General features: G+C 39.5%; 4 protein-coding genes and 2 long non-coding RNA genes across 7 annotated transcripts in view; 4 read left to right on the top strand and 2 right to left on the bottom strand.

Annotated features, from left to right (window-relative positions):
- The window catches only part of HOMER1 (homer scaffold protein 1), a 132,930-nt gene extending 89,266 nt beyond the window's left edge, over positions 1 to 43,664 (top strand). The window contains exons 6-9 of the mRNA XM_059418129.1: positions 18,821 to 18,977; positions 25,499 to 25,609; positions 26,237 to 26,317; positions 40,738 to 43,664. Of these exons, the coding sequence (XP_059274112.1) occupies positions 18,821 to 18,977; positions 25,499 to 25,609; positions 26,237 to 26,317; positions 40,738 to 40,926 (538 nt within the window). The 3' untranslated portion in view covers positions 40,927 to 43,664. The remainder of the gene's footprint in view (positions 1 to 18,820; positions 18,978 to 25,498; positions 25,610 to 26,236; positions 26,318 to 40,737) is intronic.
- Positions 43,665 to 64,297: 20,633 nt separating this feature from the next.
- Positions 64,298 to 78,485, top strand: LOC132028762 (uncharacterized). Its single transcript, XR_009407537.1, has 3 exons — positions 64,298 to 64,437; positions 70,552 to 70,691; positions 78,400 to 78,485. It is a non-coding gene; the product is annotated as an uncharacterized LOC132028762 (long non-coding RNA).
- On the bottom strand, positions 73,397 to 183,796 carry JMY (junction mediating and regulatory protein, p53 cofactor). The gene is made up of 11 exons (XM_059418128.1): positions 182,667 to 183,796; positions 145,640 to 145,813; positions 124,118 to 124,268; positions 114,167 to 114,336; positions 100,010 to 100,175; positions 99,191 to 99,378; positions 96,938 to 97,024; positions 87,933 to 88,028; positions 85,627 to 86,224; positions 83,897 to 84,207; positions 73,397 to 78,874 (listed from the first exon to the last, which is right to left on the bottom strand). The coding sequence occupies exons 1-10, from the start codon at positions 183,705 to 183,707 to the stop codon at positions 83,900 to 83,902; spliced, it is 2,979 nt and encodes a 992-aa protein (XP_059274111.1). The 5' UTR covers positions 183,708 to 183,796; the 3' UTR covers positions 73,397 to 78,874; positions 83,897 to 83,899.
- Positions 132,514 to 133,059, top strand: LOC132027962 (small ubiquitin-related modifier 2-like). Its single transcript, XM_059416654.1, has one exon. The coding sequence runs from the start codon at positions 132,515 to 132,517 to the stop codon at positions 132,800 to 132,802; it is 288 nt and encodes a 95-aa protein (XP_059272637.1). The 5' UTR covers position 132,514; the 3' UTR covers positions 132,803 to 133,059.
- Positions 183,797 to 184,401: 605 nt separating the features above from the next.
- Positions 184,402 to 245,505, top strand: LOC132027961 (uncharacterized). 2 transcript variants are annotated; one of them, XR_009407280.1, is made up of 4 exons: positions 184,402 to 184,488; positions 235,267 to 235,374; positions 242,757 to 242,811; positions 245,325 to 245,505. It is a non-coding gene; the product is annotated as an uncharacterized LOC132027961 (long non-coding RNA). The 2 variants fall into 2 exon arrangements; XR_009407279.1 differs by lacking the exon at positions 184,402 to 184,488 and adding an exon at positions 228,471 to 228,545.
- Positions 245,506 to 261,872: 16,367 nt separating this feature from the next.
- BHMT (betaine--homocysteine S-methyltransferase) lies at positions 261,873 to 277,989 on the bottom strand. Its single transcript, XM_059418127.1, has 8 exons — positions 277,870 to 277,989; positions 276,071 to 276,203; positions 271,015 to 271,133; positions 269,342 to 269,533; positions 268,831 to 268,978; positions 265,489 to 265,671; positions 263,845 to 264,073; positions 261,873 to 262,539 (listed from the first exon to the last, which is right to left on the bottom strand). The coding sequence occupies exons 1-8, from the start codon at positions 277,900 to 277,902 to the stop codon at positions 262,353 to 262,355; spliced, it is 1,224 nt and encodes a 407-aa protein (XP_059274110.1). The 5' UTR covers positions 277,903 to 277,989; the 3' UTR covers positions 261,873 to 262,352.
- Positions 277,990 to 288,358: the final 10,369 nt, after the last annotated feature.

Raw genomic sequence — 288,358 nt, 5'->3', positions numbered from 1 at the left:
CTAGCATTACATGACTAAATAAATTAGAAATGCAAGTCTTACTGTGTTGATAGAAAATAGATTAATACTTCTTTTATTATTTTATCTTTCTTCTCCAAATAATACACAAGAGGCAAAATATATTAATTTTATAAACTTTGTTTTATGGTTCTCAGTCGCCAAACATTTTAAAGAAGTGCTTGTGACTGTGTTGTAAATCCAGAATATCATTTAGCACTGTTAAGATCAAATATAAGTATAGTGCTAAATGGTTTTATTAGTATATAGAATCTAAAGTTTTTCTTCCTTCTTAAATTTATTTGATCACTTTTCCAAAAATGCACCTGAAAGAGTTAATGATACTCTCAGAAGATCACCATTTTTAGGTTGCTTGTATAGTTCCCACAAGTCTTGTCACTGTAATAGAATTTTTGAAAAAACTCCACATAGAAACTAACTTTCCAGATCAGTAATCACAGAGTATCTCCAGAGTACTTTTTTTTCTGGTTTTGAGACATAATTTAGTACAACATTGTATAAGTTTAAGGTATGCAGTGTGTTGACTTGCTACACATATATTACAGCGTGATCACCATGATAGCATTAGCTAACTTAACCTGTGTCATGTCCCATTATTACCATTTCTTTTTCATGGTGAGAATATTTAAGATGTACTCTCTTAAGCAACTTCCAAGTGTAGAATACAGTATTATTAACTATAATTACTATGTTAAACACGAGATCCACAGAACTTATCTAATTGACTGGAAGTTTATACTCATTGACCAACATCTCAATCCCTTTCTCCCAGCCTCTGATAACCACAGTTCTAGTCTGTTCCTATGCTTTTTTTAAGATTTTACTTACAAATGGTATCATAGATTATTTGTCTTTCTCTGTCTGACTTAATTCACTTCTCAAAACACGTTCCGTATTCATACGTGTTATTGCAGGCAGAATTTCCTTCTTTCCCATGGCTGAATAATATTTGTATATATACTATGTCTTTGTCCATTCATCCACTGATAGACACTTAGGTTGTGAGAAAAAAATCACCAGTCATTACAAGCTCATAAATTGAGGTGGTTACATAAGGGGTTCACAAATATGGCAACATAATGTATATGATAAAAACTTCTCTCAAGCTTGGCATATGTGGTTGTTCGAGGTAGTTTTCTGAAAGCTGTTAATCAACCCAGTAAACCTTGGAAGCGTATTTTAGTACTAAGAGCCTAGTTTTAGTAGAATGTGCGTTCATTTGTAGACAACAGCTTAGGTATTAAGAGAAGGGTGTAATATCCACAGATATTCACATTTATATATGTAATAAAATTACTTACTTTTCATGGAAATATAAGCAAAACATGATATCTTCCACCTCCATAATATAAAGTCTTTTATTTTGAGTATTTTCTGACACGGATATCTATTATAATCATACCCTCAAAAAGAAATATAGAGATGCTGCTTTATTCCATCCTTATTTATAACTATTCTTTATTTCAAAATATGTTTTGCACACTGTGCTATGATGTTGAAGGTCTTTGCAGCAACAACTGAAATCTTTTTATTTTTTAATTAACATATAATGCATTATTTGTTTCTGGGGTACAGGTCTTTGAATCATCAGGCTCACACATTTCACAGTGCTCACCATAATACATACCCTCCCCGATGTCCATAACCCAACCACCCTATCCCTCCCACCCCAGAAGCCCTCAGTTTGTTTCCTGAGATTGAGTTCCTTATGGTTTATCTCCCTCCCCTGTACCATCTTGTTTCATTTTTTTCCCTCCATACCCCGCCACAACCCCCCCGGCCCTGCCCCTCGAATTCCTCATATAAGAGAGGTCATATGATAATTATATTTCTCTGATTAACTTATGAAATGTGTTTAATTCCATACTTTACCAGACTATTCAAGGATATGAAAACAACTTTGACATTCTCTTTTCTGATTAGTATAATCTGATTATCACTGATTTTTATTAATTCATATTCTAAGCTGTTGAAAATTAGTCACTTAGTTTTTGTGATCTCTGCATAGCATTCTCAACACCTTTATATATGACCATATATAGGCAATTACAGATTATTTATAAGGTAATACAGCAGAGGAAGGCGCATGTGAAAAAAGACTGTATAGTTCAGTTGGAAAATCTTAAGACAGAATCTTAATTCAAGTCCTAGCTCTATTGCTGTTACATGGAAAACAGAAAGTCCCCATGTGTTAGAGCATTTGGATTTAATGGTCTGGGTTATTTAATTCAGTTGCTTAAGCTTGGCATAAATGAAAACCAAGTCAGTGATCTTGAATCATATGTGATGGCTTCACACAGAGAAAACTTTCAAAGTCACAGATTATGAAAGAGGATATTAGATCAAGGGGAACTGAGTTTACAGAATGGATATGCTCAAGTCCGTGACTGTTACTAGAAAAACAGCACAAAGCAAATATCCTGCTGACAGAGATTTCAGTTGTATCATCTTCTTATAGCTCAAGTGGTGACTCTTGCTGACATAATCTGGAGCTGAAGTACAGCCAATCTTTATCACCGTGGCCAGTAACATGAGTCCTCAGAGTTATAATACATTTTCGCTTCCATGCAAACTAATCAAGCAGGCTTCAGTGGGAAAACCATTGAGAACAGCCAGTCAGTAGTGGATTAGCTCTTCTTAATTCTGAGCTATGTTCTTACATACTCACATACCTATCACTGTCTAACTCTCCTTAAAGTTCATTTGCATAATGAACTTTATGATTCATTTTGATCAGGCCCTTTTACAAATTATTTACATAGCTCATGTATGCATTAACTAGATAAAGTTGGGGAATGATGACTGGCCTCATCTAACACAATAATGGTTGCAAGTAAAATTTTACTCATGCTATTACTCAGACATTTAGGTAATTTGTAGTTATTTCTTCTGATGCTGGCCTTCTCTTTTAAAAACAATCAAACTGAAATCCAAAAGGTCTCTGATTTTGAGTATCCGATATTGAGTGGTCAATTAAATTGTTGATCACATCTGGTTTTTTAAAGAATGAAATATTTTTATGACAGGGAATTGGAAAAGAGAGATTTCCTTGTAAAATTATTTACATATTTCTACCCAGTTTTATCTTTGGCAGGATCTCTGTGAATAACATCTTATTCATTCTGTCAATACTGGAAGTTATTTCTATTATTTTATTTATAATATTTTCCCCAGCAATACTAAATATTATGCTAAACAGTTTTTTGGATGGATTTTCCACAAATGACCCACTTTGCGAGGAAACAGACATCTTAGAAATCAAATTATGGATGGACAGATAAAAATATTCTTTTCTGTCTTGAATAAAGTATAATGATTATAATGCTATTACCTTGTAAATAAAAGGACAGGCTTAAAAATCATTGATTGTACCCTTTGCAAAAGGTAGATATATATGCATAAGAGATGAGAGAATCGTAATTCTTTACTTAGTATGTAAGGCTGTTTCCCTGAAGACATCTCCCCAGGAGGATAATCTAACACCGTGCTCTGAATAAATTTCCAAAGAAAGTTTTTAGTGACTGATAGTTTTTATAAAAGGTAAACCAATGCAAATATTAACTTATATCAAAGTTGTACGTGCAAAATTCAGTGTCACCTTGAGTCATTTCTTTTCTCACGTGAAAACTAGCAGTAGGCCCACTACATAGTTCTTTCTCTCTTATATCCAGCACCCAATCCTCAATTCACACATGCAAAGAAAGAATTATTTACATTAAAATATTTAAAATGCCTGTAAAGTACTTCAAGCCTTTTACAAATCTCTTTGAGGAAGGAGTTGGTGTCCACATCTCCTGCCTTAAAGAGAATGGGCAGCTTTAAATCTTTAAAGGGAATCCCTTCAGAGGTTTTAGAATATTGTGGGTAGGAACTTGCAGCAAGAGTGAAAAGCGACCATAATATTGGGACCACTTGTGGCCCCTCACCTTGTGTCTTCACCCCTTGGTCACAGCTCCCTTAAGGCACATGGCAGGAACCGCAGGTGGGCAACAAAGATGTCACGGTGTTTCTGGCGTTTCTGACGAGTGTAACTGTAGCGTGTGGATATGCCGCTGTTTTGCTGGGGGTACAGTTATGGGAACCAGGGGATTTCTAAGGGTCTCATTTTAGTGGGTTTATAAATGCCACCATTTTAGTGAATAAAAAATGGGATAGGGCTAGACTTCGTGTGCGCTCTAAAATCAAATGGGAAATTTGTGCTGACGTACAGATTGTTTTATGAGGTAAAGCTAATGTAGTTCAGATTCAGATTTCATCTTCCCTTCTCTCCTCACATAATCAGAAATCAACCTTACCACTTCATGAGAATCATTTCTGTGTGTTTTCTCCCTCCTCCATTAACTCGATAAATTTATTCTGAGCTCTACATCAAAGGTTTAAACTTATTATAAATAATACATCTGTAGTACCTAAGGATGATGACAAAAGTCATTGAGTATGTGCCTGATGTGGTTTTGATTTAAATTACATCTGTTTATTTACATCACTAGTCAAAAACATCTTCCTTAAAATATTTAACATTAAATCTTGTAGCTTTTTTATAGCTCACTGAAGAATCTTTCAGGATTCCTTATTGCCTGTACGTATACAGAAATACTTGAGTGATTGTTACATGCTTTCTTTAAGGGTACTTTTTTTTTCTTAAGATTTTATTTATGATAGAGATAACGAGAGAGGAAACACAAGCAGGGGGAGCAGCAGAGGGAGAAGCCGGCTCCCCACTGAGCAGCGAGCCGAATGTAGGGCTCGATCCTGGGACCCTGGGATCATGACCTGACCCAAAAGCAGACACTTAATGACTGAGCTACCCAGATGCTTTTATACAGGCTGTGTATTCCTCAGAATCACCTGATGAGGAGAGTTAGTATTAAACATAATTTTAAAGATGAGGAAACTGAGGCCAAAAGAGTTTGGATAATGTATGTAAGGTCCTAACAAGTGGTTGGAGCCACCATTTCAACCAAGTCAACAAACTACCTAGCTTGTGCTTTTTTGTTTTTAATTGAGATAGAATTGATGTGTCACATTCTATTAGTTGTAGATGTACCTGAGCCTATATTTTAACCTCTCTTTCACAGTTGGTTTTTGTTTAATATATGCATTTAATGAAATTCTTTATTTCTATTCAAAGCAATTTCTATTTAAAGACTGATAAAGGCATGGTTATACATTTTAAAGTAATTTTAAAGATTAATTTAATAACTTCCTCAGAAAAGTCACTGGTTTTTTGTTTTTTTTTTTTTACCAGAGCTAAGTAAAATTTTATCTGATTTCAGATGCCTTTGATGATAAGACATACCATTATTTTACATACTACCAGCAAAAAACATTGTAGGGGCGCCTGGGTGGCTCAGTGGGTTAAAGCCTCTGCCTTCGGCTCAGGTCATGATCTCAGGGTCCTGGGATCGAGCCCCGCATCAGGCTCTCTTCTTAGTGGGGAGCCTGCTTCCTCCTCTCTCTCTGCCTGCCTCTCTGCCTACTTGTGATCTGTCTGTCAAATAAATAAATAAAATCTTAAAAAAAAATTGTAAATTAAACTGACTATAACAGCTCTTTCAGACTTATTTAAGCACAGCTATCAATATATCTATAACACTTTTATAGTTAGTATATCTAGAATAAGTGTCTTAGGGTATTCCTATGCTTTCATCACATTCAGAGTCCAACTCTTCTGATTCACTTTTTGACTACATGTCCACATTTTTCAACCCAGTGTTCTCCTTTGGGGCTATTATAACATTGGAGATAAAGTGTTTCTTTAAAAACTCTGTCACTCTTGTGTCTGAAATTTTTTTCTAAGCCAGTGTTTATTAGAAGCTTTAATATATAGGCTCCTTTTCAGTTCTAAATACCATGCTTTCCAGAGTAAGATTTCCAGTTCTTTACAGGGACTGTTTTTAAAACTTAATCAGCAAACATCTTCGTCTCTTCATCCGTAGCCATCGGTTTCTGTATTGCGTGTTAACCTGGCATGCCAGGTTATGTGCGAAGACGATGGATTGTAAGTCAGGAAGGAATCTGAGCTGGAAAGTAAAATTTGGGGGTTATCAAGGCATACATTGACAGCAAGGGTCAGAAAAGGTGCATTTTGAAGCAAGTGCTGATAGAACTATAAGATCAGAACAGTGGGAACATCCAATAAGAGGACCCCAAGGATAAGGAAACTAGTGAGTTGTCAAAAATCACAGTAAGTTTTGAGGGAAACCTTGTTAATCGCTTAGGCACGTTGAGGTTTTTGGCTATATCTCATGGAATAATCCTTTGGTATTTTTATATATATATATAATTATTATTACATTATATATAATTATTAGTTTATTTGCCTGGCAGAATGTTGAAGTCTTTTTCACAGCAAATAATGTTTATAAACAATGCAGAGTTACCCCATTTTCTTTTAAGGGATGTTTCCTTCCTTTAATGGGGTAACTTACATTATATTAAGAAATGCAAATTTAGACCCTGAATTGTTGAAGAAAGCATTAGTTTCTTGTCTTTCTTTCTTTCTTTTTTTTTGAAAGCATTAGTTTCTAAGTGGAATTAGCTTGGGGCCAATAGGCTGACAAAGGAGCATCTAATTCAGAAAGTGGCGCAAGTGTAAGTTGAAGTCCCTGTTGATGGTTTCTGCGCTCACAGGTGTCCAGGAAGAGTAAGGAGACAAACCATCAGGCTGTCCTTAGACAGGGTGATGTTGGGAGTGCTTGAGTCCCTCTCTTACTTAAATAGTGAGGGACTGACCTCACAACCAATACTAAAAATCATGTCCAGAAGTAAACCTGTTGCAGCCTATTTTTAAATCCCCTTTTAAAAGCTTATCAGGATATATATTTTTTACAGTTCTACATAACTTGCATGCATGGGGCTGCCATTCTAGAGACTGATGGTGGATCTGGGCCCCGGAGGTATGGCGGGGAGACAGCTTTTTAAATTCTGTAACTGACCATTTACATAGACGATTCACTTCATAAGTTAAACAATTTAACTTAAAGTTTAAGTTAAATAAGTTAAATAAACATGAGCAATCCATGTATTAGACTCTAATTTTTTAGATTGTCTATCGTTAGTACTTTTACTTCTAGACTGTATATAACTAATTTAATGAAGTTTACTACTTTTTTGTAGGACTTTGATATTAGTTAAAGGAAACCTGTAAAATTCCAGTTAAAAGAACCTTGACATGATGTCTTGGGAGCGTTTGGAACTCCCTCATCTGACTTGGAGGTCTGAAGCCAACAGGAAACCGGCTGGTCCTTTCTGAAGGGAAACTTGACCAGTCACAAGAATAAAGAATTATTTTCCTCTTATTCCAGCAAACAGACATGAGATCATAGTGGTATTTCAATATCTCTTCTGACTCACTCGTGTTTCTAGCTAAACAAAATAGTGGTTTCTTTGTGAACAATTTACGTAATATGAAACTACCAAAACTGTACCTGTAAAAAAGGACCAAATTAGCAGCCAAAGTTAGAACCCTAACATTTTTTTAAACAAGTATTCCTAAACTATAAGATGCTAAATTAAAGCATTGGTATCAGCATTAATCCCATGGTATTCATTATTGCTAAAGATCAGTCTAATGGGGAAGGAATGGACTATCTTCAAATTGTAAGAAGAGAACACTGTTTTTTCAAAATTGCAAAAGTATGCAAAGTATGTAAAATTATATATGAGGGCTGACCATATCTGAGATAACCAAGATAGCTCGCAAGTAAAACTCCCTTCAGGATACCTTTGGAATTCATTGTAAGCTGAAATTGTGTAGGGTATTCTAATATACTAGATGGTGAGGGGAATATACCAAAAAAGCTATAAAGAGAAAACAGGGCAGATTGACAAAAATCAAACACATTTTATTTCCTAACTTGTATTTCATACTATGTTCTAGGTTATTAAAGGAGAAGTTCATAAAGTAGCAGAAGCAAGAATGTTCTAAAAGATTCAGATTTACCAACAAAGTTAAAATTTTGGTTGATACTGTTATACAGCCTTAAAACCGTATTTATTTACTTTGGAATAAAGTTTAAGAAAATACAGGAACACAAAAACAGCATCGAACTGTTCTCTCCTGTAATACCTACTTCAAGATTGGATTATTGAGCCTCAAATTGTTATGGTTTATTGTCCTTTTGTGCAGTATGCAGAAATGTATTTGGCATGACCATTTTCTTCAGCATTTACCTTTTTGTTTAAATGCAGTCAGTAGGACTTTGGGGCTATGTAGAGTAAAGAAGAAAAAGGTTAATGGGAGTCCTTTCGACAGCTTCTCTGTGGCTAGATCTCATTACTGACGTACTAGAAACTCAAGACATGTTTAGGGAAATGAAGTAGACAAGTTTATAGTATACTGAGACATGATACCTTCACCTTTTTCTATCCTGTTGCAGAGGCATCGTTTCAATGTCTTCCTGCACAAAATCAATTCTTTTAAAAGATTTTTTAAAATCTATTTGACAGAGATCACAAGTAGGCAGAGAGAGAGAGAGGGAAGCAGGCTCCCTGCTGAGCAGAAAGCCCGATGCGGGACTTGATCCCAGGACCCTGAATCATGACCTGAGCCGAAGGCAGAGGCCTAACCAACTGAGCCACCCAGACGCCCACAAAACCAATTTTTTAAAAAGGTTTTTATTTATTTATTTGACAGAGCAAGGGAACCCAAGCAGGGGGAGAAGCAGGCTTCCAACTGAGCTGGGAGCCTGATGCGGATCTTGATCCCAGGACCTTGAGATCATGACCTGAGCCGAAGGCTCCTGAGCCACCCAGGAGCCCCCAAAACAAATTTTTAATTACGCCTTGTCTATGGCCCATTCCTTTCCTATGTGAATCCCTGCCTCTACAATCCTGCTTCTCCTGTCTACTTCTTATCACCGTCTACCAATGCCCACTAACCTCCTTCCTTTTTAATTTTGACTCTCTTATTATGTGTTTCCTGCCCACCCAGTCTCTTCCCATGCCAACAAATACAGGCATGAATGGAGCAACTTAAAGACTACTCTACCAGTTTAAGAAGACCTTTCCAGCTCTTGAAGTTTATAATCCTACAGTCACAGAAAGTGTATACAAGAGTGTTTAGAAAGCCGTTTTTTTTCCTTTTGGTAATGTGGTAATTTTTTAAATTGAAGTATGATTTATAAATATGGTAGAATTCACTTTTCTTTTTTACTAACATATATTATTTATTTCAGGGGTACATGTCTGTAACTCATCATTCTTACATGAGTCACAGCACTCAGAGCTCATTCCTTCCACAATGTCCATCACCTGGCCACCCTATCCCTCTCACCCCTCTCCCATCCAGCAACCCTCACTTTGTTTCCTGAGATTAAGAGTCTCTTCTAGTTTGTCTCTCTGGTTTCATCTTATTTCATTTTTTTCATTTTTTTCCCCTCTCTTCCCCTATGATCCTCTGTTTTGTTTCTCAACTTCCTCGTTTCGGTAAGATAATAGGATAATTGTCTTTCTCTGATTGACTTATTTCACTTAGCATAATACCCTCTAGTTCCTTCCATGTCATTGCAGATGGTTTGATTTCATTTTTTGATGGCTGCATAATATTCCATTGTGTATATATACTACCTCTTCTTTATCCATTCATCTGCTGGTGGACATGTGGGCTTTTGCCATCATTTGGCTATTGTGGACATTGCTGCTCTAAACATTGGGGTGCCTGTGCCCCTTTGGATCACTACATTTGAATTTTGGAGATAAACACCCAGTAGTGCAATTGCTGGGTCATAGGGTAGCTCTGTTTTCAACTTTTTGAGCAACCTCCATACTGTTTTCCAGAGCGACTGCACCAGCTTGCATTCCCACCAGCAGTGTAGGAGGGTTCCCCTTTCTACACATTCTCACCAACATCTGTTGTTTCCTGACTTGTTAAAACCTCTCATTGAGGTTTTGATTTATATTTCCCTGATGCCAAGTAACATTGAACACTTTTTCATTTGCCTGTTGGCCATCTGGATGTCTTCTTTGCAGAAATCTCTGTTCATGTCTTCTGCCCATTTCTTGATTGGATTCCTTGTTCTTTGGGTGTTGAGTTTGGTAAGTTCTTTATAGATTTGGAATCCTAGCCCTTTATCTGATAGGTCGTTTGCAAATATCTTCTCCAATGTCAGTTGTCTTTTGGTTTTGTCAACTGTTTTCTTTGCTGTGCAAAAGCTTTTTATCTTGATGAAGTCCCACTAGTTCATTTTTGCCCTTGCTTCCCTTGCGATTGGTGATGTGTCTAGGTCGAAGAGGTTGCTATTTGTATTCTCCTCTAGGATTTGGATGGATTCCTGTCTCACATTGAGGTCTTTCACCCATTTTCAGTCTATTTTTGTGTATGGTATAAGGAAATGGTCCAGTTTCATTTTTCTGCATGTGACTGTCCAGTCCTCCCTACATCATTTGTTGAAGAGACTATCTTTTTTCCATTGAACCTATTTCCTCCTTTGTTGAAGATTAGTTGACCATAGAGTTGAGGGTCCATTTCTGGTTTTTCTGTTCTGTTCCATTGATCTATATGTCTGTTTTTATGACAGTACCATTCTATCTTGATGATAGCTACTTTGTAATAGAGCTTTAAGTCCAGAATTGTGATGCTACCAGTTTTGGTTTTCTTTTTCAACACTCCTCTGGCTATTTGGGGTCTTTTCTGGTTCCATACAAATTTTAGGAGTATTTGTTCCATTTTTTTAAAAACAGTTGATGGTATTTTGATAGAGATGGTATTGAATGTGTGGATTGCTCTAGGTAGCATGGACACTTTAACATTTGTTCTTCCAATCTATGAGCATGGAACGTTCCCATTTCTTTGTGTCTTCCTCAGTTTCTTTCACTGAGTGATCTATATAGTTTTCGGAGTACAGATTCTTTGCCTCTTTGGTTAGGTTTATCCCTAGGTATCTTATGGTTTGGGGTACAATTGTAAATGAGATCAACGCTTTAGTTTCTCTTTCTTTTATCTCATTGTTTGTGTATAGAAATGTAACTGATTTCTGTGCATTGATTTTATATCCTTCCACTTTGCTCAATTCCTGTTTGATTTCTAGCAATTTTGGAGTGGAGTCTAATGGTTTTTCCACATAGAATTTCATGTCATCTGTAGAGAGAGTTTGACTTCTTTGCCTATTCAGATGCCTATGTGTGTTTTTTGTGTCCTGCAACTTTGGGCAACTCATTTGGTAGTTCTAATAGCCTTTTTGTGAAATCTTTAGGGTACTCAACATATAAATCATGTCACCTACAAACAGATATTTTTACTTCTTCCTTTTTAATTTAGACATCTTCTATTCATTTTTATGCCTACTGGTGCTGGCTAGGACTTTTAGTACCAATTTGAATTTGGAGTGGTGACAGTGAGCATCCTTGTCTTGTTTCTGATCTTCGAGGAAAAGATTTCAGTCTTTGATATTTGAGTCTGACATTAGCTGTGTACTTTTCATATATGGCCTTTATTACATTGAGGTAGTTTCCTTCTATTCCTCATTTATTGAGTGTTTTTTTTTTTAAATAAAAAGTGTATTGAGTTTTGTCAAATGTGTTTCCTACATCATTTGAGATGATCGTGCGTTTTTTTCTTTTCTGTTAATGTGGTGCATTTCACTGATTTATTTTTAAATACTTATTTATTTGACAGACAGACAGCAAGAGAGAGAACACAGGCAGGGAGAGTAGAGAGGAAGAAGCAGCTTCCTGCTGAATAGGGAGCCTGATCCAGGGCTCAATCCCAAGATCCTGTGATCATGACCTGAGCCGAAGGCAGACACTTAATGACTGAGCCACCCAGACACCCCTATTACACTGATTTTTTAAAAGATTTGTATTTATTTATATATTTCAGAGAGAGAAAGAGTGAGTGCAAGCATGAGCAAGGAGAGGGGCAGAGGGAAAAGCAGACAAGTTGCTGAGCAGGGACACCCCCATCCCCTGCCCCATATAGAACTCAATCCCAGGACCCTGGGATCATGACCTGAGCTGAAGGCAGGCACTTAATCAGCTGACCCATGTAGGTGCCCCTACATTGATTTTTATATGTTGAACCTTCCTTGCATTCTAAAATCTCTTCATTGTTTTTTTAATGGTGTCTTTCAAAGAGAAGTTTCTAATTGTTATGAAATCCTTTTATTTTTTCATGGATCCTGCTTTTGGTGTTTTGTCTAAGAAACCTTTCCCTAAACCATGGTGAAAAGATTGTCTCCTGTGGTTTCTTCTAGGAGTTTTATATTTTATAACAGTTTTAAGTTTTCAGCTAAATTTTATATGGGATTATGAGACATAACTCAAGATTCTGTGTGTGTGTGTTTATCTAGTTCATTTAGCATCATTTGTTTAAAAGGCTATTCTTTTTCCTTTGAATTGCCTTTAGATTTTTTTAATCTTCAATTCAGTCATTTCCAGATATTTTCATTTCTTTGTGAAGATCCCACTTTCTGTCTGACATAATACAAGAACTTCCTTTCATATATTTCCTGTAATATCTAATGGTAATGAATTCCCCAGCTTCTCTTTGTCTGAAAAACTCATTATTTCGCCTTCATTTAGAAACGTCTTATCACTGTGTGTAAAATTCTGGGTTGAGAATTATTTTCTTTTGGCACTATCACATTGTTGCCTTCTGGACTGCATAGTTTGATGAGAAACTACTGTAACTGTCATTTTGTTCCTTTATATGTAATATGTTTTGGGGCCTTTTGGATTTGTCATTAAATGACCTTTATTTATTTATTTTTTAATTCTCATGCATTGCACCTTCAATTATTTCTTCTGTTATCTTTTTTTTCTTTTCTCTTTCTAGGATGCCAATTAGACATTTGTGAGACAGTTTGGTATCCACTCTCCTCCCCTACCCCCCCTGCCCCCCCACATGTCTTAGATACTGTGTTTCTTTTTTCTTTTTTTTCTCTTTGTGTTCCAGTTCGGCTAACTTTAAGATTTATTTATTAGAGAGTGCTGGAGTGGGGGGCAGAGGGAGAGGGAGAAACAGACTCCCCACTGAGCAGGATGCCTCACTTGGGGTTCAGCCCTAGCATCCCAGGAACATGACCTAAGCCAAAGGCGGGTGCTTAACTGACTAAGCCACCCCGGTGTCCCCAGTTTGGCTAATTTCAATTGGCCAAATGAACTGATTTCTAAATTACACCAAAACAAGACATTCTGTTTAGGAATACTAACCTTTTCCTGAACAGGTCCTTTGTGGATTCTCCAAGTTCCAGGTCTGTGTTTTATATATGAAATCTCTTGTTATTTTGTATGCTTGATAGATTGATTTAGAATGGAAACCTAAAGAGTAGAATCCATAGACTGTACTAATCAAGGCCAGTGGAAATCCTGTCCCAAATGTAAGATTCAAAATACTTACATTTAAACTTATATTAAAAACTTAATTAAAATTTAATAGTTAAAACATTTACTATTCATTATGTTAATTAATTTAACCTTAGGTTGGTTTTGTAATTACTTCATAAAGAATGCATTTTACTTTAATGAATACCTTCCCCCCTCCCCCCCCATTTAGGTTGTCATGTGTTAGCTAAACCTGCATAGATTGGCAAACACTGAGCTGTGCTCAAAGTGGAAGGATAGGTGGTATAGCTAGAAAATACTTGTTGGAGAAGACCTGAATCTGTGAAAGAGAAGAATGTATTCTTGAAGTTTGATGCTGAATATAGAAAATTTAGAGCATAAATTCATAGTGAAAGTCTGATTGGGAGGAAGAAACCCTCTCAGGCAAGCCAGCTTGACTAGAACAGGAGATGTAACCCATGTGTCTCAATCCAAGAAGATTAGGCAGATTGATACCACCAAACAATTAAAACAGTTCTCCATGGATGTTGTTTGGTGTCCCCAAAACTTAACTCAATTCTTCAACTACCTGGAGGTAGTGTTAGACTTCACAAGGTAAGGGCACAGACCCACAATACTGCTTCCTCTTCAGACGTCAATCTCAAGTCCAGGTTTCTGATATATTGGCTATAAATTAGAGGTTCCCACAAGTTGTTGGATTAAGTTGCTAGAGTGGCTCACAGAACTGAGGAAACTGGTTTTACTTACTAGATGATCAGTTTATTGTAAAGGATATGAATGAAGAGCCAGGTGAAATGATGCATAAGACAAGATCATGAAAGCAGGAGCTTTTTCTGTGGAGTTTGGGGTCTATCTAGCACATGGATGTTTTTGGGTCACCAACATCCTTAAAAGTTCTCAGAAACCCATTCTTTTGGGGTTTTATGGAGGCTTCATTGCTCAGATATGATTGATAAACTCAATGGCCCTTGGTGACTGACTTCTAGCCCCTCTCCCCTCCCTGGAGACCAGGATGTGGGACTGAAAGTTTCAACTCATTAGTCAAAGTTGGTTTTCCTGGAAAGCAGCCCCCACATCTTTAGAAGGGTCCTAAAAATGACCTCATTAACATAAACTCAGTTGTAGTTGAAAGGAGCTTCTTTTGAATAGCGAGATCTCCATTTCCCCTTTATGACTCTAGAGGGATTTCTGAAACTGAGGACAAAAGATCAAATGTAACAAAAGATGCCCCCAGGAGTTTGATATTTGCATATATCAAGTGTTTAAATTAGTTCAATAAGATTTTAGCTGTCAGATTGAAGGGTCTCCTTAAATAAAACTCCTCTATAGGGAAAAAAAAAGTGGTAGGTGGTTTTAAAAAATATGTAAATAAGTCAGAACAGGTGCATGCTTTGCTCAGAAAAACCGAATTTGGAAAATTATTCCACAGAAGACAGAATAGAAAGGAATTTTCTTTTCAAGGATAGAAGTGGGTTATAAATTAATGGCTTAGCTTATTGTTTGATTTTTGTCCTTTCATGTTTAGATGAAATTTTCTCACTTAGTAAACTTTAGAAAAAATTTAAAACTTTTTATTTGTAACTAATTTTAGACTTATAGAAGAGTTAAAAAACTATGTAAAGAAACCCTCACCCAGCTTCCTTTAGTGTTAGCATTTCTTAAAGCCATAATAATTATCAAATTAATATCAATACAGTAGTACTAACTCCGGTTTCAAGACTTGTTTTTATCATTGCCCTTTTCCTATTAGGAATCTATCCACTTCCTATTAGGAATCTATCCACTTGCATTTAATTATGTCTTCTTATTCTCCACCATTCTGTTTCTCACTCTTGTCTTCTCTTGACACTGGAAGAGTACCAACCAGTTTTTTGTTTTGTTTTGTTTAAGATTTTATTTATTTATTTGACAGACAGAGATTAGAAGTAGGCAGAGAGGCAGGCAGAGAGAGAGTGCAGGCTCTCTGCTGAGCAGAGAGCCTGATTCAGGGAGTGATCCCAGGACCCTGCCATCATGACCTGAGCCAAAGGCAGAGGCTTTAACCCACTGTGCTAGCCAGGCACCCCGCAAATAGTTATTTTGTAGAATATCCTCAGTTTGGGTTTATAATGTTATCTCATGATTAGAATGAGGTTATGCCTTTTTGGCAAGAATACCACAGAAATTATCTTGTGTCTTTCTCTATGCATTATATCAGAGGGTTCAAGTTGCTGATACATCTTCTTATTAGTGATGAGATTTAGAGATCTTACTGATAAGAACATGCTTTCTTTTATATACTACATAATTAAATTGCTTTAAAAAATATCAGTCCAGGGTGACTGGGCGGCTCATTCAGTTAAGCATCCAACTCTTGATTTCTACTCAGGTCATGGAGCTCAGGCTTATGAAATCAATTCCCATGCCGGACATGGAGCCTGCTTAAGATTCTCTCTCTCCCTTTATCCCTCCCCACTCCCATCTCTCCCTCTCTTTCCCCCTCCCTCTTTTCCTAGCTCCCTCTCTTAAAAAAAAAGAAAAAGAAAAAGAAAAATCAGTCCATCAAAGATTTACTCTGTGATACAAATAACCTACCAAAAACCAAAAATGCAGATTACAGAAAGCTATCATCATCACTAGTTAGTTAACGGGATGAGGTTTATAGAATTTCACTAGAAGAAGGAAACTGTTAAATAATAAGAAAGAAGAGGGGTGTCTGGGTGGCTCAGTAGTTAGGCATCTTACTCTTGTTTTTGGTTCAGGTCATGATCTCAAAGTCCTGCAGTCTTGAGCCCCATTCCGGGCTCCGTGTTCAATCGGGAGTCTGATTGAGATTCTCTCTCTCCTGTCTCCTGCCCACCCCCTGAGTGTGTGTTCTCTCTCTCTCTTTTTGTCTCTCTCTCTCAAATAAATACATCTTTTTCTTTCAGATGAGGCAATTCTTTCTTTGGGGGACAGTTAACAAAGGAATTATCAAGAGAGGAATCTTTCCAGTTAATAGGATTATCTTTGTAATAGAAAAATTGTCCTGGTTCAGGCAATTAACTTTGGATAACTTATTAAGTAGAACAGTAAATGAGGAAATAGTTTTTTGCTTTTAGGGGTTTTTTAAAATTTTTTTATAAACATATAATATATTTTTATCCCCAGGGGTACAGGTCTGTAAATCACCAGGTTTACACACTTCACAGCATTCACCATAGCACATACCCTCCCCAGTGTCCATAACCCCACCCCCCTTTCCCAAACCCCCTCCCTGCAGCAACCCTCAGTTTGTTTTGTGAGATTAAGAGTCACTTATGGTTTGTCTCCCTCCCAATCCCATCTTGTTTCATTTTTTCATTTTTTCTCCTACCCACTTAAGGCCCCATGTTGCATCACCACTTCCTCATATCAGAGAGATCATATGATAGTTGTCTTTCTCCGCTTGACTTATTTCACTAAGCATGATACCCTCTAGCTCCATCCACGTTGTCGCAAATGGCAAGATTTCATTTCTTTTGATGGCTGCATAGTATTCCATTGTGTATATATACCACATCTTCTTGATCCATTCATCTGTTGATGGACATCTAGGTTCTTTCCATAGTTTGGCTATTGTGGACATTGCTGCTATAAACATTCGGGTGCACGTGCCCCTTCGGATCACTACATTTGTATCTTTAGGGTAAATACCCAGTAGTGTAATTGCTGGGTCATAGGGTAGTTCTATTTTCAACATTTTGAGGAACCTCCATGCTGTTTTCCAGAGTGGCTGCACCAGCTTGCATTCCCACCAACAGTGTAGGAGGGTTCCCCTTTCTCCGCATCCTCGCCAGCATCTGTCATTTCCTGACTGGTTAATTTTAGTCATTCTGACTTGTGTGAGGTGATATTTCATTGTGGTTTTGATTTGTATTTCCCTGATGCCGAGTGATATGGAGCACTTTTTCATGTGTCTGTTGGCCATCTGGATGTCTTCTTTGCAGAAATGTCTGTTCATGTCCTCTGCCCATTTCTTGATTGGATTATTTGTTCTTTGGGTGTTGAGTTTGCTAAGTTCTTTATAGATTTTGGACACTAGCCCTTTTTCTGATATGTTGCTTGCAAATATCTTCTCCCATTCTGTCAGTTGTCTTTTGGTTTTGTTAACTGTTTCCTTTGCTGTGCAAAAGTTTTTGATCTTGATTAAATCCCAATAGTTCATTTTTGCCCTTGCTTCCCTTGCCTTTGGCGTTGTTCCTAGGAAGATGTTGCTGCGGCTGAGGTCGAAAAGGTTGTTGCCTGTGTTCTCCTCAAGGATTTTGATGGATTCCTTTCTCACATTGAGGTCCTTCATCCATTTTTGAGTTAGGGTTTTTTGTTTGTTTTATATGTGACATGGAATTCTATCAGAAATTAAGTCATTAGGACCAATTTCTAGGTGTAGCCTATCATAACACCTGAAATAAATGTATTGTGACAAGTTTTTCGTGTATTGGGCATTTAAAAATTATGAGTAATGTGAAATAAATCAGTAACAGTTACAGAAGAAATACTACATTACATGTCTCAAACCTTATTGACTTTGCAGCATCCTTACGTGTTTCACAAAGGAATGAAATTGTACTTCAGGGTTTCCTGCATTTGGTGCAGCCAAAAACAGTTTAAAGGTTTCTCAGAAATTAAAAATAGAAATATTATACGATCCATTAATTTCACTTCTGGGTATTTATCCAAAGAAAATGAAAATACTTTCTAAAAGATACATGCACCCTTAGGTGTATTGCAGCATTATTTACAATAGCCAAGATAGGGAAGCAGCCCAAGGTCCATCAATAGATGAATGGATAAAGAAGATATGGTATGGGGACACCTGGGTGGCTCAGTTGTTAAGCATCTGCTTTCGGCTCAGGTCATGATCACAAGGTTCCAGGGATTGAGCCCCGAATTGGGCTCCCTGCTCAGCCAGGAGCCTGCTTCCCCCTCTCTGTCTCTGCCTGCCTGTGGTCTTTCTGTCAAATAAATAAATAAAATATTAAACACACACATACACACACACAAACAAAAATCAGAATATAATCAGACGGGTGGATCCAGAGCAATACACTGGATCCTGTGTGTGTTTTGGTCTGTTAGAAAACTAGATCCCAAAATTGTAAATTGTATATTATTATCACTGTTATACTCTAGAAATATCATATTATATGTCAGCCATATTTTTATTAAAAATAAAAAATTTAATACCTGCCTTTAAAAAATAACACAGTACATTGTTAGGTTTGCCTGTAGATATTTTTCAGGATATAATGTTTATTCCTCAAAAGAGAATGGGTAGAAACTGTTCTGTAGATATAGTATCTGTCCTAATGAAGGTGGGAACTAGTCTGCATTAAGCCTATTACTGTGATACTTTTCTGTTTCCTCACTTGCAGGATTTCAATGAAATATTTGTTTTTATTCTTTTCAGATTATCTTTGAGACATTCATAGGCTGTAAAACGATAAAACTAATAGAATGGAGTCCTGCTGCACCTCCAAAGTGACAATATTCAGTGTAATAGAATTTTCTTCTCTTTTAGTTCAGCAATCAGCAAACACTGGGAGGCTGAACTGGCTACCCTCAAAGGAAATAATGCCAAACTCACTGCGGCCCTGTTGGAGTCCACTGCCAATGTGAAACAATGGAAACAGCAGCTTGCTGCCTATCAGGAGGAAGCAGAACGTCTGCACAAGCGGGTAAGCTCAGAGCTGCAGCTGGCCCTGGGGACTGATGGCTAACAGGTCTTCCTGACCAGCAGAGACATACATGTAGGTTCCTTGCAAGGACATCTGGAGATAGTCATTTCTTGTCAGAACATACATATAGATGGTAGCAAATGTAGATTTATTTAGTTAAGAAAAATACTTTTCTGGGGTGCCAGTGTGGCTCAGTGGGTTAAGCATCTGCCTTCAGCTCAGGTCATGATCTCAGGGTCCTGGGATCGAGTCCCACGTTGGGCTCTCTGCTCAGCAGGGAGCCTGCTTCTCCCTCTCTATCTGCTTGCCTCTCTGCCTACTTGTGATCTCTCTCTCTCTCTCTCTGTCAAATAAATAAAATATTTTAAAAAGAAAAATACTTTTCTATTCTGCCACTTACTAGCTCTCTGACCTTTGGTAAGTTACCCCTTTCTGCTCAATAATCTATGTATAAAATAGGAATAATAATATATAGTCTCTAGAATTCCTGTGAAAATGAATAGAGAAAATGAATTGATGTGCAGTTGCACCGAGTTAATGATAGATACTTTTATTATTTAATTTTATTGTTTTTTTGAGGAAGGAGCAACTTAAAAAATACAGGTAAGAAGTTCTTTATAAAGGTTGGTTACACAAAGTTTCCCGCACTATCCGAAAGCAAAGCAATCCTGTGAAACCTTTCTTTTTTTTTTTTTTTAATTTATTTTTTATTTTCAGCATAACAGTATTCATCATTTTGGTACCAAACCCAGTGCTCCATGCAATCTGTGCCCTCTATAATACGCACCACCTGGTACCCCGACCTCTCACCCCCCGCCCCTTCAAAACCCTCAGAGTCCACAGTCTCTCGTGGTTCACCTCCCCTTCCAATTTCCCCCAACTCTCTTCTCCTCTCTATCTCCCCATGTCCTCCATGTTATTTGTTATGCTCCACAAATAAATGAAACCACATGATAATTGACTCTCTCTGCTTGACTTATTTCACTCAGCATAATCTCTTCCAGTCCCGTCCATGTTGCAACAAAAGTTGGGTATTCGTCCTTTCTGATGGAGGCATAATACTCCATAGTGTATATGGACCACATCTTCCTTATCCATTTGTCCGTTGAAGGGCATCTTGGTTTTTTCCATAGTTTGGTGACCATGGCCATTGCTGCTATAAACATTGGGGTACAGATGGCCCTTCTTGTCATGACATCTGTATCATTGGGGTAAATACCCAGGAGTGCAATTGCAGGGTCATAGGGAAGCTCTATTTTTAATTTCTTGAGGAATCTCCACACTGTTCTCCAAAGAGGCTGCACCAACTTGCATTCCCACCAACAGTGTAAGAGGGTTCCCCTTTCTCCACATCCTCTCCAACACATGTTGTTTCCTGTTTTGTTAATTTTGGCCATTCTAACTGGTGTAAGGTGATATCTCAATGTGGTTTTAATTTGAATCTCCCTGAGAGCTAATGATGATGAACATTTTTTCATGTGTCTGATAGCCATTTGTATGTCTTGATTGGAGAAGTGTCTGTTCATATCTTCTGCCCATTTTTTGATATGTTTGCCTGTTTCGTGTGTGTTGAGTTTGAGGAGTTCATTATAGATCCTGGATATCAACCTTTTGTCTGTACTGTCATTTGCAAATATCTTCTCCCATTCCGTGGGTTGCCTCTTTGTTTTTTTGATTGTTTCCTTTGCTGTGCAGAAGCTTTTGATTTTGATGAAGTCCCAAAAGTTTATTTTCGCTTTTGTTTCCTTTGCCTTTGGAGACATAGCTTGAAAGAAGTTGTTGTGGCTGATATTGAAGAGATTACTGCCTATGTACTCCTCTAGGATTCTGATGGATTCCTGTCTCACGTTGAAGTCTTTTATCCATTTTCAGTTTATCTTTGTGTACGGTGTAAGAGAATGGTCGAGTTTCATTCTTCTACATATAGCTGTCCAGTTTTCCTAGTACCATTTATTGAAGAGACTGTCTTTTTTCCACTGTATATTTTTTCCTGTTTTGTCGAAGATTAATTGACCATAGAGTTGAGGGTCCATATCTGGGCTCTCTACTCTGTTCCACTGGTCTATGTGTCTGTTTTTATGCCAATACCATGCTGTCTTGGTGATCACAGCTTTGTAATAAAGCTTGAAATCAGGTAACATGATGCCCCCAGCTTTATTTTTGTTTTTCAACATTTTCTTAGCGATTCGGGGTCTCTTCTGATTCCATACAAATTTTAAGATTATTTGCTCCAGCTCTTTGAAGAATACCGGTGGAATTTTTATCGGAATAACATTAAAAGTATAGATTGCTCTAGGCAGTATAGTCATTTTAACAATGTTTATTCTTCCGATCCAAGAGCATGGAATGGTCTTCCATCTTTTTGTGTCTTCTTCAGTTTCTTTCATGAGTGTTCTGTAATTCCTCAGGTACAGATCCTTTACCTCTTTGGTTGGGTTTATTCCCAGGTATCTTATGGTTCTTGGTGCTATAGTAAATGGAATTGATTCTCTAATTTCCCTTTCTGTATTTTCATTATTAGTGTATAAGAAAGCCACTGATTTCTGTACATTGACTTTGTATCCTGCCACGTTGCTGAATTGTTGTATGAGTTCTAGTAGTTTGGGGGTGGAGTCTTTTGGGTTTTCCATATAAAGAATCATGTCATCTGTGAAACCTTTCTTAAGCCAAAGTAGTATGAAGTGAAGAGTATCTCCTGCTTTCCAGAAGTTCACTTTGTCTTTATGAAAGACCTATGTTAGTATCTGTTTTTGCTAACCAACAAATCTGAGGACCATTTTTAGTTTTGCCCATAAAAGCTGTTACCATACTAATACAGGTCTTTTATGAATGTGAAGTGGCCTAATGCAAACTCTCAGGAAGTGGGGGACACTTGTATTTGTAATTTCAAACAGGAAAAGAAGATCAGAAATCCCAGTATAAATAACATTAGAAGCCCAAACAGTTACTTGAGAAGAATTTTTTTGTATTCAGAGCATTTGCATTTACCCAGCAGGACTTAGATGCCACTAGTTTCTTTTTTTAGGAAGCATACCAAAGAAGTGAATTTCATAGACCATAGGAAATGGGTTTACTACCAGAGTACAATTTGAGGACTGGAGTAGGATCAGGGTGACAGGGAAAGTAATATGAAATAGAGACAGGGAGGGAGAGTAAGAAATCTGAGTAAATGTCATCCTATTGTATGTATAAAGGTTAACTTACGAGGAAGAAGAAGGAAGTTGTTGTTTAATATGTATAGAATTTCCATTTTGCAAGATGATAAATTTCTGGAGATCTTTTTCATAACAGTGTGAATATACTTAACACTACTGAATTGTGCATTTAAAAATGGCTAAGATGATAAATTTTATTCTGTGGTTTTTGCCACAATAAAATAAATTAATCCATGACAGTTAACTCATGAGCCAATAAATAGTCACTAAAGAACTGTCATATCCCCTTACTGTATAATCTCTGTCCTTAAGGAAATTTTGGGTTAAATTGTGAATTGGATTTTAAAGATCTAAGAAATGAAATCTTTCTGTTTATTCATATTTATAATTTTCAGTGCTCTTCTTTCCCTCTTGTAGATTAGAATTTCCATCAGGTGTCATTTCCTTGGAGCCTAAATTCCTTTGCAGTTTCAGCCAGAGTGGTGTAAGGGGCAGCTTTCTGTATTTAGCATAGGTTGTGTTTTCCTAGTTCTTCACATGTCTAGTCATTTTAGTTGTATGTTAGACATTTGAAATTAGATGACATACAGTAAGATTCTTTTATCTTACTCTGAATGTTGTTGATTTTTGTTTGAGCCAAGCAGTTAAACTTACTTACAGATTTCCCTGAAATTGTGGAGGTATGGACTTAGACTTCATTAGAGTCCATTTATTTTAATTTTGCCCTTTAACCCTATGGTAAATTTCCTAGTCCTGGGAAATCTTTATTTCTAAGGCATAACCCTTCTGGTGTTTCACTGGAAAGCTTGAGCTAATAATCCATGTCTTCTAATTTGATAGGACTGAAACGTCAAACTCTTCTCTCTGTGGTGAACCCTACCACAACTCAGCTCCTGCAGCCTTCCAGCTCCTTCCAACAGTCCCATGCTGGACTCCTTGGATCTTACCTGTGTGTATGTAGTTCAAGGGTTAGCCAAAGACTTGAAGGGAGTCTGTATGTTTATTTGGGGGCTTTCTTCATACAGTTCCTCCAATTTCTAGCTGTTTCAGCTGTGCTAAGGAATCCCCAGACCCTCAGGCTCCTCAGGGAAATAAGACCGCAGGTTTCTACTTAAGTTCTAGTCAAGTAGTTCAGCTAGACTGCAGAGGTCCTTCAAGCAAAAGGATGTGTAAATGTGTATTTTTTTAATTAAATTTAAGTTTTTTTTAGTGTTCCAAGATTCATTGTTTATGCACCACACCCAGTGCTCCATGTAATACATACCCTCCTTAATACTCACCACCAGGCTCACCCAACCCCCCACCACCCTCCCCTCCAAAACCCTCAGTTTGTTTCTCAGAGTCCACAATCTCTCATGGTTCATCTCCACCTCCAATTTCCCCCAACTCACTTCTCCTCTCCATCTGCCTATGTCTTCCTTGTTATTCCTCATGCTCCACAAGTAAGTGAACCATATGATAATTGACTCTCTCGGCTTGACTTATTTCACTCAGCATAATCTCTTCCAGTCCTGTCCATGTTGATATAAAAGTTGGGTATTCATCCTTTCTGATGAAGGCATAATACTCCATTGTATATATGGACCATATCTTCTTTATCCATTCATCTGTTGAAGGTCATCTTGGCTCTTTCCACAGTTTGGTGGCCGTGGTCATTGCTGCTTTGACTGTTGGGGTACAGATGGCCCATCTTTCCACTACATCTGTATCTTTGGGGTACCCAATGTGATTGCTTTCTTTCTGTCTCTTGCTCTACTTTGTCACTTAACAGGGCATTCAAACAGTTGAATTTTATGTTTTGGTCATGATTTGCAATTGTTAACTGTGGGAAAATTTTTCCAGTAAAAAGTACTCCATCATAATCAGAACTGGAAGCTCCCCATAATGAATTCATTATCTATCTAATTGGACAAAAAAACAAAAAACAAAAAAATTTAAAAACTGCTATATATTGAACAATAAAGAAATAATTTCCAAGATTTAGAATACATTTCATGTTCTCAACATACATTAATGGTCCTGTCCTGGACCACAGGACAGGAGAGCCTAGAGGAATTAAGTAAATAGGAATGACTTTCTGGTGAAAGTACATGCTGAGCTGAGAGCTGAAGGTTTGCTAATGTCTGAACAGCTTCAGTGGTAAGAGTGGATATTCTAGTTAAGTCAGCAAGATGGGTGTGAGAGTGGTTTATTCTTAGGATGAGGAGACTTGCCTATTTTTAGTTGGAAAAACCACATATGTGGTGTCTTGGGTGATGAGGATGGTTAAGTAGTTAAGGACTGATGCATGCAAGACCTGAGGGTTTAGATTTGATATTGTAAAAAATGAGACTTTAAAAGACTTTGAATGGAGGAGTTACACAATGATAATGAATGTTAGTTTATAGGAGGTAAAAATAGACAAAGATAATAATTATGTCCTCTTGTGACCATTGCTGTGGTCTATGCCTGGATGATCAGGGTCTGCACAAGGCTATTAGTACATGAATAGAAAGGAAGAAAGTGTTTAGAAATGTAGAGTATATTTATGGAGGATAAGTAGATAATGGAAAATGTGAAGAAGAAGGATTTGTGTTTCGTTAATAGTCTAGAATTTACTGCATTCTTCTAGTCAGCCAAAATGTATGAGATGCTGATGTGTGTAAAGAGCTGTGATGGAGTGTGCATGCATGTTTTTATGTTGACTTCTGTCTATTTTGATTATTGGATCCAACAATTTTGTTGGATGGTTTAACTCTGAGGGACACTGCCCTTCTCTCTTCTCCCAGAAAATACCAAGTGCTCATTAAAAGTTATGTAGCTCTTTGGGCCCTTAGTACATTCTTACTGACTAAAGAATGTTATCTTTTGCTACAGAGACACTATTGATATGAAGTCATTCTAGTATCGACTGATTTAAGTTGTATTTTAAGTGTATCTTTTCTTCCAGATTCTCTTACATTTTGGAAATGTATTTGAAAAATTTCTCACTTCGACAAGGCCAGTTTTCAGAAGCCATGTTTAATTTGAAAGCTGCAGATGGAAGGCAGATGGCTCTATCTGATTTGGAATATGTTGTCATAAGAAATTCTTAAAGAAGCCTTTCATTATAGGGGTTCTCAACTGTCATTAATCAATTAAGCTTTCCTAACTTTTTCCATGACCAAGCCATGTAAATAATTATTCCCCAGTCTTTTTTTCATTGTCCTAAATTCATATCCTTAAAGAATCTATTCATTCTACCTTAAGTATCTTAGTATTTCTCAAAATTGATTTTCATATGTTGTTTAAAAGTTATGATTTACCTGTCCGGGGCTTATTATATTTTCTGCAAGAAATCTCTTGAGATAGTCCTACAGCTTAACCTGTGTTTTCATTTCATCTTAGGTGACCGAGCTTGAATGTGTTAGTAGCCAAGCCAATGCAGTGCACACCCACAAGACAGAATTAAACCAGACAATACAGGAACTAGAAGAGACGCTGAAAGTGAAGGAAGAGGTATTTGTTCCTTCTCATTCATCTGTAACCCAGCTACCATAGGTGCACAAACTCCTGGAGACTCTGTCAGATTTACAAGTGCTTTATGGAATAAAGTAAGGTTGTGGGGTGTTTTGGGGGAGGAGATGAAATTTTTTTCTATTGACAACGAAGCTTGTTCCTATTTTCTCCATCCTTGTTTCTGCTGTGAGGAACTACGGTGAGGCAGTCAGACTGAGATACTTGCCTTCTGTGAGAGAGTTGCATTGGTAACATCAACAGAAAACTGTGAGAGGTTAAATGAATTTTACAAGCTGTTGCTTTCTCTGGTTTCCAGTCATAGGATTTAATAGCACAGGAAAGAATTATACCCACAAGGCTTGAAGCAGCTTTAAAATGTTCTGATGGTTGTTTCTAAGCAGTGCTGTACTGAAGCCACCAAGCAGACTTGTTGCTTCAGATTATCACGTATTAGACAACATACCCATAAAGATGAATTCACTCTTCTAAAAATCAGCATAAAGGAATGTTTTTTAAATTATTCTCTTCTAAGGACTAAGACAATAATTTCAGGAGGGAAATAAGACTTTCTCTGTGCTTGATTTAGTTTAAATATTGTTGCTAAAAACATTGCTCTACTTTTTCTAGGAAATAGAAAGACTAAAACAAGAAATTGATAATGCCAGAGAACTACAAGAACAGAGGGACTCTTTGACTCAGAAACTACAGGTGAGCAATAATAATATTTTGATTAATCTCTACATAGAGAGAATCTTCAGTCATTCTTTGACATAGTATTGACTTTTTTCCTGAAACTTCATTTTGGAGGTTGTCAGTCATTTTTCCAGGACTATCTGATTCATGGCTGATCTTTGATTCTCCAAAAATTGTGATAACCTCACCTAGGTAGCATAAGATCATCAGAGATGGTCATTTATTAATTGCCTTTAGTACATTGTCCTAGGAATTTCCACTTTTTAACATAAAAAACACTCTGAATTTAAAGAGAATTTCTCATGTGGATTTCATTCAATCAAAGAGTTCTACTTATTTTTTTTTTACACTGCACTAATGAGTATGAATTGCAATAGTAGTTGTGCCCTAATGGAAATTAAGCTAGCGACATCTTTCTTTCTTTATGCTTCTGAATTTTACTCACCTTTTTTGCATAAATAATGTTTCCTGACTCTAATTTACATACATATATCCTGTATCAGTGATTAGGGAAGATTTTTAGAATTCATTATCAAAGTCTCTGGCACCTCTGGCCCCCCCCTTTTTTTTTACACCCCAGGGGTCAGCTGCCTCTATAAAAGAAGATTAGGACCACTTTAGAGTTTGGAGTAGAAATAAATGTATGTACAGAGTGAGGAATTTTGGATCAGGGTGGTAAGTGGGACCTGAAAGCCCAGGATTAGGAGAGTACCTCAATTGTAATGAGAGAGTCTTGCATTCATTGAGGGCTTCCTATTTGCCAGACACTCTGCTAAGCACTTTACTTCTGTTGTGCATTTTCTTCTTGTAACAGTCACCGGAGGAAACTGAGGCTTATATAGGTTCACTTGTCCAATCTCCATTTATATAGGTAGTCAGAATTCTGGGACAGTGGAGAAAAGCTGTAAGTTTTTCATATGGCCTGAAACTTTTCCCTCTCCCTCTCCCATCACTGACTTGCAGCCATCTGATTTGTTTTGGCTAGCCCTATTAATTGTTGTTCCCACATTTTAATGATCTGTGTAAATTACTGGTTCTCGAGTGGGGCAGTTTTGTGCCAGGCGACATGTAGCAATGTGCCGAGACAATTTTGATTTTCACAACTCGGGCAGTACTATTGACCTGTAGTCGGTTGAAGTCAAGAATGCTGCTAAACATCCAATTATCGGGACCAAACTGTCAATAGTGCCAAGGTTGAAAAAGCCCACTGTTGAGATAAAGATAAAGCATGTACTCAGGGCTTGAAGAAGAGGGGGGAATTCAGTGGAGCTTTGTCTTTCGTTCCTTTGGTTCAGGCTGCCATTTTCGGAGTCTTTGCCGCGATTTAGGCGTTTGCCAAGCACTCATGTGCCTTTGCTCGTACTCTCACACTAGCAGGTGTTGTATCCCCATTTTCAAAGAGAAGGCCGCAGTTCGGGAGTGTTTGCAAGTTGACAAGGTGCTGGACTAGAAAGGAGTGAGACCGGGGCGCCTGGATGGCTCAGTGGGTTAAAGCCTCTGCCTTCGGCTCAGGTCTTGATCCCAGGGTGCTGGGATTGAGTCCCGCATCGGGCTCTCTGCTCAGCCAGAAGCTTGCTTCCTCCTGTCTCTCTGCCAGCCTCTCTGTCTGCTTGTGATCTCTGTCTGTCAAATAAATAAATAAAATCTTTAAAAAAAAAGAAAGAAAGAAAGGAGTGAGACCCACGTTGGTTTGGACTCCACAGTGTCTGTTCTTTCTGTCCAGCTGCCCCACCGCTTCAGGTGGCCACGCTGCCAACACGTTCCTGACGGTTCTGGCAAACGTTTTCCCAGTTACATACACATTGTCCCAGAGAAACTAAGATATATATATATTTAAGATTTTTAAGATTTTACTTAACATATAATTTATATTATATATAAACATATATTATATATATATATATACACATTTAAGATTTTACTTATTTATTTGACAGAGAGAGACAGCGAGAGAAGGAATATAAGCAGGGGGAGTGGGAGAGGAAGAAGCAGGTTTCCTGCTGAGCGGGGAGCCCAAGGCAGGGCTCCATCCCAGTACTCTGAGATCATGACCTGAGCCGAAGGCAGACGCTTAATGACTGAGTCACCCAGGTGCCCCAAGGCATTGTTTTATATAACCATCAAAATCAAGAAACTATATGTCTACAGACCTTATTCATATTCCCATAATTGTCTTAATAATCTCCTTTATAACAAAGTTTAAAACTTGTTTTTCTGGTCCAAGATTTATTCTAGGCTCATGTGTTGCGTTTAGTTGTCATATGTATTTATTTTGATGTTTGAGTTGTCCCAGATTTGGCCAGTGGGAACCCCTTCAGTCCAGCTTCTTTTTCCTTTTTATGTGACTCTGTCATTCTTTAAAGAATGTCTTCATGTTTTAGGACAACTACATATTCCAGGCTCATCTTATATTATTTTCAGTCCTCAGCCTTGGAATTAGCTATTTCTCCAGAGAGAAATTTCTTCTTCTTCTTTTTTTTTTTTTCTTAAAGATTTTGTGGGGGCTCCTGGGTGGCTGAGTGGGTTAAAGCCTCTCCTAGTCCCTCTGCCTGCTGCTCCCCTTGCTTGTGTGCTCTCTCTGTCAAATAAATAAATAAAGCCTAAAAAAAAAAAGAAACATACTTACGTTCATTTGTATCATATTGTATTCTATTTTCATATTTTCTTATCTGTTCTTCTACATTTTATTTATATATGCATTTCCTGAGTATATGAAACATTAGCATGGTTCCAAAAGTCAGACTATTCAGAAAGTTGTTTTTAGAGACCTCACCTCTAGTCCCTACTACCCTAGCATCTGCGCGGTCCTTCCCACCCCATTTCCACCTGCCACCTGTAGGTAACCAGTCTCATTAGTTCCTAGTTAATCCTTTCTGCATTTCTTTTCACACAAATGAACAGATAGGTCTCTTTGTTTACCTTCTCCTCCCCTTTTTTTTAGTGGTAACATGCTCTCCATTGCTCATGTGCACTTTGCTTCTTTAACTGAAAATACATTCTGGGAGTCACTGTTTCAGTCCATCTAGATCTTGTCCATGCTTGTTATAGCTGTAAAGTCCCTCACTTGTGTGTGTGGTAGTTTATTCAGCTATTCCTTTATGGGGGTATTTATGTTGTCTCCAGTGTTCTGCAACACTACTACCATAAGTAATATTGTGTACAGGTATTTTGTTATTGTTGGAGGTATATCTTCAGGATAGATTTTTTTTTAAGTTCTTTTGTTTTGTTTTGTTTAGTTATTTTTTAGTAATCTCTGCACCCACTGTGGGGCTTGAGCTCACTATACCAAGATGCAAAGTCTCATACTCTTCAGACTGAGCTAGCCAGGAAGGATAGATTCTCAGAAGGAAGATTTCTAAGTAAGGAAATAAACACATACATACGTAGTTTGGTTAAACAATGTCAAATTCCCCTCCGTAATAGATTGTGCTGGTGCCTACTTAAACCACTACTGTGAGTGCCTCTTTGCCCATTGTCTCGCCAACAAAATGTGTTGTCAATAGATAAGAAATGATAGTTTTAATCTGCATATCTCATGAGTGACATGGACATCTTTCATAAGCTTAGCGGTCATTTCAATATCTCTTTGTACATGGGTGGATGGGTGTTCATGTCTTTTGCCCTTTACCTAGAGGATTTTTGGTTCTCTTTCTGGAGTTCTTTACATATTGCAGGAGTTCTTTTTATATCTGATTACATGTTAAAAATTTCTCCCAATTTTTTTTTTTTTGGCTTTGCCTAAGATGGTGTTTTATGTAATAGTCAGATTTATTACTCTTTTCTTTTCTTGGTTCTGGCTTGCAGATCACATAGTTAGATAGCTCTTTTCCAAACTCAGATGATACAGGAATTCATGTGTATTTCCCACTAGTCCTTACAGGGTTTCATTTTTTACATGGATCTCTGAGTGTTTTGGGTTTATTCTTTTGTGTGTGGTATGAGATGTGGATGTAGCTTTCCAAATGTCTGTCCAGTTACCTCATTACCATTTATTTAAAACTTCATTAATTTTTCCAGAGATTGGAGATACTTGATTTCTATACACATTTTGATCTACTCGAGGCTTTCTATTCCAGCCCGCTAGTCACCTAGCCTCTGTACCACACTGCACCAACAGTAAAGGCTTCAGTTTCTGGTAGGACCAGGAACTCCTCCCAAAGTTCCTTTTTCTTTTTTCTTTTTTTTTTTTTTTTCAGTATTCTTACATATTTGTTTTATCATATGAAATTCAGTGTTTGGTACCAATCTTTGTGTCAACTGAAAATAAAGCTCCATAAAAAAATTTTATTGGGATTGCTTAAAATTTATAATATGACTTCAAGGAAGCAATATCTACTGAAATTTCTGTCTTATTCAAGAATAAGGGATGTCTTCCCATTTGTTCACATCCACTTTTTTGTTTCTCAGGAGTGTTTCAAGGTGTTCAACATGCTATTTTGCATGTTTCTTATTTATTAATATTATATCTTCCTTTTTTTCTATTTCAGATGGGATTTTCTCTACTATTATATCTTTTAATTGATTATTGTTTGTATATTTGAAAGCTGTTGAATTCTGTATGCTATTTTTACGTTCAGCTACCTGACTAAATTATTTTATTATTTGAGCTAGTTTTGTCATTTATTCCATTGATTCTCAAGATTTTTTAGGTATTATAACACATAACTGCCCACAGAGGTAATTTTACTTTTATTCACCCAATTATTAAGCCTCTTGATTTTTCTTGTCCAATTACACCTGTGAAAAACACCACTACAGTGTTAAATAAGAGTGGAGATGATGGGCTTATCTTGTCCCTCATCTTAGTGAAAATACCTCTAGTATTTTTCCATTAAGTAAAATGCTGGCTGTAATACTAAAATACATTTTATCATGTTAGGAGAGTGTCCTTCGTTCCTATTAGTGTGTTTTTATCAGGGATGAGTGTTGAATCTTGTTAATGGTTTTTTTGTTTTTGTTTTTTTTAAGTATCTCTGGAGTTAATCATAATTTTCTCTCTAGGTCTATTTAATATGGTTTATTTTATTCGTGGATTTTCTAATACCTAACCACCTTTGCATAACTGGAATAAATACCACTTAGCTATGGCATCTTATTTTCTTAATGTGGTATTAGATTTTTGGTCTTTAGTATTTATCATTTTTACACAATTCTCATTTGTGGTATTGGTCTGTAATTTTCTTCTTCTGGGGAGAGCTGTTTTTATAAGATTGAGGCATCAAGCTTATACTTTACACACAGTAATACTTCAGTCGTACTTGATGTGTTATCTTCATTTTCTGTGCTCTGCAATAGCGGATGGCGTATTGAAACTACCTGGGTCTTTGAACACTGACACCATCAGGGCCTGGTGCATTTTTATGGAGTAGTTCCTGGATTATTCTCTATTTCTTCTGCAGACACTGGGCTGTGCAAGCTTCCATCTAGGTTTCACAGAGTCAGCGAGCACTCTCTTATCTTATTTTATATAGTTGTCCATTGTCCTTCTTGTCTAATTAGTGCCACTGTTTTTTTCTGTCCTCTACCTTACGAATTTCTCCTTTTTTTTTTTTTAAGATTTTATTTATTTATTTGAGAGACAGAGATCACAAGTAGGCAGAGAGGCAGGCAGAGACAAAGAGGAGGAGCAGGCTCCGCACTGAGCAGAGAGCCTGATCCAGGGCTCGATCCCAGGACCCTGGGATCATGACCTGAACCGAAGGCAGAGGCTTAACCCACTGAGCCACCCAGGAGCCCCATGAATTTCTCCTTTGATTTTTATTATTCCTGCTTCATACTTTGTTTTGGTGTACTTATTCTTTCTCAAGCATTTTAAGAAGAGAATTTAATTCCTTTATTTTCATTCTTTTACTTTTATGTATATGTGTTTAAAGCTATAGATTGTCCTCTGATGATTGCTTTAGGTATGTTTCATAGATTCTGATATTTAGTATGTTTATTATCATTATTTCCTGAAATTCTGTAATTTTCATCTTATTTCCCTTATACCCATGATACGTTTAAAAGAAGGCACTTGGGGTGTCTGGGTGGTTCAGTGGGTTGAAGCCTCTGCCTTTGGCTTGGGTCATGATCTCAAGGTCCTGAGACCGAGCCCCGCTTCAGGCTCTCTGCTCAGCAGGGAGCCTGCTTTCCCCCCTCTCTCTGTCTGCTTCTCTGCCTACTTGTGATCTCTGTCTCTGTCAAATAAATAATTAAAATCTTTATAAAAAGTTAAAAAATAAATAAAAGAAGGCACTTAAGGGGTGCCCGGGTGGCTCAGGTCATGATCTCAGGGTTCTATGATGGAGCCCCACGTTGAGCTCTCTGTTCAGTGGGGAGCCTGCTTCCCCCTCACCCTCTGTCCCTCCTTTCTGCTTGTTCTCTCTGTCTCTCTCAAATAAGTAAAAAAATAATAAAAAGTAACAGAAGGTGCTTTAATTTCCTGGCAGAAGGACCTTTTTTTTTTTTTTTTTTTTTTTTTTTCTTAAGTTCTAGTTTTACTATCTTGTAACACAAGGGTTTGTATAATTTCTGCTTTACATAATTGACTGTGCTTTTTTGTGTCATCTCATGTATGGTGTTTCTTTGGTGATGTTCCTTATTGAATTTATAATTTTTGTTTTTTGTATTGTTACCCATCCTGTGTTCCACTCGCTCTCTCCTGGATTGAGAGTGGCACAGTGAGTCTTTCATTAGTGTGATTTTATCTATGCCTCTTTACAGCTCCTGTAATTCCTACTTTATAAGGAGGTTGGTACTTAAATATAATGGTTATATCTTTATTGTGCATTGCAGCTTTTAGCCTTAAAGTGCCTTCTTTTGCCACCTTTTCTACCAGTATCAAAACCTCTCATTATCTTTTGCCCATCCTGTTATTTTTGCCCTTCCTAAATGAAGTGCTCAATGGAAGGACCCTTCTATTTTATGATTTTGTTTTCAATTCCTACTCTTACTGCATTGTGATCACATATTTTTTTTAATATATATACTTAATGTAACTTAATACAACCTTTTTTTGACCTCATCTAAAATCAGTTTTTGAATGCTTCTTATGTGTCATGTAGTAATACTTAGAGACTGCTTTGTGAGCCAAACTGAAATATTTTTTATTTATCAATACAATTTTTTATGCTTTGTTTTACCTTGTCATTGTTTTATGTAATAATTCCTATGTGTTATGTTAATTTGATTTTTTTCTTTCTCTATATATGTTCTTTGTCCTTTTTTATATCTTTTGATATTTAAGGTCTTAATTTTGTTTAGTGTTTACTTTAGACTTTTTAAAAATACACCTACTGGGGAGCCTGGGTGGCTCAGTGGGTTAAAGCCTCTGCCTTCAGCTCAGGTCATGATCCCAGGTTCCTGGGATCAAGCCCCGAACTGGGCTCTCTGCTCAGCAGGGAGCCTGCTTCCACCACCACCACCACCACCCCCTGCCCCCTGCCTGCCTCTCTGCCTACTTGTGATCTCTGCCTGTCAAATAAATAAATAAATAAATAAATTCTTAAAAAAAAAAAATACTCCTACTTACCTGTATACATATTTAAACTTTCACTATCTGGTTTATTAGTTTTTATTTATTTATTTTTTAAATACTTACTTATTTTAGAGCATGAGCGGGAGGGACAGAGAGAGAGGGAGAGAAAAACCCAAGCAGACTGCAAGCCAAGCCCGGAACCCAATGTGGGGCTCGATCTCATGACCCTGAGATCAAGACCTAAGTGTAAATCAGAAGTCGGGAGCTTAACCAACTGCACCACCCTGGCACCCTTGTCTGTTAGTTTTTAATGGTAGCTGACTTTGAACTATAACCTATTAAATAATTAGAAGCTTATTCTCCTTTTCTCTTTTCCTTTTTTTTCTCCTGCTTTTTAGTTGTATTATTTCTACCTTGTCAGAATAAGTAGCGTTTGGGGTTGGGGGGAGCTCTGGTTTGGCTCTGTTAAGCATCTTACTCTTAGGTTTGGCTCACATCATGATCGCAAGGTCATGGGACCCAGCTCTGCATTGGGCTCTGCTCTCGGCCCGCGGAGTCTGCTTGAGACTCTTTCCCACTCTGCTCCTCCCTCTACTCTAGCTCTCACTCTTATTCTCTCTCTCTCTCTCATAAATAACTAAATAAATAAAATCTTTTTTAAAAAAACTAAATTTTTATATTATTTTTTAACCATTCTTCACCTTTGTTTTAGTCTTTGATATATATTACATATGGTATATCTAGTACCACCAATCCTTTCTCTGAAGTTTCTACGGTAATATGGATGAAGCTTTTCCTCTAGCAGATGGTTCCAGAAGAGCTCATGAGTTTAAGTTGCCTTTTTTTTTTTTTAAGATTTTATTTATTTATTTGTCAGAGAGAGAGAGAGGGAGAGAGAGTGAGTATAGGCAGACAGAGTGGCAGGCAGAGGCAGAGGGAGAAGGAGGCTCCCTGCCGAGCAAGGAGCCTGATGTGGGACTTGATCCCAGGACACTGGGATCATGACCTGAGCCGAAGGCAGCTGCTTAACCAACTGAGCTACCCACGCGTCCCTAAGTTGCTTTTTAGAAGACTTAGTACTGGGGCACCTGGGTGGCTCAGTCAGTTAAGCATCTGCCTTCGGCTCAGGTGGTCATCCCAGAGTCCTTGGATCAGGTCCTACATTGGTCTCCTTGTCCAGGGGGGGGGGGGGGGCTTGCTTCTCCCTCTGCATGCTGCTCCTCTTGTGTGCTCACTCTCTCTCAAATAAGCAGATGAAATTTAAAAAAAAAAAAAGTAATTTTAAAATAAATAAAAGACTTGGGTGACAAGTAGATATAAAGTACTTGGTTCACAATTTTCTTTCATTGAGTTTCTTGGAAATGCTACTACATTTCCCTTGTTTTTTGTTGCTTTTTTTTTTTTTTTTTTTTTTTTTTTAAGATTTATTTTAGAGAGCATGAGCAGGGGAAGGGGCAGAGAGAAAGGGATAGGGAGAGAAGCAGATTCTCTGCTAATCATGGAGCCCAGCACAGGGCTAGGCACCCAGGACCCCAAGATCACAACCTGAAATCATGAGTCAGACACTTAACCACTGGAGCTACCCTGAAGTCCCTTATGTTGCTTTTAAGAGATCTATTCCAGTCTACTTCTCTTGCCTTGGAAGTTTAGGGCTCCTGTGTGTGTGCTATGAGGACTTTTCCTTTATATATATATACATATAGATATATATTTATTTAGATTTATATTTATTTATTTGACAGAGAGAGAGAGGGAACATAAGCAGGGGGAGCAGCAGGCAGAGGGAAAAGCAGACTCCCCGCTGAGCAGGGAGCCCAATGAGGGACTGAATCCCAAGACCCTGGGATCATGACCTGAGCTGAATGCAGATGCTTAGCTGACTGAGCCACCCAGGTGCCACTTTTCCTTTTTTATTTTTATTTTTTTAAGAGTTTATTTATCTACTTGACAAAGATCACAAGCAGGCAGAGAGGCAGGCAGAGAGGGAGAGGGAAGCAGGCTTCCTGCCGAGCAGAGAGACCGATGCGGGGCTCCATCCCAGGACCCCAAGACCACTACCCGAGCCGCAGGCAGAGGCTTATTTAACCCACTGAGCCACCCAGGCGCCCCTTCCTTTATTTTTAATGTCTAAGAGTTCTACTAAGATATTTCTCAGAATTGATTTTTTGGGGGGTCAATGTTTTTAGGTACTTGGTGGGCCCTTTTAATGCGTAGATTTGGGTCTTCCTTTATTTCCAGGAAGTTTTCTTATGTAAAGGTTTTAAATATTAGCTTTGTCCTATTGGGGTGTGTTCTTAAGGAGCTCCAGTGATATGTAGTTAGATGGTCTTTTCTTCTCTTCTATTTCAAACACTTTCTCTTTGACCATTTCCACTACGTTATCTCACTTGCATTCCCTTGAATATTTAAAAATAATAACTGAGTAAAGCATAATGTAATTTAAATTTATTTCATTTAATTTAAATGAAATAAATTTAAATTAAACTAAGTTTTATGATTTAGTCTCTATTTCTAATATAATTTTGCCTTTTTCTTCTATTTCTCTCAGGGTTTAATCATTCCTGTTTTTTTAGTTTTTTGGCTCATTTCTGTTTTTAGTGTTTGGTATCTGAGTCAGGCTCTATTTTGAATGCCTGTTTGAAAATATTTAAAGTTCATTTACTTATTTTTTTAGTACCATGTATACTTGGGGCTTGAACTCATGACCCTGAGATCAAGAGTCATACTCTCTTCTGACTGAGCTAGCCAGGCACCCTATTTGACAGTATTTAATTCAGAATGGAGGCTTCTGTTTTCTTGCGCTTCATAGTTGGGTTTGTTTTTTTTTTTTTCGGCGGGAGAGGCAGTGCTTTTATTTTCATTCACTGAAGTGTCGAGATTTTCATTTTCTGTTTTCATCTTAGGATAATTTACGTAGATGAAGATAGCTCACACCTTTGTATTTTGTGGATTGAGTGGCAGTTTTGAGTGGCTTACAGATTCTCAGTTCAAAACCACCCTCTTTTTGGAAGATAATGGGGGAGAGGCTCTGTGTCCTTCCCTGCTTTAATTTTCTCTTGTCTTAGAAGACTTTAAGTTTCCCTGTGTTGCTTCTTCTCCTTTACTGTAGTGTGCCAGCAGTCTTCTTTCTCTTTCTTTGTGCCCATTTCTCCTCTCCAAGATTGCCTCCTGTCTCGTGTGCACAAGTCAGTCCCTTCCTTGTAGTTCCGCTCTGGTCTACCAAAACTTTGTTTATTTGATTATTCAGGATTTCAACACTTACAGGCTTTAGGGTTATTAGAGTTCAGTCTTAAGCCTTCTGTTTTCCTCTTCCCTCTGTTCTGCTTGCTCCATGACCCCGCCTTGCCCTTTGCAAAGGGTTAGAGAGAGAGCTTGGGAAATGTCTTTGCTGGAAATTGAAGTTTGATTTGTTCTGTTTCTTCAAGTTACTTTGAAGTCATGGAATCTGTGTGGTGTTATTCTTATTATTGGTTTTTATAGTTTGGGAGGATGGCTGAGAGAAGTCAGCACACAGAGTCACCGTTATCTTGGTGTCCCAGAAGCGCTTGCTTTCTTGTTGCCAGTCTCCTTGTTCTAGAATGTGTGCTGCATAAAACAAGAACTGCCTTTGTTTATTTTCTGCTCTATCTATTGCTAGTACATAGAAGATGCTTAGTAAATAATCATTGACTGTCTCTTCTTCAAAACTCATGTATGTGTCTCTTGCCCACTTTTCTCTTGAATTACTGATTCTTCTTTTGATGGTTTATATGTTGTGTTACATATGAAGGTTGATGACCTAATAGGGCAATATATCTTGCTTGTAACAGCTTAACGTGGGAATCAGCTGTCAAAGAATTTTTCTGTAACTTTTTTTTAGATTAAAAATGCAGGATTTATGGGGTGCCTGGGTGGCTCAGTGAGTTAAGTCTCTGCCTTTAGCTCAGGTCATGATCTCAGGGTCTTGGGATCGAGTCCTGCATCGGGCTCTCTGCTCAGCAGGGAGCCTGCTTCTCTCTCTCTCTCTCTCTGCCTGCCTCTCTGCCTACTTGTGATTTCTGTCTCACTGTCAAATAAATAAATAAAATCTTTAAAAAAATAAAAATGCAGGACTTAAGCTGGCGGAAAATGAGCCTGATGTGGTCCCAATGATGATGGTGATAATTGTGTAAATTTGTTCTAATCATGCTAGTGTTGAGGTGCCATATATAACAATACAGAATGTGACCTTCTACCCACTAAGATTTTATACTTGCAGTTAGTGTCTTTTAAAGCACTTGGAAGCAAGTTAGCTCTGGCCTCCATTGCTTTATCAGGACTGAACCAGGTCTCTGGATTCCCCCAGCATGTGCTTACATGTCAGTGAAGAAGCAGCAGCTAGTAGCACAGAAATGGTTGGAAGCAGAAGAATATGTTAAGAGGGAGAAAGAGAGGCTTGGAAAACAGGAACATAAGGCAGACTAGTGGGAATTTCCCACCGTCCGGGACACTGGTTGCCTGGTGTTGGCCTGTGTGCACTGACGGGGTTGGCCACTCTTGCTCTAGGATTACATTCTCTGCCTCAGAATAGACCAGCACTGTCAGCACTGTATTGGATCCCTTTTGTTATCTGACTCCTAAAATTCCTCCAATCAGAGAAATGGCTGAGAGTATGACACTCTGTCTAGATAGAACAATGCCATTTTAATAGCTGAGGAAATGTGGTGTTTTGCATGCTTCCATTGAAAATGTTTGCATGTTTCATTGATTGGCAAGGAGAACAAGGAAGCCTTTCACTGTAAGGAAGGCTTCAGAGGGCATACTGGGCGGTGCCTGGTAAAGTGGGTGTTTTCTATTGAATGACATTTGGTCTATTTTTATAGTTGGAAACATTCTACTCTTAAGCTTATTGTTGAAGCAGGCAAGAGAGCCTGCTGTGCAGTCATGAGTGGAATTTTTACATTTGATCCGGGCTCTGTTTTCTCCCTCCTAGTTTGGAGACTCCATGCATGTGGCTTCTGCATTTATAAGTATTTTATTGGTTTCAAATCCTGCTCACCGTTTACTTATCTTCCCTTTGTGGGTTATTCACAGGGAAGAGATTAGAAACATACCTGGGAAACCTCCAGCCCTCAATGCTTTCATATTAGATTGGGATTTCTTAGAATCTTCATTTATTACTCATTAGAGCTGCTGTGTTCTAGTATTTTCCCAGGTTCTGGTGGCTCCTCCTGGCATTCTAAGAGTAAGAAGCCTTACTCTTAGTTATTTCTGTCAGGGCAAGTGAACATTTATGTTCAGACTCCTAGAAGTGGGTTACTTTCTTAGATATATTCAAGCCAATTTCCCCATTATTTTCCTCAAAAGTTTAGTTTGTACAGATGTTGTAAAAAATAAATTTTGGAAAAAAGTGCCCATAACAACAGTAGCTCTTTTCTGTTTGAACAGTAATATACAGTCTTTGTCCCCATGCATTCCAGTGTTTGCCGGTTTGGTCTGTGCTGCTGAAATTCAAGGTTTTTTCTCATTCAAAAAATTTTTTTAAAAAAGTGATCCACCATCCTTTAAATTTGATAGAATTTTTATAAGGTTTACATTTAAACCATGTATTAACATTTGAAACGTAATATTTTCTGAGGGACACCTGGGTGGCTCAGTTGGTTTGGCCGCTGCCTTCGGCTCAAGTCATGATCCCGGGGTCCTGAGATCGAGTTCTGCATCGGGCTCCTTGTCCAGCAGGGAGCCTGCTTCTCTCTCTGCCTCTGGCTGCTACTCTGCCTGCTTGTGTGCTCTCTCTGACAAATAAATAAATAAAATCTTTTTAAAAAAAAATCTTTAAAAAAAAATATTTTCTGAGGCTGATTCATATTGTATTATTAACACCAGAATGTGGTCATTGTCCCATATAATTGACGTATGTGAGTGAGGTTTCCAGAAAGGATATCCTTTTCCAGAAAGGATATAACTTTCAACTAACTGCTTATCTTAATACCTTGTGTAAAGTGTCATAGTTGGTTTTCTGCTCTTTTTCTCAATTTAAAGTTTTAACCAAAATTAAATCTCTGGGTCATTATATCATTTTATTTTTTAGAATCTCCTACTATATTTGTCATGTTTAGTAACACTTCTAGAGCAATACCTTCTAAGTTTGAAGTATGCTAGACTTGATTCTGTTTTTTTAATTAATATTTTTGTCATAAACTCATACTTGCCTTTTGTCATTTTTTTCTATGATTTGCAGTATGTTGGAACTGTCAGCTTTATAATTCTCTCACATGTACGCTTATCATAGATCTTGACTATAGTTTTTAGCCATTGAGCTTCTTCCTCTGACATAAGCACTCAGTTGGATAGTGAGGCAAAACAAAGACAATTAACACATTCATAGGATCCCAATACTTCCATGTTAGAGAGTTGTTGTCTCACAAGTCTTTCTCCAGAATTCCCATTAAGGAAGAAAACGTATTCTCTTTTTCTCTACCTGCTTTCAGCTGAGAGTGCTACCAGTCTGTTATGCATTAGGGGAAAAAGAGGTGGGCACAATTGAAATTTTGAAATGGGACGTAGCTAATCCACAAAATGGTTCTCAGGGAGAAGCAGGCTCCCCTGCTTGAGCAAGGAGCTGATGCAGGATTTGATCCCAGGATCCTGGGATCATGACCCGGATTGAAGGCAGACGCTTAACCGACTGAACAACCCAGGCGTCCCTACAAAATGGATCTTTAATCCTCTTCGGTATCTGAAGTGCCCAGAGTGTTGCCTGGCACGAACTAAGCAGTTGGGAAGTATCTGTTGGGTTGGATAGATGGATTCTGGAATGAGCCTGTCAATAAAACCACGTGGATTTCTGAGGGCAGAATTCTAAAAATCTCCGTACATTGTGTTAACTTGAGATACAGAAGCTCATCTTCCCGCACGTCAAATTGCATCAGCTACCATGAAATTAGTAATAACAGAAGTTGTATTGTTTTCTAAGTTGTGAACTGACATGTGCATATGTATCACATTTTTGTTTCTAAAGGAAGTAGAGATTCGGAACAAAGACCTGGAGGGACAGCTGTCTGACTTAGAACAACGTCTGGAGAAAAGTCAAAATGAACAAGAAGCTTTTCGCAATAACCTGAAGACACTCTTAGAAATTCTTGATGGAAAAATATTTGAACTAACAGAATTGCGAGATAACTTGGCCAAACTACTAGAATGCAGCTAAGGAAAGTTACATTTCAGTGCCAATTGATTAAAAAATACACTGTCTCACTTCATAGGACTGTTTGGGCTCTGCAACAAGATCGCACATAAAATCTGAATATCACTCCTCCTCCAGGAGGATGATCTTTTGAAAATTGGAATTGTATATTTCAGTGTAAATTTTAGAATTCAGCTCGTAGCTAGTTGGGGAAAAAGAGATGAAAAACTTGAACTACAAATTACCTCCATGTATATTATTGGCCATAGTTAACTAGAAAGTTATAAATAGACACTTAATGCAATCTTTTTTTTCTGATATTAGCCAATGGGAGAATTAACAATGTCTGGGTCACATCCCCTTTTTTGTGTTCAACACAGTGAAGGCTATCTGCTTTTTAAATTAATTTATTTATGATATCTAAAGCTGTGTTTTGTGCAGAAACTTAGTGATGAAAGCCCTGTCTTCTGTTGTAATCTGAATAATTTCTCAGGATATTTTTGCACTGCTGAGAAGCAGCGCCATTACCAATTAATTCTTGCCAGGAGTGAGAGAGAGCTGCATCTTTAACTGAAACATACTCACTAGAACTGGGTGTATAGAGTTCTTCCCTTTTTTTATACTGGAAGATATTTCACTCGGTGACCACTCTGGTACACTCTGGTGTTCTTGAATCTTGTCTGCTGTATAGTTTACTTTTCCATATTGATTCCATGTATTTATGAGAAGAAACTGTCTCCCATTTTATTACACATTTTAAAGCCAACTAACGAAGGCAGCTGAGTCCCTCAGAAATTTTTCTTTTTAAATTTCTAATAAATTTGACACACAGTACTGAAATACAGCAGCCCGTCCTCGACGGTCTGGCCTAGCAATGTTAAGTATATTTACAGAATATGCAGTTACATTTATTTATATATTTTGCAAGAAATCTTTTCTGAATGATCAATGCATTTCAATTTACAACTAATAATGGTTATTGGGGAACTGTTTATTATAGATCATTTTAAGGTGTATAGCAATTTTAAAGGGGATCCATTTCCATCAAATAGCCGATCAGAGGACTATTCGGATTGGAGCCGTGTACTGTGTCCAGGTCTTCACATCAGCCACATCTCTAGTCAAACCTCACAAGGCAATATTCTGAACTGTTAACTAGGCGTTTCAAACAGGAATTCAATTCAGTAGGCTCTTCTCAATGAACAAGTTTTAATGTTGTTTTGATGTAATTTTAAAAGACTTTTAGCAAACATGCATTTCTTTCTATATTTCTTTTAAGAAGCTATTTTAAAAGCAAGCCAAGTGCTGTCTAGTCTGCTTACGGAGTTAGGGATTGCATCAGAGTCCATATATCCTCGCTGTACAATGCCTGTGATGTTGAGGGAGGGTTCTTTTTTAAAGTGTATGCTTGAGTCTTTGACTCTATGGTAGAGTCTGCAAATGCACTGACTTTGTTTGTACCCCAAAACGATGGAATTGTTAAGTACAAAATCAAGCTAATGAATCAATTTGTAACCATTTTTTCACTCACAAATAGCAACTCAACACTAGACAATTTTGTTTTATATATGTATGTGTATGTATGTAAATACATACATATTAATTTATACTAGAGTGAAAAATAAATGGTTTCTTTCTAAAGTTAGTTTCTAAAGTGAGTTTTCAGGTGTCTCTGAAAAGTTTCTATCAGGCACTTAATCATCGTGTATTCTATGTGCTATGACATCATGTAAGTTATCTCCATCTATTTTAGGATATTTTCCTCACCTATTTATTATAGGGAGGGTAAATTTAGGTACACAAGCTCAGAGCTGAGATATTTCTCTGATAAATCAGGTAATAAAATTTATTTGCGTTGATGGAATTTTGAAGTAGATGTGATTTTATCCATCAGTTTCTGAGTAACAAAGAGCACCAGATTTTAATTTAAATAGGGGATTTAACACTAGGGATCAGGGAATTTAGTTATGAGAGTTAAAAATTAAAAAAAAAAAAAAAACAGTGCAAGCTGTTGAAATGGTAAGTGAATTATTTTAATGATGTAATAAGATATTTTTAAATTTTGACATAGTCGTCATTTAATGGGAAAATAACTCACCAAAATGTCTCCCCTTGAATTGTATTGATAGGTGAGACGTGTGTAATTCATTATATACATATACCCATATGTATATACAGAAAATTATTTTTAATATTTTCCTACTGATAAGAAGTTTAAAATTGGAAATTTTGTGAGTTTTTTCCTCGTCCAATAGGGCCTAATTTTTTTCTCTTTTTAGTGATTTCACAATTTGAGGGCTGCACCTTTAAATTCCCAGAGTGTCATTAGACGTGTACAGTATATGGGATAAGGTGGACACAAGTGCACATATAAATAAAATCTTAAGACTATTTTAAATACTCATTTACAGTAGGAGAGTATCTAGAAATCATCATTACAAGTCATAATTAGGTTGTGTGTCTACTGCAGTTTTCTCCATTTCTGTATTATATAAATAAAAGTTTGCCTATTAAAATCTGATTTTCCCAGAGACAAGTATTATATAATGTATCTATATTTAGATCCAACTGTGGTAATATATTTATCAGAAAATGATGCTGGGGACTGTCACCTGAACATGTGGACTTGAAGGGACACAGACAAGGAGAGCAGAGATCGATCCCATTGTGTATCAGTTATTCTCTGATAATGATGAATTCTTGTACAAAAAAAATGACTGAAAAAAGGAAAATCAAAAATACAGTTTTTATTTTGAAATACATTTGGTGTTCTCTGGAGAATGTACTTTATCTTTTTTTCCTTCAGTCTTTTACAGATAACTTCTGAAAAAGCATTTACTACGTGATGGCGGCATTTGCTTACCTCTTACAGGTGCTACTGGATTTCGCATTAGTGTGTTATGTTGTGAAATCCTGACTTTGACATAAAAGGTTTTATAAGTATTTCCCTGCCTGGAAAATTAGTTTTTGTTTCTCCTCTCTCCTTCTCTCTGCCTTTTTTCTCTCTCCTGTCTCTCTCTTTTTCCTCCCTTTCTTTCTGCAGATTAAAAAGTGTGCATGAAGTAGCATCCTTCCTTGTCCCTCTAGAAGAAGCTTCGGCACCGTCAGAATGTAACGTTCTGCTGTCATTGAACTGCTGGAGAGCAGAAAAAAAGCTTGCAGGGGTTTTTGGGTGGGGGGGTTGTGGTTTTTTTTTTTTAAGTGGAAATAAAAGGGACGCTCAAAATTAAACCACCACCTTTGAAAACTCTTTTTTTTGCCCCGTTCAAATGGACTGTCTTCTGTCACGTGTGTCCTGTAGCCTACCATGGTTTTATTTCGCTGCACACTGTGCAGCTCAGCGGCTCTCTCCCTGTAGACCTGATCCTCTATCCGTTCTGGAACATGAGGCAGGCTGCAGGGAAGATGGGTTGGGTGGCAGTGTTCTGTTGGGATTTTAAAGAAATCCTGTTGTTAATTTGGTGTCCCGTGATTTTACCATTCCTGATAGGCTATACTTGAAGTCATGAAAGAGTCTTCATTGAATTTCTGTCTTCTGTATATTTGGCATTGTTCCTTGATCATTCATGAGGTAAATTAGTTTATATAAAATCTTAACTTTCAGGTAAGAAGTAGTTAAGAATGACACGTTGAAAACAAATTTTCTCAAGTAGGGTACAGTGCTATAATTATTGAGAAGATGATTTGCATGTGAGAGAATATTTTTTAAATTACTGGAAAAGGAGCATTGTTGGAAAGGAGACCAATGGATCGTTCACCTTAACTTTAAATTGTGAAAGTGCGTTATTTCCAATATAAAATTGGGGCGCCTGGGTGGCTCAGTGGGTTAAGCCGCTGCCTTCGGCTCAGGTCATGATCTCAGGGTCCTGGGATCGAGTCCCGCATCGGGCTCTCTGCTCAGCAGGGAGCCTGCTTCCCTCTCTCTCTCTCTGCCTGCCTCTCCATCTACTTGTGATTTCTCTCTGTCAAATAAATAAATAAAATCTTTAAAAAAAAATAAATAAATAAATAAATAAAATAAAATTGGACCTTAAAGTTTGAGGACAGTTTTTTCTTTTTTTTTTTTTTTTTAAGATTTTATTTACTTATTTGACAGACCAAGATCACAAGTAGGCAGAGAGGCAGGCAGAGAGTTGGGGGGAAGCAGGTTCCCCGCCGAGGCAAAGAGCCCAATGCGGGGCTCAATCCCAGGACCCTGGGGATCATGACCTGAGCTGAAGGCAGAGGCTTTAACCCACTGAGCCACCCAGGGGTTGCCTCAACAGTTTTGTTTTTTTTTTTTTTTTAATGGGAAAGTGATATATATTGTCACAGAAACATAAGCATCATTAATGAATTAAAGAAACCGTTTTTGGTTAATAAAATAGCTAACAATTTTAACCAAGAAAAAAAGCTCAAAAACTCAACACTACACTGCCTGGTGATTTCTGCTTAGTACACTAGGTAGAAAAGAAACCTTTATTTTTATCCAAAACAGGCGACCCAAGAAGAGAAATTGCATCTGAACTAGGATAGGGAAAAGGCAACGAGTCAATTCTCTCATCTCCATAAGGTCCCTTCTGTCCTTTGCATGAAAGGACACAAATAAATAATAAATCTTTATGGCGAGAGCAAATCTGGAGGAGGAGGAGATATTTTGTGAAAGTGGGGCCAGCAAAGAGTGGGTACACACTCACCTTCGTTTTTATCAAAGACATGTCAGGCTAGCCAGAAATACCTGCTGCTTTTCACTAGGCAAGTTGGGATTGCCTTAACAAATTTTAAAGGCTTTCAGGCAATCCTGTCATTTGTCTTGTCAGGATTTACAACCTAATATAAGACACCCGACATTCAGAACTCAAAGTTGTATGGAATTCTGACCTACTTTTGCCAGTTACGTTCACATCAGAGCTACCCAGGGATAGAAATACTACTCTGCTCTCTCCTAATAACACCAAACTAAGATGATAATGAGTGCCTAATAAATACAGAATTAAGCCCATTTCTGTGCCACAGGAAACCTCCTTTGTGGGTATTTTTTCTAGCAACATTCACGGTTTTGTCTTGTTATCTGTGTTTTATAACTGAGTTACTATGTATGCATCTCTGGAAGTCCTAGCTATATGACTCACGTGTAGGACTTGATTGTCACATCTTAGATGGAATGTCGGTATCATGAAACATGGCCAGAGAGCAGACGCACTTGGAGGAAATACTTTCTCAACAACTTCAGTACGATATGGAAGAGAAAGGAGTGTTTGTTGAATCTGTGCTATGTGACAGGCACTGTACTAACGGATGTTTCATTTTTATGTATAGGGGCCCTTGCAGGGGTGTTCCTTTGGAAGGGGGATGAGGGAGAGGAAGGGAAGAGGCTCAAATGCTCGCACCTGCCCCGTTTGCCACAGTGATCAGTCTGGTCACCCGGTTCACCAGTCCAAAGGTGGAGATCTTTGCTCATGTATCTGGTACAGTTTTTCCCCTCCAGCTTGACTGCCTTGCTTCTAGAACGATCTCTGTTAGGGTACTTCTTAACTATATATTTTAGATTTGTTCTTCCTGAACTTCTTCCTTCAGCCTCCGTTGATGTTTACAATGCTTGTTATCATTCAGTTGCAAATCGTACTTTGTTTGCAGGTCATATTTATGCAATGTATTTTAGTCCCAGTTTGGGGTTTGTTTTTTTTACTTACAAACTTCAGATAATCCAAGGACAGTGCATTTCTTATGTAAAGTTCCCAGTCCATAAAAGTTAAGTAGGAAATTCTTTTTGAAGGCCTTGGGAAGACCACTCATCTCTTAAGTTCCCTAGTGAAATGAGCTGTAAACCTATAAAATTCATCCTCCAAGACTAAACCATAGCTAAGCAGAATGTGGATTTGGCAGTCAGTGTTGAGTGACTTTGTGGTCCATTGTGGTTCCATTGAAGTAAAGGCCTCTCCACACTGATCACATTAGATCAGCTGCAGAAGTATCTCATGGTCTGATCCTTAGATAAGCGATACCCCTCATGTAGAAGGAATCATACAGTATTTGTCTTTTTGTGTCTGGCTTATTTCACTTAGCGTAATGTTTTCAAGGTGTATCTGTATTGCAGCATGTATCATTCCTTTCCAGTGCTGAGTGATAGTCCATCGTATGGATGTACCACATTTTATTTATCAGCTCCTCTGTTGACAGACTCTTGGGTCCTCCCTTTTGGCAGTTGTGAATAATTCTTCAGTGATGCTTCATATACAGGTATTTGTATGAGTCCCTGCTTTTATTTATTTGGGTATATACCCATGAGTTGGAATTGCTGGATCATATGGTAATTTCATGTTTTAACTTTTTGAGGAAGGTTTGGGTTTCAATTGGGTTAATTTTAAAGACTCACAGAGCAGAATGCCATCTTGCTAGGAATCCAGTTGTGGGTCCATTGTTTGTTAACAGACCTGTAAGTGATCCAAGATCACCAAACTTGGGCCTTTTACTCTCTTACCTAAATACTTACTGAGTGCAGGCTATGTCCCAGATGCCATTTTGGAATATAGAGCAGAGACAGAAGCTTATAATCTAGTGTAGGGTGCAGATAGTTATTTCACGGTACTTAAGTGGTGTCACAGAAGAGGGCACCAGAATGAGGGAGGCCAGAAGGAAGAGGAGTTGTGAAGTCTTTCCCAGAAGAGGGAAGAGCATGCTAGTTGAAGAGGGCTGAAATTTCAGAGAATTGCCAAGAGCGTGTCAGGTGCAAAGGTCCAGAGAGATTAACGATGAAAGATTTGAGATGTTTAGAAACCTCAAATCTCAAAGATTTGAGATGTTTAGAAAATTAGATGGGTGAGTGCGGTGAAACATGGGATGTTAGGAAAGAGTATAGCAAAGATGGCAATAGAGAAGTGGGAAAATGTTGGTCAATAAAGTCTTGGTAAATCATGTGGAAGATTCGGGTTTTATTCTGAAGGGAATGCAGAGATAGTGAAGAAGCTTTTGTACAGAAATAATAAAAGGTATGTTTTGTAAGTCTCTTTGTTAATGCAAATCATGCTTGTCTCTCTTTAAAGACTGCCTATGGCAGTGACACTGGAAATGGAGAAAATGGAGTGGATTCAGAGGCTATCTAGGAGGTAGAATCAGTAGGACTTCTTGGCTGCTGTAGATGACAAGGAAAAGAATTCAGGTTGATGCCCAGATCTCTTGAGTTGGCCAGCCAGGTGAACAATCTCCTTTACTGAGAGTGAACCCCAAGATGGGAGGTGAGGAGGCAAGACAAAGCAAGATGAAGGAAGGGAGGGGTTCATTTTGTTTTGAGTGTAAGGTGCCTCTGGACTAGCCAGATGGAGAGGTGATCGGGTAGGAGAAAAATGGGAGCTGGCGATCGATATTTGGGAATTATGCTGACAATATGTAATGGTAATGGAGGGCATGAGAATGACAACACAAGATGAAAATGGTGTTTGGGGCAGTTGCAGCACCAAAGCATGTGAAAGAGACAGACTGGATGAGGGGATAGCCAAAGAGTCGGGACTCATGGAAACCTAGAAGAGAGTTTCAAAAAGCCAGATTCCACACAACACAATCCACAAATGAACTCATGTCTTAAGACACTGATACTCAAATCGTGTTGAGACTCTTTGTTAATATTTAATTTTTTAAATAAATTTTAACTGGTAAAATTAAAAACTGCAAACTCAAATATGCCACTTACAACATTTTAAAACATTGAAATCCAGCAAACCTGAGTTCCAGGTGAAGTGTTTTTGTACAGCTGCCACAACAAGGCCATCTCTGGTAAACTGAAGAGTCTCTTGGCATTTCAAGGTGAGTTGTTAAAGAATTCCGTTTGTTAGTGTGAATTAAGACTTTCCCAGTCCTTTGTGACTGAGACGAAATACGGAAATTGGGTCTTCTACACACGCTAAGTTCTGTCTTCCATAAACCCAGTCTCAAGTGTTTGTTGTTTCTGAAAATAACTTCACTTTTTTTATTGACTTATTGATGAAATTAAATGTCACATGCCATCCTTTCTGTTAATGTGTTGGTTTTCCATGTGGCTGTCATTTCTAGAAGGTTGTAGGGCCACAGATAAAAGGAGGCTGACACTTCCCTAGCAGAACTTGGCTTATTTCTCTGTGGTTCACCTGCCTCTCCTCAAAGTCAAGGTCTAGGGGTTTAAATATATTTCCAGTATCTTTTTTAATGTACTATTTGGATACTTAACCCATTACTAGGACCAGGTGATTTTGTGTTGCCAGCACTGTGGGAAGTTTAGAGAGTTAATATTAATGTGATCTCAAATGATCTTTCTCTTTTTTTCGTATTGATTCATAAATAACTGTATACACCTTATCTCTTGTAGAAATGATCTTGAACAATGACAACAACCAAAATACTCTTTTTATTTGGTTTTAGACTGTTGCTGCATGATATTTGATTTTTATTTCTCATTTAAGTTAAAATAAGCTTGAATTCCTTGAGTAGACACAACTTGCACTAATAACTTGGGCGACACATTAGAGCATGTTAGACATGCCAGGAAGAAAAGAGCTACTGGTTTTCAGATTGGGCTCCAAATAACCCATAAAATTTGCAGATGACTTATGAATTGTCAAATAATCTCTTTTAAAAAGACACTTTTGTTAATAGTTTTCTATTTAGTGATTAAGTTTGATCTCATTTAGCGGAGCCTTTATTTTAGAGTATACTCTGTGCATTGAAATCCTGTGTTATATATAAAAATAGAAAACACAGAACTTCATGGGCTATGGCTCATGGCCACCTCAACAGTTCACAACAAATTTTTACAGCGGGGCCATGACCTAAGTGTTATTGTTATCCCCATGTTGTAGATTTTATAGAATCTGAGATTCGGCAACATTAAGTGATAGGCCGAGTCGAAGGCCTCCAAGAAGACAGGCCTTGCGCCTGCTAATCCTGTGCCCTTCCCACTCCATCGTGCTCCAACGGTGAACTGCAGACCCTGTTTAAGAAGACAGGTACAAAAGTTTATCCGTTCCCAATACTTAACAACCTACCACTTAGAAAAATCGTTCCTTTTCCATTTCACCATGGTATAACATCTTCGAATATTTATCTCCCCACCCTCCTTTTTTAGAAAAAGAAAAAACACTTTGATTATGCTACTCATTCCTAGGTGCTTTCTTTTTGCAAACATTCTTTAATAGTACAGATAGAAAAGTTCCCCTGGGTCTTTCAGTCCCGTCTTTAGAATTTACGTCCTTTTGACATGTTTATATGCATTTATATTAAGTGCTTATAGAAATATCTAATTGTTTTGGGAGGAGGGAGTAACATAAATGCTATCATCAGTGTGCCTTGTTCTATAGTGTTTATTTTTATTTTTATTTTTATTTTTTTTACGTAATTTCTTGGGAAGCTCTGTCCCAGTCTGTACGTGCAGTTTTTAACCCCTTCAGGGGGTTCCATTCTCTGGATGTATCACACTTAGTTTAAGCACTTCTGTATTGTTTCTTTCCTTTTTCATGCCACCCTCTTTCTGACCTTGGGGCTACTTCCTTAAGCACAGTATTAGAGATATTCAAGATCGATTAGTACCCAGTTACCAAATGCCCCCCACAGGGCCCTTTATGTCCCCGATGAAAATGAAGTCTGGATGAATATCCATGAAAACTAAAACTCAAAAAAATTAAAAGTTTTAACTGGTCTCGATAAAACTCTTTTTAATAACACTATAAGCAACACCTAGCAACGTGCTTTGAATGTAGCAATCACTCAATAAATGTGTGGAATGATCACCTGTGCTTCCTGTCAGAAAAGAGAGGGTGCCCAATGCAAATTGTAACCTCTGCTGACTGACTTGGGCCACCAGATGTACAGTGTCCCCATCAGCGTCTGCCTAGAGGCCCAGCAGGGGTGTACAGCACAGTTTAAAATGCCCCGTGCTGTGCTTTGTGGCCCTCCAAGTGGGCAGGAAGGGGACAGGACTTAAAAGGAAAGGACAAATAGGAAAATACTTAAACTGATATTTTAAGCCAGTGCCTCCCTCTTAGGCCAGTAGCCTTTGTCCTCTTAGTGGTGATTTGATATCTGGTAGCACCCCTGCCCGCTGACTGTTGATTCAAACATTTTGTGAGCACCTCCAGTGCCACAAGGGACTGAGCTAGGCACCGAGATGGAAAGGTGATGATACACAGTCCCTACCCTTAAGATGCTCCTAGTCTAGTGAAGGAAGCAGACACATTAGTCAGTAGGAACAGTAGACAGTGACAATGAACGGAATCACAGCTTCTGGTGAAGAGAGTTGGGAGTACGCCAGTGTCATTAAGGAGGTGGCATTTGAGCTAAGACGTGAAAGATAAATGTCCACTTAGATGAAGATTCAGATGCATGGGTGGAAAGCCTAGGGGAAAGGGCACGTCACAAAGAGCCAAACGCTCGGATTCAGTCTAACACGCTGGTGGACCCATCTGTGGCTTAGCTAGCGGTCGGGAGCAGACCAGATGGGCGGATTCCAGACTGCAACCTTGTCTCGGTCCCGGCAGTTCCGACTTTCCCTCAAGTCAGTTCTGACTTTCCCTCAAGGCGGTGGGCGCTGAAACCCTGGAGGAGGGAAGTATCATGACTCGATTTACACTTGAAAACAAGTCAATCACTCCGACCACAGTATCAAGAATAAATAAAAGACCATGTGAGACGACAGAGGTGTTAACAAGCCTCATTGTGGTTATCGGTTCACAATAAATGCATGTATCAAATCAGCACATTGCACACCTTGAACATACACCATGTTATATGTAATTGTATGTCAATTAGTCTGGGGAAATGGATGAAAGAAAGGTTCTGCAAGACCAGATTTAGAACTCAAGATGACTTTTTTTTAAATTGTAGCTATCCAGGTAGGAGACAAATAAAAACTGGAGATGCCAAAAAAGGCTGAACTGACTATGCGACGCCAGAGATATATGATGGCAAGGTATTTTGAAATTCTAGATTTCTGCTCTGTTGGACCATTTACTGCTTCCTCTCCCCTCCTCCCATCCCCAACAGAACAGCAAAAGCCGCCTGTTCCCTGACCCTCAGGTTTGGGTTGGTACTGCAGTGTAAGGAGAGTCAGTTTTCCACTTTTGAATGTCTCTACACAAATGACATTAAAAGGGAAAAGCCCCCTCTCATGTGACAAGGAAGAGGAATGGAAGGGAAACAAGATAAGGAGAGGGTGGCAAGTATCACTAAGAATGGGTCCCGAGGGCTGCTCCCTTCCTCCAACACACCGGCCTTAGTTCAGAGCTGGGGGACAACCAAGTTACCCTCTAGAGAGGATGGAGGACTGAAGACCTATGTCTCAGTTTCCAGGTTTGGCCCACAGAAGAATTCCCCTGGGCCAGGAGGATGGAGTCGCTGTTGAGAAATAGTGATGGGGTGTGTCAGCCACGAGGGTCCCCAACAATTTTTTGGGTGTCCCGCAGGGCATACATGGGGAAACACCTGAAAAGCTTCCCTGACCCACCCTCTCAGCAGGTGCAGAAGCAGCCGACAAGCCAGTGAATTGAGAGAGACTCTGTGAGATCTGGGACCGATGACCAGATGGACACCACGGGGCATGCTGGCGCAGAGAGATCTCTGAGCACGTGCCCGTGTCAGTAGAAGTGGATCAACAACCAGGACCCAGCACTCTTCCCACACCCCTCAGAACTTGGACACTATGGAACTTGCTCGTAACCTTAGGGAGGAAGTGGTAGAAGGGAAACCTTCATTGGCTGATTTTATCTGGAAATGACAAGAACAATGCTGCAGCTGCCAGGCAGAATATGTTTTAGAACAAAACTGAGAAAAACAAATTTCTTTGCCCATCCAACTTGTGGCCTGGGAATGTAGACCCACTACCAGTAGACATTGCAGGACTTGGCAACTGTTTGGAGGACTGCTAGGTTTGCAGATTTGATGTAAAGAAGGATAACTTCTGTTTTGGACATAATGAGTTTGGGGTACTTCCCCAGCACGTAGGCTGGAGAAATAAACCTGGAAGTTACCAGAAAACAGGCTATTGGTGAAGCCATAGGCAGGGGAACTCAAGTAGAGGATCAAGAGAACAGGCCCAGAGCCCTAGAAAGCCCTGACATTTAAAGGAGTGTGCAGAAAAAATGGAGTTAGGGAAGAGCCTGTGAAAAATGGTCCAAGTGACCTAGAGAAGAATTAACAGGTGACACCAGATAATCAAACTGGCAGCTGTTATTTAATTTTATACTGAATAGGATCCGGCCCTAAGATAGTTCATGGTTGTAAACTAAGTTCTTTGTGACATCTTTTCTACTTATTGACCAGGACATTATCTGCCTCATCTCCAAACTTGAGGCCATGCTCTGGTTGCATAGGGATTCTGGGATTCTGACTACCAGGGCCCAATTTGTAGTGATATACTTGAACCTTAGCTCCATAGTGTTCCTGCAAGGTAGATGGAAGTTCATGTGCACAGAGAACATGGATACATGTTCTGTCAATGTGCACTTGGGGTCTTGGGGCGGGGGGGGGTTGGTAGTGGTGGTTGGATTTGTTTGGTTTCAGTTTTGTTTTTGGCTATATAACCCACTTACTCTTTCAAGAAAAGATCTCCATCACAAATTGTTTTGAGAGATTAAGACTAAATAAATTTGTTTTTTCAGATCTATGCTGCTTATTTCTGGGCAATGACAACTACATAAATCCATCATTCTCTTATCATTCTGGCAGCTAGGAAGCTCAGGAGCAGGTTTTAGGCTTAATCGCTATCATGTTTCTCAGCTAGGAGTTCTTAGAATTCTAGATGTTTTCCTTCCTTTTGGTCCTTGTTGATTTTTTCCTCTCCTGATTTTTTTTAGAACATTTCATGTATTTATTTGAAACAGAGAGAGAGCAGGAGCAGAGGGAGAGGGAGAAACAGACTCCCTGCCAAACAGGGAGCCTGAAGTGGGGTTCAGTCCCAGGATCTGGAATCATGACGTAAGTCGAAGGCAGACACTTAAGGACTGAGCCATTCAGGTGCCCCTCCTATTCCTAATTTTTGATCAGTAGTTTGGTCTTGTACTAGTCTGATAGCACCCATACTTTTATAATATATTACCTCAGCTTTTTTGTGAGATTGGCAAGAAACAGAATAGCTAACTAAAAAAATAAAGGATATGTCATCATTTTACATTTTTTTTTTAACCTGCATCTCTAAGGCTGGCCATTGGTTGTGGAAGTAAGTGCTGTCATCATTTTAGTTACAAAGCTTACTCTGATGAATAATTCAGAGAAGCCTCCCCCACTCCACACCTCTGTAGTCAACCCATATATCAACAACAGCAGCAAAAATGAAACATTTGATGGCTTGATGATATAGGGCATTTAAGGTGACCAGGTAACCCCAGGGAAGTGACATTAGCAAGTTTCCTCTTTTTCATCTCTTAGCTCTGCTTGCCTATCATGGTCATGTTGGTTAGAAATGTGGCCAATAGGGGCGCCTGGGTGGCTCAGTGGGTTAAGCCGCTGCCTTCGGCTCAGGTCATGATCTCAGGGTCCTGGGATCGAGTCCTGCATCGGGCTCTCTGCTCAGCAGGGAGCCTGCTTCCCTCTCTTTCTCTCTGACTGCCTCTCCATCTACTTGTGATTTCTCTCTGTCAAATAAATAAATAAAATCTTTAAAAAAAAAAAAAAAAGAAATGTGGCCAATAATCTTTTAAGTCATTAGTATAAAATTAGCCTTATCCAAATCTCTTGTGACAGCTGACACCAAGCTTCTTGCTCTGACTGTTGAAGTATCATGGGAAAGAATTCAACAAAAATAAATAATGTGTTCCCCTATACTGTGCTTGGTTCATGACTTGGGACATGATTTCACTAGCCCCATGTTTGGGACTATCGCGTCTTTAGATGCCAAGACCTACTTTTACCATCACCAGCCAGAAAGACACAAGGCTTCCCTCCAAGGGAGAGTACACTACCTAATGGCGTTTTGTTCAGAACAAAAATATCCCCCAAGAGCTCTGCCAGCGATTGCCTCCTGGGCCGGATGTGGCCTCCTTCAGAGAGTGAAGCACATGCCATGTGATCTTCCTTTCCTCACCCAGCTACAGAACTAATCACAGATCCACTTTCACCAGGTTAGAAAGGAGTTACCAGTCACCATTGCTTTAATTCTCCTGATTTAGATGGCCCTGGGCCACTTGATTTGAAAGTTGGATGAAACTGTCCCTTAAACAAAGCTTTCATTGCAGGACTTCTTGTGGCCTTGGTCTTCAGCCCATGCCTGCTAAATACTAGCTTGGATTCCAGATAGATAGATAGATTGATTGATTCTGGATAGATAGATAGATAGATAGATAGATAGATAGATAGATAGACATCCAAACTCTCCACATGTCTGATGATTTGTTCATCAAACCAAAATGTCTCAAACCTATAATTCTAATTCGTTTTTGGTTTTTTTTTTTAAGATTTTATTTATTTATTTGACAAAGAGAGAACACAGCAAGAAAGGGAACACACGCAGGGGGAGTGAGAGAGGGGGAAGCAGGCTCCCCACCAAGCAGGGAGCCTGAGGCGGGCCTCGATCCCAGGACCCTGGGATCATGACCTGAGCCGAAGGCAGACACTTAATGACTGAGCCACCCAGGTGCCCCTATAATTCTAGTTTTAGTTGATTTCCCAGTTGATTTCATTCTACTTGAAAGAGCAATAGCTACAGGGGAGGATCACAGGAACTTTTATTAACCAGAGAGTATGTATGAAGCCCACTGTTGGTTCTTACAACAGCCCTAGAAAAAAATGGATAAGCTCCCAGAGACTTCAGGAAACCAGTGGTCGCCCAATGCCATGTAACTAATAAAAGATAGAATCCAGGGGCACCTGGGTGGCTCAGTGGGTTAAAGCCTCTGCTTTCGGCTCGGGTCATGGTCTCAGGGTCCTGGGATCGAGCCTCGCATCAGGCTCTCTGCTCAGCGGCGACCTACTTCCTCCTCTCTCTCTCTCTCTGCCTGCCTCTCTGCTTACTTGTGATCTCTGTCTGTCAAATAAACAAATAAGATCTTTTAAAAAAAAAAAAAGAAGAAGAAGTAAAAGAAAAAAAGAGATAGAATCCAGTTTGAAGTCCAATGAGCTTAGCTCCTGTTTTTCTCTAAGAGGCGTATTTTGGAAGGCCAACCTCAACATGAGAGACAGAAATACCATGGAAAAAATAGAGTTGACTACTCACTTAAGAGTCTGTAACAAGGTTGGAGCCACAGGGCTGTTGCTGAAGACCATGATTCATTCATTCCTTTCTGCCGCCTGGCTTATTATCCGGTCTCAAGACTGCTATAACTTTTGGGATTGGGGGAAAAAAGCTCGAGTCCATGCAATGGTCACATCTCTAGTTTCTGAGATGCCTACTTCACACATAATGGGGGAGATACGAGCAGGAGGATTGTGTGTAATCATGGACAATCCCCCACTGTGCCAAGGTGGACTCAGGAACCCCAGGGAGAGGTTTTAGAAAATCAGACTCTGAAAAACAAAACAAAACAACAACAACAACAAACAGACCCTGGGGTTCTGGAAGCTGAAAGTGCTTGGCAGGAATGAAAGTACTTGATACTTCCATTCCTGTCTCTGGAAGGAGTCCCAGGATTTGTTGGAATTGGGTCAAGTAAAGAGGGGCTCGTTAGTGATAATGACGACGACACACCTCCACTCCTCCACCTAGAGAACCTTCTTAGCCTTCCCCATACACACTCTCCTGTAAAGAACTCCCTTCCACTTCGGCTTTGCTGGGGTCCTCAGATTTCACAAATGAAGATTTCGGGTCCCTCCTGTCTCAGGACTGAGACCATTTTTTGTTGCAGGCTGGGAGCTGGCAGTATAACTTCAAGGCCAGAACGCGTGTGGCTTCCTTAAGAACGTGCCTGCCGCGTGGAGCAGGTAGGAAAACCCCAGAACTGCTTCGGAAATTCCCCTTAATCTTCAAGCTGTAAAACCAACAACAATAATGGTGGGGCTTTTGTTTTCTCTGAAGAGCCTAGGCTTCCTTTGAGAAAACTGACAAAATTATAAATGTGGTAAAGATAACATTGGCCATAATCTTTTGTTTCTTCCTCATTATTTGGTTCAAAGAATTTTGAAATTTCATTCCAATTCTTTTCACTTTGTGAAAAACAGTCACACCAAGAAACACTTGACCAATATATTCTCTCTGTACACCAAATTCTCAAGTTGTCTCTTCTGAGAGGAATAGGAATAATTTTATTTATTGATGGGTTATGGTCAAGTTCTTCCTAGTGACATTTTTCCTTTAAATATGCAATTTCTGACCTACCTGACAGCAACGCTTAAAATGTCCTGCATTTAGTAGTGTCCCACCCAGAAGAATATGAGCTGTTACTGCTAGAGATGATTTTATAAAAATAATTCTAAGAATCACACATAACAGTATTGACAATAAGAAGCAAACATGAATTGGTTTTTTTAAATTAGAATTTTGTTGAGCTTATGTTTTAGATTAAGAAAGAGATGTGGTCAATTCATGATTTTATTCTACTTTTATTGCAAAAAAGAATGAAAAAGGTCAAGTGGAGAAAGACAACTATCATATGATCTCCCTGATATGAGGAAGTGGTGATGCAACATGGGGGCTTAAGTGGGTAGGAGAAGAATCAATGAAACAAAATGGGATTGGGAGGGAGACAAACCATAAGTGACTCTTAATCTCACAAAACAAACTGAGGGTTGCTGGGGGGAGGGGAGTTGGGAGAAGGGGGGTGGGGTTATGGACATTGGGGAGGGTATGTGCTATGGTGAGTGCTGTGAAGTGTGTAAACCTGGCGATTCACAGACCTGTATCTCTGGGGATAAAAATATATGTTTATAAAAAATAAATAATTAATTATTAAAATTAATTAAGGGAAAGGAAACATGTATTTCCACACTAGATTCATGAATGAATTCAAGCAAAGTTCATTGTTAGTAGTTTTGCATTTGGCAAAGGTGGGAGATCGTGCGCACAGTGCTGCTTTCTCCAAAGAGACTGGCCCTTAGAGTGGCCAGTGTTAGTCCCAGGAGAAGTATCTGCATGTGTCTGTTAAGTCCCAGGGAATTTCGAGGTTTGTTTTGTTTTAAGATTTTATTTATCTGAGGGGTCCCTGGGTGGCTCCTTCATTAAGTGTCTGCCTTTGGCTCAGGCCATAATCCCAGGGTCCTGGGTTCGAGCCTCACATCAGGCTCCCTGCTCGGCAGGAAGGCTGCTTCTCCCTCTCCCACTCGCCCTGCTTGTGTTCCCTCTCTCGCTGGGTCTCTCTCTCTTTTTTTTTTTTTTTTAAAGATTTTATTTATCTGAGAGTGAACAAAAGAAAGAACTATTGGGGGTGCGGCAGGTTGAGGCAGAGGGAGAAGCAAACTCTCTCTCCCCTGAGCAGGGAGCCCACTGGAGGCTCAATCGCCAGACTCCAGGATCATAACCTGAGCCGAAGCCAGACACTTAACCGACCAAGCCACCCAGGCGCCCCACCTCAGGGGTTTTGTCAGAAGCTTATGCTAAACACTATTTGCCCCCCACTAGATTTTAGGTAGAGAAAATATGTCATCCAGTGTAAATGATGACTAGATCACTTCTAATTGAGTCAGTAAGTATAACTGTGTGAGCCAGCCCCGAGAGCTGTGCAGCTTTTCTTGACATTTCCTTCTGTGAAGAGCCCTGTGCACTTGTGTTTGCCATGCGCTGTTCTCGACACTCGTGACCTGCCAAAACCGATACCATGCCTCACAGCTCTGTTTCTGGCTAGACTCTTTATCTCCCCGGGGCCCAAGTTCCTCCTCTGCAAATGAGGGAAATGATCTATAACTTGCTCCACCTCTAGAATATCCAATACATTAAGAGAAAGACTGGGTTGGGGCGCGTGGATGGCTCAGTCGTTAACCATCTGCCTTCAGCTCAGGTCATGATCTCAGAGTCCTGAGATCTAGTCCTGTGTGAGGGTTTTGGCTTAGCCGGGAACCTGCTTCTCCCTCTCCCTTTGCCTCTACCCGCACTTGTGTTCAGTCTCTCTCTCAAATAAAGTCTTTAAAAAAAAAAAAAAAAAGAAGAAGAAAGACTAGGTTAAGAATCAGTGCCTCTAGCATTTGCTGGGTGTTGTATGTGATGAATCACTGAATTCCATTCCAGAAACCAACACTGCACTGTATGTTAACTAAAATTTCAATAAAATTTTTAAAAAAGAATTAATGTCTCTAAAGAAACTCTCATCTGAGGACCAAGGTGTACCTGACAATCCCAATTTTGTCTCAAGATGTTGTGAACTTTCTTTAAACATACACCTATATTATGTTCCAGCCATTCATCTAGCTATTGACCCAAGAGAAATAAAAACATACCCATACCCAGACTTACACATGAATCCTGTTTATGCTAATATTATTCACTTTTTTTTATTGAAGTACACTTAACACAGTTACCTTAGTTTCAGGTGTACAACACAGTGATTCTACAAGTTTATACATTAATGCTTTGCTCACCACAAGTTATCTACCGCCTGTCATATTCCCTGTGCTGTGCCATTTATCCCTATGACTCAGTCCGTAACTGGAAGTCTGTATCCCCCACTTCTCCTTGTCTATTTTGCCCATCCCCCAACCCCTCCTCTCTGGCAACCATGGATTTGCTTCTGCTTTTTGTTCATTTGTTGTTGTTGTTATTGTTTTTAAGATTTTATTTATTTATTTGACAGAGAGAGAGAGAGAGATCACAAGCAGGCAGGCAGAGAGTGGGGTGGGGCGGGGCGGGGCTGGGGAGGAGTCTCCCCGCCGAGCAGAGAGCCCGATGCAGGGCTCGATCCAAAAACCCTGAGATCATGACCTGAGCTGAAGGCAGAGGCTTAACTGAGTGCTCATTGCAGGTGCCCCTCATTTGTTTTTTAGAATGCACATTTAAGTGAAATCATAGGGTATTTGTCTTTCTCTGACTTATTTCACTTAGCATAATACCTTCTAGTTCCATCCACGTTGTTGTAAATGGCAAGAGCTCATCTTTTGTTATGGTTGCATAATGTTCTAGTGTGTGTGTGTGTGTGTGTGTGTGTGTGTGTACATACATGCCATATCCTCTTTATCCGTTCATCTATCAGTGGACACTTGGGTCCCTTCCATATCTTGGTCTGTAAATAATGTTGAAATAATCATAGGGTCTATATAGCTTTTCAAATTCGTGTTGTGTTCTTTGCATGAATACTTCATAATGGACTTGCTGGATCACATGGTATTTCTATTTTTAATTTCTTGAGGAGCCTCTGTACTATTTTCCATCGTGGCCACACCAACTTACATTCTCACCAGGAGCGCACAGGGGCTCTTTTCCTCCTCGTCCTTGCCACCACTTACTGTTTCTTGTTTTTTTATTTTATCCATTCTGACAAGTGTGAAGTGGTACCTTCTTGTGGTTTTCATTTGGATCTCCCTGATAATCACTGATGTTGAGTGTTTTTTTCATGTGCCTGTTAGGCATCTATAGATCTTCTCTAGAAAAATGTCTTTTCGGGTCCTTTGCCCTTTTTTAATTGAATTATTTGGGTTTTTGTTTGGCGCTGAGTTGTATAAGTTCTTGATATTTGGGGGGTTATTAATCCTTCATCAGATATGTAATTTGCAAATATCTTCTCTCATTCAGTAGGTTCCCTTTTCATGTTGTTGATAGCTTCCTTTGCTGAACTTGCACATGAATATTTACTCACAATAGCCCCAAACTGGAAATAACCTAAATGCCTATTAACAGATGAACAAATGAACCAGATATAGTATATCCGTACAGTCAATGACTACTTAGCAATAAAGAGGAACAAGCTACTGATATGTGAGACATGAATGAACCTCATTATGCTGAATGAAAGAAGCCAGACATAAGGGTAGTGGTGTATGATTTCATTTACGTAAAATTCTAGAGAATGCAAACTATTGCAGTGACAAAAAGCATTTCGGTTGTTGTCGGCGGATTGTGGAAGGGTACAGGGGCTCTTTTGGTGGTGAAGGATATGTTATGTTTTGACTGTGATATTAGTTTCATGGGTACATGCAAATGCCAACATTCATCCACTTGTACACTTTAAATGGACGGAACTTCTGTGTAAATCATTTCTCACAGGTGCTAGGGAAAATCCTTTGTAAGCTCTTGAGGCTTGAAGAAAATACATAATGGGCAACAGATACGTTTTGTGCAGCTATGATACAAAAAAAGGGCTAAAACAAATCTTAAAACATTCTGGAAAATCCTTTAATTTCTGGGCAGCAGATATGAATTTGTAGGGAAAATTTTTATCTTCTGGTTTCAGGTAAGCCCCATAAAAAGGACTGCCTTGGGGACTGAGCAGGGTCCTAGGCTGGCTGAGACTTGCTCAGCTCTGTTTCTCCAGCTTTTTGTGGATTCCTGAGAGAAGCTAGCTCAGTAGACAAAGGCAAGGGCCTGGTGGCCAGCAGTCTCCTGTACTGCTAAAAGCAGTACTTTTTAGCATGTCAGGCATCTTAAGATCAGCTTTCCCTCCCTCTGCCTAAAGTGGTGTGTGTCCATGTGGGGAGATTCCATTCTACTTTTTTTGAAACTAGAAAGCTCTAGGCCACATTCTTCCTTTATAGGCCACTGGGAGCAACCTATTTTAGTTGCTCTACTAATAGAATCACAGGATGTGAGATGCATGAAGAACCTCAGAGATTGTCCCGACTGACTTCCTGGAGGAGGAAATTTGGTCCAGAGAAGGTAAGTGACGGCTACAAGCTAACACAGCTAGAGCAGGGCTAACAGTCACTGTCTTCCAAGTTCTCTTGGCTTTGTATTATGCCGGCTCATGACTCGCTGAGAAAGTGCAGCTCGAGATCTCTGGCAGTCAAAAGCGAGGTCCTAAACCCAAGCACGTAGCTTGCTGCACTGTTTTAAAAAATGAAAGCTGTAAAATGGTTGGATTGTGGCTGAAAGAAAGGCGGCAGAATGTTGGTTCTGACCTAATGTGAGGAAATGTGAGGCTCAGACCTCCGCTTGGGAATGAATGAGAGGCATTTATGATTATTGCAGAACTTGGCAGCAATGACAAAAGCCTGTTCCATGGTGGAAATGACCGTGTTAAATTTCCATTCTTATTTGCATTTATAAAAGTAAAATAAAATTGTTACTTGGGTAGGAACATTGTCTGTGACTAGGAAATGAGTCTTGGTCATTATTGCCCTTTTACTCTTCATATATTTTCCCTTGATGGCTATTGAAATAGCCGATATTTTATACAGAGAGAACATTCATCACAACAGCAGATTTTTTTTTTTTTTGGAAGGTAATTAAATTGATTTTAATTAATTTTTAGATTCTTTTTAGTTAACATATAAAATATTATTTGTTTCAGGGGTACAGGTCTGTGATTCGTCAGCCTTATATAACACCCAGTGCTCACTACAACACATGCCCTCCCCAGTGTGCTTCGCCTAGTCACCCCATCCCCCCACACCCTCCCCTCCAGCAGCCCTCAGTTTGTTTCCTAAGATTAAGAGACTTTTAAGGCTTGTCCCTCTCTGGTTTCATCTTGTTTCACTTTTTCCTCTAAAGATCCTTGAAGTTGAATCAGATTCTTCACTGAAGCAGTCTGGGTGGGAGGGAGTCGATTAGACCTTTCTGGAAGCTCCACGAGCAGTCCGGGACGGCTCTAGTTGGATACTCCAGTTTGGCAGACCCAGGCCTGAGCATCCCCAGCCTTCTCCTCTTGCATCGTACGCGCCAGTGCCTGGACAGCAGTGGGGAATGGGTGGCTGAGAGTCCCGGTGCGATCCTGGCAGTGCCCTTGCCCTTTGGTCGCTTGCTGTGCTGGTGACATGTTTTGTTCTTCACACAGATTCCCCAGAATAGAAGTGGCAGAATGGCTAGGATAGAAACTGCAGGAAGAAGACTTCAGGTCGCTAGAGAGAATGCCCTTAAGTGGGAGCTGCTGCATCGGCATTCCCGGCCTCCCTGAGGGGCCTCCAGATGACCACACTGTACACTTCCCAGGGTTGTCGACGGCCGTGAGGCCTGCCCTGCCCAACGGTATTATTTGCCAGGCCACCCTGTCTTGCCGGGTAGTCGTGCTGTGTTGTGACTGCAGCAAAAACCTGGTGTATCTCAGATGTGGTGGGCAGCATGGATGAGCCACGCCAGGGTCCAACACCTCCCACCCCTGAGCACTGCCCCAGCAGAGACTTGATCTTCGCAAACTCACGTTGCAGACACCTGCACGTCCACACGGGCCTATCATCAGCACGAGTAAATCCTGCTAGATGACAAAATGACTTGTTGAGCAGGTGGATAATGAAAGTAACTGACCTTACCTTAAATGTGTCCTATGCACATCAATGTAAGAGTGATGCAAGAAATCACTGAAAACACTGTGGGAGAATGGAAGCATTTTCTAGAAAACTCAGTAATGACCAGAATAGATCTATTGCGTTTTTTGCATGCATTAAGTAACTGTGCAGAATTGAGGTGAGTCCTTGAAGGAATATTCTCTGCCTCACTTCCTCTAATCCTTTGATTTGAAATCATTCCCATCATTGAGGTCAAAGGTATTTGGGGCACCTGAACTGGATAATTTACTTTCTCCTCCATTTTCTCTTTACTTATTAGTTAGAAAGGTAGTCTTTTGCTTACCTAAGGGCAGGGGTAGGACTGCTTGTTCAAGTCACTTTTATTTTTTATTTACTAGTTTTTAACCTCTTTTTTTTTTTTTTTTCCTAAAGTCGTCTCCACACCCAGCATAAGGCCCAACACAGGACTTTAACTCAGGACCCTGAGATCACAACTTGAGCTGTGATCGAGAGATACTTAACCAACTGAGCCACTGGGGAGCCCTATTTATTCACTGTTTTTTAAATTAGCGTACCAGCATGCTCTAGTATATCTGTACCTTTCTCTTTTTCTTTTTTTTTATAGATTTTTATTTGTTTATTTCATAGACAGATCACAAGTAGGCAGAGAAGCAGGCAGAGAGAGAGAAAGGGGCAGGCTCCCTGCTGAGCAGAGAGCCCGACATGGAACTCGATCCCGGGACCTTGGGATCATGACCTGAGCCGAAGACAGAGGCTTTAACCCACTGAGCCACGCAGGCACGCCCCGCCTTTCTTTTTTTCTTTTACTCTCTCTTTCTGACAGGGGGAGGGGTAGAGGGAGAGAGAGAGTCTCAAGCATGCTTCACACCGGGGCTCAAACTCACAACCCTGAGATCATGACCTGAATCAAAACCAAGAGTCAGAGGCCCAACTGACTGAGCCTCCCAGGCACCCCCAGGGTCTCTTACCTTTAAAGAGGTTCACCTTTAATCCTCAGAGCTATTGATTTCTTCTTTTCCACTGAGAAACTGAAAAAATTGTGTACTCACGAATTAGCTCCACTTCCTAACTTTCCGTTTGCCCTTCAGACTTCTCCACTCCAGCTTCAGCCCCACGGGCTTCACCAGAATTGCTCTCTCTGCACTCACCAGTACCCTCCATGTCACCCATGCCAGGAGTATTTCGGAGTCCTCATCTGGGCTGACACACTCCTCAGGGGACCGTCTGAGAATCCTTCTCTTGCACATGAAAGAAAACCCAGCTCAAATTGTAGTAAACGAAGGAGTAAGTTTCTTGAATTGTTTTTTAAATAATTTGCTCCTCTCTACTTTTCTTCTCCCAGCATCAATCAGATATTAGATTAGCCGAATTAATCCTCTAATTATATTTTCTATTGCTCGTCTCCTTAGCCTTTTCTTTGACTCAAAGTGTTCCTAGCCTCTACCCTGTAAACCTTGTATTGGATTGGTAATGTCAGCTGTCATGCTTTTTGTTTCTAAGTGTCATTTGCTGCTTTCAATATTTTTATTGTGATACATTCTTGTTTTATAGATGCAGTACTTCACTTTCTTTTTTCCCATTAGAAGTAAAATTTCCTCCTAATCTCTTGTCTGTTTTCCAAGAATTATCTTCTTTAGTTTTTTTGGTTTTTTGGTCTTCATTGTGTAGAGACTTCATTGTGATTCTAAGCAGCCTGTTCACATCTTATAGTGAAACCCTGGGGGCTCTGAGGACGATGAATGGAAAGAGGCTGGCTGGCTGGTGGCTTTGGGATGCATTGATTGGGCTGGGAGGCCAGCTTTGTCATTTGGTAACTCTCCACTCTTCCCCACATGTGGTACCAACATGGCATGGTCTTTTCTCTACAGCCATTTAGTTTCTCCAGAGAGGGATCTTTCAGAGTCCTCTGAGAGGTGTAGATGCCAGCCCAGGCCCATCTCTGAATCAGGCAGGAAAAAACAGCCCGTGGTCTTGGGGCTGTGAAGACAGATTGTAACTTAACCCTACAGTGTTCACCATTCCCCTTGGCCTCCTCTTGTACCTGCTCTTAGAGTCCGTATCTTCTCTGGCTTGTTTATTCCAGAGAATGAATGTCTTGTGTCTTGGAGTGGGAAAGGGTGGGCCAGGGAGTTGGGGGATCTGTTGTTTCTGTTGGGAGACTTCTCACCCCTCTCCTTTGCACTCTTATACCTCATCCCCTCCTCGCAGGGAACACAGTGCCTCCAGAGGCCAGGCCCCTCAGCACTTGGCACACTTGTCAGTACTCGCCGCAGACTCGCGGCAGGTCAGCTCCCTCCACTGTTAAATCATTACTTCCTGTGCATCTTGCAGACACTGACATTTCTTGTCCATAACTTTCTCCTCTTTTGCTCTTTATTCCTTTACCTCCATGTTGGGGATTTAGGAGGGAGTAGCAATAAAAGCACGTTTCAATCCATCATATTTAACTTAAAGTTCTTTGTTGGATTCTTCATATTTTTGGATATTTTGACTCTTTAGGATTGCATTTCTGCAGAACGTCAGAAAATAGAAATCCTGTTTTTCACTTGTGCCCAATTCTTTCTACAAAAAAGTAAACATGAAGGTAAGGTATTTTTTCATTGTTAATATAAATGTTGCCTATTGCATCTTCATTTTGATGTGTGAATGAAATTATGTTCTAATTATTAATGAAGGAAATACATATGATCATCACTGCCTTTCAGGTTGTCCAGGAGCAATCTATTCTAATCTCTGATGTTCTTGCTTCTAAATTACTCTAATCTTTGTGGTTCTTTCTGAGAAATTTTGGCATCATCTTTCGGGAGAATAATAATAGCTCACATTTACATATGTGCCAGGCACTCTTCTATTTCATCCATGTAACAACCGTAGAAGTAGACATTGTCTCCATTTTACAGATGAACAAATTGAAGCACAGAGAAGTAATTTGTCCAAATCCACACAGCTCTATCAGATGTCTCAAGTCCTTGCTGTTAAACACTATGCCATGCTATGCTGCAACATCTTTTTATTTAATGAACATTTTAAAACTCTTCCCATCAAATTCCTCAAGAAGAAACTCACAATATTAAAACACCAAGGAGAGTTTCACACATACACAGACACAAAGACATACAGACACACAAAGCAAATTAAAAGGAGCAGAGAATGGTGTAGACCAGAAGTTTGAGATGAGTTGTTTTTTCCACTGGAGCACTAAATTTGCTCTGATTTCCTGGCAACTAATGAAAAAAAGTGAAATGTTAGATTATATGGTTCTCATTGTTTTGTAGAGCAAGCATGCAAATTATTTTGCAGAGAAAAGTTTTTGGCAACTGAATTCTAAAAGCAATTTCTAGAATTCTAATAAAAGAACTCTACATTAGCGGTTTTATTTTTTAAAGATTTTATTTATCTATTTGAGAGAGAGAAAATACAAGTGGGAGGCAGAGGCAAAGGGACTTGGAGAGGGACAAGTGGACTCCCTGCTGAACAGAGAGCCCCACGTTGGGCTTGATCCCAGGACCCTGAGATCATGACCTGAGCATAAGGCAGAGGCTTAACCCACTGAGCCACCCAGGCATCCCCTATTTTAGCATTAAAAAAAAAAAAAGCAAAAAAACTTTATTGTGAAATTTAACTCAGAAAAATACATAAATATAAGCCCCACCTAACCACACCCTTGTCAGGAAATAGAAGCTTCAGAGCCTCAGAGAACACAAACATGACCATTAACATCATTTTTATGGCAATCATCACTTGGGTTTTTTTTTTGTTTGTTTGTTTGTTTTTAGTTTTATTACCTAAATACCCTGAACACTATAGTTTAGTTTTGCCCATTTTTAAACTTAATATGACTGGAATCATGTATTATTCTTTTTGTCTTTTGTGGCTCAACTTTGTCCGTGAGATTCATGCAAACTGATTTGCATAGCTGTATTAGTTTTTCTGTTCTCCAGCACTTTCCTGTGTGCCAGTACCACATTTGAGGAATATACCACAGTCTGTCCATTCATCTATAGAGGGACATTTGGGTTATTCTGGTTGTTGGCTATGACAGAGAATGTTGCTCTAAGTATCCGTGTGTAGGTCTCCTGACTGAACAGTGCATATTCTAGCCACGTGTCACAGGGTGAGCACAGATCCAACTTTTGTAAATGATGCCTGGCAAGCTTCCAAGAGAGTTGTACAACTGGTATACTACCTCTAGTACTGTCTGGAAGTTCTTTTCTAAATTCTTGAGAACATGGGAAACGGTCAGTTTTTCAAATGGCTAACCATTCTTGAGCGTGCATTGGTATCTTACTTTGGTGTAGTGTTCTCCTTATTGCTATTGAGGTAGACCATCTTTTGTGTGCAGGATCAGCCATTTGAATCTCTTCTATGAACTAACCGCCTACTCAAGGCTCACGCCCAGTTTTCTACTGCATGCTTTTCCTTGACTTCTCCGTTCTTAAACAATGATAGCTTTTATAAATTTAATTTTTACCTGTTTGATACTAGTATAGAGAAATTCTGTTGATACTAAAATACTGGATATTATCAAGCAATTCTTACTAAAGCTCTCTTCGTTCAATAGGTATTTTTGGATTTTCTACATACATAACCATCATACCTGCCAAACAATGTCATTTTATCTTTCTTTCCATCCTTCACCTTTTCTTTCTCCTGCCTAACTGCAGTGTTAGTACCTCTGATACAGTGGTGAAAGGAAGTGGTGACAGAGGGAATCCTTGTCTTCACAGTCTCAAGAGGCGGCTCCATTGCCTTGTAGTGTATGAGACTTCTTCGTTTGCCACTAGGAGAGAGAACTATTGGAGGAATTTTTATGAACTTTTCACTGCGTCAGTCTGAAAGTGATGCTTGTTACTGCTTCTTCCATTTCATTGGTCAGAACTGGTTACGGAGCTCTTCTAACCGCAAGAGTGCTTGCAGATACAGGGGGAAGTGCTGAATTATCTGATCAGCACGACTCTGATAGAGGATAAGGTGGGAGCTACTCAAGAAAGGGGGAGAAGTCCTCATGAGGAGATAACACCCCAGTGCAAACCTGAAGGACGATGTATTCGTTTCCTAGAACTGCTGTAACAAAGTACTACTGACAAGGGGGCTTCACCAAAAGAAATTTATTGTCTCATAGTCTCTGGATGCTAGAAGTCCAAAATCAAGGCATCAGCGGGATTGGTTCCTTCTGAGGACATTGAAGCATCTGTCCAAGCCTCTCTCATCACCTTGCCGATGACCATCTTTACTGTATGTCTCTCCACATTATCTTCCCTCTATGCACATTTGTGTCTAAATTATCCCACTTATAAAGATACTAGTCATAGTGGATTAGGGCCCACTCTAATGACCTTACTTTAACTTGACTATTGCTGTAAAGACCCTATCTCCACATTCTGAGGGTTAGGACTTCAACATTAAGAACTTTGAGGACACAGATAAGTTGGTCATACTAAAAAAGAGAGGGAGAACAATTCTAGGAAGAGGACAGTTCACATAGGTCCTAAAAGATTATACATGTGGCTAGAGCTCAGTAAGCCATGGGCTGGTAGGAAGGGTCAAACCACATCCAACTTTGTAGGCAGACTGTAAGGGGACTTGAGATTTCATTCTAAGTGCAATGGAAAGCAACTGGAAGGTTCTGTACAGGAGAGGGATTTGATCTCATCACTTTGTGGGTGGGGAGTAAGTTGAAAAGAGACAAGTATGTCATGGAAGGATCAGTTAGGAGGCTAGTGCAGTAATCTAGGTGAGAGCTGAAGATTGTCTACTAAAGAGATAAGGGTAGTAAGGGACAGAGAAAGCAAAGGAAGGATCCAGATACAAAGTGGAGCTAGGCTTCATAGGACTTGTCGACGAACTCGATGTGGATGGTGAGGGGGGAGAAAGGCAGCAAGGAGAATCTGGAGGTTCCTAATTGTAGAACAGGATGATTGTGGAAGATGAGCAAATCTGGGTTTTGATGGGCTGGGTCCAGGGCACCATTTTGGACATGTTATGTTTGAGATATGCATGGGGCATCCAAATGAAGAGACCATCAGGCAGTTGAATACATACAGATCTAGAGTTCTGAAAAGAGGAACAGGCCAGAAAAAAAAACAAAAAAACAAAAAAAAAACAAAAACCCATCTGGGAATCATCGTAACACATCATTTAGAATCCATGGAAGAGTGAGACTAACCAGGAAGAGAGTTATGGAGAAAGTCCAGAAATTTTTAGAAATAGGTATTTATTTCTACATCCATGAAAGCCTAAGTATGAAGTCATCATAGCTTGTAGCTAATGTAGCGAAGGCACTGCTGGAGTTGGTGAGGTACTGTGTCTAGGTGTTGCCTTCTGATGATTCAACATAATGTCCTACCAGAGCTTAGAGAACATCACAAAAACTTATAGTTGACGTTAGAAAACTTTTCAGCAAGTGCTGGGACCCAGTAAACTTCTGGTTGTACTTTATGATGAGCCTTGGAAGTTCTAACAGAAGAGGCAATAGAGTTAACAGTTTCAAAAACTGTGCAATTGACCTGTATACTTGCCAGGTAGGCCACCCTATTTCTGAAAAGAGGTAGGTCACAAATTAGCCTACATGGAAGACCTAATAATTTTAAGCAGATCTGAACTACTAGACACTTGCAATTTTACTCCAAAATCCCACAGGTTTTGGTCTTTAAGCATGAAAAACATGATTCTGGCCTACAACATGTTTAGATGTTGTCGCCAACTGGACTACTTCCACCATGGAAACATAGTATGGCTTTTTTAAAATGTAATTTTGTATAAGATTATTTAACAATATGTCCACGTTCGCTACAGTAAGTTTCTTCTTGTCATCTTACTCTTCTCCTAAGTCACTTAATGGTGCTTATTTATTCTTCTGGCTTAAGTGTACCACATACACAAAATTTAAAAAAAATTTAGAGATAAGTTTTATTATTCTGAGTCTTTCCTAAGAAGTTTTAGGAGTAACTATATGATTGATTCCTGCCAGACTCCATCCTTTCCATTAAAAAAGGGTTACAAAAACATAAGGTTTTTTAGTTTGCTAGTCTTTCATCGTTGATTACATACACAAAATGTCTATTGATGGAAGGTATTCAAGCGCCCTTGGGGATAACGGTTTCTGGTAGTAAACTGTTCCAACAGAAATTGGCCAGTGGACTTAATTGCTGCTAAGGCTTTTCTTCAAAATCCATATTCATAGACTTGCAATGACTTGATTAAAGCATTTATTTATATATTTACTTATTTTTTGTTAAAGCATTATTTAGTATTACTCTTACATAAAGGGCCTCCAGATCAGGGGGAATTGGCCCGTTACTGGGAATGTTGTTGCTCTAGAAGCATCTAAAAAGAAGTAAGTTGTTGATGGGGTGCCTGGATGGCTCACTCAGTTGAATGTCTGTCTCTTGATTTCAGCTCACGTCATGATCTCGGGGTCCTGGGATCAAGCCCTGTGTTGAGCGCTGTGCTCAGTGGGAAGTCAGCTTGAGGATTCTTTCTCCCTCTGCTTCTCCCCCAACTTGTGCAGCTTGGAGACATCACTGGAAGTGAAACAGGTAACTGTAGGCATATTGTGTGGGTATAGATGTTCCTATGACTCCTCTTGCAAAAACTGCGTAGTAGGGAACAAATTTCCTCCATCGACACTGCCTGTGAGCCCTGTGACTAACCATAACTGCAGTCTGTAACTGACTTTATTTGAATTTACATCTTGTTGTCTTGGATACTTTGTTTTTAAACTTCTTGAAATTTTTTACTTAGTTTCTCTACCACATCTCAACACAGGAGACTAGGGTCTAGTTATAGCGTAGAACGAGCTCTTTTCAAGACAGTCTAATATTAAAGCTGAGCACTTGGACCTTACAGGGTTAAGAGTGAAGTTGAAGTTGCTGTGGGGAATGATGGAGGGGTTAAGCCAAAGCTGCAAACATAGTAGATGCCGTGGACAATTTAATACCCAAACCCTTTATTTTTTTCTGTGCCTCAAATGATTAGTAACATTTGTAGAATCGTGAAGGTTCCATCAGATTCTATAAATCCTCTTATATCGTAACTTTCTTATTCCCCTATTTGCAGTGTTCTAAGGATGTTGACACACAGGGAGGGTCGTGTTTGCCCATATGCTTTCCAAATTAACACTCAGTGGATGGAATTTAGATGGTGTTGACAGAAGAGAAGCATTTTAGGCAGATACCTGTGCAGGTGGAAAGGCATGAGATGAGCATGTAAAATGGGAGATACCAGAGCTAACGGCTTAGAATGGAGACCAAAGCCTGCTCAAAGAAAGCCTTATATATTGGTGCATGGTGTCCCTAAGCCAGTGTGGAGGCAGGAAGTCTAGCAGCATATTGACTGTATTGGAAGCCTGGCCACTGGAATTAGTGAGAGGGATGAACATGAGATCAGAAAGATGCTTAATGGCCTGGCTTTATGGAGCCATTCTCAGCAACAGCCAAGAGTGGATGGAGGGAGGCAAGGAGGGAAAGAAGTAGGAGGGAGCTGTGATTAGAGGACAGAACAGAACTCAGGGAGAACGAATGGGTCATCACCCTGTTAGACGTTAAGAAGTTGACAGACTGCCACCTTCAGAGAAATAAGAGAGCACACAACTTGTTAGCAAGAGGATCTTGTGAATGGGTATGATTATTAGTGGAGAGAGATCTGGAGAAAATGCTAACAGTAAGGAACAAAGTTTCTGATGAGCAACTAAGTTGTAGGGTCTCTAGAGAAAGGGTACAAATGTAGTAACTTGGCAGAGGGACAGTGTGTTTCGGAAAGAAGATCAAACTTCACTATCAATAGCTGTCAGAATGTGCTGGAATGTTGGTATTTAAAAAAAATTTTTTTTAATTATTTATTTATTTGACAGAGATTACAAGTAGTCAGAGAGGCAAGCAGAGAGAGAGGAGGAAGCAGGCTCCCCGCCGAGCAGAGAGCCCGATGCGGGGCTCGATCCCAGGACCCCGGGATCATGACCTGAGCCAAAGGCAGAGGCTTTAACCCACTGAGCCACTCAGGTGCCCCGGAATGTTTGTATTTCTGCATCAAAGAATTCTAAACGTCTCCCAAACAGCTCCCTGTAGCAAAGAATTCAGGTTGAATCCATCCTGGATGAGGTTTTGACCCAGTTTATGGAATTTAGCAAGGCCAGCATGAATGACAAATGGAAGGACTGAGGAATTCTATCAGGCCTAGATATCCAGAAGATATTTTTGTTTTTTACCTGACTTAGTAAAGATGGCTAATCCAACAGAGAGATTATCCAGGGAGGCTATCCTAAGCCAACCACACCCGACTTCATAAGGGATGCACCAGGTACTAGGATTCTTCTCAAGTACTGTGTTGAGAGATGTATTAATGGACATAAGTTTAATTCAGAGAAGATACTGTGCCAGTTTGGCTAGATCTCCTCTTATTAAATCCATTCTCTATATTCTCGTAGAAAAACTATTCAGTAATCAAAGCCTCTGGCTAGTTTCAGATTTATTTGCAGAAGGAATACATGGAATTAACTTCTCCCTTGGGAGAACTGTCTCACTTCTTAATACAGAATCCTGGAACTGGCAAAGAATCAAATCCCACTGTGTTCAGCCCATCATTTTATAAATTATGGCTTGGGGAAGGAAGGAGGAAGGGAGGGAAAGAAGGAAGGAAGAAATCATTTAATACCAGGCTGTGAACATTCTTACGTAAGAACTAGATAGCCCCAGTAATAAAAAATCAGAAACAAAAATTCTGTTCTCTCAGGGAGCAAAAGTGACTTGAACTGCACAAGGAGAGATGGAACTGGTGGTGCTCTTACTTGGGGACTGAGCAGCACCTGGGATCTGCCCTTAAATGTATGCCTCTTGCATGCTGGGAGCTGTATCAAGTCAGCACTGGATAAGGGTATCGCTGCGTTCCGGTTAAGCTAGTCCCATGCTTAAGTGTAGAGCCAATAATCTCAAATTTAAATAGTCACAGATGGCTTGCTAAAATGAAAGGCATTTAAAGACCTTCCAAATTTTGAAAGTCAACACTGCCAAACTATGTGGATAGCTACACAGACAACATGGATAAGGCTTTTATTAGCATAAATTCAGCAACCGTTAAACTACTTCATTATAAAGAGCAGTCAGGAAGAGGCCGAAGTACAGGGGTAGAAGAGTCTCTGAAGCCTGTTCATCATGTTAGAGCAAATTCACAACTTGCTGTGCTCCTTCTCTTTGAAATGAAGTGACAATATCTACCACGAGTGCTATTTTAAACAAACAAAATGAAGTTTAACTCAATAAATATCTTTTATTAAAGAAAAAAAGGAATATTGTTAAGCACCAAAACTGCATGTTGTTACATTGCATGTACAAGAAGAGAAGGTGATTGCAGTACTTGCGGTACAAGTACTTACTTCTGAAGTCATGAGTGTAAAAAACATGAAAATACAAAGCAATACAATAATTACAACGCAGAAAAGTTGCACTAAAGAGCAAAAGGCAACAGTCAAAACAATTATTGGAGATTTCAGAGTATTGCTATAAATTAGCCTGCTTAGTTTTTTCTTTGTACTTTTAATACTTTAGAATATTAATGGAGCATATTTAAGTATTGTAAATTTGCAAGAGTTGGCATTTACAATCCACTGTGCACACTTCCGTTTAATGTACAGTGGTAAAGCCATCTTTAAAAGCCAAGCACAATGTGCTAGTGTTTTGCTTCTACCATTATAATATTGCACAAAGCTAGTAAATGGTGAATTGGTTTGCCATTGTAGTTTTCATTTAACCAGAAAGGCTAAAAAACATGTCAGTTTCAGTAGCCCTAATGGGCTTTAATCATGCAAAATTATCTGTAGCCTTCAATTTTTCACAAACTATATATTGTGGTTTCACACTTGGCAAGACATACAGTACGAGAAACTCAATGAGACAGTGGGGATTCTGTCCAAGTCAAAGAAGTTGAAGTCACTGTCTGGGTGGTATTGTCTATCCCTCTGGGTTCATAATTGAAGAGAAAATGCCATCTTGTGATCATGAAGACTTCTTAAAACCAATATAATTAGTACTGGGAAAAGCTAGAATAACTTGTTACACTCTTGGATAGTTAACCATAGAACATGCAAGTTTAAAAAAAAAACCAAAAAACCCAAAACTTCCCTTGTTAAAATTCACCTCTATAACCAACACCCATATCTTTGTGTATACATCTAAAAATCACTTCCCACTGTCTTTCTTTCCTCTCCACCCTTAATTCCCCCAAATTGAGCCACCCTTAGTTATAAATGATTTTTTAAAAAACTAACAAAAAACTTTTCCTTAACTCTCAAAACAAATGACTGCTTTGAGTTTCAATGTGAAATAGCCTTGATGAAGTATTTATTATATGTCAACCTCCGAGGTATTTTCTGTACATGCACCTTACAGTGGCATAATAAAAGTGGGGAAGGGGAGAAACACTTATAAATTTGAATTCAATCAATTAAACCCCTCAAATACCAAGCTGTACATTTATGCTTGTGGGCAAAACAGAACATTTTAGAATGAACATATCTTCCAAATAACCCAATGGGCAAACACACCACATGTGCGCGTGCACACGCACACACAGGACCCCGATTTCTTCTCACTCTTAAAAAAAAAAACCCTCTGTTTACATACATGATAGCTTAGGCAGCAATATAAACTCATTTTGTAGGAAAAACTTTTAAATTAGACTATTTATAGAATAAAAAACACCATTGCTTCAATTTACAAAGCAATTAGGCAGAGATCCCTCTCTAGGTGCTTTAACTAAAGAGCACTTTGCAGCAAAGTTCAGAAGTAACTACTGAATTGTTCAGCAGCACTAACTAAACGCAACATGCTTCAACAGTAAGGTGCTTCCATTCTCTTACCTCTTCCATCTGGAATATATCTTGCCTGTCAGTCCTCTAACACTAAGCATAGCTTTTCTCATATGCTAAGCTAGAAATGTGAAATAAAATCTGCTTACAATGCACATTTAACTTTATATTATCATTTAAATTCAGTGCAAGAATTAGGTAAAACTTGTTAAGGTTTCTGCTCTTATTATCAAACGGCTGCAAGTTAACAATGCATCTGCCACAGTTTTTAAATGTTTTTACAGCTGTTCAAAATGCTTTCTTACAAATAGCCTGGAAATAATGTTATGCAATCTGAGCTCCCTGATAAGGCCTTTAAGGAACCTCTTACTATAGAACTTGACAGATTGGTATCTGGTATTATTATGTGCATAATAATTAAATTATAAAGGTTATTAAAAAAAAAACAACAGAAAACAAAAACACCGACCACCCCAAGACCTTATATTTAGTGGAAGAAAAAACTTTCCTTAGGCTAAGACTAAACTGACTTAGGCATTATCTTAAATTTATACACAAATTCAATGAATGCAATTAAAAAATGAAATCTTAAGGAATGTATAAAATTAACTTTTGTTAACTGTACACTGGTCCCATTCCAAACAGAGGATGCTGCCCGTTCATTTTTGTTCCACTGATAGGAGTTTTAATTCTTAGTGCCTTCTATGGCCGAAGTATGCCTCAGAATTTAACACATTTTATGGCAAAGTGGTCATGCCATATGTTACCAAAAACTGCTGTACAGTTCAGCTTTGTAGAAACAAGGATTTTTGCCCCATTTTTACAGAGTAAATCAAAGTGCTGAAAATTCCCTGTGGTTTCACACAATGAGGAAAATCCCATATTCCCACTGTGTTAACTACTACACCTGATCAACATCATTTACAATTGCATCTAAATTTGTTAAAATGAACAACTAGGACAACTAGTGAATGATTGTTCTTAGGCCGCTCATAAACTCAAAATCTATATATAGACATACATCAGGTAAGGAAGGTAACTGCTCATCTTTAAAAAATCTTCTTTAGCCAGGTGTTTCGTCAGAAAGCTACATCACAGTACCAGCCAGGTCTGAGATTAGGAATAACTTCCCTCAAAGTACCACACTGGTTATAGACACAGCACTGTGACTAAGTGGGAGAACAATTTAAAAATGGCATTCAAGTGAGCAGTAACCTTAACCTTAAAATACCCTCAAGTTACCTATTTGTTTTCCTATTTAAAATATATTAGTGTCGAGGACTAGATTGGTAAACGGACTTCTAAAGGGATTCGGCACAAGCAAGCAGCTGTTTGTGGATTCTTTTGACAGAAAGGATACATTGAGATAAAACTCTCAAATATTTTAAACCATAGAAATAGTATGTGGGCAAGTTTGGAACTTAAAACATGTGGTCATCTATAAATACTATCCTAATTAAATATATTAAAATTTAATATTAAGGGCAAAGACACTGCTTTTTTTAAGGGCGGGGTGGTGGTGGTGGTGGGAATTATGCTTACAAAACCGTTGGGTTCCAAAACTGCTTTAAAATTAACATGAGGGAAAAAAAAATTAACTTGAGGATTCAACTGGTAATCTCATCTTGGACAACTGGACTGTAGTTATCTGAAATTTAAACATTGTGAGAACTCCCAAGGTGGATGATCTGCAGTAACTTGTAATTCTGTGGAGGCAGGAATTTGAATCTTAAGGATGGAAAATAGGTGTAGTAGAGAAAGTTTATTTAGCAGAGAATAAGCAGAGCTGGTTGTTAACGAGGCTTTGCTTTAACCTACTCATCATTTTCAAGAGAGATAATCTTCATGAAGTGCCACAGTGGGATGTACACAGAGTTTCAGATGCACCCCTAAAGGATTCACAAGGGTCTGTACCCACTCCAGAGTACTGGAGACTTAGCAGAACATGGTTCTGGAAGACAAATTACAGTATCCATTTGTAATCGAGCCTGTCTTCTGATGGAATCCCAGCTGTAACTGGGGAGCAAATTCCTAACAGATAAAAGTTCTAGTGCTTTTGCTGTTAATTTAAAATGTTAAGTTCTGTATTTTTCTAAATATCAATGAATGAAAAAACTTATTCATATGCATCCAAAGGCTTAAAATTGATACATGATTTTTTTAAGGTTTGTAAATTTGCTTAAACATTTTTTTTCACCAAATTATATTAATCAAACCAATCATTCTTTTGGTTGAAAAGCACTCTTCAATGTTTTACTGAAGGAAATGAGGAAAATTCCTCATCCACCTCTCCCACTGTGGGATAAAGATTGAGTCTCTACATTAGATATATATTTTAATCTTCCAAGATATAGGAATAACATAAGAATAAAACTAATGTATTGTGAAAAAAAACTGTGCAAAAGTTCCTACTCTCGTCAATAAACAGAAATTTTTCTCCATAATTATTTTAAAGGAAATACATCTTAAAGTGACAAAGGTGTAAGCATTTTTTTCTCTCTTCTGAAAAACCAATTCATATACATTGGAGGGCTTTTACTCCGGGACTGCTTTCTGGGTCTAGGACAGAGAAATGCCTCAGAAGAAATAAAGGTTCTTTTTGGTACATCAGTCCTTACTTAACTCCCTTCATATAAAGGCCAAAATCTGTCTGATGCAGAATTACACTTTACAGAATACTGTAGACTGGGTCCAACATATCTACCTTCATTCAAGCCCACAACACTCTTGCTGAGAATTCATAATGGCTCCATTCATATAAATGCGTCCTTCAGGACTCCTTATAGCAAAATCAGCACCTAGAACTACATACATAGGTTTTAAAAGGTCTACTGACAATAACAAAGGTCCTCTCCCCAAGTTCCACTCGAAACATGTGAAGATAGTGAAATGCCAGCCAAGGAGGCTTTTCTGCCTGTCTACTTTCTGCATATCTGTAGAGTGCACTTCACTGTGGAGCATAAAAAGAAAAACTTAAATGGTGCATGTTAAACAGACGAGATCTGCATCCCTATTACTGAATCCTCATTTCTGATTCTCAGTAGGAAAGTCACGTTGAATTACACTAATCAAGCAATCGTTCAAACAAAAGGACTAAAAATAATCTGAATTATCAAGTTACAAAGTATTGCTTTTCATAAACAAAGCTGCACATGAAATTCAAACTATTATAAATTCACAATTATGAAGAGCTATTTAAAAGCATGGAAATTTTTACTTCAAAACCTTACAAAGTGAGTATGTGGTCTTTTAAAAATATGCATGTTTAATGTATCATGTTGTGGTAAACACATTAAGTGTATCTCCATGGTTATGTATCTTTTCAGATGTTGAACATCTTTATGAAAACTCCTTTGGAGATGAGTAATGTGGAAATTTTCAGTGCATTTCCATCTGATTCTTTCCAATTCCTGTCCTATAGCTATCATGATAAACTTCTTTTTCAGAGTGTCGCACTATTTATACAAGCTGATATAGAAGAAGCTCTGTGTTTTCAAGCAGAGGACTATTCAGTGCACTTAAAGATGGATTTCAAAGCAGTCCCGACACAGCTCACAGTAGATCTCTGTCAACCCAGTGTTTTTCCAACTCGGAGCGACCCCTAGCTTGACTGGCCACTACAAGGATGAACATGGGTGGACAGGAGGGGAAGGTGCTTAAAAAACCAGGCATCTCTGGAAGGCCTTTTCTTCATTGCATCGGGAGCACTGCACATCTAAAACTCATGTTACCCACCAAATACTGGACTGACTGCAAAAGTGGTAACTTGCCAATTGTGCTTCCATTTTTTTCATACCACTGAGCCAACACACTTTGCATCTTGTGGAATCCAGTTGGGGAAATCACACATTAAACTTTTGTTTTCCAAAAACAAATCTTTGATCTTTAACTGTAGGTGTTTTTTTCTTTCTGTTGAGTCACCTGTTCACAAATAAAAAAAAATAGTGTATTAAAAAATATTGACTTATTAAAGACAGTGTGGCCTTTTATTATTTTTTTTTATTTTTAAAGATTTTATTTATTTATTTGACAGAAAGAGATCATAAGCAGACAGAGAGAGGGGAAGGGAAGCAGGTTCCCTGCTGAGCAGAGAGCCCAATGCGGGGCTCGATCCCAGAGCTCTGGGATCATGACCTGAGCCGAAGGCAGAGGCTTTAACCCACTGAACCACCCAGGCACCCCCAGTGTGGTCTTTTAAAAATATGCCATGTTAAATGTAACATGTTGTTGTAAACACATATGTGTTCCTGCACAACTTTTGCCGTACCTGACACGATTTTTCTTACATTTGTAAAGGTAGTATATAAGAAACATGTTTTTTTAAAAAAATGCATTTGTAAAAGCAATAAAAATAAAAACAAAATAATTAGAATACAACTTTGAACACTTTAAAGGTTGTTAGATTCACTTTTATTCCTTTTACTCTAACACTTTGTCAGAACTATACAATAAAAAGGACCAAATACAGTCTAAAATATCAGCCTCATAAACTGCCAGTATATTTAGCATTAAATGAAACTTCAAAAATTCACTAGAAAGTGAGTTTTTGTTATAATGGCATTTGGAGGACAGGTTTAGTACCGATCTTCAAAGAGATGTTTTAGCTAAGTTTCAGCATTAGTTGTGCTTGAGATCTATGGCTTACACACAGCACAGGAGCACTTACATGAAAAAGTTCCTTGTTAGATAAAAAGGAACACGCACATAAATCAAGTCCTAGCTTATTTTATTAGAGTTCTGCATTATCTAACACTATAGCTACATGTGGCTTTGGAGCATTTGAAATGTGGTACTATGAGAAAATGAATTTTTAATTTGATTTAAATTAAAATCTGAAGCTGTATAAAATATGTCTCCATTAAATACTATTTTACTGTTCTGTAGGACATTTCAACTTTAACCACTGAATACTTAGCATCCAAATTGAGGTGTGCTACTAGTATAAAGTGTAAAATACAAACTGGATTTTGAAGACTCGTTAAAAAAAGTAAACTACAGCATTAATTTTTTATATTGATAGCATGTTGAAATATACTATTTTTGGATCCGTTGTATAAAATAAAGCATTACTGAAGTCAATTTCATGTTTCCTTTTACCTTTTCAATGTGACTATGAGAACTATTTACATTGTATCTGTGGATTGTATTGTAGTCCTATCAGACAGTGTTATAGTTACTTCTTTTTTTTTTTTTTTTTAAAGATTTATTTATTTATTTGACATGGAGAGATCACAAGTAGGCAGAGAGGCAGGCAGAGAGAGAGAGGAGGAAGCAGGCTCCCCGCTGAGCAGAGAGCCCGATGCGGGACTCGATCCCAGGACCCTGAGATCATGACCTGAGCTGAAGGCAGCGGCCTAACCCACTGAGCCACCCAGGCGCCCCGTGTTATAGTTACTTCTTAAAGGAGGAACCTGCAGAAAACTAATTAGAAACTCAATATAAAGCCTATATAATTGTATTTCCTTATATAGAAATTTCCTTCAAGGACACTATTACCTACAGCTATTGCTGAGATGAATTTTATTATTTTTTTGAAAGATTTTATTTATTTGAGAGAGGGAGAGTATGCACAAGCAGGGTAAAGGAGCAGAGGGAAAGGGAGAAGCAGGCTCCCCACAGACCCCCAACCTGAGATCATGACCTGGGCCAAAGGCAGAGGCTTCACTAACTGAGCCACCGGGGTGCCCTACTGAGAAGAGTTTTAAAGCAAGCTGTACAAGGCAGAACAGGAGATATTCACTTTTTATTTCAAGAAGTTTTGAGAAATTTTTTCCCGAAAAGCTAATTAGTGATTTAAAAACTTCAAGAAACTGATTTTTAACAGGAAATACGAATTACAGACTTTTAGCCATCTATAGATGAGCATCTAAAAGTTTAGTCTTTATAAACAATTTGCCAAGACCCCATACAAGGCAGTGAAAATAGCTCCTTTATCATTGCCTGCTCAAATTGGTGGGGATTGCAACTAGAATATGGTTTGCTTCTGGTATAGGATACACAGTTTTATCCTAAGTAATTTTGCAGATATCTGAGCTCATGTGTTTTCTGAGAGTATTTCACTGTTTCTCTCAACATTATAATATATAAACCAGCCATAAGTAATAATCAATCAGCCAAAAAAAAAATTGGGGGCAATTTTCAAAATGGTATTCATTGTGGATATATTCTTAACATTGACTCTAAGGGTAAATTAGTAGCTAAAAGCTAAAAATAACCACCCAAGCACTTGAACATATGAAATGCTGTTGCCATATCTACATGCTGGGCAGGATCTGGTGGGAAGGGTGAAAACAAATGGAGATGATGGGCTGGTATGAGCAACTGCTGATGGGCCATGTACCCCACCTGGGCTACTGTGGGCAGCAGCTGTAATCCAAAGACGAAAACACCCCCCCCCCCAAAATTTTTTTTTTTTAAATTTGACTGAGATCACAAATAGGCAGAGAGGCAGGCAGAGAGAGAGAGAGAGAGAGGGAGAGGGAGAGGGGAAGGGAAGCAGGCTCCCTGCAGAGCAGAGAACCCGATGCGGGGCTCGATCCCAGAACCTGGGATCATGACCTGAGCTGAAGGCAGAGGCTTTAACCTACTGAGCCACCCAGGCACCCCGAAAACACTCATTTTTTAAAGGCCCAACTGTGCAGTTAACTAATCAGTGCCTATAATGGTAGTTTTAGGCATAGGAGCAGCTCACTGAGAAGCTCCAAGCAAGAGACAAGGGGATAGGTAGCACTGTGAAGTGGTAGAAAATCTACAAATAATACCCAGTTAGACACCCTGAATTCCTAGACATAGTCACACAGTGAGTAGATGTGTGACTTCTACAAAGCACAGTGTAGATACTTAGGGCCTCTATAAATAGAGGATAGAGGGATACTAACAGCCCAATACCCAAGGCAGGATAGTAGTGCTACTATTGAATGCTGGCTGGAGCACACTAAAAAAGGTAATATACAACCACTTTTCGAGGGGAATGCGATTTTTCACGACCTTTTTTTGTTAAGCCTACTGATCAGTGCAGACACTGATGGGGAGAGGTAGGGATGGGAGCATAGCAGAAGAACATCTACATTTTCCTGATGGAGCCATGCCCAGAAGGTGCAGGTAAAATTGCTTTTGGTAGTATTTTATTCGACATATCCCAAATAGTATCTTTCAATATGTTAGTAATATTAAAAAACTAATGACATAATTTACCTTTTTTTTGTATTAAGTCTTCAAAATCCAGATGTATGCCTGCATGTACATCAGATCTATTCAGTATGAGTCCAAGGGAGTGAAAGCCAAGAATGTGCATTTTTAATAAGCTCCCAGGTAGTTCTTATGATCAGGCATATTTCAGAATCACTTCGATAACAAGTTAAGTTTATTATTCCTTCACCTACTTCCTTTCCAGGACTATGAATCCCCCCCCCCCCCCCGCCCCATGGTGAATGTTGTAAAGCCCACAGAAACACAGTCAGTCAAGAGAGCATAAGATACTTAAAAGAATATATGTGCATATTTGCATTACAGTTTGCAGAAGTTACATTTCAGTTAGGACTACTGTTAGATTTTATCTTTACTGACTCTATATTCAGCATAATTTGTGCCACAGAACTATATAATTAGCTTACTAAAATGTGTTCAAGTCAAAACTCTATTACTTTAAGAGAACCCCAAATGTGTTACCAGTACCACAGGGGTACTCAATAAGACACGCATACACTTATTAGGTATTTACTGTATTAACTGCAATTTTATCTGCATCATGCAGTAACTAGGATAGGTCTTAAAATGATAAATCTTCATTTTATAAGCTTAGAAAGCTAAATAATCAGACAATGCAATAATTTTTCTAAACTGATCTTAGAAAATTCCTTTGTAGGCAGCTAAGAAGACATCAAAATTCAATATACATAATTTGTACCTGAAATACTTTAGTCAGAAAAGGCCTTTTATGTATGTATGTATGTATGTATGTATTCATTCATTCATTTTAAAGACGTTTTTTATTTATTTGTCAGAGAAAGAGAGAAAGCACAGGCTGGAGAGCGGCAGGCACAGGGAGAAGCAGGCGCTCTGCTGAGCGGGGAGCCTGATGCAGGGCTCAATCGCAGGATGCTGGGATCATGACCTGAGCCGAAGGCAGATGCATAACCAACTGAGCCATCCAGGTATCCTGCCTTCTCTCTCTCTCTCTTTTTTTTTTTTTTTTTAAAGATTTTATTTATTTGTCAGAGAGAGAGAGAGAGCGCGCAAGCGAGCGAGCACAGGCAGACAGAGTGGCAGGCAGAGGCAGAGGGAGAAGCAGGCTCCCTGCTGAACAAGGAGCCTGATGTGGGACTCGATCCCAGGACGCTGGGATCATGACCTGAGCCAAAGGCAGCCGCCGAACCAACTGAGCCACCCAGGTGTCCCACCTGCCTTCTCTGTTTTTAAAACAAGAAGTAAGACTGTCACTTTACTGGAATAAGACTGTCCTCTTTATTTGGGCTATAGCTATACTGTAGAAATTTTAATTTCTTTATATTTTTAAAGATTTTATTTATTTATTTGAGAGAGTGTGTGAATGAACAAGACAGCACAAGCAGGGTAAAGAACAGAGGGAGAAGCAGGCTTCCCACTGAGCATAGGACCCTCCCACCTCATCCCCACCAAAAATGTCCTGGGATCATGAACTGGGCCAAAGGCAGCCATTTAACCGAGTAAGCCACCCAGGCACACCTACTGTAGAAATTTTTAACAAGCAGGATATAAACACAGCATTTATGTAACAGTATCTTTGAAAAGCATTTTATTTTAGGTTCCCAGAAACTACACAAAACCTGAAGTTCATAAATCTATGGTCCATGCTATAACTGAGCTGTATAATAATAAACCTCATGAATAAAATAGAACAGACTTCACCATTTAATATAAAAGCTGTATCACTGAATGCTACAAAAAGAATATAAGACCATTTACCTGTTAATTTTCCCAATCTGTGCAAGGCAAAGCTTCCTCTTCATCCTCTGACTCAGGGGACGCTTCTTTGATTCTTCTAAGAGCTTCATGGATGCTCCGTGTTAGAGGGTCTGTGTCAGGCAGAAGTGTGAAGGATTCTCTCAGCACTTCCTTCTGTACCTTCTTCAATTTTACCCCTTTCCTGATTTGTGCCAAGATATTATTACTATCATCTTCATCAGGAAAAGGAGGCAGAGTTCGCTGTTCAACCTTTTTCAGATGAAAACTACCACGCTTCAAGGAAGCTAGCACCTCATCCATGGGTGAGCTCACTTAACAAATGAAAGAGAATAATTACAGTTAGGATCATAATTACAGTGCAATTAGAAACCTCTAGACTTTAGGACTGTGCTAGCCAAGGACACTGAAAACAACACAGACCACGAAATGTCGACTGAAGGTTTCCCAGAAACAGATGGGATCTCAATTGTGCTTGTTTAAACAAACAAAGCCACAACATCCAGATTCCAATTCCAAGTTATTATCTCTATTATTTCCCATGTAAGAGAAGCAAGCAGATTGGGAGCTGGAAGGTGGTCTTTGGGAATACAATGGGTGAGACTCCCAAAGGATTTCCATAATGCAACAGCTCAATCTAAATTCAGACAACATCTGAGTTACAAATATAATTTTAAAGAACTAAGTTTTGGGCACCTGGGTGGCTCAGTGGGTTAAGCCACTGCCTTCGGCTCAGGTCATGATCTCAGGGTCCTGGGATTGAGTCCCACATCGGGCTCTCTGCTCAGCAGGGAGCCTGCTTCCTCCTCTCTCTCTCTCTCTGCCTGCCTCTCTGCCTACTTGTGATCTCTGTCTGTCAAAAAAATAAAATAAAATCTTAAAAAAAAAAAAAAGAACTAAGTTTTGATTCACTATGGTGATTTTTAAATTTTTTTCAAGAGATTTTTAAATTATTATTATTAAATAAACTCTATCCCCCATGTGGGGTTCGAACTCATGCCCCTGAGGATCAAGAGTTGCATGCTTTACTGACTGAGCCAACCAGGTGCCCGGACTACAGTGACTTCTGTTTTTTCCACTTAGCTGTTTTACATATAAAATTCTACTCCAGTTATGGTAAAAATATTTAATGTATGATCTCTCAGATTAAAATTTAATATACAAATTATTTTATATAATGTTCTCCCAATGAAAGCCATGGACCAGGATTATAACGGTTTTATTAAGGCATATATGGCATGCTGTAAATTATGTATGCTACTCCCCATCCTTCCTTGCTTTTTTATACAAAGAGTATACCAAGGCCCTCAATAAATTTGTGACCAAATGTTACATGGTCCTGCCAATGTCATCCTAGTGTGACAGTCCTGCCCAGCTAGCTTACATTTTCTGGTGTGAATACCTTGTTATTTCCTAGGTTTAAAATCAGATTTTCTTTTTAACACAGAAGGAGTCACTTACTATGTATTACCAGATAGACCAAATATCACTTCAAAATATTTTTAGAACATCCCTAAGAGCTCAAGAAGGTGCACATTTCTGTGTCTGTACACATTTGCTGATGCGGACTGGGAGAATTTGTGCCAAGCTGTGACTCTGCAAACCTCTTTACTATCGAATAATGTCCAAAAAGAAAATGTTTTAAGCTCTGTAGGGTGCTATGAAATATAATGTCCTTTGATTATGTCTTAACTTACTCAACACATGAATATAAACATGTCTGTTTAACTTACCTCTTCTCCTCTGTAAACCTTCAGCAGTCTTTTTCAGCTTCTTCCTGGCACTGACCAGCTGGCTGCTGTCAAAGAGATGTGCTGAGGGTGCACTCGCAGACTTTGGGATCCTCTTCTCATTCCCCTCTGTTATAGGCAGACCTTTCTCCAGTATCTCTAGGGAGCTGTCCTTAGCAACAGGCAAAGGGGGTGGTGGAGGGGGAGGGGGAGGCGGGGGTGGGGGAGGTGGTGTTGGGGGAAGAGGTGGGGGGAGTGGAGCTGTGGTAATAGAACCTGGTTCGAGGTCAATATTATTCAAAACTGGAAGAGATACAGTGGACGGCAGTTCAGAGGTAACACCACTGAGAGGTAATGAAGTGGCTTCAAGTTGTGCTAATGAAGTATCTTCAAGTTGTGAGAGGCTTTGGGCTTCTGTTTTCTGTGATGACCCAAGCTTCCCTCTTCCTTCCTCCACCTTTTCACTTTTCTCTTCTGGCTGGAGCGCTCCTGGCAGAGGGTCACACTGGTCTTCACAGGGCACAGGACTGGCTGTGCTTCTTCTTCTGGCATGAGCCAGTCGCAATCTGGTTGATTTAAGTATGACTTGGCCAGGGTACCTCTAAAAAATCAGAAGTTATGACTGGTCAAATTACAGTAAAACAATTTATGAACAAATGGCTATTATCTCCTGATGCAAAATGTTATTTTGGAGCTTTTGTGATTTTTCAGGGAAAGTGCTTTTAAACAGTTAAACAGAAGACTAGAATACCAAAGCATAATACCTTTCAACAATTATCACTGAGCCCTATTTGCTTGCCAACTCCTTTATCAAGGCCCTATCCCCTGTTACCCACTTAAGAAGCCAACTGTTCAGAATTATTAGAGGATTTGAAGATTTTTAATGACTGAAATTAGTAATTTAAATGGCAAAATAGCAAGATAAAAATACGAAACATAAATGATATTGGTATATAGAAAGCTATGAAACTATTAGCTTCTTACATGTATTTTCACAAGCTTACAGTTCAAAACGTTAATTTTTCATTTTTTAAAGCATTTCCTGGTATTCAAAAAACTCTCAAAACAGTATGTACATTTTTATGATGGAAGAAGAGGGAATACAATTTTAAGTACTAACATACAGAACTCTTATTCTATCTTTTACTGTAGTAAAACCTAGCATTAATGGATTTGGTGAACAACATTTACTTAACACAAGGTTTATCCTTGTCAGCACAGATAGGAAGTTAGACTCCTGAACACTTACATAACTAGAACCATTCAGCTTCAACACAGCTCCAAGGAAATGTTTGGCTGCTGTGTACTAGCATCCAGCATCCTGGATTAGCCTGGCAAGAGAACTGCCAAACCACTTCTCATGTAAGCTGATCCACTCTCTAATTCTGCCAGGGTCATTTCCATAGATTGTTACCATAGGTTACTGTATGTGCTATTAATAACAAGTTGATGCCTAAAATGGATAGTCAGTTGTGAACTAATTAATTTTATAAAACAACAACAAAAATCCAGGTTTGCCAAAGGCTGTGATGATCCTTTCATACTACTGAAATGATAGGCCAAAACCACGAAGTTGCTGTTGCTGTACACAAATGGAAGAAAGGTATGGGGTGCTTGGGTGGCACAGTCACTTACATGACCAACTCTTGGTTTCAGTTCAGGTCATAATCTCAGGGTTGTGAAATCGAGCCCTGTGTCAGGCTCCACGCTCACTGCTGAAGACTCTCTCTCCTTCTCCTTCTGCCCCTGCCCCCACTCATTCTCCCTCTCAAATGATAAATCTTTAATACCTACACTAATGAATGGGAGAAAGGTAGTCCTGTAATCACACATTAATTTTTAAAAAATATTTTATTTGTTATTGTTTATTTGAGAGAAGAGAGGGGGTGGAGAATCTGGAGTACACCCTGCCAAGCGCAGAGATGGACGTGGAGCTTGATCTTTCAATCCTGAAATCATGACCTGAGAGAAAATCAAGAGTCAGACACTTAACCAACCTACTCACCCAGGAACCCCTAAAGTAACTGTCTTTTTTTGGTTTTGTTCAAATTCAAGTTTGTTAACAAATAGTGTATTATCATTTTTAGGGTAGAACTGTGGTTCATCAGTTGCATATAATATTCAGTGCTCATAACAACAAGTGTCCTCCTTATTGTCCATCACCCCATTAACCCATCCCCCCAAAATTACATTTTCTAAATTATAAAGGAAAAATTAAGGTTTTTTTCCTCATTATCTTCCAATAGGAGTATATATATATAGCTGTTTAAAAAAAATGAAAAACAATCAATTGATCATACTTTTATTACCTGTTTAAAAGTTCGAAGTCTGTCCAGTGTTCTCTGTCTCTCCTGGCTAACCCAAGCACTTTTTCTTTCTTCTTCATCATGTAATTTTTCTCTCTTCTGATAAAAAATTAATAGTAATTTCATTATGACATGTCCTGTTCATTTTTATTATTAACGGGGGGGGGGGGATACCTCTCAATGAGTAAAAAAGTAAAATGGGTAACTCAAAGAATGATTCATTAAATAAAGTGTTTCATGGAATGAAACTACCAATTTTTAACAGAAATCATAGTTTTAAAATTCACAGTGATATGCTGACAAAACAATACCATTTCTTTTTTTGCATTTACCCACAATTAAAGATGTTTACTCTGAAAAGTAAAATCAAATCTTCTCTAGACCAAAAAATGTTCCATTTTGAGTCTCTGGCTTAGACAATTTAAATATAAAATATTTGTAGCTGCTCTATTCTGCAAAATCAAATAGTTACCTTAAAAAATAAAAATAAATAAGATCAGCAACCACCTGGCCAATAACTTAGATACCAATATAACCAGCAGTTAGGAAAAAAAGTATTTCTTGAATTATACATGAATCATTTGGTTTAATATCACACCTTGAAGCTGGGAGTTACCTGCAGAGAAATTTAGAAGTTTCCCTATGTTAATGCTAACTGGTAGTAACTGTGGAAAACAGTTTGTATGGTATATGGAGACTCCTCAAAAAATTAAAAACAGAATTACCTTATGATCCAGTAATTTCACTACTAGGTGTTTACCTAAAGATTATGGAAACACTAATTGGGAAATATATATGCACCCCCTATGTTTACTGCAGCATTATTTACCACAGCCAAATTATGGAAGCAGCCCAAGTGCCCATCCATGGAGAAATGAATAAAGAAGCTTTGGCATATATAAAACAGAATATTGCTCAGCCATAAAAATAATGAAAACTTGCCATGTGCAACAACATGGATGGACCTAGGGAGTATAATGCTAAGTTAAGTAAGCCAGAGAAAGACAAATACCATATGATTTCACTCACTTGTGGAAATTAAGAAACAGATGAGCAAAGGAAAAAAGAGAGAGAGACAAACCAAGAACAAATTCATAACTATAGAGAACAAACAGATTGTTGCCAGAGTGGATGTGGGTGGGAGGAATGGGTAAAAGAAGTGATGGGAATCAACAATAAACTTATCATGATATGTACTGAGTAATGTAAAGAATTGTTAAACGATCACACTGTACACCTCAAATAAACAGAATACTGTTGTTTACGATACTGAAATTTAAAAAAAAAAATTCCTTATGTTGCTGAATCACCTAAAGGTTATCTATTTAAATCTGATTTTCACAGAACTAGTATTAAATGAAAAGGCATTTTAAGCTTTGCAAATAGGCTATGACTTTATTTCCTGCTTTGTTTTAAAAACTTGGAGATACCTCCTATAAGATCAGTTCATTCCATGTGAAGAGGACAGTGGTCTCCAGTGTGTCACTAACTTGTCTTACTTCCATTTGTCCTTTTCAAAGTCAATCTTCAATTATTCCCTTACTCTATTACGTCTTTTCTTTCCCACCACCAGCGTTTTCCTGAACCATTTCTACTGACAGTTACTGCTTCATTTGTCTTGAATGATTACACTGAAATCCAAAGGGTGACTTCAATCTTCAGGCTGAAAGTGAAAGGGTTTCAGAAATCATCACCTACAATCATCACCTGGTAGTTACTAGACTTCCACAACCAACAAGAACTCATAATACTTATGAGTATCTGAACAGAAAAATCAAGTCTCATGGAGGATGGGTGGAAGGAAGGGAGACCTCAGGCCTCACACTGCAACATTCAAAGCTACAAGAAAGTGTAACAGTCTCTATACAATTTTAATAGAGAGAAAATATGACAGTATGACCTAGACAAATTGTCTCTTAGGAAACAAGCACCCCAAAAACATGCCAGAACACAGAATATATGGTAACCATGAAACCTTCCTGAAATGGCACCTCAACGAAACCTAACTCTAAGATGAAATAAACTCAGGAAGAGGAGTTGTGATCATCTATTTTAGTGGTTTTTCTTCATAATTTTTTTCTGTATTGCTTTAATCTTTCATAAAATCACATGTCTTTTTATAAACACAGTAAGGTTTTTAAAAATGTAAGAATGGTTGAGAAGCATCTTTGCAAGCCACTAATTTTAAAATTGCTTATAATAAGAATTTTTAAAGAAGCAGTAAAAAAAAAAAAGGAGTTTAGAATATGCTTTTTTAAAATCAAAATCGTGGGGCACCTGAATGGCTCAGTGGGTTAAGGCCTCTGCCTTCAGCTTAGGTCGTGATCCCAGGGTGCTGGGATCGAGCCTCGCATTGGGCTCTCTGCTCACCAGGGAGCCTACTCCCCCCACACCCCCCGCCTGCCTCTCTGACTACTTGTGATCTCTGTCAAATAAATGAATAAAATCTTAAAAAAAAAAATCAGAATTTATACACATATCAAGATACTCAATTATTCAGGAAGAAACTCACCTTGCTTATAGATAAGACAAAATTAGAAAATATTAAGACAAGGAAACTTTTTAAGATCAGAAAATAAAGAAGGATAGCATGTTAAAATACCATCTAAGAGAGTAATATGTTAGGGGGAAAGCAACTGAAGATAAAGAAATTCTATTCTTCCATCAGACACTTGTCAATTACCTGTCAGCCAGGCCCTATATTAAGTCCTAGAAAAGCAGCAGGGATGTGTAAGTGGTGGTGACAAAGAACAGGCATGTTAAATAGACCCAGAGGTTTAGTTGTCAAGTACCAAGGGAGAAATGGACCCTGAGGTAGAGGTGGTAAAAAAGAGGAAAACTCCCAGAAGAGAGCACAGGCAGCTCTTGGACAACAGTCTTAGTAACTTTTTTTTTAGATAGGTCTCCTCAGGCAAAGGAAACAAAAGCAAAAATCAAATACTGGGACTATACCAATATAAAAAACTTTGGCACAGTGAAGGAAACCATCAATAGAATGAAAAGGCAACCTACTGAATGGAAGATACCTGCAAATGATATGTCCGGTAAGGAGTTAAAATCCAAAACATATAAAGAACTTCTACAACTCAATACCAAAGAAAATCATCATCATCATCATCATCATCATCATGTTTATAAGTAATAATACTTACTGCTAAAAATGGGATTTTTTCCAAAGATATGCAAATGGCCAAAAGACTCATGAAAAAACACTCAATATCACTACTCATTGGGGAAATGCAAATCAAAACTACAATGACATATCACCTTACACCTGTCAGAACGGCTAGAACAAAAAAGACAAGAAATAACAATTGTTGGACGCCTGGGTGGCTCAGTTGGTTAAGGGGCTGCCTTCAGCTCAGGCCATAATCCCAGGGTCCTGGGATCAAGTCCCACATCGGGCTCCTTGCTTGGCAGGGAGCCGGCTTCTCCCTCTGCCTCTGCCTGCCTCTGTCTGCCTGTGCTCGCTCGTTCTCTCTCCCTCTGTCTCTGACAAATAAATAAATAAAATCTTTAAAAAAAAAAAAGAAATAACAAGTGTTGGTGAGGATGGTGAGGATATGGACAAAAGGAAGCCTTGTGCACTGTTGGTGGGAGGGTAAAGTAGTGCAACCACTGTAGACAACAGTATGAAGGGTCCTCAAAGAAACTAAAAATATAAATATCCTGAGGCACCTGGGTGACTCAGATGGTTAAGCATCAGCCTTCGGCTCAGGTCATGATGTCCAGGTCCTGGGATCGAGCCCCATGTTGGGCTCCCTATTCAGCAGGAAGCCTGCTTCTCCCTCTCCCCCTGCCTGCTTCTCCGCCTGCTTGTGCTCTCTCTGTCTCTCTCATATAATGAATAAAAAATTAAAATATATATATATATCTCCTATGATACAGTAATTCCACTTATGGGTATTTATTCAAAGACTATGATAACAGTAATTAAAAAAGATATATGCACCCCCATGTTTGTTACAGCATTATTCACAATAGCCAAAATATGTAAGTGACCAAAGTGTCCACTGAAAGATGAGTAGATGAAGATGGATATGTACAACTGAATATAACTCAGCCATAAAAAGAATGATTATTTTGCCATTTGCAACAACATGGATGGACCTAGGGGTTATTATGCTAAATGAAGTAAGTCAGACAAATACTGTATGACTTCACTTATATGTGGCATTTTAAAAAACCAAAATGAACGAGCAAACAAAAAAGGCAGAAACAGAGCCATCAGCAACAAAGAACAAACTTGTGGTTTCCAGAGGGGAGGGAGGTGGGCAGGTGGGAAAAGGGCGTGGAGGGCAATGGAAGGTACCGGCTTCCAGTTACAGAATGACTAACTCATGGGGCTAAAAGGTACAGCACAGGGAATATAGTCAGTGGTACTGTGACAGTGCTGTGTGGTGACGGGGGTACTATACTTGTGAAAAGGACAGCATGATATATGGAACTCTCCTATCAGTATGTTGTATACCCCAAACTAATGTAACTACACTTCAATTTTAAAATATCCTCTGTTAGAAAAAAGAAGCCTATTATGAACACCAAATTACCTAAGTGACTACACCTTAACTGTTCAACACAACAAGGGACTGTAATTATGTGATGCCACAGAGATTTCAGCAATGGCAATCATACTGCAAAAGGAATGTTATCAACTCAATATGCTACATCTTAAATTTACACAATGTTACATCTCAATTTAAAAAAAAAAAACCTGCCAGGGCGCCTGGGTGGCTCAGTGGGTTAAGCCTCTGCCTTCGGCTCAGGTCATGATCTCAGGGTCCTAGGATCGAGTCCCACGTTGCGTTCTCTACTCAGTGGGGAGCCTGCCCCCCCCCTCCGCCTGCCTCCCACCCCACCCCCCTGCCTGCCTCTCTGCTTACTTGTGATCTCTGTCAAATAAATAAATAAAATCTTTAAAAAAAAACCAAAATTGCCAAGAAATGGTTTTTTAAAAAACATTGTAACCAAAATAATCTTAAAACTTCTGATCAGTTTTCATAAACTACAGCTTAAATTATTCTGCATGTACTTTCTTGAAGTGAAACCCGTCAATTAAGAGACTGTGGTTAATAAAACAAGAATGCACTTTTTAATGGGAAAACTGACTTGTTTCCCCACCACCATTTCCTTCTCTTACTCAATCTGTCTCTCAGCTTTAAAAAAGAGTAAGTAGCTTTACACTTTCTTTATTCTGTTTCAGAGAGTTTACTATCAAATATTAAAATAAACTTCTGGGGCGCCTGGGTGGTTCAGTTGGTTAAGTGACTGCCTTCAGCTCAGGTCACGATTCCGAGTCCAGGGATGGAGTCCCTCATCAGGCTTCCAGCTCCATGGGGAGTCTGCTTCTCTGACTTTCTCCCTTCTTATGTTCTCTCTCACTCTCTCTCCCTCAAATAAATGAATAAAATAAAATAAACTTCCTTAGTCTTAAATATTTAATTTGCAAGGATTTCCAGAAGAAATTTTTGAGACACTACCGTTAACATCTAGGAATGTGCATTTTAAACCACCCAAGTGGTTTAAATAAAGGTGGCTTAAAACCAACTTTGTAAAACAATGATTTATTTTCATGTAAGCCAACTTGCCATTTACTACAGTTATGCATGTTAAAGATAAGGAGATGGCTAGTGGGCTCATTCTCCCACACTTAGCATTCCGCCCAAAGCTCATATTAGGCAGAAATTATAAGGCAGATGACATCTATTTTGAGATCCCCTCAAGTATCCGTTTTCTCATTTTTACTCTGCTTTGCCTTAAGAAACTCTTGAAGAAAGGATTTAATACTCATTCTAAAAAAATAATTAGGGGCACTTGAGTGGCTCTGTTAACAGTGTCTGCTAGGAGTACTGGGCTTCCTGCTCTATGGTGAACCTGCTTCTCCCATTTCCTCTGCCTGCTGCTTCCCTTGACTGTGCTGTCAAATAAACAAAAATCTTAAAAAAAATTAGTTACTACATCTACCAAAGTAGTGGCATTTCACCAAAGCCAAAATCTTCATAAAATAAGTAACAATGTCTAAGCAAGAATCTCAACAGCAATCTGAGAGCACAGGTGCAGATGCTGATAGAAGGAATTCTTTTTTTTTTTTTTAAACGATTTTATTCATTTATTTGACAGAGAGAGAGAGAGAGCGCGAGAGAGGGAACACAAGCAGGGGGAGTTGGAGAGGGAGAAGCAGGATCCCCGTTGAGCAGGGAGCCGGATGGAGATGCTGAAGGACTGTGCCATCCATGCACTCCTGATAAGAGGAATTTTATTTGCCTGTTCCGCTGGCCCATTATCTACCCTTTACAAGGCAGCTTCTGATTTATGAAAAGCACAATGCAAAATAAAAATGCAAGAATTAATTTTGCTATTTCTAGCTTCATGGAGAATGATGAATCTTACAGTTTAGTTTGGCTACTTTTACATGTTTAAAATCAAGAGTAAGGGGCAACTTTAACATATGCCAAAATGAGCTTAAGAGATTAATGCAGACAAATTTAAGCCATCTGGCCTTTAGGGTGACAAAAATTACATGAGCATATATAGTGACATGGTCCTGTCAGCATTTCTACTATTTAATGAAATTTAGAATCAGTGGTTGAGTAATCTAGGACACGTATGTCTGAAAAGATTGAGAGGATAATACAATGCAGACATGAGGTATAGCAATGCTGGGAGTAGATTTCTAATGCAATTTTTAAAAAGTGACCTAATGAGCTCAGTAAATAATAAAAAGTTCCTCAACTTCATAAGGAACATCTACTGAAATCCTATAGCTAAGCATGGTAGTTAATGGCTAAGAAACTAGAAGCTTTCTTGTTAAGATCAGGAAAAGACAGAATGTCCCCTCTCACCATTCCTTCTCAGTTCGCATCATACTGGAAGTTGTAACTAATGGAAAAAGAGGAATAAGTAAAATGTGTATAGATTGGGATATAAGAAAAAAAACCTGTCTTCATTTGCAGATGACAAGAGTGTTCCTGTAGAAAACCTGAAAGAACCAACAGAAAAAGAAAACTGGAACTAATGAACGGATTATAGCTTGGCTGCAAGGTTGACATATAAAAGTCAAATGTTTTCTAATGTACCAGCAATGAACATATCAAGTTTAATATTAAAAACTATTTACATTACCACCCCAGAAAAGAAAGAATTAGGAACAAATCTAATAAAATATGTATAAGCTCTATATGAGGCCAACTATAAAATTAATAGATTAAATAAAAAGGATCGAAGTAAATGGAGAGCTAATTCCCTGTTTATAGATAGGAAAACACAGTATCAAGGTGCTCCAAAGGTGCTCCATTACTCCAAAATTTAACCTATAAACATGATGTAATCCTAGTCAAAATCTCATTTGCATACTTTGTGGTTACTGACTAGCTTTGGAGAGGCAAAAGACCTAGATAAAAATAATAGAACTGATCTTTAACAAAAGAGCCAAGACAATCCAAAGGAGAAATGACAGGTTTTTTTTTTTTTTCCTTAAAGAAATGGTGTTGGAACAACTAGACATTCACATTTAAAAAGAAGTTTAGCTACAGACCCTAAACCCTTCACATACATTAACTCAACACAGATCACAAACTTAAATGTAAAATAAACTATAAAGCTCCCAAAATATAACACAGGAGAAAATATAGATGACCTTGAGTTTGAAGAGAACTTTTTAGAAACAGCACCAAAAGTACAACTCATGAAAGAAAGAAGTGGTGAGCTGGACTTCAGTAACATTGAAATTAAAAATATTCTGTTCTGCAAGAGATGCTGACAAGAGAATGAAAAGACAAGCCGCAAATTTGAAGATATTTGCAAAAACCCTATCTAATAAAGGACTGTTCTCCAGAATAAAGAATTCTTAAAACTCTATAAAAAGAAAGCAAAAAACCCAATTAAAAAACCAGCAAAAGACCTGTACATAACCTCAGCAAAGAAGGTATAAAGATGACAGGAAAGCATTATGAAAGGATGCTCATTATCATACACCACCAGGGAAATGCAAACTAAACACTCATCAGATACCACCACATTCCTAATTAGAATGGCTAAAATACCAACGCTGTTAGGAATGTGGAGCAATAGAAACTCTTATTCATTGCTTGTAGCAATGCAAAATGCTACAGCCACTCTGGTAAACAATTCACAGTATCATACAAAATTAAGTCAGTTCTTACCTTATGATCCAGCAATCGTGCGCCTTGGTATTTACCCAAGATATGAAAACTTATGTGCACACAAAAACCTGTATGAATGTTTACAGCAACTTTATTCATAAGTGCCAAAACTTGGGCGCAACCAACATGTCTCGTTAGGTAAATCAGAAAATAAACTGTGGTACATCCAGCACTTTTTAAAAAGAAATAAACTATCAAGCCATGAAAATGCATGGAGAGAAAGAAAGAAAGAAAATAAATGGAGGAATCTTAAATGCATATTACTAAGTTATGTCAATCTGAAAAGGCTACATATTGTATGAGTCCAATTAGATATTCTAGAAACGGCAAAACTGTGGAGAGAGTAAAAAGATCAATGGTTGCCAGGAATGTAAGAGAGGTGGGGATGAATACATAGAACATAGGACATTCTCAGGGTGGTGAAAATGTTCTATATGACATTACAATGGTGGATTCATGCCACTATATATTTGTCAAAACCAACAGAACACACAGTACCAAGAATGAACTTACACTATGTACTTTGGGTGATAACGATGTATCAGTGTTGATTCACTGAATGTAACAAAGGTACTACACTCTTTGGCTGGAAGGAGAAGCTCTGCATGTATGGAAATATATGGGAACTGTCTACTTCATGTACTTAATTTGTCTAAAACTGTTCTAAGTAATAATATATGTATGTATATGCATACATATTAAATTACATACATTTCTATATACAGATATATGTAATTAATGCTAACATCTAGTTACTCACATTTTCTTATTCTCTATAAATCTTATTCACTTTGAGATATGTAAATATCAAAGTTTTCTTCTAAGTCTCCACAAGTTCAAACTTACTAGTTGTACTGTGTGATGGGTTCTATATTCATCTTCATTCCGAAGGCGCTGTTGGAACTTTTCATTGTGTTTTGCAATACAAATTTCCTATAAATACATAAAATATGTTTTAATATAAGTGAAACCTGGAAGACTTGGAACACCACACCAGAGTTTATTTTATTGGGTTTAATTTTTAATCTTAACATGCACCTACATGGCAAAGCACCAAGTAGGCCATGTCTTTTCTCATCTGGAGTACTGAAGCAGCAGAAACCAAATCAGTAGGAACTGAAAAAACTACTAACTCCTCTAAAGATTCTAAGTCTTATTATACTCTTCAAACTGGTCTGAGTTTACAGACTCTTGGCTGAAAGTACATACAACTTGTGGCTGAAAGTCTGTATTCTAAACTCTTATGGGTTAAAGAACATGATTTTGCCTGGAGTGTTTAAATAGTATTATGAAGTCTGTACCTTATGGTCAGAGACTGAGTGAAAAGACCTTAAAGATAAAAAGTCAGAATGACAAAGAAAATATAGGAATGCTTATTCTAATCACATGAAAATAAAACATAAGTGTAAACTAGGAAACACATGCCTCTTTACAAAATAATGCACTACCAACTGGCAACATTTAATGATACCATGCTATGTCTTCATTTTCCCTCAGTATTCCTAGAGAAGACCTCCAGGTAAAAAGATGGCCATTGGTTTCCAACACTCTCAAAACTATACCAAAAGATCACTCTTCTAACTGATAAAGTGATACAATGAATGGCCTTTTAAGCCAGTAAACTACATTGTAAAGCAACTGTACTGTCTTTTTCACTAACACTGGGTTGACTCTACTACCTAACAAGTACAGATCCTGAAATTAAATTCTTCAGGGCAGTCTCCAGAGGAATAACAAAGGTAGTATTATGTAAGTAACATGCTACAGTGATACAACGACTCAGGTTTTGAAATCACACAGACCTAAGACAGAATCCTACCTTTGTACCATAACTAGCTGCTTTTCTCTGGGTGATTTATTTAACTACCAGGAGCCTTAGTTCCCTTGATTACAAAATGAGAATATAGGTCCCAAGTCCTTTATTTTTCAGATTTAGAAAGGTGGGATGTTGTATACACACTACCCAGTAACTCCAGCAGGATCTGAAATAGCACCTTATAAGAAATACTAACATTGCGCAGTGAAATATATGAACAGTCAAAGTAAGTGGAGATGGACAACCTCCTCTCAGCTCAGCTCCGGGTTTGTCACCAACTATGAGAATGCTTTTGATTTCTAGAGCTTTCTTGACTTAGGCAAAAGATTATTCTCATTTGACTAGGCGTATCATTAAAGAAGATAAAAAAGCATAAAGAATAATGTTGTTTCTATTCTTCTTCTTAAAAAGCACAATCACAAAGTATAGACTTCAAGTCCTCATGACCTAGCCAGACACCCAGTCTTTGTTTTTTCAAGAGGAGAGGCAGGACATGATTTACATACAGTCAGAACTACCCTTGGGTATGGAATTCTATTGAGGATATTAGATAAACCAAGCACCCTGTGACTGTGGGCATGCTGACACAGAGAAAAGGATTACAACAATGTTACATGGAGAGGTGGGTTTTTATCTTTTGTATCATACAGTTGATCTCATTATCTTTTTTTTTTTAGGATATAGTGTTTCTAGTTTCCTCTCTTTCAAGCCATCTTTTGTCATTACTTCTTCCCCCTGCAGACCTACCACTCCAGGTGACAGGCTTGGAGGAATGGGGATAAGGATGGTAGGGACAAGACCACTGAGAGCCCCTGACTCCATGTGAGGGGATGGGTTGCAGCAGAGATGAGGCTGCAGGTTCTTGGGGAGTTACCTCCCCTACCTCAGATTTAGATTAATATATATAATTCCTTCAAGACTGAGGTCAGAACCAAGATTTCACTAAAGAACAGCACTGGCCTCCTTAATAATGAGCCAGGAATTGCATTACATGGGCTCCTACAGTCATGCCATTCAGCAGAGTCATGTTCAGGGTGCCATAGGTAAACAGGACATCATCACTGGCTGTTCTAATGTGATTAACAGGGCTGCTCTCGGAAAACCAAAAATGTTAATATAATGGCCTGAGTGTTGCGAAGAGGTAACTCTCACTTAGTTTTAAAACATGCAACTATTAGTGACAAACCTGGTTAGAATTATCAGATATGGGTCAAGGATTAAGTAATGCCTAAAAGCAAGATTTACAATTAAGGCTGTCTATTCAATAAATACCTATTATATACCTTTTTATTTCTGAGGTAGGCTTTCTTGGCTGACACCCGACCACGTCTTGCTTCCAGCTGGCGTGCTTTCTGCTGAAGTTTCTGTAGCTCTTCTCTCTGTAAGTGCATAGACGCTGCCATCTCTTCCTTCTCCAGCATGGCCTCCATGCTTTCGTAAGTGTCATAGTAAACTACTTCATCTCTCTTTTCTATAACAAAACAGCAACAAGGGGTAGTGGCTAAGAGCATAGGCTATGGAGCCAGAGAGAACAATGTTCTAATGCACTTATTGGCTCTGTAACCTCAGGCAATCCTTTTTTGTTGTTGTTGTTGTTCATTAAGACTCAGTTTGATCCTAGTATATCTTTTTTTTCTTTTAGTAAACTCTATACCCAGCACAGGGCTTGAAGTCATGACCTCTTCAACTTCTTTGTAGAATAGTGATTATTGGAAAATAATACCTTCTAGGGTGTGTGTGTGTGTGTGTGTGTGTGTGTGCAGTGTGCAGGAAGTGCTTAACAGTGTCTGACATGCAGTTAGACGCTCAATAAATGTTAGGTATCATCCCCAGAACTCAAAACTTTTCTGGCTAAAACAACCTAACAAAAGTAAGCATTTTGCATAGTAATAACATAATGACATTGCTAAGTATAGTTAATGACTTGAGTTTAGAAGTTCCTCTAAAAGGTTTTATGTTAGGATTTTTTTAGTCTCAACAGTTTCAAGGACCATAGCTGACATATATACGTGTGTGTGTGTGTGTGTGTGTGTGTATATATTTTTTTTTTCCTCTATGTATTCCTTTTTTTTTGGATTTATGTGGTTGAATGCATACCATACCCGATATAAGTCTTTTGATGCTTTCTAGTTGGGCTGTCAATAATAACTCTTCACACTTCAGGATTTCAAACTGTACTTCATACAACTGAAGTTGCAGATCATAATAATCAGCTTCTAACTGATCCAATCGTGCTATGGCTTCTGTACCACCCTGCAAACTCTGCATCTGTGTGAAAATAAAATAAAAATATTTCTAGCTGGTGGGGACAAGAAAAAAAAATCAAGCTATGATTAGAAATGAATATTAGTAATATGGCATAAATCCATGAATCAACTGTTCCAAGAAAAAAACTTGAAGGCAAGAACTAAGATTTTTTAAAAGATAGAAAGATAGTTAATAAAACATAATACAGTTTTGGAAATAACTAGGCAAGTATAGTAAATTAATTCGTATTACAGCTCATGTTTAGAATCTATTATTCTAATTATTATGATATAAATATTAAAAGTGTCCTTTCCTTTCAAAAGTGGATGTGCTAGGATATTCAGTTTTCTTTTCCAAATATGAATGAGATTATGTATGAATGAAAAAGATTAAGCCACACTGGCATAGTTACAACCACAGGATAAAAGTGGAACTATGTTTTGCTCCATGGCCACAACCTGGCTAGGCTCTGGAATCTGGTGAGTGGGGAGCAAGGTAAGTGGGTGTGAGGAAAACAATATGACAGAACTGATTTTCTAGAAATCCCTGCAATCTACTAATAATGGTAACTATTAATATCTTTAAGTAAATGCACTCAGGATCCCATATCCAACTCAGATTTCTAAGCATGTCTTATGAAGTGGTGGTTGGTCTTACATGAGGTTTGCTTGGTTGGTTGATTGGGTTTTGGTCCTGAAAAGACAGGGAGGAAGAGACTTTGCCAGGCATCAGAAGGAAATTACTCTCAGCAAAGTATGCTTCAGATGCTAGTCCCTAACCCCATTATTTCCATGGATTCCTTCTTGGCTCTATGGAGAAAGGTGGCAGTAAGAAGGAGCTGACAGAATGGCTTTTTGGGATTCTGTGAAAGTACAAGCATGTGAGAGAGTAAAGCATTCCTCCCAGAACATTTCTTCTAAGAATATAGTTCTACCACTTTGGCAGTTGAAAGGTTCATGCTTAGAAACTCCAGGATACCCCTGGCACATGTACCAGTGTGCCTTGGGTGAACTAGCAGTATTGGTGAGGAGGCCCTGGCCTCAACTGGAACCCCAGTAAGTAACCACCAAAGGGGTAGAGGAGGAACAGAGAAAAATGAGAGAAATGTTTTGTGACCTCATGTGAGGGGTCATCTGTGGCTTCCAGAATACTGAGGAGATACTTGGCTGGTACTCTTAGGACAGCTGTGGCAGCAAAGATGTTTTTTTTTTTTTTTTTTAAGATTTTATTTATTTATTTGACAGAGAGCGATCACAAGTAGGCAGAGAAGCAGGCAGAGAGAGAGGAGGAAGCAGGCTCCCTGCTGAGCAGAGAGCCCAAAGCGGGACTCGATCCCAGGACCCTGAGATCATGACCTGAGCCGAAGGCGGCGGCTCAACCCACTGAGCCACCCAGGCGCCCCAGCAAAGATGTTCTTATTGCTGCAAAATATTCCTTTCAGTCTGGTGAGGTTGGTGAAACATGTTAGCACATGGAGTACATTTTAAACAAGAGTCCAGCCTTTCTTGGGGTACCTGTGTGATTCAGTTGGTTAAGCCGCTACCTTCAGTCCTGGGATCAAGCCCTGCATTGGGCTCCTTGCTTAGCAGGGAGACTGCTTTAATCCTCTCCTCCCCAGTCGTGCTCTCTCTCGCAAATAAATCAATAAAATCTTTCAAAAAAAAAAAAAAAAAAGTCCAGTCTTTCCTTTACATTCTAGATACCCAACACAGTCTTACCGAAGAACAGAGTATTTTTTTAAGCACGTAATTTAAAGTTCCTTTTAAAATGCAAAGCAACATAGGGTGCCTGGGTGGCTTGGGGTCCTAAGAGTAAGCCCCAAGTCAGGCTTTCCACTCAGCAGAGAATCTGTTTCTCTCTCTCCCCCAAAGTCGTGAGCATGCATATGTGCTTTCTCTCTCAAATAAAATCTTTTAAAAAATCCCTGCAAAGCATGGGAAGAACCTAGATGTCCATCAACAGATGAACAGATAAAGAAGATGTGGTATATATACACAATGGAATACTATGCAGCCATCAAAAGAAACGAAATCTTGCCATTTGTGACGATGTGGATGGAACTAGAGGGTATCGTGCTTAGCGAAATAAGTCAATCAGAGAAAGACAACTATCATATGATCTCCCTGATATGAAGAAGTGGAGATGCAATGGGGGGGGGGGTGGGGGGTAGGAAAAGAAAAAATGAAAGAAGGTGGGACTGGGAAGGAGACAAACCATAAAAGACTCAATCTCAAAAAACAGACTGAGGGTTGCTGGGGGAAGGGGGGACGGGAGAGGGTGGTGGGGATATGGACATTGGGGAGGGTATGTGCTATGAGGAGTGTTGTGAAATGTGTGAACCTGGCGATTCACAGACCTGTACCCCTGGGGATAAAAATACATTATATGTTTATTTAAAAAAAAAATTAATTAAAAAAAAATCCCTGCAAAGCAACAGTTGGGCTATGATCTAAATGTCCGATGGTATACATTTAAAAATAATCTGGTTAATTAAATACAATGTTATTTAATAAATGTTATAAAAATATTATAAATATTTAATGAATTTATAAGCCAGAGATCTTATTGCATTAGGAAGTATTTTATGATTGACGAACAATAAATATAGAACCACAAAAGGGTTTCATTATAGTGGCTTATAGAGAAAGCTGACAAAATGAAATCCTGCTATTTTTGTCCTAAGTCATAAAATAGGAATCTACATGTGATTTCTTTCCTCAGACTCCCAGTCTCACTTTAAATTATAAACATCCCTTTGCATAATGTCTTGGGTCTCTTACCCAGCTGTGGAGACTATAATTCCAGAATCCATAATCCTCTGTTATCAGCACCAAACTTTCTGTGAGCACAGCATACAAACAAGTGAAATATGTAATGTTAGAAGCTTTATTCCCTAGGGAACTATAATTAGTTAAGATAAAACCTCAGTATAATTAGTTAAGATAAAAACCTCCTCGTAAGATCAGTTCCAGGGACAATGTTTGGACAGAAACCTGGGCTGTTAGTACCATCTTTACTATCTTTAGCTCTCTCTAGCTGGAAAGAACCATGTATGTGCCATGTCTGTAACACTGTAATAAGGCTTCCCCTTGCACACTCTTAAGTCTGACTCTCTTGTCTACTACTTTGGGTAAGGAAAAAAGTTGGGAGCCCCCTGCTGACATACCTTTACACTGTCGGCCAATATCAAATACCAAACCAAGAAAGGACCGGTTGTTTCCTTACCAGAAGTGACCTCACCCCCAACTTTCTGGTTTACTGAGTTCTATGGATCTGCCATGGTGAGTTTCAAAAAGGACAAAACCTCATCAAAGGATCTGATGAATCCCAACCTCTGAGAAAACAAACAAAAGGGCAGCAGTGGGCATCAGGGCAAGTAAAAGGCTTGTAAGGACTTCAGGAGAGAGAACTTTTACAGGATAAGATAAAGAGAAAGGGATAAGATACAAATCAGGGAAACCTGGAAAAGCAAAACTATCCTCTGAGGTTTATTTAAACTTTAACAGTGATGCAAAATCCTCAGTGAAAGACATGCAGAGATGTGGGAAGGCTATGCTGCACCAAATCTCGTCCCTATATTATCTGTAATTTCCAGACTGATTTTTCTCCTGGTACCTACTTCAGGTGACGGCCACAGAACTAAGGGAATAGGAATCCAGAGTGAAAGGAGTACTATTTTTGGACAATGGAGCAAGTAGGTGCCACAGTTAGGGTACCTTTTTTTATACCTGAGGACACTGTTTCCCTGGCAAGAAGGAAGCCTAGAAAGTAGGTTAAGCACTCAAAGGAGACAATTGAATGCCAATGAAAACTTTGTTACCTTGAAATTTTACTTAGCTCAACGTTTACCTTCTAACAAAACAAACTTTTTTAAGAAAAAGATCTATTTATGATTTGAGAGAGTGCACCTGTGCATGCAAGAGGGCAAGAGCACATGCACCAGGGGAGGAGCTGAGGGGAAGAGAGAGAGAGAGAATCCCAGGCTGACTCCCCATTGAGTGTGAGACTGACAATCGGCTTGGTCCCAAAAACCAAAGATCACAACCCAAGCCAAAAAAAAAAGTTAGATGCTCAACTGACTCAGTTACCCAGGCGCCCCCTGAATAAACAAAACTTCTGATATCAAGATATCAAGACCCCAAAACAAACTGCCTTCCCACTGTGACCCAAGTAATACTAGCAACATTGGAGCCTGACCCAATTCCTACAAGAAAGGCCTTTCCACTAGACAAAAGTAGGGAGTAGCATTCTAATAAGTATGGAAAAGGAAAGCACAATGTTTTACAGTAAATCTGGCAAGAAAACTTAAGTACCAATGAATATCCATACATCCACATAAGTACATCATGTACAACTGAGCCCACTGATCATTCCCACCAGGCACATTAACAAAAATGGTTTTCTTGTGTACCTATTTTGACTACAGAAAATCATGAAACCAGACATAAAGCAATTTATACAAACTAATGCCCCTGTGCTGCCTTTCACCTTGCTGTGCTAGAAAAACTTTATGACATGTGAGGGGCTATGAAAATAAAGGTTTCAGCGTATCTGTGGGCAGAGTCATTCATTCAAGAAATATTCACTGGGCACCTGGTGCTGTCTGAGTTACAGAGTATGGCAGTTAGCAATAAATGAAGTGAAGGGTCAAAGAGTTGTCATGAAAACCATACATAGCACAATAGAAATAACATTAAAGACAAGTTCAGCAAGCTCTTAATCAAGCCTAGTTCTTTTATTATGTGGCAAAGACAGTTCATAAGAAATGGTATCAGATGAACCTGAGTATACAGTTTGCACCAATAACAGCTACACAAATATGGAGAATACATATAAACAGAAGGAATTATCTGGAATTCCACATTTCAGATCTTAAAAAACTGAAACTAGCCATAATTTCTTTAATGTCAAAACCTAATCTCACAATCCATTTGTAGGAAGATACGATCTGACCTGATGTGAATCCCTATTTATTCCATTTAATAGAATGTTTCATAATTGGAATATTAACACTTGTCTGAAAGTTATATATCCTAACTTAACTGTCTAAAAAATCTGAAAAAGCTAGAATTCTAAACAGATCTGGGGGCATCTGCATGGTTCTGTTGGTTAAACATCTGCCTTTGGCTCAGGTCATGTTCCCAGGGTCCTGCCAACATTCAGAAAGCCTACTTCTCCCTAACAGGTGCCCCACTCATGCTCTATCACTATGTCTCTCTCAAATATATAAAAATCTTTTAAATAGATAGATAGATAGATAGATAGATTTGGCCTCAGGGGTTTCAGACAGTGGCTTACAGGCTCGGAGTATAAAGGGTTATGCTTGAAAGTTAAATGAGGTAATACATAAAGCACTAAATATAGGCCTAAAACATTTAAAACTTTCTGTTTACTTTTTTGTAACCAATATCAAAATATATTTAGATGGCTAAAACAGAATTTGATAAGTAATATAAATTAAAACTTTTAGAGTGGATCCCAGCTTTTTGTGTAGGAGACTCTGAAATTTCTAGCATGCAGATATGGAACAGACTTTAAACATTTTATTAATATATAATTTATTATTTGTTTCAGGGATATAGGTCTGTGATTCATCAATCTTACATAGTTCACAGCACTCACCACAGCACATACCCTCCCCAATGTCCATCACCCAGTTACCCCATCCCTCCCACCCCCTCTCCCCTCCAGCAACCTTCAGTTTGTTTCATGAGATTAATAGTCTCTTATGGTTTGTCTCCCTCTCTGGTTTCATTTTCTTAAAAAAATATTTTATTTATTTATTTGACAGACAGAGATCACAAGTAGGCAGAGAGAGAAGGGGAGGCAGGCTCCCGGCTAAGCAGAGAGCCCGATGCGGGGCTCGATTCCAGGACCCTGGGACCATGACCTGAGCCCAAGGCAGAGACTTAACCCACTGAGCCACCCAGGCACCCCTCTGATTTTGTTTTGTTTCATTTTCCCCCCCTCCCCTATAATCCTCTGTCTTGTTTCTCAAATTCCTCGTATCAGTGAGATCATAGGATAATTGTCTCTGATTGACTTAATTCACTTACCATAACACCCTCTAGTAGAACCCTTTATTAATAAACTAAAAATAAAAGAGCAGCCTGTCTGCCTGGACAAGCACCCCAGCTGCCCTCTGTTCAGACCGTGTCTACCACATCAAAGCTCCTTATGTTGAAACTTTTTGGTCCATCTGAGATGCAACTGTCTTATGCATGGGAATTAAATTTTCCCATCTTTGTATTCCCTTCCTTGATACTTGCCTAATAATGTCTAGTATTTATTGCACTCTTACTCTGCACGCCAGGCATTATGCTAAATGCTTTATATACATTAGCCAGTGGAAACATAACTTTCCTAAAAGGTATACACTAATCATATTTTATAGAGAGGTTATCTAATTTACCCAAGGTTACATAAGTTAATGTTTGCAGAATCATGATCTACATTATTCGTTCTAATATAGTAGCCATAAGATGCAGATGGCTATTTTTTACAGATTAAATTAAGATTCTGTTCCTCCTGTCACATAAATCACATTAAGAGCTCAACAGATACCTGGTTAGTAGGTATACTACAAGAAAGTGCAAATATAAAACATTTCCATTGTCATAGGAACTTCTATTGAATAGCACCATCTAGAGCCTAAGCTTATGTCCCCTAGGGTATACTATAAATATTCTATATATACTTGATGACTTATGTAAAACTGACATGGGGTAATATAACCTTAATCATACTTTAACTATATGCTTTCAGGAGAAAGACAAGAAGGGACACCTAGGTGGCTCAGTCAGTTAAGTGTCTGCCTTTGGCTCAGATCATGATTCCAGGGTCCTGAGATGGAGTTCGGCATCAGACTCCTTGCTCAGTGGCAAGCCTCCTTCTCCTCTTGCCTCTGCCTGCCTCCCACACTGTTTGTGCTCTCTCTCTTTCTCAGGCAAATAAATGCAAAAATCAAAAATAAAAAAAAAAAAGAAGACAAAAGTATGGATTGTAAGGAAGTATCAAGATTGTTATATATTTAGCTCAATATTCTAGCTATTTATGTATGTTCATAAAGATGACCTCAAGGAATGAAAGTTTTTTAAAAACATGGGGAGTGCCTGGGCAAATCGACTGGTTAAATGTCTGACTCTTGATCTCAGTTCACGGGTGGTGAGTTCAAGCCCGACGTAGGGCTACACGCTAGGTATGAAGAGTATTTAAAAAAAAAAAAAAAAGATGGGTAAATTCTCTGCCAAGACAAGAAAGGACACGGATATATTTTTAGAACTTTCAAGAAGGACTGTCATCCAAAGAGTTACCTGGTTAATTCCCAGTTAACCAGAGAACATGGTTAATCAGAAGATAAGAGCAAACATTAAATGAGACGTGATTATATTTTCTAATTTGTTTCATTCTAGCATCTTAATTTGGTATCTCCTATTTCAATTAATAACCACAAACAAAATCCTCTTACTCCATTAATAATCCTTATTTTAATAACACTTCTAACATATATGCTACTCTAACCATGTGTGATTTTACATATTCTCATCTTGCTCCATGTTTTAAGATTTTTTTTTTTTTTTAATTTGACAGAGGGAGAGAGAGATCACAAGCAGGCAGAGCAGCAGGCAAAGAGAAAGAGGGGGAAGCAGGTTCCCTGCTGAGCAGAGAGCCCAATGCGGGGCTTGATCCCAGGACCCTGAGATCAAGACCGGAGCTGAAGGCAGAGGCCTTAACCCACTGAGCCACCCAAGTACCCCATCTTGTTCAATGTTTTAAAATATATAACATAATCTGTAAATAATACAGATCTGAAAGTCCAACTGTACTTGCAGAACCAGACTGTGCTATTATTTTTGAACATGGATTGGAGGGGAGGGAGTATACTATTCAAAGAATGGAGTGAAGGAGCTATAACTAGTTAAGCTTACCCTGGGTTCTTTCTAAGATATTAAGTCAAAAAGACACGGATATTTTCAGGAGTTTGATGGGAAAATTTCAACATCAGTGGCAATCTGGGATCAGTGGTTCAGGTATAAATGATGTAGGAACCTACAAAATTTGTGTGCAGAGCTATGTGTACATGCATATTTATCTTAGTACAGGGCTCCTACCTTTCAAATTCTTAATGGGGCAGGAGTCTGTGACATAAAAAGGGTAAAAGACCCAGGAACATTTAAGAAGAAAACATATTAAAAGGAATGGTACATACTCTTAAAGAAATTTAAATAATTTTTTAAAGCTTTATTTACTTGAGAAAGAGAGTGCATGTGTTCGTGTGTGTGTGTGTGTGTAGTTCGGGAGGGGCAGAAGGAAAGAGAAAGATTCTTAAGCAGGCAGACTCTGCACTGAGTATGGAGCCCCATGGAGGGCTCAATCTCACGACCCTGAAACCATGACCTGAGCTGAAACCATGACCTGAGCTGAAACCAAGAGTCAGACATTTAACTGACTGTGCTACCCAAGTGCCCCACAGAAGTTAAGAAATTTAAAGGACAAAGAGAATTTTGCTTAGGTAGGTGAAATTTGTCAGAGTTCATCTGAAAGTTGTGTTTCAAGTTCATCACTACACTCATGGCAAATATTCCTAAATATTTAAAAATTTAAAGTATTTTATATTATCACATCAGAAAGAAGTTTTCTATTTAAAAAAAAAAAAACAACACCTCAAGACATAACATACTGATATTTTTTTAAAGAACAAAGTTTTCCCATAATTTAAATCATAGAGTAGTACTGTATTATAAAACCTTCACTGGGAAATCATTTTTTGGGATGGGCTTAATAATGCATATGTGCTGTTTCTCATGAGTAATGTGGTCACCTTAAATTAATGCTAATAAAACTGGTACAGTACATCACAGATATACATAAAACACAATACGTACATTATATACACTCAAGCATTAACCTGGTAAGAATGACTGACAGGTTTACCAAACCCTTGAATTCAAACACAGTCCACAACATTAAGAAGCAGACTATTAAGGTAATGGGGTAGTCCCAGGTAAAATGACCCCACAGATTCTCATCCCATACTCTTGGGGCCCATTTTAGCCCAGCCCTTCTTCTACCACCCTAGACCAACTCCAGTAAGAACAATGTTCTTACATTAGCAAATAATCAGAATTCTTACCCTCAAGCAGTTCTTTTAGGTACCCTGTAACTCAGTGTCAGCTGGCTAGAACAACAAAGCTAGTACATGTGAGGAAGACGAAAATGCTACTCTATTCCACAGGCAATAAAATGCTAGGAATTAAAAACAAAAACCTAACAAGAATGCTAGGATTTTAAGTTCTAAAACTTCTGGAACTTGAAATTCACATACCTAGTCATATAAGGGAGAAAGCTAATCAGGAACATAAGTGGGAATACAAGTGGGACTGAAATCCTTGCCAAGAGATGCCGTATATAGTGTGAAAAAGTTCTAGGACATGACAAGTTACAATTTTACCTTTAACACTAGTAGCAAATGAAACCTAAGGGTAAAATCACAATTTAAATCATTAACAAAAGGCTTCTAAGACTAATTATAGCCATAATTGTAAGTTACCTCATACTGTTTTTTAAACAAGAGTTGATAAGCATATGCACTTTTAAAATGTCAATAAGGACTAAAAAAATCTTCACATAGTGATGAAGAGGAGGCAATTTGTTTTCCCCTACAGACTGCAGTACACTACTCTCAAATATAGCCAGTGTTCTAAAAACCAGTATGATCAATCCACAGAATGGCAGCTAATACTTTCAAAGCATGTATCCCACACAAGAGTTCTACCTAGTATTTATAAAGAACTCTTTCAACTTAGCAATAATAATAATAAAAAAAACCAACCCAATTTTAAAATGGGTATAAGATCTGAGTATACATTTCTCCAAAGAAGAGGCCAGTAAGCAAAAGGAAAGATACTTAATACCATGAAGGAAATGCAAATCAAAAACCCCAATGAGATAACCACTTCAAACTCACCAGCGTGCCATAATTTAAAAGAGACAAATTTTAAGTATTAATGATGAGATGAACGATGTGGAGAAATTTTAACTGCTGTACACGGCTTGTGGGAATGTAAATGTACAGCTGCTCAGGAAAACAGTCTGGTAGTTCCTCAAAAAGTTAAACAGCAGTTTGGCTCTTACATATATACCAAGATAAATGAAAACCCTGGGCATGAATGTTTACAGGAGCATTGTTCATTATACCTCCCAAAGTAGAAAGAGCCCAAATGTTCATCAACTGACGGAGGAGGCACAAAATGTGGTATTAATCATAGAATACAGTATCATTCTACAAAAACCTAACCTAAACACTCATGCATGCTATAGCAGGGATGAACTGTGAAAGCACTGTGCTGAGTATAAATGTTAAAAAAACAACAACAACAACATATATTTTATGATTCCGTTTATATGAAATATTTCCATTTATATGAAATATAGCAGATTTATAAAAGATTAATGGTCAGGTAAGAAAGTTTAGAGAGGAGATGGGGAATCACTGTTAATGGGGTCAGGTTTATTTCCAGGGTGATGAAAATGTTCTAAGGTTGCTTGTGGTGACACGCGTAATTCTGTTAGTATACTGAACAGCACTGAACCTATATACTTTAAATGAGTGAACGGTATATTTTAATTGAAGCAGAGTTTAGTGAATTTTTAAAATTGTATAGTAAAATTTTTTTTTAACTTAAGTATAGTTGGCAATGTTACATTAGTTTCAGGTGTACACAAGTCATGTTTTAATGCGGTTTTAAAAAACCACTCTGGTCTACAAAGTATAATATGGGCTACATTCCAAGACCCCCAGTGGATGCCTAACACCACAGATAGTACTGAAACCTATATATACTGTTTCTCCTATACATACACACCTACCATGAAGTAAATGATCACAGTATGAGATTAACAGCAATAAAATAAAACAATTACAGCAGTATATTGTAATAAAAGTTATGTGAATGTGGTCTCTCTCTCAAAATATCTTCTTGTACTGTGCTCACTCTTCACCATTCAACTGTGAGGCAAATGGAGGCATTGTGATGCAGCATTGGCTACTACTGATCTTCTGGTAATATATCAGAAGGAGGATCATTTACTTCAGGACTATGGTTGACTGTGGAAAGCAAAACCATGGATAAAAAGGAAGTGTACAATAAATCTAATCAATCAAATTATTTTATTCCAATCTTTCTGAGGTATAATTGCTTTTTTAAAAATAACACAAAGTCAGATGCCTCAACAGTTCATTCTCCTTTGTCCAATAAAAAGCCACACTTCTTGCCTCCTCTAACCAGCTGTTTCAAGATGACTGGAGTACTATTTGAACAAAGGCACAACCCATGCATGTACCCTCAGGAGCCCGGGCGTGTGCAGTCTGGATCTGACCATCACCAACTTGCCTTTAATCAGTTCTTAACTACCCAGGAATGCTGTGCAAACCTGAGTAGGTTTTAAAGGAACAATTTCAGATTTCTAAAACATAAATACAGATTAAACTTTCCCCAACTCCCTACTGCCTTCAATTTAAACCTTTTTTGTTACTGAGTGAAGGGTCTACATTCCTGGTATTTACAGTCATTTTTGAGAAATGCTTTGCTTTCTACTATCAGCAATGAAACAATTAGAAAAGTATGTGAGGAAACTGACTAGATTTAAGAATGACTCTCCAGTCAATTCTCTATGAACTGGTCAGAGTCATTATTTCATAAAAATAAATGTGGTTGTGCTTCTCCTTGATGAAAACATTATAGTGACTCCATACTGCTTTTAGGGTGAAATTCAAACTCCTTGGTAGGAGGTAGAAGGACAGCCCCAAATTTTGCTTAATTTTTCAACTTATCTCTCATGACTCCTGGTCTAGGTAACAAGGCTGACTCTTCCTCCCTGCCCGCTAGGGCTCCTGGAACATACTGTTCTCTTCACCTAGGATGCTCTGGTCACAGCTGAGTGCTCCTGCATTGGTCCCCTTTATATATAATGATACCTGCTTATCTCACAGCTTATTTCCACACTGTACATGTCTTGCCCCACCACAAAGAACTCTAAACATTATAGCTACAGCTTATTTAGGCTTTAAAAAGTGTTGGGGGGAAGATGGGGAGACAACGGGTATTGATTATGTCTTTATCCCCATCACCCATTAAAATTGTTGGCCAAAAAAAACCCCAAAATAAAAAACACTCCACTTAATAAATGTTTGTTTCATAAATAACTGAGTAGGGACATTTCAGTTGAGGAGAATTCTAAAAGGCAAAAAGATACAAATGAAAGGGAAGAGTTGAAGTTTTGAGCCTGGAGTATCTTGAAGAACTGTGGCTTTAACAGAAAGGAAGATTTAAGAAGATCTAGTAAGAGGAAATGAAGTGGTTTGGTTTTAGAAATACTTCACGCATACTGTATCAGCCAAAGAAAATGACTTCATATTGTTTCAAAACTTCCTTAATAAAATAAGGCAATAAATTGCCTTATAATAAATTATCAATTACCTCAAATGAAAATAATGGGAAATAATTCAAAATTTATATAATGATTAAAATATTTTTTATCTCTGAAAAAAAAATTTTTTTTTTTTGATAGAGAGAACAGGAGCAAGGGGAGATAAGAAGCAGGCTTCCTGCCAGGCAGGGAGCCCGATGCAGGACTCGATCCCAGGACTCTGGGAATATGATCCAAGCCAAAAGCAGATGCCCAACCAACTGAGCCACCCAGGCACCCTAAAATATGTTTTAATTCTTGGTACAAAACTGAATAGTCATGCCTAAACCATAAAGTCTTACTACACACTATATACAATCTAGAACACCCTCCTAGGTTCATCCTTAACACCAGCTTTAATCTTTAGTCACTTTTAAAACTACACTTGACCCTTGAACAAGATGGAGATTTGTTGCTTCCCATACTTAGAAAATGATCAGCAAAAGACCAATGTAGATATTTGAGTACTCTCTCGTAAAAAGCAATCTGTTCTGGCCCAACTTAATAATAAAACATAACATGTTTAATAGCATTTAAAAATAATGGCCTGGAGGTAATGAAAACTAGTATACATCTAATGGTTTTAATATTTTCACCAAGAGCTGGGCATCAATGGTATATTCCATGTTGCACTGGACAGTATGAGTAAGAATACTAAAACCACTGGTGAACAGGATGACCATGAAAAAAAGTAATTAGGTTTTTTTTTTTTTTTTTAAAGATTTTATTTATTTGAGAGAGAGAGAGAGAGACAGTGCGGGGAGGGAGAGGGAGGATCCCATGCAGACTTTATGCTGAACTCAATGTGGGGCTCGATCCCATGACCACGAGACCACCAGTCAAAATCAAGAGCCTGATGATCAACTCACTGAGCTATCCAGACACCCAAAAGCGGTTAATTTTTAAAAAATCATTTTAGATACATTTTAAATATGAGCAATCTTCTCAAGGACTTCTAAAACTATTCCTTTCTGCAGGGGTATTCATGAAGAGGTTTTAATGAGTGTAGTCAAGAAAACTGGACCTCTGCTGCAGACCTTTCCTGTTTTTTGTTCCAGCAGGAATAAAATGGGAAGCTCCAAAAGGAAAGGGTTTGAATATAATATAACCAATTCTAACAAAATTCTACTGCCTTAAAATTTTTCTATATTTCTCTGGGTGCTGAAATTTTCTTAATAAAGCACTGAACCTTACAGTACAAAAAAATTTAAAAACAACAAGAAAATTCTAATGTCAACCTCCTTTTTGTTTTAATAGTGTACTGCAGCCTACAACCACACTGTGATGCTGTTAGAGTACCTCATATGTCTAACTCCTCTATTAGGAGGATAACTCCTGTTATCATCTCATGGAGACAATGCAAAATTAACATCAGAGTACCTCATATGTCTAACTCCTCTATTAGGAGGATAACTCCTGTTATCATCTCATGGAGACAATGCAAAATTAACAACTGCCTGCAGTGTCAGAAAAACGCTACTCTTGTACAAAGATAAAAAACAAATCACAAATCTTTTTAAATTTTATGTGTATTTTTTTTTTACCTCTTCTTTTAGTGCATGTTTCCTCTGCTCCAAACAGATCTCCTTTGCTCTCATCATCTGCAGAGTCTCCTTAGAAACCGCGTATTGGAGTTTTTCCATACGTTCTGCAGCTGCTGCCCATGATGCTTTACCAAATTTCTTCTGATCTGCTCGCATTCGATCGTACACAGCTATTAATAATAATTTTTAGAGACATTAAGACACAAGACAACTTGATATTAAAAATTTCAAAGTTTTAGATCTCACTGACCGTACACATAAACATATAAATCCTACTCCCTTAAGTTACCTGTTAGCAGTTCTAAAATATAACAACATATCTTAGAGTCTATTATCTTCAATAAGAATACTAAATAATTGGGGTGCTTGGGTGGCTCAGTGGGTTAAGCCTCTGCCTTCGGCTCAGGTCATGATCTCAGGGTCCTGGGATGGAGCCCTGCATCAGGCTCTCTGCTCAGTAGGGAGCCTGCTTCCTCCTCTCTCTCTGCCTGCCTCTCTGCCTACTTGTGATCTGCCAAATAAATAAATAAAATCTTAAAAAACAAAAGAATCCTAAATAATCATCCTCAGAAATAACTTGTGAAGATAAGGAACTGAGTTGTCAGATTTTAAAACTTTCCTTTTTATTTATTTAGTTTTTGAAGATGTTATTTATTTGGCAGAGCACAAGCAGGTGGAGCAGCAAGCAGAGGGAGAGGGAGCAGACTTCCCAACAAGCAGAACCCAACATGGGGCTTAATCCTAGGATCTGGGGATCATGACCTGAGGCAAAGAAGGATGCTTAACAGACTGAGTCACTCAGACACCCCAGATTCTAAAAACTTTAAAAATGTTCTTACACATGTTTAGTGTTATTAAATTTCAAAGGTTTGGGGCGCCTGGGTGGCTCAGTGGTTAAGCCGCTGCCTTCGGCTCAGGTCATGATCTCAGGGTCCTGGGATCGAGTCCCGCATCGGGCTCTCTGCTCGGCAGGGAGCCTGCTTCCTCCTCTCTCTCTCTCTCTGCCTGGCTCTCTGCCTACTTGTGATTTCTCTCTGTCAAATAAATAAATAAAATCTTTAAAAAAAAAAAAAATTTCAAAGGTTTTTTTTTTTTTTTTTACTTTTTTAGATTTTATTCGTTCATTTGTCAGAGAGAAAGTGAGAGAGAGAGAGAGAGCGCGCACGCATACATGTGAAAACAAGACAGAGGAATGGCACACAGAGGGAGAACATGTTCCCCTGCCTGATGCAGGGCTCCATCCAAGGACTCTGGGATCATGACTGGAGCTGAAGGCAGATGCTTAATCAAATGAGCCACCCAGGCATCCCTCAAAGGTTTTATACATACTTTATAAAGGTTTATATTTCTTATTGGGTATATTAACTAAAATGAGAATCTTAACTATTCAAGATTATTTGAAATTATTTAAATTCACATGTTAATCTTATTCTGAGTTCCTCCAAAAATACTATAATGATCTGATGAAGGAAAAAATAAATCCTAGGTGTTAGCATGGAGCTTATTCTGAGGTTAGAGTTGGAGCAGTACAACCAACACCCAACTTCCTCTCCCACAGCCCCCAAAAAGGAAAAGAAAAAAGTAACTTTTTATTTGCCACAACAGAGCCCTATCTCAAGAGATACTTTTTGAGAATCAAAGAGATAGTATTTTCTCCAGTTAAAGATTTATCACTGATTGTACAGTCGTGGCTTATCCTGGGTCCTATACAATTAAACCAACCACCCTATGCCTAACCACTTTAACAGGTCAGAGACACATTTATTACAAAAGAGGTAGCAGTCTGTTTAGCACTGAACTAGTCTGGCTCTTGAAGTTACTACACATTCACTAGTAGTATCTTTTATATGTAAGTGGTAATTCTGTACTGCTACTAAGTCCTAACCATCTTTTGCAAGGAAGTATATCTCATTAAATCTCTGTCTCTGAGTTTTATGAAATCTTAATTTTTTTTTACAATAATACGTTTACATACATAAAAATTAAAACTGTATAGGCAGTCTTTTAAAGAAAAAGAGCAGTTTCTGAGGCTCAGCTCTCCCTAACCCCTTAATCTCAATGACCGGATATAAACAATTTTTAATTATTTCTGGTGGTTACTTCCATATAGAAATAGGTTTTATAAACCAGTATTTTTCCCTAAAAATTGACTGCTTCTCAATTTAGTCTTTAAAAACTACCTGTTGAGTTCCTATTATAACAGATGAGGAACTGTGCTTAGATTCTCATTCTCCTCTCAATATAGTTAAATCGGTTCTTTTGGTTTCAGATTTTCTGTAGCCTTCAAGTGCTGACATCAAAGGGATTTTTCCAATGCATAGTCTTGCTCTGAATCTCAATTTTAGGCTTTCTAACAAAATCTCCTCATTGGCTGAATACAAATGATTTTGCCATTTTTAATTTCTACCTATCTTTTAAAACTGTATTATACTATTTTAGCAACCATAAGATCAATATAGTAGTATAATGTAGGAAAACAAAAATCAGAGGATTTGGAATGAAATAATAAATTCCCAAATTCACTTGTAATTGACATGTAACTTTTGGCAAGAAACTTCATTGTTCTGGGGCTCAATTCCCCTGCTTATGAAAAAAGGAAATATAGTATCTAGTCCAAAAGTTTTTGTGAAAAGTACATGAGATAATGACAGTTATTCAAACATTTCTTTCACTTCACCTGACACCATCACTCTCTTATTCTCCATTTTAGTGTCAGGAGCAGCTTCCTGTCCTAATTCAGTCTCATGTTGTTACCACAGGAGCTAATCGAGATACTTTGTCCTCTAATACCTTGCCTAGAACATATTCTTACATCTCACTGTTATTCTCTTCACTTGAAATTATTTTCCCCGAAAGTTCAGAAATACTAAGAGTAACAGAGAAAAACTGTTTGTGAATGTAAAATGCTTGGAATACTCCTAGAACACTATTGGGATATCTCTAAAACAGATTCTTCTCTCCCTCTGCTGGCAGTCATAAAGATTTTTGCTAAGTGGACCTTTCACATTTTCAGAGAAACAACTCTCTAATAATAGTGTATGATAATCTGTATGTGTAAAAAAAAGCTCTGAAGGCAATGCAGTTCTGGTGTTCACAAAATAAGTTATGTTTATTTTTAAAAAGTTTAACATGATAACATGTATACCTGTCAGAAATGAGCCCATTTAAGATAGTTTTAAAAGCTAAGGATTAGGGGCGCCTGGGTGGCTCAGTTGTTAAGCCCCTTGCCTTCAGCTCGGGTCATTATCCCACGGTCCTAGGATCGAGCCCCACGTTGGGCTCCCTACTCAGTGGGGAGTCTGCTTCTCTCCCTCCCACTCCCCCTGCTTCCGTTCCCTTTCTGTGTCTTTCTCTGCCAAATAAATAAATAAAATCTTAAAAAAAAAAAAAAAAAAAAAGCTAAGCAATAATAGGGGCAACTGGGTGGCACAATTAAGCGTCTGACTCTTGATTTCAGCTCAGGTCATAATCCCAGGATCTTGACATTGGGCCCCACCTCCAGCTCTGTGCTGTGCTCAAGGTTTGCTGAATATTCTTTCCTTTTTCCCTTGCCCTTCCTACTCACACACTTACTCCCTCCCTCCCCCTCTCTCTCAATCTCCCTCTAAAATAAATAAATCAATCTTCAGAATAAAAGCTAACAATAATACATGAAATTAGGTGGACATCTGCCTCTGCAAATGAAAAAAAGTAAAATAAAAGGGCATGTTTTACTCTTCCTCTAAAATGAGAAATTAGAAAGTTACCTTCTGATTGGAAATATAAAGGACAGCTATTACTATCAGCAGCATAAAGCCACAGAGAGTTCATTCTGTTTCCCTGACATGGGAAGAAGGAAACACACTCAGAAAAGGAAAATAAAGGAAAATTAAATGGCCAAGCAAATATATCTCTGTTTGGGTTCAAAAGCTTCCTGCCAGGATAAAGTCAACAGATTTGAGACATAAAGAAGTTTACGGTGACTCTAATGAAGAATTTGGAACCCTATAATGATGGCTGTCATAGACAGAAATGTTTTGCTTAAAATTGGAGAAGTATAAAATAAGAGCAATCATCAAAATTGTATAGAGCCAGAAATAAAAATCATATATAAAAAATACATATGGAATCACTGCAATTCTGTAATAAGTCATATATAGGAAAAAACCAGGAAAGAACCACAAAGCGGTTGCACAGGCAGAAGAATTACAAATTACTAATATTCTAAATTTTCTATAATTCTTACATATTTTCTATAATGCTTACATATTTTAAATTTTATTTATTTGAGAAAGAGAGAAGGGAAGGGGCAGAGAGAGAGGGAATTTTACTTTTTTTTCACTTTTAAAAAATTAACATATAATTTATTATTTGTTTCAGGGATATAGGTCTGTGATTCATCAGTCTTACACAATTCACAGCACTCACCATTTAGCACATACCCTCCCCAATCACCCAGCCACCCCATCCCTCCCACCCCCTCCACTCCAAGAACCCTCAGTTTGTTTCCTGAGATTAAGAGTCTCTTCTGGTTTGTCTCCCTCTCTGGTTTCATCTTGTTTCATTTTTCCCTCCCTCCCCCTATGATCCTCTGTCTTGTTTCTCAAATTCCTCATATCAGTGAGATGATATGGTAATTACCTTCTCTGACTGACCTATTTCACTTAGCGTAATATCCTTTAGTTTCATCCAGGTCATTGCAAGTGCCAAGATTTCAATTTTTGATGGCTGCATAATATTCCACTACATACATACATATATATACACACACACACATACATACTACCTCTTCTTTATCCATTCATCTGTTGATGGACATCTAGGCTCTTTCCATAGTTTGGCTATTGTGGACACTGTTGCTTTAAAGATTGGGGTGCACATGCCCTTTCAGATCACTGCATTTGTACTGTTAGGGTAAATACCCAGTAGTGCAATTGCTGGGTCGTAGGGTAGCTGTTTTCAGTTTTCTGAGGGAACTCCATACTGTTTTCTAGAGTGGCTACACCAGGCTGTATTCCCACCAACAGTGTAGGAGGGTTCCCCTTTCTCTGCATTCTTTTTTTTTTTTAAGATTTTATTTATTTATTTTGACAAAGAGAGAGAGATCACACAAATAGGCAGAGAGGCAGGCAGAGGGGTTGGGGGGAAGCAGGTCCCATGCCGAGCAGAGAGCCCCCAATACGGGGCTCAATCCCGGGACTGTAAGAGCATGACCTGAGCCGAAGGTAGAGGCTCAACTCACTGAGCCACCCAGGAGTACTCCCCCACCCCGCTTCTCTGCATTCTTGCCAACACCTGTCATTTCCTGACTTGTTAATTTTAGCCATTCTGACTGATGTGGGGTGGTATCTCACTGTGGTTTTTATTTGTATTTCTCTGATGTCAAGTGATGTTGAACACTTTTTCATGTGTCTCTTGGCCGTTTGGATGTCTTCTTTGCAGAAATGTCTGTTCATGTCTTCTGCCCAGGTCGTGATCTTGATTGGAGTCTTTGTTCTTCCAATGTTGAGTTTGGTAAGTTCTTTATAGATTCTGGATACTAGCCCTTTATCTGATATGTCATTTGCAAATATCTTCTCTTGATTGGAGTCTTCGTTCTTCCAATGTTGAGTTTGGTAAGTTCTTTATAGATTCTGGATACTAGCCCTTTATCTGATATGTCATTTGCAAATATCTTCTCCCATTCTGTCTGTTGCCTTTTGGTTTTGTTGACTGTTTCCTTTGCTGTGCAAAAGCTTTTTATCTTGATGAAGTTCATCAGTTCATTTTTGCCCTTGCTTCCCTTGCCTTTTGCGATGCATCTAGGAAGAAGTTGCTGCGGCTGAGGTCAAAGAGATTGCTGCCTGTGTTTTCCTCTAGGATTTTGATGGATTCCTGTCTCACATTGAGGTCTTTCATCCATTCTGAGTCTATTTTTGTGTTTGGTGTAAGGAAATTGTCCAATTTCATTCTTCTGCATGTGGCTGTCCAATCTTCCCAATGCCATCTGTTGAAGAGATTGTCTTTTTTCCACTGGACATTCTTTCCTGCTTTGTCAAAGATTCACTGGCCATAGAGTTGAGGTCCATTTCTGGGTTCTCTATTCTGTTCCATTATCTATGTGTCTGTTTTTGTGCCAGTACCATACTGTCTTGATGACAGCTTTGTAATAGAGCTTGAAGTCTGGAATTGTGATGCTGCCAGTTTTGGTTTTCTTTTTCAACACTCCTCTTGTTACTTGGGGTCTTTTCTAGTTCCATAAACATTTTAGGACTATTTGTTCCATTTCTTTGAAAAAAGTTGATAGTATTTTGAAAGGGATTGCATTAAATGTGTAGACTGCTCTAAGTAGCATAGACATTTTCATAATATTTGTTCTTCCAATCCATGAGCATGGAACGTTTTTCCATTTTTTTATGCCTTCCTCAATTTCTTTCATGAGTATTCCATAGTTCTCTGAGTACAGATTCTTTGGAGAGGGAGAGAATTTTAATCAGACTCCCCACTGAGCAAGGAGCCCAACATGGGGCTGGATCCCAGGAGCCTGAGATCCTGATCTGAGCCGAAATTAAGAGTCAGAAGCTTAACCAACTGAACAACCCAGGTGCCCCTATAATGGTTATATATTTTTAACCATAATGCAAACTTTCTCTTTTAAACAATAATGTACCTAAAAACACAGAAAGCAGACTCTAAACCAAATTTACTGAAAATTATTTCATAAATTTGGTGTACAGTAAGAAAAGACATCTTTAAACCTTAAAATGAACTATTATTAACATTTTTTTTTAAAGATTTTATTTACTGCTTGACAGACAGAGATCACAAGTAGGCAGAGAGGCAGGCAGAGAGAGGGGAAGGGAAGCAGGCCCCCTGCCGAGCAGAGAGCCTGACACGGGGCTGGATCCCAGGACCCTGGGATCATTACCTGAGCTGAAGGCAGAGGCTTTAACCTACTGAGCCACCCAGATGCCCCTATTACTAACATTTTAATGTACTGTAGTTATCATTTATTTTTTAAATTGTCATTATGCTCTAAGGTGAATACCCACAAATGCGATTCTTAGTTCATACAGTAAGCACATCTTTAACTTACCAAGAAATTGCACCGCAATTGGCTCAGTTAGTTAAGCATCTACCTTGGGCTTGGGTCATGATCCCACAGTCCTGGTATTAAGCCCCACATCAGGGAGTCTGCTTTTCTCTCTCCCTCTGCATGTGCTCTCTTTCACTCTATCTACCTCAAATAAATAAATATTTTAAATATTGCATTCATTTTCCAGAGACTGTACAATTTTACATTACAGCCAGCAATAGAGGAAGGGTTCTTTAGTTATTCTACATCCTTGTCTACCCTTGATATTGTTAGTATTTTTTTTTTATTTTAGCCATTCTAACAGGCATGTGTCGCTACCTCATTGTGATTTTAATTTGCATACTAATGACTGATGGCCTTGAACATCTTTTCTGGCGCTAAAATGCAGAGTAAATGGCCATGTGTTGTGAGTTTATTATTCTCTATTCTATCTATTCTATCCCAATGATTCACAGTCTATCCCTATCCATTATACCATGTCACAGTGGCTCTATAATTTATAAAGTCAGGTAACATGTCTCTGGTTTTCTATTTTTCTAAACTGTTTTAGGTATTTTAGTTACTTTGCTTTTCCATGTAAATTGGAATCAGCCTGTTTATGTTTATAGGAAAAAGTCCTGCTTTTTGGCAGGTACCGTGTTGAGTCTATAGATTGCTTTGGAGAGAACAGACATCATTACTATGTTGGATGTTCCAATACATGAACACAACATGTCTATCCATTTACTTAGATCTGTGATTTCTTCCTCATGTTATCTAATTGCAAGCACTATGAATCCTGTACATGTTTTGTCAGACTTTTATAAATGGAATTTTTAAAAACATTTCTATTTCCAACTATTCATTGCCTATATAAATAGGATGCATTTCTGGGTGCTGACCATATTTTCTGTTACCCTGAGAAAGTCACTTGGTAGTCTGAAGTTTTTAAAAATAGATTCTAGGGGCGCCTGGGTGGCTCAGTGGTTAAGCGTCTGCCTTTGGCTCAGGTCATGATCCCAGGGTCCTGAGATCGAGCCCTGAGCATCGGGCTCTCTGCTCAGCGGGAAGCCTGCTTCTCCCTCTCCCACTCCCCCTGCTTGTATTCTTCCTCTCACTGTGTTTCTCTCCATCAAATAAATAAACAAAACCTTTTAATAAATTAATAAATAAATAAATACATATTCCATACAATTTTCAACATGAACAGTATTATCTAAAATAGGAACCACTTTATTTCTTCCTTTCCAACTGGAAGCTGATTTCTTTTTCTTGCCTTATTATAACTAAGATTTGTTATATTACACTGAATAAGAAAGAGGGGTCAAGAGTAAACATCCTAGACTTTGTACCTATTTTGGGGGGAAGCATTCAGTCTTCCACATTAAATGCAATGTTGGCTATAGGGTTTTTGCAGGTGTGCTTTATCAGACTTAAAGAAGTTCTTTTCTATTCCTAGTTTGCTGAGTGTTTTCGTCACACAGAGCATGCTGTATTTTGTCAAATGATTTTTTAGCATTAACTGATATGATTAACCATACTTTTTTTTTTTTTTTAAGAAGACTAAAGCTTCTCAAACTCAGCACTTTAGACCTTCTGAGCCAGAAAATTCTTTGTCATAGACTGGGCTGTCCTATGTAACATAAGATGTTTCACATAATCCATGGCTCTACTAAATGCTAGTAACACTCTTAGTAGTTGTGACAACCAAAATGTCAGAGACTGACCAGAGACTTTAATCCAGAGACTGTTAAATGTCCTTTTGCATGGCGCAATCACCTTTAGTTAAAAACCACTGCAGTGGGGCGCTCGGGTGGCTTAGTTATTTGAGTGTCTGCCTTCAGCTCAGGTCACAATCACGGGGTCCTGGGACCCCTGCAACGGGTCCCCAGCTCAGCAGGGAGTCTGCTTCTCCTTCTCCCTCTGCACTTCCCCTGCTTGTGCTTTCTTTCTCTCTCAAAATAAATAAAATCTTTAAAAATAAAAAAAGAAAATAAAGCATTTACTCTTCCCATGAATATGAAAATCCTCTTGTCAAAGTCTACAATATTGCAGTTCTGATAAGAATTACATTAGTTTGGGAAGAAATGATTTTTCAAAAAGGATGATAGTATTATCTTAGAGAAAAGTAACTGACTATACACCCAAAAGATTTCTGAATCATAATGAGGGTTAATTGATAAATGTAGGTAATAAATTTTAGTATGAAGCTATTATCATTAATCAGAGCATAAGAAAAGGCTTATCATTGGAAAAGAGAGTCCAGAAAGAAATCCAAGTACATAAAAGAATTTTACTAGGTTTTGACTATTTGGAAGAGTACAGAAACTAACTTCAGGTATAAATAACAATTCAAAGATTAAACTGCTATTGAAGGATTTTCATGGCCACCCATGGAAGGAAGTTGAAAGAAATGGACCTTCAAAGACCTTGCCCTATGACTCTCTTCATTTGGCTTGTCTTGATTTTTATCATTTATAAACTGTAATTCTAAGCATGTACTTTCCTGAGTTCTGTGAGTCATTGTAGCAAACGATCAAACCTAAAAAGGCCGTGCAAACCCCCAAGTTTGTCATCAGTTGGTGAGAAGTGCAGAAGGCCCAGGGACCCTCTAAGGTTCCAAGTAGTGTCTTAAATGTGGGCAGTTTCATCGCATAAGCTGTGGGGTAACAGGTTAGTGTCAGAATTGACTTATGCTACACTAATACCCAATTACTAATTTTTAAAGGTGGAGTATGTGTAAACACATGCCCAGAAAAGACTGAAAGGATCTACCATAATTTACTAATAGTGATCTTTTTTATCTACTAGGACTATGAGTAGTCTTAATACATTTTTCTATAGAACTCCTGCAAACATGAAATATTTCAGTCATTTTCAAAAATATCTAACAAGAATAACTTTACTAGGAAACTCACCTTTTTGTGCTTTCGCTGTGATTTCAAAATACTTGACAGTAAGATCTTGAATAGACAGCACAGCCATGTGAGCTTTTCGCTGCCAATCAGCATCTTCTTTTTGTAGACTTTCAATTCTTCGGGGACCCAGATAATCATTCTCCATGGAAATCTTTAGACAGAAAAAAGGAAAATTAAGAGGGCCATTTCTTTCTTTTCTTCTTCCTCTCTTTTTGAAAGATTTTATTTGACAGAAACAATGAGACAGGGAACACAAGCAGGGGGAGTGGAAGAGGGAGAAGCAGGATTCCCGCTGAACAGGGAGCCCAATGCAGGGCTCAATCCCAGGACCCTGGGACTACGACCTGAGCCCAAGGCAGATGCTTAAGGGCTGAGCCACCCAGGAGCCCCTTTCTTTTTCTTTCTTCATTCCTTAAACATTTACTGAATGTTCACAATCAGGCAGGCATTGTGTCTCAGGCTAAAACAAACAATACTTGTTTTCTCTTGCCCTAGAGTATAAGCCATTAACTTATTTAAAAAAAAAATAAATTAATAATAATGTTAAAGACCTCTGACACAGAAATTTGTTCCCCATTCGTTTCTCTATCTTCTTTTTCACCCTTCCCCTCCTTCATATATAAATAAAGTACATACAGCAAAATATAAAGATGTTATTTTGGGGTGCTGAGATAACAAGAAATATATTTCCTACTTTATGATAATTATATTTTCAGGTTAAAAATTATTTGTATCACTAAATACTTATTTTATAACTGACATAAATAATTGAAAACTCAGATTTTTAAGGCTGATAATTTATAAAAATCAGCCCATCTATGCACTAAAGATATCTGGGCAAAAGTAACAGACAAAATTAATGATTACTTGCAAGAGTTACAAATAAAACAAAAGAACAAAGCAGAGCTAAAAATCGAATGATGGACAGGGAGGTACTAGATGAATGCTAAAGTAAAATTCACAGACGTGACAGTATTAATATAAAAACATATAAAAACACTACACAGCTATGTTTAACATGGAAGAAAGGTGAAATCCAGGAAGACTAGGAATGGATCCTCTGTGCACTCCATCCTGCTTTATCATATAGTGTGAAAAGACTGCTTAAAAAATTAAATGAGAACATCTTATTAAGATGATAAAAAAAAAAAAAAAACACAGAGAAAGGTATTAATCCACCCTGGCATATTTCTAAAAAACTAATCAACTATCATGAGCCACCAAAAAAGTTGTAAAAAAAATTTTAAGAGGTAGAAATAATACAGGCCATATTCTCTAAATGGTGCAATTAACAAATTAAAAGAACAGTCTGAACCCAAAATAAAATTTTAATCACCAGGAAATATAACCTAGAGGAAGATAACATTTGGTTTTGATCTTGAAAATATACAAAAATATACAAATATACAAAAATATACAAAAAACAGTATACTGCTCCTTAAGCAAATGAAGAGGTTTCCAGATAGAGGGGGAAATATACCAGGTGCAAGCGCACCTGGTTCAGAAGCCAGCACACAATGAGCAATTTCTAATAAGCAGTGTTATGAACGGACAATAGCAAGGCACAAGAAGGGATCAAGAATGACTAGAAGGGCATCTGGGTAGCTCAATTAAACTAAGCTTCTGACTTTGGTTCAGGTCATGATCTGGGACAGAGCCCCACGGGGGCTCTGCTTCTCCCTCTACCACTCCACCTGCTTGTGTGTGCTCGGTATGTGCACGCTCTCTTTCTCTCTCCCAAATAAAAATCTTTAAAAAAGAAAGAAAAAAAATGACTAGAAAAAAATTGGGGGGTGCCTAACTGGCTCAGTTGGTGGAGCATGAGACCTCATCTCGGGCTGGAAGATGGAGTCCTACACTGGGTGTAGAGATTAATTAAAAAAATAAATACAATCTTAAAGAAATATCTGTATATAGAACTGCCATTTCCTCAAGAATTAAACAATGAAGGAGTAGTTGGTTTCATTAAGTTTGATTCTGCAAAAGCCATGGCTAGAGATATAAATTTAGGTGGCTTGCCATATAGATGACATTTACAGCCATCAGAGTGAATGAGGTTATCTAAGGAAGTCATGAGAAAAAGGGTCATGATTGAACCCTAAGGAATACTGACTGTAAAACTGGGTCAACAGCCCACAGAAATAAAGCCAGAGGAAGTGGGTACACCAGTCAAGTGTGGAATCACATAAGGAGCAAGAGTCAAAGGAGGAGAAATTGAACCTGTCCAACACTGCTTAGGGGTCAAGCAGGATGACAACCAGTACCAACAGATATAACAGCAATAAGATCACTGAACTTAGCAACAACTTAGTTCTAGAGTATAAGCAAATTTTCTTTGCCTATTAACACCCATGACATCTTCAGATCTCAGTTCAATTACTAGTTCATGGAAGTCTTCCCAGACTTCCTGTTACAATCTCTTTAGTGCAACACATACCACTTTCCTGCATAGCGCTTATAAGATTTTGTGAATTTTAACTATTAACTGTTTGCTCCCTTTAAAGTTCTATGAGGACACAGGCATTTTTTGAGTGTGTGGCTTATTTATTTATTTATTTATTTATTTATTTGCTTCTCACTAGCATACTGCCTGGCATGAAATATGCAATCTAAAATATTTCCTAAATGAGTAATTAAAAATTCACTCTGCACCTGTTTTTAATGAGAGGTGAGAGATGTAGACATGTGTATAAATAAATATTCTTTTGAGGGATCTGAATAGAGAAAAAAGGGTGGTGGTAGGAGAGGACAAACCTTAATGGGTTTTAAATTTTATATTTTATTTCAATGGGAGATCATAGAACAGTCTGAGAAGTGAGTGGTAAGAAGTATCTAGCAAAAGGAAAACAGAAAGATGCCAGGGGAAAATAGGGCAAATTATAGTAGAAAGGTCCTTAAGAAGAACATGGGAAGGAACTGGAGTACTGGTGTAGGGAATCTGCTCTTAGCAAATGTAGGGAAAGTTCTTCCGTGGGCATAAAGAAAGTCAAGTTTTGGATTTGGTAGGATGAGGGGAATTTCTTTTTGATAATCTCCATTTTCCCCTGTGAAGAAAAGCATCCAGATAAGAAAATGTAGTATAGGAGAATGGAGGAAAGAAGACACAAAATAGCTGTTTTTACATAGTAGGATAAGAAACCATTTAGAAAAACTCATTAAGTAAATATTTTTTTAAAAAAGTAACCAGAGTTATTGTGGTATGATAAAGAGTATGGTACCATACTCTTTAAAGGCATTATTATTTTTTAAAGATTTTATTTATTAGAAAGAGAGAGAGAGAGGGAGAGAGAGAGCATGAGCACAGGCAGACAGAAATGTAGGCAGAAGCAGAGAGAGAAGCAGGCTCCCCACCAAGCAAGGAACCCGATGTGGGACTTGATCCCAGGACGCTGGGATCATGACCTGAGCCGAAGGCAGCTGCTTAACCAACTGAGCCACCCAGATGTCCCTATACATATCTTCTTACCTTAAGAAAATACCTTCAAAGAATAATAACCAAAGATGTTCACTACAATGCTACTCAAAATAGAAGAAAAAAAACTTGTCACAAATATCTAGTAATAGAGAATGATAATACTTATATAATTCTGTACAAAAATAATGCTTATGAAGTTTCTAGTAACAAAGGACAATCACTTTTATAAGATTAAGTAAAGACACATCAAATCCTAGACATAATTTCAACTATATAATGTCCAGAAAAAAGGAGAAAATATATAGAATATATTACTGAGGTCATCTTTTGTTAGATTGTGGGTGATCATTTTTCTTCCTGTTTGAAATCTGTACTTTCCAAATCTTCTTTAGAGTGTGTGTGTGTGTATACATACCTACTGCTTTTATAATCATGAACCAAAAAAATGCTTTATCTCTTCATTTCACAAACCATACCAACCAGACAAGATGAGGACACATTACCCCAGAGGCTTCCTGTTTCTAGTCAAGCAAACAATGAACTCCTGTTTCCATATAGGAGGAACAGCAAGAGGCAAAATTATGAGACTTACTTTTTTTTCCAGTGTGTGTGGGAGGGAGGGGAAATGGAGATATGATCAAAACCTAAATGTCTTCCTTAATAGCTGGAAAACAGAATTATGTTGAGCTCCATTTCTGGGACCATAAAAATAGTGCCAAGTAAGGACAATTAAATCAGTAGGAGAAGCTTAGATGCTTGATACCAGATTCTGTACTAACCAAGACTGGAATTTCTTAATTCTCAGAAGACAATTACTGTATCTCCAGTCACATACTGCAGGAGTTAAACTTACATGATGCTACTGGATATGGTTGCTTTTTTCTCCCTTTTAGACTTTACCATGGCTAATATCTGGAATCATTCAATTATGTAACTTGAATAAAGATCCCATTGTACTGGGTACTTCAGGGGATGTAACGTAAGACACACATTCTCCGCCTAAGAAATTTATGATCTAATTGGAGGGTGGGGTAAGCAAAGATAAAAGTGCTGCAGAAATGTCTTCAAATTAGGAGAACTGGCTGTGCTACTATTAAGTGTGAGAGCTTTGACACAATCATTTAACATTCAATTATTCACTCAAAATGATGATGTATTATAGTATTTTCTCACCATCACTATTGTACTAGGCAGCAGGCACAGAAAGATACTCAGTCTAGTGGAAGACACAGACACTAAAATAAAGAATTACAATAGAGTATAAAAATCTATCAAGATAGAGAATGCCTAGGATACTCGGGTAAGCACCAGCCATAGAGGTTGCAGTACTGAGTCTGGGAAGAAAATTTCTAATGGGAATGATGAGTAACTAAATTCTTAAGGAATTTAAACTGGTGGCCCCACCAGTTTAGTGTCTGCCTTTGGCTCAGGTCATGATCTCAGGGATCTGGTATGAGCTTGTGTTGGGTTCTCTGCTCAGTGGGGAGTCTCTTTTCCCTCAGGTGGTCCCTGTCAACCCCTCTCCACCATGTGTGAGCCTCTCTCTCTCTCCCTCAAATAAATAAAACTTTCAGGGGAAAAATATAGAGAGAGAACAAGTAGAATTCTATCCAGGTATTAATAATGGTGAAGGGTGTCTCTGTGTAAAAAGAATAAAGGTATTTTAAGACCCTTAAGGTAAATGAAACGTTTGGCAAGAAGAGAACTCATTTAGCTGTTCAGATCAGGATTTACTTTACTGAGGTTGAAAACTGCAGAGGGATCTAAAGGAGGGGTATGATTTTGACAGATACATGGTATATGGGGAAAGAGAACCACCCAAAAGGTCTGCTGGAGGCAAGAATTAACCTGAGCCTTTTGCAGTTACGTTCAGTGTCTTAGAAGACAGAATAGTCCAGCATGGCTGGAGTTTAGGTAAAACAGATAAAGGCAATGTGAGATAAGACTAGAAAAGGAGGTTGTGGTCACTATTAGGAGGACTTAAAACATCAGGCTGAAATTATACTTAGTTTGAGAGGCACCAGGAAGCCATTGTGGGACTCTTAGCAGTAAGTGGCATATTTAGACGTCAGCTCAGATAGGACTCAGAAGACTCGTTTGTATCTAACAAAACCATCATAGTTTGTGCTTTGTTGTGATTACCTCTGATTTTTAAACACTCAAAAAGTATAAGATTAATATTCACAAATGTGGACCAAAGATTTAGAAAATTTAACACTACAGCCAAATTTTAAACTCTTACTCAGCACGTTATGAGAGAACGTCTTTTCAATGACATGATTAAACTTTATACCCTTTCAAGGACTTGGTATATTGTACCTAAAACCATAAGCTAGGTTACTAGGGTTTTTTTTCTCCCAACTTTGAAATTTTAAAGATATATGTAAATTCTTGTCCATCAGTTTCCAAGTTCACCTTATGCCTTGTGATGCTAGAGTTGGAGCTTGTGAACCACGTCTAGCCTTTGCCAATAGAAAGGTCTGGGGGAGGGAGAAGAGATTTGCTTCTTCCTATGTGTATCACTGGACTTTCTTGTTTGCTGTTCCTATGAGCATCAGCAGACTCACTTCATCCCAGCATCTGCAGTTCCTTCCTGAAGCAGTTCACAGAATCCAGTTCGCAGTTTGTCAGCCTTAGCAGAACTAGCCTCACTTTCTGCCCACCCTCTTGGCAAGAGGAACCAACACTGGGCTGCTCTATTCCCAGTAATCTGAGTCTCTCCTTCCAGCTGAGACATACCAGCCCTGATTACCTATGCTGCCTTCCCCAGAATTCAGCTCCACACAGAGTCCACTCTCCACACTAAAACATTAATAACTGCCATCTCTTGCCTGTGTGCCACCAATCCCAGGGGTGGTGGCTGTTTTTACAAGTGTTAGCTCTGATATCTTAGTTGCCTTCTTAACCATCTGGTTAACAACTTTATGCCAAGTTAACAATTCTTTGTATTAAATTCTCCCCATCTATTTCAGCTGGTTTACTTTTCCGATCAAACTCCTATAGACACAGCTATGGAACAGAAATCTAATAAATAGAACAAGCAATGTTCAAAATGAAAAATTCTTAACTCAGATCATTAACCAAATCCTTTTCACTTGGAAGCCTAAACACTATACAGAAGTAAGAAACTTACACTATGGGTTATTCAAAAGAGAAAACTTTTAAAAATCTGCTGGTAATTATTTGAAGATAACTTGTCCTTTGTTGGACTATCTTTACCTTCACTGTACAGGTATATTCAAATATACGCAACACAAACATGTTATGCATGTTTTCTAAGTGCTGTTTAAATGGTTTCTAAAACTCAGTAGTTAACACTGCAGCTACCTTTTTAAAAAATGTTATTATGGTTTACTGTACCTAAGACATTAAGTCAGGATACTAAGTTCTTTTCCTATCTCGGCAAGTCTGAAAAATGTACAGCACTGGTCAGCTGGATCATGAGCTTAAAAACAATGACATCTCTGTTTTCAATTTCAGGGCTAGATGGAAAACAGTGCCTGCTTTTGAAACGGAAAAAAGTATGTGTCAGTTTAGGTGGCTATTGTGAGACTAATTTATAAATACAAATTTCTTGGCATCAATTACTTATTATGAAGTACATCACTTCCTTGGATACTGGGTTTTATATAAGAAACCTTAAGTGTTACTCCTGTCTACTGCTGGGTTAGCGGGTGAAGAAGAGAAAAATAAAACAAAACAAAACCTCCAATTCTCATGTGAAAAAGATGCCAAGATAAATCTGTATATATACTGACGTTGTAGTACCTTTAATACAAATTTTCTGGGCCCAGGAGTCACCTAAAGGTGACTAAGATTAACAAAATAACATGATCATATTTGGAAGTATTTAGTCATGCATTTTTCTGGATTCAAAGTAAATCAATATTCTCAAGAAGTATGATCTGATAATTTTTTTTTAAAGATGAGAGAAATCTGGGGCACCCTGGTGGCTCAGTGGGTTGGGCATCTGACTCTTGATTTCAGCTCTGGTCATGACTTCAGGGTCATGAAATCAAGCCCAGTGTCAGGCTCCATACTCAGCAGGGAGTCTGCTTGAAATTCTCTCCTTTTGCCGGTCCCACCACTCTCCTGCATGTTCTCACTCTAAAAATAAATAAATCTTAAAAAAAAAAAAAAAAAGCGGAGAGAGAAATCTAAAAGGCAAGGAAACCAAAGAAAAAATAGCTCAGGTAAGAGGTAAGTGATGGCACTATACAGTTCACAGTTGATATGTGATAGTATATAGTGATCCAACAGTATAAAAACCACCCTGCACTAAGTGCCCCACAAAGTGGGCAGAGTGGAGACTGAAAACCAGCCCATCTTTTGCCAAGCTATGTATACTGCTGCATCTGCCCAGATGAAAACCCTCTTCTAATTTGTCCACTGGAACAGGGGCTGGGGATTGTGTATCTTTCTATCTCACACAATGATACTTACAGATTTGCTTGGTCCTGGGGAACAGGAAGGGTGGAAGAGCACATTTTAGATGCAGTGGGATGATAATTGGCAAAACGAGGTGCCTGGCTACGAAGGGGAGAAAAGAGCTGAGGCTGCCTTCTAGATCCTTGCTCATTTCTTTCAGCAAGTATAAAAAGTCAGCCAATGTGTTTGAAGTGCTTTTAGCTATGCAAAGACAAATCAGTGGGCCAACTCAGTAACTAACCCTGACTCGTTAATATGCTAGATTAAAAAATCTAGACAGAGGGGGCACCTGGCTGGCTCAGTGGGTTAAAGCCTCTGCCTTTGGCTTGGGTCATGATTCCAGGATCCTGGGATAGAGCCCCACATCAGGCTCTCTGCTCAGAAGGGAGCCTGCTTCCCTTCCTCTATCTCTGCCTGCCTCTCTGCCTACTTGTGATTTCTGTCAAATAAATAAATAACATCTTAAAAAAAAATCTAGATAGAGGTATGCTCATTCGGTGTGGACCTAGCACCTCTTTTGTGAAGTGGCAGCTGAGGATACTCTAGTGCTTGCCATGGCCGACAAAAAGCCCAAGGAAGGAGTCAAGACTGAGAACAACGATCATATTAATTTGAAAGTGGCGGGGTGGGATGGTTCTGTGGTGCAGTTGAAGATTAAGAGGCACACATCACTTAGTAAACTAATGAAAGCCTACTGTGAACGACAGGGTTTGTCAATGAGGCAGATCAAATTCCAATTTGATGGGCAGCCAATTAATGAAACAGACACACCTACACAGGCGGAAATGGAGAATGAAGATACAATTGATGTGTTCCAGCAGCAGACAGGTGTCATCTACTAAAAAGGGAACCTGCTACTTTACTCCAGAACTCTGTTCCTCCAGACCAAGCAGACACTCTCAACTAGAAAGCCGCAATTTGGTTCCACCACATCCCGACTACTACAGTATAGTTTTCTCTATTCTTTCATTTTCCCCTTCCCCATTCCTTTATTGTACATAAAGTAACTGTGTATGTGCACAAGCATATTGCATTTTTTTTTAACTAAATGGCCAGTGGTATGTTTTGATCGACAACAAATGGAGATGGGATGGGGGAAAATACTACTTCTGTGAAAATACCCCCTCTCTCCATTAGTGGCATTCTCAGTCAGCTCTTAACCTTTATATTCCAATAAGTTATTTTGCTCTCACTGTTTAACAAAAAAACGAACAACATAAAAATCCTTGCATACCTTGTTCAATTGGAGAATTTTAATGTTTTTCATTTATCATTGTAAAACCAAGGACAATTTTATAACTTTTTTGTATGTAGTGTTACATGTACAGCAATCTGTCTTTAAGTAGAGATAAATTACTCTAAAAGAAATGAATCCTAGATACTTTTCCCTTCAAGTCAAGCATCTTGTTGTTTAAATAAACTTCTTGTTTAAAAAATAATAATAATCTAGATAGAATCATCTAGTTTGAATCTCACTCTGTGGATGCCAAAACTGAGTCCCAGAGAGACTATAACTTTGGAGTTCAGTGTGTTCCATCCATGAGTGGTTTCAAGTTCTTCTGAACTTGGGGTTCTTAAACTTAAGTATAATCACCTGGGAAGGTTGTTTCAATGAAGACTGCAGAGCCCCTCCCCCTAGTTTCAGTAGATATCTGAGGTATGGACCAGGAATCTGTATTGGTAACAAGGTCCCAGATGATACTGAGGCTACCAGTCTGGGGGTTACTTTTTTTTTTTTTTAAAGATTTTGTTTATTTATTTGACAGAGAGAGAGATCACAAGTAGGCAGAAGAGGCAGGCAGAGAGAGAGGGAACCAGGTTTCCCGCCGACCAGAGAACCCGACATGGCACTCGATCCTAGGACACCGAGATCATGGCCCAAGCTGAAGGCAGAGGCTTAAACCACTGAGCCACCCAGGTGCCCCTGGGGGTTACATTTTTGAGTGCCAATATATTAGACATAGAGTCTGGTAACTCTGTCAAGGGGTGTGGGTCTTAGAACAACCTTTAGGCCAAAAATTCTGGGTAGGGAGGAATTGCTTAATGCTTATAGATGAGACAGAGGATTAGTGAAAAATCTTTATTAATTACCATTTACAGGGATGCCTGGCTGGCTCAGTTGGCTAAGTGTCTGTGGCTCAGGTGGTGATTCTAGGGTCAAGCCCCACATCAGACTTCCTGTTCAAGAGGGAGTCTGCTTCTCCCTCTCCCCCTCTCTCTGCTCATGCTCCCTCAAATACATAAATAAAATTTTAAAAATCAGATACCTGTATGAGGCATTAAAACTAGGAGACAGAGCAATATTACTTTCTGCCTTGAGACAAAGCTGGATCTGAACAATGAGTAAAGCTGTATGGTCGAAAGATCAAAGGCTTTCCATAAGTAATAAGGGATGCTTTTAAGAATACCAAATTTAAAAAGTTTTTAATTACCATTTATATAAATATAATTAAGACTAAAGTATATTTAATATAAAATATATAGTAACTCTATTATAATAAAATGCTAATATATAAATATTTAAGAAAATATCAAGGTATATTAAATATGTATCTTATAAATATTTTATAATACAAATATAAATATACATTCAGGGTACCAAGTTAACTTATTTTTTTTTTCTATCATGTTTTAGTATCTAGTTTAAAAGCACTGGAAATTAAGTTCTTTCTAAAGAATCCAGAATACAGGTCAAACTCCACAGGATGCGACAGTGTTCTAGTCCTGGACCACCTTTCCTCTCATTTCCTACAAATCCTTAAATGAGAGACATACCAACAGTTTACACCATGTGGTTTAATTAAAACAGCAAGCTTTGCAGTCAAACTGATATGTGTTTTAATCCCGGCCATGCTATACTGGCATCAACAATGGTGCCAGGTAGGAGCGAAGATTTTATAATTTATTCAATATTTTGACGAAAAGCACAAGCACATGCCTATTCACAGTACCATTCCGGATTTTATCTGTATCTGGGGTACTGTCTATTCCAATCTCCAGTGCAGACATATGTACCCACTTTCTATTGAATTGGTATTGATTCTTTCAATATAAGATAATTGATTTCCCTATTTTTCCATCTATCCTTAGGCAGTGTTGATCACTCCAGTTTGTGTGCCTCTACATCAACTTTTACATAATACATTTTTAAAAATTACCTTAAGTTATAATTTACATACAGCAGAATATTCCTGACATAAGTGTAAATTTTGATGAATTCTGACAAGTTTACATATCTATGTAAAAACCACTACAACCAAAATTTAGAGTGTATCCATCACCCAAAGGATTCTGTTACACCTGTTCCCTCTCAATCTCCATTGGCCAACCCGAGGCAAGGAGTGCTAAGCTTTGTCAATATAGATCAAAACCATCAACTCCAAAATTTCACATTAATGGATTCATATAGTTTACACTGTGTCTGTTGCCTTTTGTTCAGCATACTTTTTGTAAACTATTAATAAAAGTTTAATTTACATAAAAATTAATCCATTTAAAGTCAATTTTTGATGAGTTTTAATAGCTGTATACACCCAAGCAACAATCACTACAATCAAGACATAAAACATTTCTATCACCTCCAAAAAGATTCCTCATGCCATCCATCCCTTCACACATGAATATATGCTTTTGTACTTGGTTTCTTTGACTTAGCAAGATTTCAGATTTATCCATGTTGTTGTGACTATCAAAGGTAAATTCCTTTGCATAGCTGACTATTCTGTAACATGGAAATACCCCATTTTGCCTATCCATTCACCCGTTGATAGTTATTTGGGCTATTCCAGTTAGGCGCCACTGTGAAGAAAAGTGGCATGAGTATTCTTGTACCTGTCATACGAGCAGATGTTTTTATTTCTCTCTTTTTGTTTTTTATTTTAAAGATTTTATTTATTTTATTTGACAGAGAGAGATCACAAGTAGGCAGAGAGGCAGGCAGAGACAGAGGGGGAAGCAGGCTCCCTGCTGAGCAGATAGCCCGATGCGGGACTCGATCCCAGGACACTGAGATCATGACCTGAGCCGAAGGCAGCGGCTTAATCCACTGAGCCACCCAGGCGCCCCTCATTTCTCTTTTATAACTAGGATTTGAATAGCTGAGTACTGAAGTATGTCTATATCTAACTCCTCAAGTAACAGCCAAACTGTTTACCAAAATGGGTTACACCACTACAAAATATGCTAGAATATTTGAGAATTATAGTTACTCTATAACCTCAACAGCCCTTGGGAATGCCACAGCTTTATTTTTTAAGATTTTATTTATTCATTTGACGAACAGAGAGACTAGATGGGGGGTGGGGAGAAGCAGATTCCTCACTAAGCAGAGAACCTGATGTGGGGCGGGATCCCAGGACCACAGGATTACACCCTGAGCCAAAGGCAGATGCCTTAGCAACTGAGCCACCCAGGCATCCTAGTTCCAGAATTTTAAATGATACTCACTCTAATGGGTGTGTGTCTTATTATGGTTTTAATCTGAATTTCCAAGATGACAATTTTAAGTTTCTCTGTATGTGCTCATTAGCCATTTCTTTAAGGTCTTTTAAGAATTTAGCCAATTTAAAAATTTTTTGGTTGTCATTGATCTTTATAATTTCTTTTTCAGATGTATTACAAGTATTATCTCCCATTCTGTGAGCTTGCCTTCTTTTTCTTAACGATCTTTCAAAAGTAAGTGTTTAATTTTGGTGAAGTCCAATTTATCAACAAATTTTTTTAAGTTTATGGTTCATGGGAACGTCTGGGTAGCTCAGTTGGTTAGGCAGATGCCTTCGGCTCAGGTCATGCTCAGCCAGGAGCCTGCTTCTCTCTCTCCCCCTCTGCCTGCTGCTCCCCCTGCTTGTGCTCTCTCTCTCTCTGTATCAAATAAATAAATAAAATCTTCTAAAAAATTTACAAAAAATATAAAGTTTATGGCTTAACTTTTCTGCATCCTAAAAAGTCTTTACCTTTTCTTTCCCAAAATTGTCAAAACTTTCTACAATTTCTTACATTAAAATTTTTTTTTTTTTTTTTAAAGAGAGAAGTAGGGGAGTGGTGGCAGGGAGAGGAAGAGAGGTAACGATCTTAAACAGGCTCTACATCTAGCACTGAGCCAAAACAGGGCTTGACCTCATGACCTTGAGATTATGACCTGAGTCAAAATAAAGAGTTGACACTTACTGAGCCACCCAGGCAGCCCTCTTAAACACATTTGAGAACATGAGAGTCTGTTTAGGTCTAAAATGGATTTGAAGTTAATTTTTCCATATGGTATAAAAACTCAGATCAATTTTTTTTAATGTGGGTATGCAGTTGTTCTGGTACCATTTCGTGGAAAGATTATTCCTTCCCCCACTTAACTGCTCTGGCACCTTCGTGAAAAACTTACTATATAACCATGTATCTGTTTCTGGATTTGACTAGTTTTCCAGAAGTTTTCAAGTCAGGTAATAAGCCCTCCAATTTTATCTTTTTCAAAATTGTTAAAGCCATACTCTGCCTTTCCATAAAAATTTGTAATTCGTTTGTCAGTTTCTGGGGGGAGAAACTTACTAGAATTTTAATTTGAATCTAGATCAACTGAAAACTGACATCTAAACATTACTGAGTCTTCCATACTATTAACATGATCTTCCCATTTCTTACGGTACACTTAGAGTCCCTCAGCAAAGCTTTGCAATTTTCAGAAGACAGAACTTTCATATATTTTGTAAAATACATTTCCTGAAGAGTTCATGTCCAGAGATGCTTATAATGGTATTTTAAAGTTTCTGTAATTTTCTTTTCTAAAGACTTTTATTTATTTGACAAAGATCACAAGTAAGCAGAGAGGCAGGCAGAGAGAGAGGATGAAGCAGGCTCCCTGCCGATCAGAGAGCCCAATGCGGGGCTCGATCCCAGGACCCTGGGATCCTGACCTGAGCAGAAGGTAGAGGCTTTAACCCACTGAGCCACCCAGGCACCTCTGTAATTTTCATTTCTAAAAGATTAGAAAATGCAATTGAATTTTTAACATTAACCTTGTAACTAAATTTACGTATTATTTCAACAGGTTTTTTGGCTAAAGGTTCCTTAGGAGAGGGACAGCTGGGTGGCTCCCCATGCTTGTGTTCTCTCTCTCTTTCCCTGTCAAACAGAGAAATGGAATTTTTTTTTTTTGAAGATTTTATTTATTTATTTGAGATAGAGCAAGAAAGGGAGCACAAGCATGAGGTGGGGTGGTGGGCAGGGGTAGAGGGAGAGGGAGAAGCAGGCTCTCAGCTGAGCAGGGAGCTTGATGTGTGGCTTGATTCTGGGACCATAGGATTATGACCTGAGCCAAAAGTAGACGTTTAACTGACTGAGCCACACAAGCACTCCATAAATGGAATCTTAAAAAAAAAAAAACCCTTAGTACATTTTATATACATGATTACATTATCTGTAAGTACAGATAGCTTTATTTTGTTCTTCTAATTTATATGCCTTTTACTTTTTCTGGCTATGAACTCCAGAAAAATACTGAATTAAAGTGGTGAGAGTAAACAATCTTGCCTTGTTCCCAATCACAGGTATAAGAATTTAGTCATTCACCATCATATATGATGTTAGGTAGGCTTTTCATACACACCCTATCAGGTCAAGGAAATCCCTTTTCTTCCTAGTGTGCTGGGTTTTTACCATGAATGGATACTGAATTTTGTTAATTGCTTTTCTGCACCCATAGAAATATACTGGTTTTTTCCCTTTAGTCTAATATGGTAAATTATACTGGTTTATTTCTGAATGTTAAAACAACCTTGCATTTGAGATAAACCCTATTCATATATACTGTACTATTTTTATAGATTACTAGATCTTATTTTTTAAAAGATTTATTTATTTCAGAGAGAGTGAGGTAGGGAGGAGCAGAGCAAGGAGAAGCAAACTCCCTACTAAGCAGGGAGCCCTACGCAGGGCTCGATCCTCAGGACCCTGGGATCATGACCTAAACTGAAGGCACATGCTCAATGACTGAGTACCCAGATGTCCCTGTTAGACTCTATTTTTTAAGATCATGTTAAGAATTACTGCATCTATATTCATGAGGGTCATCTATCTCTAGTTCTCTTTTTTCTGTAACATCATTTGATTTTAGTATCAGGATAATGCTGGCCTAAAAAATTAGTTGGGAACTATTCCCTCCCTTGTTTTCTGAGTTTGTGCAGATTTTGCATTATTTCTACTTTACATGTTTCATAAATTCTCCAATGTGTTCTGGACTTGTCGATTTCTTTATAGGAATGTTCTGAATTATGAACTCAACTCTGTTAATACAGTGCTCCCTATATTCTTCTATTTCTCCTTGAAATTATTTTGATAACTTTCATTTTTTCTAAGAAATGTATCCATTTCATCTAAATCAGACCATGTATTGGTACCAATCTGTTCATATTTCTTTATTAACTTTAACATTTATAGAATCTGTAATTATATCTGTACTTTCAGTCCTAACAATGTGGGGCTTTAAAAAAAAAAAATTCAGCTAGGTTTATAAAATATAGAGTTCTCCACCCCCCTGCCCCAGACAACCAGGTTTTGGTTTCAGTGCTCTTTTCTTCAATCTATCATTTCTTTTTTTCACGGACCCCACTCTTAGTTTTTTGGGTTTAACTTGCTCTCTTTTTCTAGCTTCTTAGGGTGAAAGTTTGGATGACTGATTTTAGAACTTTCTTCTCTAATAACTATAAATTTCTCTATAAATACAGCTTAAGCTTCATCCCTTGGTATCTTGCCAAAGGTTCAGGATAAAATTTTACAGAGCTAAGGCTGTATCTCTGTAATTTCAACAAAAACATAGATTAAAAAAAAGAGAAGCTAAAAGAACACCATGCAAAGAAAAACATCAGAACACCTGCCTCAAAAATGTAAAGCACACTTTACACATGAAAACTAAATCTCATAGATTATTATTTTTTTTATTTTTTATAAACATATATTTTTATCCCCAGGGGTACAGGTCTGTGAATCACCAGGTTTACACACTTCACAGCACTCACCAAAGCACACACCCTCCCCAATGTCCATAATCCCACCTCCTCCCCCCAGCAACCATCAGTTTGTTTTGTGAGATTAAGAGTCACTTATAGTTTGCCTCCCTCCCAATCCCATCTTGTTTCATTTATTCTTCTCCTACCCACTTAAGCCCCCATGTTGCATCACCACTTCCTCATATCAGGGAGATCATATGATAGTTGTCTTTCTCTGCTTGACTTATTTCGCTAAGCATGATACGCTCTAGTTCCATCCATGTTGTCGCAAATGGCAAGATTTCATTTCTTTTGATGGCTGCATAGTATTCCATTGTGTATATATACCACATCTTCTTGATCCATTCATCTGCTGATGGACATCTAGGTTCTTTCCATAGTCTGGCTATTGTGGACATTGCTGCTATAAACATTCGGGTGCACGTGCCCCTTTGGATCACTATGTTTGTATGTTTAGGGTAAATACCCAAGGGTGCAATTGCTCGGTCATAGTGCAGTTCTATTTTCAACATTTTGAGGAACCTCCATGCTGTTTTCCAGAGTGGCTGCACCAGCTTGCATTCCCACCAACAGTGTAGGAGGGTTCCCCTTTCTCCGCATCCTCGCCAGCATCTGTCATTTCCTGACTTGTTTATTTTAGACTGGTGTGAGGTGATATCTCATTGTGGTTTTGATTTGTATTTCCCTGATGCTGAGTGATATGGAGCATTTTTTCATGTGTCTGTTGGCCATCTGGATGTCTTCTTTGCAGAAATGTCTGTTCATGTCCTCTGCCCATTTCTTGATTGGATTATTTGTTCTTTGGGTGTTGAGTTTGCTAAGTTCTTTATAGATTCTGGACACTAGTCCTTTATCTGATATGTCATTTGCAAATATCTTCTCCCATTCTGTCAGTTGTCTTTTGATTTTGTTAACTGTTTCCTTTGCTGTGCAAAAGTTTTTGATCTTGATGAAATCCCAATAGTTCAGTTTTGCCCTTGCTTCCCTTGCCATTGGTGTTGTTCCTAGGAAGATGTTGCTGCGGCTGAGGTCGAAGAGGTTGCTGCCTGTATTCTCCTCAAGGATTTTGATGGATTCCTTTCGCACATTGAGGTCCTTCATCCATTTTGAGTCTATTTTTGTGTGTGGTATAAGGAAATGGTCCAATTTCATTTTTCTGCATGTGGCTGTCCAGTTTTCCCAGCACCATTTATTGAAGAGGCTGTCTTTTTTCCATTGGACATTCTTTCCTGCTTTGTCGAAGATTAGTTGACTGTAGAGTTGAGGGTCTATTTCTGGGCTCTCTATTCTGTTCCATTGATCTATGTGTCTGTTTCTGTGCCAGTACCATGCTGTCTTGATGATGACAGCTTTGTAATAGAGCTTGAAGTCCGGAATTGTGATGCCACCAACGTTGGCTTTCTTTTTCAATATCCCTTTGGCTACTCGAGGTCTATTCTGGTTCCATATAAATTTTAGCATTATTTGTTCCATTTCTTTGAAAAAGATGGATGGTACTTTGATAGGAATTGCATTAAATGTGTAGATTGCTTTAGGTAGCACAGACATTTTCACAATATTTATTCTTCCAATCCAGGAGCATGGAACATTTTCCCATTTCTTTGTGTCTTCCTCAATTTCTTTCATGAGTACTTTATAGTTTTCTGAGTATAGATTCTGTGCCTCTTTGGTTAGGTTTATTCCTAGGTATCTTATGGTTTGGGGTGCAATTGTAAATGGGATTGACTCCTTAATTTCTCTTTCTTCTGTCTTGCTGTTGGTGTAGAGAAATGCAACTGATTTCTGTGCATTGATTTTATATCCTGACACTTTACTGAATTCCTGTACAAGTTCTAGCAGTTTTGGAGTGGAGTCTTTTGGGTTTTCCACATATAGTAGTATCATATCATCTGTGAAGAGTGATAATTTGACTTCTTTGCCGATTTGGATGCCTTTAATTTCCTTTTGTTGTCTAATTGCTGAGGCTAGGACCTCTAGTACTATGTTGAATAGCAGTGGTGATAATGGACATCCCTGCCATGTTCCTGACCTTAGCGGAAAAGCTTTCAGTTTTTCTCCATTGAGAATGATATTTGCGGTGGGTTTTTCATAGATGGCTTGGATGATATTGAGGTATGTGCCCTCTATCCCTACACTGTGAAGAGTTTTGATCAGGAAGGGATGCTGTACTTTGTCAAATGCTTTTTCAGCATCTATTGAGAATATCATATTGTTCTTATTCTTTCTTTTATTGATGTGTTGTATCACATTGACTGATTTGCGGATGTTGAACCAACCTTGCAGCTCCGGAATAAATCCCACTTGGTCGTGGTGAATAATCCTTTTAATGTACTGTTGAATCCTATTGGCTAGTATTTTGTTGAGTATTTTCGCATCTGTGTTCATCAAGGATATTGGTCTATAGCTCTCTTTTTTGATGGGATCCTTGTCTGGTTTTGGGATCAAGGTGATGCTGGCCTCATAAAATGAGTTTGGAAGTTTTCCTTCCATTTCTATTTTTTGGAACAGTTTTAGGAGAATAGGAATTAGTTCTTCTTTAAATGTTTGGTAGAATTCCCCCGGGAAGCCGTCTGGCCCTGGGCTTTTGTTTGTTTGGAGATTTTTAATGACTGTTTCAATCTCCTTACTGGTTATGGGTCTGTTCAGGCTTTCTATTTCTTCCTGGTTCAGTTGTGGTAGTTTATATGTTTCTAGGAATGCATCCATTTCTTCCAGATTGTCAAATTTATTGCCGTAGAGTTGCTCATAGTATGTTCTTATAATAGTTTGTATTTCTTTGGTGTTAGTTGTGATCTCTCCTCTTTCATTCATGATTTTATTTATTTGGGTCCTTTCTATTTTCTTTTTGATATGTCGGGCTGGGGTTTATCAATTTTATTAATTCTTTCAAAGAACCAGCTCCTAGTTTCGTTGATTTGCTCTATTGTTTTTTTGGTTTCTATTTCATTGATTTCTGCTCTGATCTTTATGATTTCTCTTCTCCTGCTGGGCTTAGGGTTTCTTTCTTGTTCTTTCTCCAGCTCCTTTAGGTGCTGGGCTTAGGGTTTCTTTCTTGTTCTTTCTCCAGCTCCTTTAGGTGTAGGGTTAGGTTGTACCTGAGACCTTTCTTGTTTCTTGAGAAAGGCTTGTACCGCTATATATTTTCTCTCAGGACTGCCTTTGTTGTGTCCTACAGATTTTGAACCGTTGTATTTTCATTGTCATTTGTTTCCATGATTTTTTTCAATTCTTCTTTAATTTCCCGGTTGACCCATTCATTCTTTAAAAGGATGCTGTTTAGTCTCCATGTATTTGGGTTCTTTTCAAACTTCCTTTTGTGGTTGAGTTCTAGCTTTAGAGCATTGTGGTCTGAAAATATGCAGGGAATGATCCCAATTTTTTGATACCGGTTGAGTCCTGATTTAGGACCGAGGATGTGATCTATTCTGGAGAATGTTCCATGTGCACTAGAGAAGAATGTGTATTCTGTTGCTTTGGGATGAAATGTTCTGAATATATCTGTGATGTCCATCTGGTCCAGTGTGTCATTTAAGGCCTTTATTTCCTTGCTGATCTTTTACTTGGATGATCTGTCCATTTCAGTGAGGGGAGTGTTAAAGTCCCCTACTATTATTGTATAATTGTTGATGTGTTTCTTTGATTTTGTTATTAATTGGTTTATATAGTTGGCTGCTCCCACGTTGGGGGCATAGATATTTAAAATTGTTAAATCTTCTTGTTGGACAGACCCTTTGAGTATGATATAGTGTCCTTCCTCATCTCTTATTATAGTCTTTGGCTTAAAATCTAATTGATCTGATATAAGGATTGCCACTCCTGCTTTCTTCTGATGTCCATTAGCATGGTAAATTCTTTTCCACCCCCTTACAAGGGGAGAATTCAAGAGATAAGTGACACCATAAGACGAAACAACATTAGAATAATTGGGATTCCAGAAGAAGAAGAAAGAGAGAGGGGAGCAGAAGGTATGCTGGAGAGAATTATTGGGGAGAATTTCCCCAATATGGCAAAGGGAACGAGCATCAAAATTCAGGAGGTTCAGAGAACGCCCCTCAAAATCAATAAGAATAGGCCCATACCCCGTCACCTAATAGTAAAATTTACAAGTCTCAGTGACAAAGAGAAAATCCTGAAAGCAGCCCGGGAAAAGAAGTCTGTAACATACAATGGTAAAAATATTAGATTGGCAGCTGACTTATCCACAGAGACCTGGCAGGCCAGAAAGAGCTGGCATGATATTTTCAGAGCACTAAACAAGAAAAACATGCAGCCAAGAATACTATATCCAGCTAGGCTATCATTGAAAATAGAAGGAGAGATTAAAAGCTTCCAGGACAAACAAAAACTGAAAGAATTTGCAAACACCAAATCAGCTCTGCAGGAAATATTGAAAGGGGTCCTCTAAGTAAAGAGAGAGCCTACAAGTGGTAGATCAGAAAGGAACAGAGACCATATACAGTAACAGTCACCCTACAGGCAATACAATGGCACTAAATTCATATCTCTCAATAGTTACCCTGAATGTTAATGGGCTAAATGCCCCTGTCAAAAGACACAGGGTATCAGAATGGATAAAAAAACAAAACCCATCTATATGTTGCCTACAAGAAACTCATTTTAAGCCCGAAGACACCTCCAGATCATAGATTATTTTTTTAAAAAGATTTTATTTATTTGACAGAGAGAGACACCAAGAGAGGGAACACAAGCATTATTTGACAGAGACACCAAGAGAGGGAACACAAGCAGGGATAGTGGGAGAAGGAAAAGCACGCCTCGCAAGTGTAGGGAGCCTGATGTGGGGCTTGATCCCAGGACTGACCTGGTCTGAAGAAAGACGCTTAACAATTGAGCCATCCAGGTGCCTCTTAAGTATCTAATGGGTTGCCCTCCTAGCTAAGTAGGTTTAGCAGCCCAGTCTTGGTTTTGGCTCATGATCTCAGAGTCCTGGGATGGAGCCTTGCGTCAGGCTCCACCCTTAGCACAGGGTATGCTTAAGATTCTGTCTCCCTCTTCCTTTGCCCACTTTAAAATAAATAAAACTTATAAAAACATTTTTGGAAACTCTGACATTAAATTCTTATAACTTTTTTTTTCTTTAAGATTTTTTTCTTTAAGATTTTATTTATTTAGTTGACACAGAGAACACAAGAAGGGGGAGTGTCAAGCAGAGGAAGAGAGAGAAGAGGCTTTCTGCTGGGTAGGGAGCCCAATGTGGGGCTCAATCCCAGGACCCGGGGATCATGGCCTGAGCCAAAGTCAGATGTTTAACTGACTGAGCCACCTAGGCATCCCTTTATTGTAACTTTCAAAATAAGGCCTTCCCAGAAGAAATGTTCCCAAAACTTCTGGTAAAGAAATATAAGGCCACACAGTCCCCAAAACATTGTATGGGAGGAACAGAGAAGAAAAGTACAGGATAAAGGGGGAAGATGGGGATTTCTCAATACATCCACAACTTCACTTTCTAGGCTCTTCTCATTCCTGGTTACTCAACAGAATCACCATTGAGATACTCTAAAATGAGGGGCGCAGGTTCTATATAATTTGAATCGACCAAAATAGAATCTTTGGGGACAAAGGATCAGCTATCTGCATTTTTAAAAAGCTCCTCTATGGCCAGCCAGTCTGAGAACTATGAAACAGGCAGGGAATCATGTAGGTCTAAAAAAAAAAAAAAGATACCTTGATCTGTTGTCTCCGTAGCATGGCAAGCTCTCTCATGTCTCGGAATGGCTGTAGTAAATACTGATATAATTCAGTTGTGGCTTCTGCAAGGCTGCTATAGGCTTCATCCTCCATCTGATACAAGTCCAGAAGCTCCACCATGCTTTCTGTATTCTTGTGCTTATCCAAGAGCTGTGGAACGAGAAGGTTTTATTATAAAGAATCTGATTATAATAGCCTATAAATACTTCTTTTTAACTCCCTCCTTTATTTTGGGATATTGGAATACTGAAACACAGAAGAAATGAAAAGCACTGAATGTTTTTCATCACTCGTCTCCATGTGGAGACATCTTACTACTCTAGACGCCTGAATCATCCTTTTCAAACTGCTCTCATCAGATATGATACTCTGTTCAAATATCCTGTTCTGTGTATTTTCTGGGTCTCCATACTATCTACCCGCCTAGACTTAAGTCTTTAAAAATCTATTTCCACATATCCTACAGCCTTTTCTGTATTTATAAAAAAATTTTTTCATTGCTAATATACAAAGTAGTTATCAACTCTTACCAGTATTATTCTACTAATTTTCCCAAATCTTCTTGCCACTCCACTCCTCCTCCCAGTTTGGAACTGTCCTACATTAACTTTCAACTCACGCCTATGACATCCCTCATATCTAGGTTAATAAAAACCTCAACTGTACTAAAGAGTTTTACATTGACTATAACAGAATTTTGTAACTCTTACTTGTACTCCTTGGTACTCTGTGTGTGTGTGTGCACACACATGTGCATACATGCGTGTACTTGTTTTCATTCATTCCTCATCAAATATGGACATCTAACATGTGTCAGGCACTGGGCCAAGAGCTGGGCATACAAAAACATGGTATCTCTCTTCATGAAGCTTACAGTATAGTAAATAAACAGAAACTAAGTTTTTAAAAATTACAAACTGTGATGATATGAAAATTATTTTTTAAAGCTTTAAAAAAGTGAAGAATAAAAAAATACAGTGAAACAAGCAGATGTTGACACTGTGTGACCTAATTTATAAAAAGAGAGAGTAGGCAATCTTTTTCCAAGGATCCAAGGAAGCTTACACTAAAATTTAGGGGCACCTTGGTGGCTCAGTGGGTTAAAGCCTCTGCCTTTGGCTCAGGGCATGATCTCAAGGTCCTGGGATTGAATCCCACATGGGCTCTCTGCTCAGCAGGAAGCCTGCTTCCTCCCTTCTTTCTCTGCCTGCCTCTGTGCCTACTTGTTATCTCTGTCTGTCAAATAAATAAATAAAATCTTAAAAAAAAAAAAAAAAGGTAGAGAGAGTAGGCAATCCTTTTCCAAGGATCCAAGGAAGCTTACACTAAAATTTAAAGAAACATGTAGACAAGACAGTTTATGTATTTATTCTTGGTGCCCATTTACCTGCTGATAGTCTCATCTCAAAGGCACAAAATTCTGCTTTTCATTCCATATCTAAAATTTTCACTACTACCTTCCTCCCCAACTTTTTGCTTTAGTTACCATATCCGAATACACATCTTATATTCAATTTAGAATCCAAATTCACTTCCTGCCCAGATTCTTAGCACTAAATGTAGTAGCACATACGCATTGGTCTTTTGCCTACTATATTATTAACAATCATGATGGATCAGATAATCTACCTTAAGCTCTTTTTATGACAAGGAAGTACTATATAAATACTAGTTATTTTAAGGCTACTGTAATTCCAACTTCCACTGCTACCATGGAGAACTTCCACTATCCAGTATCAGCTGAATAGTTCTTCTTAGATCATTTCTCCCACTGATGGAACTATAAATCCTGGGCAAAATATTACAACACTACTACCCGAAGACACTGTAAAGTGACCACAAGTAACTAAAATACTTAGAAGACAGGAAGACCCTAAGTAACTTTTTATTTACAGCACTTGGCCTGCAGGGAGGCCCCAGTGGCTGCCAGAGGAGAGAAGTTTGGCTAAACAGAGAACTACAGTCTTGATGTTTGAAGAATCAGAGGACAGAGTTAAGACAACCACAGCATATAGAAAAGGGGAGAAGTGCAGAAAAGGAGAAAGCCAAAGGAGGAAATCTCAGACTGGTATATACATTCTACTCTCCTCAAGGGGCACCTAGGAGGCTCAGTTGGTTAAGCGTCTGCCTTTGGCTCAGGGCATGATCCCAGGGTCCTGAGATAGAGCCCCACATCAGGTTCCCTGCTCAGCAGGGAGACTGCTTCTCCCTCTCTCCCTCTGCCTGCTGCTCCACCTACTTGTGCTGTCAAAAAGAAAAAAAAAAAAAATCTTAAAAAAAAAAATCAACAATCTCTGGAGGAACATAACACAGACAGGCTCTGTTAGGTACCACTTATAGTGTCCAGAATATAATCCAAATTTCACAGACCTGTAAAGAAATAGGAAAGCAAAACAATGCTCAAAAGGGAATCAAATGTAGGCAACTTTAAGATGAAATACTTTTGATGTAGCACAGATTTTAATTTTTTCAAGATTTTATTTATTTGAGAAAGAGAGAGTGTGCACACAAGCAGGGGTAGGAACAGAGGGAGAGAGAGAATCAGGCTGTCCTCTGAGCAGGGAGCCCAATGCAGGGCTCTATCCCAGAACCCTGAAATCATAACCTGAGCTGAAGGCAGACGCTCAACTGGCTAAACCACCCAGGTGCCTCTCAATTTAGCACAGATTTTAAAGAAAATTATTTTAAATGCTAATGGACACAATTTGCTCATGAAGAATAAACAAAATCTCAAATAATAAATAGCATTTTAAAGATTTTATTTATTTATTTGAAAGCGAGCAAATGAGTGAGCATAGGGGAGGTGGGCGTAGGTACTAAAGGGACAAGCCAAATCCCCACTGAATGAGGGCAGTGGGTGGGGGGGATGTGGGGGTGCCTTGATCCCAGGGCTCCAAGATAACCTGAGCCAAAGTGAGATGATTAACCGAGAGAACCACCCAAGCACCCCTAAAGGACATTCTAGAACAAAAAATATAGTGTCTACAATAGTCCGGGGCACAGACACAGTAAGAGGTTAAAAGATTAAAAAGCAATCATCTATGATTAGCACTTCCTATTCCCCTAATTCCTTACTGTTGCATCAGTAGAGCTCTTATGAAACTGAAAAAAACTTCATTTTTTAAAAGATTTTAAGTAGTAACTAGGGAAACCCAAAACACCACAGGAGACAAAACCGAAGACACCAGAGTAAATCTTAGCCTCTGACACCTACAGCAACTGCCTAGAATAACACAGTTGAGCCTTTTCTAGGTGGATAAACAAAATCTCACTCTAAAGGCATATTTATCTCAGCTCCTTTTGCCTAGTACCATCATGTCCAGCTTGCAAAAAAAAAAAAAAAAAAAAATACAGGGCATATTAAAAGCGTAGTCTGAAGAGACAGAGCAAGCATGAGAACCATACTCAGGTATAGCAAGGATACGGAATTATCAGACTAGGAATTTAAACTATGATTAAAATGCTAAGTAATCATGGAGTGCCTTGGTGCTTCAGTAGGTTGAGCAGCCAACTTGGGTTTTGGCTCAGGTCGCGGTCTCATGGGTCGCAGTATAAAGCTCCTTGCTCAATGGGGGAGTCAGCTTGAAGGTTCTCACCCTCTGCCCTTTTCCCACTCCTGCGTGTGCCCTCTCTGTCACACACACTCTCTCAAATACACAAACAAATCTTTTTAAAAATATGCTAAGGAGGGTGCCTGGGTGGCTCCATTGGTTAAGTGGCTGCCTTCGGCTCTGGTCATGATCTTGGGAGTCCCGGGATGGAGTCCCGCACTGGGCTCCCTGCTCAGCAGGGAGTCTGCTTCTCCCTCAGACCCTCTCCCTTCTCGTGCTCTCTCACTCTGAAGTAAATAAAATAAATAAATCTTTAAAAAATATATGCTAAGGAATCTAATGGAAAAAGCAGACAACATCCAAGAACTTATGTATATAACATAAACAGAGGGTTGGAAATACTAGGAATCAAAAGGAAATGCTATAAATCAAAATCGCTAAAATGCAAAAATGCCATCAATGGGCTTATTTTTAGACTGGACGCAACAACAACAACAAAACAAACTAACAAATGAGCTTGAAGAAATGTCAGTAGAAACTTCCAAAACTGAAATGCAAAAACAAAAACAAAAAAATTTCAAAGAACAAAATATCCAAGAAGCAAGGGACAATTACTTATAAAAGAGTAAGGAAAAATTCTATCAGAATTCTCTTCAGAAACTATGCAAACAAGAGAAGTAGAGCGAAATAATTAAGAGTTGGCTGGCTGGCTGGCTGAATCAGAAGAGCATACCACTCTTGATCTTGGAGTTGTGAGTTCAAGTCCCACACTGTGTAGAGATTAGTTAAAGAAAAGAAAGAAAGAAAGAAAGAAAGAAAGAAAGAAAGAAAGAAAGAAAGAAAGGAAGGAAGGAAGGAAGAAAGAAAAAGTAAACCTTAAAAAAAGTTAAAAATCCATATACTTAGAATTCTGTATTCAGTGAAATTACCTTCAAAACTGAATGAGAAATAAGAGATCCTCAAGCAAATATAAACTGAGGAAACCTGTCTTGCAAGAAATACTAAAAGATTATTTGTCAGAAAGGAGGAAATTTATATAGGTCCGAAACTTGGATCTAGATAAAGAAAGGAAGAATATTAGACAAGAAATTAATAAAAGTTAAATAACATCTTTCCCTATTATTCTTTTAAAAAAAAAGATTGATTGATTGATTGATTTGACAGACAGAGATCACAAGTAGGCAGAGAGAGACTGGGGAAGCAGGCTCCCCGCTGAGCAGAGAGCTTGATCCCAAGACCCTGAGATCATGACCTGAGCTGAAGGCAGAGGCTTAACCCATTGAGCCAACCAGGCACACCTCCCTATTACTATTCTTAACAGATCTAACATAATAGTTTCCTCAAAATAGGTGCCACAATATATCCAGTGATTACACCTTGCAGATTAATAAAATAATTAACAGGTCAAAAGGGACAGGACTAAAGAACTGGAAATACCTTGTTATAAGGTACTTGTACTATATGTAAAGTACAACAATATTTGAAAGAAAGCTTGGTTAGTATTGCAAACGTTATTATTGCAAACTTCAATGTAACCACTAAAGAAAGTTTTAAAAAGTATCACAGACATGCTAATTGAGGATATACTGAGAAAAAAAAAAAAAAACAAAAAACTAACAGAATATAATACCAGAAGTTAATACCAGAAGTCCAAAAGAGTGGAAAACAAAAAAAGACAAAAAATGGACAATAAACAGAATACAGTAACAGATATGGTAGATGTTACTCCAACTGTTTCAATCATCACTTTAAACATCAATGGCTGAAACACACCTATTAAGAGAGACTGTCAGGGTGAATGTAAAACCAAGATCCAACTATACATTGTCTCAAAGAAACTCACTTTAAATACAGACACAGATAGGTTAAAGTGGTAAAAACATACCATGTAACACTAATGGAAAGAAAGCTATAGTAGCTATACTACTTTCAAATAAAGCAGATTTCAAAACAAGGACAATTATTAGAGAAAATTATAAAAATAGTTAATTCTCCAAGACATGATAATCCTTAATGTGTATATGCCCAAAAGCATAACACTAAAATACCCAAGTTTAAAAAAAGATACAACTACAAGGAGAAAAGTATTAGTCCACTAGGACAGTTGGAGACATCAAGATCCCTTATCAGTAATGGACAGATCCAACAGGCAGAAAATCAGTAAGGACAGTTGAACTCAACAGCACCATCAACTGGACATATTTGACACCTATCGACTATTTCATCCAATTGCAGCAAAATACATAGTCTTTTTGAGCCAACATGGAACATTCACCAAGACAGATCATGTTCTGGACCCAAAACACATCATAATAAATTTAAAAGAACAGAAATCACCCAAAGTATGATCTTAGACTACAATGAAATTAAACTAAAATTCAGTAACGGAAATATTGCTGGAAACCCCCAAATCCTTGGGAGATTAAACAACACAATTTTAAGTACTGCATGGGTCAAAGAAAAAAGAAAAAAATTTAAATATTTTCAACTAAGTGAAAACACAACTTGGCAAAATTTTTTTGGGTCACAGTAAAAGTGCTTAGAGGAGAATCTGGAGCACTGAATGCATATATTACAAAAGTGTAAAATCAGTAATCTAAACCTTTACCTTAGAAAAGAGCAAATTAAATTCAAAGACTACAGGAAAAAAAAGAGAATTTAGAGTATAAATCAATGAAACTGAAAAAGAGAATTAAAAAAATCAATGAAACAAAAACTCTGGTTCTTTGAAAACATCAATAAAATTAATAAACGTCTATCAAGGTTAACAAAGAAAAAGAGAAGACACAAATTACTAGTATCAGAAATGAAAAGGGACATCATTACTGATCCCACAGACATTAAGAAGAATATTAAGAACAACTCTATGCCCACAAATTCAAAAAACTAGGTGAAATGGATGAATTCCTCAAAAGACACACTCTAATAAAACACAAGAACAGATTATCTGAAAAGGCCTTTATTCAAGAAATTGAATTCATAATTAATAACCTTGCAAAATAGAAAACACAAAGCCCAGATGGGCTCACTGGTGAAGTCTACCAGCAATTTACGGAAGAAATCTCTCCGATTTTCTACAATCTCTCAAGAAAACAAAACAGAGGGAATACTTCCTTACTCTAAAGAGGTCAGCATGTGCCTAATACCAGAAATAATGACATTACAGAAAAACTACAGACCAACATCTCTCATGAATGTGGATGCAAAAATCCTCAACAAAATATTAGGAAGTACATCCAAAACTGTATAAAAATAACTACTGTATTAACACCAAATGTGACTTATTCAAGATATGCAAGACTGATTCAATGTTTAAAAAAAAATCGACATAATCTATCACATCCCAGTCTAAAGAAAAACCATATGATATTAATAAATGCAGGAAAAACATCTGACAAAACCCAATACCATTCATGAGAAAGAATTACCATTATACTAGGAATAACTTGATAAAGAACAAAAAACCCATTGCTAACATATTTAATTGTGATAAACTAGATGCTAAATACGGCAAGGAGGTCCCCTCTCACCATTCCTATTAAACATCATGCTGGAAGTCCTAGCTAATGCAACAAGAAATAAAAGGTATACAGACTGGGAAGAAACAGAACTGTCTTTACACACATGATATCACTCTGTAAAAAAATCCAAAGGAACAGACAAAAGAAAAGAAAAGAGAAAAAAAGAAGCCTTCCAAAAATAACTTATGTTAGTACACAAAAACTGAAATACTTTGGTATAAATCAATGCACAAGATCTAAATGAAGAAAACTACACAACTCTGATGAAAGACAGCAAAGATCTAAACAAATGGAGAAATATTCCATATAAATGGACTGGAAGACTTAACTACTGTCAAGATGTCAGTTCTTTCCATCTTGATCTATAGACTCAACACAATGCCAATCAAAGTATCAGCAAGTTATTTTGAGGCCATCAACAAACCACTTCTAAAGTTTACATGGAAAGGTAAAAGTCTCAGAATGGCCAACACAATATTGAAAAACAAAGTCAGAGTACTGACACTATCCAACTTCATTAGTCACTAGAAAGCTACAGTAGTCAAGACAGAGGGGTTACTGATAAAAGAACAGATCAACAGAATAGAGTCCAAAACAAACCCACACAAATACAGCCCAGTGATCTTTTGACAAAGGAGCAAAGGCAATTCAACGAATAGTCTTTTTTTTTTTTTTCCGAAATTTAATTTTATTTACTTGACAGAGAGAGAGAGAGAGAGAGACAGTGAGAGAGAGCACAGAAGCAGGGGGAGTCGGAGAGGGAGAAGCAGGCCCCTGACTGAGCAGGAAGTCTGATGTGGGGCTCAATCCCAGGATGCAGGGATCATGACCTGAGCCAATCACAACTGAGCCATCCAGGCGCCCCTGAATACTCTTTTCAATAAATGGGCATCCATATGAAGGAAGGAAAGGAGGGATGGAGAGAGGGAAATCCAGACCTTACAAAAAGATTAACTCAAAACTGATCATGGACCCACATGTAAAAATACAAAACTATAAAACTCCCAGAAAATAACTAAGAGAAAATCTTAGTGACCATGTGTTTGATAGATGTTTTAGACACAACCCCAAACACAATCCATGAAGAAAAACATTGGTAAGCTAGACTTTGTTATAATACTTACCGGAAGACACTCAAGGAACACCTGGGTGGCTCAGTCAGTTAAGTGTCTGCCTTTGGCTCAGGTCATGATCCCAGGGTCCTGGGACAGTGCCTGGCATTGGGCTCTCTGCTCTGTGGGGAGTCTGCTTCTCCCTCTGCCCCTCCCCCTTGCTTAAGCTCTCTTTCTCAAAAAAATAAAATCTTAAAAAAAAAAAAAGAAAAAAGAGAAATTACAGAGAAAACACTTGGAAAATACATTTCTGACAAAGGACTGTTATGCAAAATATACAAAAAACTCCCAAAACTCAACATTAAGGAAACAACCCAATTTAAAAGTGGGCAAAAGATCTGAAGAGACCTCACCAAATAAGCTATACAGATACCAAGTAAGCATATGAGGAGATGATCAACATCACACCATCATCTGGGGACTGCAGATTGAAACAATGAGATGCGATTACACACCTGACAATACCAAATGCTGGCAAGGATATGGCACAACCAGAATTCCCATTTATTGTTGGTGGCAATGTATTCTTATGATCTGTTGTTGGGCACATGCACATCAATGATTATTAGGTCTTCTTAGAGAATTAACCCTTCTATTATATAATTATTCTCTTTACCCTTAATAATTTCCCTTGGTCAAAAGTCTGCTTTATCTCAAATTAATATAAGCTACTCCAACTTTCTTTTGATTAGTGTTAGCATGGTGTCTCTTTCTTACAAAACTAAATATTCTCACCATAAAATCCAGCAATCATGTTCCTTGATATTTATCTAAATGAGGTGAAAATCTAATCCAAACAAAACTTGCACATAAAGGTTATAGGAGCTTTATTCATAAATGCCAAGACTTAGAAGCAACAGAGGTGTCCTCCAATAAGTAAATGAATAAACAAACTGTGTATATTCACACAATGGAATATTCATTCAGCACTAAAAAAAAGAAAGAGCTGTCAATCCACCAAAAAATGGCGGGGGAGGGGGGAACCTTGGATGTATATTCAAAAGTGAAAAGCAGCCAATCTGAAAAGGTTACATATTTTAGGATACCAATTCCATAACATTCTGGAAAAAACAAAATACAGAGAAAGGCCAGAAAAAAAAAATCACTAGTTGCCAGAGGCTAGAGAGATGTGGCACACTCCCAGTGAATGAATAAGGGAACCACGAGATTTTTAGAGCAGTGTTAACTGCTATGTATGATACTGTAATGATGGATACAGACATTCTCCTTTCATCAGAGAATCGCACAACCCAAAGAATGATCACTTATATAAAGTATGCTCTTTAATATTAGGGGAGACTGTGGGCAGGAGGGGAATAAATGGGAACTCTATGTATTTTCCGCTCAGTTTTTCTGTAAACCTAAAATTCATATAAAACCAAAACTACCGGGGTGTCTGAGTGGCTCAGTCAGTTAAGCATATGACTCTTGACCTCAGTTCAGGTCTTGATCTCAGGGCCTTGAGTTCAAGCCCCACCCCAGGCTCCTCACTAGATATGAAATCTACTGAATGAATGAATGAATGAATGAATAACTAAAACAAAGTCAATTAATTTTTATATAATACAAACCGACTTAAAGACAACATTGAATTTCACAGTACATGCGCTTATTTTCATTTTTTTTTTTAAAGATTTGGTTTATTTGTTAGAAATCAGGAAGAGTGGCAAGCAGAGGGAGAAGCAGGCTCCCCAATGAGCAAGCAGTCAGAGGGAGAAGGCGGCTGCCAGCTGAGCAAGAAGCCCCATGCAGGACTCAATCCCAGGACCCTGAGCCAAAGGCAGATGCTTAACCTTATCTGAGCCCACCCAGGCATCCCTGTATCCCTATTTTTAAAGTAAAACAAAAAAAGATTAAAACATAATAACCAATTAATATCAATTATTGTCTCTGCTAAGCCCTTATTATTTTATAGGGTGATCAGATTAATGTCTTTCGACTTTGTTAACAAGTGGTTTTTGTTTAGTTTTTTAAAATTTATTTATTTATTTGACAGGGCACAAGCATGAGGAGCAGCAGGCAGAAAGACAATTGTAGAGACTTACTAAGAGACCCTGCTGACTGAATTATATACTACAGTGGTGAGAAAAGCTTGGAAGGGTATCAGAGTGCATGCAGAGAGATCAGTTCACAGGCTCCCAGGTGTGTCTATGAAACTTGGTGGAAGTTTATACTGGGGGACAGAACAAAGATTCAAGAAATGTTCTGGAGATAAAAATCAGTGGTACTTAGTGAAAGACCAGATTTTAAGACAGAGATAATTAAGGATGACTACTAGGGTTCTGGCATTAACTGAGACAAAAAACAAAGGAACAGAGACAGGTTTTTAGTGGCAAAGATTAACTGACTCGAAGACACCATCAAATTGCTTTTTAGATACCCAACAGGAGTCATGTAGGGGATACAAAATGTCCAATGTTCTTATCCTTAAGAATTCTAAAATCTAACTAGGGAAGCAAACTAACAGACATAAAAATAAAACACTAATTATAAAAGAAGTAAAATGTTACCGAAAAGGTGGATCAGAGTAGGCTAATGCAGTTGGAAAAGGTGTTCTAAAGCCAGGATTTGAACTGGGTTTTGAAGGATGAGAAGTGCTGCATAGGTGAAGGAGGGTAAGCCAGACTTGAGAAATCACATGAATAGAAGCATCCTGGATAAGGAATCTGGGTGGGATGAGGGGTAGCAAAGTTATCATGTTCCCTGAAGTCTGGAGGGTACACACTCGGAAACAGGGCATCACACTGAGTTTGTAAATGCAGCACATTCTCATAAGCAGTGAAAATACCTATGGAGAAGGAAAAAAGACGACGTATGTGGCCAACCTGCCATCTTTAATTTAGTTGGCTATGTTCAACTCAACTAAATAACCAAATCAAATAGATGGTCATTTAGTGTCTGGTTACTCAAAACATGGTCTGTGACCAGCAACACCAGCATCATGTTCGGAACCTGTTATAAATATGGAACCTGAAGGCCTACTCCAGAAGCACAAAATCAGAATCTGAATTTTAGTAAGATTGCCATGTAAAAAGCACACACGCCAAAGTTTGAGACACTCTATTTTAGGAACACCTTAATATACCCTTATTAACAATGAAGTGAGGCAAAAGTCTCTCTAAAGTTATAGAAATTATGGCAGGTGACTTTTCTTTAATCAGAAACAATATTTCCCTCTCACTCTCTCACTACATTTATTGTTAGATCAATTAGCACTACAGGCACACCTCGTTTTATTGTGCTTCACTTTACTGCACTTCAGATACTCTTTTTAACAAACTGAAGGTTCGTGGCAATCCTGTCTGTGTCAAGCAAGTCTATCAGTGCCATTCTTACAACAGCATTTGCTCCGTCTTATCTGTGTCACATTTTGGTAGTTTTCACAGTATTTCAAGCTTTTTCATTAGTATCTTTGTTAGGTGATCTGTGATCAGTACTCTGAGATGTTGCTATTCTAATAATTTTGGGGACCATGGACCTTGCCCATATAACATAATGAGCTCAACTGATCAATGTTGTATGTTCTGAGGGCTCAACTATCCAATCCCCCATCTCTCTGCCTCTTCTGTGGACTTCCTACTCCCTGAAATACATTAACATGAAGATTAGCCTAACTGATAACCTTACAATGGCCTCAAAGTGTTTAGGTTAAAGTGAACTTTAAATCAAACACTAGAAATGATTAAGCTTGGTGAAGTCATATCAAAAGCTGAGAGTGGCTTCTTGCATCAGGTAGGCAAGTTGTAAATGCAAAGGAAGACTTCATAAAGGTAATTAAAAGTGCTACTCTAATGAACACACAAATGATAAAGTGACAGAGCCTTATTGTTGATAAACAAAGCTTCTAGTGGCCTGAATATTTCAAACCAGTCACAATATTCCCTTAAGCCACAGCCTAAATCCAGAGAAAGACCTAACTCTTTTCAATTCTATAGAGGCTCAAAGAGGTGAAGAAGCTTCAGAAGACAAGTCTGAAGCTAGCAGAGAGTGGTTCAAGAGATTTAAGGGGAGAAGATATCTCCATAAGGTAAAAGTGCAAGGTGAAGCAGAAAGTGCTGATATAGAAACTATAGTCAGTTACCCAAGAAAGATCCAGCTCAAGCAATTCATGAAGGTGGTTATATTAAATACCAAATTTTCAATGCAAATGAAACAGTCTTACATCATTACAGTGGAAGAAGATGCGTCTACAACTTTCACAGCTAGACAGAATTCAGGGCCAGGCTTCAAAGCTTCAAAGGATAGAGACTAACTCCCTTGTTAGGGGCTAATGCAGTTGGTGACTCTAAACTGAAGCCAATGCTCATTTACCATTCCCCAAATCCCCAAATCCCCAAATCCTAGGACCCTTAAGAATTATGCTAAGTCTACTCTGTCTATGTTCTACAAATGCCAAATGCCTGGATGACCGCACATCTATTCACAATATGGTTTACTGAATATTTTAACCTCACTGCTTAAAGTATCTACTGCTCAGAAAAAAAAATTCCCTTCAAAATCTTACTGTACACTGACAATACGCCTAATCACCCAAGAGCTCTCACAGAGATGAACAGTGAGGGTGGTTTTCAGGCCTGCTAACACTATAACTATTCTGCAACCCATGGATCAAGGAGTAATTTTGACTCTCAAGTCTTATTCTTTAGGAAATACATTTCGTAAGGTTTTTATCTGCCATAGTGATTCCTCTGATAGATCTGGACAAAGTTAACTGAAAACCTCTGGAAAGGATTCACCATTCTAGACACCATTAAAAATACTCAGGATTCATGGAAAAGGTCAAAGTATCAACAGGAGCAGGAATTTCAAAGCAGTTGAGTCCAACCTTCATGAATGATTTTGAAGGGTTCAAGACTTTAATGGAGGAAGGAACTGCGGATGTGGTGGAGCAAATAAAGTGGTTTCTTGAGACAAAATATACTCTTGGTGAAGATGCTGTGACGACTGCTGAAATGACAACAGAAGATTCATAATATCACATAAACTTAGTTGATAAAGTAGGGCAATGTCTGAAAGGACAGACTCCCAATTATGCTAGAAGTTCTATTGTGGGTAAAATGCTGTCAATCAGCATCACATGCTATAGAGATATTGTTCATAAAAGGAAGAGTCAATCAATGCAGCAAACTTCACTGTTGTCTCATTTTAAAAAAATTACCACAGCCACCTCAACCTTCAACAACCATTACCTTGATCAGTCTGTAGCCATCAGCATTGAGGCAAGACCCTTCATCTCCAAGAAGATTACAACTCACAGAAAGCTCAGAAGATTACCATTTTTCAGCAGTAAGGTATTTTTTTTTAAAGATTTATTTATTTATTGGGGGAGGGGAAGCAGAGGGAGAACAAGAGAGAATCTTAAGTAGACTCCACACTGAGTGCAGAGCCTGACATGGGGGTTGATGTCACAACTCTGAGATCATGACCTGAGCTGAAACCAACAGTAAGGCACTGACTGCACCGCCCAGTGCCCCTGAAGTTATTTGTAAATTAAGGTATGTACATTGTTTTCTGTTTTTGGTTTTTAGATAAAACACTATTACACACTCAACAGACTACAGCATAGTGGAAACAACATTTATATGCACTTGAAAACCAAAATATTCATTTCATTTAACTTCTTTTATTGTGACATCTGCTTTATTGTGGTGGTCTGAAACCGAACCCACAGTATCTCTAAAGTATGCCCATGTTTAAACTAAAACTGAGCCAACCCCTTCATTTCTCATGGTTCAGTTTTCCATTAAAGCACTTTTAGTGGATGGAGGCCAGTGGGGGGGGGGGGGCGCGTTTTTAACCATTCTAAGGGGAAAAAAACCACAAAGTTATGACAAGTCAATCACAGGATGATCTTTATTAAGACGGGTACAGAATAACAAAAATCAGCCTGATCTTATCTCCAGCACCAGCAGAGATGATATATCCAGTATGTAAGCCATTCCATGAAAGTGGATGTTGAAAGGCAATGGCCACTGAGGAGCCTGGGTGACTCAGTTGGTTAAGCACCTGACTTGGTTTTGGCTTAGGTCATGATCTCAAGGGTCGTGAGATTGAGCTTTGCTCAGCTCCCCCACTCAGAAGGGGGTATCCTTGAAGATTTCTTTCTCTGCCCTCCCCTGACTCACACCGGATTATGCACATGGGCACGCTCTCAAATAAATAAATCTTTAAAATATAAGTAAATTAAAATAAAGGCAATGACCACTGGTTTGAAATCATCCAATTAACTCTTTTCATTCTGATGAAATGCTTTACTTTTAAAAAAATAATAATTTGGCTTTTTTATTCTTACAAAGACACAATAAAATGATGATAAAGATATTCTGGTTCTGGGGTGCCTGGGTGCCTCAGTCAGTTAAACACATGCCTTTGGCTCAGGTCATGATACCGGAGTCCTGGGATCAAGCCCCACATCTGGCTCCCTGTTCAGCAGAGAGCCTGCTTCTCCCTCTCCCTCTGCTGCTTACCCTACTTGTGCTTCCTTTCTCTCTCTGTCAAAAATAAATAAAATCTTAAAAAAAAAAAAAAAAGATATTCTGGTTCTGTTGACAGGTATCTGCCTATTAATTATAAAAATGGCCATTTAAGAATCCAATTTAGAATAAACTGAACAACTGCAATAGAAAAAGAATTCAATAAGCTTAGTTATAATTTATATGCAGAAACCAACAGCCCTGTTATAGTAAAAACAACTAGCAAGGATTCCATTTACAATAGAAACAAAAACAACAAAATACTTTGTACTATTAACATAAATAAATAAATGCTTAAAATGTTTATTTATAAATAAAATGTTTAAAAGTACCAAAAGAGGGCATAGCTCAGTCGGTTAAACCTCTGCCTTCAGCTCAAGTCATAACCCCAAGGGTCTGGGATTGAGTCCTGCCTTAGCCTGCTTCTCCCTCTCCCTCTGCCATTCCCCCCTGCTTGTGCTCTGTCAAATAAATAGATGAAATCTTAAAAAAAAAAAAAAAAAAGGTACCAAAAGATGATGTAAATAAACGAAGACTAATAATTAAAATATCAATTCTTACTAAATTAATCTATAAATTTCACATGGTAATAGCTTCTTTATATATTTATGGCATAAGAAAAGGACGATTTTAAAGTTCACATGGGAAAATAAGAGGACAAAGTATCAATAAAATAATTTATAAAGAGTAATTGTGGAGAGGGGCAAAGGCTTTACTATGTATTATAAGTATCTGATAAAAGCATCAACTACAATGTAGTATTACTAAAGAGTTTAGATACAGAGACATTTACTGCAGAGTAAGTATCAATCACTCAAGAAATTATGTCATAACTGTCATTTAATCAGGAAATAAAACAGGTTGGATCCCTACACCAAAATAAATCCCAGGGGCATCAAGAAACTTAAAATGGGAATAATAATACCATAAAAGTAGATGATGTGAGGGGGGTTTTGTTTGTTTTGCTCTAAATAATCTCATCATGGGGTACTTTTAAAAGCATGACTCAAAATCCAAAACTATCAAAACAGACTAATAACTTGTGCACAAAGTTTTAAACTGGCTACAAAGGCAGACAAAATAATATCAAGAAGTAAATTATAAAGGGAAAAATACTTTCAACACAGACAATTTCCACAAATACAGTAAAAATATAGGGGAAGAAAGTAAGGGGTTCAAAGAAATGACTCCTGAACAAATGAAGATTCACTCATAAAAATAAATTAAACTGAAACTTTTCACAGGTAAGACCAAAAAGGTTTTGAAAATACAGTCTTGTGGGGGTGCCTGGGTAGTCAGTTATGCCTCTGCCTTCAGCTCTCCTCATGTCCCAGGGTCCTGGAATGGAGCCCCAAATGGGCTCCCTGCTGAGCAGCCTCTCCCTCTCCCTTTGCCCCTCCCCCTGCTTGTGCTCTGTCAAATAAATAAAATTTTAAATTAAAAACAAAAAAGAAAATAGTCTTGGGGTGAAAAGGATATAGAAACAAAAAGGCAATCTCCTTGAGTTTGAGAGCCAGTAAACTGGTATATCTCTCCAGAAAACAACTGTATTAAAATGCATATTCTTGTTACCCGGAAATTCCTCTTACAGAAATTTACCTACAGATATACTTGCATATATGGGAAAAGATCTGCTACTTTACCAGGAACAGTGTAAGATCAAGGCGGGGGAGGAGGGAGCTATGTACCAAAACAAATCCATTCAGTGTAGTTTATTTAGCCATTAAAAGAAATACAGCCTGTTACAAGAAAAAACAAATAAACAAAAACAAACCACTAGACATGTCTCTGGAGGCAAGGGAAACAAAAGCAAAAAGGAATTATTGGGACTTCATCAAGATAAAAAGTTTTTGCACAGCAAAGGAAACAATCAACAGAATTAGATGATCTATAGAATGGGAAAAGATACTGGCAAATGACATATCTGATAAAGGGTTAGTATCCAAAATCTATAAAGAACTTACCAAACTCACTAAAAAATATATAATAATAATATTATTAATAATAATCCAGTTAAGAAATGCACAGAAGACATGAACAGACATTTTTCCTAAGACAGATGGCTAACAGACACATAAAAAGACACTCAACATCATTTATCGTCAGGAAAATACAGATCAAAACCATGATGAGATATCACCTCACTCCCATCTGTCAGAATGGCTAAAATAACAACATGGGAAACAGAGGTTGGCAAGGATATGGACATAGGGGAACCCTCTTTTATACTGTTGGTGGGAATGCAAACTGGTGCAGACACTCTGGAAGTATGGAGGTTCCTCAAAAAGTTAAAAATAGAACTACCCTATGATTCAGCAATTGTACTACTAGGTATTTGACCAAAGGATACAAAAATACTAATTTGAAAGAGTACATGCACCCTGATGTTCAGAGAGCAGCATTATCAACAATAGCCAAATTAAGGAAAACAGTCCAGATGTCCATCGACAGATGAGTGGATAATGAAGATGTGGTGCACACACAATCGAATATTACTCAGCCGTAAAAAAGAATGAAATCTTGCCATTTGCAGCAATGTGGATGGAGCTGGAGTATATTATGCTAAGCAAAGTAAGTTTGTCAGAGAAAGACAAATACTATGTAACTTTTTTACTCACATAAGGAATTTAGGAAACAAAACAGATGAACATAAAGGGAGAAAAAAGTGAGAGAGACCACTAATTATAGCAACTCTTGACTACAGAGAACAAAGGGGGTTGATGGAGGGAAATGGGTGGGGCATGGGCTGAATGGGTGACGCGTATTAGGAAGGGCACTTGTGATAGCACTGAGGGTTAAGTGATGGGTCACTAAATTATACACCTGAAGCCCATTTTACCATATGTGTTAACTAAATAGAATTTAAATTTAAACAATGGAAATTAAAAAAAGGAAAAAACCCAAGATATACAACAGAGTATGTATATGCTACCATTTGAGTTGTTAAAAAAAGTAGAGAATATCTATGTCCTATGTTTCTTTTATATGTACTGAACCTGAAAGACACACAAGAAACTCAGGAGTGGTTGCCTTGGAGAATGACAACCGTAAATCAGGAAACAGATGTAAGTAAGGAGCAGATGTATATTCCACTTACATTTTTTTCTTTTTAAGATTTTACTTATTTATCTGACAGAAACAGAGAGAGAGAAGAGAGAGATCACAAGCAGGCAGACAGAGAGGGGAAGCTGACTCCCTGCTGAGCAGAGAGCCTGATATGGGGCTTGATTCCAAGACCCTGAGTTCATGACCTGAGCCGAAGGTAGAGACTTAGCCCACCGAGCCACCCAAGCACCCCAACTTACACTTTTTTTTTCAATCATGATCTATCAAATAAATACATACACTTTGTTTTTAAAGATTTTTATTTATTTGAGACAGAGAGTGAGTAAGAGAGCGAGCGAGCGCATGAGCAGGGGGTAGAAGTAGAAGGAGAGGGAGAAGCAGATTCCCCACTGAGCTGGGAGCCCCATGTGGGACTTGATCCCAGGACCCTGTGATCATGACCTGAGTGGAAGGCAGACGCTTAATCAAATGAGCCACCCAAGTGCCCCATATACTTGTTTTTTTTAAAGGAAGGTTTTATATTCATTTCTTCTCTATTTCCACCTCTAACGTATTCTGGCTTATACATCAAAAAGGAAAATTAAATTATCCCCTCTGGCAAAATATCCAAAATATATGTGTACATGTAACTTTTCAAAGGATGAGGCATGAGAAATATGAAAATGGGTTGCCTCATTGGCTCAGTCAGTTAAGTGGTTGCCTTCAGCTCAGGTCATGATCCCAGGGTTCTGGGATGAGTCCTGCATCGGGCTCCTTGCTCAGCAGGGAGCCTGCTTCTCCCCTGCCTGTACTTGCTCTCTCTCATTCTGTGTCAAATAAATAAATAAAATCTCTAAAAAAAAAAAAAAAAAAAAAGGAAGTATGATAATGATACATGCTTCTCTTCTTGTGCCTACCTACCTATTATTCAGAAGTAGCTAAACCCTATGTTGAGCCATCTATTTTAAGCTATATCTACTTTAAGTAGAATTATGAAAGTGGCAGGAGCTGATCAATTTTTAATTACAGCACTGAAGTCCAAGAATTCAGTTCTAACTGGTGGCAAAGGTGCTCACCTCCATCACAGCTTACCACCTCAAAGCTGCAGGCATATTAGTAATAACCATTGTAAGGAAGGATAGATAAGATAACTAGGGGAAAAAAGTGAATGTATAATAGCAACAAAACAGTGAATTAAAATGAGTTTTTAAAATGAATTATAAACTACCTTTATAATTTTAAAGGCAGTGATTCTCTCCTTGCCAGAAAATGTATATTTAAAGCCCTTTATCTTTTATTCCACTTGAAAATGGGAGATTTTTCAGGGCGCCTTAGTGGCTCAGTTTGTTAAACATCTGACTTTTGATTTTGCCTCAAGTCATGATCTCAAGGTCACAAGACTGAGCCCTAAGCTGGGCTCCACGTTGGCCTTGGAGCTTGCTTAAGATTCTCTGTCTCTCTTCCTCTCCCTCTGTCCCTATGCTGCAGCTTGCACATGCATGCGCATGTTCTTCCTGTCTCTTTAAAAAAAAAAAAAAAAGGAAAAATTTTCAAGATAATGATTTTCTATCAAGTTTTAGGAATGTGAAACTACTAAAAGAATAAGAAAACAAAAGTGCAGAACATCTCTCAATAACAAAGTTCCTGGAGTCATTTACCAGTGATCAAATGCCACCATTCAACGGTAAGACAATCCTCAGACGCTAGGCTTCTTTGAGCTCTTCTTACAGAGACACTAAAGTAAATGTAATACACCAAACAGATACTACTTTCTGCCAACACAAAAATATCAGGTCATGATATACTTATTAAATAAATCACAATACCACTCTACACAGATATGTGCAATTGACAAGACAGAAAATAGGTCATTCTGTTCACGTTAATATACTTCTATATTATTTCCCACATGCTTTTTATCCTCAAACAGAACAGTATGTTACAAAGGTATTGTGCAGGCAACTAAACTTAATACTCTTGCAGAGAAGCCCAAGACATCTCACCTAACACTGCTAATTTATTAATCTATCCTCTTTGCTATAAAGTTTCATGTTTTTCCAACATTAGATTACCTTAAAACCAATTATAACTTCAACTGGCAATCTAATTTAATCTGTATATATGAAAATAATCTTAAAGCAAATGCATTTTAAACCTTCAAAAGATGCAATTTACTATAAGCATTAGACTTTTTAGTCTAAACCATTTCCTATAATCTATGCTAAAAGAATTTAACTAATAAAAGAATATAATCACAGGGGCACCTGGGTGGCTCATTGGGTTAAACCCTCTGCCTTCGGCTCAGGTCATGATCCCAGGGTCCTGAGAATGAGCCCCACATTTGGCTCTCTGCTCAGCGGACAGCGTGCTTCCCCCCTCTCTCTCTCTGCCTGCCTCTCTGCCTACTTGTGACCTCTGTCAAATAAATAAATAAAATCTTTGAAAAAATATATATAATCAATAACCTATTATGAACAACATCCAAGTTTCTATCTTGCTAACCAAAACTGATGAAACCCAGGGAATAAATAACCTGAGCTGCAGACATCTGCAGGTTATCAACTGCAAAATGTGCAAGGTGCTCTGAATAATATACACACAGAAAGAGTACAAAGAAATTGGAAAGAGCTGGATTATTTAGGATTAAGGACGTTTGGCATGTTTAAAATATGGAAAATGCAGGTTTACTAAACTTGAAAAGAGTTGCTGATGGACACAAACTGAGACAGAATGTAGATGGATCTGAATGAGAATTATAATACTCCTAACAAAGGATGGAAAGGCTCAAGTGCAGCCAACACAATACAGAGATGCTCACAGCAGAAGAAAAAAGGATGAGGCAGGGAACAGGGGCCTAGAAATAGCAAGTTCAGTTGAATTATTTCTGCTTCAAGGCCTGACACATCTTGTGCAATTTTAGAAAGTTATTTTGCTCTACTGATTCACTTAAAAGAAATGGAAGCACAACTGCATAAAGAATCAATTAAACATATTAGCCTATTAAGAACCCTTCTCTTTCCCTTCTTTCTAGCTTCCCTAATGGACTTTTTTTTTTCCTCCCTTGATCCAATCGCGATTAAGAAATAGGCTATTAACCTCTGAGGTCTCACTTATCTGACACAAAACTCTGCTTTTTGCAAAATTTTTCTAGGGCAAGGACTGACAGACTTTCTATCTTTTTTTTTTCTTTTTTAAATATTTTATTTATTTATTTGACAGAGATAACAAGTAGGCAGAGAGGCAGACAGAGAGAGAGATGTGGAAGCAGGCTCCTGCCAAGCAGAAAACCCGATGCGGGGCTTGATCCCAGGACCCTGAGATCATGACGGGAGCCGAAGGCAGAGACTTTTAACCCACTGATCCACCCAGGTGCCCCCAGACTTTCTATCTTAGAGGAGTCAGCGACAACAGTTAAAAAAAAAATTTTTTTTTTAAATACTCCCTATTATTGGTTGCAGCAGAGAAAACCTCGAAACGACAACCCTGCACCACACTTCTCTCCCCAAACCTATTCCACTTGGTTTCTATGCCAATGATCATTCCAGTGAAGGAGAAATGTAGAAGACACCTTATGTGCTTCATTATGGAGTTCCACCCTATAAGTTCCACCCTATAAGTTCAAGTTAGTTCAGGCTCAATCCTAACTTCAGGATTATAAAAATGCTATTATCCTTGGAGATCATGGAATAATTTTTAAAGCCGCATATATAAAATTTAGAGGCTAAACTCTCCTGTGTACAGTTTCATAACTTTCTTCCCTACTCTAATCTGTCAAACACAAGACAGAGTGTCTTATATTTATTTACTTAGAAAGATGTTAAAGAAACAATTTAACAAAATCTACAAATATCTTCACTATTAAATTATTAAGACATTCAAATAATTACCTGCTTGTGAAAAAGGAGTGACTCAGGACTAGCACCAGGGAGGTCTGCAATCTGTTTCTCCAACTGAAAGTAAGGACTAAAGCCAAACATATCTTCCAGATTCACAAAGCACACTGCTCGGAGCACCTGGGTGACTCAGTTGGTTAAATATCTGCCTTCGGCTCGGGTGGTGATCCCAGGGTCCTGGGATTGAGTCTCACATTCAGCTTGCTCACTGGGATGCCCATTTCTCCCTCTACCTCTGCCTGCTGCTCTACTTACTTGTGTTGTGCTCTCTTTCTCTGGCAAGTAAATAAATAAGCCCAAAAAAAAAAAAAAAAAAAAGCACACTGCTCAATTCTATTCTTGTTATAATAAAACTGAATTGTTTCTATATTATTTTGTAAGTTAATCACTAATTATCCATTAATAATAGTTAATGCTAAAACCCAGTTTTAGCTAAATGCTAGAACACATTAGCATTTAGCATTTACCCTTATACAAAGTGTAAGGGCTACTGACAGTAATAACTCATTCTGAAATTTTAAACATTGATTTCTAGATTCTTTACTCCACAGAGAAGTGGTACATTTTATTTCATTTTACTCCTGAGGAAACACGTACCTTTAGTCAAATGTTAGCTACATGCATACATGTCATGTAAAGAAGCCAATTTTTTGAAGATTGAAGAACATCTATCTACTGAGCACCAACAGTATACACAGGCATGGGGGAATATGAAGCATTAGAACAGAAACCAGAAAATCTGTCTTTGTCTTCTAGGAACTATAATGCATTTCAAAGGGCAGGAGCTGTTCAAAAACAGAAAAACACAGGGCAGCAGTTATAGATGATATGAGTCATACATAACGTAAGGCCTCTCTGATCTATGGATTTCTGAGAGAAATTACTCTGACAGTGGTCAGAAATGACTTAATCTGGCCCTGGAAAGAAGGGTAGTTAGACAAAAAAAGGAAGACATTAGAGGGCGGTCTACTGTATAGTGGAACATGGTATTGTGAATTCAGCAAATAATGGGTAAAAGACCTTGGCTAGAATAATGAAAGGTTATTGTAGAGAAGAAAGAGTTAAGACTGGCAGGCTAACCAAAATGTGGATGGCTCTGAATGCCAGGAATTTGGGCTCTGTCTATAGGACAATGGTAAGCAATGGAAGAGTACAGTTAGTTCCCTGTATATGTTTAGTTCTTTAGTTCTAAAATCAATATTTAATATTTCTGAATCAGTATTCATTTACAAATCAATGTGTACATATAAGGCATTTTCAGGGAAATAGCAAAGACTCAGATTAAAGGCACTGCTTCACAGAGATTCACACACCAAGTCAGGGATGGCAGGTGGGAGGATACACTCTGGATAAATGCAATGAAGAGAAATCCGCAGAGCATCCAGATGCAAGTGAAAGTTGGAAATGCTAAACTTAGAACTCTAGGATGAGAGATGACCACAGGGCAGAAGGAGAGTAAAACGCCACTTAATAGCTTAGGACCTAGGCACACACACCCAAACATGCAAAGACATCAAAGTAAGTTTTAAAAACAAATTATTCACACAGTACAGGAGAAGCTGACAAAAATCAATGATTCATGAATACTCAAACTCTGTTATCTACAAAAACTCTGATCTGTGACTCAACAGTGATTTGCTGTAATCCTCCCTTTACCAATTTATTCCACTGCGCTTATCAAAATGGCTACTTGATTCTAACAGTATTGCAGTGTATCCACCCTGCTGTACTTTTCAAGTCATTAAGCTAGAAAAGAGGTTTAGGAGTATCTCCAGGAAAAAAAAAACATTTGCAGGGGTGCCTGGGTGCCTCAGTTAAACAACTGCCTTTGGCTCAGGGCATGATCTTGGGTCCTGGGATCAAGCAGGGAGCCTGCTTTTCCCTTTCACTCTGACCCTCCCCCTTGATCATACGCTCTTCCTGTGTCTCAAATGGACGAATAAAATCCTTTAAAAAAATAAGTATTTTTGGGACGCCTGGGTGGCTCAGTTGGTTAAGCAGCTGCCTTTGGCTCAGGTCATGATCCCAGCGTCCTGGGATCAAGTCCCACATCGGGCTCCTTGCTCCGCGCGGAGCCTGCTTCTCCCTCTGACTCTGCCTTCCACTCTGTCTGCCTGTGCTCCCTCTCGCTCGCTCTCTCTGACAAATAAATAAATAAAATCTTTAAAAAAAAAAAGTATTTTTAAAAATCGGGGGGCACCTGGGTGGATCAGGTGGTTGAGCACCCAACTCTTGATCTCAGCTCAGGTGTTCATCTCAGGTTCATGAGTTCAAGCCCCATGTTGGGCTCCATGCTGTACAGGGTACAGGGCCTACTTAAGGAAAAAAAAAATCAATATACAAAAATACTGAGATCATCCTTGTAAGAAATAATTCTGGATCCTTTGAAAATATCCTAAATAAGTAAAGGTGGAGAGAAAAGTCAACTAGGTAGTTCTTTATTAATAAACCTATTGTACCTTAAAGACCCCTTTTTTCCCATGAAGACATTATTTTAAGTGGTGGTTGGACTTCTAACCACACAACCCACTATAAAATGACTACCCAAAACAGAGGTAAATTTGTACAAGTGTAATGAAAAATATGACAATATTTTACAAGAACAAGCTATTAACATACTCATCAGAAATGCCTGCCCTTAAAAAATAGAGACAATTCAGGGCACCTGGGTGGCTCATGTGGTTAAGCATCACTTTCAGCTCAGGTTGTGATCCCAGGACTTTCATCAGGCTCCTTGCTCAGTGGGGGAGTTTGCTTCTCTCTCTCTTTCTGCCCTTCCCCCTGCTTGTGCTCTGTCAAATAAATAAAATCTATAACATAACACTAACATAACATAACATAAAATAAAGACAGTTCAATTAGAATAAGCAGAATTTTTAGTGAACCTTAAGGAAAGGGGCTGTTTCGTTTTCTATAGTATGCCTAGCAGTAGCACCTGGCACAAAAATATGCTGAATAAGTGACTAATGAGGAGCCTGAAAGGCTGTAAGGACTTTCAGAGGTTAATCCTTAGAATTTTCTTAAATAATTACTTCAGCAGGAATAGCCACAAATGTACTGTGATCAGGGTTGTCTGGGATGCTTACAAACATAAGGGAAGAAGAGCTACAGAAAAAAATGGAAGAGTTACAGAAAAAGCTGTCTTTAAAAAGAACCATCCTGTCCTGTGAAGTCAGCCAAAATAATACTACTCACATGAAACAGCAACAAGTGCGCTTGGGAACCATGGATTAGGAGTTTCTTTTTTCTTTTTTTTTAAAAGATTTTATTTATTTATTTGACAGACAGAGATCACAAGTAGGCAGAGAGGCAGACAGAGAGAGAGGGGGAAGCAGGCTCCCCACCAAGCAGAGAGCCCGATGCGGGGCTCGATCCCAGGACCCTGAGATCATGACCTGAGCCCAAGGCAGAGGCTTTAACCCACTGAGCCACCCAGGCACCTGGATTAGGAGTTTTTACTGCAGACCATTAAGAGGCTTAACAAACACACTTTTATTACTGTTTTGACATTGTTTTTAGTTTGGAAATCTTTTACCTGTATGGCATCAGCCTCCCTTAAAACCAACCTGGTTTGTAGTAGAAACGAATTTGGATCTAGGAGGAATCCAGCAATCAGTATCCATTTGCTTCAGGAAAAACTCAAGAATATCATAATAGCTGGTATTTACTGAGGGCTTCTAGTACCAGGTATTCTGCTAGACTCTCTACACACATCTCTGTTACTCTTCCTGTATGATATAGGCATAACTATTATGCCAGTAACTTGCCTAAAGTTAGGTAGAGACGAAAGGAAGAAAGTATAAATCCTCAACAGCCTAACTCAGGCTCCTAACCACTGTCCTTTATGTCCCTATTCACAACCAGTCTATTTTCCCTTACAGGAAACCTGCCAATCTGTTGAGTGTAGGAAGACAAAGTACGATGAAATATTTCATGGGAAGAGGGTAAACTGAAAAAAATTAAGTGGGGAGTCATGCAGTCAGACAAGATGAAAAGAGAATGAAATTGTTACTTAATTTTGGAATTCTTTCCAAAGCTCAATCTGTAAAAGAAAACGTTCTCAAAAGCCAACTCCATGGTCCTCCAAGGAGCCAGAGACTTTTTAACACATGATTTACAAAAGCAAGCACCTACACAGTCTTCATTGTGGGCTGGCACATAATTTACTTTTACTTAAATAAGGTTATCCAAAAGAAGATGTGGTATATATATATAATGGAATACTATGCAGCCATCAAAAGAAATGAAATCTTGCCATTTGTGACGATGTGGATGGAACTAGAGGGTATTATACTTAGCGAAATAAGTCAATCAGAGAAAGACAACTATTATATGATCTCCCTGATATAAGGAAGGGGAGATGCAACGTAGAGGGTTTGGGGGTAGGAAAAGAATAAATGAAACAAGATGGGATCGGGAAGGAGACAAACCATAAAGACTCTTAATCTCACAAAACAAACTGAGGGTTGCTGGGGAGAGGGGCTAGGGAGAGGGTGGTGGGGTTATGGACATTAGGGAAGGTATGTGCTATGGTGAGTGCTGTGAGGTGTGTAAACCTGGCAATTCACAGACATGTACGCCTGGGGCTAATAATACATTATATGTTAATAAAAAAAAAATGGTTATCCATTTCCACTAATTTTTCAAGTTTAAATATTGTTTAAGTTCATTCTCACTCCCTTTCTTTCTTTTTAAAAAATTTCATTATTTTTAGGGGCGCCTGGGTGGCTCAGTGGGTTAAAGCCTCTGCCTTCGGCTCAGGTCATGATCTCAGGGTCCTGGGATGGAGCTCCACATTGGGCTCTCTGCTCAGCAGGGAGCCTGCCCCCGGCCGCCTGCCTTTGCCTACTTGTGGTCTCTCTCTGTCAAATAAATAAATAAATAAAATCTTTAAAAAAAAATAAAATAAAATAAAATTTCATTATTTTTAAGTAATCTCTACACCCAATGTGGGGCTCAAACTCATAACCCCAAGATCAGGAGTTACATGCTCCATGACCGAGCCAACCAGGCACCTCTCATCTCCTTTCCCCCTTAATCCTTCATTTCATTAAACCAACTTGTCCTAACTTTTTCATTTGCATTTAGGAACTCCAATACCTAAATTCACATAATCTAATATAGAAGAAAAAAAAGGGGGCAGGATTTCCAACAAAAAATAAAGAGAAGGTTACACACTTAACTGCCCTCCTCCCCTGTCTAACCAGAAAAATCTAGCCAATGAGATACTATTTAGTACTAATAAGGGGAAAGGGAGTGTAATAGTCACTATTCGGTGTCATGGATGAATTATTTAAATGGGAGTAAACAGTGAAGGAAGGAGGTAAGATTTCAGGTCTCAGTTTAGACTATACCAAATTCTATAGCTCTCCCATGGAGCGGAGCAAAAGAGCACTGGAAAATATTTTGGGGGTGCCTGGGTGGCTCAGCTGGTTAAGCGTCTGCTTTGGCTCAGGTCATGATCCCAGGAACCTGGGATTGAGCCCCACGTCTGGCTCTCTGCTTAGTGGGTAGCCTGCTTCTCCCCTCCCTCTGTCTGCTGGTGCTCTGTCAAATAAATGAATAAAATCTTTAAAAAAAAAGGGGGGGAAGAAAATAAAATACACATGTGAAAACTTACGGAAAATTATCATAATGTTCTAAACACTTAGCTTATATAGATTTTACAAGAGAATATTTAAGCTATCAGTTATTCTTCCTGTGGTTTAGAAAAATGATTTTTATAAATGAATTTTTTTTTTAAGATTTTATTTATTTATTTGAGAGAGAGACAGTGAGAGAGAGCATGAGTGAGGAGAAGGTCAGAGAGAGAAGCAGACTCCCCGTGGAGCTGGGAGCCCGATGTGAGACTTGATCCCGGGACTCCGGGATCATGACCTGAGCTGAAGGCAGTAGTCCAACCAACTGAACCACCCAGGCATCCCTATAAATGAATTTTTTTAAGAGAAAGAACAAGTACGAGGAGGGATGTGGGAAAGTGCAGGGGACAGGGACGGAGAGAATCTTAAGCAGGCTCCACATCCAGTGTGGAGTCCAAGATGAGGCTGGATCTCACCCTGAGATCTGACCCAAGACAAAATCAAGAGTCGGATGCTTAACCCACCGAGCCACCCAGGTACCCCTATAAATGATTCTTTTAAGAATGACATGCATTGGGACACCGGGGTGGCTCAACTGGTTAAGCATCTGCCTTAGGCTCAGGTCATGATCTCAGGTTCCTGGATCAAGCCCCATGTCAGGCTCTCTGCTCAGCGGGCATTCTGCTTTTCTCCCTGTCCCACTGCCTCTCCCCCCTATTCTTTCTCTTTCTCTCACATACTCTCTCTCAAATAAATAAAATCTTTAAAAAAAAAAAAGAGGGGTGCAGTTGGCTCAGTTGGTTAAGTGTCTGCCTTCAGTTTAGGCCCTGATATGGGATCAAGCCCTGCATGAGGGAGCCTGTTTCTCCCTCTCCCTCTGACTGCTGCTCCACCTTTTATTCTCTATCAAAAGAAAAAAAAAAAAACCAGACAGACATGCATTCTGTCTCACATTAGAACCTCATGTATCATATATGCACAAATTTAAATTAGCCTCCTTTAGGATTACCATGTTCTCTAATTACAGACAACATTATTACAGTATTACGGACATAATCAAGGTTTTCCAAAAACAATCAGCAGCCAGACACTGTTAATGTTTTTGTCTGGTTATGAGAAACTGACCAAGTATTTCAGTTTGCCAATATTTATCAGTTAGCTTCTCTCCCTGTCCGTGGTCCAACAATTAAGAAAGCAGGGTAGAACTGGACTTGGGTTTGAATCGGTTTGCTTACACGCCCGATATTTTATCTTCACAAATTTATCTGATCTCTTTGAACCTATATCCTCTACTGTAAAATCCCTACCTCTTAGTTTGAGATGCAGATTAACATTAAGAGTTCACATTTACCAAGTGTTTGCTGGGTACACAGCACTGTTCTAAGTACTAACATAAAACCTATTTTTAAAGGCAGCAGCGTTCTCTCACTTTACAGAAGCAGCAGCTAAGGAAATAAGACAATTAGGTAGGCCCATGTTCACAAAGCTATCAGGTAGAGGAGCCAAGACTCAAAAGTCAAAACACTACCTCTTAACTCCTATCTACATGCTAACTGAGGTAATTTAGACCTCAGCATAGTGCTTGAGCCACAGGAAGCATTCAATAAAGGTTATTTCGATGACTGAAAATTTAAAGCCTCACGTATTTCACTACACACATGTCCCTCTCAACATGGCCCCACTGGTGTCAGTGAAGAGGAGATAGACTCACCTAGACAGGAAGGTGAAGATGAAGAAGTTTTAAAGAAATAATTTTAGGGGTTCCTGGGTGGCTCAGTCAGTTGGGCATCTGACTTTGGCTCGGGTCATGATCCCAGGGTCCTGGGATCGAGCCCCACGCTTTGCTCCCAACTCAGCAGAGAGCCTGCTTCTCCCTCTCTCTCTGCTTGCCTATACTCTCTCTCTTTCTGTTGTTCTGCCTACTGGTGCTGTCAAATAAATAAAACCTTAAAAAAAGAGAGAGAAATAATTTTAGTAGCTAAATATTTGCTTTGTAAATGTAACTTCAAGTTTTCAAATGGAAAAGCAGTTTTAATACTAGAAACCACAGGGAAATGTAAAGAAACTTTGGGGGAAATGGGGAACACCTTGAGAACAAGTAATGAACAAAGTGAGGCCAAGAAAACAAATATAAGAACAGGAAAAAACACTTCTGCCCTCTTCTAATGCCCTGTGCAGTCAAAAATGAATTTAGGGCTTTCTTAAAGCCTTAAAAAAAACTCTAGCAAAATTAGAAGTGCTGTGACTTGAACAGTCTGAATAGTCAGTTTATAGCAAGAAGACCCTAAATCTGGATACAAACACATAAAACAAGTGGCTCAAGTTCCAACACTTGCCATACTATACCTGTTAACCACCCTGGGGATCCTTAACTTCTAACCTTGGTCTTACCTGGGACACAGAGACCAAGGACCTTAAGTGACAGTCTTTAAGGTCAAGCTACTAGTATCAGAATTAGCACAAAAACAGATTTTATTGAGTCGTATTCAGTAAGTTTTCTTTCCCCTATGCACTTACCATAGTGTAGTTAGAGCTTCTTAAAAATACCATGCCTCAACAAACGAACAAAACCCCTGCCTCAACTAATTCCTAGCAGCAGGCCAATTTGATAACCAACTTTATTTAAAACCTCTTGTAAAGAAAAACACCATTTTTGTTTATCACTCTAGTCTCCCTATGCTTATGTTACCTGAATGTACTACTATTTGTTAAAGCAACTAAGCCCCTAGCCATCACCCTCAAATGCTAACGTTAAAAATAAAACCACACATCATTAAGTTAATTTCATATACTTATCCTTAAAACCATTCTCCTCTAGCCCATCAGGCCTATTTTTATTTCATAGCCCATACCACAAAACCTTTACTAGAGTACAAAAAGTATCTATCATGTGCAATTATAACCATATAAAATTTAAATTCAGGGGCAAGCATAGGGGCACCTGGGTGGCTCAGTCAGTTGGGTGTCAGACTTGATTTTGGTTCTGGTCTGGGGTCAAGGGATGGGGCCCCAAAGCCAGCTTGGTGCTCAGCAGGGAGTCTGCTTGGGATTCTCTTCCTCTTCCCTTACCCCTCCCTTACGTGCTCTCTCTTTCAAAATAAATATAATCTTTAAAAAAATAAAGACCAAAAAAAAAAAAAAAAATCCAAGGAAAAGCATAAAAGGGGATTTTTCCACATTGAAGAAAACTCATGAAATCTTCCAGCTTTCTGCTGAATGAATCCTTCTCTGCCTTTCTGGAGCTTTAATAACTTACTCTCTGTTAAGGCTACTTAGTATTAACAATCCACTACAAAAAGCTTGAAAGTCCAAAGGAACTTCACCCCTATCAAAAAACAAATAGCACCAAGAACTATTAGTCTTCATTACATTCTCTCAGCCTTGCAACTTAAATTTTTTCCCATCAACAACTGAGGGAACTGGGCAGATTAAAGGGGAACAGATCTGGCCTACTAAAGAGTGAAAAGAGCCATAGGAAACTTCCCATTACAAAAAAGTAAGCACACAGGCATTTAACCATCAATGGAAGGCCAACTTTTGCTTTCAATTCTCACTTCCAGCAATATTCCACAGTCAATGAAAGGTCAAATAAAGCAGCAATGGAGAACAGTGAGAGACTGATTAAAGTTACATGTGAAGATTTGGGGAGTGAAGATTGCTAACTCAAACATAACAATTGTTATGTTTAACAAACCAAACCGCCCACTCACCTTCTCCCCTTCTTCCCTGCACTACCTCCCACCCAGCCCCACCCCCACACTCCTGAACTCACATTGGTCGAGTGTTTGTCCAAGCTGGCCTGGTTTTAGCAGGGAGGAAACATGCCTGATTTCAAGACTGTGAAATACCTGGTGGATGGGGCATCATGTAACGTTAAACAGCAAGCAGAGAAAGCATCACATCAATCAGTTATCATGAAGGCTGCTGCTCTCCTGCCACCAGCCTCCATGCCTCTGCATTACAGATGCACTAACCTAAAAGGATATATTCATCTTTTTTCTATACTTCTCTCTTTTCAGTGTTGTGAAAAATGACCAAGTTTATTTGGGCACAGAAATGAAGAAAAAGTTAGTATCTAAATCATTGTTTTCATGGCCTCTACCTTTTAAGTCTTTCTTAACTTTCAAGAATCCTCCAAAATTCACTTAGCTTCATTATTCCGTAACTGTGTGTGCCCTATTTTTATGGGAAAATACAGCCATACAGCTCTCTCGGCTACAACTACATTCAATCCTTCCTGCGTCTACTTCTACTATTTATACCTAATCATGGATAAAGGCACACTGTCCCAGCGAAAGGCTAGCATCCTCAGGCTCTAAAAAGACTGATTTCTCTAATACATATAGTTGGGATATCAGTGTGGCTCCAGAGTTTTATAACTAATCCTAGTTTTTCAGAAAAATTACAAAAGTCGTAATTGGCTGGAGAGATGGTAAGCATTCTTTCTAGAGCTCCTGTCCCTTACGTTAGTTATTTACATCTGAGTCATTTTACGTTACAAAGGAAAACAACAATTGGGCACTCTTGTCTACCATAAACCCATCCTTGCACCCCTAGGCAACCCTTCTTCTGTAACACAACAGGAGACTCTGCCCCACAGCATGCCTATCATAGTTCATTTGAAATAAAAAAAATGAGTTATCTCAATTTAAAAGCCATTATTGAACTGACTAGAAGTTTTAAATATAGCCACTCTCCCATTCTCAGGAGTAGAGACTGACATCCTTTCTATTGTCTTCAAAGAAACAAGGCATGGCAGAAAATGCACATGTTTGGATTCAAAAAATCTACACTTGAATCTCAGTTTGGTCACAACTTGGCTATTTAAGGTTGGCCAAATCCAACATCTTTAAGTTTCAACTTCTGCTTCAGTAAAACAGGTATAAAACACGATTTACTTGAAAAGAGAGTGGGAAGGATGAAAGGAGATAGTAAACATGAAACACCAATACCTAAGTAGTGCCAATAAATATTAGTTACATTCCCTTAAAGAAATGCTGAGGTGAAAAAACTCTGAAGAATCCTCATTACAGGAAAGAAGAGAACACTTCCTGGAAGCCTCCTTTATACGTGCCACTTTGTTAAGCACTTTTTCATAATATCTTACTTAAATCTTAGATATCTTTTACATATCTTCCCCATTTCCCTGTTTTAAGAAGGTTAACTAAGTAGGTCACGTAAGTGTTGACTTCTATTTGGAAGTCAGGTCTTTCTGACTCCAAACATTAGGTAGGCTCTCTCTGCAGCATCCCTTACATGGTTACTAACAAAAACACATACTGCTCTCAGTGCTTTTTTGTTGTTTGCTTTACTAGCAATAAGTTAAAATCAACTGGGAAGAAGTTAGCTGAGCAACTGTATAAACATAATCTCTTCTCCAAAGAGAAGACTATTTTAGATCTTAACCAAACCTACCATCATAGTTAAGGTTCACTATCTAAAGGACCACAACTATTTCAACAATAGTTGTCCTTATACGGAAACCACTATTTACAAAATCGAGGTCATCAGAGGTAAGTAAGCCATGGTACAGGTCACCCATGCATATACACTATAATATGATCCCCAGCTCTAACCAACAACTAAGACTACTGCTCAAAACCATCCCCAGCGGCCTTGGTGGCACCTGATTCATTCAAATAGGGTGCTATACAAATAGCACTCCTTACAGCAAACCCTTGTAAAAGTCTAAAACAAACCTACCATTTAATAAATTACTAACTTCATTTAAGATTAAGGCCCTAAGTAACACAGAACCTTACAATTCCTATGTTATCTAAAAATTTTTCATTAGTGGGGCACCTGGGTGGCTCAGTCAGTTAAGCATCTGACTCCTGTTTTCAGCTCAGGTAAGGATCTCATGGATTATAGGATCCAGTCCCATGTCAGGCTCCTTGCTCAGCAGGAAGTCTGCATGCAAGATTCTCTCCTTCTGCCCCTCCCTCCTCCTCCTCTCAAAATAAATAAACAAACCTTTAAAACTAAATAAAAATTTATTATTAGTATCACATAAATTATAGCTTCTCACAAGCTATAATTCCTAGCCAACTGACCAAATCTGTGAATCATTAAAATGTATAGTAGAAAACCTAGTATTTTATTCTCCAGTATTTCACAAAACATATAGAAGTACTTCTTATAACCCCATATTAAATTGTAAGTATATTCTAAAACTTAAACTCCAATAGAGGTACGCCCAAAGCTTACAAAGCAAATGACTTACAACTATGGTTTTAAAGCTCTTTCTGAAGAACACCTTAAAGAATTTGATAAAAGCCTCTCTGCAGAAAAGCAAATGTCTATGCATATAAAACTTAGTATGCTACTTTATGGCACCCCATTAAAGTCCATCTGTAGTTCCCCTCAATTTATAAGGAATTCACCAGCCCCAGATAAAGACCCCTTATTTAGAAAGTTATTTACAGTTTTATAAAGTTTAACTCTGTTTCTTTCTTTTTTTTTTTTTAAGATTTTTATTTATTTATTTGACAGACAGAGATCACAAGTAGGCAGAGAGGCAGGCAGAGAGAGAGAGAGAGAGAGGGAGGAAGGAAGCAGGCTCCCTGCTGAGCAGAGGCTTGATCCCAGAACCCTGGAATCATGACCTGAGCCGAAGGCAGAGGCTTTAACCCACTGAGCCACCCAGGCACCCCTAACTCTCAGTTTCTAAATAGCATGGTCCCTTATGTGGAATTTACATTTAGCAATTTATAATAAAATTTTATTTACCCACATTTTAAAATTTCTTCTAAATCCTCTGAATTCTTGTAATACTAAAAAGTAACAACAACAACAAAAACACCTCTGGTGTCCTTGCTCCACAAATATTAAGAATGCTCAAGATGTGTGGCCCTGAACTAGGGATGGCAGCGAGAATTCCAAGATACTGTCCAAGGCCAGTGACCTTGAGAAGTTTACAATCTAGTTGTACAGTCTGTTCTACTAAAACAAAACAAAAAATCACCTCCTTTACACAATTTATGGACCATTTTGAACAAAAACAGGTGTGGTCTTTAGGCTAAAGCCTTTATAATAGATAGGAAAAGGGATACTGGAGGGAAAAAAAAAAAAAGCAGAAAATAGATCCAGAGAAAATAAAGAAGGAAAAACACAACCAAAAGTTTAAATCTTCTAAGTAATATATACCTAAGAATGTGTTTGATTTACCAGATATACCTGGCTTGAACACCTTTATAACCACTTCCACAAGTCAACTGCAGACTTGGGAACAAAAAAACCATTATACTAAATTTAATAAAATCAATAGCACAAAAATTACGCATTTCTATAAATATTCTACCTAAAAAAGTTACTGCAAACTATTAAAATAGTAAAACATTTTAAGCAGCTAAGAAAAAACAAAAAAACATGGCTGCCATGCTCTTACACTCCCATTATCATGCCCATAACAGAAGTCGCTAATTAAACCCACCACCCTTTCTCCATATTGAGCTTCATTTCTTTCAATATAAACTTCCAGTAGATACCAGAGTGAGCACTAAACTGCATCCATTTCTTGTCTTGATAATTACTTTTCAAATACTGTTCAAATCTTCTAATCGAAGCACCAAAAATTTATATATTTAATGTCAAATGAATTCATAATAAACTTCTTTTGACTTGTTTTCCAGAACACAAAATACTCTATAAAACATCAAATTCTGTTTGTTAAAGAGAACGCAACACCATGGTCAACATAACATTAGGAAAAGATATTTTTAAAAAATGTAACCCTCCACCCCCATGGAAAAGTTCCAGAAAACTGTATCTATTTTTTGGCAGCTCTCATTTTTGACCCTATTTGAATGAAACCAGACAAAATTACTCTTTCAAAAATCAGTAAAATTAAAACTAAACAAGTCTACATCATTTAGAGATATAAAGTTTAGGAGTTGCCTGGGTGGCTCAGTCAGTTAAGCATCTGACTTTGGCTAAGGGTTCTAGGATTGAGCCTCTTCAAGCTCCCTGCTCAGCAGAGTCTGCTTCTGTCTCTGCCCACAGGGGCCTGCCACCCACCAGCTCATGCGCACGCTCTCTTGCTAATAAATAAAAAAGTTAAAAAACAATCAAGTTCAACAAAAAATTATGAGAAAGAAATATTGATATTGTCCACATAGTATAAAAGAAATACAATATTAATCAAATCAATATTAACAAAACTTTAAAGAGAATATATGTGACCATTTAAAATTTACCACTTCATTCCACAAAGAATTATGGTAGAACACAGATTCCAGATGTAGATGATAAAGAGGGAAAACAGGGGCACCTGGGTGGCTCAGTAGTTGCCTGTCTGCCTTCTGCTCAGGTCATGATCCCAAATTCTGAGATCAAGTTGGCAAGAGTGGGGCTCCCTGCTCAGTGGGGAGTCTGTTTCTCCCTCTCCCTCCCTCCCACTCATGCACGCACAAGCTCACTTTCTCTCTCAAATAAATAAAAAATCTTATTTTAAAAAAAAGAAGAAGAAGGGAATAAAAGCAACCCCAGAATTCTAGGGATTGCATTACAGGTGGGTGATGCTTAGGACAAAGTAAACTAATAGGAAGGAGCGAAAATCTGGATTCAGGAAGTTGTATGAAAGCACTGTGAGTTAAGCAAGAAAAACGCCCCAATGCTAGCAATGAAAAATACATAGGATTCCATGGATAAACCATGAGGTACCAGCTTCCTAGCCTTAATAGCAGGATTCGAGTCTTTTATAAACACAGGCAAGGTTAACAGATGACAACACAATGTCAGGAATATAAACATCATAGAAAGGGGCATTTCCCGATGCCACCTCTAACCTCAATGGTACTAATACTAAAGATAATAGCTTTCAGGAAGTATCTGTTAGTGCCCATTAGGGAAACTAAAATGTATCTTTTTTTTTAATATTCATTTTTAAGTAATTTCCACACTCAACAGAGGACTCAAATTCACAACCCCAAGATCAAGAGCTGCATGGTTTATTGACTGAGCCAGCCAGGTGACCCAGAAACTAAAGTACATTTTAAAATACTTTTTTTCCTACTGTTCTTCGAGCAGAAACTCTACGGTAGGCATGACCGCAAATTATGTATATCCTACAAATCATAGACCTCCTCATATATACCCATGCAGTCCTTGTACATTATTTCCTGTAATTTTAAGTGTAAGATGGTTTGAAAAAGCTTTGTACTACTTTTACAAGTACGAAAGCATAATAAACATTCCTGCTCAAGACCTTTTTTCTCCCTAAAACAGGAGTTAAACATCAGCCAGCTATAAAGAAACGAGACTATACATTGGCCCTTAAAAATACATTCTCATGGTGCTTTTTCATTTGGATAGGCCACTCATTTGAAGGAAAATGAATTTAAAATTTGCCTAAGTTGCCAAACTACAAACGGAGACTTAAAAAAAAAAGACAACTGTATTCCCTAAGACAAACTATTTTGAATGACAGAAAAGTAAGATTAATATCTGAGCAGTTATTGGTGGAAAGAAAGGCAAAAGAGATAGGAATGCTCAGTGTATATTTATGGGTCGCCTCTTTTCTTAGTGGCTTTATTACCTGCAGCACTGAGTAGAAAACACACCACTTACTATATACAGCCTATTTGATAAATGTTATGAAGAAGTCTAAAGACAATCAAAGTTCCTTCAGAGGGCCAATTAAGAAAAGTCACGGTTTTCCCACCACTGAGAGGAATTAAGGAGTTGATCGGTGAGGAACCCATCTTCTTCCTCTTCTCCTGTCCAGAAGAAAAAGTCTCCCATATGGTCATGGTCACAGCCCAGACAGAGGCTCCAGCCTCCGGCAGTGAGTAGCTAAAACCAATGAGTGCCGCCCAGAGTAGGTTCTTACCTCCTGGATGCGCTTCCTGGCCCGCTGAAGCACTTCTTCATAGCCCTTCTGCCGCAGCTCGCTAAGGCTTTCGTAATACTCCTCGGGATCATCGGTCTCAGTGAAAAGTACCTGGGAGAGGATCTTCCAGCCGCAGGTGTCCAGGCCATGGCCCAGGTAGACCTGGAGCTGGTAACACAGAGTGTCGATCTCCTGCTCGGTCATCTCTGGGGCGCCCCCGAACAACACGGTCCACATGCCCGAGGGCTCCTCGGGGAATACGGGCAGGCACGGCTCCAGCTGCGAGTTCACAGAACACAGCTGCTGGTGCACAGCACGGAGATCCTGGAAGGAGAAGAGCCCGGCCCAGCTACACTCCTCGGCCGGGGACTCCAGCTCGACGGTGGAAGGCGGCTGCTCCGCGTCCGACAGCGCCAGGGCCGCCGGGGCCACCTCGTCCTCCCTCACCATTTCCAGCACCTCTATCTCCTCGGAGACCGCCCCGCAAGCACTCACTACTCGCACGGAGGACAACGGGACCTCCCTAGGCGCCGGCGGGGTCGCTGCTGCAGCGGCCCCCGCCACATCTTTGCCTTCAGATCCCCTTCGGACCGGGCTGGTCTTGGCCCGCACTGGGCTCCTGAGGGGGCTCTCCGCCCCTTTGCCGGCGGGACACCGCAGAAGCGGGTCCCCACGAAGGCTGCGCGCGCTCCGCGGAGAGCCGCCCTCCGCCCAGGCCGCGCTCCTCCGGGACCCCGGGCTTCTACCCAGAGTCGCAGAGGCCGTGGCCTCGGGCCGGCCCTTGCCCGCTGGGCTGCCTGGCGCGCGGGTCCCGTCGGACGCGGGTGCTCCCGGCTCAGCGCCTCCTCGTGCCCCCGCCTGCTCCCGGGAGCCGCTCCTCTGCCTCTGGGCCGTCCGGTTGTGGCAGGTTATGGCAAACTTGCCCTCAATCTCGTTCCAGGCCACAATGAAGACGAACTTGTGCTTCTCGCGCTCGTCGAACACATGGGGCCTCACGGCCACCCAGTCCGACTCGAGCGTCTCCTCCAGCGCGAACGACATGGTGGCTCCGGTGCCAGGCCGCGGGGGAGGCGCCGCTGGCCCTGCCCGCTCGAAGACTCACCGGCTGGCTGCACCGCGCCCCCCGCTCACCCTCGCTGGGCGCCTTCGGCCATCTTAGCGCGCCAGCCGGCTCTCCCCGCTTGCTCGCCGGGCCCTCCTCACTTGAACCCGCCGCGCTCCTTTGTGGCGCGGCTCGCAGGAAAGACAATACGCGTCCCGGGAGCAGGTAGTTCACATGGTCACGTGCGGCTGGATCTGTTTACAAGCCCGGTGCTGCGGCAGCGCCTCGCGCCCGTCCCGGCCGCCCCCAGCGCGAGGCCGCGGTGCTGCGTCTGCGGCTCTCTGAAGGTGAGGAGCGGGTCCCGCGGGGCCGGGCAGGCCGGTAGGCTGTAGGAGCCGGCGACGTGTACGTCTCCGCCGCTCGCCCAGGCAGATCTCCCCGCCCCTCCTCCTTCTCCTCCTCTTCCCTACCGCCCGGAGCCGGCCTGACGGAGAGACGCGTCTCCTAAACTCTAAGCCTCAGTATCGCCACAATGTTGCCATTTGGCTGCTGACGTAGGCTGCTCCACGAGGGACGTAAACACGGGCACGTGCCGCACGCTGGTGACGCGGCGGCGGCGGCGCGCACCCCCCGCCCGCGCGCGCCGGCGCCGCCCCTCACCGTCCCCCGCCCCCGCCCGCGAGCGGCCGCGCGCGCGACTCCTGCCTTCTGCGCAGCCTCCTTCCCCAGCAGCTGGAGCAGGCTCTCCACAGACGGCAGGTTGGGCAGACGGTGAGCGTGGTACGTGTGTCTTGCGGGACAAGTGGCTTCTGAGCCCCGGGGGGAGTCGGTATATGTAACCCCTCTATTCAGAAAGTGCTCTGTAGCATCACATGAACTATGTGCTAAACTTTATTGGGATGCCCCAGACTGTTGAATTCTCCTCTAACACCCTTGAGAAACAATTTAAGATGTGAAAGGGAGGGGTCTGAAGACAGCCAATAGAACTCCAAAACCAAATTAAGTAAGTGAAAATTCAGTCATGTCCTAATAGGATGAGTGTTTACATTTCAGTTCATCGGCGCTTTATTGCTTCAGATTTCGTCATTGTGTACTGTTCTGGGAACCTCGTTTTGAGGTCATTGGCATAAGTCCTTTTGAAGTTGGATTCAATTATCTAGAGACTATCAGAATGCACATAGAAAGAAAATCATGTAAATATGAAGAATTTTGCTATTGACATATATTTTTCATTAAAAAAATGAAACACATTTTAAAAATTGCTAGGTGGATCTTATAATCTAGTTTATATTATAGCCATTCTCTTTACTGTTAGCTCCCGATTCATAGCACAGGTATTCTGCATCCACAGTAAAGTACAATGGGAATTATTCTTTTACTTTTATAAGTGTTTCTCAAATTATGCAAAACCATTTGGATTAAAGATGCATTGTTAGCTACACTTACTTCAATACACTGGCATCCGAATAAACAATCTAAATTTTTAGTCCTGTCGCTCAGGTGGACCTTGTGGACCTATAGATCTGCTTGGACCAGAAAAAAAAATACATTACTTTGGGCAGGATGAGCAAAAAGGGAAAAGGACAGGTTTTTAAAATGTTCTTTTACAATTCTTTATGTAGAACCACAAATTTGCAAAGCCTGTAACTGAACATGTCCCAACTCTCAAATGCAAATCAGAGATAAAACTTTTGAAATCTGAATCACCAGCTAAGCAAAAGATAGCATATTAAGAAAACTTACCTGTCTTTTCTGCTAAAAAGGTACCACTAAAAGTTTTTCATAAAAAGTGATGACATGATCACTAGCTCCTTCTTGTAATACATTATAGATTACTTTGAATACCAATAATGAGCCCTAAAAGAATGCTTATAGGAAATATTTTTATTTACGTATAAATTAAAACTGCAATATCTATCCACAGATACTAAATTATATCTTCTCACAATAGTGCTAGAAAAAACTGTTTCATGGCCACACAGGTTTTAAATATTTTTTTCCAAAGACTCTGACCTCTGTGTTTTGTCAAAGGGGTTGTTCAGTGTATCTCATTTCCTCTATCTTAGTAATTGTTATCCTAGAAATGAAAAGAAACAAACCAAAATTCCCATGGCAGTTTTCTGTAGTACTCTACAATTCTTTATCTAGCTGTGTATTTGATTGCCAAGCTAGACCTCTGAGTGTAAAAATCATTCCCTAGGAATAAGTAACACCACAGAAAGCCACATACACCTTACCAGCTTTGAAAAGGCTTGAAAATAATTTTCTGTGTGAATTTTTTTTTTAAACTATTGAGGATTGCGAGGTAATCTGGGAAGTGCTTGAACTCTTTAGGCTTTTTAATAAAAACTGTAATCATTTACATAGCAGCTTTCAAAGTACATAGGATTTTCCTGCACATTTTTATTTTATCCTCACAACAATCATATAAAGTACTTAGGAAAGGGATAAGTCTTTAATTTTACATGTGAGAAAACAGCAGTTCTGATTACTTAGTCACACATTCCAGGACTGAGAACAGGGAATGAATGAATGAATGAATGAATGAATGAATGGAGTTCAGGGGCCTAATGGATGCATCTGTCCCAATTAGAGTCTCCCAGAAGGAGAACTAAAAAGAAGTTCAAAATGCAAAAGTTTATGAGAGTTAACACTTGTAAAAGAAAGGGGGCAGAAGCAGAATTGCGCAGACTACCCCAACAGGGAGCTCCAGAGCAAAGATTACTCCTTAAAGAAGTTCCCCCATTGAGTAAAAATGACGAGGCCTTGCCCAGTCATTGACTTGGGACCACCTTGAGAAAAGCATCCAATGATAACCTGAAGCTGACTCTGAAGACACAAACAGCTGGACACTCAGCCAACCACATGCCTTGCAGATGTGGAGTGAATTTTTTTTTTTTAAGATTTTATTTATTCATTTGACAGGCAGAGATCACAAGTAGGCAGAGAGGCAGACAGAGAGCAAGGAGGAAGCAGGCTTCCTGCTGAGAAGGGAGCCCGATGTGGGGCTTGATCCCAGGACCCTAGGATCATGACCTGAGCTGAAGGCAGAGGATTTAACCCACTGAGCAACCCAGGCGCCCCAGAGCAAGTCTTTTCTTAAAGGATGATGTGATTGCCACATCTCTACATCTGGTACAGTTTACCTTCTGTGCTCCATGGATCCACTTCATAACATATTTGGGGAGCAGCTCTGCTCTGGTCAGCCCCTCTTCCTGAGGGCAAATTTAGAAGAGGCAAACTGTAGCCTCCACTGCTATGGTCGGTATCATGGCCCAAACTGGTACTCATCGTCTCTCTCCTCCATTCTCTGTTCTAAAGTCCCTCACTCTGCAACTTTAGTGGCTCACATGGTGGTGTTTTGTAAACTCTCATTCCTGAGGAGTCTGAACTTCTGGTGACCTTACCCATGTATAGCCTCCATTACTACATCATTACATTTGTCACAATTAGGCAAGAGCATACCAAGAGGCATCTAGGGGGCCAACGGAGTTCAATGCACATTCCTCCCTGCTCCCATCATGTAACACAGGCCTGCTTCTTCTCACTGATCAGTGTTAACTACCCCTGACAAGGTGGTGATTTCTCTTCTTGCCTGCTACTTTCTGACCACAAAGAGCCCAAAGTGTCGAAGTGGTAGCTGTAGCTTCTGGGTCAATGAGATCTTTACTATCTCATGACAAGAACATACCCACTTTAAGATCAGGACCTCTCACCTTAACAGAATTCAGCTGGTCACTCAAAATTATGCTGAGGCCACTTCTGCTTTCACTCCTTGGTTCCTGCACCCGTGTATTCTTCCCTTTGGGGACATAGTGCTACATGAAATTCTGAAATTAAGTGTTTATACATGTTTTGGAGAATGGTATCCCCATCCTTGCAGGGCGTTGCTTCTGGGCTGGTGCTGCAGCTGTGCCTTCATCATGCCATGAACACTCTATTTAGCCAGCAGCCTCTGGATGTCACAGTATGTGACATGATTAGTGGATCTGTAAAATGAGTTCTCTGATTAGATACTACATTGTTTCGTGTCTGTAAATCAAGCATTCTGTTAAATGGCTTGATCATGCTGACAGGAAAGGCAAACCCATACCCAGATTAAGTTTCTATTCCTTTGAGAAAAACCGCTGCCTCTTCCGGGATGAAAATGGTCCCAAGTAGTCTATTTGCTGCCAAGTGACCAGTTAGCCTCCTTAAGGAAGAGTGCCATACTGAGTGGCTCAGTGTTGGTGTCTGTTGTTGGTATGTTGATCACTCAAAGCGGGCAGTCACTAGATTGGCCTTCATAAGTGGAAGTCATGTTTTTTGACCCTTGCAAAGCCTCCATCTCTTTCACTGTGGTCATGTCATCTGTTTGCCTATCATGCCAGAGAATGTCAACTAGTCAAGTTACTTTGTCTGCTTGGTCATTTGGTTCCCAGACCACGTCAACACTTTCTGATGGGTATTAAAATACAGTATAATAATCTTCACACCTTGTTCCCACTCTCATATGTCTGTCTACGGGTCTTTTTTCCAGACTTCCTCTTCTGTAACATTTGAATTTTTCTCCTTCCAGGACCCAGACCATTCCCCATTGGTGAGAGCTCATATGTGTTTTGACTTTAGGCCACTTTCCCTTTCATATGAAGTGGTTGACCAGATGCATCTCCTGAAGCTGTGCACATAGGGAAGATTTATCTTTCACAAATTGTCTCATCACAGGGCACTTAGGTAGGACAGTCGGTTAAGCATCTGACTCTTGATTTCCGCTCAGGTCACAATCTGAGTCGTGTGATGGACAGCCCCATGTCGGGCTCCATGCTGGGTGTGGGACCTGCTTAAGATTCTCTCTCCCTCTCTCTGCCCCTCTTGCCCCACCCTCTTGCCCTCTCTTAAAACAAACAAACAAAACCCAAATTGTCTCATCACTATTTTTCACCGCCACGCTAAATAAATTATATAATGCAGGCAGCATCCACTTTTGATTTTCACCTAATACCAAATCAACCCATCCATAAACCAAGCTGTTGGGGGCAGGGGGCGGTTCCGCCTTCTTCGGCTGATTGAGCGGGAGGTCCCTACGGTCACTAGTATGAGCTCAGAAGGGACATTCCTACATAGTGGATGCCATGATAGGACACAGTAGATGCCATGAGGTTCTAGACCCACTCTTCATGGCCCTTGCAGTATCACCTCTTCTTGCTCATGCTCAGTCTCACATGTACCATTTCCATCTTATGATCAATTGCTCCTGGGCCTATCTTACTTTACGACTTATTCACAACACACGATGGACAGTTCCAGACTTGTGGCTGCTTGCTGTCCCAAAGTCAAACATTCCAGCTCTCTCAGAGCATCTTAGCATGTTAGGAGCTGTTTTACAAAAGTTGCATAACTCTTTGCTGCAGACAGTCTAACCTTGCTCCGTAATCCCAGGATCCAGAGTTGTGATTCTTCCCCTGGGACGTGTCATAAACTTCATACCATCTCCTTTTCTACCATTAACATCTCAAATACCATGGAGTGTGCTGAGATCATTTGTTCTAAAGAGGAGTTCTACTTGCTCTACAGCTAGGACTGTTGTCTCCAAAGCCCAAGAAGGCTTAACAGTTGGGGCGCCTGGCAAGCTCAGTTGGTTAAGTGTCTGCCTTCAGTTCAAGTCATGATCCCAGAGTCCCAGAATCAAGCCCCACATCAGGCTCCCTGCTCAGCGGGTAGTCTACTTCTCCCTCTGACCCTCCCCCATCTCGTGCTCTCTCTCTCACTCGAATAAATAAAATCTAGAAGAAAAAAAAGAAAGCCTAATAGTCATTGTACTTCATTCATTGTAATAGTGGATACATGATACAGCAATTTGCCCTTTACTTTGAAGGGAATGCCCTGGCATTCACCTGATTATGGGATGTGCAGAACTTTACTAAGCTGGCAAGTACCTGAATTTTTGTAGAGTCTCTCTCCTTCCCTTTGGAGTACATGTGTCTTATCAATTCTCCAGCATACTAGTACCCTCTTACTTATTTATCTGCTAGATCATCATGATGTTGCTAGATCATCATGATGTCGTCAATGTAATGAATCAGTAGGAAGTTCTGTAATATGTCCAGATGGTCCAGATGTCTTTAGGCTACATTATGACAGATGGTGGGAAAGTTAACACAGCCCTGCAGCAAAGTGTTTCTGATCTTTCCTGACCAAGATAGAAGAATATACATTCACCAAGCCAGTGGCTGCATACTACATACAAGAGACCATATTATCTGTCCTTACAAACTACATCTGGCTGGGCAGCTGTGATCAGGGCTATTTCTTGGTTGAGCTAGCAATAATCTCCAGGATCCATCTGTTTTCTGCAAGGACCAGACCAGCAAATTAAGCAGAGATATGCTAGGGACCCACCAGGCCTGCAACTTTAAGAGTGGCACTAATTTCTGCCATCTCTCTCAAGGGTTACACCATTTTTTATTTACTATCTTCAGGGAGGGGGGCAATTCTGGGGGTTCCTGCTTGGCCTTCCACACATTGATAGCTCTTACCAGCAGGTCCAATGTGTGGTTTACTTCAATCACCACATATGCCAATCCCAATTACATATTGGAGGACTAGGAAAATGAGTACCAGATGAGTTCCCAGACCAAGCGGACCCAGACTTTTGCTAAGACTCTTTTTGTCACCTGGCTCTTGTATGTATATCCTCACTGTATCACAGAGCCTGTGATAAGTTTTGGGTCAATGATATCCGTGCCAACTTGGACCCTGATCTCCAACAGTACTTGAAATGTCTGAATGTTTTCCTTTCCCCAGTGAGCAGACACCCAAGTACATGGTCTAGATCCCATTGGGGAAGCACTGGGGAAATCATTATGTATTACAGGGCCCTTCTCCCTCAGATCCAATTACCTCATCAATGAGTGCCAGATTTGAAAACTGAAAAATATTTCAGGTTCAGAAACTGGGCAAGAGACTTTTGGGGTAACTTCCTTCAACCTCCCCCTTATCCAATCTTGCTCTGTGTGGATTATGTATATTAAGCAGTGTATTTTGGCTGCTCAGCAATTTTTGCCCTCAAGACATGGTGTTCTATTAACTCCCATAACTGTGGACACTGTGGCCCTCTGGCTTCTGATGGTGAAATGCTACCACCAGGGCCCTCTCATCCTCACTGCTATCGGTGAGCCAAATTCTACAACCGATTCTCTTGCCCTTGACTCTGGTCTACAGAGGAGAGTCGCACTACATTTCATAGTGATGCTGGGGCCCCACGCTTCAGATCATTTCTAACACCCTCAGTGAATGATGAATCCTTTGGGCCTTCCCGGGGAACATATTTCTTCTCCTAGCCTCATGTAACATTTAAGTCGTCATCACTTATATCCTTGAGCTAAGTTCTAATCCTAAACATTTATATCCTAAATCTTTGGACACAATTATCTCTCTTTTCATTCTTAATGACCTATCTAGAGAATCCTTGGAACCCATACACTTAATCACTGTGCTCCTTAGGATCTTCCAAGCAGATTCCAAGATGAGAGTAGATAAGCTAAAGATTTTGAGGGTGGGGTGAATAACTGTGAGGGAAAATGGAGAGGAAACCAGAGCTAGGGGGAGAAGGGGTAAATAGAGATGGAGAGAGAGGAAAAAAGGAAGTTTCAACAGAAAACATCTTAGAGCACGGGGTAGTCTAAGAAAGTTTTCACTAGGCCAGTGGGGAGTCCTCAAGCCCCGTCCCCTATCAGAGGAGTTTCCTGTCTCCCTGCCTCACTCAGTCATTGGCTAGGAGCAGCCTGTGGGAAGTGTGGTGGATTCATAACACGGCAGCATGGCCCGTGAGTATTATGCTTGGAGATCTGAGAGGCATATTCTCATGGCTGCTGCAAACACCATCTGTGCTTTTAAAAAAACTTGGTACTATTTATTCATTGATTCATGACACATCGAGGACACAAATATGAGTACGATGGAGTGCTCACACTCTAGCAATTGGCATCAGTTTGAGTGGGTTATGAATAATTTTCAGAAATTAGGAATAAGGCATAAACAGATTGCCAGAATCTCTGAGGCAGATTTTTAGGCTAAAGCTTCATTATTTTGTTTGAAACAATTTGAAATTCCTGAGTAGGTTCTAAGCTTAACCAGTAAATGAGGTTTTGATTCTTCCCCACTTGCCCAGGAAGCTACAACTGTGCCTGAAAATTCTGTGGCTTTGGAAAAGATCTGAATTAGTGTGGGATTATGGCACAATGCTAATATATGGTGAAATTTGGTGTTGAATACATAAATGCTTATTACATTATTTTTTCTGTATTTATTTATTTGAGAGAGAGAGAGAGCGCATGAGCCTAAGCAGGGGGAAGGGCCAGAGGGAGAGAAAGAAGCAAATTCCCTGCTGCTCTGAGCAGAGAGCCCCATGGGGGCTAGATCCCAGGACCCCAGGATTATGACCTGAGCTGAAGGCAGACGCTTAACTGACTGAGCCATGAAGGCACCCATTTTTTCTGTATTTCAAAAATAGTTCCTAATAAAATTAATAATTTAAAAAATACCATTCAGTCATTAAAATTAATCACAGCTACACATATTAACATGGATATATATTTCAAAAACAATGTTAAAGGAAAAAAGAAGAACTTGTAGTTGGGTATATATGTTATGAGGCCATTTCAATATATCTTTTTTAATGCTACTTATTTATTTGAGAGAGAGATAGGCCAAACAGGGGAGAGGAAGAAGCAGTCTCCCTGCTAAGCAGAGAGCTGGATTCAGGGCCCAACAGGATCCCAGGACCACCACCTGAGCCAAAGGCAGATACCCAACCAACTTAGCCTCACCATTTCAATTTTTTTAAATAAGCAAAGTGACATTCTATATTATTTACAGATATATACTTATGTGTTAAAAAAAATATATATATATATATATATTTTTTTTTCTTTTTTTTTTTTTTTTTTAAAGATTTTATTTATTTATTTGACAGAGAGAAATCACAAGTAGATGGAGAGGCAGGCAGAGAGAGGGAGGGAAGCAGGCTCTCCGCTGAGCAGAGAGCCCGATGCGGGACTCGATCCCAGGACTCTGAGATCATGACCTGAGCCGAAGGCAGCGGCTTAACCCACTGAGCCACCCAGGCGCCCTTTTTTTTTTCTTTTTAATGCGAGGGCAGGACACATACCAAGATCCAGATAGTTTTCCTTGGAGGAGAGAAGGAGATGAATAGGATTGGGGAGGGATACAAAGAGGATTTCCAAATATTCACATTGGCTAAATCTGGGCATCGAGTGCATAGGTGTTTGTTATAATACACTTGGTACTTCTTGGTATACTTATGATAGTTCATATTTTGAAAGGAATTAAACATTGCATTCCAGTTGGTCTTTTCTTTGGTTATAACAAAAGTAGCCATGGAAGAATATGCCACCGTTTGATTGGCATGAAAAGGAAAGGAAAAGAAAGTCTTCTATAAATCTGCACTTGCCATTTTTTCCCAAAATATCCTTTGCTGCACCCATTTTTCAAAACACTGGCTTGATGTCACTGATTAAAACTGCTCCCCTAGGCGCCTGGGTGGCTCAATGGATTAAGCCGCTGCCTTTGGCTCAGGTCATGATCTCAGGGTCCTGGGATCGAGTCCTACATCGGGCTCTCTTGCTCAGCAGGGAGCCTGCTTCCCTCTCTCTCTCTCTGCCTGCCTCTCCATCTACTTGTGATTTCTCTCTGTCAAATAAATAAATAAAATCTTTAAAAAAGAAAACAAAAACTGCTCCCCTAGGTGTGCCTGTGTGGCTCAGTGGGTTAAGCCTCTGCCTTCAGCTCAGGTCATGATCCCAGGGTCCCTCCCTGTCTCTCTGCCTGCCTCTCTGCCTACTTTTGATCTCTGTTTGTCAAATAAATAAATAAATAATCTTAAAAACAAACAAACAAAAAAACAGAACTGCTCCCCCAGTGCGTATGTGCCCCTTATTTCTGTGGGTGCTAAATCTGCATTGCCGTGGTGGAGAAATGTACTGGTGTAGTCAATCACAGAAAGTTAAAGAATAATCATGGTTGTAGTTAATTCTCCTATAGGCAAATCCTAGATTCTGCCTCCCTCCCCACTGATTAAAATTCCAGGTGTTAAATTTATGGAGAAAGAATATTAAGTGATAACTATTTACATCCCTTTATATTACCTGCTCTCTGATCTTTATTAATTCCCATATCTCTGATTTGCACAGTTGCCATCCCTTCATAGGGATTTTGTTGTTGTCTTTTTATTCAACTTCAGTTAATATTTTTGTGTACCCACTTAGTGTTGTATAGTTTTCCAGCTTGGTGATATACTTCAGTTTATTTAGCCTTAATGCTATTATTGAATTTTTGAGATTTCTCTAACTTCCCAGTATTATAAATATTGTTTCTATGACCATCTTTGTACAAACTACTTTTTTTTCTTTCTGGTCATTTCCTTGAGGTATAATCTGAAAGTGGAATTAGGCCAAAGGGTATGAATAGAGTATGAATACGACCCTAAGTTCATATTTCATTATAATATTAATTCACTGTAAGCCCAACAGTACTGGATTTACACATTTTAATTCATCCTAAAACTTTAAGTAGGTATATAATGAGTGTTAAGAGTTACCTAATTAAAAATCCTTTCGGGTGCTTTTTAATTTTTTTTTTTTTTTTTTGGTCTAATCATTGTGGAAAAATAAAATCAAGCAAGTGAAAGTGCCCTCTAAACCTCCACCCCTCATGGACTCCCAAGTGCCAGTTTGGTTTCTATTCTTTCATGTTATTTTAAATGCATGGTGATAGTTTCATTCTTGAGACTTCAGGCAACATTTGTTAATTCTTTAGGGACCCACCCAACTAGTACATCCTATGTGTTTGGTACTTTCCCCCCTTGACTTTGCTGTTTTTTGATGATTTCCTTTCTCTTCAAATTTATAGCACTATTCTTTTCACCAGCTCTTTCCTCTCAAACTTACAATATAAGCCAATCTCCCAAAACCTTCATTTCCTGCCCTTGGACCTTTCAGCTACGGCTTATTTTTAAGCTTCACAATCTGTGACTCTAATCCTTAGCAGTATCTCAAAACACTATTCTTTTTTTTTCTTTTTTTTAAGATTTTATTTATTTATTTGACAGAGAGAGGCAGTGAGAGAGGGAACACAAGCAGGAGGAGTAAGAGAGGGAGAAGCTGGCAGGCCTCCTGCTGAGCAGGGAGCCTGATGCCTAAAGCCCTGCTTGATCCTAGGACCCCGGGATCATGACCTGAGCCAAAGGCAAACTCTTAACAACTGAGCCGCCTAGGCACTCCTCAAAACACTATCTTGACCTCACCCCAGATTATTTATATTAAGATCTTAGAGGGTGGGACCCAAGAATCTGTATTTTCAAAATGCCCCAGGTGATTCTAAGATGTAGTGTTGAAAGCCACTGTGTGGCTCTAGTTTCTGGAATGATTGCTCTATACTTGCATGTTTTTACTTTTTCACTGATTACATTCTCCTGAATTCTCTATAAACTCGTCTCTGAGTCTTCTGCTTTCCTGAAATTAGCATCCTTTTGATCAAATACAGCATCATTCAGTCATGAAAATAGGTGTTAGGTCTAGAAATTGGCTCTCTGCCCCTGGTGTAATTTCCCCGTTACTTTAGAAGTTTCATATTTGTTTATTTCAGAGTTTCATGTTTGTTAATATATGTTATCTCTTGCTGCACTGAAAATTGTCCTTAAGTTCACTGGCTTGCAACCACAAAAATCATGTCTTTGTTCTGATTCTGCAGTGTGGGAAAGGCTGGGTAGGGACTATTGGTCTCTGCTCCGTGTGATGTTGGCTGGAGAGCTTAACTGGGGTTTGAGAATCCAAGGAGTCTGAGTCACATGTCTGGTGCCTCAGCTGCCTCTTGTTCTCCAACAGAGAGGTTGTACTTTTTTATACAGTGGCTTGGGACCCTCAAGAGAACAAAAGCTGAAGTTTGCCAGATTTTGTAAAGCCCAGGACTGGGAGCAGGTCACGTTTTGTTGGTCAGAGCAAGCCACAGGCCAGACAGATTTGAAGACAGAGGAAATTGATTCTACTCTGGATGGAAAGGAGTAGCATGTGTGGAGCTGTGGGAGGTTTCAAGCAGGAGAAATGTGCCAGTCATGGGGAAGGCAAGTAATCTCAGTTGGAATCATTGAGGGAACAAAGGAATAAATGAAAGAATAAAATAATAAAAAGCATAGGACAGAATATTTTAAAATTTATGGATAGCATGTAAATAATTAAGTCTTTCATATAAAGGAATATATTCAATAGTAGAGACTGATTACATTCAGTTTTGCATCAGAAGAGAGGCTGAGGAAAGTGATGGATATTCTACATCAAGACAAATTGTGTCAGGCCAGGCTAGAGTACATTAGGCAAGAATGAGAGACACAGAAGGGACCCAGGCCAACAGGAGACAAGATTCTGGGCATAAGCATTAAGCATGGTGCTCAGCCTAGCCAGTCTGGAGTGGAGTGTGGGTCAATAGGGGTCGGCCTGGTGCTGGGCTGGTCATGTTCTCTTTTCTATTTCCTTACCGGGTCATCTGTTCTCCCTACCCTAATCTGCAGAAGAAGCAGCTCTTAGTATTGAGGAAGGATAATTGGAAGGCAGGCAGACAGGGACAAGCCTACCACCCACTGTCCTAAGAGGAAACCATCTTTAAAAGGATTTTACACCCCCCTTGAAGGGGCCCCTCTACCCTTTCACTGGTGATAGGTAACAAAAACCCAATTAGATGACAGGCACAGAGAGGGTTAATCAGATTAAAACAGCCCTCCAACAGCCCATAAAAAGCCCTAGAATTAGAAATTCCAGGTCCTCTCCCTCCTCAGGAGCTTTGTACTATCCCTTTGCTGTCGCTCAATAAACCTTGCTTTGCTGCCTGCCACTCTGTCTGATCTACCTCTTCATTTTCCAAAGTGGCGTGACCAAGAACCATGGGCACTGATGGAGAAAAAAATCCTGTAACAATATGAGTTGATATTAATCATTTTTGCCAGGATTACTGAAAATATACTGTGGTAGCCAGCATCCAAGATGGCTCCCAAGGACCCACACTTCCTGGTATCACACCCTTGTCTAGTTGTATCCCACATTGTATGAGGATTGGTCTGTGTGACCCATAGAATATGGTAAAAGTAATAGTATGCCACTTCCAAGATTAGATTCTTAAAGACTGGCGGTTCCATCTTGAACACTCTCTCCCCCTCCCTATCTATCTATTTCTGGCCACTCACTCTTGAGGGGGAGTGTGTCATCACATTGTGTGCAGCCCTGTGGAGAGACTCATGTGGCAGGGAACTAAAGCCTAGGCCAACAACCTTAAGAGTGAACTTAGAAAACCTATTGTCCAGCCTAGTTGAGCTGTTAGCAGTTATCTAACAGCTCAACTATGGCCTCTTGAGACTCTGAGGCGCTTGCATCCACCTAAGTCACTCCAGAATTCCTGACCTTTAGAAACTGAGAGATAATCAGGGGGTGTATGTATGTATGTATGTATGCAGTTTTTCACAAAAGAGGGAGAGAGAATCTTAAGCAGGCACCTTTATAAGATATAATTTCAGCTTTATTAAAACATCAGAGCTTGATCTGATGACCCTGAGATCATTATCTGAGCCAAAATTAAGAGGCAGATGCTTGAGGATCTGAGCCAACCAGGCATCCCAATGGGTATGGTTTTAAATTGCTAGGTTTGGGTTTTACAGCAATGAATGCTTAATACATGTGGTCTCTGTCAGGACTATCTGGAGAGCTTATTTAACATGCAATTCCTAGGTCACATCTGAATGAAAAATTCTTTTGGACTAGGGGCCAGCGTTGCATGTTTTTCATGTACTTCTGAGGCAGTTCTTATGTACTCTTAAATTTGAGAACTACTGCCTTATGCATTTAATTGATTAGTATTCCTTCTTCCAAATGAATTTGCATTTTAACCTAATTTCTAAGACTTTAAGCAATAGGTATTATTCAAGGTTTAAACACTAAGCCTAGAGATTCTTGATGTTTTTGAGTTTAAGGCACTATTTCATAAATATTATAACCTTTAGTGGTATGTTTGAAGCAGTTAAAACACTGAATGAACACTAAGCAAGCCAGCATGGACTATAACCATCACTGCTGTGGTATAGCCTTGTCTGTGAAAGTATCCACACTAACTCTGTCACTCTGCTGGTCACCCTTTAGCCTTGAGCTGCTGTTTGAGCAGCACAATTTATTTCTCTGATTGTGCTCACTCATAAACTCAAGAGGCTAAATTTTTCCATAGTCCGGCAAAAACATGCCAAGTTTTGTGCTAGGTGTGTGTTAGACCTCACCATTATTTTTACATTACCTCTTATGCCCCATCCTATGTTCAACTCAACTCAATGTCCCACCAGTGAAAGATTCAAACTGGCTCAGAACCATTGTCCAAACTCTGGATAATACTCAGCAATAGAGACTGTTGTTCTGTTAGTTGGGGTTCTACCATGAAAAAGACTTAACATTCAAACTGATAATTCAAGGAAAAGTTAATGAGTAGAGTAGGAGCAAAGTGGGCAGGGTGTAAGGAATCCACAAGGCATAGCACCCAGACGCTGGTAGCAGAGCCATCCCAAGAACAAGAGGGCAAGGGGAAGGATTGATGGCTAGAACTGGAGAAACAGAGAGGGCTGTGTGGGGAGAACTACCTTACAGGAGCTGAGATTTTTGGTGGAGGGAGGAATCCAGCCCCTCGCCACCTTTATATGGAGGAAACAGGAGAATATTCTCTAACCACATTTCCCTTCATCTTACCTTTACCAGTGCTCTCCAGGGGCCGGTATTCACTTTGATAAACACTGCTCTAGATACATTTTTCTTCCTTATTATTGTTTTGAAAATGCAGCATACCAAACTGAGCATGTTATCTCTCATGTAACTAACCATTTTTAAAAATCCTATTGTAAGATATAATTTCAGCTTTATTAAAACAAAGTCCTTCAACACACTGATAACTGAGATAAATCTTTACTTTTGGGGGCGTGGTACCAGGGACCTCTGTCTGTAGCCAGCCTCTATTCTAATATTGACAGGGGGAACCACACATGATGTAATAGGCACTAATATTTTTTGAGCGCCCATATTTCTTAGGAAAATTTCCTGAATAAAAATAACATTCTTTTTTTAAAAAGCACACTTTATAGTTGATAGAAATAATAAGGATGTGGGGATTAGTTTTAAAAATGCTGAATCAAGTGTTTGTATCATAATGCCAGGAAATTCTCTCTCCCTTTGTTTTAACTCTGAATAAAGTTGCAAGATTTTATCACTTAATTTCCCACTGATTTAAGCTCAATTTGTTTAGGTTTCATATAGGCCTGTCTTTGTGGTTAGATTTAACATAAATACTGAACCAAGAGCCCTGAATGATAGACTATAGCTCTCAGCTTCCTGAAAACTATGTTCATTTATTTACATGAGTTTCTTTTTTTCTTTCTCCTTCCTTGCCTTGTATTTCTTAAAATGGTCAGAAAAGTCTAGTTTGAGGTATTAAGGTAATAGCACAAAATGGAATCTGAGGAGTTCAAAATTGTTTAGTTTTAAACGTTTTTGAAGGAATAATGGGTTTTCATTTCCCAATTTGTTTTGGTAGAGAATTGAGCTTAAATCTGTAATACACCTAATAATCACAGGCCCATTTCATAATAACAAGGACTCAATTCTTAGCAGAAAGGGTATGTTTTAATACTTTACATGCTTTTATCTTGTCAATTCCTCCTTTCCCACTTAGAAACTACACTGAAGTTGCTTGGTGTGAGATTATAGAAAATATGTGTATTGTTGTCTACCCCTGGTTCCTGGCCCAAGGCTTTAAAAAACTCCTGTAGTTTCCTAATTGGTAAGAGTGCTATGAGCCTGTCTTGTTCTAATATTTGTCTTTCTCCCTGTCTGTGACAGAGAGCTTGAAAACTATTATAAACTCCTAAGTGATAAGAGCACTAGGAGCATCTTTTGTTCTATTGAGGTGACTCTGGGTGGGCTCCTGAATGGGGACTGGTCTCCAGAAAGACCAAGCCCTGATCAGAACCTTGGAATTTTAAGCCCCACCCCTCATCCTCCACTCCAGGAAGGGGGGCTGAAAATGGAGCTGATAATTGAACATGCTTACATGAAGAAGCCTTCATAAAACCTGATAGTACAGGGTTCAGAGAGCTTCCAAGCAGGTGAGTATATCCACCAGAAGCATGATGCCCCCAAACTCCATGGGGACAGAAACTCTGGCACTTGGGACCTTCTCAGATATCCCCCTCTGTTTCTGGATAACAGCTATCCATAGCTTTTTATTATATCCTTTACTAAACTGGTAAGCAGAGGCACCTGGGGGGCTCAGTCGGTTAAGCATCTGTCCTTGGCATAGGGCATGAACCCACAGTCCTGGAATCAACCCCCTCCTTAGGGCTCCCTGCTCAGCAGGGAGCCTGCTTCTCCCTCTCCCTCTGCCTGATGCTCTGCCTACTTGTGATCTCTCTCTCTCTCTATGTCAAATAAAATCTTAAAAAAATATAAAAAAATAAACTGGTAAACAGAAGTGTTTCTCTGGGTTCTGTGAGCCATTCTAGCAATGGAACCTGAGAAAGGAATCATGGGAACCCCCTATTTGTAGCCAAATTGGATGGAAGTTGAGGGTAGCCTGGGGGCCTATTACTTTGGATTGACGCTTGAAGTGGGGTCAGAGTAGTCTTTGGGACTGAGCCCTTAACCTCAGGTTGGTAGTGTTAGAATTGAGTTTAATTATAGGATGCTCAGCTGAGTGTCCCAGAGAATTGTTTGGCATGGGGAAAACCCCACAATGCATATTTGTTGGTTGTGTCAGAAATGTCAGAAGTGAAGCTTCTCAGTAGTAAAGGAGATACACAGGAGAAAAAGCTAGGAGGGAAACTGAGGTTTTTCCAAAAACTCTTGCCAGGAATCTTTTATTGGCAACATAGAAAAAGGTGTCAAATTAAAGGTGAAAAATGAGGGGCGCCTGGATGGCTCAGTGGGTTAAGCATCTGCCTTCAGCTTAAGTCATGATCCCAGGGTACTGGGATCCAACCCCATGTCAGGCTCCCTGCTCAGCAGGGCATCTGCTTCTCCTTCTCCATCTCCCCCTCTTCCCCTTATGCTCTCAACTCTCTCTTTGTCTCAAATAAATAAATAAAATCTTCAAAAAAAAAAGATTAAAAATGAGAGAAAATTTAAAGGAGTACTTTCTCATCTTCCATCAAAAAAGGACACTCACAGAGATCCATGGAAAAGATGATTCTAGGTACACTATGGCCCAGGCGGGGGTGGGGAGTGGGGGGTTTTGGTCCAATGGCATCACTTAAATAACTTTGAGAATATACCGGTATGGTTTTTGGAGTGGTGTGTTGTTGGGGTCAAGAGCCAATGGCCAAGAAAGAATCTCGAGACATCTTTGGTGCAAAAAGGTGGTTTTATTAAAGCATAGGACAGGACCCCTGAAAGAGCTGCTATACTGGGGGTTTGAGGAATGGCTGATTATATAGTTGGGAGTAAGGTGGGGGCTCAGAGGTAAGGAAAAAGGGAGGTGTCCTAAAGGATTTTCATATGCTGAAGAAGACTCTCAGGAAGCTAGAGGTCTTGCTATTGTCAAACTAAGCTGGTTTTTCTCTCTAGCAAGGCATTAACAGTAAGACAACTGGGAGTTTCCTGGAGGAGCATTATACCCTGCCTGGCTCAAATCCTTATCAATGGGCTGCAGGTTATGAGGATGTTTAATTTTTTCCACATTTCCTTCTGCCTTTGTTTCCCATAGAAATACCACTGGATTGAGTCAGGATTTCTAGAACTTCAGTGGAGAAGCTGAAGGGTTTAAGAGATTGCTTACCCAAGACTGAGCAGAATAGAATTAATTATATAGGACTGACTGAACTGAGGAAGGATGATGGGTTTTGTTTGTAATATGGTGGATGCTACTCTGGTTTTTGGATATAAGGAACCCTTTTCTTTTTCACTATCTGTAACTTATAACAAATTCATAAATAATGCTTTTGTAAACAAATGAAACATTTGTGTCTTTTTCCCCCTTGCTTGAGCCCTCCAGAATTTGGAGATTCTGATGAGTGTTCTTATTTTCATGGCAACATAATTATTTGCGTAGGTTAAGTAAGAATCTTTCCCCTTTGTTAACAGTACATAATTGGAAATATTGGCTATATATCCAAGGCTTTGGCTGGAATGTCATATTTTGAGAATGATAGTTACAGAATCAGAAATGACCCAGTACTTAAAGGAGCTAAGATTAATTTTATGAACTAATGCCTACAAAGGTCTCTTGGGAAAACCCAGCCTGGTACCAGGCTTAAAGAGTTTCTAGCCTTACATGAGAGTAAGAAGGTCACATCTTAGCAGGCCCAGGAAACGGATGATATTTTGGGGATCTTGAAAAGAGAATGATTCATCCAAATCTAAAGGTAATACAGGTAAAATCTAGGGTTGAGTTCTTGGCTTGGCCTCCCAGTCTTGTGAGATATTTAAAAGTTCAATCTGAGATTCTTTATGAAAACTTCCAGCAAAACAAACTTTAAAAGGTCTATTAAAAAGAAAAAAAGGTCTATTTTGGTAAATTACCATTCTTGGTATACCTATGTACATAATCAAGCCAAATCTACTGAGATCAGCCCTGTTGTATAATAAAAAATAATCCGTCTTTGAGATTATCTTTGATCAAAGTGTGGGGGGGTGGAAACTGTTGAAAGAAATTTTGTTTCATTAGAAAACATATCATTCTTGTGTGTTATCAGATTCTAGTCCTATGATATAATGAACCTTTTTATTTACTGGAGGTAAGTGATGGCTATGAAAAAAATACGTCTAAAACATGTTATCTACGTATAAATTGAACTAGATCATCTTTCATTCATTGCCAAGTTTTACCAAAGTTTTAATTCTTCCATTTTTCTTCAGTGCCTGGCCACAATGCTCCACACTAATGTTTCCAATTTTTCTCCCTCCTTTCTTGACTTAGTGTTGAGAATTAAAATCTGACTACTCAGGGGGCTCCTGGCTGCCTCAGTCAGTAGAGTATGTGAGTCTGGATCTTGGGACTATGAGTTCAAGGCCCACGTTGGGCCTAGAGCTTACTTAAAAAATAAAAATAAATTAAGAATAAACTAAAAAAAAAGGGTGGGGCAACTTGGTGGCTCAGTTAAGTGTCTCACCTTGGTGTCCGCTTAGGTCATGATCTCATGGTTCTTGGATTGAGCCCCACGTTGGGCTTTGCAGTAGGCAGAGAGGCCTCTTCAGATCAGCTCCCTCTACCCCTCCCCCCACTCGCATGTGAGTGGTGGTGGGTACGTGCTCTCTCTCTCTTTCTCTCAAATACATAAATAAATCTCTAAAAAAATAATGGTAATGAACTAAAAAGAAAGATCTGATTGTTCAGGTCCTTATTAGAACTCTTAAAGCTGGCCTTTTTCTTTAAGATCTGAAGAAGCATTGAGAATTAAAGCCCTGCTGTTTCATGTGTACCTAGAAGAACTTATCACAGTGATCTGTGCATGGGCTGGTTTCCTCTTTGGACAAGCCACTCTCTGGGCTACTGGGAAGCCTGGCAAAAATGCTCTAGTCAGGGTCACCTGTGTGGCTCAGTGGGTTAAAGCCTCTGCCTTTGGCTCAGGTCATGATCCCAGGGCACTGGGATCGAGCCCTGCATCAGGCTTCCTGCTTGGTGGGGAGCCTGCTTCCTCCTCCTCTCTCTCTACCTGCCTACTTATGATCGCTGTCTGTCAAATAAATAAATAAAAATCTTTAAAAAAAAAATGCTCCAGTCATGCATGCCCTAAAATGAAAAGTAACCCCTACTGGGGACAGCACTGCTCAAATCATCTACTTCTTAGCTTCAGTGAACACTGCTGTATAACTGAAAGATTTTCATCTACCAAACAGTCTGTAATGCAATTTTTTAAAAGATTCTATTTATTTATTTATTTATTCATTCATTCATTCATTTATTTACTTGACAGAGAGAGAAGAGAGAGCACAAGTAAGCAGAGCAACAGGCAGAAGGAGAGGGAGAAGCAGGCTCCCCACTGAGCAGAGAGCCTGATGTGGCGCTTAATCCTAGCACCTTGGGATCATGACTTGAGCTGAAGGCAGACGCTTAACCGACTGAGCCACGCAGGTACCCCATAATACAATTTTTATATTAATGTTTATTTTTCATATTAGGCATCCTTCTTTTAAGATGACTGACCACCTCTTAATAGGTGGTTCGACTGATTTTGCAGGAACCACATCAACAAGAGATGATTTCTTAGGCACTACTTCACCCAGTAAGATTTATGATCCCCTTAAGTGGTTTGGTTGCAAATGATATGATTGTCCTGAACAAGACAGGGGACTGACAATGTTTAGTGACCTAAACCCAGTGTTAAAAAGAAAACCACAGGCACAAGATGGAGTCTCTTATGCTACTCCAAGTCATCACATGGGCTTAATACCTAATCTAATTGAAGTTTCAACCACCCGCAGAAATGTAGTCTTAACCGGTCAGTCAGGAATTTTCTAGTCAGTACCAGTGAGGTAATCTGTCACATGTGTCCTCCCCATCCCCCAAAGGAAGATGAGGCAATCTGCCCGGTAAAACCCCCTGCTCTTCCACCTTCCCCCTCCAAGGGAAAGTGGCTCTGCCTGAAACAATTCCTAATCAGTTCCTTGCCCTGCCTCCTTCCTATAAACACTTTTCATTTTTAGACAACTCCTAGGAGCTCCCCCCTCCTTCCTGGGTGGAATGCTGCCCAATTATTGAACGGATTAATAAAAGCAAATGAGATCTTCAGATTTACTCTAGTTGAATTTTTGTTCTTTAACACTAGTGATTCTGGAAAACAGATTAAAGTTAAGAAATCCCTGTACCTTTGGTGTTGTACAAATTTGCTTATTGCAAAGAACCAAGCTTCCATACATAACTTACTCACTGATGCCCCTAACAAGGCCCCCACAGACCCACTGAATTTCCTTATTGTCTCATAAATGACTAAACTGCTTATCCCATGAAATTAGAAAGTTCTTGTTAATTAAATTTAGGTTGTGTTTCCCTTTCCCCCAGGCTTCTAAACTTTCACCCATGCTCAGTCTGAGCCAGCAAAACCCTGCTTTAAGGAGTCAGCTGAAGGGGCACCTGGGTGTCTGAGTTGGTCTGCCTTTAGCTCAGGTCATGATTGCAGGTCATGATCTCAGGTCATGATCTCGGGGTTCTGCTCAATGGGGAGTCTGCTTCTCCCTCTGTCCTGCCCCCCTACTCATGCTCTCTCTTTCTTTCTCTCCTCTCTCTCTCAGATAAATAAATAAAGTTTAAAAAAATAAAAAAGGACCCAGCTGAAAATAGGCTGACCTCAGCATAAGACATTCTGTGATTTACTATCCAATCATACCAGCTCACCCTTTCATCCCATTCTTGTTTACTCTTCCCTAGAAAAGAAAAATCCTCTCTAACCTTTGAGACACTTGCATACTGTCAGAAAGTTCTCCCTATTGCAATGGCCCCTTCCATCCTTCCCACCCTGCATTAATTTTTTTTTGAATAAAGTCTTTCCTTACCTAAGGTTTTTTTTTTTTTTTTTTTTTTTTTTAATTTGACACCACAAACTGTTTTATTCACTTGAAAAGAATGGCTTAGCTGGAAACAGGTATCACTATAGTGAAAATTTCTAAGTATGCAAGAGTGAAAAGTTTCAAAGATCTGCTTATGGTATTGATGAAGGATAGTTGGAAGATAGGTAGGGACAAGGGCCCTTGCCCGAAAAGGACGCCACCCCTAAAATGATTATATACCCTCCACCCCTTCCCATGTGATAGGTAGATGATAAGAACCTGATGGAGTGACAGGCACAGGGAAAGTTCATAAGATTAAAACAGCCCTCCAACAAGCCCACAAACCCCCTAGATTTAGGAGTTCTGGTAGCAATCCTCTTGGGTCCCTCACACTTCGGGAGCTTTGTACTCTTGGTAAACCTTGCTTTGCTGCCCATCATTCTTTGTCTAGTCTACCTCCTCATTCTTTGAAATAGCATGACCAAGAACTTTGGGCACTGAAGGACAAGAAATCCTGAAACACAGTAACTGGGAGACTTGGAAAGGAAAAGGAGTGTGAGTGTTGGCTTTGCTTGGGGGTCTGGAGTTTTTATTGAGGAAGATGGTCTGGCATGTATTAGTCCTCTCAGGCATCTAGGACCTGGTTGAGCAGGGATAAGTCCTCAGGTGTCCTCTATAAATCAGTTATGCCATGGAACCAGGGGTCTTGGTGTCAAGGTGTTTGGAGTCCGTGGTCTTAGAAAAGGTTTATGATGATCTCACCTAGGCACTCCACCGATGTTATCTGTTGTGTTGGAAGTCTCCAAAGAAATCATTAACTCCTTGACCTTTATAAGGAGGACATAAATTAAGGCATGTGTTAAGAAAGGGGTGCAAGTCCCAGCAAGAATAGAAGCAGGGAAAGGAACGAAGAAAAAAAAACAGCTTTTTTTCATGGGGTTTCTTCAGTTTCTCGGTCTCAGTATTGTTCTAATATAATGGTGAAGCAGCAGGGTGGTCTGCCCTGGGTGCAGGCAGTAACAGGGTGCATTGTTGGAAAGGATAAAAAAACTACAATAAAAACCTTCAATGCACTGGCAATTCTAAACAATGTCAGTGATAAAACACTTCTCCCCCAAAATTTTGTTTAGTTATAAACAATTGCTGGATATAGATGAATAATATGTAGTTAAGCTTCAAATTAGCACTTTTTATTACCTATTTTTATTTTTATTTTTTAATTAATTAATTTATGTTTATTTTTAATTTATTTTTAAAAAAAATTTTATTTAGGTGGCTCAGTGGTTTAAGCATCTGCCTTCAACTTCTCCCTCTTAAAAATGAATAAATAAATAAAAGATTTTTGTTTATTTGAGAGAGACAGAGAGCACAAATGAGGGGAGGGGCAGAGGGAGAAGGTGAGGTGAGGGACAGGCACAGGCAGACAGTACCTCCTCCCCCCCCCACCCGCCCAAGCAAGAACAGGCTCCATCCCAGGACCCTGAGGTCATGACCTGAGCAGAAGGCAGACACTTAACTGACTGAGCCACGCAGGCGCCCCTTTTTGCTGCCACTTTTTTTTTTTTTTAAAGATTTTATTTATTTACTTGAGGAGGGAGAGGGAGAAAGCAGGGCTCTTCACTGAGCTAGGAGCCCAACCTGGGGCTTGGTCCCAGGACTCTGGGACCATGACCTGAGCCAAAAGGCAGACGCTTAACTGACTGAGCCACCCAGGCACCCCTTTACCACCTATTTTAAAATAAACATTTTAGTTAGAGAATTTCCAGTTACACTGGTCCCTGGCATTCCTAATGGTTTGGAATCATTGGGCTAGGTTGGGAGGGTTGGAGATGAGGGAAAAATAGCTTGTGTCAGAAGCCCCTGGGAGGTATTAATATTCTTTTTTTTTTTTTTTTTAAGATTTTATTTATTTATCAGAGGGAGAGAGGGGGAGAGAGCGAGCACAGGCAGACAGAATGGCAGGCAGAGGCAGAGGGAGAAGCAGGCTCCCCGCCGAGCAAGGAGCCCGATGCGGGACTCGATCCCAGGACGCCGGGATCATGACCTGAGCCGAAGGCAGCTGCTTAACCAACTGAGCCACCCAGGCGTCCCGGTATTAATATTCTTGCATCTAAACAGATTTGAAATGAATGTTGGCGTAGTCAGTGTAAAGACAAAGAAAGAGAAGATGACTTCAATTCCACTATTCTACGTGACCACTTGCAGTCATTATTTGGGTTTAAAATTTAAAACAGCAAGACAGAGTTCAAACTGCAAGGTGAAATATTTTTCTTTGGTAATTATACATTTTCTAGTAATGAAACAGTTTTAGTCTTGTGGACAGAAATCAGATACGGGCCAGTCCTGATTTTATAAAGACTAGATCTCATAAATGGTTTATAGCAAACGTGGAAATGCATGACTTGGAGCAGACTGGAACTCTTGAGCGGAATGCTAATAAGTTTTAGTTCATACATAAAACATCTCAGTTAAGTTGAATAATATCTTTATTTTAGTTGGCATTTTTATTTAATTGCAATTAAACTCTAACATTATTATTCAATAACATACACAATAGACAGGTATAATTTTTTAACCTTACAAATTAAATTAATGTAATTCATAGACTTAATCCATTACATTTTTTCATTTTAATGCAATCTTTGTTGTTGTTGTTTTTTTAAATCTTACTGGCATGTTTTGTATACCCAAAGTTTAATAAAATAAAAATTCACTATTTTTCTGGCCATTATTATTATCAGTTTGATGACATGATTATTACTGAAAATAATTTAATCATGTAGAGATTTAGGGTTTGAAAACGTTCAGCTTCAGATGTCAGAAGAAATAGGTAGGCCATTGATCACGTGTAAAAAATAAGCAATAATTCCCAATTGTTATCAATATCCAAAAAGTAGCAGTTTTTAGGCTCTAGATTTGGCAGAACTTGACCAGATTCAGGGAGAGGGTGAAGGAGATTGCATATTTCTACTATCTTATTCCCCCTCAAAAGTAAGGTAGAGCAAGAGAGAAGAAGCAAAATTTCCAAAGTACTTGTAATATGATCATAATAGCAGTAACAATGGCCACAATAATAATGTATTTAGAAAGCTCTTGCTAGTTGATCTAGCAGAAAATAAATCACAACAATTTTGCAGAATTTTACAGTCTTGTTTCATCTAGAAATAAAAGACTGCACAGAATGGAATGGGCAATCTCTGGGGATTTTAATAGATTGAGACTGAGGTAGGGGCTCTTGGCTGCTGCCCCAGTACCAGCCCAGGGTAACCACATACTCTACTGGCAGCAAGAGGATAATTCTAGGAGGCAAGAATGTTCTTTCTGCTTCCGCCGCAAAAATCCCTCAAGTTAGTGAAGAATGAAAAAGTGATTCAGTTCCTTCCTTATTTTCCTGATTTACAGGCATAACTCTGGGAAATCCATGTTGGCTTTGTTTAACATTTCTTCTACTTGGTCTCCCCCTCCCCCACTCCCCAACTTGGGGAGTGCAATAGAGAGAGAATTCTGGGTGGATTTGAATCTTCACTTACTGAATAAATTGTGGAGTCCAGTTTTATCTTATTTTTCCAAAGATTTTATTTATTTGAGAAAGGGAGAGAGCACAAGCTGGGGGAGTTGCTAAGGAGGACAGACAAGCAATTCCCTGCTGAGCATGGAGCCTGACATGGGGCTCAGTCTCAGGACCCCGAGATCATGACCAGATCCAAAGACCAATGCTGAACCATCTGAGCCACCCAGGTGCCCCCAGAACTATTGCGTTTACAAAGAAACTGAAGAAAAGTAACTTGCCTGAGGTTGTCTTTTTTCCTTTTCTTCTTTCTCTTTCTTTCTTTCTTTCTTTCTTTTGGTGGGCAGCAAAGCAAAGTCTACTGAGCGATGATAGTACTGAGCGATGATTTAGTCCCCAAAGAGGGAGGGGACCTGAAAGGGTTGCCCTTGCCCAAGTTTGTCTTACTGGTATCCTCTTAACCACTCTATATACTTTGCAAGCAGAGATGTTGAGAGGATTAAATAGGATAATACATGTGAAACTCTTAGACTAGTGCTGATGCTGTTGAATTTTACCTGAGCCCTATGACCCTATGAAAACAACAATGGTTAAAGAAATCCCCCCACTTACTGTGTTCTGGAAAATGGTTTACTGCAGAGAACCATCCTTACCCCATAGGACTTAACCTAAGACTCATGACTGCTCCTTGTTTACTTATGATAAAGTCCAGACACGGACCCTCCAAATTCCCATTCTTTGTCTCATAAATAATTAGCTGAACTATTTTCTCCCCCCTAATCAGTCAGAACAAAATGCTTGTTAAACAAACTTTGATTAGGATTGTCTCCTTCCCCCAGGCCCCTGGACTTTGACTCATCCTTGGCCTGAACAGCCTCTCCCAAAAATAGGTGAATCTCATGGTAAAACATTCTCTAATCTACTCCCAGATCAGGCACTTCATCCTTCCCACTTGGCCACTACAGATTCCTTCTCGTCTATTTACCCCCTCTATAACAGAAAACATTTTGCCTTACCCTGAAGAAACTTAGAAACTTACTGTCTGTAAATTCTCTTTTGTTTCTAGAGTCCCTTCCTCCCCTACTTCCCATCTTTCAAACTTAGTCTTTCAAACAAAGTCTTTCAAGTCTTTCCCATCTTTCAGACAAAGTCTTTAAGGCTGGGTTGGTTGTTTGTTTGACATTACTGGCACATGACAGGCACTCAGTAAATATTAGCTACTATTACTGTTATGTCCTTGCCTCTTTTTCCTTTGTCCTATGTTAAAATGTTGCCACTATAGGGAGGAAGCCCTGGGGGAATTCAGCTTGCTCCTTACACCCGATGGGTGTATATTAATCTTGGTCCCAAAAGGAAATAGATGGCAGAATCAAATCTGGATAATTTATGGGGCATTTATTTACAAGGAAGATTAGTTTAAGAGGTGTGACTGAAAAAAAAAAAATAACAAAAGGTATGGCTGGTATAGAGGACAAGTGGTAGTGGCAATAGTTTTCACCATCTGTAGGTTTGAGGGGATAAAAGGAGGCAGATGGTGCCAGAACATGAAAGGACAGAGTCATGTAGAACAGGCCAATTTAACAGCAGCATTGACCTTCTGTCAATGAAATGACCCATCCAACTTGGGTCAGGGAATAAATATCCAACCTTAGTCTTCTCCCTCCCTCAAATCTTCTGTGGCATTCCATTGGCTAAATCCAACAGAAAGTCAGAGGACAAGAAATCCCATAATGTATTCCATCCAAGTGAGCCTTCCAGGACAAAAAGCCAGGTGGGAAAGTGTGGAGATCTCTAAGGACAAGGGGAAAATACCTATCACAAAGAGGTTCATAGATTTCTTTGTGTCAGAGTTGGGGATCCTTGGAAACAGACTCTGAGACAGAATCACATGCAAAATATTTATTAAGGAGTACTCTGAGGAGATATACTGTAAGGAATGGGGGAGGCAGACCTGGGACACAGGGAGAAACTGACTGACGAAGCACTTGCAACCCATGGCCTCAGCCTAGTTTGTGAGGTGCCATGGAACTGGGATGGTCCTTTAAAGGTGTCCCTGAACTGAGGCCTGGGGGACAGCCCTTTGCATTCATATATCAGCCTGTCAGGGTACAACCCAAGAGCTAGTCATGCTTCATAGGAAACACCAGCCTCCTTCCCACAAAGGTCATCATGATTATTTTATATTGTTCTGATGGTAGTAGCTATTGCAGTATAAGAAAAGAAATAAAAATAGGAAAGGAATAAAATTTTCATTTGAACTGTAAAGATAAAAAAATTTTTTTCACCTATCAGTTTAGCAGGGACAACAGCTTGCTAACATATTTGATTGGTCACAGTGTGGAGAAGCAGACACTCAGATACAGCAGTGGTGGCATACTGATGACTCCGCCCCCTGGGAGATAATCTGGCAACCGTCATTAACATTAAACACAGGCCTGTTCTTTCGCTAGTGATTTCCACTTCTAGAAACTGATCTTGTGGAAATATTCACATACGTAGGCAAGAAAAAAGCATAAGGATACTAACCTCAGCTTGCTTTCTAATAGCAAAGGAAACAACCTAAATGTTAGTGTCTAACCATGAGATGAAATGCTATGGAACTTCTATTTATTTAATAATTTATTTATTTATTTATTACCTTTTCTTTTTTTTTTCTTTTTCTTTTTTAAAGATTTTATTTATTTATTTGACAGAGAGAGATCACAAGTAGGCAGAGAGGCAGGCAGAGAGAGAGAGGAGGAAGCAGGCTCCTTGCAGAGCAGAGAGCCCGATGTGGGACTCGATCCCAGGACCCTGAGATCATGACCTGAGCCGAAGGCAGCGGCTTAACCCACTGAGCCACCCACGCGCCCTATTTATTACCTTTTCTTAAGATTTTATTTATTTATTTGAGAGAGAGAGAGAGCACACACGTATGAGGTGGGGAGGGTCAGAGGGAGAAGCAGACTCTCTGCTGAGCAGGGAGCCTGATGCGGGACTTGATCCTGGGACTCAAGGATCATGACCTGAGCCTGCTTAACCAGGAGCCCCATATTTATTTATTTATTTTAAAAGATTTTATTTAAGTAATTTCTATATCCACCGTGGGGCTCAAACACAATCCTGAGATCGAGAGTCAATCGCTCTACCCATTCAGCCAGCCAGGGGCCCCAGTATGTAACTTTAAAACTTTTAACATGAATGCAGCAGATTTTTTTTTTAAGGATTTATTTATTTATTTGACAGTCAGAGATCACAAGTAGGCAGAGAGAGGAAGAGAAGCAGGCTTCCTGCCGAGCGGGGAGCCCCCTAAGGCTCCATCCCAGGACCCTGGAATCATGAGGTGAAGGCAGAGGCTTTAACCCACTGAACCACCCAGGTGTCCCTGCAGCAGATTTTTTTATACTAATACAAAGTGATGGTCGAGGTATACTGTTGAGTAAAAAGAATCAAGAAGCAGGGAAAAGTGTATGCTCTACTATTTTTGTGTTGTATATATGTGTTGTTGCTGCTCTTATTGTTTTTGAAAAAAATGAATGCATAGAAAATATTAAGAAGGATAGGTAAGAAAACTGGAAACCATGGCTACTTCTGGAGATCCAAATGGGATATTTGGGGAGGATATATAAGAACATCTAAGAAGGAAATATTTTTATTACATTTGTACCTTTTGAATTTTATACCTCTTCAAACATTAATGTAAATAAATCAACCAAAGAGATGAACCCAAATCAAGCAAATACTTAACACAATTGACCACAACTTTTCATGAACAGCATCTACGGGAGAATATGTCAGAGATGGATTACAGAGATTTATCACCTTCTGGCCTATAGCTCAAGGAGGGAGGGCAGATATTCCTTCTGTGTTTTGCCCAAGAAAATGACTGTTCCAACATTCTCAGATCTACTCAGTTTTTCATTCTGTGGCTTATGAGGCCATGTCTCATAATGAACATGGGGTAAATACCAGGATGCACCACTTTTGAGCAGGTTGGCAGTTATACGAGTCTGTCAGTATTTGCAGAAAGGCACTTTTGTGCTGGGGTGTGTCTGAACCCACCATGGGACCTACCTTGGCAGCAGGACTGTGACCTCCATTGTGCTCCTGTTCTATGCGGCAAGCATAACAGAGTCTCTTATGGCTCAGGGACAAATGTACCTTGGCAGAAGCAGTCTGAACATAGTCTAGAGCCTGGAGACTTTGCAGGGGTCACCATTCCCACCACTAGCCAGAAATCAAGTTTAAGGGTAGCCCTTCCCCCTGACAGAAAAAAAAAAAAAAAAAGCATTTGCCCTACAAACCAATTCAACCCTGTTCGCTCACCAGGCAGTCCTTACTGTTGGTCTTCACTGGGCTTAATATAGATCCCGAACTATGAGACTTTAAATAGTTTTCTTTTAATGCCCTTTCAGAATTTAGGGAGCCAAGAAAAGGTTTTGAAATCAAACAACAATCTCTAGGAGGCCACTTTTTGATGACTAGAACATGGGTTTTTGTTTGTTTGTTTGTTTGTTTTTTGCCGTAGCAAAGCATACAGCTATGCCTCTGATGATTTTGATGTAGTTTTAATAGCATGTATTATGGGCTTGGGGGAGGGGATCACCATATATAATTGTTTCCACGATCTAACTTCTGCCAGAGCGAATGGCTCAAGTTTCAGTTGCTGCCTTCTGTGGTCATTCACCAGAATTCAAAGAGCTCCATGGAGCAGGTCAAGTTCTGCAGGTGCCTGGCTGTCTGTTTTGCTGCTAATTCACTCTGGCAGGCACATCAGGAAATTATGCTGTTAGGAATCAAATGTTCCACAGGAACATTACTGGACTTTTTTTTATGGCTGAGTGGCAAAACTGATGATACCTGCTCTGAAAAATTTCCAGGTCAAGCTTATGTACGTCAGGCTCTACCCAACCACGCACAATTGTTGGGAAGATGAGTCCCACGCAGTCCTTCATACTTGGATGTTTCTTCAGGAACCTCACCCAGGTCCTAGAATGGAGGCAGGGGTGTCCCTTGGAGAAAAATGCTGACTCTGCCTCAGGTATTCTACAGTGGGCCTTCCCGCAGAGCAGAAAGTTCAGGGCGGGGTTTTTGACGTGCTTAATAGAAGAGCCCCCTTGCCATTGGCTTGCTTGACATACAAGATTTATAATATCCTCTACCGGTCAGCAGCATAAAATCTTAACACTACAATTTAGGTGGAGAACAACCTTAAATTATAATTATTTCATTCTTTTCAAAACCTAAGCAGAGAAAGGTGACACAAAGATTATTTAAGGGGCTTGTTATCCATCTACTTTTTGGTGACTTAAGGTCCATCCTTATGTCACATTAGATTATTGTAAAGCTATGTACTAATGCAACATTAACTTAGTCCTCTCTGCAACCCCCATTACTGAGTTTATCTTTTTTTTTTTTAAGTTTTTATTTATTAATTCCAGAGAGAGCGAGCGAGCTGGGGGAGGAACAGAGGTAGAGAGACAAGCAGACTCCACACTGAGCGTAGAGCCCCATGCAGGGCTTGAGCTCACAACCCTGAGATCCTGATCTGAGCTAAGACCAAGAATCAGACTCTGAACTGACCAAGCCACCCAGACGCCCCCTAAGTTTATCTTTTAGAGAGTAAAAGGACCAGATTTTCTGTAAAACTATTGAAATTATTGACTACCATATCCTACAACATCTCCTTACATAAGGTATCACATGATGGGTTTATTTTATCGTAAGGTTTAGTACTAGGGGGAAAATCTCTCTGAAAAACTGGTTTCCTCATTGCCATTCTAAGAGCAATACATTGTATTACTATTCTTCCTTTTCTGGTTGGCAGAAACAGAATTAATAGTCATACACAATTCCCTGCTAGTCTTTGGGGCTAGAATATATACTTCCTCCTTATTTTTGTGGTTTTGGTATTATATTACAATCCCAATAATTGTGTTACATATTTATATCTTATTGGAAGCTACTCTATGGCCTAAATTTATTTTTAGAAAAAGTAGGGCTATGAATTTATATTACAAAAAATACTCTCATAAAAATAACACTATGCTCATTTAAAAAAATAAATAAAACAACAATCAAAAACCCTTAAACAACAACAGACTATACCCAGACAAGCAACAAGATTTTAAAAATTAAAGAAGTCTGATAAAGAAAGAGGAAAAGTATTCATTATTTGTTTTGCTTTGTTTCATTCATTAATTCCTATTTATTTATTTATTTATTCATTTATTTGACAGAGGGAGATCACAAGTAGACAGAGAGGCAGGCAGAGGGAAGAGGGGTAAGCAGGCTCCCTGCTGAGCTGAGCCCAATGCAATACGGGGCTGGATGCCAAGACCCTGAGATCATGACCGGAGTTGAAGGCAGAGGCTTAACCTACTAAGCCACCCAGACACCCCTTATTCATTAATTCTTGAATTCATTCATAATAGTTAAATATGAGGTAAATTTGTTGATTCTCTAAATGCAGTAGTAAATATTGGTTATGCCAAATTCCATACTGGAATTTGGGAGATCCTGAGAAAGGAAAAGCGTCGGGAAAAGGATGGAAGTAGGGAGGGCGTGGTTGTCCTGTGGTCACTAAACATGCAGCTGCTCAATTTAAGCTGCCCTGGGGGGTCAGCCCTAACTCTTCCTGACCTGGCTAAGCAATGATATAAACTCTGTGAGGGCAAGGATTTTTACCAGGCACAAATGAGCTCAGCTTTTCCATTGAATGAATGAAAGAAAGAATGAGTGAATGAATGAATGAGTGTACCTCACTGTGATGATGGTAAGCCAAGTGTTTGGAAACTTTCCCAGAGAGTCTTTGCCTCAGTAGGTTGTAGGTCTTAGAAAAGGGATTCACATCTTTTCTCTACCCAGACTCTATGCTTATAAATACAAAGTTGGTTGTATTTTAAAATATTATGCTCTTTAAAAATACCCACAATTGCCCAAATACCTTCCCCTAATTTTTCATAGCTATGCAAGATAATGTCTTGTGAACAATACCTTGGGTCCTTTGGAACTTTATGATAAAAACAACACATCATCCATTTAAAAAGCATCAGGGGGCAAATGGGTGGCTCAGTGGGTTAAGCCTCTGCCTTCAGCTCAGGTCATGATCCCAGTGTCCTGGGATCGAACCCCGCATCAGGCTTTCTGCTCAGCAGGGAGCCTGCTTCCTCCTCTCTCTTTCTTTGCCTGCCTCTCTGCCTACTTGTCAAATAAATAAATAAATAAATCTTTAAAAAATAAAAATAAAAAAAATAAAAAGCATCAGGACATTAGAGAATCAGTCTAATTTAGTGACTTTCAAATTTCAGTGTGTAGGGGCGCCTGGGTGGCTCAGTGGGTTAAGCCGCTGCCTTTGGCTCAGGTCATGTTCTCAGCGTCCTGGGATGGAGCCCCGCATCGGGCTCTCTGCTCCACAGGGAGCCTGCTTCCCTTTCTCTCTCTCTCTGCCTGCCTCTCTGCCTACTTGTGATCTCTGTCTGTCAAATAAATAAATAAAAAAAATCTTGGAGGGAAAAAAAAAATTTCAGTGTGTATCACAATCACCTGGGGTGTCTGGGTGGCTCAATGGATTAAGCCTCTGCCTTCGGCTCAGGTCCTAGTCTCAAGGTCCTGGAATCGGGCCCCACATCGGGTGCTAGGCTCAGCAAGGAGCCTGCATCCCCCTATCCTTTCTGCCTGCCTCTTCGCCTATTTGTGATCTTTCTCTCTCCATCAAATAAATAAAATCTAAAAAAAAAAAAAAATCACCTGCAGGGCTTGTTAAAAACTTAGGTCGCTGGACCCCACTTGCAGAGTTTCTGATTTGCTAGGTCTGGGGTGGCACTCTTGAATTTGCATTTTTTTTTAAAGATTTTATTTATTTATTTGACAGAGATCACAAGTAGGCAGAGAGGCAGGCAGAGAAAGAAGAGGAAGCAGGCTCCCTGCGGAGAAGACAGCCCGATGTGGGGCTAGATCCCAGGACCCTGAGATCATGACCCAAGCTGAAGGGCAGAGGCTTTAACCCACTGAACCACCCAGGCGCCCCTTGAATTTGCATTTCTGACTAGTCTAGTTCCCCTGTGATGCTGGAATGGCTGGCTCAGGGATCACAGTCAGAACCACGGCTTTAAAACCAGCTTTTCTTACCCAGCTCTCTGCTTATTGGGACCCTTTAGAGGCTTCTGTCTGAACACTATTGGCAAATGAGCAGAACGGTGTCAGGAATATGAGGCTGACTAACCTGGTGACCGTGACCCATGTTATCTGCAGCTGGTGGCTGATTGCAAAATGGAGCAATTAAGGATTAAGACATAAATCACAGGAAATAAAAATGAAGCACCACTGAGTATAAAACCCATAAAATTGCTAGCGTTCCTCTGTTTTGATCATACACATGCATCCTGCTTTCCTCTGCTGTTCTCCCCAGTGTAGATAAGACCACACCCAGAACAAAGCAAATACTGTCTGTCTGTCTCTGCTATCCGAGATGGTAAGGTCAGAGGCAGGCAAGAGAGAATGGAAGTAAGTTCAACAAAAAAAGATTCTGGGGGCGCCTCTGTGGCTTAGTGGGTTAAAGCCTCTGCCTTCAGCTCAGGTCATGATCCCAGGGTTCTGGAATCGAGCCCCACATCAGACTCTCTGCTCCTTGGGGAGCCTGCTTCCTCCACTCTCTGCCTACTTGTGATCTCTGTCTGTGAAATAAATAAATAAAATCTTTAAAAAGTTAAAAAAAAAAAGATTCTGGTGCTGATGATAAAGAAAAATGCCATTATATTAATTTAATTTTATAAATGTCTATATTCAGTCTGTAACTGGGGCAGAGTAGAAATCAGAAATTTTGTTGTCTTAAAAAAGTGGCTTCTTTATGTCCAAATAATTTTTCTCTGAATTTTTTCTGTGAGTCAGAACTTCATGTAACTATTTTATGTGGATTCATTATTGATTTTGATGATATGGCTCCTTAGAATAAAAACCTGAAGCATAGTATAAAATAAAAGTAAATTTTAAATGTAGGTTGATGACAAGGAAGCAAGGTGAAATTTCACAGTGCTAATTAATAATTGATTTAACTTCTTGGAAATTTATATTTGGATTTCTTCTTACTGCCCTTATTTAAAAAACCAAAAGTTTATTAGGACTAAGTAAATGAATCAATATAATGTCTAGAAAATCTAGTAAGTTGATTTGACAAAATTAGTTTGAAAACTTTCTTCCTAGAATAACCCTTCTGTGAGGTCACAGAGTCATTTTTTGTACCACAGACTTCTCCAAATGGTAATTTTTATGTGATGTTTTCTTTGAGTAATCAGAACAAGATGACAGGTGTTTTTTTTTTAAATTTATCCTTCTAATCTCTGAGTATTATTTACCTAAATCTGCTCCATCTACAATTCATAATGATTGTAATGATGCACATACTTTGGGATGGAATTGATTTAAATAAAATTTATTTAAATTTAAATTACTATCCAGGAAGATGGAATGTAATAAGTTAGACTGCAGCTTCCTATCTGTTATCTGATTTAACCATAATGTGGTTCTCAACTCATCAATAGGTATAGCTTCATTTTTAGAAGGCCTGCACTACACATTTCAAGTGATGATTGATTCTGATACTTTCTCAAACTATTTTTGCCATCTAATCAGGAAAATGAAGCATTCGAAATATATCTATGTGAATTAATTGAGAAGGCTAAATACCTCTGAGTTATTTAGGTTTATCAGGTTTATCAGGTTTATCATGGTTTATCATGATTTTGTTTGGTGTATTTTACCATATGTTAACATATCAACCAAAACAAAGAACAGGGGTACCTGGGTGGCTCAGCTGGCTAAGAGACTGCTTTCAGCTCAGGTCATGATCCTGGAGTCCCAGGACTGAGTCCCCATCTGGGCTCTCTGCTCAGCAGGGAGTCTGCTTCTCCCTCTAATCTTCCCCCACTCATGCTCTCTCTCTCTCTTTTTCTCACTCTCAAGTAAATAATAAAAATAAAAATCTTTAAAAACAAAACAAAACAAAGAATAGCGTACATGTACATAAATGTTTCATCTGATTAAAACAAAACATGCAGAAATTTTTCTAAAGACACAGAACTGTTGAGATTCACATGACCTGGAGAACAAATCTTTTACCCTCATCCCCCGACTTCTTGAGCACTGGGTACAGTATAGGGAGTTACGCAAACCCATACTTGGCAATCACTCCTTCACAGAAATTAACATAGGGGATGAGGGATATTTAGTGGCAGAATTTAACCTTGCTTAAGGAAAAAGAAGGAGAAAAGGCTGCAGCTTCAGAGTTTGGGCCTGTTATGCATATAAGATAATGAACTTCATAAGCTTAGAAGCTTGGGTCTACTTCAACAGTAATGTGCCAAGCCATCTCCACTGTGCACCTGGTCTCTTTACTGATCCTCATATATAAAGAGGGCTATTTTGTTCTTTTAATATACTTCCCTATAAGTATAGTACCTTTGAAAATTATTTTTCTCCTATCAAGAAGTTAGTATGTGTGTATTTTTCTTTTCTTTCGTATTTTATTTTTTATGTGTGTTTCATTTTAATACTCACCTCTAGGATGCTCAAGAAGAATGAAAACTGTATCCTCAGGTTATACTGAGAGAAAGACTGAAAAGTCCAGATCTTGGAATACTAACGTTCATGCTGGACTATCTTGGACTATTTCAGACATATAACTCCCACGGATGCTGATTTGACTCAGGACATTTTTAAAGTTTTCTTAGCAAAACGTTTATAAGCCATCTCTCAGGGTGAGTTAATTTGGCAGAACTAATGTTGCCTGTGATAACAGCTAACATTAAATGCTTGGTAAGTATTAATTCACTATAGGTCCTTACAACTACCCTGTGAAGTTGATTTTCATTTATCAGAGGAAGAAGCCGAAGCACAGAAAGGCTTAGTCAATTTCCTTTGTCGCCCCAGTACCAAGGTAGGGCTGGGATTAGGCCTTTCTCAATCTGGTTCAAGAGCCTACATACTGTAGGGTGTGTGTGTGTGTTGTATGTGTGTGTGTGAGAGAGAGAGAAACATTGAAAAAAGAAAAGCTCATCAGAGTTGGAGCAAGTTCCACTCAGGGTAGCAGATGTTTTTTATCTTTGAGGAGGAGTGGCTTTTTGGTTGTTTTTGAAAGTGGGTAAACTGTCTTAGGAAGGACAGTGGGGCTTTACCTGGGCCCTGCTGATAGAGATATTTAGCCTGACTATGATTTGGGTGCCACTTCTCAGGAAAGCCAGAACCTCCCAGAGCTGGGCAACGAACTAGCAAGGACATTGAACAGCTGCTACATGAAGCTCAGGACACTTCCCCTTCCCGTCTCCAGTGCTCAATCCAGTCAGAGTCAGCAAAAGATAGAAGAATTACTGTTGTAGAAGCTGGGAGTTTTACGTTTCTTTCTTTCCTTCTTTCTTCTTTCTTTCTTTCTTTCTTTCTTCCTTTCTTTATTTATTTCTTTCTCTCTTTTTCTTTCCTGCTTTCAGATTTTATTTATTTCAGAGAGAGAGAGCACAAGCGGGGGGTGAGGCAGACAGAGAAGAAGCATACTCCCCACTGAGCAGGGAGCCCAATGTGGGACTGGATCCCTGTCCCTGAGGTCATGACCTGAGCCAAAGGCAGATGCTTAACCAACTGAGCCACCCAAGTGCCCTTCTTTCTTTCTTTTTTCCTACTAAGATTTATTTATTTGAGAGAGAGCAAGAGAGAGCTGGGGCGAGGGGCAGAAGGAGAGGGAGAGAGTCTCAAGAAGACTCTGTGCCCAGTGAGGAACCTGATTGCAAGACCCTGAGACCATGACCCGAGCGGAAATCAAGAGTTGGCCACTTAAACGACTGAGCCCTGGGTCTTCCTGGGTTTTCTTGACAACTCCTTTAGGCTACATGGATGTAGACAAGCATCTTAACATCACTGCCCTCAGTTTCTTTATATGTAAGATGCATTCTGGGTTTCCAGGAAAGTTTCTGCAGCAAGGCAACATGGGGTAGTAGTTAGGGGCATTGACTCTGGAACCAGACAGCCTGACTTTGTAACACAGCTCTTACATAGCTTTTCTCGGCCTAGACTGTTCTCTTAAAAAACAGGGATATCAGTTTCTATCTCATAGGGTTGATGGGATAAACACACATAAGCGTGGTATTTAGTAAGCTCTCCGTAAATGTTAGCTATCAACACTATGAGTATCTAATACAGTGTCAGGGTCCAGCTTCATATCACTGAGATTATTTAGAGATGTTATCATCTTGGGTTCTTTTTCTTGGTCTTTCCTAGCTTAAGAGGCTCAAGAAATCAGACTCCATTTTGCAAGCCTTTCTGTCCCCACTCCTGTCTGAGCAGGGATCCTTCCTACTCTAAGCTATTGTCTGGGCAGTAATTCAAACACATGGAGGTGAGAATTGGAGCAAGAGAAGAAGGAAAAGAGATGCCTGGGTGGCTCAGTTGGTTGAGCGTCTGCCTTCAGTTCAGGTCATGGTCCCAGGGTTCTGGGATTGGGCCCTGCACTGGGCTCCTTGCTCAGCGGGAGACCTGCTTCTTCCTCTCCCTCCTCCTACTGCTCCCGCACCTTGTGCTCTCTCTCGGTCAAATAAATAACTAAAATCTTAAAAAAAGAGAAGAAGGAAGAAGTAGCATTAAGGCCAGATGAAGGGTGTTAGTACAAGTTGTGTCTAAGTTGGAAACCGCTTACATGCTAATGTGTGTGAAGCTCGATTTCCTTATGCAGAGTCAACACTGATCATGAGCTTGGGCAGCTGGAGTTGTCACTCTGTCAGGTGGATCCCACTCTCTCCTCTGCCACCACCTGTCTTACTCCTATGTGTCTGCATTCTGTTATTCTCCGTTTCCCATCACCACTACCTACACATCATAATGTAAAGGGAGGTGTCCACATGCCAGGGCAGAAAAACGCCTCTGTCTGCTCAGGCTCAGGAGAGGAGTTTCATGATTCCAAGCATTGCCAGAGCTGGACTCATCCTCTTGAAAAGGGTGAATAAAATGGGATCATTTTAAAGTTGAGATTTTACCAAAATCCGATGTTTTAAATCCCTCTGTGAAGAACAAACACAAATCCTATGGGGGTTTTCTTTAAGGTATATTCAAGCTCAAACATGTCATTATAGACTAAGACTTATAATTTAAACTATGACGTACTCTTTACTTTAAAATAGATGCTCCTTAATTTGGTATATAAATTTTTTTCCTAAAACTTTGAATTTTAGGAATGAAAGGAAGTTTTGAGACCCTTCATTTCCATGTCAACATTTTTTAGATGCGGGAACAGAGAGGTAATGAGGGGAAGACCCTTGTCCTTGTACACAGGGTGAATCAACAGAGCTGGGAGAAGAACAGACTACTCAGTCAAGAATTTTTTTCCCTTATGTCACAGAGGACTCCTCCTCCAAAATAATTATTGTTATTGCATTGCAGAGAGTTCTAGAATGGAAGGATGAGTGAAACTAGTATCACCAACAGCTCATGCAGAATGGTGGTTAAGAGTACAGGGCCTGGAGCCATAATAGCAGGGTCAGGATCCTGTCTTCCCCAATTATTAGCAGCGGGATCTTGGACAAAGTTCTCTGCGAAGGCACAATTAGATACTGTGAAGTTGAGAACAACCTCTCTGTGCAGTCACAGTTAATCTGATTGCAAATGCTTCAGTGTGTTTGTAAAGTGTTTTGCTCTATATTAGGGACAGAATCAGTATTAGATGCATGTAAATCAGGAAACAGTTCTGTGATTAAGTGCTTAATTATTGTTAAATATTATTTCTGAAAGGTCTACCTTGAGTATCTATCTAGTACAGTTACAGTTTCTAGCCTTGCAACATTGAGAATGTTTAGGGCTGTCTATATCCGGAATCCTTTTCTGATCTTTCCTATTTGAAAAATCTTGAGAAATCAGAATTCTCTTCCTAACCCCACCATCGCCCAAGTAGACACTCTCCCAATTCAATAATCCTGAGGACTGAGATGGGTAGAACTCGACTTAAGCCATATCCCCAGTGTCCAGCCCAAGGCCTGAAAAAGAAGTCTTGGTGAAAGATGAATGCAGTGGTATCTCTAGAATTTTGATATGTAAATGATTTAGAGGTGATCCTCTGATTGACTGAAGATTAGAGAGCTTGGATTGAGATTGCATTTGCTATAGGAAGTGATGGTGATTGGGGCTCCTGGGTGGCTCAGTTGGTTAAACATCTGCCTTCAGCTCAGGTCATGATCCTAGAGTCCTGAGTTTGAGCCCTGCATCTGGCTCTCTGCTCATCTGGACGTCTGCTTTCCCTCTGTCTCTCCCCACTGATCATGCACTTGCTCTCACACTCGGTTGCTCTCTCTCTCTCTGTCTCTTTACAAATAAATAAAATCGTAAAAAAAAAAAAATTGGAAATGATGGTGATCAAAGAGCTGTGGCTGGGCTCCTGCTCAGCTGGTAGTGTACTGGAGAGTCTCTCTATCTCTTCCTCTGCCCCTTACCCTGCTTTCACACTCTCTCTCAATAAATAAATAAATAACATCTTCAAAAAAAAAAAAAAAAGAAAAGAAAAGAGGGAGAGAGAGAGAGATGTGGATAATGTCCCCTGATGCCAGCCCTTGAAATCACCAAAGAATGAATATGTGAATGTATGAATATGTGAATAAAGGTGTAAAAGAAGATAGCAGGGCTAGAGCTCTGTCTCAGTAGACACCACCACTGGGATACAATCTCCAAGCAATGGAGGAGGAATCTCAAAATGGGACTTGAGATGGACTAATCTGATGTAGATTGGGCATTAATATATCTTCTTTATCTGCTGACACCCCTAACCTGGGGAAGTCTGCATTATAATAATTATACAAGAGATGCAGTCAGTGCCCTTGCGGAAAGACAAACAACTTGAATACAGCCTTTGGCCTGTTAAAGGCAAAATTCAACTAAGTAAATTTGAAGATCTAAATTCTAAAGATCTAATCTTTATTAAAAGATTCATTAATTTAAAAAAAAAGATTCATACATGAATCAGGGGCACGTGGGTGGCTCAATCAGTTAAGCATATGCCTTTGGCTCAGGTCATGATCTTGGGGTTCTGGGATCGGGCCCTGAGTTGGGCTCCCTGCTCAGCAGAGAGTCTGCTTCTCCTTCTCCCTCTGCCCCTCACCCCTGTTAAATCTCTCTCTCTCTCTTAAATAAATAGTTTTTTAAAAAAATTCATGAGTCAGGCAGCATCCTATCTAAAAGTAGAGGGAGGCTCTGAGAAGGTTTTTATAGGAAGGTGGAGGCAAGAAAGTTATTAGCGCAAGAAAACATTGTTGTGGGAAAAGCAGGGGTCTTATCATGAAGATTACTTCACCTACCCTTGGAGGATGGAGAGGGCCCCGGTGGCACACTCTTTGGTGAACAGTAAATTCCTGACTGATTCGTTAAGACCAAATTTCTGGGGGAGGCTGAAACTGCAATTCAATTAGATATTAAGCCCTGGTTTATGGACTTGGCCTAAATGACAGCATTTGGGGCCTGTTATTTTCTTTTTAACCCACCCATCACCTGTAGCCTGGTTTATTTTATCTTCATCTTCTTTTATTTTATTACTGAAGTATAGTCTGCATACAATGTTACACTACTTTAAGTGTACAACATAGTGATTTCAACAAGTCTGTATATTTTGCTATGTTCACCACAAGTGTACCTAACTTCTGTTGGAATATCTCTGGTTACATCCCCTAAGCTGTACCTTTATCAGCATAACTTCTTCATTCCCTAACTGGAAGCCTAGATCTCCCACTCCCCTTCACCTATTTGGCCCACTCCCCTGCCCCTGCTTCCCCTTTGTTAACCAGCAGTTTGTTCTCTGTATTTATGCCCATAACCCAGTTTAGAAAGCGATGGTCTAGATTATATGTACTTACTGATGGGCTGTCATTACTTTTTCAATTTTCCTCACAGTGGTATGAGATTAATGACATAACCATTCTACATCTGGATGCAGAAGAAACTCAAATATATAAGCTATCATTGTCATGTTTATAATCCATAATGATCTGATGAAGTAGTATATTTGGATAGCTAAATGATATTGGAGAGTTTATGTTAAGTTTTTAATTTATTTGATTGATTTGTTGAATTTTTTAATTAATTTGGGTTTTTAATTGGACTGTGAGTTTTTAATGCACATGGGACCAAGAATTATATGTCTTCTTTGTTGACAAGCTCTCTCTCTTCCATGTAATCTTGGTCTCTACGTTTTTTTGCATTTATTTTTACTTCTATCTGGAAACTTGTCTGACTGGTCTTTGCTTCTGAACACGTCAGGTTATGCAAAAGTCTTGGCATTCTTTGCTTGATGATGGCACAAACGACTAATTAAGTGTGAGGCAAATCCTTGTCAGATAACTTAGTCACATAATTCCAGAGAACCACTTGTAGGTATTAGTCATTAAAGTGTTTCTTTATTTTAAAATGACTACAAAAGTTATGGAAATAGCAAAATGCCTCCCCTGCCCCTTTCTAGAGCTTTTAGTTTTTCTCTTTCAGTCTTCATGGCTAGACTTCTTTTAGAAGCTTGAAAGTAATTTTTCTCTTGTTATTGGGGTGTTTTTGGCAAACACTGGAGCTGAGTGTAGCCTGATTTATTGTGATTGTTTCTGAGTTTGTTTATCAACATAATTAATATTATCACAACTGTTCTTGGAACAGAACTTAATCCTTCAGCTTTTGTTTTTGACTCTGGGATGATTAGCTTTGGAGAAATAAATGTTGAAAAATTTAATGCCAGTCATGAGAGCAGCAGTAGCATTCCTTGGCCTTCCTGCTTCTGCCCACGTGTGTTTCCACGCACATCTGCTATAATGTCTCCGAATTAGTCCTGTTCCACCAGTCTGGAGAAAATTGAGAGTCCTCTTTTCTGAGCCTTTACAAGTGAATTTCTTCCTACAAAGGAGCCCCAAGAACCACTCAGTGACACAGATTCCCTTTTCTAAGAAAAGGAAGTCACTGCTTTTAGCATGGCACTCCCTGGGCAATCTTAGCAGGGATATTTTATTGAAATACCCAATTTAAAAATCTTGGGTTCTGTGGGATGCCTAGTGAAGTCGGTTAAGCATCTGCCTTCGGGTCAGGTCATGATCCCAGGGTCCTGGGATGGAGTCCCACCTCGGGCTCCCTTGAGCCCTGAGCCCACTTCTCCCTCTCCCTCGGCCCCTCCCTCCCCCTCGGCCCCTCCCTCTTCCTCTGGCCCTCACTCTGCTGGTGCTCTCTCTTTCTCTCTCAAATAAATAAATAAATTCTTTTTTTTTTAATTAATTTTTTTTTTATTTGTTTGACACAGCGAGAGAGATCTCAAGTAGGCAGAGATGCAGGCAGAGAGAGAGGAGGAAGCAGGCTCCCTGCTGAGCAGAGAGCTGGATGGGGGGGGGCCTCCATCCCAGCACCCTGGGATCATGACCTGAGCCTAAGGCAGAGGCTTTAACCCACTGAGCCACCAGGTGCCCCTCAAATAAATAAATAAGTTCTTTCAAACAAACAAACAAACAAACAAACAAAAAACTTGGGTTCTTTAATGAAATGAATTTCAGCAATGCTGTTTTCATTCCTTTCTGTCTCTTCTTTCTTTTAATCCCATGCTTAACCCTTTGTGACCCAGTGGGATTTTCAAGTTCCTTACTGAGAATATTCGCACACTCAGGTGTACTGAGATCCTGGACTAACAGGACCTCAAGTGTCAAATGTCCTGTCCGAACTTAGGTTCCACAGATGACAGATTGTGCAGTATATAGTGCAATAAGGAGTTGCTATTGTTTTACCAAGGGGTCATTTCTTTCGTCTTTAGGAGTACCTGAGTTTAAGTTGCTAAGAGACCGTAGCTCAGTCCATAAAGATTGTTCTGTTAATCTGGCTCTTTCCATAACATTCCTACATTCCATTTATTTTATTGTCTGTCCTGCTATAAAAGTTAACTGCTTTATCTCTGCCTGACATCCACTCCTTCACACTCCCCACTCTGGTTTCTAAAGAAAACCTGGAAGAATAAGGACAGAAGTCCCAGCAAAGAGCCTGCAGGCAAGGAAGAAAGAAAAGGGAGAGGATGGGGAGGGCGAACAGCTGGTGAGTGGGGTGGTTAAACCTGTCAGTGCTCCTGGGCTCCTTTTCCTCATTTACTAAACCTGCGGTCAGGCCTTGGCCACTGCGGCTTCCTTTGGCTTCTGTTCCTGACTTCAAGACCATCCCCAGGCTACACTGCCTTAGAAGGCAATCTGTTATTCTCCTGTTGGCTCAAGGGATGATTCTGCCACTGTACCCGCTGGCCTGGCATCACGGAAATCTGACAAGCCTGCCTTGCAGAGACAGAACAGATGGGCTTCTCTCCCTTTTTTCCTTTTATTACAGTGGAGAGAGAGAGGCCCAGAGGAGGAGGAAGCTGCTGGTGCAGAAGTTGCCCTCTAGAAGGGAGCTCTTGTGAAATTCATACTGCAGGGAAAACAATCCTGTGGGAGTGTCATTTTCAGTTGTGCTGTTGCTGGCATGACCATTGAAACTGTACTGTTTCCCTGAGCTGCTTGGACTTCGTTTCCGCTCCTGCATAATGCACATATAGGGTTCTCTGCTCTGTGGGCAGCAGGGATCCCAAGGATACCCAGGCTTGCAGAGCTGCCGGGTTTTCTAATTTAATGAGTCAAGCAAAATCCAAGATGTATATTTTTTAAATCGTGTGCTTTTGTGGCTCAAACAATATATCAACATGAAAGAGTGATTTTAATCATTATTATATATTTTTGCTATACAAAAGGACACATCACTTCTAAACTTTCATTGAGTGGGTGAGAACTCAGTGCTCCCTAGAATCTCCTGGGAGTTTTACAAATGACAGCGGCCCAGGCCTTAGCCTAAACCAGCTGACTCTGAATCTATAGTGGTGAGGCCCAGGCATCTGTATTTTTAACAAACTCCGCGGGGGAGTTGAGAATCACTGGTAGAAGATTATATTGTTAAATAGCCTGTTTGCTGTCTAGTGAGTTTAAGAAGTCATCTCTTCCTGGTCGTAATTCCCTCCCTAGCCCCAGAAGAAATCACCAGCCTAAATTTGGTGTTAAGTGTTTCCATTCAAATATTTAAACCTTATCACATATATGTGTATGTTTGCAACTCCAAATAATACATAGAGTGGCATTTATAAGTTTAAAAAACTTTGTATAAATGGAGTGATGCCATATATATCTTTTTTTAAGATTTGTTTGTTTTTTTGACAGATCACAAGTAGGCAGAGAGGCAGGCAGAGAGAGAGGAAGGGAAGCAGGCTCCCCGCTGAGCAGAAAGCCAGATGTGGGGCTCAATCCCAGGACCCTGGGATCAGGGCCTGAGCCAAAGGCAGAGGCTTTAACCCACTGAGCCACCCAGGCACCCCACCATATATATCTTTCTGAAAGATTTTTTTGTTGTTGTTCAAGATGTATTCATATTGATGAATGTAATTTTGTCATTTTCAATGCTATATATACTCTGTTGTGTAAACATAAAAACAATTATTTTGTTGAGGTGAGCCAGTGATTATACCATTTTAATGGAATTATTTCCATTTTGGGGGTATTTTCTCCCATTTTTGTGTTCAAGAATGCATGTTTTAATAGTGATAATTTTCACTGTAACTCAATTTGGGGTTTTCTTTTTCCATTTAATATCCTATAATAAACTTCCTTCCATGTTTTCATATGTCATAATGTTTATTTAACTAACTACATAATTTTCCTATTTATCATAATTTATCTAGCAGTTTCCCTAATTTTTACCCCTAATGCATTTGTGTGGGATGGAGCTGGTGATGCCAGGAGAAGGATTTACAGGTATGCAGTTTACTTGATTTCTTGAATTATTTCCCTAGAATAACTTTCTAGGAGTGGAATTATTGGATCAAAGTCTGAAAAAATTTTGTGATTCTTGGTACATTTTATAATATTGCTTTCTAAACACACTCTCATCATCTCTGGGTTAATATTGAATGATTTTGTTTCATGGGAACATACAACATTAGGAGTGCTTCTTTTGGAGAAGCCATGCTTGGTTCTAAACCTTTAGAAAAGTTGAACACTGAAGAGTCCCCAGGATTGCATCTATTTAAGTAGATGAATACACAGAGCTAGATTCAGTAGCAAATACGCAAGAAATAACAAATACACCGGGCCATCAATTCCAGATGTGATTTAACAATGATAATTGAAAATCCCATGCTATGTTGCCTAATCTCTTTCCTGCACCTCAGCCTCCTAATCCGTAGAATGAGGTTATGATAGAAATAATAATAGCAGTGAGTAGTGCAACAACATTTTTGCAGTGTTTATTCACATGCGAGGCACTGTTCTAAACACTTTACGTGTACTAGCACTTAATTTGAATCACAGCTCTATCATGTAGACATGATTATTATTATCCCTAGTTTATAGTTGAGGAACCAAGGCACCACAGAGAGTTTAAACAACTTTTCTAATGTCCTAAAGCTAGTAGTACATGGCCGAGCCAGAATTCTAACTCAGAATTCGAACTCAAACTCTGGCTCCAGAGTTGATGCTCATAATCACTACATAAATAAGATGGTTCATATAAAATACCTACTTCAGTGCTTGGAATATAGTTAGCACTCAATAAATGCTTGATATATGTGTATTTTAATAGAGAAATAGAGTGCAAATGTGGGAAGGGGCAGAGGAAGAGAATATCCAAGCAGACTCCCACTGAGCATGGAACCCGATGTGGGGCTCAATCTCATGATGCACGAGATCAGGACCTGAGCCGAAGTCAAGAGTTGGACGCTCAGCTGCCTGAGCCACCTAAGTGCCCCAGCTATAATATATTTTTAAAAACCAACTGAAGTACTATAGGGAGTGACCAAATTGATTTACAAGCTCTAGAAAATAGTCAATAGGTGGAAATTTCAAAAGGGCAAATTTTGACTCAACAGCAGTAGTGCATATCTTGGACATTGGACATGAACAAGGGAAGTCTGAATGGCCACTTGTTAAGAATGTTCTAGAAGAAATTTCTGTATCAGATGGGTGGCTGAACTAGATGAGCTCTAAGGCAATTCCCAACTACAGGATTCTATGATTCTGGGATAGAATATTAGGTTCTTTTCCCACACAGTAAATCTTCATTTGTTTTCTTTAATATTAGTTTCAGTTTATGAACCTTATTGATGTTATTTTCATTGTAATTATCTGAATCATTCACCAACAAGAGCGTGGCTTTGTAGTTTGTGTAACCTTTGGCAGTCTCTCATGTTGTAATGCTTGATGTGTTATAATACCTGAACATTATAACGAAGGGTGCTGGGGGAACTGACAAATAAACATGGTAGTTACCTTGGTGGTCAACCTTCCTAAGCAGGCATCTACAGGGCAACCGTCACTTGGCTAAATATCATTTGAAGTCTGTCATCTTTATCAAGAAAACACGCAGGCCCATGAAATGGGGCTTTTAATGTTTACAGTGAAAAATTATGGGACTGTGATTGTGGATTTGAGTTGATGTCACATTTATAACAACACAGTTTGCAAGTGACTCAGGGGAGTGCCAGGGATTTCTTGCTGGGAAGGGGAATTGCTCCCTTGATGGAAGTAATTATTTTGCTCAAGCCATGGGGAAGCCACACCTGACCTTATGATTTGTGTCCCTTTTGGATTTCATTCTGTGCAATTATTTTGTCTTTACCATTCCATCTGAAGCAATCCTTTAGGAAGATGCACAGGAGAATTTTGTGTATCAGATTCATGTCATTTTTCCAAAAAGAGTCATTTAAAGGGAAGAGTTAATTCCATTACAAAGATGAATATGGAATCCACAGTAAATATACTGGATTGGCTCTGAGATTTAGTACTTAGAAAACAATTTCTTATTGGCTATATATTATTGTCTTTGGTCTAATGTTTTAGATTGTGCTGAACGTATAGTTACTATGGAGATAGATGAAAATAGGTATGGAGTTTTGGTTATCAAACTGTCAACAAATTCACCATACAAAAATAGGATGTAGAGTCAGAAGGAGGGTAGACAAAGGCTTTCAAAACAGTTATGAGATTTAATCTGTGATGTAGTGGGGAATGAGAAAGCCAGAGAGCAATTGGACTTTAAACAAGAGATTCTTCAAAATCTTGAGATAAGCCATTTGAAACAGTCATTTTTGAATCATCAGCACTGAAACACACAATTTGCCTTATAGAGAAAACAAGTCTCTTTTTATTTAGTAGGATTCGACTATTTTCAACATTAATAATAATTCTAAAATAAAAACTAGAGGTTGATTTCATGCAAACAACTCATGTATCTATACATATAAATACCACTGACCTTTGAACAACACAAAGATTAAGGGTGCTGACCCCTTTGCAGTAAAAAATCTGAAAATCTGTGTACGATTTTTGACTCCTTAAAAACTTTGCTAATAGCCCACTGTTGGCGGGAAGCCTTATCAATAACACAGCAATTAGTACACATTTTGTACGTTATATGTATTATGCATTGTATTCTTAAAGTAAGCTAGAGAGAAGAAAATGTTATTAAAGAAAATCACATGGGAGGAGGGCACCTGGGTGGCTCAGTGTGTTAAAGCCTCTGCCTTCAGCTCAGGTCATGATCCCAGGGTCCTGGGATTGAGCCCCGCATCGGGCTCTATGTCTGCCTCTCTGCCTACTTGTGATCTTGTCTGTCAAGTGAATAAATAAAATCTTAAAAAAAAGAAAGAGAAAGAAAATCACATGGAAGAGAAAATGCATTTACAGTAATATACTGTATTTATAGGAAAAAATTCATGTATAAGTAGACCTGTGCCATTCAAACCTCTGTTGTTCAAGGATCACCTGTATTTATACTCTGTGTTTAACATATAGATATTGTAATTCCAATGAAGACAATTTTAAAATGCCATTTTATTTTGAGTAAGCTAAGATTTGCTTTGTAATCTGGCCAACTAATAAGCAATTATGACCATACATTTGGGGCATCTTGCTTTGGGGAACTCCAAAGACAGTAGCAAGCCGTCTGGCAGTAATTATATCTGTCATTATCCTTGTGTTATTCATAATGGATCCAATAGGATGAGGGTGGTGTCTCCAGTCACCCTGGAACTTGAATTAGAACCCTTCAGTCTTGAATGACAGCAGTGGGCCATCAGAGTCACTGCTGTTTTGGAATGTAAGTAGCATTTTTAAAAAGGAACATGTGTTCTTCACATACATAAAGTAAATATAGAAAGATTGGCTTAGGCTAAACATACTCCAGGTAAGTTGCAGGATTGGATAGTAAAAGAATGAGTTCATATTGTAAACTTTTCAAAACATAAAAATTCGATCATATTTATTTAAGATGAAAGTAAATTCTTTTTAAAACATTTTATTTATTTATTTGAGAGAGAGGCCAAGAGGGAGGAGAGCTAGAGGGAGAAGCAGACTCCCCGCTGCTGGGTGGGGAGCCCGATTCAGGGCTGCATCTCAGGACTCTGGGATCATGACCTGGGCCAAAGGCAGATGCTTAACAGACTGAGCCACCCAGGCCCCCCGAAAGTCAACTTTTGATTCAAATAAAACAGAAGGCAGTTGACAAGAAAAGTTTGTCCAAGAAATGACAAATGTATGTTATAGCCAAGTATCTTAATTTACAAATTACTCTTTGGCAAATTATACTTTGATAACATCTTACTACATTTTCGAGATTACATGATTATAAATATGAAATTTGAAAATCATAAAATATATTTTATTGTGTGTAACATTTTTTAAAAAGTATCCGGAGGAAGGCAGTATGTTTATCATTTATAAAGCAAGGCAAAGAAAAAAAATTTTTTTAAGACTTTATTTATTTATTTGACAGAGAGAGACACAGTAAGAGAGGGAACACAAGCAGGAAGAATGGGAGAGAGAGAAGCAGGCTCCCCTCTGAGCTGGGAGCCTGATGTGGGGCTTGATCCCAGCACCCTGGGATCATGACCTAAGCTGGTGGCAGACGCTTAACGACTGAGCCGCCCAGACACCCCGGCAAGTAAATTGATTTAGAATTCTTCTTGTAGGTTCGTGGAATAAACGATACTTTCCTTTAGAGATAGAAGTTGGCATTGGTCTTCCTGCCCATGGTAAAGGTTTGAACAGGGACAAGGCAGACTGAAAAATAAAAGGAGTCTCTTCCCTGCTGAGGAAGGAAGCAGGAAGCGATTGGAGCAGATTGAATTTAGGCCTTCTCGTTGAGGAAGTCCTTGTACAGGTCTTTCTCTGCCTCTGACATGTTCTGTAGGGATGACTCTGCCAGAGGGTTACCTAGGAGAATACTTTTTTTTTTTTTTTTAATGCAGAGAGGGCTGCTCTATAAACATGACAAGTATGGCATGGAAAACGTGATATTCTTCTGTTGAATCCTGTGAGTCATGGCTGCAGATGAGGCATGTGAGGTCAATAGCCTGCCTGCTAAGATGGGAGCAGTACTGAAGGGAAATCTGGTCAGTACCATTTGGGGGTAAAACGGCCGCCTCATCAGCATGGTGGCTTCGCCCCACCTACCTTTCTCTCCTGCCCCATGCTTCCAATCAGTCCAACTTGGAAGCTGATTATGCCCCTATGTGGGAAGGACAGGTTTCTCGTCTGCTCACTTTGCTAAGGCAGAATGAGTTCTTGCTAGGAATTGGTGCTTTGAAAGAGCAGGAAACCTCTGTGCCAAATGCTCTTGGGACTGCAGACCAAGTTCGTGACTTAACAGTCTAATCTACTGGCAGCGATTCAGGTACAAATCACAGGATTTGGAACTGGAAGGGAGTTTTAAATATTTTATTTATTTATTCGTTTGAGAGAGACAGAGAGAGAGAGAGAGCATGAGGAAGCAGGGTGAAGAGCAGAGGGAGAGGGATAAGCAGACTCTGTGCTGAGCTTGCCCCAGGACCCTGAGAGCGTGACCTGAGTGGAAATCATGGATCAGACCCCCAACCTACTTAGTCACCCAGATGCCCCTTGTAGGGACTTGAAAGACTTAAAGAACCCAATCATACCATTTTGCATGTGAAGAACTGAGACCGTGTGAGAGCCACAGAGCTAATGAGTGCCAGAGAAATGGGACAAGAACCCGAGTGTCTTGAGCAGGATCCTTGTAATGGACCAGCGTGTCATTATTCAGGAGATCTGTGAGTGCTGTCTCCTGGCCAGTGCTTGTTCCTATGTGTAGTTACTAAGTGATGTTGGTAAGAATCATAATTTTAGAAGGGGTGATTTGGGGCTTTGTATTTAAAGAAATGAATTGTCATGAGTCTGTCATGTGCAAACGAGTGCCAAACAATGATCTTAACACTGTTTTATAAAACAATCATAAGCCCCACAGCTTTTCCTTATTGGGATGTGTCCTTAACTGAACTCATGGAGATTAATACTTCATCTTCTATCCCTCTGAGTGTCTCATACACACACTGAGAAAGCTAAAGTTGAAATCCTGAATTCTCTGGCTCATATTTAGAGATGACTCCTTTCCTAGTAGATTCTTTCTTTCTTCCTTCCTTTCTTTCTATTTCTTTCTTTCTTTCTCTTCCTTCCTTCCTTCTTTCCTTTCTTTCTTAAAATATTTTATTTATTTATCTGACAGAGAGACAGAGACATGAGAAAAGCAATACAAACAGGGGGAGCGGGACAGGGCGAAGCAGGCTTCCCACTGAGCAAGGAGCCCGATGTGGGGTTTGATTCTAGGACCCTGGGATCATGACCTAAGCCAAAGGCAGACGCTGAGCAACTTAGCCACCAAGGTGATCCTCTAGTAGATACTCTTTATCTGAACTCCAACACTAGACAGCTGGGCATTCCTTTAATGGGAAGACTTAACTTTTGTCCCTTCTAGGCATCCTGCCCAACTTAAAAGGTGGAAATCCTTGCGACTTTTTCTCGAACTTCTCCTGGTATGTCTTGGGTAGTCACGTAAATTGACATAAGGCAAAGAATGTTGAGGAAACACGATCAGACAGACAAAAACCCTTCATTATTAGCATCCTGGAAACAAATTGCATTGCTTTGGTCCTGCTCTCCATAAATACAGTAGTTCCCCCCCTTATCCACAGTTTAGCTTCTGTCATTTTGGTTATCCTCCCTTAAATGTGGTCTGGAAGCAGATGATACTACTGACGAATCGTCAGGAGGTCAATCGAAGGCTAAGGCTACTTCAAAATGCCTACGACATCACCTTTCCCTCCCGTTACCACTCAGGCATTTTATCATCTCTTATTGTCAAAAGAAGAAGGGTGAGTACAATAAGATATTTTGAGAGAAAGAGACAGAGACCACATTCACATAATATTTATTTTAGTATATTGTTATAATTGTTCTATTTTGTTATTATTGTTATTAATCTCTTAACTTAGGTGTCTATGTATAGGGATAAAATGTAGTATATAGAGGGTTTGGTACTATCTGCAATGTCAACCATCCACTGAGGGTCTGGAAACATAACCCTGTGGATAATGGGGGCCTATGGTACATAGAATACAGAATGCAGATACCGGCTCTATGAAAGTTTTTTTTTTTTTTAACGGTTTTATTTATGTATTTTTTTAAGTTATCTGTACACCCAGTGTTGGGCTTGAACTCACAATCTGGAGATCAAGAGTTGCGTGCTCTTTTGACTGAGCCAGCCGGGTGCCCCTCCATGAAACTTTTAAAGCAGGTAAATTTTTACAAAATTCTATACCTACTATGTGCCTTTTTTGTTTTTGTTTTTAAAATCTGTTCTTTCGTTCAAGGAAAGGCTTTATTCTTCTGGTTGTTATCTGTCATAAAAACTTGTTTGGGGGAAAGGATTTGATGTTAGTTATTTCTATTTTAGTTTCTGCATTTATTTACCGAGTGAATATTTTTTGAGCAACCTCTATGTACAAGACACTATGCTATGTTCTAGGATATAATATGGAGAAAAATTAGACAAATCTATGCCTTTATGGATTAGGCTAGTGAGGGATACAACATAATAACACAAATAAATGTAAAATAACCTGAAGAGTACTCTGAAGGAAATGTACAAAGAGTTAGGAGATGGGGGGATTTGACCTGGTCATAAAAACCAAGGAAAGAAATTTTCATATAAAATGATTCTCGAGCAGAAATGTGGAAGGAGTTAGAGTTACCAAGGAAGGAAGAATGACTAAAATCAAGAAAAGAGTATATACAAAGGCTTTGTAATATTAGAGGGCCAAGGGGCCTACTATGTATGAAAATTTTTGCTTTTGCATAATATGTTGAGTAGGTTTGACTGGGGTTAGAAGAGATACAGATAGACTGTAAAATAGGCAAAGGTTGGCTAGAGAAGGTGGAGAAGATGGAGGAAAACAGATAATTTTGCCAGGATTGAAGGGTTTGGGCATGGAGCTGAGGGAGAAGGAGTATCATGGGTAACATCTGGCTTTCAGGCTTGTTCAACCGGATGACTAGTTATGAGCTAGCGAGTCATGGAAAGAAACCAGATTAGGAGTATTGGTGGATGTGGGGAGTGGTGCAAGCTTGATTCATTAAGCTTGGGTACCTTTAAGAATCCCCAAAGGACCAGGTAAGCTGCCAGTCATATAGACAAGTCTGATGCCTGAGGAGTCAGAGACTTGGGCTAGAGATATAAACTTGTGAGTCATCTCTGTATGGATAGTAATAAGGATACTGTGGAGACAGGGGAGCACCTGGAAAGAGAATATTTTAGAGTGGATTTGAGTAAATGCTTTACTTTCCTCTGGGGATCGATCTTTTAAGTCTTCTCCAAGTACAGAACAAATGGCTTTGATTCTTGATCAAAGTCTTTCGGTTTTGGAAGCAAGTAGACAAATGGATGAATTGGGCAGAAATGTCCCTGAAATTATGCTGCACAAGTGGCATAATTGCTGGGCTTGTTGAAAAGTTATTGTTGTTATTTTGTTTGGGCTTGTTGAAAAGTCAACCAAAAGACATGAAAGATATTTTTAAAATCTTTAGGGAAAATAAAATTTTAGGTGTCTGCTTAATGGACAGATGGTGCATATGGAGATAAGGTCAGGTAAAGTGCATTGTCTGCAAAGCAAATTAAATTCTGTGTTAGCAAACAAACTGATTAGAATGATCAAAGATGTCCTTTCTTTTTTTAGAATAAGAATTTTTTTTTAAGATTTATTTATTTATTTATTTATTTGACAGAGAGAAATCACAAGTAGATGGAGAGGCAGGCAGAGAGAGAGAGGGAAGCAGGCTCCCTGCTGAGCAGAGAGCCTGATGCGGGACTCGATCCCAGGACCCTGAAATCATGACCTGAGCCGAAGGCAACGGTTTAACCCACTGAGCCACCCAGGCGCCCAAGATGTCCTTTCTTTTTAAAAAAAATTTTTTTAAAGATTTTTATTTATTTATTTGACAGAGAGAGATCACAAGTAGGCAGAGAGGCAGGCAGAAAGAGAGAGAGAGAGGAGGAAGCAGGGCTCCCTGCTGAGCAGAGAGCCCGACATGGGACTCCATCCCAGGACCCTGAGATCATGACCTAAGCCAAAGGCAGAGGCTTAACCCACTGAGCCACCCAGGCGCCCATAAAGATGTCCTTTCAATCTAAAAGTTGCTCAACGGTATTTTTTGTATGTGTGAAGAATGAATTAGCCTAAAAACAGAATTAACTTAAAACATCCCTACTGGTTTTTAGTGAGTTGAAAGTGTTTTTCTCATTCTTTGTGTTCACATTCCTTCAAAATGTAATGTTTAATAGCAGGCACCGGTAGGAGGGCTAGGCTTCTTCCTTAGGTCCTTGGTTTTGCTGTATCTGCCAGTTAGTGGGGTTTAATATTCCTTCTCTGATTCGTTAATTCTACATTGAGAAATTATCCTTTCAGACAGCAAACATTTATTGATTATTTACTATGTAGTAGGCATTGTTTGGGATGTTCTCACCTTTATCATCTTATTTAAGAACAGACACACTTTTTAGGTCTCTGCTTCAGTATTGGCACTGTGAAGAATACAAGTGAGTAGGATCAAAAGTTTTATCATCATAGCGCATATGATCTGCCTGTCATAAAGACTGCAAGAAACCAGGAAACAATTAGGACACACTTTAGTGCCATATAGGCTAGAATAATGTGAACAGTCTTCCTGGAGGAAGTAGGAGCTGAGTTGGGTTTTGAAAGAGGAAGGAGGTTTAAAGAAGCAGAATGGAGATGGGGAGGAGACATCCCCAGTGGAAGAACAGTTGGAGATGTTGCCAAACTTAGTAAAGCCCAGGAAGAAGGAAAGCCCAACTGCTAGCTAGAGATACCCCAACAGAGCACCTTCCTTTAAAGACCTAAGAGCTAGGGACACCTGGGTGGTTCAATCAGTTAAGTGTCTGCCTTCAACTCAGGTCATGATCCCAGGGTGTTGGGGTTGATCCCCGCATCGGGCTCCCTGCTCAGTGGGGAGTCTGCTTCTCCCTCTGCCTCTCTCCCCACCACCGCCACTCCTGCTTGTGCTCTCTCTCACTCTTTCTCTCTCTCTCAAATAAATAAATAAAATCTTAAAAAAAAAAGAAAAAAGACCTTGGAGCTAAAGCTGATTTTTAATGCCTGCAACTTTTTTAGTCAGCGAGGTAGGAAAACCTCATTAAAAATTTTCCTTTAATACAAAAGTAATAGAATATTTTTGTAGAATTTTGGGAAAATACAACTGTGTATAAGAAAGGAAACTTAAGTTCAGATTACCCCTAATCCCATTATTATTATTATTATTATTATTATTATTATTAACATTTTGGTGTATATGCTTCAGGAAAATCTTGTATGCATGCAGATGGAAAGAATAACATACATAGAATCAACCAACAGCTCTTTGAAAGTAGTGTTTTCCATGATACTATTATATTATATCCATTCTGTGGAATACTGTAAATAAAAATATTGATTGATTTACAAAGTATGCAGTACATGCACACAATAAAATACTATGAAATTTTAAAAAGGATGAAAGGCAGATGTGGATAATCTATATGTGTACTTTCATAGAAGGAATCCCATCAAAAAGGCATGTTATAAAACACTGAGGAATAATCCTTAATTGACATTATTTTAATTTTAAAAAATCAGCAAAATTAATAAATGGGGCACCTGGGTGCTCAGTCAGTTAATCATCTGCCTTCGGCTCCTGGGATCGAGTCTTGCATCGGGCTCCCTGCTCATTGGGGAGCCTGCTTCCCCCTTCCTTCTGCCCCTTCCCCCTAGCTTGCTGTCTCTCTTTCTCTCAAATAGAAAAATAAAATCTAAAAAAAGAAAGAAAGAAAAACCAAATAAAGATACTGGTTTTGGATTAGACATTTTACCATTTTAAAATATTTTTTAAAAACATAGTTTTTATTGGCTATATAATGTCATCGTGTGAGTGGGCAACAGTTTATTGAGCTATTCCTTTGCTGTTCCAAGTATTCATCAGTATAAAACCACACACACACACACACACACACACACACACCATTAAAGCACAGATTCCTAGAACTATTGAATCAAGGGAAATAAACACATTTGACATTCTTGCCAAATTGCTTTTTAGAGAAGCTATCATGATTTTTCGTTTCCACCAACAATGTAGAAAAATAGTCTTTATTATACTTAAAATGCTTTATAATACCTTTTTAAAATAAATGGGAGCACAGGCATTTCATTGGCTTTGCATTTATGTCATTTATTTTAACAGTAACATTCAGGAATTTTTTATGTCAGTATCTGAATAATTTACTACTTTTAAAAAACTATTTTAACTAATTTTTTAACTTAAAAAAAATTTTTATTGATTAATTATTTTTTTTGAGAGAGAGCATGAGCAGGGTGGGGGTTGAGGAGGAAGGGGAGGCAGAGGGAGAAGGACAAGCAGACTCTATGATGAGCAGGGAGCCTGATGCCAGGCTTCATTCTAGGACCCTGAGATCATGAGCGGAGCTGAAAGCAGATGCTTAACTGACTGGGCCACCCAGGTGCCTCTAATTTACTTCTTTCTTTTTGAGTAGTCTTATCTTTAACCTATTTTTCTACTGTTACAGTTATTAAAAAATTAATAGAATTTTTTAGAGCAGCTTTACATTTATAGAAAAATTGAGCAAAAAGTACAGAGATTTCCCCTATGCCCTCTCTATCTACTCTCCCCTCAGTTGTGTTAACATGTTATATTTGTTATAATTGATGAACCAATATTGATATATTATTATAAACTAAAGTCTATAGTGAGTTTACCGTTTGTGTTATACATTCTGTGGGTCTCAACAAATGTGTGACATGTATTCACCATTACAGTATCATACAAAATAGTTCTACTGCCCTAAAAGATCTGTGTTCATCTATTCATCCCTCACTCCCCCGTAGTCTCGGGCAACTATTGATCTTTTTATTGTCATAATAGTTTTATCTTTTCCTTGACGTCACATAGTGGGAGATCGTGGAAGTCATACAGCATGTAGTCATTTCAGAGTGACGTCTTTGATTTAGTATATTCATTTACGTTTCCTCTGTGTCATTTCATGGCTTGAGAGCTCTTTTCTCTTTAAAGCTAAATAATATTCAGTCAATTGAATGGATATTCCGTGGTTTATTTATTCACCTATTGAAGAACATCTTGGTTATTTCCAAGTTTTGGCAATAATGAATAAAACTGCTATAAACGTTCATGTGTGAGTGTTCGTGCGGGCATAATTTTCAGCTAATTTGGGTAAATACCAAGGAGTGTCACTGCTGGATCATATGGTTAAGAGTGTGCTTAGTTCCCTTAGAAACTGCCAAGCTGTCTTCCAGCGTGGCTGTACCATTTTGCGTTCCCATCAGCAATGAATGAGAATTGTGTACTTTTAAAAACCTATTAATAGTGATAACAATAAATTAAGTCTATGCATAAACTATTAGTCAATGTGAAGGAGAGCCGTTTGTTTGCTTCTGATCCACCCCCCACCCACATGCTTATTGACTGCCCTTTTTTTTTAAGGATTTTATTTATTTATTTGACAGAGATCACAAGTAAGCAGAGAGGCAGGTAGGGGTGGGGGTGGAGTGCAGCTTCCCTGCTGAGCAGAGAGCCTGATGTGGGGCTTGATCCCAGGACCCTGGGATCATGACCTGAGCCGAAGCCAGAGGCTTTAACCCACTAAGCCATCCAGCCGCCCCAACTGACTGCATTTTAATACACTTTTTCAGGAGATAGTTTTTACTTCCTTATCATTAAATTCCTGCAGGATTCTAGTTTTGATGTTGAATGCTTTGAGTTTTTTATTGTTATAGTAATTTGGAATTACTTTCTAAGTTTTAATAAATTCATATACTGTACTCAATAACCCTACATAGGACACATGCCAGCATTTTGCTATTTTGTTACACAATAGTAAAATCTTTCACCAGTCAATTTTGTTATAGGCACAATTAACATGTGTAAAACAACCACAAAGACTGAGCATGCTCAGCTGAGTTATTTTTAGGTTCATAAAAAATATTTTGTTAATGTAATTTTCAGATTTCTTACCTAAACATTGAGAAGAACAGGATGAGACCTTTAACATTGTCAGTGCAGAACTCATCTGTTCCCTCCTTGCACCCGCACCTAGGAACTCCCCCGACTGTCCTGCAGAAATGAATTCATTTAATCACAGACTTCTGAGCCAGAAGGGCTCTCAAGGTTTAGTTCAGTTATAAGTCTGACCCATTTTAAGTTTGATACTTGTCCTAATCTTCCAAAATTCCAGATATTCTAGTCTACTGAAGTGGAAAGGTTCACAAGTTTTTCCTTTTTTTTTTTTTTTTTTTTTTTAAGATTTATTTATTTGAGAGAGAGAGTGTAGGGGAAGGGGCAGAGCGAGAGGAAGAGAGAATTCTAAGCAGAGTCCCCACTCAGTGTGAAGCCCAATGTGGGGTTCGATCTCATCACCCCTTGATCATGATCTTGGGTGAAATCAAGAGTCAGACTCAACTGACTTAACCATCCAAGTGCCCCAACTTTTTTCTTCTTCATTATGCTCTTCCTAAGGTCAAACCAGTCTTCTTACCTGCAGTTGAAAAATTATTTGGTTTTTTTTTTTCTGCTTCAAAAACACTTGTGAGCATTTCTCTTGAAAGTTGCTAAGAGAATAGTGCTTAAATGTTCTCACCATAACAACGAAAAGATGGTAATTATGTGAAGTGGAGGATGTGTTAACTAACCTTGTTGTAGTAAACATTTTGTAGCATATATGTGTAGCAATGATCACATTACAGACCTTGAACTTATACAATATTAAAAGTCAATTATAACTCAATAAATCTAGAAAAAATGTAAATCCCTAGTACACCAAAGACAAGTTCCCTTCACTTCTGCCCCTGGCTATGGTGTCATTATTCCTAAATATGCCTTTCTTTTTATTTCTGGCATTTTCTCTTGTTCTTAAACATACATGCAGTACAACAGAAGGAATAATGCATTTTTCCCTGGGGCTGCTGAATATAACATGTGATTGCAGCTTCCTGCCATTGCTAATCTCTTGGTTGCCTCATCTCCCTCTGTTTTCTCTCTCTCTCTCTCATTTTTTCTCCCCTCTGTTTTCTCTTTCAGCTTTTCTGACATCTTTGTAACCAATTCCCCATGTTAAATTCATTCAGTTCAATTACCTAGTGTAGGTTCTGGTTTTCTGATCAGATCCTGACTGGTAGATGTATGATGATGTACAGAACTGGGCAGTGCTAGAGATTAAGGTAGGAAAGGAAGACAGTTCACTTTTCAGTCTGTTTTGTACTTTGATACGCAGTGCGTACTGTACCTGTTCCCTCCGGGCCATTCTTCACAAAGCTAGTCAGAGCAATTTTTGAAAAACCTTAATTGTATTTCTCCTTGCTTAAAACCTCCCCGTGGGTTTCAGTGGCACCTAGAGTAAGAGCTAAACTCCTTACCTAGATATAGAAGCATCTCCCTGCATCTGCTTATCTTCCCCTCTTCTTTTACCCTCTCCAGTCACACTGATCTCTTGCTGTCCCTCAGACTCACCAAATTAATTCCTGCGTCAGGGCCTTTGCATGCACTGTTCCTCCTGCTGGGAATGCTCTCTCTCCAACTTTCTGTTTTGTCTTCATGCAGGTCTCTGTTCTTGTGCCACCTCTTCAGAGATGTTACCACCACTGACCTTATTCTGGTTTGTATTCTTCATCACTTGTATCAGTCTATGAAATTACATCCCGTATATCCTTTTGCTTGTTTAAGTTTGAGAGCAGAAAATTTTGCCTTGTTCCCTTTTCTCATCTCAGCACCTAATCTAGAGTCACCATATATTAAGGACTTTGTAAATATTTGCTGATGAATAAAGGAATATTTCACCTTTACAAATTGTTGTGGAGCAGAGGAGCTGTGTTTTTGTATGCTTTGTTATTATTATACTTATTTATCTTATTATTTTACTTATATGCTTTCTCTTCCCGAAATGCCCTCTACTGACTTCTCCTTCCTTTGGGTTCCACCGTACCCCAGCAAGATTGACATTTTATTGCACATACTTAATATTTGTCTCCTTTTCCTAGATACTAATCTCTTGCAGGAAGTAGAAATCATGAATTTTTACCTCTTAAGCTTCGGTACCTAGAATAGTGCCTGACACATAGTTGCATTGGGGAAACATCTGTGAAATAAATGAATGAATGAATGAATGAATGAATAGCAGATACAGGAGCTTTGCCAGTTACATGTTTCTATTGGTTTCCATAAACTGTGGACCACCGGGAAAGGAAAATGGTTCCATGTCTGTAAAATGGGGTTGATACTACTAACCTCACAGCATCTGTGGAGAAGATTGAGATAATGGAAGGAAAGGTCTTAGGAAATTATATTACAAATAAAACTCGTCATTCGTATATTATTGGAAGTGCTTCCTCCACTGATAAGGATGCATCCAGATGTCAATATGGGTTTTACCTGAGACTTGTCTACAGGGAATCTAGAATGTTCAGGATGATTTGGGAAGAAGGTATCTTAATGGAAGTAGTGTTAAGACAGACTTCATAGAAAAAGAGGAAAGTCTCCTTAGCAGTAGGTGCTTGGCTTTTTTGGAGGGTTGGTTAATCCAGGGAGGAAGACTTTATACTATAATTTCTAGGGATGAACCTACAAAACCCATAGGTGGGAGAAGGCACATGTTTGGGGAGGTTCTGTCCACAGCTAGACTTAGGTGCTGTTCTAAGATGCACAGAGTCACTTACGTGTGTCTTCCCTTTCCCATGTGAACCCAAGTCCCCAGCCCAGCATCTCAAAGGACTGATGTCATCTGAGCACTGGGGTGTTGGGTCCTGACAGATGCCCTCTTGCTCTGGTGCTTTTAACCCCTCAGCTCCTGCTGTCTGTAATGTAGGTATAAATGTGTGGCATGCTCTTTCTGCCAACCACCTTTAGCCTTTGCTATTCTGCTGTGCCATCTGGAAGCTGAGAGCCTGTCTTGTCTCCAGTTTTATTTTGCACTGAGTATCACTAAGTACTTAATTTACTGTTAAGCAAAGACCAGAAGGGAGAAGCAGATTTTAAAACATTTAAAAGTATTTCAGTGCCAAAGTGCTTTTTCTAAGGATAAAACTAATGACAGAAAGTTGGTTTTCATTCAAAAGTTTGTAGAAGACAAAAACAATTCATAGGACACATCTTGATTGGACATGGGGGGCAGGGTGGGTGGGGACATTAGGTTGAAAAGGGGGGGTGCTCTGTGTGAAATTGACTGTGGTCTCAGAATTTAAAATGAAGTCATGTGTGCCAAGGTTCCTTTCCCCATTGTGTCAACCAAACCACCCTTTCATGAATGGGGTCTTAACCATAATTTCAGATACATTTTTAGTTTAAACACTTAAAAAAAAATCCCAGTTCTATTAAAACCATTATGGATGTTTTTGCTGATGCACAGAGCCAAGTTTTTATTAAAAACAAACAAACAAACAAAAAACCAAACAGGGGTTCCTGGGTGGCTCAGTCAGGCGTGTGACCTTTGATTTCGGCTCAGATCATGATTTCAAGGTCTTAAGATTGAGCCCCATGTAGGGCTCCATGCTCAGTGGGGAGTCTGCTTGAGCTTCTTTCTCTCCCTCTCTCTCTGCCCCTCCCTCAGCTCGGTCTTGCTCACTCTCTCTTTCTCTCAAATGAATAAGTCTTTAAATAAATAAATAACCCAAGTAAGACCTAAAAAAGTTAAAAAGAATTAATTACCTGCTTTTCCCAATTCCCTGCCTTTTAAAGCTAAGTATTTGAAGAACATGTATGTGAGTGAGTAGCAGATTAGTTACTCTTTTCTGTACTCTCATATTTCTATGTTCCTTCCTCCTTTTAAATAGCAAATTGCATTTAATTGCATTTAATTGCATGTTTCCACATCCATCTCCCTCATTAAACTTGAGCTCATCTGGGGTAGGACCAAGTCTCACCCATCTTGGATTCATCACTGCCTATGTTATGAGTGTGCCTAGTACAGAGTAGTTTTTCAAAAACTGTTTGTTGAATGAATGAAACATCATTTTTAGCTCTAGGCCTTTGTTTTGCTCCTGGCCTATTTAGATGATTTTTAATTCATAACAAGCACTGGTTCTTAATCAGATCAAAAGATGCTTAAGCTCATTTTTATTATTTTTTAAAAATTTTATTTATTTACTTATTGTTTATTTATTTGTGTATTTTTAGAGAGAGAGAGAGACTCTCAAGCAGGCTCCACACCCAGCACAGAGCCTGATACAGGGCTCCATCTCATAACCCCGAGATCATGACCTGAGCTGAAATCAAGAGTGGAATGCTTAACTGACTGAGCCACCCAGGCACCCTGCTCAAGCTCATTTTTAAGGAAAGAAGTAAAAATTAAAACTCTACCGAGGTACCACTTTGCCATCGGTCATATCTTTATTCATGTTGTATACACAGTATCAATACTTTGCTAGTTGTATACACTAATAATATCTTCAGGGATAGCCTTTGGCCATATCTATCAAAATTCCAAATGGACATACTCTCTGACCCAGGAATTCCACTTCTAGGAATTTATTTGGCAGATACTCTTTCACAGGAGGCAAAGACAGATAGACGAACATTCACTGTGGCGTTGCTTGTAAGAGCAAAAGCCTGGAAATGAACTCAATGTCCAGAATAGGGGTCTAGTTAAATAAAGAATGGTACAGGTATACAACAGACAATCTAGTCCAGCGGGGGAAAAAAGAAGGCGGCAGCCCTGTATAGACTGATATGGGATGATTGCTAAGCTCTTTTGTTAAGTTTAAAAGAAACAAGATTCAAGACAGGGTGCATTGTAGGCTGCCATATATTACATGATGATAAGATACCTAGGTGTATTTGCATGTGTATGCATAACTATCTCTGAATATCTCGGGATATGGCTACTTCCGGTTTAGGGAACTAAACTTGTTTAGTTTAGTTTAGGGTAGGTCGGTAACGGAACTATGGTTTCTGTCATAAGAACTTCTTACAACATAAGAAGTCCTATTCGACCCACGTTTTTGACACTTTACCATTTTCCTATCACTGTTAGGATTAAGGCCCAAATCCTTCTGAAGGTCTTCAAAGTTCCTCATGACAAAAAAGCCTTCCTACCTCCCTCCGTGCTTGGTCTTCTTTCAGTTCTTCAAACGCCATTTGCTTTCCCGTCTTACAGCCTTTGCAGATGCTGTTCCTCTGCTTGCCAACACTCCTCCACTTCAGCCTCCCCTGCCTGACTCCTAGCAGTCCCTGAGCCATCAGCTTTGAGGTCACTTCATCGAAGTGACCTTTACTATCCCCCCAGACTGGTGTAGTGCCCCGACAGATGCTCCCATGGCATCGCAAACGTCTTCAGAACCAAACATGACAATAATAAATTACTTGCTTGAGATCTGTTTTCCTCCCTAAGCCGCAAGTGGATATGTATTGTGGTTACTTCTACACACCGAGCAGGTGTTCATAAATACTTGTGGAGGGGAGAACTGAAGGGTGGAGGGATGGGAGGAATGAAGGTAGCAGGGAAGGAGGGGGAGGGATGGTGGCCAGATAAGGGAGAGGGGAGGGAAGGAAGGAAGAAACTCCGGAAGCATTAAAGCCCATTGTAAAGAGCTATCCCTATGTGTGTTCTTCAGTAACTAGCTTGTGGGCCTAGTATTCTCTGATCTTTTTGAAAACTATGGTGCTAAGTCCTGGCCTTAAAATTTATATTTTATAAAATTGAGGTTTTTTGGTTTATTGTTCAGTAAAAAGGAATTTATCGCCGCAGATCAATTTTTGTTTTACTTTAGCCTCGAAGTCATGTTATTCTGAATATTTCTTCTTTTGCCACTGAGGGGCAGTAGTAACCTTTTTTCACATGAGGTTATCATTTCAGTTTTTTTTTTGAGGAGGAAAATGTTTCAATATATACATGGGAGGACTTTAGGCTATTTTAAATATTCCACATATTTTTGCACCAATGCTGCTATGTATAAGTATGAATCAGATGGGTTTTTTGGTTGTATTTAGAATGAGATCAAGCCTCTTCCCCTGCCTCCAAGGCCCTAATTGAGCTCTAGCCACACTGGCCTCTGGCCTCTCATGCCAAGGCCAGCCTCGTTAAACCCTTTGTTCTTATGATGGACTGCTGCCCTCCTTCAGGTCCCTGCAACTCAGAAGAGTTTTCCAGAACCCTTCATCGAAAGTAGCCTTTCCCAGGGACCAGACAGGTTTTATGAGGCCCAGAGCTTACACAATTTGAGAAAAAGAATACAAAATGATGAATATAAAAATTCACACAAAATTTTTGCGTGTGAAAACACACAAAAGGACAAAATGAAAAAGCTGACACATACCGCAGGCATCAGGAAGTCAAAAAAAGAACCTGTGTTTTTATTAAGGAACTGCCTCACCTACCACTTTCTTACTCCACAGTTTTGGCTGGGGACTCTTGGATCAACTCTTCATAGGACAATAAAGTTGCGAAAATGCTTTCCAAACAGCAACTACAAAGATATTCAGTCTTTGGAATAGTATCCTTGATTAAAATGTGTTTTTATGGCTGAGAGTTTAGAGACGTTTCCTTGGTTGTACTACTCATTGTTGGTAAACTCATGCAATTTTTAAGATTGTTGTCAAAATGTGGGCAATCTCTGTTTTGCTTTTTTTATATATGCGCTCTAAGACTTTAGGGCATTCCAAGTGTTTTGTTTTGTGTGGGGATGTATAGAGGTGTGTGACGTGGGTGTGCACATGGGTGCCTCCACACTAATGGCTGCCCTTCCTTCAAGGGGCTCGAAGGGGGCTGTGTAGATGAAAACCTCCATTAGTTTTGTGGTCAGTGGCCTTCTATCCCCATTCCCCAATTACTTGTCATCATCTGACTTGGTTTTCATTGTCCTCAGTACTTAAGACAATCCAAACTTATCTTTTTTTTTTTTTTAAATAAAGATTTATTTATTAGAGAGAGAAAGAGAGAGAGCACGTGCATGTGCATGCCAGTAGGGGTGGGGCGGGGAGGGAACAAAGGGAGAGGGAGACAAGCCGACTCTGTGCTGTGCAGAGTGGGGCTCTATCCCAGGACCCTGAGATCATGACCTGAGTGGAAATCAAGTGTCGGCCGCTTAACTGACTGAGCCACCCAGGCGCCTCAATCCAAACTTATCTTAATTATGCATTTGCCTGTTTACAGACTGCCTTCTCCCACTTGCAGTGTAAGCTGGCAAGGAACAGAGCCCTGAACAGTTTTGTTCAGGCTGTGCTCCCAGATCCTCCCACAGGCTTGGCCTGGGCGAGGTTCTGAGTCATTTGCTGAATGAATGAGTGAATGAATAAATTAACGTGGGATTTAATATCAATCTCTAAAATTTGTTCTTAGAATTTATGAATGTTGATTTTTTGTAAGAACCATTTTAATGAAACTTAATTGCACATCAAGTGTTATGAGCCCTAATTGTGCTAATTGGGTAATTTTCTGAAATGGCAGTTTTTACTTGAAATCATCACAGTGTGTTCATTTCTTTGACTGGAAGTTTTTTTTTGTTTTTTAACGATTTTATTTATTTACTTGTCAGAGAGAAAGAGAAAGAGCAAGCGAGCCCAAGCAGGGGAAGCAGCAGGCAGAGGGAGAAGCAGGTTCACCGCTGAGCAGGGAGCTGGATGTGGGACTTGAGCCCAGAGTCCTGGGATCATGACCTGAGCCAAAGGCAGACGCTTAGCTGACTGAGCCACCCACATGTTCCAGACTGGAAGTTTTCAAAGAGTAAAGGCACAGGTGAGCATTTAGAATTTATATGGACCCCAGATATTTGATAGAGTTACTCTTGCTCCAGTAGCCACCCCAAATAATTTAAAAACAAAACAAAACAATTGACACCGTCACACATTTAAAGTTATTAATTTTTAAAAATCATAAATTTGAATATTTGCAGACTTTAATCTCTAACAGTGTAAATTGACACTTTAATCGTATTAATTAGAAGCAAAATACCAAACCAGTTTGATTCCTGCTTTCATCCATTTTAAAAATACATTAATGAGCTCTTCTTTAACAGCAGAAAATATAGTCTTCATTTTTCTCCCTGAAATCCGTGTTTTCATTTCCCCTCCTCTTCCTCCTCTCAATGTCAAATATTTTTAGGCTAGGCCCATCCAACTTGTCTACAACAAAAATATGTATATCATTTAAATTGAAATATTTAAGGTTTTTGTGATCATAGATGCAAAGTATTAAAAAAATTGGGGGGGCGCGCCTGGGTGGCTCAGTGGGTTAACCCTCTGCCTTTGACTCACGTCATGATCTCAGGGTCCTGGGATGGAGCCCCACATTGGGCTCTCTGCTCGGCAGGGGGCCTGCTTCCTCCTCTCTGCCTCCTCTCTGCCTGTGTCTCTGCCTCCTTGTGATCTCTGCCTGTCAAATAAATAAATAAAATCTTAAAAAAAAAATTGGGGGGATTGAGTTATTATAAGTATTAGTAATATACAGATTAAAAGTATAAATATATGACAAATTTTAATATGTAATATGTAATATGTAATATGTAATTGTTAATATGTAATTGTTCAAAATGCATTTCTTAATCATGTGGTGGAACTAATTTTTCAGTAAGTTTATGTGTCCATGTTTATTATTTATGGCTAGAAGTACACAGAGTTTATCATTAATTGTATGCCTTTCTGTTGTTTTATAGTTGTAAGTTCTGAGAAACCTTATTTATATGAATAAGCAGATGGGGAAGAATGTTTTATTAGAGCACTATCACCCAGTTCTCTGAACTCCTTGCAAGTTTTACACTTATGCTTTACGATAACATATCATCAAGAATTTTTACTAATGCACTCTCAGCTAACGTGTCCTGCTTTTATATTAATAGCAAAAATGAGAAACAGCCTGACTTGGAAAAAGATTATTTAATCAGTCATTAAAGTCATTCACTTTCTCAACACCAGGATTTAGGAATCTCTCTTTTTGGTATTTCAGGGATTTTTACATCTTTGGACAATCTTGGGTTTTACAATGAAATGCCATAGACAGATTTAGGATGAGTGAAATCTATATTTTTTAAAAAAAATTCTGATGGTGGGAAGTAATTATTAAAGGAGAGGTAGTAAGGAGAACCTATAAACACCTGGACCAGAGGTGGGTTTTCAGGTGGATTAATGACAGGAAACAGTCCTTTCAAATGCAAATTGAGGATCTGAAATTGATGTCCTTTAAATGACCTCTGTTTGCATCAAAGGGGAAAGTATCCCAGTCACTTTGCTGTTGGAAGACCATGTTTTCGGAACCTGTTTCAGAACCAGGCGTCCCCCTAGCACACATCTTCCCTAGTCCTTCATTCTTCTAGCAATTAATGGTTTTCTTTAAAAAAAAAAAAAAAAGAAAAAGCTCAATTATAATTAGCTTGTAAAGTTCCAGAAACTGCAGTCAAGACTAAAATATGAATAGAATACACTGTAGAAGGAAAAGAACATTAGGCTCTGGCAGTATAACATGTCAACTTCTAGAATATGCTAGTTATTCTCAGGATACGTTATTTATCTAGGAACTTCATACTTGGCAACTGTAGTAGGAGTACCAAGGGTGACCAACAATGTTTAAAGGCAATTGATAAGATTATGATTATTTACCATCTCATCCAGCAGGGTAAATAACTCTTTTAGAAAAATAAGCTAAAATTAAAATACAAATCCAGTATTCAGTGATTCAGTTTCAGTTCACTTAGCAAATACTTATTAAGAGTCTACCATGTGCCAAGAATGTACTGGTTGCTAGAGATTTTGAAATTAATTCTTAAACTAATTAGCTTATTGCAGAAAGGCATGCCTAGGGCAATTAAGAGCAGCCTATCCTGGGACCACCTCTCACTTAACTCAGCTCCATTCTTTTGGTTTAGGTGGCTTTAGGCAAACCTCAGTTTGCTTTTCTCAAAAATGGAAATAATATGTAGTTCCTAGTATTACTGTAGGGCTCCAGGAGATGGTCATATAATAAACACTCAGAAAATGGTGACTTGCAACTTTGTTATTATTAGAGGCACTGTTTTAATTCCTCCCCCCCCCCCCCAGCACTGGGCATGGTGTCTGTACACAGGCAGACAGGCAGTACATGTTATTGAGTCCACAAATAAATGGGCAGATAACAAAAAACAAACATTTTAATATGCCACTCTATCTATAAACAAGGAATTACACTGTGAGCAAAACAGGTTATTATCAGAGGTACAGTTTTTACAATATTCAGATCGATCGAATGCTAAATAACTTTAAAAATGTTTATTTCTGCCTTCTGCTATTCGATGAAGGCATAGGTCTCACTTTTAGGAAGACTTTTGTGTTTTCAAACATTATCCCATCTTTTCTTTTTTTTTTTTTTCAGACTGTATGGGGTGAAAATTACTGTAGGCTCTTTTAAAATTATACCAAATAGTTCCAGGAAATCCAAAAGTTTTTTAGAGCTATATGGATTTGGTGGGAGAAAAAATTTCACGTTTTTGAGACTTCCCAGGTGGAAATGGGGGAACAAATGCCCTTGTGTTCTGTTGACCTGAGAGTTTAAAGGACCGGAGAGGACATATGTAGAGTGGTTTCCTTGCGCCAGTTGGGGCCGGTCTGGTGGTGCTAAGGGGCAGTCCTTTCCGAGGTGAACAGTCTAAGTGGCTGCCTCCAGGGTCTTTCCTAAGGATCCCTTTCTGTTGACTCCTCTGTGCCTGCCTCTCCTTTCACTACTCTGACTATTCCATCAATGGGACAGTGAAGGTCAGGAATGTGTGCCTTGTAAAACGCATTGCGGGGGGTCTCATATCCCACAAGCACGTCTGGCTTCTGCTTTGGTAACTGTAACGTGTTCTTTACAGTGACCTGGAGCCTATTCCTTGCTCCTAATCACTACAAAGAGTATTGGGTTATTAAAATTCGGAGACATAAATAAAGCCCAGGAACTAGAGAGCCGACTTTTATTCGATCACTCTACGTGGCTCCATTAGTCCAGTCCTGATTATGCTTGAGGAAACAGATTTTAAAGTTTCTTTTAAAATAAATACCATTATTTCTCATTATACTTCCTTTCATATACAGAACAAATTTTTAAACTATTCTTCAGTCCTTTAGGTGATGTTGGTACGCCCCATCTCTTGTCCTGGTTGAAAACTTAAGCCCAGCTACTGAACTGTGCAAGCAATTGAAGAGAAGAATTAGGAATTTGTTTTGTTCTTTTTCCTAGCTCTGTTTTTCATTCTTGGCACGCCTACTCCCACCCACAAATCCAAGGCTACAGTCTTCCTCTCTTAAAACATATTTGTGCCTGCAGTGTACTCCCTGGTTAATTTACACAGCTCTGATTCATCCTGAAGTCATATGCTTCTGACAGGTGAATAGCTCTAGGCAGTCACCTGGAGACACTTTTTTGTAATAACACATATGTTTCATGACGGGTCCGTGCCTCACCCTCATTGTCCAGCCATAAGATGTGACAGAGTTCCGGTTTCTTGTCCTATGCCCTTAAGATATTTGTACTTTTTTTCATGTTTCTTCTTATGCGTGTCTTAGCAATCATTTTTAGTTTTTCTAATCTTCTCAACGATCCTCCAGATACGTTGTTGTCCCTGTGGTTTTTCTCTTCCCCCTTCTTGTTTGTAATAAAACAGTTTGTCGTTCTGGTGATGTATTAGTCGAAGATGATTTCTGTCGGGCATCTAGATTAATACATAAATAACTATGAAATCTGTGATGAAAAAAAACGGCTGGGTTGAGGGCTTGTTGTATTTAGGTAGGTGGAGTTATCTTCCAGCTTCTCTTCCTCTGTTGCTTCCTCATTCCTTCCTGCCCGCCTGCAGCCTCCCTTAGCCACTCAGAAGCTTAGAATTCTCATGTGTTCCAGCTTCCAGTCAGGAAGAGAAGCAATCTACAGAGAACAACATTTGGGTGTCTGCTATGCACACCGTATCTCTTCCTGTCTTGAAACAGCTTCCCCCCTCACAGGAAGGCTACGCGGTAGCCATTACTACATAAGATGACTCACCCCAGCCATGGTTGATTGGACCAGGACAGAATATCTAATCCCAACTGCCAATCAGATTTTTTCCCGCAAATCCTGATTCATTTTTTTTCAAGATTTTATTTATTCATCTGACAGAAAGAAAGAAAGCACAAGCTGGAGGAAAGGCAGGCAGAGGGAGAGGGAGAAGTAGGTTCCCCACTGAGCAAGAAGCCCTAGGACAATGTGGGGCTCCATCCTACCCCCCTGAGATCACAGCCTGAGCTGAAACCAGGAGTAGGATGCTTAACCAATTGTGTCACCCAGGCGACCTCCCTCCTAACTTTTCTTAAAACAGCACTAACTAACGCAGCTGTGATCCTTGTATCATTCTGCCAATGTGAGGGGCAGGACGAGCTCCCCACCAGAAACTCACACCAATACTGCTGCTGTAGCTCGAGGAGATTTCTGTTACTTGCAAATAAAGTCTCAGCGATTATGCCACCAAATAGCTTAACTCTTATTCGCATATTTGTAACTTTTCCTAACGGCGTGCATTTGGTAAGAGTATTGCCTGCAGAAGTTAATGCGTGTCCCAAAGGAATGACTCCCCATATCCTTCAAATGCTCACTTCACTGGTGCCTTATGTGAGACTCGCCCTCCGGAGAAAGCTGACAGTTTTGTGGTTTTCCTCCAGCAGAAGTCAGCAGCTTCCGTGTAGGAATAAAGAAAGTGTGTGTGGGGTTGGTCCGAGGCTGGGCTTTTCAGGGAGCCTGTTGCAAAGAGGAAAAGGAGGAAGCGAAGGTGTTGGTGGGAAGGCGGAAGGCAGTTAGAGGGATGACTCCTGTGGCCAGGTTGCAGTATACTGTTTCTCTGTTTCTTGGAATCAGCTGGGGAGCCTTTCCAAGTTTTGCTGGTTGAGTCCCTTCCCCAGTGCATTTGATGTCATTGATGAATGCCGTTAAATCATCCTGAGCTGCCAAATCTCTCCAGGTGATTCTGGTATCTGGCAAAGGTTGCAAAACAACACTGTATACCAGCTGGAGAAATGAAGTTAAATAGGTGCTGGCAGATGGAACAGGGGAATGAAAGGTCCAGGTATTGGAGATCTGGATATAGGACGGACAAGAGACCTAGAATCAGAAGGGAGGCTGCTCCGAGAGCGGGATGTCAGGATTGACGGTAATAATGCTTCTGGCGTTGGCTCCTCCGCTGCAAGGAGATGAAGGGACGGGTAAGACAAGGGGGGCAAGCTGGATCACGGTCATGGGTGGTTGTCATTTTGTGGGATACTGACTGGCGGTTGAGGTTGCAGGGAGGGTACGTGAGGAGGTGTTCACACTCTTGCTGCCTGGTGGAAGGACTCCAGGTAGAAGATTGAAGGGACAAAGACGGGAGGAGGATGGGTGCTTGGATGCCATGAGCCTCAAGGAGGAAGAGGTCTTTGGGGGTGGGGCAGGGGTGGGAAAGTGATGCTTGCAAATTGCCGTGGGGAGTTGAGAGGATCTGTAACTACTCCCTTCTCCGTAGTTTAGGAGAAGGTAGGTTTATAGGAAGACTTAGTTTTCCACCTGTGATTCTGTCTTTCTCGGGTGTCTTCTTTACTACTCACACAAAACACTTAACTTCTGGTCACCAGATTGCGAGCGGGGGTGGGGGAGAGATGGATTGCCCACACCAAGCAATTCTCTGTGGCACCAGCTGGGTGCCTAAAACTTGACTCAGTCTCTAGGTACATAGTGTTAGGTTGCACAGGTTAAGGGGTCCGTCCCACAAAACTGCCTGGCCCCACCTCCTTCCTTCAGATGCCAACTGCAAGTCCTGGTTCTCACCTGTGCTTCTGACCAGTCGGCTGTAAATCAGGACCTGCAACCCCTTCCTCAGGTTTGATTAATGGGCTAGAATGGTTCACGGAAGTCAGGGAAACACAAACCTGTGCTTACCCTCTGTCTGCTAAAGGATATGATAAAGGCTACAGATGGATAACCAGAGGAAGAGAAATATAGGGCAAGGTCTGGGAGGGTCTCAAGAGCAGGAATTTCTGTCCCCATGGAGTTGGGGGTGAATCATCCTCCTGGTGGATGTGTTCATCCACTGGAAGCTTCTGAACCCTGTGCTGTTGGGATTTTATAGCGACTTTATCACATGGGCAGGCTCAATTACCAATTCCATTGCCAGCCCCTCTCCCCAGGGTGGAGGATGAGGGGTGGGACTTAGTATTTCCAGCTTCTAATCAGGGCTTGGTCTTTCTGGTGACCAGTTCCCACACAGGAGCCCACCCAGAGTCACCTCATAGAACAAAAGATGCTCCTAGTGCTCTTGCCACTTAGGAAATTAGAAAGGTTTCAGGAGCTCTGTGTGAGAAGCCAAGGGCAGAGACAAGTGTATATTTTCTGTGACCTCACAGTAGGGAAAGGAGCAGTCTGCCCTAAGACAGAGCTGTATCAGAAATGAGGGCCTGGAAGAGAGCCAGATTCTTCAGTATTTCTGAGGTTTGGTTTCCAGATGACTGAGGATTTCTGTGTAAGATTTTCCAGAATTGTGTGAATAGATTTTTTTTAAGGATCTATGACTTAGCCTGTGCCACACAAGAGTCACAGATTGGAGGACTTCAGGCTTATTTTGTTTAGATCACAACAGGGTTTGGGGCAAAAAACTGAATTTGAATGTCTTTGTGCAGGGCCTTCTGTCTCCAGTTTACCCAGATCCCACCATTAAACTTTATTATTATTTTTTTAAGGTTTCATGTATTTATCAGAGAGAGAGCATGAGTAGGGGCAGGAGGGACAGAGGGAGAGGGAGAAGCAGACTCCCCACCAAGCAAGGAGCCCAATGCTGGGCTTGATTCCAGGACCCTAGGATCATGATCTGAGCTGAAGACAAACACTTAACCGACTGAGCCACCCAGGCACCCTCTACCATTAAACTTTAAACAAGCTTCTTCATACACATATATTACCTCTTTGGCCCCAAGAGTTTTGCTTCCTTAATTTTTTTTTTTTAAATTAGGAAAAATTCCAGAATACAAAAGTAAAGACAATGGTATAATGAACCCCCTGTACTGTCCCCCAAACCTGCAGACTGCTGCAGGGACCCTGGGGGAGGTAAACTGAGCCACACAAACCACATTTTTGCAAAAGCTTTTTGTTCATGTGACATGCTTCACTCTCACCCCACCCTGGCTTTCTAGTCGTTCTTTGTGTTTCTATGGAAGCAGCATCTTTTTATACACTTTCCCACATAATCATTCAATACATATTTACTGAGCCCCTCATGTGCCACATCCCTCTGCAGGCCCTGGAGCTAGAGCAGAGAGCAAAACAAATAACTCCGTGTCTATGACAGGAAGCAATTGCGGGGTTTTGAATTGAGGACGGACATGATCTGGTTACTTTCTAAAAGCATCACCCAGGGGGCGCCTGGGTGTCTGTTAATTCTGTTAAGCTTCTGACTTCTACTCAAGTCATGATCTACAGGGTCCTGAGATTGAGCCCTGCGTGGAGCCCTGTGTTCAACAGGCAGTCTTCTTGTCTCTCTCCCTTTAGCCCTCTCCCTGCTCATGCTGTCTCTCTCTCAAATAAATAAATAAAATCTTCAAAAAAAAAAAAAAGGTCTCACTCAGGATACTCCATGGAGAATAGATCTGAGGAAGCAGGGAGATTGCTGGAGACACTTGTGTGGTAATGTAGGTAAGAGATGATGGTGGTTGTGTCCAGAGAGACAATGGGAGGAAGGAAGGGAAAGGTATTCAGATTTTGGATATATTTTGAAAGTAGATATGATTTTGTTCATGGTTTGAAAGTGGGTGTGAGAGAAAGAGAGGAGTGAAGGAAGACTCCAAGATTTTGGCTAGAGCAATTGGAAGATTGGAGCTTCCATTTTCTAAAGTGGACAATAGAGTGGTAGGGGCACGTTTAGGTAGACAAGGGAAGAACAGGACCTTGTCCCCACAGTCAAGCTGGGCTGCCCCTACGGTGTGAAGGGCTCTGGGAAATATTTTTATGGGACGCCTGTCTGTATAAACAATTTAATTTAAACAATGTTTTTGATTTAAAATATGTTTAAAAATTCATAAGCTTATGTGAGCTTTTGTGATTGGTCATGTGATTTAGAATAGTAGGTTGAAAAGAGGTATTTGCTCCTTGCTGTGTTTGTTCCTTGTCCAGCTAGTGTTGATGAAGATTAACATTTCTCCCTGTTGAGGAACAGGAACCATCTCTTCTTCTTCTTAAATTTTATTTATTTATTGTCAGAGAAAGTGGGGGAGAGAGAGAGACAGAGCACGAGCACAAGCAGGGGGGGCATCGGACAGAGGGAGAAGCAGACCCCCCCTCCTTCAGAGGATGAGGCTTGGCCACCCCTGGAGGAGGCTTGACACGTGGAGTGGGGTGGGGGTGCTATTGTTGAGGGGGCAGGAAGTGGCCCCTGCACACCCTGTCTGGGGGAGGATGCACAGGGCAGAGAACACTCATTGCCACTGCTGCTGCTTTTGACTGCTGTTGGCCTATGGGTAGCATTGAGGTGGGAACCCCAACAGTTGAGAGCCAATGTGGGGCCCATGTAGGCCACTCAAGTCAAGAGCTGACAGAGACATTTGGTGGCCAAGAGGCCTGAACTTGTCCTGTGTCTGACATGAGTCATACAATTTCCATGTTAACACTATTCTACACAGCTCATCTTACTTGATTCCGGGACATTAAGGCTGCATGTGCCAGTGGGAGCCATCCTATCCCCAGTTACCCTTGCTAGAACTGGAGTCAAACAGAGTCTCAGAACTCCTTAGGACACTTGGTGACTCCAGGAGTGAAGTGGAAATGGGAGGGGTATAGAGGGTCATTGGGCACCCAGAAGGGAAGAAATAGGGACCAGGTTCCCTGCTTACCTGTTCAGGCCTCGGGCACCCCTCCTGGATGGCTCAGTTGGCCAGACAGGGACTTAGAAAATTTTGAGGAAGGCATCTCTGATGAAAAGGCCCATATTTGGGTCCCCTTGCCTGGACAACCACAGATAGGGGCTCAGGGCCTGAGGTCCAGAGCCCAGGTCAGGGACTGACTTGGGTCTGACTATGAGGCCGATTTCAAATACATGTTCTTGAGGATGGGTCCTATCTGGGGATCTCAATCTGCGAGCCATTAAGATTCTGTAAATGCCTTTACAGAAGGAGGAAGACGTTCTGAGGCTTCTAGCTCCCTGACTGCACCACCTTAATAAAATGGGAGAAGGTGGTTCTCTCTCTTCCTAGGTAGATGAAAAACTCTGGACAAGAATTACTGGCTTGATGGTTTCTAGAACTTCCACAGCTTACGCAAACCTACAAAGAACTCTGAGTCCTGAAAACAGAAACCGTTCATAATATGAAAAACCACAGACCCAAATCTCCCTAGGAAGCAGTACCTGTGGGGAGGAATGACATTTTTCATTTCCCAGTGCCAGGCCGAGTCTGGGCTAATAACATTTTCCCTGCCCTCTGAACAGTGTTATTTGTTTTAGTCTGCTGTCTGTGTAGTCAGGGGAATAATTAATTAACAGTTAAGCCTGCTGGAAACATTCCACTAAGTGGCACTCGGTAAATATTTGTTTACAATGATGAGGCTATTGCTTATCTATACCATCAAATTAGAAACAGAAGATTGTGGAGTCTTTCTCAGCAAGGTGTTAGAGATTTGTCATTGTATAGATGAGAAAATTGAAGGTCAGAGAAGCAAGGTGATTTATCCAATGTTGTACAATGCAGTAGGGGCCAAGCAAGCCTCGTACCCCGAATTCTCGATTCTAAATTTATTCATTGCTTTTTCTGCTACACTGCACTAGTGTTTGTGGGAAATAGCTGAATTCCACTAAGCAAATTCATATGTTGAGACATTAACCTTTCCAAAGAACAGTAAAATCTCATTAAGTCGGAATAATTGGAAGAATGACCAGGATGAATTGGAGGAAAAGTTTGAACTATTATCAGAGATACTCAGCTTTTTCCTTTCGAGGCCATAGAGTAAATTGGAACAAATAGCCACAAAAATGAGGCCGAGTAGAGGTCTCCCTGAACCTGTGTGAAGGAATAAACAGGAATAATTCATAAATGGTACATTAACAGTTTGCATGTAAGTGACAACTACTAAAATATTATAGGCATTTGGAGAAATAAATTTTTGTTAAAAATAAGCTAAATGGTTCCCTTGAAAACTCCTTGGAAAAATTTACATAAGGGCCTTCACGAACATGTCAAGTCAAACCATGTGCTAAAATGATCATGCATTTGATTTAGTGGCATGTAAATTCACCTGTATGGTTTTGCTATACTCAAATTGGCATTATTTCTATAGATCCCAGCAGCACAAATGATGACCTCTGTCTCTCACTTCCCATCCCTTTGATTTTTTTCACCTGCCCAAGGCCAACAGAATTCTTCCAGCTGCTCGAAAACTGGAGGCATTTGCTATCTATTGCTTTCCCTGCCTACTCACCCACACTCCCAGCCGCTTTTCACCCAATGACCCTCCCCTTGCTGCTACCATCTGTGAGAAGTCTTCCTATTTGGCAGTCTGTCAGGTTTTCCATTCACACACTAACACTGAGCTGTTCCTGAAGATGTTTAGAAATGCTGGGCCTTGCTGTCTCTAACTCGTATTTAGCCGAACTGTCGGACATAGTACTCCCGAAGCAGCTGGGAGGCAGCTTCTGTTTTTCTCTCTTCAGACTGACTTTTCCCTCCTTCATTGTGTAAGAATTAGAGTTGTCTACCTTCCAGGTAACACACAGGAGGCTCCACACTAGGAAGGGGATGTTACTGACAGGAGGCTATTTGGGAAAATAGTCTGTGTCATGCTCTCAGCCAACCGATGTGCTCAAAGCCGAGAAAAAGGAAGATCTCTGGGGAAAATGGGCACATATAAGGCTTTCTTTGCTGGATGTGAAGTCCTGGATGGGATTCAAAGAGCCACGTATCTTAAGAAAAAACTGATCAAAACAGAAAGGAGGGCTACAGATATTTCTGCCATTTGATGTTAGTTTATTCTGATGAAATAGTTTAAGGTCAAAGCAAAATAGAGTGCTTCCGGCCTTCCCTGCTGGTGACTTGCTGCCCCCCTCTGGAGAAGTTGGAAACTGAAGCTTTGGTTCCTTTCTGTCCCATTCTGTCTCTATTGTGGGTCTGTATTCCCATGGCTTCCCTTCTGAAGGGTGCTTTGCTACAGTGTAAAGAAGTATGGGGCCAGAACCGCACACCATGTGTTTAGTGAGTTTACAATGACTCTGAATAATGCCAAGACTTTTATATCCTGACTGGAGGATGAACTCCTTAGCTTTGTGAACTGTATGTCCTGGCTCTATTTTCCTTCTACCAACAATCCAAACTAAAATCCTCTTTCTCGGCAGTCTGGGACTAGCAAGAAGTCCCTTCTGACTTGGCATCCTGCCTTAGGAATCTTATCCTTAAAAGGGAGAGTTTGGACTCCTGATCTCTAGGGTCCGTCTGGCTGATTCTATAAAAATACCTTTACTGGCGAGAAATGTCTGTTTAACTTGAAGAAACTCCTAGGTGTTAAACAAGCCTTCCTTTTATTGAACAAGATTTCTGGAAATAAAAGAAATGCACTTTGTGGAAGGGTTGAATTTCAAAATTTTTTTCAAAATAGGAAATCTGCCACTAAGAGGCAGTGTTGACATACAGTTCTATTCAAACATATCCACTATAGGTCCTTTTGAGGGAAGTATTTAAAATAGAAGGATATAAGAATGATTAAATCAGAGGATGTGAGAATGGTAGAAAGATATGTTTTCTGTGGCAATAAACTTCTGAAAAGGTATTAAAAGGGCATCCATATTACAAAGTAATAGAAGAGTAAGTTGAATAAAAGTTTCTATTATCTATGAATGAAATGTGAAATATTGAGCCTGGTTTGAGAGTGAGATATGGTAGGTAGCAACTTTGTAAAAAAAAAAAAATAGCATTTACCCTCCTTTTATTGCCCCTCAGCCACATGGCCTCTGAAAGCTGTGCTGTTTTGGCTCTATTTCTGTGCACTGGAACGTGAGGGGTAGATCACGAATTACCTGGGTAAGAAAATTCTAGAAATTTCTTTCCCTTTAAATACTGCTGCCTTCACCTTTGAAACTCAAATACTTGCAAAGTAGGAAAGTTGAGATAAGTACACTGAGTCACATAAATTTCATGTAAAGTTTAAGCAAATTACAGGATGAAAATAAGAATCAAATACAAATTGCTGAAGAAATTACGATTTTGAAACAGCTAAACCAAGAATATGTAGAAAGCAGAATGAACTCTTCATACATTTAGTGTAGCCATGTTTATGCCAGTATCATCTTTGGGCTTATCGGGTAGAAATATCGTAGTTCTCAATCTGGGAAACTTGGACAGAGTTTGGAGAAGCCCTATTTTTTTTTTTTTTTAATTACACTTTTTTTTTTTTTTTAAAGCTACCAAGGTAACACAAACTCAGGATCCCTCAGCCTTACTGATGAAAGTATTTAAGTGGATCCTGTTTGGGGCAGGATGGACAAAGCCTAGATACTGATGCCTCTTTCCCCTCCACGTTGATCTGTAATGGGTCAGCAGGGAAGGGAGAAGAACTTTTGAACGCTGAGAGGACGGCACTGGTCTTTTGATACTGATGATGGCTCGTGTGACTGATTTTATAAGAACAAACTTACAGAAATAGCAAAGTCCTCGTGTCTGTAGGTGTTTTTCAAACTATGAAGTCATAAAATCCATTTGAAGGGTCTCAGCCAGCATGTTTTATCAGTGAGATAGGACGGAAAGGAATGGAATAGAAAATACCAAAACGGATCACACATTTTATTTCAGTGCTTGTATGGCATGTGTTTTACTGGGTTATTAAAGTTTTGTTTCTTACCAAGGGTCATGTTGAAAAGAACTTGGAAGTCCCTTCCCTATAGCACTCTATCTATCACTGTCATGTCAGCTCATATCTCATCCTCCTCATTAGCCTGCAAATTAACTAAAGTGGGAATGAATATCTGAGTTACTTTTCACTGGCCACAGAGATTTCCTTAATACCTTATGTGTGGGATAGGGAACCTGTTTAAGATTTACTTCTCACTTTGCTTCTAAGTAAATTTCTAAAATATACTTTTTAAATTATCCAGGGCTATTTGTATTTCTGTTTTGTTTAGCTACTACCAATTTTACACGTAGCCTGGCATTAACATAAGCATTCTTTTTAAACCATCTTTTCCTTATTTTTGGGAATTGTGGCCCAAGCATAGAAGTCAGCAAAAATGGCTTCCACGGAGGCTACTGGGCAGATTTAAATTTCTGTTTTTCAAAGAGCTCTTTCAGCTGCTGCTCAGTTGTGGCTTCTTTCTGCTGCATCAGCTCAGCCGTTCCTTTGGTCACTCCCCAGGCGTCGGGCTTCGACATGGAAGGGTTGTATGGCCTGCCTGAGGCTATCCGAAGATTCTCCCAGTATTCTTTCCTGGCCCTGGGTGAAGAAAACACACCACATTGGACTCCTTCCTGAGTATCTGAGTCTGTGTGTCACTGAGCTAGGAATACTTCCATAGAGCTGGCTTCAGACTCTTGAGAGTACGTCCACTGATACACATTTATTAATCTGGGCTACAAGTTTTTGGTTTTTTGTTTTGAATATTTTGTTTCTTTATTTTGGGAGAGAGAGAGCTCGAGAGCATGAATGTGCACAAGCTGGGGCAGTGGCCGAGGCAGAGGGAGAAGCAAGCTCCCCACTGAGCAGGGAGCCTGATGATGCAGGACTCCATCCCAGGACCCCAGGATCATGACCTGAGCGGAAGGCAGACACTTAACTGAGCCACCCAGGCATCCCTCAAAAAACATTTTTAAATTTAACTTTTGGGGCACCAGGGTGGCTCAGTGGGCTAAGCCTCTGCCTTCGGCTCAGATCATGATCCCAGGGTCCTGGGATAGAGCCCTGTATCAGGCTCTCTGCTCAGCCAGAAGCTTTGGGGACAGGGTCGTGCCTTGTTCTTGCTACATCAGCATCCACAGCAGGGTCTGATAGAGTTGGGCAGAGTCACTGTCCGCTGAACAGAGTGCAACCACTCCCTCTGCATGGGTGATCATCCTTCCTTCACCCCCTGCTTTATCTCGTGGCTAGTAAGCCCATCAAAACACAGCCCCCGTATCCCTTCTTCTAGAATGTCTGTTAGGCCGAGAGAGCCATTTTCTTCTCTTACTAATTTTTAAATCTCTGCCTCTACCAAAGCAGTTACTACAGTATAATCCACTGACTTTCTTAACAGTTTTCCCCAGTAGACTATGTGAATCTCTAGGCAGATCTTCATTTATTTTCCCAGTGCTCTGCATGTTGCCTGATGTAAAGTCTGTTTATTGTTCATCTTCCTCACTGGAGTGTAAGCTCTGAGGGCAGAGACCTGTCTTACTCACCGCTGTGTACCCAGCTCCAAGAGTTGTGCTTGGCACAGAACAGAATAGTTAATATTTGTTACATTTGACTTAAATCTTAGCAACCAGTTAATTCAGAGTTGTTGAAGTTCCGTGGCATGGTACTATCCCGGAGCATGAAATCGCATTTCATTGCTAACCTGCATTATTTATATGTTAAATCTTAAAGCCTTCTCCAGAAATCACTATCTAAGGTTACTCTGTAAACATCTCTGTGAACAATTTAAGGGGGATAACTAAGTATCATCATGCAGAAAATTAGCTATATTCTTTGCTCTGACCTCACTTGGACATACTCACAATGGACATGAGTTTGGTTTGGCAGATACAGTTGAAAAGTTCTTACCTTGCTCTAATCCACGGTTTGGTGTGCATGTCTAAACCACTTCCCCAGCTGCCATGCTTTTCTGAAGCTGGTGGCAAAAATCCCCTTTCTGGGGCCAGCTCCTCTGCAATTGCCCGGATGTGGTAGGGCTCAAATCCACAGCAGCCACCAATGTACCTAACCCCCAGGTTGTAGGCCTCTCTGGCATATTTTTGTATATCCCATCTGGTTGCAACTCTGGGCTCCAGTCCTATAATAAATGGAATGAATTCTTCATTTAAAAAACTACTCAAAATAAACAGCCATAATATGCTTGTAATTTTCAACAGCTGAATTAAATAATTTGTCAAGACCTAATTCTTAACTTTCAAAAACTATTAGGTAATTTGTGTCTACACATCCAGTCTTAAATGTTGTTGTAGCCGACTTTCAGATGGTTCCCAATGAACTGTGCCCTTTGATGTTCTCACCCTTGAGTAGTCCCCTCTCGTATTATATCAGGTTGGTCTCAGAGACCAATAGAATGTGTCAGAAGGGATCATTAGTGACTTCTGAGGCTGGGTTATACAAGGCACCATGGTTTCTGCCTCAGTTTCTCTTAATCTCTTAGAATGGCTACCATGTTGTGAGGACACTGAAGCATCACAGTGGAAAGGCCCATAAGCTAAAGTACTGAGGCCTCCACAAGAGACCACAAGAAGTGAACATCTGTTCCCAATAGCCAATTAAGGGAGCTTGGAAGTAGATTCCCTCACTCCCTTTAGGCCTTCAGATGACTGCAGACCTGACCAATATCTGGACTGCAACCCTTTAGGGGACCCTGAGCAAAAACTCTCCAGCTAGGCTGCTCCCAAATTCATGATCCATAGCAGCTCTGAGATATAATAACTATTTATTGTCTAAAAGTACTAATTTTTGCAATAATTTGTTCTATGGCAAAAACACAGGTGACTTGCCATTCCTCCATGGTTCTTCTGCATGGATTATTTTGTAATATCTTACTTCTCTGAGAGTCCCTATAAAACATAGTACCTTAGGACTATAGGACCTTAGAATGGAACAGACTGGCCGGGCTCTGGCCCGGGTGACCTCTCTGGTTTGATTTTCAGGTAGACCCATACTTCCCAAACATGCTTTCTCCCTTTTCCCAGACTGCAAGTCTGCCCTCACTTCATCTGCTTGGTCTTTTTGTTCAGACTTGTTACGTAGTGATCCTGTGATGGTATTGTCTCCTTCCCCCCAAACTCTATAGTATCTGAGCAACATTCAGAACAGGAGAAAAGTCTTAGACATAAATTGGTCTGTCCTTCTAATTTTTCTGATGAGGAAACTAAGGTCTAGAAGAACAAATGGGTTTTGCTAAGGTTATATGATTTGGCAACCAAGCTGGACCAGGGTCACTATCTCTGCCAATCTCACCTGCAAGGGCATCGTTTTTTTACCAAACTACAGGTAAAAGGTTTAAAAGTCTTTTTTGTCTGGTGGTTCTATCTTTTCCTTCTGCTGTGGTCCAGTAAATCAAGGAGCTGTCTGTAGGGAGGGAGGCTGGGGGCAAGAGATGAGACATGCTGCCATTTGTTTACTATGAGAAAGCTCTATGGCTACAGTTAGGGAAATCTGCCCAACATGAAGACACTGAGATGATTTATAAAATGTCTGTCTTACCAAAGGGGAATTCTGGTAGGTCGATAAATCCCTGTTTGTTGCAGTCAGGAGTGTGGTAGGCCAACGGCTGACTCATCAGGTGGGCTTTTAGTCGGGCAGCCTCCAAGCCTTCCTTCATGAGCTTCACTGTTTGTAAACTGGTTGTGGGGTCAAAATGGCAGTTCACGCCAACGATGGACGCTCCTGCAAGTGGGAAGAACCGTTTAGCTTTAGGGATTCATCAGACAGGCAGGCTCAGCTCTCCTCCCTTAATTAGGGAACTTTTATTTGGAATAGTGAATTGTAAATACAGCCTTTGGTTCTTGCTTCCTTGCAAACCTGTCTTAGGTTCGGGTGGGGATGATTGCTAATGGGCAGCAAGGGCTCTCTGTGAAAGGTGTTTTGAAGAATCTGTTAAAATGGAAGTGTCATTTATGCACACTTGGTTGTCCCACCTTTTTTTCCAGAAACTCATTATTAGAGTTTTTTTTAACTCCACATTTTAAATGTCAATTTTTCAGTCTTGGATACAGTAATTTTCCAACACTCCCAGCTGCTCGATCGCACCTGTGGTTATCATACCATTCATTTGGGGAGCAATGTTTCCTTTTATTGGGCCAGTTTACTAATATCACTAATCCAGATTCCAGGAGCTGCTAAGTTGATGCCATAGGTCATAATATCCAGTGTTCAGTGACAAGCATCTCAGTAGTCCTCATTGTGCTGGGTGACAGTTTGCTCCTTCATTCTTGTTCCAATCCTGCCTCCTGTTATTCCTCTGAATTTTTTTTTTTTCTTTTTTTGGTCAAGAGCACTGATGACCTCAACCTTGGCAAGGCCAGCAGTTACTTCTCTGTTCTCATCTTACTTGATGTCTCAGCAGCATTCAATCTACTGGACCATTCTCTCTTTCATCAACACTCTCCTTCTCTTGGCTTCTCATATTCTCTAGTGTTACTCCTACCTTGCTGGCTGCTTTCTTTGGATGTTAGGTGTTGAGCCCCTGCTCACGGCTGAACCTTTCAATCCTTCATTGTCCCAGGATCTCCATGAGCCATCGTCTCTTCACCTCTCCTTCCTTTCCAGTCCCAGGGCTCTTGGGATCCAGAACTAGATCCAGAACTCCCAAATTTCTCTCTTTAAGCTGGAATTTTCCCTTGGGTCCCAGACTTGTATATTCAACAGCTCACTTAACATCTTCACATCTTCGCTTGGATCTTAAGTACCTTCTCTCTTTCTTCTCCTTCTTTTTTGTCTTTTTAAAATTTTTTTTGATGTTCTGCTGCCAGAGTTTCTCTTTCCTTTCTTGACTTCATTACACTAATGAATTAATCATAGGTTGGCTACTTATTGGGTGTCTGTTAGGTATAAGTGTCCTTCTAAGGGGCTGTAGAGAAATAAAAACATAGAACATAGTCCCTGACATCAAGGATTTAGCACAGGGCTTCCAAAGGTTTGCTCCATGAGAGTAGGCTCTGAGATCGATTTAGAAAGTAGCTATTTAATTTGTCCCTTTCTTGGAGACTACCAATATATATAAACATATCAAAGACTCAGAAATTCTGTGTATTGTTCCAATTTTAGTATGTGTGCAACATAAGTGAGCAGTAAGGCCCTGAGAAACTCTGTTAATTGGTTTAATACAGCATTTTCTCTCTTATTTATTTTTTATTGTGTTTTGTTAGTCACCACACAGTACATCATTAGTTTTTGATGTTGTGTTCCATGATTCACTGTTTGCATGTAACACCCAGTGCTCTATGCAATCATGCCCTCCTGAATACCCATCACCAGACTCACCCACCTCCCCATACCCCTCTTTTATTTTTAAAGATTTATTTATTTGAGAGGGAGAGAGACCGCATGAGCAGGAGGAGCAGAGGGAGAAGGAGAGATAATCTCAGACTGACATGGGGACTCCCATCTCACAACCCTGAGATCACAACCTGAACCAAAACCAACAGCTGGATGCTTAAGGGACTGTGCCACCCTGGGGCCCCTAACCCAACATTTTCTAAATGTATTTCACTACAGAACCCTACTAATGTTCTCACAGATTAGAAAATGTCGATTGAGGAGATCCCAAATGTGTGGTATAAGTAGAAAGAGTTCGTTTGCTGAGAGGAGGGCATGTTCACTTGTGCCCAGTGCTGTGCCAAACATAATCTCTGCCCTCTTTGATTTTACAGTTTCGTGAGTCAGACATTAAGGAGATAAACAAATAAGGCAAGTGGCAAGTGCTACAAAGAATATAAATAAGGTACACTGATGTCAAACACTGCACCTACCTTGAATGGAATAGTCAGGGAAGAAATAGATGCAGGCCAAGAATCTCTGCCAGTTATCAACGGGGTGATGAAAGCCTTCTCTGGTCTTTTTGAAACAAGTTAACTTGCTTCTTCCCCTCCCCCCATGTTTATATTTCCGGTAAAAAGTTAAGATTATTTAGTTTCATTCCTAAATCTAATTGTTATTGTTAATGACAAGTATGAAATGACTTTCATGAAATATCAGGAGTTGGATAAAAATCAGAAATCAAACATAGCCAGTCAAAATCTCCCCATTCCACAGAATGAGCTGGGCTCTTCACTGACATAGAGCAACTCCTTGCATTAAAAATGAGGCAGCTTTGAAAACAATCTGTGAGTTTTCCCTTATTGAAATGAAACCCAGTGTTAAGAATGGAAATTACTTGGGCACCTGGATGGCTCAGTGGGTTAAGCCTCTGCCTTGGGCTCAGGTCGTGATCTCAGGGTCCTGGGATCGAGTCCCGCATCGGGCTCTCTGCTCGGTGGGGAGCCTGCTTCCCCCCTCTCTCTCTGCCTCTCTGCCTACTTGTGATCTCTCTTTGTCAAATAAATAAATAAAATCTTAAAAAAAAAGAATGGAAATTACTTAAAAAGGTAAATTACATGGCCCCTATTTCATACCAAAATTTTTAAAAATTTATTATACCAATTACAAAAAGCAAAGCATATCAGGAATTTATGAAAAGAAGAAAACTTCCACAAAGAAGGCAACTGACTTAAAAGTTACTGTCTTAAAACCTCAACTTAGGGTTAAAATAAAATGCACTTTTTCCTCATGCTCGTTTTGAATTACTGAAATTCTTCCTATTTCTAGGTGTTACACCTTAGTCTAGTTGCCCCTTTCAGAACAATGGTATGTGTGTATGTCTTTTTTCTTTATTTTACTTTTTTTCTCTTTAGAAGTCCATAGTGATATTATCAGTACTCCCAGGAAAGCACATTAATGGTTTTCCTTTTAACAAAACAAGTATATAATGATTCATAGGTGGGCCTGTATTTGTATGTAGTTTTCAAAAGACTCACTAATTGCAAACTGGTTAAAATCCATCATCACCTGCTTTAACCAGGCGCACTGCACACTCGCCGGGTCTCACGCCGTGCAAATCCCCCTCTGGGCCGATGCACATGGTTGCTGCCACGGGTTTCCCAGATGTCTTCAAGGCTTCCACTGCCCACACAGCCTCTTCAACATGCTCAAAATACTGAAATAAGATCAAATTAAGGTACTTTTTATCTCGTTTCTTCTGAACAATTAGAAAACTTATTTTACTGTGTAATAATTATCACTAAATGACCAGTCTTCAAACTTTTGAGTTGTGACCCCTTAGCATTTTTTGAAATGGAATAGAAGGGTAATTACTGTGAAGTGCAGTCAAAAGGTTTGAAGAACACTTCATTAGATTAACTGAATCAAATTCAGTAGAAGCCCTAAACTGGAAAAAGATTTAAAAACTAAATATTTACTAACCATGATGGGCAACTATCCCACATGTTCCTCAGGAAAGCACAAGGTAGAGAAAATACACGAGCTGCGATGTCTCATCTTTGGTCAAATATTTGTTTACCTCAGCAATCAAGAAGTCCACATTCTTCTTCAGAAAGACCTCTAGCTGTTGCTGAAATACTTTTTTAACTTCCGTTTCACTCTTGCAGCTGAGGTACGAAGGCGTTTGGCTCACGCCTCCTGCCACCAAAGCGTCTCCCTCATCAGCCACTTGCCGGGCAATATCACAAGCAGCTTCATTGACTTTCTGCCCCTAAAATGAGTGAAATAGGATGTATCTACATTTTCATGCAGAATTGAAACCAAATTATTATTCAAATGTCCACATCTCAGTTGGATATTACCATGGAGAGTTCTAGAAGATGACAGTGATAGAATAGTTCAACTTACCAAGCTGAGCAATTTGCAGTAACAACACCACCACTATTAGTAATGAAAACAATAAATCTAATGATGGTATCTAGGATATTACATACCAAAGCTCTGTGAGAGGATAAAAATCTTTACATAAAAGGATCTGGTATCTTCCAGTGTCTAAGTGGCACTTAGAAGAATATTTAGCAGATAGTGGTGATGATGATGATTATTTGCTGTCAAGATCAATGAGAATAAAATGTAATTAAGATGACTACAGAATTGGGGCACCTGGGTGGCTCAGTGGGTTAAAGCCTCTGACTTCCGCTCAGGTCATGGTCTCAGGGTCCTGGTATCAAGGCCCGCATCGGACTTTCTGCTCAGTGGGGAGCCTGCTTCCCTCTCTCTCTGTCTGCCTCTCTGCCTACTTGTGGTCTCTCTCTCTCTGTCAAATAAATAAATAAAATCTTAAAAAAAAAAAAGATGACTACAGAATTCATGACTTTTTATTATTATGTATTTTCTTAATTAACAGATGCATGTATTGCAAGGTATTTTCTAATTACTTAGACATTAAAAATTGACACTTGTCTTCAATAAGCCCCAGTGCTGTGGCTCACACAGACTCATGCAATTTTAGAACTTGGTCTTTTAGACCGCCTTTTAGAGCTCAGTCAGTGAAACCTCTGACTCCTGATCTCCACTCAGGTCTCAGTCTGATGGTTGTGAGTTCAAGCCCTGTATTGGGTTCCATGCTAGGCATGGAGCCCACCTAAAAAACAAATGAACAAAAAGCTTCTTTTTCATTATAGGGATTGAGAAATTGTCACTTTGATGGCATAGGTAAATGGTTTGCCCAACATGATACAGTTGATTATAGCTGAGTCAGGAAAGTTCCAGGACCACTGTGCCCTTCCTTGTGTCTTTGACCTTTCCCTACATTGCCCCACATTAAAAAAAGGTAAGGATGTAAGAATTTGTCAGGATACCCACTCAGCAACTTAGGATGACTGGGAGAATCATTAATCATTAACTACCTCTTCTTTGATATGCTTCATTATATGCCTTTCTGTCAATTTTGGGGACTCCACCTAAAACCTAAAAGAGTTATTCACACATATCTCATTTCTGTATTATCTAAAAATTATATTCTGAGTTACTGGGAAAATGTTCTTTTTATAAAATGCTAGTGAGATATAGCAGGTGTTTGTTTTTGTCAGGAGAATTAACGCACAAAGTACGAAATCAGCAATCCTGTATCACACATATCCCATTTCTGTATTATCTAAAAAACTCAACATTTTTCTCTATGAGAAGTTTGGTGATGACATGTAATGCCTACTGTGCCCGTCTAAGAATGCCAAGTGTGGCTTTACTCACAGATATTTTCTCTGCAACATAGTTTCCCCTGTTCTCCAGCTTGTCTTCACTTGCATAAAAGGTGAAGGTTTGCATGACGTTGGATCCAGCTCTGAGGAACTCTCGATGAAGCTGGCGAACTGGGAGATTGGTTGAGGAAGGTTATTCATGACTATCAGTTGATAACCCATGATGCTTGCAAAAGGCTACCAGATATACAGCTAATGAAAATATCTGCTTACATTCTTTGCACATCCTGAGAGCAAACGAGAAGCAGATCTGGGGCTCTTGCTATGAAGGAGAGATTATTTCTACCATGGATGTGGGGTGAAAGGAAGAGGGAGCTCCCACAGAGGAGGAATCCTTTAACGTTTTTGCTGGGCAGAGGTGGGGAAAAGATTCCCTACAGAGGACCTGAACAAAAAGGAGGCGGCAGCAATAGGTTTGGATTTGGGGGTGCAGCAGGTAGTGTCAGCAGCTGAAGTTGAGGATGTATCAGAGAGTTAGTAGGAGATGCAGGTGGAGAGAGGGTACTGGGCCTGCAGAGGACAAATGGCCTAACACATCATCCCAAGGAGCCTAGGCTTCAGACCGCAGGTATCGAGAAACACCAGTACGTGGTAAAAATATGAATGATGTGATTAGCTCAGTGTATTTGAAAGATATTTCTGGTAACTGAGTGGAATAAGAATTGGAGGAAGGGTCCTAAGCATAGGTCCATGGATAAATGCCAAATGGCAAAGCTTTCACTGGCTAAAGAAAATATGATGGGGCAGCTCCCTCCATATAACCAATTATATTCAATTTAAGGAATTAACCTTTGCTCTAAAATAGTGGTCCTAAACTCTGGTTGCCCATTAGATACCCTGTAAGCTTTTTAAAAATAATGGTTGCTGGGGTCCAATCCACAGATATTTTAATTTAGTTGGAAACTGATTCTTAGCTTACATTTTATTGAGAACTGCCATTCTGAGTGACTGGGAAAATGCTCTTTTTAGAAAATGCTAGTGAGACTTAGCAGGTGTTCATTTTCATCAGGAGAATTAACTAAAGTAAGGAATCAGCAATCCTGTATCAGCCCCTGAATCCATTTTTGAAATTTCGTTGGCTTTTCAAAGCCAAAGATCTGGGAGTGACTACATTAGAGGCTAGGAAATTTTTAGGACAGTGGAGTTCCTAGCCCTTTAGTCTGGCACGTTTGCATCCCGGGGCCCTAGTGGAGTGCAGAGCACATAGGAAGCTCAGTGTGGTTTTAAAGGAACAAGTCAGTGAGGCCAGAAAGCTTCTGAATTTCAGAAAATGGGTTTCTAAGCATGGAATCTCTAGTTCTGAGAGGGAACTTAAAAGCGTGCCTAATGTGGAAGCTTCAGACTTGTTTTAATTAGCAGCAGAACCAATGAAAGACATTTTATTCGGAGTCCCCTGTTCATGGATCAAACACAGAGCTGCTGTGGCTGGAGCGGGGTGAAGGGCCTATCGATGAGGTCCTTGTACACTAGGAGGAAATGGATTCTAAACAGGAAGTCCATCCAGCTGGTCCTTGGGTGGATTTCCAGGGACTGTGTTAAAAAGCCCTGGAATGGTGTGCAAATTGAGCATATGTATATTTTACACTGCATTTTACACCCTTTTATTAGATTTTCCCAGAGGGCAGTAGCCAACTCCTTGCTCTTAATCGATCTGGTTATTCTACGGTGCTTCTTAAAGCAGCAGTGCTTCTCGAAGTGTGACCCAACTGAGACTCACCTCGGGGCAATTAATAAGAATTCAGATTCCCCAAACCCCTCCAGATTCAGCAAGCCTGAATTCTTTGCTGAATTCTATGCTGATTCCACTGGGTGCAAGAACTGCAATTTTTGGCATAGACTTTGGTAGGACAATTAGTCCACTTAAATGAGCCCAAAATACTCAAGAAACAGATGGCCAAGAGATAAATGTGCTGTTTCTGTATTAAGAAAGTCAAAGTCAGTATCAGAGCAGTTTCTCTTGAACTCCTCTAATGTATAACTTTAAAAAAAGGTGACTTGTAAGATTGAAGCTTGTGTTTAAAGCACAGTCTTACTTTATTTACATGGCGGAGTTTTCACCAAAGTACCTTATTGTTAATACCAGTTTTGCCCGAGAAATATTTCACTGAATTTAACCCAGCAAGCAGACCTTAAGAAACAAACCGCAGATATATTTTAAATTCTCATTCTTGGATCTTAATTATTCTATTGTGTTCCTTAAAGCCCTTTAATGCAGCACTTCTCAAAGTGTGGTTCACCTTGCTATCGCCTGGGGACAGTTATGAATTTGTAGGTTCCTTGACCCACTCACAGACCTAATGAGTCCAAATCTCTAAGTGAAGGCTGGGAATCTATCACTTTGAATAAACTGCTGGTGCAATGAAAATTTGAAGACTACTGCTGTTTTAGTTTCCCAAGCCTACTGAATTCTCTTTTCCTTTCCTTCCTTCCTCCCTCCACAACTGCCTGCCTGCCCCCCTTCCTCTTTCTTTCTTTCCTTCTTTTAGGGCAGAGTATAGTATTATTTCTACTTTTATTTGGAAATATGAAAGTTGTGTGTATTTGCCAGGCTTCATGATGTGACTGTAGCTCTTTTACTTTGAATGCAATTCAGAGCTAGTGTGATTTGAACACAAAATTTCTATATTTCTCCAGCAGAAATAGATACATTACAACCAAGACACTATCAAGAGAAGAAACAATGGATTTAATAATAGACTTGCAGTGTTTCTCATTATCAGGCAGTATTTTAATGACTTTACACATAACTTATTTAAATCTCATAACAATCTTAGAGGTAGATGTCAATATTATCAGTTTTGTAGAAGAGGAAACTGGGTCCCAGAGAAGCTGAGTAATTTCCCCATGGCCACACAGCCTAGTGTGCCAGAATTTCATTCAATTATTCATTCATTCAATTAGTCTGGATCCAGAATCTGTTTGCTTAACCTTAAAGCTGTACTGTCACTTTATAGGCTTTGTTAGTTTCTGTCCTTTATCACTGAATTCACTGAAATACACTCTTTAATAAACATTAAAGACAGCTCTTCAACTTGGGTAATATTCATAAGAACTTCCTCCAGTTTCCTCTAAGTCAGCTTCTTTCAGTGTTGGCTACTGATGGCTGTTGACTGAGACGTCTCTAGGAAGTACCCTCGGCCAAAGGGAGCTTCCTTGCAAAGGGCTAAACCCTCTCCTGGGAGAGGGGAGAGTTGGTAGTTTGGATGCAATGCTTGGTCTCTTAGTAGGGAGAGAGCAAAGGTCCAGCTCCCTTGCCTCGATTTGGGACTACTCTGAAGGGCCTATCCAAATCCAGAGCTTCCTGAGGGACTGGCCAAGTTGTTGTCTTTAACAACTGCATCACAGTGTAAATGCACTTCCCATTAAAAGTTCTGAGCACAGGGTGCCTGGATGGCTCAGTAGGTTAAAGCCTCTGCCTTTGGCTCAGGTCATGATCCCGGGGTCCTGGGATCGAGACCCATGTCTGGCTCCTTCCTCAGTGGTACTCACTGCTTACCCCCCTCTCTCTGTCTGCCTCTCTGCCTACTTGTGATCTCTGTCAAATAAATAAAAATCTTTAAGCAAACAAACAAAAAACCAAAAAACTTCTGAGCACAAATCTCCACTTCTGGCCAACTGGCAATGAGCTCCTACCTCGTGATGGGTGTTAGAGTCCCCAGCATGCTCTAGGGGTACAGTTGTTTCAAAACTCATGTGTGGTGAGCTGGAATGAGATGCCCTTAGAAGGGAATGTACTAGCAGGTGCAGTAGCTCAGATGGTTGAGAGGTTCAGAGGCAGTAGTAATTATAAGGACTTCAGAATCAGATGGCTATTGTTGGGTACAACTAACATACTAGAGAAAGACAGTGAAAGGTTAAGGGTGATTCATCACCAAATTAAGGCCAAGTATGAAGGTCTGTTGGGTTCCTGGGTGGCATAACAAGAAGCTCACCTTTTGTAGCTAGAGAGCAGAAAATGCTGAGGATCTGGCCCTGGACTAAATTATACAGGGAGCCAAAAGTCAGAGAGGGTGAATTCTAAACCAGGCAAGCCTTCTATTGCCACAGTCAGGGCCTGATTAGGAAGATACGGGTTCCTGAGATTGGGATGAAGACATATAGGTGGAGTCACTTATGAACCTCAAAAACCTAGATCCCCCTTGAGCCCTCTGGGCCTGCAGAAGTGGCCCATTTCTCCCTTTAAAGGGTAATGCTTCCTGCTTGGTTTAGGCTGATAAAACCCTTGTAAGACAGCATTATCTCCCTCATGTGCCATCTCAGAACCCCTCTTGGCACTTTACCATTAAAGATTTGTGGTCAAAAAAGTGAAATGAGAATAGGCTGTGTGGGTGCAGGTGCAAGGTAGGTAGACAGTTCAATTTAAATAGGATGGGACAAGTATACAATAGATTTAATGAGTTGGCAAATATACAGTGGAGGAGAGCATATCTACGAGAAGTGATTGTTACTGTAGGTAAGATGGATGATGAACACATGGGGAGAGAATGGATTAGAAATGCTAACATGGAAGGGATGAAGGACTGAAAATATTGATGAGGTTGTGGAGTGGGAGAATTAGAGTGAGCAGAAAATACAGAAGGTGCTTGTCAGAGTGGGGTCTTTGTAATTGGGATTTCAGGAGTAGACAGTGGTGATGGCAAGATCTAGGACTGTGTTGCTGAGGTGAAGGATGGAGGAAAAATAGAGTTGGAGATGAGGAGGAGATCAAGGCATTGACAGGAAGAGTCCTAGATAGACCATCTGCAGGGATATCGAGGTCACCCAGAGAGGTAAGGGAGGGAGGAGCAAAGAGGAAGGCAGTGAGCCAGCTTCGAGACTCACCTAAAGTGAAGGGCAGGAACCAAGAGGTGGCTATAGGTGATAGCAACAAGGAGGACCACTGTGGTCATTCAATGTGTGAGTCTGTCCTTACATACCTAGCACAATGCCCAGCAGGCAATAATAAATGTTGGGAAATGTACCAGAAATGGATCTGTTTGATGGTATGCTCCTAGACTGGTCATTGCAGTGCTCTTTTATGAGAACTTAGAATAGAGCTATGCACCAACCTGCTTCTGGGTGTTCCACAGCAGCCTCTGGGGTCCAGGGGCCTGCTTTCACGTAGCCCCTCTTCTCCAGTGCAAAGACAAACCCTCCATCTCCAATCACAACTTCTCCAGAGTTTAAACGTTCTAGGATGCCCTAAAATTATAGAAAGGAGTTACTTGAGTTTTGAAAACAGTTTTCTATTTTTAGTACTTTGGTTATCATGTTCTTGAAAAGAATGATTTCCTTAGAATTCTCAGAAAGTACATATATTTATAAATTCATGACTATAAGGCAAACAATCAGAATGCTCACATAATGAAAATATGTGTATAAATACGCTGGGGGTGAGGGTCTTTCAGAACACATCAAAGAATTTAAAAATTTTATCTTTTATTTTGATTTTTTTAAAAAGATTTTTTAATGTATCTATCCGTCTGTCGGTCATCTATCTATTTAGAAGGAGCATGAGCAGGGAGGGGCAGAGGGAAAAGGAAAGAAAGAATCCCAAGCAAGCTTCTCATCCAATGCAGAGCCCCATGTGGGGCTTAATCTCATAATCCTGAGGTCATGACCTGAGCCAAGATCAAAAGCGGGAAGCTTCACGGACTCAGCCACCGAAGCACCCCAGAACACATTAAAGTATTTTGAAGAATATGGTGGAAGAATGTTACCGTTGAAGAAATATGTATAGAAGAATTAAAAGAAAAGGTTTAATTGTAAAGCCTCAAATGAATACTTAGGCACACATTCTTAAAATGGTGAAAGCTAGTCTTCTTATTCTGTTGGTAAGGAGTTCTTACAGTTGTCCTTGATCCCCGGCTGTCTCCCTGGGGGCCTCTGTCAGCCGGGTGGGGGGGCACTTTGATACCCCAGGGTCAAGTGTATTTCCTCCTCCCTTGACTCTTTTCCCACCAGCCCACCCATAGTCCTGAAGTCGCTCCATCTGTCTGCGCCATGCATCTATCCTCCTTCATCTCACAATCTAGATGAAGGCCGACAGTCTGGACATTCATCCCAGCTAGGGAAGAGAGAGGATTGTCATTAATCAGGTGTTGGAGCTGCTGGGTTTTTTGGTTTTTAAATCTTATTAACAGCCCTTACTCAGTATCTTAGAGCCTTTCTATCTGTTTTTGTTTGGTTTGGTTTGGTTTGGTTTGGTTTTCTGAAGCATGAATGGTACATTTTGTTGTGATCGCAGAAGCCAAGCTGGGGGTAAAAACTTACCATGGCCCAACCAACGAGGGAGCCTTGGAGCTGCGGCGGGACTGGTACGCCTGCACGCAAGAACCGGGCAGGGAGGCGGCCCTGGGGCTCCGCTGCACCCGTCCTAGCGCGGGCAGGAAACTGTCGGACCCCGCCCGCGCGCCTCCCTGGCCGGCCCGCGGACGGCGCGGAGGGGCGTGCACTGCCGTGCGGGCACAGACGCGGGGTGGCCAGGGCGCACCCTAAGGAATCCCCTACTCCCACCGCTGTAGGGAAGAAAAGTCCTGTGTTTGGGTCTAGGAGCCGCACTTCTGGGGGAGTGCTGTGGTGTTGGGGTGCTGGACTCAGAAGATGTTGGGAGTCGTGGGGTTCCGGGGGTGTCCTCGAGTCGGCGGTCATGTAGATCTAGGGCGCGCTCGGGATATGGGCAGGGGAGTTGCGGGAAGCTCAGAGGCACCTTGGGAGCCTGCCCGAGAAGTTCTGAGAGCACCTTCTAGTCACAGTCGGGCTCCGAGGACCCCTCTGCGCTTCCTGAGGCTGGGGTGTGGGGCCGGTGGGCCGAGACTCAGAGCCCCCGCTGGGATGGAGAACGCCCTCGGGTGCCCCGCAGACTCACCCTCTTGGCCTTTTTGCCCCCAACGGGTGCCATCTTCGAGGTGTCCAGATGGCTGCTAGGCACGGATGCGGACCGACGAGGGGAGTGTACCCCGCGCGTAGCTTGGAGCTGCACCACTGTCGCGGCCGGGCTCTTTATACCGTGCGCTGGGCGCGGGGTGGATTTCCCCAGCCTTGGCGCGGCCAACGCGGGCCTCGCTTGGGAAACACGCCTCCCCGACTTTTTTTTATTGAGGCCGGCAGTTAGTTGGGAACTTGCCCTGCGGAGATGATCGAGACTGTTATCTCAAATCGGTGAACACACAAGGCAAGTAAAATAAGAAAAAGTAATAATGAGGTTGCCCCTCGCTCAGGTTTCTACCTTACCTGTGCAGGGTCCCTCCCATTCTCCGCCCCCGCCCCCCTCCCACTGCTTAGAAGGGTCCCGACCCTGATTTATTTCTCTCTTGCCTGGGCTCTTGCACAGTTACCCACTTAAGACATCGGAGGAGGCCCCTAAGGATTCTATTCGTGCACAAATATGTGTCAAAGGTCAGGATACAAGGTTACTGAATGACATTGTGTCCTCCAAGAACTTCAGTCTATAAAGTGTGATCGAGTAGTTTCATAACGGAATACAAATGGAGCGTTCACAGAACGGTCTCTGATACGAACTCTGAATTAGTGGGTATGTTCCGAATGACCTTCTGCTCTTATATCCAAAAATGCCGTGCAGTTTCTAATAATGCAGTAGTTTCTAGTAAGAATATCTTTGCATTATTTAACCAGGACGGACTTCTAACGTCTATATATCATAGTGGAGATATATACCTTAGCCACTTCAAAATTCAGTTCAAAAGCTGTGTGTAAAAGCCTATAGGCACCAGAAAAGCTGGAAAGAGATAGAGATGGTAACAGAAGTTATTTGACGATAGTGGGCTTATGGTGTGCTCTTGTTTTATTCATATATTTTACTATATTTTCCCAAATAAGTTTACAATGAGGACACATAGATTTTAAAATAATAAAAAAATATTACTTTAAAAAATGTACAGCATGACTGTAAATATTCTAGAGGACAACTAAAAATTTTGAGAGTTTGGAACCCTTTACCCAAATAAAAGCACACAAAGACATTTTCTATGTGGAGCAATAACTTCCATTTCAACATATGCAAAGAAGAGAATTACTCAAACGAAGGATGAATTAGTAGAAATGTAGTTTCTAAGGTGATGTGCACTCGAGATACAACAGAGAAAGGAGAAAAGTCCTTTTTGTTGTGGTAACTGTCAAGTTAAAATGAAAAAAAAAAGTATGGATGATGGATGCATATATTGTAATTTAAATAATGCAGTGTTTCAGTTGTCCAGCAAGGATGAAGAGTGAGGTAATGTCCTTCCCAATGCTTTTTTCGGCCATTAAAGCAATGGAGTGTCTGAGTAGCTAATAGTTTAGTTAATCCATTAACTACTTATAGTTGTACCCTGATGAGTATTGGAGTAAAGAACACGTCCCCAAAGAGCCCAGCCGTGGCTGCAGGGAGTAGATGTAGTGGTAGGTACCAGACGCCAGGGGGCGGTATCAGGGCTCTGACAGTAAAAGCTGAATGCAAACATTCTCAAATGTTCCAAATTTAGCAAAACTTAGGAGAGATTTTAAAGTATTAGCATTTAATTTAAAAACGAATTGTGAATTTTTACTACATAATATAGACACATGGCAAAATTTTAAAAAATCTTTCCCCAGCTGCTCTTCCCAGCACAAGTCCTCCCAGGAGGTAACCATTATTCCCTATTCTTTCAGAGGAACTCTATATGCTTATCTATACATGTACAGATAAGGATTTGTATATAAACATAGGAAATTTTAGTTATTTAAACACTTGTCCACTTCCAGCTTTTCTAAAATAATTTATGGGCCGTTGTTGAAATATTTTATTTTTTCCACAGCTTCTCAGTTTGCTATCCTACCTCCCTACTCCCATCCCAATTAGGGCCATCAAACAGAATTCAGTCACCTAGTAGTTCCACAGTTGATAATAATATCCACAGTTCACTGTTGACTATGTGCCAGGCACTATATTAGGCCTTTTACATACACGGTATTATTTACTCCTCACAACTCTGTGAGGTAGGCAACCCCACTTTGCCCTCAAGAACTATGAAGTCAGAAAACTAGAGCAGTTATCAGTGTGACTTCTAAATTTCCTTTGCCCCATTCCCAAAGGACTAAGTCCATTTTCATCCCACCTGGGGAGTGAGTTCTGTAATAGCTGTTCTTGGGTGGCTGCCCATGTTCTCTGTTCTTTGCTAGAGCAATGAGATGACCAAGGTTGTAACACTGAAGTCTTTGGCCTCTTCCAAAGCTGTTTAGGATTAAAAGTAAATCCCAAAGGGAAGAAGGAGGGTTAGAGCTGGTGGTCCATCCTGAATCTTCAGATTTATGACCTTCAAATGGAAGTTGTCCTTCTATCTTCTGCTGGTGCTTTGCTCTCCTTAAAACCCCTTCATTCATTCAATATACCTTTAAATGTTTCACTCATACAGTGTTTCAAACACCATGTTTGCCTAGGAGGTAAAGGAGGTGATGGGATAGCGCCTCCTTTTTTCCAAGGGAGAGATAGATGCCATCTCATGAAATAGGTAAAGTTAAAATGTCCCCTTTATCAATATGTAGATGGGAAAATGTCAGGACTTTTCATTTTCCATTCAATTGGGATCATCTTTATTTATTTATTTATTTTAAAGATTTTGTTTATTTGGGAGAGAGCATGAATAGGGAGAGGGCAGAGGGAGAGGGAGAAGTAGACTCCCCACTGAGGAGGAAGCCCCATGAGGTACTCGATCCTGGACCCTGAGATCATGACCTGAGTCATGACATGAACCTAAGGCAGATGTTTAACCAACTGAGCCACCCAGGTACCCCAACTGGGATTGTCTTCAAAATGAAACTGGCTAAAAAGAAAGAAATAAAGAAAAAGAAAGAAAGAAAGAAAGAGGCTTTTCATAGATCTTTTTAGACTAAAAATGTTACCTTTATCCTTTAAACCTTTGAAGATGTTTTATGGTTTAACACCATGTAGAACATTGTTTACAAACTGGTGGCATGGAAATGAAGCCAACCTCTGTATTTCCTTTGGCAGGGCCAGTGCTTTTAGAAACTAAGTTCCTTTATGTGGAGCCTTCCTGTTTGCCAGTCTGTCCCACATCCATTTGTCCTATACTCTTCTGATTCACATAATTACCTCATCTTGAAGGCATTTGAGTTTTCCATTCCTGCTGAAAAGAAAGTATATATGGAATTATTAAAAACATTTGAGATGTTTTTTGGTTTGAATTCTCCCCCAAAGCCCCCAAATTGTAGGTTTTACTTTCATTTACATTTTTCCATTGCCAGTAACTCCAGCTGTCTTGTGTTGCCACTGCCCTAGATCAAAATGACGGGATGGTGGCGATGAGTTTTTCATCTACAACCCTCTTCCCTGGTGCACAGACTTTCCTCACTTTATCTTTTCTGGTAGTACCTCATTCCTTCTGTCCACTGCAGTGGCCACACTCAACACACCAGGCCTACCAAATCACCTCACACAATTACACCCCGCTTTTAAGAGCCTTGGTTTATTCATATGTACAAATCCAGTTGAAAGTAGGTGATTTTTCAGATTTCTTTTTCAATTGGCTTGGCATTGACTTAGGTTGGCATACACGGGGCCTTAAAATAGCCTTTTCCCAGGGTGCTCACTCGGCTTTCCCCTTGTGGTCATCAAGCACTCTCTTGGGTTGGTTTGGAGAGTGCCCCTGGCTCCTGTTCATGCCTCCAATGTTAGCTCCTTCCTACTTCCTGCAGATACAGCAGAGTGTTTTGCTAGACTGTTCATGGCTTCCTTCTACCACAGGTGAAAACACTTGTCTCAGAGCTCACAGATCTGCCAGCTTGTACAGAGTCTCCTGAATGCCGCAGAGAAGTCCTCCAGCCAAGGCTTCTGTGGGTTCTGGACACACCCAGTTTCCCCCACTATCCTCTGGTGTGGTAATTGCATCCCATTTTCCTTCTAGCTCTGAATTTTTTTCTCTTCTCTCCAGTTTTTCTTTTAATGCTTTCTAAAAGGATAATGGGCCTGTCTTCTGCTGTCATGCGCCCTCTTCCTTCTTTTGTTTGGAGTCGGCTGGTACTTGACTTTAGTCTATTTTAAGATTCTTACCAGTACACAGCCCTCAGTTGATTTAGAAAAATAATAACATATTTCTAAATAACAAAATTGGCATCGCCTACCAGCCTCTGAACTTCAAGAATATAGGAACATATTCTTGTAAAAATATGTATAGGAACATACATATTTTTCAACTTAACATGCATATAATAAGGACCCCAAAGAGTAAAAAAAGGGCATCCATAAAAAAAAAATAAGGCTCTCTCTAACTTCCACTTCTCCACATCAACCTTTTTTAATAACTTACCCAGCTTGAAGAATTTTGGGGAAAATATGGTACTTTCCGAAACCAGCTTCCAATGATACCAATACACATGCACCAGAACAGCTGAAATGGAAAATAGGAGATATTGGGGAGGATGGGGAGCACCTGGAGCTCTCATTGCTGTTGTGGGAGTATAAACCGGCACAACTGTTTGGAAAAAAGTATTTGGCCGGTATCTTTTAAAGCTGCACATACCTCTATCAAGCATTTCTTCTCCCGGTGGAAACATGTGAGCATTCCTTAAAGATGTTTATAGGACTGATCACAGCAGCCCATTTATAAACCAAACTGAAAAGTACTCAAAACGTGCATCAGCAATAGAATAGATCAATGAATTGTGACACAGTTACACAAGGGAGTGCTGTACCCAGTGGATATAATTCACTTCTAACTACATGCAACAGTGAGAATCAAAGCTCACAAGCAGTGTTGCATTAGAGAAGCCAGACACAAAAGGGCAATCCTGTCCACTTACTTGTGTATGATGTACAAAAACAGCTAAAACTAAGCTATCCTCTTAGAAGTCACAGGATTGATTACTGAAGGGGGAGGGGAGAGTGACAAGAAGGGAATGGGGTACTTCGGAGATGCTGGTAATAGTCTTTTTTTTTTTAATCTTAGTGCTATGCATATAAGTGTGTTCAGCTTATGAATATTCTCTAAGCTGTACACTTAAAACATATGTACTGTTTTTTGTATGTATCTTATCCTCGAATAAAAAAATAAAAATAAAAATGACATAAAGCAGCTTCTTGGACTTATGTGGATCCCACAAAAAGTCCAATGAACTAAATAAACTAAAAAATCTAAAATAAGCCAGTCGAGATTTTGAGTACAGTCATTTTACCCATGGTGGGGAGTGATTCAGGCAGATGGAATTAACTCTAATAATTTTCTTATTATAAAAGTAATCCATTTTTGAAAAATAAATTCAGTACTTAATATATACAAATGATACCCAACATTCAAAAGGTCCTTAATTGTTAATGAGATTAACTATACCAGCATGATCTAGAATAAACAGTAAAAGAAAAAATTAAAACGCTATTTCAGGGTGTCAGTTTCATTTTATTTTTAAGTGACTGTTAGATCAGCATTGCATAATGTGTAGAAGATCCATTTTTTAAAAGTTAATTTCACTTTAATTAATGAGTTAATCAAAATAGGTAAGATGTTCATTTAGTCCAAATTTCAAAAATTAAAGAAGGGCATCCTGCCCTTCATGGCACCCAGTTCCAGTCCACTAATGTTCCAGTCTTGTGTGACCATTGAAATATATTTTAGGCACATACAACAAATATATATAAACATTTTTGCCCATTTAACCAACCAGTAGTGCACCATAGACACTGTCTTTATCTTGCTTGCTTTTTTCCCCTTTAACATGTCTTCTCAATCATTTCACATTAGTAGACAAGAAGCTTCCTCTTTTTTCTAATGGCTTAATATTTTATTGTATTTATTTATTTATTTATTATGAATGTAGCAGGATTTATTTATCTTTATCTTTATTTATTTATTTATTACTTATGACTGTAGCAGGATTTATTTATTTATCCCTATTGATGGGTAGTAACATTATTTCAAGGCTTTGCCACTTCAAATAAAACCAAAATGAACAGCTTTCTACCTATGTTATTTCATATATTTGCATAAATATCTATCTAGTAAATCTAGAGGACTAGTTAACTTTGTAGCATCAATATTCATTTGCTTTCTCCATGTAATCGTTTTAGTTTTGAGGTTAAAACAATCAAAAATGAGTTCTAGAGTTCTAAATTGTGAGGGTATTCAGGTAGAAGAGATTGGCTGAACCATGAGCTCATTAATTTCTTCAACAAATAACTACCAAGTCCTACTTTATTCTCCCAGATGCAAAAAGGGGACATTTCCTGCTGCCCTGGTGTTTACATTCTGGTAAATGTGGGTAGGGAGAGGAGAAAGACAGCACATGAAATGGCTAAGTTATATATACATGTCAGGAAAGGTTAAATAATACCCTGGAGGAAAATAAAGCAGGGATGGGGAGTAAGTCATTCCAGGAAGGGCGTCGTAACTTCCAAAAGGGTCAACAGGGCCACTGTAAAAACTTGGTATTTACCCTGTGTGAGCTGGGGGCCATGGGATGATTTTTCCTACCATTATGTTTTTTTTCTCTTTTTGAAAAATACGGTTTTTGTTTTGAAATAGCTTTAGGTTCATGGAAAAGTTGCAGAGATAGCATAGATAGTTCATTGTTTTATCCTCATCGTAGAGGTCCTAACAGGAGCACATAGCTCTTGAAAAGTTTGCTACAAGGATTTCTAAAAGCAGGCTGCTTCACTCAGTTTCAGTTTCCCCTGAAGATACTACCTCTCATTGCTGTGGTGCTTTTCTCAAAACTGAGAAACCGCTGTTGGTAGACTCTTACTAACTCAACTGCAGACTTTACATAAAGTTTTCACCAGTTTTTCCATTCATGTCCTTTCTTTATCTCAAAATCTGATCCAGGACACTACATGGCATTTAGTTCTTAATGTCTCCTTCAGGTCTCTTGGCCATAACTTTCTCAGTATTTCCTGGTTTTTCATGACCTTGACAGTTTGGGGGAGTACTGATCAGTACTGTCCCTCAGTCTAGATTTGTCTGGTGTTTTCTTTATGACTAGAGTGGGGCAGTGGCTCTGGGGAAAGAATACTAAAGAAATGAGGTGCCTTTCTCCTTCCGTCATGTCAGAGCCACCTGAGCAGGTGATACTGACCTGGTCATTTGGGTTGGGTAGGTCTGCCATGTTGCGCCACTATTACTTACTATTTTCACTATTTTCCCCCTTTCTATTCGTTATTCTTTGGAAGCCAGTCACTATATACAGCACACACTCAACTCACATACATTTTAGAAGGCCTTTCCTGCTTCCTGGTTGACACTAGATTGTCAACAGGACAAGGGCAAAGGCAAATATCAGGCTGAGTTGATGGAAGCTGGAACCCGTGCAGCCACAGAGGAGGCAATGAGAAGTGTCTGGCATCCATTTCTAAACTCCAGAGCCAGGGAACCCTGAGCCAGCTCTGTAGGGATGTGAGGATACGTATGGATGTAGCGATAGACCACCTGAAATCGTGTCCTTCTCGCCCCTCCGGGCTGGGCTCGGGCTTTATGTCGTTCCCTTTGCATGTTAACCTGGAGAAGATTCTGGCTGTAGATGGGACATGGGGAAGTTCCGATTACTCACTGAATTACATAATTCACATATAATGCAGGGGTGTACAAGTCCTAAGTACGTGATACTTTGGCACTTGCTATTATTTCACTTGTTGTTCAATAATTAATAATGGAGAGTCATGATTTACTTCTAGATGTAAGTGAATAATAATTGTTAGATAAAAACATAGCACAGAGTGGGCTCTCAAAATACTTGTTGATTCAGCCACAAGAAATTCGGCAGCAAGTGACCGACAGAGGAATGGCCCCTCTCACCTGTTGACCTTGGCCTCCGGAGCTTCTCCTCTCCTCCTCTCGTGGCCATCACTTGGAATTTCCCTTCTTCCTACTCTTTTTCCTTTAAATTGCTGCTTTCTAGGGATAATCCATTCACCTCCATCCCACGTTGGGTCAGATGGTTCTGGGGTCGGTTTGTTATGCCACAGAAAGTAAAAAGCCCCAAAGAAGTTGGGAGAAACATCTCACCTATCTAGCCTTATTTCCTCCTGAAATAAAATGAATCTCTTCTTGCTTCTTTGTTTTGAGTGTCCAACAGTCTTTCTCTGGGGGTGATAGAAGAGTAATTCTTTTCCATCTTACCAAGTCTGCTTTCAGAAATCCCCATAAGGGTATGTGCTATGGTGAGTGCTGTGAAGTGTGTAAGCCTGACGATTCACAGACCTGTACCCCTGGGGCTAATAATACATTATATGTTAATAAAAATAATTAATTAAAAAAAAAGAAATCCCCATAGGTAGGTTTTAAAGAGCTTGGTGGGGACGCCTGGGTGGCTCAGTTGGTTAAGCAGCTGCCTTCAGCTCAGGTCATGATCCCAGCGTCCTGGGATCGAGTCCCACATCGGGCTCCTTGCTCGGCAGGGAGCCTGCTTCTCCCTCTGCCTCTGCCTGCCATTCTATCTGCCTGTGCTCGCTCTCTCCCCTCTCTCTCTCTGATAAATTAAAAAAAAAAAAAAAATCTAAAGAGCTTGGTGGTCAGGTCCCTGCTGGCTCAGTTAGTTAATCCTCTGGCTTTTTTTTTTTTTTTTTAAGATTTTATTTATTTATTTGACAGACAGAGATCACAAGTAGGCAGAGAGGCGGGCAGAGAGAGAGGAGGAAGCAGGCTCCCTACTGAGCAGAGAGCCTGATGTGGGGCTCGATCCCAGGACCCTGAGATCATGACCTGAGCCGAAAGCAGAGAGTTAAAACCCATTGAGCCATCCAGGCGCCCCATCATTTTAGCATTTTTTTTTTTTAAGATTTATTTATTTGAAAGAGATCACAAGTAGGCAGAGCAGCAGGCAGAAAGAGAGGAGGAAGCAGGCTCCCAACTGAGCAGAGAGCCTGATGTGGGGCTTGATCCCAGGACCCTGAGATCATGGCCCGAGCTGAAGACAGAGGCTTAACCCATTGAGCCACCCAGGTGCCCCATCCTCTGACTTTTGATTTTGGCTCAGGTCACAGTCCCAGGGTTGTGAGATTGAGCCCTGTATTGGGTTGTGTGTTGGTCCTGGAGTTTGCTTAAGATTCTCTATCTCCCTCTTCCTCTGAACCGCCCCACTCCCCCACCTCTCTTTCTCTCCTTCTCTCAACAAATAATTGGGTACTTGTATTAGGTCCTGTAGAGTTGGGGTGAAAGCTGAAGCTGTGTTCTGTTCTGTTGTTCTTCCACCTGCAGTGGGCTTCTTGTCCTTGAATTGTTGGTTATTCTTTAAGATTCAGGCCCAAGTTTTCCCTGGTAAATCCTTTCCCAACCATTCCTTCCCACTTCTCCCAAAGTAGGAACTCTTTTCTGGCTTGGGAGCCTAATCACATTCTGAAGTAGGAAAATTATGTTCAAAGTCTCAAAATATTTATAAATTTGTAAACATACTTTAGAACACAACTATGAATTGCTTGTATCTTTAAAAAACTGCCAAGCTATAAAATATTAAGGAAATTAATATAAAATTAAGATCATAATGTTTTTAATTAGGCCTTTGAGATATGGTTTTGGCTTCAGGTAGTTTACCTGGGACACGACTTGAGGCAGCCTGAAGGAAGAAGTGGGAAGAGTGAGACAGGCGAGGGGTAAGGTCCCTATGTGGCGTCCTATAAAGGTTGCTAGCTGTAAGCAATGGGGTTGCATTGCCTCTTCTGTAGGACCTCCTGAGAATCATCCAGAATATCTGTTGGAATTGTCTACTTGGGAGAACAGGATGCTGAAGCAGTAATCCACTGGATCTGTTCCCCCAAGCAATTGAGGGTTGTCTTGAGGGTGTAACCTCTCTTACATTTTTGGTCATCTGTCTGTGGAAACAGAGGTTGCATCTGCATGGGTGAGTGCCTTGGGCCACAAGCAGGATGAGTCAGGTGGTACCAGAGAAGGGTGCTGTTGGCGCCAGGTGAGTCTGAGCTTCAGGGGAATTCCAGTTGGAGGTATGGAGGTGATGGGACACGGGGCCCTGGGGCTGCCTGTTCTAGTTATAATATGAATCAAATGCTTAAAATAGCAGACACTGCCATGGCTTGAAATTCTGGTCTGGGGCTTCTTAAAGTATCAAATAGAGGAACTAATTCTGGGTGCTTATTACTATTAACTTATTGTATAAGTCCCCAGATTTGATTGCATACAACTCTGTGAGATACTCCAAACAGATATTACTCTCCTGAGTCTTTTTTTAAAATTCTGGTAGGAGATACGTAGCGTTAAATTTGCCATTTTAATGATTTCCATGTGTACAGTTCAGTGATGTTACGTACACTCACATTATTATGTAACCATCACCACCATCCATTTCTAGAACTTTTTTAATCTTCTCAAACTGAAATTCCACACCCATTAAACAGTAACTCCCCATTCTGCCCTTCTGCCATT

The sequence above is a fragment of the Mustela nigripes genome, chromosome 12 (genome assembly GCF_022355385.1).
Source record: "Mustela nigripes isolate SB6536 chromosome 12, MUSNIG.SB6536, whole genome shotgun sequence".
Lineage (NCBI taxonomy): Eukaryota > Metazoa > Chordata > Mammalia > Carnivora > Mustelidae > Mustela > Mustela nigripes.
The sequence above is the reverse complement of the archived record's forward strand: the minus strand, read 5'-3'. Positions and strand labels throughout refer to the sequence as shown.

Excerpts from the sequence above, each read along its gene's own strand:
- LOC132027962 (XM_059416654.1), top strand. The coding sequence starts at position 132,515 with ATGGCCGACAAAAAGCCCAAGGAAGGAGTCAAGACTGAGAACAACGAT.
- JMY (XM_059418128.1), bottom strand. The coding sequence starts at position 183,707 with ATGTCGTTCGCGCTGGAGGAGACGCTCGAGTCGGACTGGGTGGCCGTG. Across the intron at positions 124,269-145,639 it reads TACGGAGACAACAGATCAAG|ATTTCCATGGAGAATGATTA; the intron begins GTATCTTTTTTT and ends TTCTGTCTAAAG. Across the intron at positions 114,337-124,117 it reads CACAGCGAAAGCACAAAAAG|CTGTGTACGATCGAATGCGA; the intron begins GTGAGTTTCCTA and ends TATTATTAATAG.
- BHMT (XM_059418127.1), bottom strand. The coding sequence starts at position 277,902 with ATGGCACCCGTTGGGGGCAAAAAGGCCAAGAGG. Across the intron at positions 269,534-271,014 it reads ATGTTGCAGAGAAAATATCT|GGGCAGAAAGTCAATGAAGC; the intron begins GTGAGTAAAGCC and ends CACTCATTTTAG. Across the intron at positions 268,979-269,341 it reads TGGACTTCTTGATTGCTGAG|TATTTTGAGCATGTTGAAGA; the intron begins GTAAACAAATAT and ends ATCTTATTTCAG.